Genomic DNA, 288,358 nt, shown 5'->3' on the forward strand with positions numbered 1-288,358 from the left:
TGGAAAGAACAACAGTTTAAAGTGATTGAATTGATTTGTTGTTTTCCTCATCAAATCACAAACAAATATAGTAACAGTGTCAATGTCTGATATATTTAAGCTTTCACATAACAAAAAATTCTGTTGATAAGCACATTTCACTTCATGACTTGGACAGATGCAAATCACATCAAGTGTCTTTACGCAAATACATTGTGAACATGGACAGGCAGTCCTAAAACAGTAAACAAATCCAAAGGAAGAGCTGAGGTAAAGTCAACAAGGTATGACAATGATAATCCACAAAAACTGACAAGGACACTGGGAAAAAGGCTGGAACACTCATCACAGAGGAACAAGGATAAAGTAGCTCAGGTGAAGGGGAATAGACAGACTAAATCCACTTAGAGAGGGAGACAAAGAGACATTAGGACGAGGCAGGCAGTCACCATGGAAACACACAAGGACAGGAAGTGAATCTGACATGAGCGGAGGTTAGAGGAGGGTAAAACAGGGAAACAAAAGAATATGAGCACAAAAACTTAACTGAAGATCTGACACACATGTATCACTAATAATCACTTCATTTGTTCCTCTTCTCACCTTGATGCGTCTATCACTTTGTAACATGGTCAATCTGGACTCATCAGACCACATGACCTTTTACCATTGAAACACAGTCCAATCTTTGTGCTCTCTATAAACTGATGGTTATTTAAGAAATGAAAAGTTACTCTCTGCATCAGTTAAGAGGTTAAATGACTAGTTTACACTTTAATCACTGTAGTTATTAGTCAAGTGTTTAGTTAGTTAAATCCAGGTGTTGACAGCGTATAAACCAAAAATAGAATGATATTCCTTGTTTTCAGTTGTGGTTTTTGCCATTTTTCAGCTCAATTTTCCACCAATTAAACTTTTGAAAATAACTATATTTAGATATTCAGGATTTCTGTATTTATAGAACAGTATTATTCAGGATTCCCATGGGGTCTTAAAAAGTCTTAAAAGTCTTGAATGTACAAATCTGCATTTAATACCTTAAAAAGTATTAAATTTAATATGGTAGGTCTTAAGTTATGTTGCTATAAACTTGTTCGCTGTGTTGTGTTTAAATGTGTCTGGGAAATGTCCAAGCTGCAAAGAAAGTAACATTATTCTACTCAGTTCCACTCGTTCCAACCCAACAATTTATATTGAAATTAGGAACCAATTTTTGACAACTTTGCAGCCCCTGGTGAGAAATGATCAGAGAACATTCAGCCCAACACACATGCAGCCGTTAGTTAAACTCATAACGATGAGAATCAAGATGTTGGAGTAAATAAATACATTACAATACATACATTCTAGGAGTTATGAATTATGCCAGTATGGCTATGAAATAGGCATTAAATTCTGTTCTAAGTAGTCTTAAAAAGTCTTAAATTTACCTTGTAGAAACCTGTAGGAACCCTGATTATTCAAAGTAGAGCATTTAAACAAACATATCTGTAGGGGATCTTTTTATGATATGTAACAGATTTTTTTTTTTTTCCTAAGTTTACATGTTGTGGAAATCATTTCATTACTATTATGTTGATGATGGACTAAAAGATTAAACTCACAATCTGAATAAGGGTTGTTTTTTTTTTTTATTTTTTTTATCGATGCAACAGGCTGGTCTAAAGAATCCTTGGCAGACTGGGGTTCATTCATCCGCTTGGCCATTCCCAGCATGGTCATGTTGTGTGTTGAGTGGTGGACATATGAAATTGGTGGTTTTCTAGCAGGTAGAGTCGCACACTTCTTTTTGCCTTTATGCTTTTAACTTGGGTTATTTTTTTCTCATTAGATCTAATAATATTTTATAGTATTGAGTGGGGTTTTTTGTCTGTTTTTTGAACTGGCTTCTTTTTTTTTCTTCTTAACAGGTCTTATAAGTGAGGTGGAACTTGGAGCTCAGTCAGTTGTCTACCAACTGGCCAATGTGGCATATATGGTGACTTACTGAGAAAGTGAAACATGTTAAATATTGAACAAAATCAGTGTTACAGCAGGTTGATACTGTGTATTTGGTTTTAGTTCCCATTAGGTTTCAGTGTGGCGGGCAGTGTAAGGGTTGGAAATGCTTTGGGAGCTGGAGATTCACAACAAGCCAAGCTCTCTGCTCAAGCGACACTATTCTGTGCATGTAAGTAATATTTATGTGTTAATTAAATTAAATTAATTAATTCAAGACACTAAAACAGATTACTGCGTGTTTCCTCATGATTAACATCTGTGATGACCATGATAAAGTCTCGGATGTTAACTTTGTATTCAACATGATGGTTACGACCATGACCTGTTGTATTCAGTGTTAAAATAAATCAGTTTGACACATTTTCAGTCATTACTAGTGGATAATCATGTGTTCTACCCTTTACTGCAGTTTCAATCTCTTCATGCTTGGCAATTTTCTTTGAGAGCCTGAAGAACTACATCTCTTATGTTTTTACATATGATGAGTGAGTATATCTGTATAATATAGTTTCATAATCCCAACTCTGTTCACTACCGGTGTAATATTTCCAAATGAGTGATATGAGTCAGTGTTATGACTGAGAGGGACCAATAATAGGTCTCTCAAATGGCCTTTCACCATTATGTCAGTTATTACCCACAGTAAAGCAATAAACTTTCATTATATTTCTTGTAATTATTAACTTGCCATGAAAGAGCTTAGATTTACTGAATTTTATGGATTTGTCCTCAGTCCAAGATTGTAATACTGTAATATTACAGTAAAAACAATTAGTAATTCATGTAATTATTACCAATTTTACAATCTCATCTTTGCCAACAGACAAATCAAGGAAAGGGTTTCTGATGTTATGGCTTTTTATGCTCCATTCATGATCCTAGATGCATTAAATGTAAGTATCTCCACCTGTAAATCCAAACAAGATCTCATGTTATTGCAGTGAGAAAAAATAAAATATTAGACAATGTTTAACCACATCTTTGTCCTGTTTCCATGACTAGGCTGCCATTGGAGGTATTATAAGAGGAGCAGGAAAACAGAGAGTTGGGGCAATTTGCAACTTTGTGGGTTTTTATTGTATTGGTTTTCCAATTGGAATTCCTCTCATGTTTGCAGCCAAACAAGGAATAATGGGTAAGATTTACATGTGACTCGTTTTCATCCTTCAGCTGTTTTTGCCTTAGTGTGCTTTTTTTTGGTCTAAATCACCACATAGCATGCAAGCCACAGCGTACTGAGGCTTAAACAAGACTCAAAACAGTTATGAATAAACTTGTTTTCCCAGGTCTTTGGACTGGTATTTTTACCTGTGTGTCTCTGCAATGTACATTCATGATCATTTACTTAATAAGAATGAACTGGAGGGAAATTACAACTGAGGTAAGTATAAAGAGGCAAATATTCCAGTTGAAAAGAGCACTTCTTTACATAAACGGTCTTGACATTGTTTTTCTTTCAGGCTCGGATTAGAGCAGGGGTTGTAGACAACTCTACAAACACAAGTAAGAGAAACTTTACTATTACTAAGTAACTAATAATTTTATACTGATACAGAAATAAAAATCTTATTCAGGTATGCACAAGAAATAAAACATGCAAAAACTGCTAATATAAAATAAGAGGTTATTACACTAGACTGTTAAAACACCTTTTCATCTGCTACTGGAGGAAAAACATCTGATCTAGATTAAATCAGGCATTTTGGGTTCAAAACTGAAATCACAATTTCTCCAATCTTACTAATAATAAACTTTATTGCAGACACAAGTCCATAAACCACAAGCACCCAACATACAGAATAAATAGAATAAAAAGGATAAAAAAGAATAAAAAGGAAATACAAAAATTAAGCACATTACAAAATATACAAACTATTGCACCAATGCCGTCTCAGTTTAGAGGTGAAATGATCGCAGTTTTTCAGGGGGCTAACTAGAGCTTCTATAATGTGGTTCTCTGATGTATCCAGGTGACACATAAAACTAAACCTCAACTTTCTTAATAGTACCTCACAAGTTGGCACTCCTGTGGTCACAAACAGTTGACTGGCACTATGCCACCAAGGGACATGAAGCAGCAACCTCATTGCATCATTATAGGCTACCTTGAGCCTCTGCAAACTCATTTTCTTATAGTTTGACCACAATTGAGCAGTGTATAATGGTGTGATGTAGGTTCTGAATAGAGAACACTTCACTGAATCAGAGCACATAGAAAACTTCCTTATCAGCATGTTAGCTAATTAGCTAGTTAACTAATATTTTGTGTTATGTAAACATGTAAAAAAAAAAAAAAAATTTCCTATGTGCACCAATGCTTGTTATGTGTATTTGCAATCTGAAGATGATCTGTGCTAAAACTGATCCAATGTACTTAAAAACATGAACATCAAGCCCAATTAGGAGTAAACATGAGAAGAAGAACCCAGTTTGGCACTAAATTGCTCCACAACACTGTCTTTTGTTTTTGTGGGTTGAGACATTTGTTGACAACAATAACCACCACCATGTTTGGGTTGAAATGTTTTAGCACCTGGTTTACATTTTGGAAATATCTTGATGAAATCATTCACCATGATTATCACTTCCATCACCCAAAAATCAAGATGCAAGCGGAGGAAACGAATTCTGAGTGCCATTCTGTATCTTGCATGTTCATATGCTTTTACCATATCCTCAAATAATTGATCATAATTTGGGCTCTATGGTCACCCAGGAAATTTTGAACCATTTACACAAATAAAATCCAGACTAGTAATTATAAAGAGCTGAGCTTTGAGAGGAATATAGTCTATGGTCTGAGGAATATTCTTGCTTTCAGCTTCACATCACTTTGGACTGCACTAAATTTTTTGATCGCTTCGAATTTTTAGAATTACAACACTGGTTTAAGATGATGCAGACTATTATGTACAGAGTTGTGCACAACAGAATCCTGATGTATACTGGAGAAATTCAGAATTCAGTTTTGGAATTGGTAAACTTAAGTAAAATCAGGTATTTTTCTCCCATTAGCAAAGTCATTGTTGACCAATATTGTTTTGGTGTAGCGATTCATAAAAAAAACAAAAAAAAACAAACAGTCACAATGTTAGTATTAAAAGCTGAGATTTCACAGTTTAATTTCATCAAGTTTGAGATTTACATTTACATTGCATGTGTCCAGATACCCAATCAGATGATGCAGGAAAGTCAGATGGACAAACCATGGACCTGGTTGACAACGAGCAGCTCCCACCTTCAGGGATGGAGATAAAAATAACATCTCACAGGATTCTGGTTCTGCGCAGAGGCCTGATTCTGGCGCTCATGCTGTTCATTCTCGCTCTTGGAATTATTACCAATTTACTGATCACTAATTTTGTGACATGAATGTTGCAACATAGTTTTATTCAGTGGAGTAACTCTTTGTTATCAGTGCAGGATGTGATGTCGATTGTTGCGTTACAGAGCACAGAGTGAAATTGTGTTTGATCACTAAAATGATCTCACAGTGTATTCACAATACTCACTGTACTATTGCTGAATACTGAGGGATAATGATAGGGATTCAAACTGAAGAGAGTTTTAGAATGTTCGGGTAAATTATATTAAACTGAGACATTGACATGATTTATTTGTGTTCAATGTGACTATTCTTTTTAGACAATGGGAAAAGTGTGATCAGGAGCATATGTAGTGTTGATCCAGTCCATGGTAAAGTTGGCTTCTGTAGGTGGGGTCTTTGGTAAGGGGACAAGGAAGTGTACAGTAATGCCCACAACAAGAAGGGCAACAACGCCAAGCACAGTGAGGCCTCGTCTGAGGATCAGCTGAGCAGTAGAGAGATGACCAGCCTTCACCTGCTGCACATGAGCCCCCTGTGTCTCCATGTTCCCATCATGACGCACTGCAGTCCCAGATACATAGCCATCCACTGACTATCAGAGAACAACTACAATTTAGTAAAGTCATATAAAATAAGTACTGAAATTAAGTGTCTTATACAAATACAGATACAGTATTCTAGAAAAGTGTCAGTGTTACAGAAGCAATAAAAATGCACCCTTGTTAAATTTAGCAGGATACTCACACTCCCATTGCCTGCTGCCTGTCCAGAAGTGTAGTTACCCGTAGCATGCGACAGGGTAGACGCATTTAATGTCATGTGTGTCTTTTTCTGTGCTCGTTTCACAGCCTGTAAAAATCCAAGTAATATTTTCAACCTGCTCTGAAATGCAAAGTCTTGAAATTTGTCTTAATATACAGTAGGTGCTGTGCAGACAAAATAAATTCTATCAATAAACACCCTGCATGATATAAATTGTTAGATTAGCAGGCGGTTCACCTCCTCAGTCATTCTTTTCCAATTGAGCTTGAAGATGACAATGATGTAGAACGTGGACTGCAGAATGACACAAATGAGCAGTCCCAGCCAAAAACCTGTGGAGAAAAGACTGATTAGTCTGTCAAGGGCACAGGTAGAAGCACTTTGAATAACCTGCGGCTTCTATGCAGCCGCTATTCTTGAACTGAAAGTCATTTGAAACAACCAAAATGGTCGTTACCTAAAACTCTTAGTTTTGCAGCAAATGTTAAAGTGACACTTAGAGAGAGTCCTATGCCATAGTATCCAATCAGATTAGCCACAGCTGGTATCTTCTGTTTGCCTGTACCCAAGAAGATGCCTGTGCATACACACTAAGAGACAGAAAGATGATTGTTTATTGTTATGTGCTATTCCTGCACTGGGCGCCATATGGTAACCTTTGAAAAGCATAAAGCTGATGTACACAGCGGAAAAACTCTAAGACTCACCACAAGGCCATCAAAGAACTGAAGGAAACAGTAAGCATTCATCAAGTGAGACACCAGATCTACAATATTCCTGAAATCAAATATTGTATGCATGAGGCAAAATACTCCAACAGTCATAGTTTATCACAGTTATTGAAACATGTAACATGCAGCTGTAGAAACTCACTCATCAGATGTAAAAATGTAGCCAATCACTGATTTACACGAGCCGAGCACAACACCCTCAACTATGGCAAAGGTACCTGCAAGAGAGTTTTTATGAAATGTTCAGACTGTACTGGAATGGTGCAAAATGTGTTAAAAAAATTTTCATAGTTGAATGTTTTTTCAAGCTGACCTGCAAGTGTGAGGGAGACTTTGCTGCTGAAGATCGCCCTCTCAGTGTCTCCTGCACCGAGAGCGTTACCCACACGAGCACATGCTGCAGCTTGAATACCAAGAGGGAACTAGGGATTTATGGATTTATTTAAAATGTAGAATATATGACAAAAGTAAGGACTGTCTTTTATGAAACACATGTCAGAGCCAGTACCATGTAGGTTATAAATGCCACCATTATCACAGCATGTTGGGCTGCCAGCTCATCTTCACTCAGCATTCCTGAATATTAGACATATCAAAATCATAGTAATAAGTAATAGTTTATAGAACACAAAGTTACATGGCTTTGAAAACAGTAACTTAGCTATGTTTATTGCCAGATAAAGTATGCATTTTATGGATGAAATGTTCCAATTACCTGCAAAGAACCCTCCAAACTCATAAACCCACCATTCAAAACACTTCATGAAAGTACTGGGAATGGCCAGTTTCATGTATGAGCCCCACTCCTGCAGTGACTCCACAGACCAACCTACAGAGGGAGCAAGACACTTTATTTGGAAAGAAATCTCAGTGGATAAACAAATGTGGTCAGTGAGATCAGGAGCTCAGCAGAAATGTGGACTATAAATAACTGGCCTTTACCTCCCCACGTTGTTACATGGAGCTTCTTCCATCGAATGTAAGCAAACAACAGACCACAGATGTAAATCTGAGACAGGGTATTGGCAGCTGCAGATCCACTGTCGGCCAGTGCATGCAGACATGTTAATGTAATGGAGAGTCATATTTACATCCACAAAATGAATACTGATGAATAAGCATCCTTACTTAACCCCCAGATCCAACCAGTAAAGAAAGATGTAGTTCGTTATCACATTTGCAATGTTGGCCATGGCAGCGGTGTACATTTGAGGCAGTATTATACCCTAAAAAACATAAACAACAGGTAAATCCCTTTGTTAGATCCAATAAGATGTAGAAATTACACTCTGATAAATTCAGATGGGATAACTATAGAGAACTGGAGTTAGTTTCATATGGTAGCATACCTGGTTCTGCAAATAAGACACCTGAAGATGATGAAGAAACATTGCCTTAAAAACACAAAACAATAGACTGTAAAAAAATATATATATTTAAAAGGTGAGCCACAAACAAACTGTCATTAATAACAGTTGATAGTAATCATTCAGAATATGTTGAATTTACACATAAACACAGTCAGTCTTACTGGTACAGCTGGAAGGTAGGCTATTATGTAGAGTTGGGCTATTCTGCAATGAAGAAACTGCATTCAGGTCTCATCAAAATCAGGCAACTTCTGATTAGATTTATCATACCATGTTTTGCATCATTAAATACATACAGTTTCACTGCCACTGAGACAATATTAGGAAGAAATAGCTTATTTTTGCAAAATTTATGCCATTATGGCATAACCTTCCATTCATGTCTCTCCAGCCTCTTGCTTTAGAACCTCCTGAGACCCAGCAATGCATTTTTGTCCTCTCTAGGGGACAAAGGTTTGATAGTTTAACTTAAAAAAAAAATGCTGTCCATTGCAAAGGACATTCCATTAAAAAATAAATTTAAAAATAATTTTTAAAAATGTATCCAAAAAAACCCCCTGTTGCATTATATAGTTTTCAATCAGGAAAATTGTATACTGTAAAAAAGCTAAACATTTTCACATTCCTGGGTCTCAGGAGGATATTTGTATTTCTTTTTTGGATTTATTTTTTTGTGTTATATGAAAAATTCAATAAAGATATTGACCAGAAAAAAAAAAACTTACATCATTAAACCTAAACTAACTGAGTTTTTCAAACATAAAACTGTTTTTTTATGTACTAATGTAGCTCTTTTATAAACATTCTGTTTTTGTGAAGCTATGAATCTGTTATACTATACTGGTGCAGTGAAAGCAATGTAAATCTGTAATTGAGTCAGATATCGAGGTAGCTGCAGAGGTCAGCAGAGTTTGAATGCAGAGACGGCGTTCGCTGATGGAAGTTACCTGGCCACCTCAGGGTCCTGTCTCATGCATAACAGGATGGCCTCTGCATTAATGAGCAGACCCCAGCAGGGCAGACAGAACAACAGCAGGATGATGATGGCCCGTTGAAGGATCACGCCAACTCGCAGCAGGTTCTTACCACCAAATGTCTTCACAACCCCACACAGTTGATGATTATTATTTCATAAAAAATGGGCAGTGGGAAATAATTACTATGGATTATAAAAAATAAGATCGAGCTTTCCAGACCTGAGACACCAGTGTATCACATGCCAGTCCCAGACCGTATCCTGTTGCTGCAGTGGTAATATTTATAGTCTAAAAGAAACAAAATTAAGGATACTGATGAGGGGAATATTAACAAAACGATAATGATCTACACGATGTTGTCTGCGGCGCAAATGGATGTCTACTCACAGCAGAAGCTAATCCATAACCAGCCATCATTTCATTTCCCAAACGGCCACAGAACATTGTAACGACAAATGGAAGCAGACAATTGAGGATTCGAGAGAGCAGCTACAATGACAAGCAAACACAGCACTGGTCATAGAACTAATAAATAATGTGCTGAAAATAATCTCCTCACCAGATTTTAAAAACTGACAAACACTGCTTTAGGATTTCTGCCCACAAATTGAAGATGCAGCTGACATGGTAATCTTTTCTTAAGCACAGCTACACTTTAATCCTCAGTCTTCTAAATGAGCTTTTCAGCAGGAGAGCCTTAAACAGCAGGATGTAAACAGTGCCAGTCCTTACCAGAGGCCCTGTCATCCTCACGATGTGGTACAGTTCCTCTCTGAGAGCCAGAGGAACCCTGCGATGCACACACCCTTCCATGTCCACAGCACAAGATGCCAGTGTGGGTCTTTCTGTTGAGGTATGTGTCTGTTCTCCCTCACACTTGTCTAAGAAAGTTGTTAGGATGCAGGATTGGATGGAAATATCCCTGTGGTCACAGCTGCCCTGGAACTGAGCCAAGGCAGCTGAAACAACGCAGAGTGTGAGAAAAACGTGCAATCATAGCAAAGACAGAGGAAGTGATAGAGGGAAAGGCCTGATCTCAGTGGTTGAACTTAAGTAAAATACTGTGCAATAAACACATTGGTGGATTAATAGAAATGATATGAGCATTGTGGGTAACAATAAATGTAAAGAAACATTTACAAAAGAAAAGTGTATCAGACATTCACTGCAAAAATCAAAATCTTACCAAGTGTATTTTTCTCATTTCTTGTCAAAATATCTTGTCCCACTTAAAATAAGACATAATCACCCAGAGTAACTTTTCAGTGAGATATAAGAACTTATTTGGCAGATTTTTTTTTTTTTTTTTTTTTTTTTTTTTGCTTAATTCAAGATTATTTATTTATTTATTTATTTAGCTAGCCTAATTCAGGTGAAAATTATCTTGGTAAGATTTCTTGACATAGGATTTTCAAGATCTATTGCCTAAATATAAATTCTTATATCTCACAAGTTACTCTTTAGGTTATTATGTCTTATTTTAAGTGTGATGAGATATTTTGACAAGACATGAGAAAAGTACACTTGGTAAGATTTTGATTTTTGCAGTGTTGTCATGTCAGTAGTTTTAATATTGAATGTGATTTAAGTTGGATTATACCTCTTAACTTCTATGAATCTACAAAATCATAAACAGCAGCGAATCATGTAAGTTGTGCTTTTCTGTGGAGTTAAAACCACATTATTGTTATGAACACTATAAAACAGAAGGGAGGATGACCTCATTTTCTCTGTGCCTGTGTCTGGGAGGGTGTCTCAGCTAAGAGTCACAAGGTTATTGTGCAAATTGCCCAGTTGGATATGATGGCAATGGATAGCAATGTGTGCATATGATTTTAACATAATGGTTTGCAAATGTATGTAGACAGTTGTGTATCTGTATCTCAGTTTGTGTGTGTAATCAGATTTGTAAATGTGTAAAATAATCTTGATATGTGTTCTCAAGTTGGCAAATTAATTTAGATTTGTGAATATGCACATGGGTTTGTAAATGCATGCATACGCAGTCATATACTGGCTCGCTGGAGTGGGATTCTAAGGGTAACTTATATCTAATATTTCACATCTGCCAACTTCTGATTCTTTTAAGTCAGTTGAACAAATAGGCTTTAATGTCCTTCTGAAAGATTTTTTTTATAAGTATCTTCAAATTCAACATTTTGGTTTCTTGAATCCCTTCTGAAGGAGAAGAAAATTCATCTTCGTAGGATTTATTTCACACTTTTTTGGCTCCAGAAGGTGTTCCCCCCTAACTCTAATCTTTGCTATGAATTTTAGATTTATAAAACAGCAGTTGTTTTGATCATGGTATTGTATTGTATTCAAACACTTTGCAAAGAAGTCCATAGGTTGACCTGAGATCTTATCAGTACAGTTTACATCTACACCATCTTACAGACAGGACATTTCTGTTAACAGTTCTTTGATTTCTTACCAAAACTGTAATTTGTCCTGCGCCATGTTCCTATGGTTGACATGTGGGTTTCATAGATCTCAGCTCTCCTCCCTGTGGGGAAACGACAGTAACTCATGACCTTCATCATGAATCTGGTACATTTTGAAGTTTCTGGATACCTCTTCAGTGTTTTCCACAAAACAATAGCTGATAGAACTGTTTGTTTTATTATGTAATGTTCTTAGTTAGATTGTTTTCTGGTACCTGCAGTGTGACGTTTGATGTTAGTTGTTAATTTGGGACGGGTCTATGTTTGTTTGTATTGTGTGTATGATTGATAGGTTGAAAAAGGCCATTTTAAAAATGCTTCTCTGTGACAAACCCCTTTTCTTGGAGACTGCACTGATAAATGTTGGTTGGACAAAATCAAATTGCCTGAGAACGACAATGAAATAAAATGAAAACAATGAAATATTGGACTCTGTTTGCCCTACTTGCCATATTTTAAATGTTTTTGCATGTTAGGCTTGTTATTATTTTGATGATATAGCCCTCCAGAAACTAAAACTGAATGTAATGTATTATGTTAACCCCACCTTATGTTAAGGTGCTACTGCAGGTGAGGGAGAGGGAGTGGAAGTAGTCTGTGGTAGGATTATCCTGTTAGTCTATCAGTTCCTGTACACATATCTAATTCTGTGTGAAACACTGTTTCATACATAAAAGTGGACCAGTCAGACACTTTACATACTATACAGAGTGGACACAATAATATCTAAGTCAATGTGAATCGCTGTGATCACTAAGGGGGTGGGGCCACAGGCTCCAACTGTCAGCTGACTGATGGTGTTGGACAACCTCACACTGTTCTGATCTCTATCAAGTGACGTTAAAAGATTAACAATTCAAAAGCAAACCTGAAACAAGTGGTGCCAGAAACAACAAACCCTGCCCCTTGCACATATTTCGCTCATTATAAGTAAATGGGAAGATTTTTAAAATGTATACAAAATTTGAACTTTGACCTACTGTTCCCAAAATGTAATGAGTTCTACTCTGGGTCATTGGCAATCTATAAAGTCAGTTTGGTATGAATTCAACCAATAGTTTTGCTGCTACAGACATTTGAAATTTTGCCCATTATAAGTGAAAGGGGGAAAAAAAAAAGATTTTAAAAATTCATAAGAATTTGTAACTTTGACCTACTTTTCCCAAAATACAATGAGGTCTGTTCTGGGTGACTGGCAATCTATAAACCCAATTTGGTATGAATTCAACCAATAGTTTTGCTGCTAGAGTGTTGACAAACAAACAAACAAACAAACAAACAAACAAACAAAACAAAACTCCATGCCTCCCCTTTTGGGGGTGGGGTAATTACCACTTATCACCAGTAGGGGCCATCAAGGAGTACAAAACAAAAGCCTTAGAGATTGCTGCGTTAATTGCTTTATTTTAACTGTGCAAAGAAAATGTTACAAGGAAAAATTAACAAAATTCATGCTTTAATGACAATGAGCACAAACAATCATGACAACAACATTCATGAGCAAATCACTTAAACTTATTTTTGTATTAGAATCGGCACAGTTGTAAGATTAGGGGAATATGTAGTATGGATTGAGTCTAAAGTGTCGTTGGCCTTTAAAGGAATCTCCGGTAAGGGCACGAGGAAGTGGACACCAACACCCAGAGCAAGAAGGCCGACAGCGCCAAGCACAGTGAGGCCTCGTCTCAGGATCAGCTGAGTGGCGGAGAGACGACCAGCCTTCACCTGCTGGACCACATGAGCACCCTGTGTCTCCATGTTCCCATCATGCCATGCTGTACTCACAGATACGTAGCCATCTACTGACTGTCAGAGAACAATCACAGTTAATTATTTTATACTTGTAAGTGGTTTTTGTGCAAGTCATATTCTACCTCAATCAACCAATCTCCGCACACGCATTGATGACAGTATGGCAGAATCTATGCTGTTTATGTTACTGTTGAATTTCACAGCATGCTCCCACTACTGTTACCTACTGTATGTCCAGATGTATATGACAGGGGAGATGCATTTAATAATGTCATGTGTGCCTTCTTCTGGGCTCGTCTCACAGCCTGCAGAAGCACAAATACAAAACACAGCCGTCAACTCATTATTCTTGCATGTAGCTGTTGAAATCTGCCTCATTTGTCTCATAAAAGATAAATAAAACATCAAACAAATGCTGTCAATAAACAGGTGACACCCCACTTGGTGCAGATTGTTAGATTAGCCGGTAGTTCACCTCCTCAGTCATTCTTTTCCAATTGAGCTTGAAGATGATAATGATGTAGAAGGTGGACTGCAGAATGACACAAATGAGCAGTCCCAGCCAAAAACCTGTGGAGAAAAGACTGATTAATCTGTCAAGGGCACAGCTAGAGGCACTTTGAATAACCTGCGGCTTCTATGCAGCCACTATTCTTGAACTGAAAGTCATTTAAAACAACCAAAATGGTCGTTACCTAAAACTCTTAGTTTTGCCACAAATGTTAAAGTGACACTTAGAGAGAGTCCTATGCCATAGTATCCAATCAGATTAGCCACAGCTGGTATCTTCTGTTTGCCTGTACCCAAGAAGATGCCTGTGCATACACACTAAGAGACAGAAAGATAATTGTTTATTATGTGCTACAGGGGTTGGACAAAATAATGGAAACACCTTCACCTCAAGATGATAATGCCCCAATCCATACAGCTAGAATTGTTAAAGAATGGCATGAGGAACATTCTAATGAAGTTGAGCATCTCGTATGGCCGGCACAGTCCCCAGACCTCAACATTATTGAGCATTCATGGTCAGTTTTAGAGATTCAAGTAAGACGTCGATTTCCACCGCCATCGTCTCTAAAAGAGTTGGAGGGTATTCTAACTGAAGAATGGCTTAAAATTCCTTTGGAAACAATTCACAAGTTGTATGAATCAATACCTCGGAGAATTGAGGCTGTAATTGCAGCAAAAGGTGGACCTACACCATATTAAATTATATTTTGTTGATTTTTTAAGGTGTTTCCATTATTTTGTCCAACCCCTGTATTCCTACACTGAGCGCCATATAGTAACCTTTGAAAAGCATAAAGCTGATGTACACAGAGGAAAAACTCTAAGACTCACCACAAGGCCATCAAAGAACTGAAGGAAACAGTAAGCATTCATCAAGTGAGACACCAGATCTACAATATTCCTGAAATCAAATATTGTATGCATGAGGCAAAATACTCCAACAGTCATAGTTTATCACAGTTATTGAAACATGTAACATGCAGCTGTAGAAACTCACTCATCAGATGTAAAAAGGTAGCCAATCACTGTTTTACACGAGCCGAGCACAACACCCTCAACTATGGCAAAGGTACCTGCAAGAGAGTTTTTATGAAATGTTCAGTCTTTACTGGAATAGTAACACAGTGAGCGTCTGAATGTTTAAAAGCTACAGTTGAATGTTTTTCAAGCTGACCTGCAAGTGTGAGGGAGACTTTGCTGCTGAGGATCGCCCTCTCAGTGTCTCCTGCACCGAGAGCGTTACCCACACGAGCACATGCTGCAGCTTGAATACCAAGAGGGAACTAGGGATTTATGGATTTATTTAAAATGTAGAATATATGACAAAAGTAAGGACTGTCTTTTATGAAACACATGTCAGAGCCAGTACCATGTAGGTTATAAATGCCACCATTATCACAGCATGTTGGGCTGCCAGCTCATCTTCACTCAGCATTCCTGAATATTAGAAATGAAAGCAGAAATAACATCATATTATTATTATTATTATTATTATTATTATTATTATTATTATTATTATTACTGTCACTAAGTATAGAGATACAGGTTTTAAGAGCGTGTGTATATTCTTAGTGGTCACTGTGCTTGGTATATCATTGGATTACCTGCAAAGAAACCCCCAAACTCATAAACCCACCACTCAAAACATGTCATTAAAGTACTGGGAATGGCTAGTTTCATGTAGGATCCCCACTCCTGCAGCGATTCTACAGACCAGCCTGCAGGGGGAGAGAGACACTTATTTATGTGGTCTGAAAAAAATGGAGCATGATTGTGCATAGGGTGATGTGTGCATAACAAATCCTTTACCTCCCCATGTTATGACATGGAGCTTCTTCCACCAAATATAAGCAAACAGAAAAATACAAATGTAAATTTGAGTCAGGGTGTTCGCTGCTGCAGATCCACTGTAAGTGCATTCACACAGATGCATTAAAATACATGTATTTTGTGTAAAATTATTTAATACACAAATGATCTGCTGTGTGTGGGTACACCAACCTAACCCCCATATCCAACCAGTAAAGAAAGATGTAGTTCGTCACCACATTTGCTACATTTGCCATGGCAGCAGTGTACATTTGAGGCAGTATTATATCCTACAAAAATAAAAACATAACAAAAAACTGCACTTACACTGTTCATATCTGATTGCATAATTAAACCAACACCTTCTGATCTCATAAAACAGGAAAATACATATATGTATATAGAAGGAAGGAGGGCACCTGGTTCTGCAGATATGACACCTGCAGCTGATGGAGAAACATTGCCTGAAAGACAAAAATAGATAGAAAAACCTCTTAAAATTCAGGTGTCAGAAAAAATAAGTTCTATGTATTTGCACAAAAAGGTCAGAGAAAAATCCCCACTTACTGGAACTGCAGGAAGAAAGGCTGTGATATACAACTGGGCTATTCTGAAACCAAGAGGCTGTATTCAGGTTCAAGACATATAATGAATATGACTTATACAGGCTTATCTGGGCTGTCATTCAACATTGAAAACAGTGCAAGAGTACATGTCACGTATTATATGCAGAGGTGGAGAAACCTAGCTCTGTAAAGTAAAAGTTCTGCCATGTATTTGTTCTAGCCACTCATTGAACCAGCCCGTTTTGATGATCATTCAAGTAGATGGGATAATTAATGGACTCACCTGTGTTAAGTGAACATGTAGAACCAAAACATGACAGGACTTTTACTTTATGGAGCTGGGATTACCCACCACTGATTATATGGAAAGCAATGTAATAAAGTAACTGAAGCTTTACTTTTTTAAATTTACGTTACAGTCTTAATATAAGTCATTAGGTTATTAACCCTTTCATGCATACACTACAGTGGATAACTATTCTACAGCTTTTCTCTTGTATATTCATGGGTTTTGTTGTTTTAGTTCCATATCAGACAACACAGTGGACAATTGTGCATATTCTCATACTCTGCAATTCATACAATTACTGTAACTTCGCTGTTCTTGATAAACACGATCTGTAGTAACATATTCGAGAGTAAATCAACTGCTATTTGTTATTAGACTGTAACTGACAGTTTTCTCAAACAAAAAATTTTTTTTTTTAAATATTATCTCCAATGAAGTGAGTAATAACTAATAGTAGAGTATGTTCAAATGTGAGAAAACATCAGATTAGCTGCATAAAAAAAAAAAAAAATTCATATTTTTCACACAGTATATCACTTTTTGGTATTGTGTTTTAAATACATGTTTCTTTCTTCAAAAATTAAATGCACAGCGTCCAGCTGAGTGTACTTTTTTTTTTATCTCCATAAAAAACAGGTTCATAAACAATTTTAATCACAGTGTTTTTTTCATGCCTAAAGAGGAATAAAAACACTTGACTAAGGTCCTCATAATTCATGTATCAAAGGGTTAATGCAAAAACAGATGGGATGTCTCAAGCTTTTCGTGTTAAAATGATATAAAACAAGGAGCTCTGATTATTTCATGCAGGTTTGGTCTGGTACCTGGCCACCTTAGGGTCCTGGCCCATGCATAACAGGATGGCCTCTGCATTAATGAGCAGACCCCAGCAGGGCAGACAGAACAACAGCAGGATGATGATTCCCCGCTGAAGGATCACTCCAACTCGCAGCAGGTTTCTACCTCCAAATGTCTTTACAACAGCACACAGACAAAGATTATTATTTTAGAGCGAAGCACAGTAATAAATAGTCTGGTGTCACTGGGGTCAATGTGTTGTATTATCAGACTGAGTGCTTTCCAGACCTGAGACACCAGTGTATCACATGCCAGTCCCAGACCACATCCTGTTGCTGCAGTGGTAATATTTATGGTCTGGAATAAATATGTAACAAATCAAATCAGCCTGATGTATAGTTGAGGAGTGTCATATAAATAATTCTTCAAACATTCGTAACAGTAGATGTACTACAGTATATATTGATAAAGTCAGAAGGAGCTGTCCCCAAGAGGTTGTGAGAAAATTATAAAAGCTACCAAGGGAAGGGGAATTTATTATAGTAACATTTCATTTTATTTTCCTTCCACTTGCGCCGTTTGAAATTTTGTCCACACCTGTCATTTTTTCAAGTTACCATCCACAGCTCTGTGGAGAAAACAAATGACTACTTACAGCAGAAGCTAATCCGTAACCAGCCATCACTTCATTTCCCAGACGGCCACAGAACATTGTAACGACGAATGGAAGCAGGTAATTGAGGATTCGAGAGAGCAGCTACAATGACAAACATTATCATGGGGCAGATTATATAGCAACCAACTTACACAAGCATATTGGTTTAAAAAAAAAAAAAAAGTAAGTACAGGGTTTATTGCATTAACATGGGCTTCCTTGCAAATGAAATATCATCTTCATCACCATCACTCTGGCAGATTGCAAACACTGTTCAGCTACAGTTCTAAATCTGGCAAACAGAGCTTTAGTTGGGTTGACTGATGCTTCAAAAACCCAGATTTGATAGCATTTCTAACACCCCTTGGAAGCAAACCCACAGTCCTTCATTACATGAATCAACATTAATGAAATCAATCGTGAGCATGATGTGTAAACACTTCCAGTCCTTACCAGTGGCCCTGTCATTCTCAGGATGTGGTACAGCTCGTCCCTGTGGGCCAGGGGAACCCTGTGGCGCACCCACCTGCAGCAAAACAGCCTGTCACTGGACACCTCCATGTCTGCAAGTCAAAAATGAATGCAGGTCGTACCGTTGAAGTGTCTGTCTGTTATTCAATTGTGTTTGGCACAGAATTCACCACTGTTGTGCAAGACATTTCTAAAGTAAAAAGGTAACTAATTAATTCTAGTGAGCATAGTTTTGAGGAATGTGTTTTCCAGATATGATGTCAGGCAGTTAATAAGCTTCAGATATCATTATATTTTAACTATAAAATGCCATGGTGTTCATACATGACATTCACGATTTAATTTAAAATGTAATTACGGTTGAGTTTTAATATTTCATTTCATCATATTCACTGAGTGAATGATTATAAGGCCAGTGGCTGTCACTGTAGGAAGCATACTAAGTAATCTACCTTTGTTCTTCTTCTTCTGTTGTTAGATGATGATATATGAACAGACAGTGTAAGGTCATGACTATGTATGAACTTGTTTTGTAATTAATGAATGCACAGGTTTCCTTTGAATAAGAAAAAACCCAGTGCAACCTGGATCCATCAATTCAAGGAGACATTTTCATTAAAGTATATGAGGATTTAGCAGCAGTAAAACATTAACATTTGGCTCAGTGAAGGTTAACCAGTCAGTGTTGTGGCAACATCCAGAATGATATGCACTTCTTCTGCTGTCATCCAGAGAGCCCATTCATATACCCAGCTGCACCAGAGTGATAGCAAATACTGACATAAATATGTGTCATGTTTTATATAGAAAAGACATATTCCCACATATATAACAAATGTGGGTCCTGCTGAGGCATGACTGGCCAAGTAATGAAATCACACACCTGCAGTTGGTCCATGTTGAGGTCAGTCTTTTTTAGAAAAGAGCTACTATAGAAATGATCACTATATATAATAAACCAAAGAGAATTTTAACCCATAAAGACCCAAGCAGCCACTGGTGACCATAACCATCTACTGATCTAAACTGTTTAATACCTGTCGATCCATTAATTGTATCAATTCATGTAAATAATTGGTGTAAAATGTAGTTTGTCATCTTTTCATGGTCATCAGATATGACCCATTTGGACGTTCAGAGGCTCCGTAGTGAACATGGAAACACTGTCATCTTCTATAACAATGATTCACCAGTAAAACCAATGGATTTTGATAAATGGCATTAAATGGAGGCACTTGTTTTTTGGTCGATAATTTAAACTGAGCTTTTTTGAACATCTACATGATCAGAAAATTAAATATACAAAAATACATGATTTATACTGAAATACAGATGATAATATTATAATAAATGGTATAAATCAATTAAGAGTGATTAAATAGATAGAACTGCCACAGACAAAACATTGGGTCTTTATTTGTTAATATTAACCAACATCTGAACCTGTGTTCCTCTTTACTTATCAGTATGTGTCATGGGTATTCCACTTGAAGCAGCAGGAGGGTAAATACAAAGAGATATTGTTCTTCGTGTGTTGCCTTCTGATTTTTCCATTTGAAATTTGATGAGAAGTGACAAAACACACTAGATTTTATTGGTGAAAAAAAGATAATGACCGTCATCCAGAGCAAGCTTTGAAAAAAAAAAAAAAAATAGTGCCAGCTGTATTAAATGAGAAAAATGGCATTTGTTCATCTCTAATTTACTCATCACTTCATGAACAAATGCCCTCTGATCCTATGGATTCTCTTATGGCTTTCAAATTCATTTGGAGTGTGCTGCTTCCCTTAATGTGACAACCCAGAGCCCTGTCAGCTTTATGTTAGTTAAATCAATCAGTCTACCAGAAGGAGTGCCATGCATACCATGTGACGCTGTGCCACTGATTTGTATCTGTCACTTGTTATTTTCCCAAACACTGCTCCTGCCTTTGTGTTTGCAGAGTCTATCGGATGGCACCTCATATCTCTGCCTCCCTATCTCTCGTTCTGCCCTGTTCTTCCCTCCAGTCTCTATCTTAATGGTGTCCTCTTCTTACTCTCTGTCTTTTGTCTCTGTCAGCCCAGTACTTCTTTCTGCAAGAGAGCGGTCTCTTTTAATTCTGTTGTACATTTGTATAATGACAACAAAGGCATTCTATTGTGTTGTATTCTATTCTATTCTATTCTATTCTATTCTATTCTATTATTGTCTCTTTATGGAAATAAAGTGCGACCGTTTTGTTTCAGTATGCAATTACGTTGTTCACCAATGCTCTCTGTGTTGTGCTTTTTAGAGATTAGTATCACGTAAATGTACACTGAGAAGCCTTCAAAAACTGTGGTAAATACGGCAACTATAGAGGCATTAGAGGTCATTGAAGGTGTGATTTCACCAGATTCCTGTTAGCATGATAGCACTTTCATACATAAAATGAGGTAATATTTTGTAAAAACGCTGTTCATCTCTCCGATATGGTTCCCAGACCTTTGGGACGGACAGACGGACGGATAGATAGATAGATAGATAGATAGATAGATAGATAGATAGATAGATAGATAGATAGATAGATAGATAGATAGATAGATAGATAGATAGATAGATAGATAGATAGATAGATAGATAGATAGATAGATAGATAGATAGATAGATAGATAGATGGGGGCAGCCATGGCTCAGGTGGTAGAGCGGGTTGTCCAGTAACCAAAGAGTTGGTGGTTCAAATCCCGCTCTGTCCTAGTCAGTCCGTTGTGTCCTTGGGTAAGACACTTCACCCTCCTTACCTCCAGTGCCACCCACACTGGTGTAAGAATGCAAATTGGCAGCCATGCTTCTGTCAGTCTGCCCCAGGACATATGTGGCTACATATGTAATTCACCACCAGAGGGGGAATGTGAGAGTGAATGAATAATGGGTCAATAATGTAAAGCGCTTTGGGGGTCTAGAAAAGTGCTATATAAATCCAGTCCATTATTATTATGGATGGATGGATGAAAAAAAAAACCAAAAACCTCTATACTTTCAAGAGGTAGTCATACCAGTGCTTCCAGAACATAGATGTGTAATATACAGCACTATATGCAAGATTAGTAAGAAATAAAATTACAGTATACAGTAATAGAATCTGTTAATGTGGTTCATGACTTTATGCGGTGGCTCAACACCTCATAAAATCCACTTTTTTTTTTTTTTTTTTTGCTACTTAGTCACCCCTGTGTGCTTTGAATTAGCATTCTCGAGAATTATTCCCTTAAACAAGTACATAGTTTAGCATCGGTGGGTTCAGTTTGATGATGTACCTTGATAAATCAAATCCACATAACATGCAGGTTACAGGGTTCACAGTCAGCATAAGCAGCTGGTTTCTTGGTAATTGAAAAATAATCAAAAGGTGTATTTCAGAATGAATGTCACTAGGTTATAGCTGCACAAAAGGAAGGTTTGAGGTTTCATTTATTCCCTTTCATAAGCGAACATGCCAGTCCTTTAAGTTCTCTCAGAAAATCCATATGTGGTAGTCACATAGTCACAGACCTGCCCTCTAAACTCAGCACGTTATTGCGTTGAAAATATTGAAAAATTGAGGTTACTGCAAAACAGAAAGCAACTACTTTTCTTTTCTTTTTTTTTTTTCCCCACTGTGTCCCCTCCATTCATCACAGACCAGGGGGGACTCCACCTCCTTATCACTAAGCAGTGGTGTGCAGAGACTTAAATAAACGCTTCCCAGAACTCAACCAACTCATTTCAAAGCTAGAATTTAAACTGCTGAGTTCATGCTCTTATTTTTGGCTCAACATTATTTGAGCCACAATATCTGTTTTTATCATTTTCCTTCGTCATTAGTACCAGACACAGCTTTCCAGGTAGCTTAAATAACACCAGTGCCAAGTTTGTTGTTTGCATTTGCTATTTCGATTCCTATTTCTTGATATTTCACTGATGCAAATATCATTTATTTATGTCCCTGAGGGGTTACATGTTGCTTATACATTTGCTTCCTCTTGATTTATTTACATTTGTTTCATCTTGTACTATTATGCATGACACGTCTTGTGTTAGAGTGACTAAACCTCACAACACTCTGGCTTGAAACGTTCAATTATAGATGCCTGTATTCTCCATTGTGAATTCCAGATAAACAAAACAGCAGATAAAGTGGGATGAAGTCTTAACATAGCGTCCCATGTTTCACAGCTGTACTTGTAAATGTCAAATACACAAAATGGCTGGCTCTACCTTGTTTAAGTTATACAAGTCAACTCTGTCAACCTTTGCTACTAACATTCTTTCCCAGAGCAGTCAGACCGTGAAGTTCAGTTAAATATTGACGACTTTGGTTAATGATGGCAGTGAAAGATGTGAGCACTGCTGAGGAGGGACACCGCCTGTCACATCTCCTGCCACAATGAGCAGTGATATGTGCCTCGGGCATCTGACCCTGTCTTCTGGTGAGCATTTAGATAATTGTATTTTCAAATGCAATCTGTAGAGTGTTTTGCCTTCTGAAAACATGCTGACGACGTGGGTTTAAAGTTCTTTTAACCCAGAACTACAGTCAGATGTTAGGTTACACTGGGATGCCCTGCAGCGCCTCTTTTCTACATCCCTTTGGTCTTTTCCCATATTTTTACTTGATAATATCACAATGTTTCCAGTGTCTTTCTGTTTGTGTGTGTATTATTTTCACTGTAATTGTTAAGATATTTAGTTAGTATTTCCATTTTCTTATTCTGCCAAACAAAAATAAAAACTTCTTTTTTTTTTTTTTTTTTAAATAAAACATATTCGACCAAAAAATAACTAACCTATTCATCCCATGATTTCCGGGTGGTTTTCATCAAGAGCTGAAAATTATGTATTTTTTCCTGTATTCTAGCTGCATTTATTCTGAACCAGTGCATTTAATAATGGTTCTGAAACGTCTGCATCAATCCCACATGTGTTACCTTTCTTTTGAAATGGCATTTATAGAGAAAAATGTTGTTGGTAATAAAATACTCTCCATTTATTTTAGAGATGTCATTTTTGGCTGGTAGGCTGAGAAATGGGCTTAGGGCTTAACAGATGATACAAACAAATATTGGAAAGAGAACTAGGTTCATGCACTAGAGTTAAAAAAAAAAAAAAATCACTGCAATAGTTTCAATTAAATAAGTAAAAAAAACAAAAAATATATTTGCCAAGCAAAATGAAAATGCTGGTAATTACAAATAAGTTTTAAATTAATATTTGGGTGACCACATTCTCATATAAGAAGGCCTTTATCTGCTGACATTCAGTGTAATTTAGTGTAATCAAATGTAAGTAAGTGATTAAAATCCTTACAATGCATTTTTAACAGCAATCATTAATGCATAACCTATTAGATTTCATAAGGAACATTCATGTGCAGTTTAAAAAGGTTAACTTGCTTTATTATCCCCACAGGGAAATTCAGTCTCTGTATTTTACCTATTCTAATACACACACACACACACACACACACACACACACACACACACACACACACACACACACACACACACACACACACACACACACATTACATAGCACTAATATTAGCACATAACACACATTAGGAATAGTGAGATGCCACTCCAGATTGTCATCAGTACCTTAGCAAAGGAGAATTATCCCACATGTGCCTGTTTTTAATGCAAAGTGTGCAAGGTTCAGCAGTTTTCAATGCATGTTTTTTATAAGTATTTTATTTTGAGGATTTTTGTTGATAACATAAAATAAAAGTACAGACATGACACAGTAGACATGGTCCAAATATAGACCAAAACAAGACAACAAAATGTCAAAGTTTTTCGTGTTCGGTAACTAGAAGCTCCAAAAACGAGTTCAGGATGCGTTTTGGTCTCAGTTCAAACATTTATTCAGTCACAGATAAAATATAATTATCAGTGCTGGTCTCTCTGGACAAGAGCTCACGCAGGAACTCGAGTCACAAAAAGCCCTGAATTCCGGGTGTGGTTGACAATTACTTTCTTGGGTGACTCCACTCTGAACAATGGGTTGGACTTTCGCAACGTCATCTGACTCCATCTTCTGATTGGACCTAACTTATTGATGTGACTTGCCAACTGTCAATTCACACCTTACTACTGGGATGTGCTATGCAAAGTGTCATGACTGTTGTCTTAGACGTGCAAGGTCTCAGATCCCTGTAGCCACAACATCTCCTCCTGCAAGCAGAAATGACCATGACTTTATCAGTCCATGAGTTTACTGTGAGGTGAGTTTATCAATAGAGAATTACATGAAACTACTGTGAGGTGAAAGCCAAAATACAATACTAGTAATTGATGCATGGTGTTTAACGCAACACTATAATTATTCTTCAAAAATAACCACAACGAATGCCAGTTCATAAAAGATCTCAGTTCATCAGTCCATCAGGGAGTGAAAGTGTTCATTAGGTGTCAGGAGCTGTCCATGAGGTGAAGACCACAAGTGGACAGTGAGTGTCTGAAGGAAGGTCCTAAAGTGCCATCTATATCCAGAGGACATAGTACAGTGTTTTTCAACCTTGGGGTGGGGACCCCACATAGGGTCGCCTTTAATTCAAATGCGGTCGCCTGAAATTTCTAGCAATTGATGAAAAAAAAAAAAAAAAAATAGTAAGAAAATATATGGTGAGTTGAGAGAGAGAATAAAAGACATGACAAACTGAAGCTGAAGCACAGTGGTACTGTTTATCTTTCAAATGTTCATTGTGGTCGGTTTCAGATGCTGCAGCTCTTTCATAATTCATAGTTGGAGTTATTGTTTGTTCAGTATTAATTGTCAGCCTTGTAAATCCAAGCTGGACTGACTGTACATATCCTGACCAAGGAAAATAAAATTCTCACTTTGTGCAGTAATCTACACCTGGCTTTTCTGCCTCCATCCATAATAATATACATTATATAGACTAAAAATTATCTCAAATTAATGTTTATTTGAAACACAGTTTAGCAAACTATTACATGATCAAAAAATAATTATTATTTTAGCAAAAAAAAAAAAAAAAGTCTCTGTTTTGAATGTCTGGGGTCACCAGAAATTTGCGATGTTAAAATGGGGTCACGAGCCAAAAAAAGGTTGGGAACCAGTGACATAGTAAGAAAACAAACAGCTGAGAGGTACAGTACAGAATAGTTTGATGTGCCTAGTTTGACATTATATCTTTGTCTGTGTTGATATAATCAATAAAAGGAGCCCAGATCTGACAACATCTGGTGTGGTTGTCTGACGTTGTGAATCTCAGTTCTTCAAGGTATAGACAGGACACCAAATCATTCAGCCATTTCTTAAAGCAGGGTGCAGAACTTGATTTCCATTCCCTCCAAATTACCCTTTTTGCTCTCAATACATTTGGAGGTTAACTCTAAACCATCTAACTTTTCCTTTACATCAGTATTTCTGTGCTGAACTAAGGGATGTGCTTTGGTTAAGAATATGTGCAGAGTTTTTTTGTTTTTTTTTTTAACATTGAATCAATTTCTGATGTGTTGAAATCAGCCTGTCTCTGATAACCATCTCCCTCTATACCACTTTCTCTCTGTTTCTGCCCTGTTGAATTTATTCAGAATTGAATGCATTCTTCATCACTGCTCCGGCATCTTAAAATCGCTCGCCAGATCACAGGACAAATTAAACGCCAGCCTACTGTTTTGGAATAACAATAAGGTTCATTCAGCAGAGCTAGTGTTGCACAGAGCCAGGGGTCATGGTAAGGGTTAAGTTGCTGCTAGGTAACTGACTTGTTTTGTATACCACAGTGAAAAAAAACCCAGCAACATAAGCATGACAGTTTCTTCCTTATGTAAGTGTTGCATTACGCTTCCCCAGTGTCATTTCATATTCTGGTGTGGTATGTTAAATATGCACATTACAAAGAAGGCGCTTTATCTCATGGCGTGTGTATGAACAGTTATAAACACACTCAAATAGCATCATTTACAGTACTGTAGCTTCAATGCATGGAAACATCACATTTTCTCTCTACAAAGACGTCATCAGCATCTAGTATATACAATTAAATAAAGAAGCTGAAAAATTGAAATTAATTCACAAGGTCATCAATCAGTAACAGAATTCAGGTTAAGTAATCTATGAAACAGTCTAGACCAGTGTTTTTCAACCTTGGGGTGGGGACCCCACGTGGGGTCACCTGGAATTCAAATGGGGTCACCTGAAATTTCTAGTAATTGATAAAAATTAAAAAAAAAAAAGCTTACTAATAAAAAATATATGGTGAGTTGAGAGACAATCCCAACACATAAAAGACATGACAAACTGTGAAGCTGAAACTGAAGCACTGTGGTACTGTTTATCTGTCAAATGTTTCAGATGCTGCAGCTCTTTCATAATTCATAGTTGGAGTTATTGTTTGTTCAGTATTAATTTGCAGTCTTTTAAATCCAAGCTGGACTGACTGTACATATCCTGACCAAGGAAAATCAAATTCTCACTTTGTGCAGTAATCTACACCTGGCTTTTCTGCCTCCGTCCATAATAATACACATTAAATGGACTAAATGTCATCTAAAATTAACATCTATTTGCAACATAGTATAGCAAACTATTACATGATTAAAAACACATTAATTTAGGCAAAAAAAAAAAAAATCTCTGTTTTGAATGTCTGGGGTCGCCAGAAATTTGCGATGTTAAAATGGGGTCAAGAGCCAAAAAAGTTTGGGAACCACTGGTCTAGACGATCATCAAGACAATAAGGACATTCAACCTGTATTATACAAAATCAACTATGCTTATAAAACAGACATGATTTAATTATTCTTTATACAGTCATAGTGATTAGTAAATAAATAAATCAAAAACCTCTTAGAGGCTCAGACTAAAAACCTCTTGGAGAGGGAAATTCCATGCCAAGTAAAAAAAAATCTGTTTTAACTTAAAAATGGTTAAACAGAGAAAAAAAGTCATTTGAGAACTGACACAAAATTAGCACTGGGTCTTTATGGGTTCAAGTGTAAATTTCAAGCCATCAGTTGCTGTTGTTCATTTGGTGTGGTATTCAGGGGCTCAGCTGTTCACCATCAGAAGTTTGTTGACTCATCACTTGTCTGACCTGCACAGTAACTCCAATTGTCTTGGCTTTTAGCAAAGATTGACTTGCTTCATTTTCACCACAAAACTTAGGACTTGAAGGTTCAAACTCAAGACTTGTTACTTGCGTGTGTTAGATTTACTCGGACTCTGAATACCAGACAGTAATCTCACTATTAGACCAATGGTTTGGGCAAAACTGAGGGAGCTTCAAAGCATCAAATAAAGCTTTGAACTCCTGAGTTGCCTTTGAATTTGAGTAGAGATACATTTGCATTTGCTTACATGTGACCTTTGAAAAATTGTTTAGTGAAGCATGAAATAGTATATTTTCTACTTTGTGTACCAATATATGCATAAAAAATGTAAAATCCTGATGAATGCTGTGTTGGCTGAATATATTTTCATTAAGTGGGTAAGTGATGGAGGTACAGAGGTTTCTACATTAGGTATCTAGTTTCTTTAACACCTGCTTGATTAGTGAAGCAGCCACACTACACTCTTTTTAAAAAGGCCTCTGAGGAAAATTACCTTGATTCTAGATATTGATCTGCTGTAGTACAGAGAAAACAAAGAAGAGAAAAGGGGAAAAAGCATGTTTCGTAGAAAAGATTACTCCATAACTGATAACAGAATATAAAGAGACTCAAATTAAGAGTCCTGTAAGAATCCAACAGCTGCTAAAGTTTTAATCACTAAATGCACAGCTTTCACCATCATTCATGTGAATCATGAATTTTGCTGCAAACCATCAGTGCTTTCTTCCACAGGAGAGCCATTTCTCGCCTGTTCTCCCCGACCATATGTTACTAAAGACGTGTAAATGTGGTTTGGAGAATCACAGCAGCACCTCATTATTCCAGACGCCAGAGGTAAGATAAAGAAATTCCAGTAAGAGGTCATTGTCATCGTCACCTTCAGTACGATTAAGGCTATTCATCAGTTTGATAAACTGTCTCTAATATTCAGTTCAGTGAACTGTTAGAGAGGAGTTTCAGAGGATTTAAAAAATATTTTAAAGAGGTACAATCAGCAGGTGAGTTATGCAAAGGCTAATGATGCTATGACCTACATAAACTCAGCTACTTAAAGGCTGTAATAAAACATTTAGCCACACAGGTGTGTTGTATTATACTGTAAAACATTCTATAAACACAGGGTGCTTTTAGAGCTTTTTAGGGCTACACAATATTCCAAATTAATTTGATAAATAGAGGTTCTGCTTTCTGAAAACAGTGAAAAATGCAAAAATGATTCCCTCAGAGATCTTTTTTGTTTGACAGGTAATGAAAATGCAACCTGTTCACTTCTTGTGATAAATTATGGCATGTAATGTTGGTAAAGAGAGTATTTTGTACTCCTGCTTTGTCCTCATTTCATTTAGAAATTAAAATTAGAACTGTAAATCATCCATAACATCAAAAAAATAAGATTTAATCTTGGGCTGTATTGCCCAGCTCTCTTAGCTATTCATCAAAAACCTCATAATCTTGATCATTTCACTTTTTTTGTATATTTTATGACCACACACTGAGCTAATATTCACAGCTTTGCAAATACCTGACCAAAATGATCACAATGATTAAATGGACATTGTGGGGTGATCATTTTGTAAACGTGTTTCAAGACCAGCATATGAAGCCTCAATTGGACATTTTATCAGCACTGCAGTCTGTTATATCGCTGAAAAGATTATATTCAGTTTTTCACCGTCGGCCCTGCCTCGTGGTCATTTACTGGTTAAGCAGACGTGCCACTGAGCCGGTTGATTCTATGAGGCAGAATGAAGCCAACAATGCAACAGAAACAGCGCCAGCCAGTCGCTCTGATGTTTGTAATCAGTGCAGGTAGTCAGATGGATTAGAACATTTTAAAAAATAAATAAGAACAGGTTCACAGTTTGACTTTTCAGTCCAGTAATCCTTACAAACTCTCACTTACCTGGGATGCCCCACACGCCCCCAGGTAAAAATCCTAACCGTAAAGCTTCACCTCTGGAGATAAAGAGTATGAGTAAGAAAATAAGGCGACTTAATCCTCTGACTCTGAAATATCTTTATTTTTGCAATAATGAAAGACAACCCGAGTCCAATAACACAATAACATGTTCATCATCACAGGATATCTGTACAAAACAAGCTTTGCAGCCTTGAAACAGATTCTTTTTATCCCTTTTCTCCAAAAGCCAGTGTCAAATCAGAAATATAAATAAAATCAAATACATCATCACAAAAATAAAATCACATCTAATTTAACCCAAAAAGACCCAAACCAAAGCATCTACTGATGCAAACTGTTTAACACCTGTTGATCCACTAATCCTATCAATACATGTAAATAATTGGTGTAAAATACAGTTTGTCATCTTTTCATAGTCATCAGATATGGCCCATTTGGACGTTCAGACACTCTGTAGTTGTCGTGGAAACACCGTCATCTTCTACAACATTGATTCACCAGTAAAACCCATGGAGTTGGATCAATGACAGGGGATAAACACATTTGGTTTATGTTCAAATAATGATATATTTTACTGAAAAAGTCACTTTTTTCTTACGTTTTCTCTGTTTTTGGTACAATAACCCACAAATGTAATCTTAGGATGATGATTAAAGTACAACATCAGTGAATTAAATATAGGAAAATACCTGATTTTTACTGGAAAAAATGCAAAATGCAGAGGATATTACTATGATAACTGGTGATAAATCACTTAAAATGGTTAAATAGAGGGAAAAATTTATTTGGAAACTGACATAAAAGTAGAACTGGGTCTTTATGGGTTAAAAAAAACCCCACCGTGTTAATTAAAGCATCGGGTTTAATCCCAGTAACTGTTAATAAATGGCAAATGAGCTCAATACCCAATAGTTAAGTCATGATTTGGTGAATACTAATTATTTGACAGCCCTGTGATGAACTGGCAACTTGTCCAGGGTGTACCCCGCCTTCGCCCCTATGTAGCTGGGATAGGCTCCAAGCGACCCCCGTGACCTTAGTGAGGATAAAGCGGGTTCAGAAAATGAATGAATGAATGAATGAATAATTATTTGACATTAATTGGTATTGTGGTTAGTGAGTGGTTCATTATATTCCTCTAAAAATAGTAACTGTTCATACTTGCTAACGTTTTAACGTCTTAGTACAACTAATAAACACATAACCTGGTGAAAAATATCCCCATGTGGATTTAACTAAGCAAACAGGTAAGATCCTTCCACCGGCTTTTTTCTTCAGCTGCAACTTCTTTAACCCTTTAAATGATGCAGTGAGTTTGAGTTTCCTATTTCTTAAACAACCATCAGTTTGATATAGAGCATAAAGATTGAACTGTGTTTCAATGAATAAGTCATGTGATCTTCAGACATCACTTTCACACACAGATTGTCCACCACAGAGTCCAGACCTGAACCCCCTGATCCATCGAGTTGATAAATCAGTCGTCACCTAATTGCACTTTACCCACATTGTCATCCTCAAATGCAGTGAGATAGATTTTTACCTGCTTTTGTTACTACTATTTATTACCATAATGTCATTTAACACTGTTAATAGTTTATTCATATTGTCTGCTTGTTTGTTTTCTTATTTTAGTATGCAGTTGCACTCCCTATTTCGCAGTTCTTCTACAATGACAATGAAGCCTATTGTATTGTACTGTATTGTATTGTAATGTGAATCTTTGAGTATGTTTGAACTTTACACAGTGGTCAGACTCTCTCATTATTAATACAAGGCCTTGGCCTAAAAATTAAGTCTGGAAAAAAATAAATGTGACAATGCCTAAAAATTGTGTGGCATAAACAATGTGTCCTGTAATGAAGTCTGAAGGAGGTCAACAACAATAGTATCATGTCTTGTTCTCTTGCCTCTCCTGTAACACTGAGATTATCTGACATTATACACTTTATAAATTTCAACATGTCCTGCTACATGCAGCATAATATCTGAAAATGTACATATTTCCATAAACTGTCCTCATCAATAATGCCCTGCTTCTGTTTGAATCACATTTCATCACTAACACTGAGCTAAAATCTTCTGATAATGATGAAATTTAACTGTATCTACTGTATATCCATGTATTTCCGTATCCACCTATGTACAAGTATTTTATTAGTAAAGAGTAACACAAACATTACAGTTTATAGTCACATTATTGAAGAATATGAAATAATTACCATGCACAACACAATCACCATTTAACCATTAGATCAATATTTGCCATTTAGTAACATTCTTGTCATAAAACTCGCTTGAATACTTTCCTCCTCCTTTGTATCATTAGGGCAGATTATAGTAAGTGTTATACAGACTGGTCACTTTGATGGGGATGATCATTTTGTTAATTGGATAACAATGTCTCAGTATTAACAATCTAAATGTAAAACAAAAGTTAAATATATTGTTACTACAATATTATATAATTATCAAGTAATGGTAATCTGTGCACTGCAATTACTGGGCGGCACTACAGGGATGATACATAGTTAGTAGTAATCAAATATCTAATTACTGGACCACCGAGGGTGTACAGACAAGCAATGACAGACAGTTCCCTCCTGATTCATGCCTTCCACTCCTCCATGCATGTTTCCAGTTGAATCGAGACACGCTAAGAACTCGTAAGCCCTTTTTCTTTCATCACAGGTATAAAACCTTATCTTACGGATCCTCTGACACACTTCTCAAATCCAAATCTATAAAATACATTCAGGAATGTTAACACTGGCCTTCTTACGTCCTCTGACTGCTCTGCAGAGGTCTTATTTGTCATAATATTAGCCGTCATGTCGTGTTTACAATGATAACAACTCTACAGCTACGCACTCCCTCACGTACACACACATACTATCACACACACAGTATCTAAAACACGTCAAAGCAATATCAACTAGATAAAAATGCACTTTGTCATGAAGGACCAGCAAAACTCAAAACTTTGGTCAAATGAATAAAATAATTTAGCATCTCTACACAACATCGAAAACAATGTAAGGCAAAATCTACTAAGTCAACAAGTCAAACAACGAAAAATTCCAAAACATACATTGAAAATATTTCTATTTACAATATTTCCTCATAGAAAAATATGTTTGACTTGCACAGAGTTTTAACATGGCCACAGTAAAACTTAATTCAATCTCAAAGTGCACAAGACAGTTTCAGATTTCATCACAAATCTATTGGTTCCAGTGCAGCTGTAATAAATGGACGCACGAAGGCATCTGTAGAATTTCAACTAACATTAGCTTTATTGTACAATATCCTGCAAGCTACTGCAACTACCAAGCAACTACACTAGAGTTCCCATTTACAGTAATTAAACTTTCAGTTATATAGATAGATAAGTTCTGATTACTTTATACAATGTCTATCAATCTGTAAACATTTTTTGGTCAGTCAACACTTTCCTACAAGCTTTACGTGTTTAATCATCCAGTAGTTTAGTACCTGACAAGCAGCAACAATTTGCAGGAAAGACAATATAAATACAATAAAATACACACACACAACTCTTTGCTTTTGAAGCAAGAACTGCAGCTAAATCGGGAACCACTGCGGTGTGCTTCAATAGTGCAAATGCGACCTCAGGGACTGAACCATGCACACCCCAGTGGTTCAGTGGCTGTGGACCCCGTCTGAGGTGGCTGTCGAGAGGCATGTTCTGCCTGACTGGTTACGGGGCGGGGGGTGAGGGAGGGGTGAGAGGGGGGGCAGTCACAGCAACAGGGAGACATCTACCAGTTCTAGTGAAATGGAGGCGGAGGTCAGCTAATTCTGCTCCAGATCGCGGAGCTCATGAACAGAAATGTCACAGTGTTTGTGTTTTCCAGAGGCCAATGCAGGGATGATGTTTACAGGGTATTTACATTGGGCCAGGTTTAGTCCAGGTTTAGTCAACATGACCTCCCGTTGGCGTGGCAGTCTGTCCTGGTCCAGAGTTAGGCTCAGACAGTCTCAACAGGCTTTCAGTCACCACGCTATGGACACATTATTCTTCTTATAAAGTGTGAGTGCATGAATGCATGAGTACATCTACAATCCTAAGTACATTCTCTTGATTTTACAATTTCATCAGATAGAATTTCTTGATCTGGACATTGCAAAATCATTGCCTTCCCTGGCAGCTCCTCATAATTTTAGGCACAATGACTTATCCATCAAGCAGGTCAGAGAAAAGAGATGAGCAGGAGGCAAAGCGTTGAGGGCCAAGCAGGAGGTAAAGCTGAGCTGTATCAGTGAGGATCCAATGTACATGTACCGTCTGTAGAAGTGACTCTGAAATTAGAAAGACTGATTAGCAAATTAGAGGAACAGCTAATAATTTACAATTTAAACCATATTAGTTCATACAGCCCAATTGCACAGAAAATATTTCCAAAACTAGGAATGACTGAATTTAGCAGTGAGTTGTAACTAATCCCTACTTGCATAATGATCATCATGGGCAAATTTACATCCGCTCCTTCTAGGGAGCTTTTGCTAATGATGGTATCCTAGGCTGCCACATTAATACCTACTCAGAAACATCACACACTATTGCTTTCTCCCTTGCTTTACTGCTTTCATATATTCTTGTCTCTTTTTTGTACTATTAGACTTAAAAACAAATCCCTCTGTGACTAAAATTTTAAAGTCCGTGTGTCAGGTACACATCAGAACATACATAAACTAATGAACGTGGATGGAACGCAACATCAGCAATCAATCTGTGTTTGTGTTAATGTTGTTGCAAAATGCTGAGCTCTTAAAGACTTAATGCAGTGAAGTAAAAGATGAAAGGCTGCATTACTCATCCAGGAGTTATTAACATTATGGCTCTGTTTAATGCTGTGAATGCAGCTGTAATTGTTGGTCTTATGTGAGGAACAATAAAATATTACTTCAAAGTGTCTGCAGTCTGACAACAAATTCTATCTTCAGCTCTTGAATGCTCCTTATTTACATCTCGTAAAAAGCATATTAGAGGAGAAATAGGATTGAACTAAGTCAGATGAAGGCTTCTGTTTTGACTGACAGTGGACAGATATACAATGTCATGCCATGCACAGACTTTCCACAGAAGTGAAATAGCTTATTAGATCTTATGTTTAACACTGTGCTAAATAAACTTATACACTTGAATCACTCTTACGTCCACCAAATCCCTCATTTTAAGTTCTCACCTTGGCCCTGGACTTAATACTCCTTGTTCTGCAGCATTACAATCCTCCTGCAAACCTTCCATCTCTTTTCTGACGTCAGGGGGTGGTGTCTCCACGATGCATGGAGGCCCGTCCCCATGGACCATGTCCGCTGCCACTTCCACCTCCACCGGCTCCTCCTCCTCCTCCTCCTCCTCCACCATGGTCCTTATCGGATTCTGGCTGGCTCTGGGCTCGTTCAGGTTTGGGGTTGGGAGTGCACGGCGGGTCAGGCTGTTGGACTGACATGGTCCTACGGAGGTGGGTGCGTTTACACAGAAAGTCAGGCTTTGCTGAAAGCCCAAATGACCCTTTCCTTAAGACCATACGAACTGAAGGGGACTTCTTGGGTCTCGCTCGGTGCCCAAATTGAAGGGTGGAGAGATGCGCTGCATAGCCTTCACTCAGGAACTACAAACCACACAGAGATACACAGGGAAATGACAAAACCAACAATTATACAAACTGGTATTAGTGTCTTGGGGTTGTATGCCTCTGCCAACTGAGTGCAGATGCAGCTTGGATCCATATCTGTCTGCAATCATATGCTTCATATACATAGGACTTTGAAGGATTTAATGAGAAACATGTTGTAATTAAAGATTATTTTTACAGATGGTGTTTAAAAAATGACAAAAAAAGGTTTCTTTTTTTGCAGAACATAATGGTGTTACAGTGATGTGGAATTTGACCCTTTGGATATAAAATGCTACCATGTCATCAATTTGTCCCATTAAATTTTGATATATTTACTATATGAATTCTTGAGTTATAGTCAAAAACATGGTTGGTGATGTCACAGTAACCTTGACTTCTGACCACCAAAACCTAATCAAAGTGAATGAGGGTTTGTGCCAAATTGCCCATTTCTTAACATGTGTTCATGAGAAATAAACAGACATACCGTGGAACAGACAGACAGTCTTAAAACATAATGCCTCTGACCATGGCTGTTGTTGGTGGAGAGGCATAAAAAAAGCAATACATAAATAGAGCACAAGTTTAATTTAATATAAATAAATACAGAGTTACCTGGCACTGGTTTTGATACTTCTTTGAAGGTCTGCCAACAATATAAATCTGTGAAGGGCTGAGGCCGAGCATGTTGTAAACAGAGATGTCCTTCATGGAGCCATAAGCAGAGTTGATCTTAATGTGACACTGGTGAGAGAGAAATAATCAGCTAGAGACACATGTGACGTTCCAAAGCAGCACAACCCAAGGCTACCACTCTAAGCTTACAAAACAGTGATGCAGAGGAAAGAAAGAGTCACCGCTGTTGAGTAGACAGCAAAAACCAAGTGCCCTGCTGAGGTCAAAAAGCATTATTTGTCTGGTGAGAGCTCACAGGTGTACCTCTTGAATGAGGTTCCTGAGGAAGATGGTCTTTTGGCGCAGAGGATCATGAACCAGGCCTTCGGAAAAAAAGATCATCCCATGAGGAAAATTGTGTTGAGAGAGCCAAGATACCACACGCTGTTTCTGCATATCAGGGCGCCCTGTGATGTAGATGATCAGATAGCCCAGATCCTGCCAATGCCTGCATGCAAAAAACACATCAAACACAAAATTATCCATTTTGATCTGTCCACCAGGACATGATTAAATCCATGGTATATTCAGTGCACACGTACACATTCACCTTGAAGATGCAGTACTTTTGAATCCTTTTCACTCAGTTTTTAAGAACAGGTTCAGACACATACAATACGTGCATGCACTGACACTCTGGAACCAGTTACCTGACCACATCCACAGCTCCAGGGCGGACCTTAGGGTCACTGCCCATGATTGACACACTGGCAGCAAAAGAGCCATCGATACTGAAGACCACACACTCCATGCCTCCTGGCAAGACAGTCAGGTAGGCCTCTGCACTTGTTTGATCTCCCCTAGTGATGGACAGAGAGTGAGAGATGAAGGAGGGGGAGGTAGCATGTTGTCCAGGGAGCTGCCTTTGATATGTACAGATCCAATTCATGGCCCCCCCTTTAACCTGTCATCTCTTGATAGAATCGTTTGCATCAATGCATGAGGGGCACAGGCTGTTAATACTTAATAGTTCTCTCATTCTACAACTGTATTTATTTTATTGCCGCATTACTTAATAATGCAATACTCTGGAAAGGGCATGCTGCAGAGATGCTTACTTGACCACCATTTTGATTGGATAGACTCCCAGGCCGAGCTTCTTGCTCTTGGGTATAGTATACGTGATCCTGCCACTGCTGTTGGTCACCTCTGTGTCAAAGTGGACCCAACGGCCAGACTGAGGTTGTGTCATGAGCAGAACATCCACCTGAGAGAGAGGTAGGTATTGACTAATGACTAACGGAGGCTTTTCACAACATACAGACGTCATAATTAGTAATGTTAATTAATGCTTCTCACCTTCTCCCCAGTGAGAGTAACCATGTCTAAGGGGCCGTACATGAAGCGGCCCACCAGGGTCTGGGGTCCGTCCTCTGTGGCTATTATGTCATTTACCCGGTGGTTGGCGGTAACATTCTGCATTACATGAAAGGAGTACAAAACATATTAAAGTCAAGACTGTATAGATCAAACAAATACACACTGTGCAACAAGAAACTAGTTACATCTAATGGTGTTACATACAGCAATTACAGTATCGCATGGAACATTAAACTGTTACAGGTACTGTGAAAAAAAACATGGAGTTAAACCACATATGACACCCATTCTGTTGCTATTAATCTTTTTGCAGTCTAGCAATGCCTTGTTTTGATTGGTTCTCTCATCTGCTGATCAAGTCAAGACATATACGACTTTTTTTTTAATCCTTGGCACTGAAAATTAAGGAATGTTTTTAAGGAACGGAATTACTCCCATCTTTTTAAATTAATCTGATGTATTAATTAATTGTATTTATCCTGTTTACTTTGACCTTTGAGAGGAATGTGCAATATATAGATTAGGTGTAATACATACAAAATTTACAATGAACATTTAGTTGTTTTTTCTCAGCAGGCACTACGTCAATTGTTTTGAAACCAAACATATATTGATGTCATAATCATACCTAACACTATTATCCATACCTTTTCAGAAACTTTTGCCCATATGAGCAATCAGGAAAGCAAACGTCAAAGAGTGTGTGATTTGCTGAATGCACTCGTCACACCAAAGGAGATTTCAAAAATAGTTGGAGTGTCCATAAAGACTGTTTATAATGTAAAGAAGAGAATGACTATGAGCAAAACTATTACGAGAAAGTCTGGAAGTGGAGGAAACAACAAAAAACGTACCAAAGCTTTTATTAAAGCTCTCAAATCCAAAATCCTAAAGGATCCAACCAAATCCATGAGAAAAATGGCAATTGAACTTGAGGTAGACAACAAGACCGTTAGAAATGCAGTAAAATATAATTTGAAGTTAAAATCTTACACAAGAACACCAAAACACTTGTTGACAACAGCTATGAAGGAAAAGAGATTGGAAAGGTGCAAGAAAATTATTACATGGTTCAAGAAAAAGTCCTCCATTGTAACAATCTTTTCAGATGAAAAGATCTTCACTGTTGATGCTGTTCTGAACTGCAGAAATGACAGATTTATCGCAAAATCGAAAGCTGAGGTTAAGGGGACATTCAGAACAAAACATCCTGCTCAAGTTATGGCTTTTGGTGTTGTGGCTTCCGATGGAAAGAAAATGCCTATAAAATTCTACAAAGCTGATGAAAAAATCAATGTTAATACTTACTACAAGACTCTGAGATACCAGGTATTGCCATGGCTTAAAGCAAACTACCCAGATGGAAATTATGTATGGACACAGGATGGTGCTCCAGCCCACACAGCTAGAAAAATACAAGATTTCGGCAAATCCAACTTTAGCAATTTTTGGGAATCATGTTAACGGCCACCTTCTAGCCCAGATCTAAACCCTCTGAATTATGCTATTTGGGGCGTTTTAGAACATGCTACCAATAGAACATCACACAGCGATATCGACTTTCTTAAAGATACTATTAAAGAAGAATGGGAGAAGTTGTCACCCGAATATTTGAGGAACACCTGCGCAAGTTTCAGGAAGCGTGTGAAGGCAGTTATTGAGAAAGGAGGACACATAGAATAAAAACATTTTCTATTATGTAAATTTTCTTGTGGCAAATAAATTATCATGACTTTCAATAAACTAATTGGTCATACACTGTCTTTCAATCCCTGCCTCAAAATATTGTAAATTTTGCTTCCCCACCCTGTAACTGTGATGATGCTGACTCCAAAATCTTGTGACTGAGTGTGTTATGTTACTATAAGTGTCTGAATGTGAACACAGCAATGTAGTACTGTTGTCCAAAACAAACTTCCCATACGGGACAGTAAAGTTTGTCCAGATCCTGATATAATGCCATTCGCTCATAACATTTTTCAGTTTGACACACAAAAGATGAATTTACAGATTATCCACAAACCATTCTTGTTATAACATTTATTGACCAATTTATTGACTAATCCAAATACTAAGTAGTTTAATGGTATTTTTCACTGTCTCATAAAATATCCACATAGAATTTTACATGAGCATTGCTATGTATTTCCAACTGGTCATGCAGTAAAAATGTTAATATAAATATGATATATCGTCACCATCCTAAAATAATTGTTTAAGCAATTTTTTCAGACTTTTCAGGAAATGCCAAAAAAAAAAAAAAAAAAATCAGAAATGAGTATTAGATGATTTAGACACGAAGTAATTTTTGTGCCCCCCCCCCCCAAAAAAGACGTATGCAGTTATTTTAGGAAGGTGACAGTATGTGATATGATATGCTTAATATATGCTTTGATAGAAAGAGTTAGACTGTTGCTGGATGCTGTTTATTCTTCCACATGGATGCAGCCAGGACAATATTCATGAATGTGCCACAGAATGGAGTAACTTTAAAGAGGAAGTGTCAATTAGAACAAGTGAGAGAAAAGGGGAAAAAATATCCTAATTGACTTTCCATGCTATTTTGATACAAACTGTGACATAAAATGATTCTGCCTTTATCACAACCCCTACTGGTGACACAAAATAAGCATTAATTCAACAGCAGTGCTCATATTAGAAGTAAGTTGCATGCTAACATGGCAGAAAGTTAAAATGTTGTCTTTATTTTATCCCAGAATATGGAACTCAGTGCACATTCCGACACAAGTAAAAGCCTTGTTGTTACCTTGTGGAAGATGTCTTAAAAGTAATTCTGTTTTCCTAATAGTGCAATGACAGCCTACACGGAAAAATCTGCTCATGTGAACACTCAGTGCTAATGTCCTAAACGAGGACATGCTTGTATTGCACTGCTACACAACACTGCCAGTGATAACTGATTTAAAAGATGTGACACTTAATGAAGAAGTTCAATATTTCCAGCTGCTCTCTTCAAAATTAATTGGTGCCAGCACGAGGTCTCACTGATCCAGTGATGGCGACCATGCAGAGGTGGTAAACATGGGCTGTATGTGCTGATGCGATACACCCACACAGTTCATAAATCATCACGGTGGGCTCCAGTGTGACTTAAGGAGACCTGACAGTGTTCAATATCTAGTTAGAAAATCCTGGCTCAGCTCCCTTTGAACACTTTGTGCAGTCATATGTGGGAGAAAAAAAACAAAAAACAAAAACATGTACCAGTTTTGCAGTCATTCACGGACAAGGAGATGAAGAGTCAGACCCCTGCCTGTGAAAGAGCATCACACACTAAGAACAACAACAGCCACAGCCCCAGCAGTGGTCGCTCTCCAGCTGTGATGAAGACCTCTTACAAAGCAGTTGAAGATCACACGTGGATGCCAAGCCTCTTTGAGTAGTTTCTCTCTGCAGCTGATAAATTACCTGAGCCCAGATTGAACCACCGCTGAGGAGCTCCAAAAGTCCAAATACTAACTCATACTCATGACAAGGACAGCATCATTTTTTTTTCAAGCACTTGCATCCAGAGAACATCACCTGGCTGAATATAAGGAAAGATGTCACGATTCCATGGTACGCCACTAACACAGTTCTATTTTTATCTTTATGAAAAGCCGCCAGTCAATAAAATCTTCTCTTTTAAAATGGAAGATGAAAGAGTGTTTCAATATGTGACCTTGATTGTTCTGCTGTGCACTGCTCAGCATCAAATGTATCTGTTTAATGCTTCCATTCAAAGTGTGGGAGTATTCAAAAAGAAATCTGGCTATAGTTCATTTCACAGCAATATAACACAAGCTGTATTTTTAGATTAGAGGTCTTAACAGCAGAAGCAGCCAGTGTTTGAGGTATTATTGTGTATCTGTAAATGTGTCAGTGAATGAATGGACACCACAGAGATATCATTCCTGTATGTGTAATTTCCTCTATCCAAACAAAAGTAGTCTACTGAAGTAGTTGTTGAATTTGTCCACATAAGTATGTATAAGGATTTGTGAGACAGCAGTGGGTGACTCATATCTACAGGTTAAAGAAAAATAGAAGGCAACAAACAAGCATCATGTTGGGTCTGAAAGGAATAAAATGACCTGCCTTGAAAAATCAATATGAGTTTAAGCCCCTGACCATGTTAACAGCAATAATTTTTAAACAGATATTTGTTCACATGACCTTAGTTTTGCTACTTTGGTGGCAGTTCCTAAATTAATATTTCTAAAGTGATTCATTACCATTGATTATAATATCATCTTCTTTATTTTGCATTTTCAGTGAAAATCAGGTATTTTCTTGCATTTAATTTATCAATCATATAGATGTTCATAAAAGCTCGGATTAAAGTTGATGGCTATTATATAAAAACAGAGAAGAATTAAGAAAAGTGACTTTCTTCAGCAAAGATATCAATAACTGAATGTAAAACCAAGCATGTCCAACTGTCATTGATCAAACTCCATTAAAATTTATTGTAATATTATCATCGTCTTTATTTTGCATTTTCAGAGAAAATCAGCTATTTTCTTGCATTTAATTTACTGATCATATATATGTTCATAAAAGATCAGATTAAAGTTGATGGTTATTATATCAAAAACAGAAAATTTTAGAAAAAGTGACTTTTTTCAGCAAAGATATCAATAACTGAATGTAAAACCAAGTGTGTCCTTCCACTGTTATTTACCAAACTCCATGGATTTTACTGGTGAATCAATATTGTAGAAGATGATGGTGTTTCCACGTTCACTACAGAGCCTCTGAACGTCCAAATGGGTCATATCTGATGACCATGAAAAGATGACAAACTGCATTTTACACCAATTATTTACATGTATTGATAGGATTTGTGGATCAACAAGTACTAAACAATTTAAATCAGTAGATGGTTTTGGTGAACGGTGAATGTTTCTGTCTTTATGGGTTAAATTATAAAGTTAGCTTACATGTTGGTTCAAATTGTTGAAGTGTATTCATTGCATGAATGAATGTGGATTTGGCCATGACCCCAATCTAGTCCCAAAGGTATCTGTGCTGACCTTGATCTACTTCACGTCAAACACTGATTTAAACACCTGGATTTGATGTTTCAGGTGTAGATTCATTACATATAGCAATAGTAGATATGTGCATAGTGGGGTAAGACACCATCATTATCCAATCTCTCAGTTCTCCCTGTCAACACTGATACTAACAAACTGGATTTTTGAAAAGTCCTCACTGCTCCTTTTGCGACCTAAGATTGTTGACGCATGGACAAGGGCCCCAAACTGAGGGAAAATGATCTGTTTTGAAAAATCTGCATTAATATGGCTGAGGCCAAAGTGTACGCTATACCTAAAATATTTTCACAGCTTTACTTTGCCATTAGACATCCTTTACATGAAATCCCAAAAACACTACTTTGAATGGTTGGTTTGTATGATATTTTTTAAAACATTAGTTCAGATCACATTGGCAGCTGCAGTTCTATGTAGTAAAATGACTATTTTTGTCAAGTCTGTTAACCTTGAAGTGAATAATATCCCATTTTTAGTTTCACATCATTGCAAACTTGAAAATTCCTGTTCTTAATACAACTATTCATGGTGTAGAAAAGACATCAACTGTTACTCTATGTCAAAATCAGTCAGGGTTCAAGGTAATTTTGAAGCAGGATGTGGCGTGTTAACCAGTGAGTTTACAGTTCAAAAATATATTGTAGTGCCTAGTGCGTCTTTAATTCACATTTACTCTTGGTGAACAAACTATTAAGTGTATAACTGCATACCACAAGCATAGATACACATTATAAACACAAGATAATCACCCTTAGTTTGACATGTGTCCTCCTTCTGAGCCATTTTTCCCGTGGGCTGGAAGGCGAGAACGGAGCCGAGTCCAAATTGTCAGCTTCTTGGGTCTTCACACAGTCACACCGCATGAGCTGTCAATAAATATATATATGTAGTGTGAAACAGGGCATATTCACACAAATACCCAGTCAAATTCAGTTAAACAAACTGAACAGGTTCATTTTTTAGTGACCACTCAAGCAAAGACTAGACAATAATGAAAATCTGCAGATGTGTTTAGAGTTCATAAAGCACATTTCTGATTGAACGTTTTTGTGCAGTGAATAGCAGTGAAACAGATTAAGGACTGAAAGGTAATTTAAATACTCAAAGAAAATCACATCTCGCTATTTAACCGTTTATAGGGCACTCATAGACATACTCTGAAATTCAACATTTCAACCTTAGTGTGTTATTGGAGGACATAACAAGACTTTATGACTTTTGTGAAATTTTTCAAAATTTTTATTGTTATATAGAAAATCAAAGTCAATGAAGTTACCATATTTGGTTCCTTGCCCATTAGAGGCAAAATATATATACAGTTACGGACAAAATTATTAGACCATCCTTGTTTTCTTTAATTTCTTCTTCATTTTAATGCTTGATTCAACTAAAGGTACATTTGTTTGGACAAATATAATGGTAACAACAAAAATAGCTCATAAGAGTTTAATTTCAGAGCTGATATCTAGCCATTTTCCATGTTTTCTTGATAATAACCAAAATCCCTTAAGTTCTTACATCAATAGCTATGGCATTGTACTGCCAAAAACAGTGCTTTTAGACATTCCATGCTTTCTTTTCTGTCTGCTTTAGTCACATGATACACACAGGAGTTAGTACTTAATTGCATAGCCATTGTTTTTAATGACTTTTGATGGTCTAATAATTTTTTCCGCGACTGTATATCTAGACTTATATATAAAAAAATACAAGAAAAACACATGTAAGGTTAAAGGAACATGTATTTTAGAACATTAGACCAACATAAGTGCTGATCCAGACACCTGTCAACATCCACATTATCCCTTTGAGCATCCTTCCTTACATTAGTACCATGACTTCATGGTACTTCACAAAGCAGGTACACTCACTGTTCATGCAGAGGTGGACCTTACAGACCCTGGAGACCACATTGGACCTGAGATTGTTACCTTACTGTAACTGCTGCTGTCACCGTCTTGTAACGTATGTGAAAATTACCAAAAATAGTCACTTGCCCAATAAAGGGTTAAAGAATCATTCTTGAGTCAATCACTTGTTTCAAAACAACAGAGACTGACGGAACTACACTCAGTTTCATTTTGATCAACGACATTTTACCTGAAACCTGTATCACACTGAGCTTCCCTGTGATGCCCTCGAATTCCATCATAATCCTTTAATATAACGTGGCACTGAGTGAAGCTGGAAACTGCTGAAGCAAAATAATGATCTTCAGCTTTATTAACTTCCTGATGGTGTCGATAGCGCTTCTTATTTTCTCTGCACTTTCTTTATTCACCTCACGTTTACTGGCAAAGATGACATGCTGCTGCAGACAGTGACTGTGAAAGTTTTTTTTTTTTTTTCTGCACTCTGGAAGCTCTGCTTTCTAATGATCGAGTTCAAAGACTGCTGGCGTTTCCAGCGGCTTCTAATAGGACATGATGTAACCCATTTTTGATGGTGTCTAAGGAGGGCAACTCAGACAACAACACTGATCCACCCAGCATCATCATTACAGACTACCAAATACACACTATGCAGGGCTGGGATGCAGGATATTCATGGATAGCTCAGACAGTACATGGTGGTAATATATCACCACGGCTAAATGTTTAAACCCAGCTTAGTGTAAAAAAAGTATGTGCGTCTGGCAACATAAGCCCTCATGACAGAGAGTTTTTAACAGGCTGGTTTCTTTAGTCAAGGACATACAAAATCCCACATAACTGCAAAAAAACAACAAAAAAAACCTGGACCTTTGTAGATTATAGACTCGGCCTTTTCTAGTCCAGACAAAGCAGCCAAGAATACTAAACCCTAGTCATGATTTGTCTAGACAGCAGTCATAAAATCAAACATTTCTGACACTATTCCGATGGATCCCGATGGTCTGAGGCAGTGGGGTGTGAGACGAATCCTGAAACCCCTGCAAACAAATTAAAATGTGCCCACTGTCTGTGCTGACCTTCACATTGTTTCACAGACAGCAGCACATCCTCATTAAGAAATAATCAAGGTAAAAAAACTCCATTTTTACCATGCAGCACATAATACTATGTGCTGTGACTCAGCTCAGAATAGTTACGGCTAATCACTCTTAATTTCTTTTTTTATGTAATTCACAGTAGCTGGCTCACACAGTTAAAAGACATGGATGTGGGTGGATGATATTAATGGATCCCTGCCAAACTTGTGGTTATTATATATTCAGCGTTTTCATATGTGCAGACGGAGAAAGGGACTGCTGAGCACCATTTTTGCACTTTATGGTCTTGTTTGTGAGATAAGAAGGCATCATTAAATAAAAACAGATAGTCTGCAAGTAAAGAAATGTGGTTTTCAGCAGTGGACGACCCAGTACAAGCTAGCTGATGAATATTAAAAATCTTGCATGGCAACAACAAAAAGTGGTTTGCAGCTTTTCTCTGTTTACATCCATCCATATCAAAGATGAAAATAAACCTAGAGACTATGAATATTGGTTTGACCACCACTGTTTTAAGTCAGGGTGTGTGTGCAAACTTATGCGAAGAAAAAAAGACCAAGCAAGTACCATCTTTTGTCGCTTTGTTTAATCTGCAATATTTCCTAAGGAGTATGTTTAAAGACCCCACTCAGTGTTTGCTCTCTGAGAGGTTGAGTACTCTGGGATACCAGACAGCATTTTTAATTTAAGGTCAATTCATCAGCACCAGCGGGAGGTTTTACAAACAGTGTTGGCAGAACCCAGCATAGCCAGCAGCTGACAGCGAATATCAGCCTTCACAAGTGGAAATGTAATCTTTGGGGGAAAATTACAGCCCCAAGAGTAAGACTCACTCACACCTAGATATTTTTTACAGCTAGTTTGAAAGTCTACATTTATTGATTCATTATTTTGAATTTGTTTTTCACCATCATTGCCATTTACTTATCAATTTGTCTTTATTTGATCAGCAGTTTCATGATGAGTCAAAGACTAATCAACCATCTTATCGTTATTATATTAGTTTAGATTATCTACATGTTACATATATTTGCAAATATAATTAACAAAAAAACCACATTTTTCAAGAGAGCTTATGCAAATGCCCCCCTTTAAAAGAACTTAATCGGTCATAAAAATCAATAAAACAGGAGAAAAAGAAGAAGTAATGCATCAAATATCATCTTATACTTAAGTTGAGATGCCAAACAAGTAAAATACAGTATCAGACACTATCAGTTTTCTTCGTTTTCAGATTTTTTAAAATAAGGATAATGTAGATGTTGATTGAATCAGCCTTCAAAAGTCTACAAACCTCTACTTGCACCAGTTTTGTTCTAAAATGTGTTTTATATGATCCTACTTGCCTGTAGTTACTACTGTAAGTGTTAAACCACTCTAGGTTGCTATATTCCTAAAATGGTCAACAGGTCAAATTTACCCATACAACTTTTCCAGTCCACACGCATGTCCTCTATTATTGTATGAAGTCATTTTCATCACTTAGAAACTTCTCAAGTCAAAACATGAGTTTGTTTGATCATCACCTGTGTTTGGATTTTATAAGTAAGTTATCTTTAAGAACACTTGGAACTTGAATTAGTACAAATGAGTCTAAAATAACACTGAAATGGGTGTTTGAAAAAAACATGCCATATTTGTTTAGTTCATATAAATGTCATGAATGGTTTGACATATCTTCCAGATCAAACACACACAAACAAACACAGCTGTCTAGAATGTGTAACCTTAAATGTGTGAAAATCAATGTATGTCTAAGTTTTATGGGTATTAATGGCAATAAATTTAAACTGGATTTATACTGACTATATTTGACAAAAGAGAATGCAACACAACGTCATGTTAGGAAAAGTTACAGTCAAGAATTTACAGAATTCTTACCAAAAGCCAAATTATCTGATATTATACTACAGTGGTGGAAAAACATTTCTGGACCACATACTCTTTTCTCTTCATGCTCTGTTCCATCGAAGTCAAAACTGGATGTTTCAGCAAGATAAGGAACATTATGTTAAGTTATTTGACGATGAGAATGGGGGTGGCATTAAATACATTTTTCTTCTTCCCACTCCTATTCGTGTGTAAATAAATAATTTTGGAATTTTTAAACTTGCATGTATTCCGTAAATGCTTGAAATAAACAAATAAATGAAATGAATGAATGGAGGAAACACAGCCAAGGCATAACATGTTGAGACAGTCCAGATTTTTGTTATTTTTTCTTTTTAATAGTGTTTATTATGTGTAGGTGAGCGAGTGAATGAATGTTTTATACTATGTGAATGCACTGCAGTAATTATGGACATTAATTAATTGTGTTTTTATACAGAACAGTGTTTTTTTTGTTTTGTTTTGTTTTTTTCTATATATTGCAATGTACTGCAGTGCTGCAGAAAAGCCCAACCAGAGACAGGAGTTGAAAATTAGCACTAGCTATAAACTCTATATGCATCACATCAGCTGCAAGCCTGTAACTATGTTTGACTGCATTGTCCTTGTCAAATAAATAAATAAATAAATCGAAAAATCATTTGCATTTGTTTGTGTCGTCTGATGCAGCCACCCTGTTTCAAACACAAAAAAGATTTTTATGCTAATATTTCATGTTGTTATTTGAGATTGAGTCCAAATACCTTTTCCCACTACAGTATATTGTTGAAAGCAATAAAAGGGTAAAGTTCTAAATGGTTAATACATTTCATATGCACTGCATATGACAACAAAAACTGAACTGAGGATTTCATGATCATTAGATATAACTTCCCAACTGTGATAATTTGCACATTTGCCACTTGCTTCGGGGAAGTAAGTGGCAAGTAAGTAAGTAAGAAAGGCTACCTGTTAATATGAGTTGCCTACCTGTCTGAGCACAAAAGCTGCTACATCTGTGGACTCCCAGTAGGAGGCGTGAAAAAGGTGAGGCAGAGCTACTGTTGGAAAGGCCGTCAGCACATCAGGGCAGTACAGCGCATAGTCCAGTCGTTTGGAGCCCCACCAGCTACTGGAAACTGAATCACACACACATATACAGATACATCACATGGGCAAATTGGAGGTCAATATAAGCCCAGTGAAACCTCATGATCCTCAGGTTATCTGCTGTAGATAATAATCCTGTGCTTTCCTCTCACTCACTGTTAGCGATGGTGTTGCCCAGCTGGCCCATAGAGCAAATCGACGTTTCACTTTCCACACTGGTCACACTGGCTCTGCGTCCTCCCTGCTCTTCTCCTTCAGTCTTTGTCTCAGAGGACGGATGGAGAGACGAACCTTGCTCACCTTCCAAAAACACATTTGAGTGACCTTGGATACTTTCCGCTAAATGAAGGCAAAGAGACAAGGATGTGCAGAGGAGGAAAGCAGCACAGAGATGCTTTGATCAGAAAAGAATTGACACACCATAGCCTTTAAATCAATACTGTTATTTTGCCTAATGACACTGCTTCTCACTGTGTTATCGACTTGCTTTGTGTTTTATCAAGGAATAACAAAGACAATCACTCAGGAGCTGTCCAATGGTACAGGCTATTTCTTCTTCACATAGGGTTGAATCCAATTTTATTGGCTTCAGAAGTCAGAAAAAAACACATCTTGGTCTTGGTTCATGCTGACAAGTAGAATAATTTATTACTATGGGGGTCTTATCTCACACCAGCATGTCTCTTCACTACACTGTAGGCTGTAATAATGTATAACAAGAAAATGAGAAATATTCCCAAGGGATGACGTTTATCAGATATCATGGATCTGCCTCTTATTTCTTAAGACTCAGGGGACTGGAAAAAATAATAATAAAAATAATGTAATTATTGAATGACAAATGTCTGTCAGCTCAGTTATGGCAGATTTATTGTAAAGACAGTACATCCAGATCTATGTATGTGTATATGTACATGTATGTATGTATGTGCATGTATGTATGTATGTATGTATATGTATATGTATGTGCGTGTGTGTGTATGTATCTATCTGTCTGTCTGTCTATCTATCTAATTGCACTAAATACAACTTGATTCATACTCCACTGTTGTACTACACAGCAAGCAACAGTTGAAATATTGAGTATTGACCTGTACACCAAATAGTCCCTGCATCACTAGAAAAACATGGTTACATGACATGTAATTTATTTACCATATGTCTATGTAGGCCATAAAACAAGATCAATGCAGGTACGACCTCACTTTTATATCAATTACTTTATCCCATTTACTGTAATATGTATCAATCCAGAGGGATGCATTTTGATGTGATGGGGTGGTTTTTTCAGACATGATGAAACTGGGAACTGGAGCAGCATGGCTGAGGAGAGACAGATATGAGAAGCAAGAAAGACTGTTTGTCTGCAGATGTTTAGCAACACACCTCATGTCTAGATCGGCTATTTGTTGTTGATGAATCAGCCTTACATGGTTAAATATTTTTCTGTGACACAATTTTCTGTGTTTACATGACCTCACGGCAAAATTAAATGTCAACATTAGTTTTGCAGATATTATTTCTACTTATGGAAGGTTATGCACGCCCTCTGCATTCAATATATATGTAACTGGGGACCAGTTTGTATGTGCATGTGCTGCTTTAAAGCAATCTATATTGACAGATTAACCCATTGAGGGATGTGAGATGAGGGGATGGTTATAAATAAACTTTTAGATGCAGCAACATGTTGTGAATTTGCACTACAGTAGAATAAAGATTAAGAGCTGTGCTCTCCTTGATGTGAAGAATAAACTGTCGGTTTTAAATCCCCACAGCCCAAGCTGAGAATGCTTATTTACTGTTTCAACTGTTATATTAAGGATAATGATTCAATATGGCATATACTGCTTTTCCTCTGATGCAGGATTATTCGAAACTAATGAATTTGTTTATGATCCTCTGAGGTAAGTTTTCCAAAGTTAGAATACAATAAAGCTAAACTAAAACAGGATTCATATTTGATGTTACATGAATAAACTGTGGGGAATAAAAGCACGCAAATTTTGTACAAGATTCACATGAATGAGGTTAAATCCTACTGATGAAAAGAAAATATGGGCTCTAACAGATAAAAAAAGCAGTCCCCTGAGTCTGTTATAAAAATGGCAAACATAATTTAGCTCATCCCAAATGTCAGGATTTACATTTACTTTATCTGGGTTATAGTAGAATAAATATAGGGGGAAAAAACAGGAAAATGCAGATTTGGATTCATGAGGTGAGAACTAAGATGTAGAATTGCTTTTATGAACACCTGACATGCTATGGCTGGATGGTCCTACTGGAGAGCAATGAAGTGCAAATATTTGATTTTTACAGTTTTTTTTTTTTTTTTTTCACTCAGATATTCATGTCGATTCCTGCCCGTGCCAGTATTTTTTCTTTTTTTTTTTTTTTTTTTTTTAGCAATTACTGGGTTAGAAGCTGTCAGTGAAAGATCTGCAGCATCCACAGCAGAATACAGATGAGAAGACACTGGAATATAAGGCATGGTAGATAAAATCCATGCAATAGCCTAATTCACTGTTTTCCATTATGGTGACAAAAACAGCATAGCGATAATGGAAGTCATGACCATTACATTCCATGTTGGTGATTTTCTTGCAATTATACTTATTTCATAGAGAAGTTGAGGAACACGTATGATCACAGTGCATGTGTCTGCACATGGATGCACACAACAATCTGTTATCATTAATGAGCCCTGGCCCAGACCACTAGAGGAGCTTTATACTTCTTCAGTCTCTGGAACATTACCGCGTCTCTGTCTTCCTTTCACAGCACAATGAGCAAAGGGTGGCAGAGAGAGAGAGATGTTATTCTGAGAAAGAAAAAAGACAGAAGGGGCCACGATTCAAGAAGAAAAGACTAAGAGGAACACTGAAAACCCATGAGGGCTTGCAGGAAAAGGAGGCTATGTGGAGAGAACAGAAAAACAAAATGGGAGAGTAATTGGATTGTTTTTATGAATGACAGGGTTAAGAAGCACTGAAAAGCACTAAAGACAAAACAAATGGTTATAAACACAAAAATTCTATTACGTCATCGCAATTTAAGCAGGAGGAGAGAGAAACCACTCATCCCAATGTGACACCGTTGCTTTAGAAGGTCTTCATAATAAAGACCGACACAAAAAATACTTAACACTCAACACTATACTCCCCAGTCCCTTGTCAGCCTCCACAGTGGAATCCTATTAGAAAACAATTTCACGGTGAGAAAGAAATACCACCATCTTTACATCGAAGCACTATAAACTATGTGATCAATACCGATGAAAATTACTGTAGTTACTTGTGCATTTGCTGCCCTTGCATCATCATATTTCCCATCGGACCATAGCTGGAAATCAATAGGAAGAGGGCTCATTCTCTCTATATTAGCAACATTCATTATAATAAAAGCTCCACTGTTGATGGGTGTTGATGTCAAAGTCATACCCACTGGAGCCAGATTTCATTGGTTCTCCAAGCCTTCATAACAACTCATTACCATAATACAGAGCAGGAAATGGGCAACCTGCTCCTGTTTCTCCTATGTGTATGTGTATCTGTGTGTGTGCTTGTATGACTATCTGTGCTCTTCTGCACCTGTCTATGGTTTTAATTTAACACATAATTTCACAGCATCCAAGCCTGATCAGTGAAGCATGGATGCAAACCTATAATTAAAATCCAGTTTAGTTGCAAGCCTTCGCTGTGTGTCTGCATTTACACTTCATCACGTTGATCAGTGCAGTTGGTTCTTATCGATGTCAAGTATCCCTGTTTTTTGTGACTGGGTGCCTGGCATGATTAAATTAATAAATCACAGCACGGGCCTCCAGTTTACACGGGTAAAAACACAGTGTTATTTACTATCATGCCTCAGATGTCTTAAATAAACAGGGCTCATAGGAGCAAACATATAAAATTAACCCATCCATCTCTGATTAAGCAGCACACAAGCAAATAAAAAGACTGAAGAATTTAATCTGACATGGAGGTAAACATGTAAATATATTACAATTACACAGAATTACACCGTTGCCTTCTGGATTATGTAAAAATAGTGCCTCTTTTGCAGATAAAAAGACATACATGTTTATAAGAGCGTCATTCACAGTACTAATACTTGTAGAATACAAACCAGGTGGGCGAGAAGAAGTAGTTTGTATTAGACAAAACAGGTGAATTACAGGGCTGAACCATGTCCAAAAAGTCCTATTGCCATCATTATGACTGCTGGAATATGAGCCACAATTTTAATGGGACTGGTAATTACTTCATTCCATTTTCACTGGAAAACATGAAAAAATTTGATAAAAAGGATGGTCTGTACCAAACAAACATGTTCCAGTACTTTTGAAAAATGCCATTTGTGGGCACCATAATACTTAGTTTCTACTGTGACATGATATTGAGACATGTTTTCACTTCATTAAAAAATCGCAGTCCGTGCAATTTGCACAGTTTCAATTGTATCTGAATGAATCATCCAGCCCTGGTGAATATTTCTCTTCTGATGAAGGCTGCATCCCTAGAGCAATCTTTTCATAGAACCTTTCAATATATAATTAATTGCTTCATCTGGTTGCCTTCTACAAATAAAATACAATAAACCAGACTGATCAAATCAATAAGCAGGCCTTGGTTATTATTTATATATTTTTACATATTTATAAACAGCTTCAGTGAGTACGTCAATGACATGTTTCTCTGTACATCCCCATAGTGGCTCTAAATGTACAGATAACTGCCACAGTATGTTCACTTTTATTGTATTGTTAAAACATTTGGCCCAGTCAACATGGGAGTTCTAAAAGGTAAAAGAGCAAGACATATTCCATTAACACTACATGATCAAAAGAGATCATCACTGTATATAGTCTTAATTCCAGGCTTTCATCCAGTATCTGGACAAAAAAAGAATTTTGTATAGTTTAAAGTAACAAGCTGGAAGATTTCAGTTTTGTTTCTTGTTCTGGGTTTGATTTTCAGCCACAGAAGAGTCTATTCAAACCCCCCACCCCCCACCACCAGGGCCCCCGATTATGATGCTGATGAAGACCTAGAGTTGGTCCCCAAGTGCCTCCAGTGGCAGCTCAGCACTTCTGTCATGTGTGTGCTAATGCTAATGCTATCTACTGTGTGTATTGGGATGGTAAAATGCAGAGAGTGAATTTCCCTCCAACCACACTAACCATAACCTAACCTTTAACCTTTGGCAGCGCCTATTAATGGGACGATGTAATTGTGGATTCATCCTTATTCCTGTTTCAAGAAACCCTGATACTCCAGCGGGAGAACTGTTATAGTATTAGGATACTGTTACATGAATCTCAGTTAGTGAAAGTTACAAAATACAGCACTGGTGCAAAATCAAGTAAAAGAAATACAAACATAGTGGCAGCAAATACAGCTTCAGAGACAGAAATTAAGTAGGCTATAAGTAGGCTATATTTAGCATCGGAAAGCCGACTGTTTCAAGTCTGCACAAAAACAACCAACAGTTTGTTCACTTCCCCCACACTAACAGAGCATCAAGTCACAAACAGCCACTAAATTCACTCATGATGACCATCTACCATCAGTCACAGCTATGGATTTTCATCCTCCTCTTCATCCTATGTTGTGACAGTGACAGATTAAAACCTGGAGGACATGTTTACCTGTTGATCTGGTCTCCCACTGCTGGCAGTAGATGAATACAAGTAAGACAAACCCACAACACGAAGCTGTCTTTTAACGGAGGTAAGATTGCTGTAAACCAAAGTGGGTTCATTTTCTACAGCCACAGTAACATTAAGGTTTGGTAGGAGCTACTGAAATGTCAGATTAGACTTAAACTTAGACTTTATTTGTCCTTCCAGATTTTACATCAAACATGAAATTTCGATGCAGTTGGCTCAGCATGCAGCAGCAATAAATAGATCAAATGACCATGTTATGTTGTAAATATCACATGCACAAAAATCAGCAGTACTGACTAACCAGGATAGTAATATGTATCATATAAACAGGGATGTGAGTTTCCTGATTCCTCTGCAAACCATATCTGATCAAAACTGGAATCCTAGTGTGCATGTAAATACACAAGTCAGTGTCTCCCATAGAGTTAGGTTTTATATGTGGACATGTGTCCCCTCTGAAGCACTAAAAGAGTTTTCGTAGTCCACTTCTGTGTATCTAATAATAGTAGAAGCATTTCCCACAGGGTTAGACATTACACAAGGGAGGTGGTTGGTATTACTCTGTCATAGTCCTACCATAGACTGCTGTTTGGAGCTTCTGTAGGGCTAGGCCTCTATCCTTCAACTGCAGTAGCACCTTAATGTAGGGCAGCATTAGTCTTTGTTTGCGTAAGTAGGTTACATTTGGCCTGAAAAGAATAACGCATTCTCCTGCTGGTAAAGTTTGATATAGACTCATAATATGAATTCAGTGAACGCAGTAGTAAAAGCTTGATAGGGTCAGGATCCTAGTGTTTTTTCTTGTGTTCCCACTTCCTTTTGTGGGTGTGTGTCTTGTTTGTTCTTTCCCTGTCTTGTTTGTGTGTGTGTTGTCTAGAGCTGGATGGACCTGGAGTTCACTGTTACCTTTCACCTACATACCTGCACACCATCTTCAATCAAGCCGCCTGCCTCCAATCAGCCACTTCCACTCCTCTGTATTTAAGCCCGGTTTACTGCACGACTCATCGCCAGATTGTCAGCTCACCTCAGTGGTAGTACATGAACTTTGGCTCTGTAGTTGTGCCTTGTTACTTTTCTGTTTTTTTTTTTGTTGATCCTGATTGCACTCTTTTCTCTCAGTTCCTACCTTTGCCTGCTTCCTCCCCAGACTCAACGGCCACCTTCATCCTGCTCCTGCTCAAGCCCATATTTTGGAACAATCATGAAAGATTTCTATCATTTTACAAGTTCTTCTATTGTCCGTCTGTCTTCATCGTGGGTCCGTCTCTCACCTAACCCTTGACACATAGGTGTTTTTCCTCAATTTGTTTATTATATTTAATCTACAGTTATGCCAGTACTTTAATTCAAATGTGCAATAACTTGTTTTTGCCTTCCAGTACTTTTATTATTGTACATTTTTCTGATCAGTACTCCATTTTACAAGTGTGTGTTTGTCTGTGCAATAACTGTTTTTATGTTTTAGCTGTGTTTGTTTTGTTTCTGTTTTTGTCCATGTCTTTTTTTTTTTTCTTCGGATTCCATGACTCAGGGAAACGCACAAGAATTCCAATGTACCTATACTGCGATGTTTCTGTGCAAATGGCAAATAGTCTATTCTACACTCATAGTTTTGGTTTTGACTCCTAACTTTGCTAGTTGAAAATGGGGCAGAGTTTCAGGAAAAACTCTTTCCAAAATGAGTACAGCTGCGCATAATGCACACTCTACTCTCTGACTCAATGAGCAATGGATCCAGTCAGTTACCAACAAGTCAGTTATTTAAAATTCACACACCTGCTAACACACAAGTCTGACAGGTATCCTCAAATCACCTCATTCAAACTCCTCACCTGTCCTGAAGTCAGGCTGAAGCAGGTCTTCACGGCAAATGAGAATTAACGGGGGCCTGTTTCCATAGTTTCAGCTCATTATCTGTCTGTGACTTAAATTGGTCAACAGAGGTATGTCTTGTGCAACCGTCTTGGAGGTAAACATGTTATAACTACACACCCATTTAGGACTTGCATGGATCTAAATCTATAACCAGCAATTTAACATATGGGTGCTTCTATGAAACTGGTACCTAAAAACAGGACATGGGGGGGCTAAAAATTCAAACCAGATGTAGACTGTTATGAAGCAAGTTTAGAAGCACTTTGGGTCTGTTTTAAGAATAAATATTTACTGAGATAAAAGAGAAAATATTTGTTAGATAAAAGACTTTTATATTTTTTATACAAAATCTGCATGTAACATGGTGAAAAGGGCATGAAAATCACACCCCACTACTTTTTTTGAATATCTCTATTCTCTCACAGGTACATTTTGGGAATCGAATATGCAAGGCAGAGTGTTTCACAAAAATGACCACTGTTGCAAAATCACTCATGATTTGTGTTAAAATGGGCAGGTTGCGCATGTAACGCCAGTAGACACGATGGGTTACACTTGAAACCTGGAATGAGACTGAGGATTCATGAAAAACCTACATGTCTGGATTAGAAAAACCACTAGGATCGTCAAATTTAATACAGTGCCTATTTATAGCGGTATATAAAACCATTTACAGCCATGTGTTCCAGCTAAAATGCACTGACACCTAGGTAGCTTTTCATGTCCCAATTTGGTCCTATTTTTGGCCCCAATATTTTATTAAGAATTAATTCATTTTGGGATGGCTCAGAGCAAGAGTATGTTTTATTTAATTTTTTTGCATTTATCTGAGGTCATTAGGTACATCCTGGGGGGAAATATGTCCAAACTTCTCTTTTATTATTGGGTCTAAAAAAGGTGGCAAAATGCCAGATACCAAAATAAACCCAGTTTCATAGAAGCACCCATATTCCGTGCAGTCATAAAATAACCTTTGCACATATTAGAAGAGCATCGTCTTACCACTACTAAGAGACAGTTTGTTGGTTTAAAGAAATAATACTCTGGACTAAATGTAACCATGGCCTTGTTCAAACCAGACACTGACATTCCTTCTGACAAAGTCAATCATATGAAGACAGTTGTAACGCAAGATCTGAACACACTGAGCATTCATTTCAGGACACCGACCTACTCCCATGAATTCACAACATCACCTCATGTAGTGTGTAACAGGCAGAGAACATTCCAGTCTTAAATAGTGGGTACACTGAAATACATTTGAAAACTAGAAGCACTCGGAGAGCGCAGACCTCCACCAAGGCTGATCAGTGGCCCCCCCCGCCGTGGGCCCCCCCACACCAAGAAGGTTATGTTTTTGCCAGGGTTTGTTTGTTTGTCTGTCTGTCTGTCTGTCCGTTAGTGTGCAACATAACTCAGAAAGTTATGGACAGATTTTGATGAAATTTTCAGGGTTTGTTGGAAATGGGCCCCCCCGTGGGCCCCCCCACCCCCGATCACCACCAAAATTTAATCATTTCTTCCTTATCCCATTTCCAACAAACCCTGAAAATTTCATCAAAATCTGTCCGTAACTTTTTGAGTTATGTTGCACACTAACGGACAGACAAACAGACAAACAAACAAACCCTGGCAAAAACATAACCTCCTTGGCGGAGGTAATCACATCATAAAGCCAGCCTCCTCATCTTGAAATTAACAACTGCACTATGTTTTAGGCTATGAGCTTGTTTATCCACATATAGGCCAGGGAAGGCAGATCTGATCAGAAGTGATCATTCAAAACACATCTGGGCAAGTATTCTGATGCCAGATGTGAACAGATGCACCTACAGCTGGACACTTGAGTTCAGATATCTCAGGATGAATGTTAATGAAAAGTCTGACCAGAAGTGCATGATACACTAGATATGCTGTGCCTGTTTTCTATGTTCTTTAATCCATAAAGACCCCAACATCCATTACTGACCAAAAGCATCTACTGAACTAAACTGTAAAACACCTGTTGATCCACTAATCCTATCAAAACATGTAAATAATTGGTGTAAATTGCAGTTTGTCATCTTTTCATGGTCATCAGATATGACCCATTTGGATGTTCAGAGGCTCTGTAGTGAAAGTGGAAACACCGTCATCTTCTACAACATTGATTCACCAGTAAAACCCATGGAGTTGGATCAATGACAGTGGATGGAGACACTTGCTTTATGTTCAGTTAATGATATATTTTACTGGAAAAAGTCACATTTTCTTCAGTTTTCTGTTTTTGATAAAATAACCATCAACTTTAATCAGAGCTCTTATGAACATCTGAAAGATCAGCAAAATCAATAAGAAAAATACCTGATTTATACTGATAAAATGCAAAATACAGAGGATAACACTAGAATAAATGGTAATTCTTCACTTGGAAAGGTTAGATGTAGAGAAAATGTCATTCGGGAACTGACACAAAAGTAGGGTCTTTATTCGTGAAATATGAAAAATCAATAATACTTAGAGTGTCTGTCTTTCTATGTATTTTAATGTTTGCATATTCAGTATTCCTAAAGGAGTATTCACTTTGTAATCCTTGCACTAAATGACAGTCTTATCTCTGTCTCTGCTCACGGTTGAAGATCAGTCCTTGTCCTACTTTCTCACTGTGAGGTAGGTGGAGAGAGAGAAGCACAGGAACCAGGCGATGCGTCATGACTGCTGTTTAGACAGACTCTCTACGTCCCAAAAGTGAGCTAAAACATGCTTCAAATAAATCAGTGGCTCATTAAAGACTCAGTCTCTACAACCAGCCCTCCAGGGGGATTACAGAAGTACTGTGCAGTATAATATCGTACATACTGTCCCTGATCCACAGAGAGCAGCGTCAGGCTAAAGGTGGTGCACCTAAAGAAGATGGAGTATAATTACTTCAAACTTCAGGCTTTGGGGACAGGATTTAGTTCTCCCTCAGCAAGGTAAGCTCAAACAAATGGTACTAGGCTCTGTGTGTATCAACTAACATGTGTGCCTGTGAAAATTCACATTACTAAGTCATCAAATCTCATTCAGTTGTAATCTTGTCCCATGAACACAATTCCTCATAGGCTTCACACCAGCTTGGAGATGCAAAATCCAAAAAGTTATTAATATGGCAATACAATTATACTAGAAAATAGATGAACAGATGAAATATTTAACAGCAGCTGCTCTCACATCTCCCTGTGCTGGCAAATTGATTTCCACAGCTAAAGTGGTTCTCTTACCTATGAGCATTGAGCGTCCATCTCCTAGAGGATAGCGCTGATAGCGGGGCACAGCAAATGGTGGCAACTTGTGAAAAAGAGGCTGAAGCAGGGGTTCTAGTCTGGAGGCCGAAGGATCCGAAGGGTAAAACAGGTTGAAAATCTGAGAGCAGGCTGGATGAAGCTGGCTCACTGACAGAAAAAGATAATAATGAACAGGCCATTAAAAAACACAGCAGGGGTTCAATATAACCAAGTCAATCTATACTTTGGTTTTTTAAAACTTTCCCAGAAAAAAGGTTTCTAATTTGAATAAAACACAGTTCAGCCTTTAGCTTTACAGGCATTACACCAGTGGTGAAAATAGTCAGATGATGTGCTGCTTAACAATAATACCACACTGTGGAAATATTACACTACAAGTAAAAGATCTGTGTTAAAAAACATGCTGAAGTAAAAGCATGCAAGTATTATCTGCAAAATGTATATGAACTAAAAGTGTTTTACAATTATTGAATGATTAATTTTACTGGAACATACTGTTGGTAATTTAATCTATAGAACACGTTCTACAAAATCATCATGTGTTTTGTGGTTTTGCTGTCCTATGAGAGCCCCATACCGTATCTCTAAAAAGCAGAGTTTTCATGAAGTCAGAAAAAAAAGCTGCTTTTGCTTTATGATGCATTTTCTCGTTAAACCAAGATGGTTTTCAAATAGGAGATGTGGCTTAAGAAGAAGAAAAATTTTCACAGCACATGTATTTAATCCATCTTATCATGAAAATGCAAAATGAGCACATTGGGAGATATGTGGTTTTCTATAAGTGTTATCTGAAAAGCTGCCACACAGAAGAGTAAGAAGTCCAACATATCCCTCTAGTAGTGGAGTATAAGAACATTTAAATATTAAGTGCAAGTACTGCAGGTTTATGCTTATTTACAGATACATTCCAACCACACAAATCTTACAATAATTATAGCAAAAATCAATATTCTGCAAAAATCTAGGGACTTGAGTTGACACAGACAAACTGATCTGAGAGTGAAGAAACATGTTCCACACTCACCTTTACAAACAATTACAATTACAGTTTAATAACTTTAACCAAGTTTTTAAAATACATAAAACCATAATGAATGACTAAGTATTGAATTTTCTACCATTTGATGGAAGAATTTCCTTTGGATTATGTTAAACACAACAAGTAGTGTTTTCTCCTCTGAGCAGAAAAAATCAGATTAAACAGATCTTAAAACTTTAGAAAATATATTTCAGTCAGAAAAGAGTAAAGAAACTCTAGACTCAAGTTGTTGTCTTGGTATTTTTCTTGGTTTGGAGGAACCAAGAATAAAGGAAGTGTATCTGTTGAATGTTTCATATAAATTATGTAGATGTGTATATGTGAGGAATTGCTTTTTCTCCTTCATGTGTCTGAGTCTCACCCTGCACAGCAGGCAGCACAGTCCGCCTCATAGCCAGCACCAGGCCCAGCGGGCAGCCCAGCAGGAAGCAGTCTGACACCTCAAAGTCAAACCGGCCTGGGTTCAACACCAGACTGGTGCTACTGCCACCACGCACCTCGACACCCTCTTTCATCAAACTGTAGAAAAGGATACCAAAACATGAAAACACACACAAAAAAGTGAATAGCATTCACATTCCTGTCAAGTCAGACATGTGAGGGTTTTGTGAAATAACAATATTGAACCTTTTGATCATTATGTTCAGGGTCTGAAATGGGATGCAGAAATGTCATATTGAGTAGCCAGCAGAGAAAGTACATTATAAAACGGCAATATGATTTGTGAATTCACTGTCTGAATGACAACAGAGGAGCAGGCATATGCACAGGTAGACCCATAGTGGTACTCAAGCACCTGTCCTTTAGCCCTGGATGAGAAAAGTGCCATTTCTGTTCGAGCCCAAGTGTTTCTCCACTCATCAGTATTTAAGAATAAAATATACTCTCTCTGTCATCAATTCCCCCCAAATGTGTTTTGAAATCTGATGGGGCTGGCATTTACTTGAGTTCTTGTTAGAATTCTACCTGCTCCGCCGCAAACCCCTCCCTCTTCCTCCTCCACTTAGTGCTCATGTAGTGCTGAACGCCAGTCCAACCGCTGTAGTCTACTTCTCCTCTGACTCGCAACATCAGACAGACAGGTAATGACAGTGTTTGTGCAATCCCCTGATGTTGTTTGGTGCTAAATTAACCATAACATTAGCACCGCTGAAAACATTACGTTGCTACTGGCCCTACGTTTCCTAAAAAACAAACAAACCTCATGAAATCTGTGATTTCAAAGTCTTGTTCAGCTGTTTACTGGTGTTTGTCATGTTTAATGAAGAGAGGGAGGGAAAGAGATACAGGCAAGCAGGCAGGCAGATAATTTAAAGACAGTTTTAATGTTCTACAAATTAGACAAGGTCACTAGTTTTGTTCCATTTAAAGTCGTAATTATTGAAATTAAGGTAGGTCTTAAGTTGAGTTACATGACAGTCTGGTGAAGTATATTGTGGTATATTACTGATGTAATGTATATGCTTCAACTCAAAACAGTAAAAAAAAAAAATTGTGTACTGTGTTGTCAGCTTTATAGAGATTCTGTTAGTCCTTCTTGATTATTATGCCCTTTTTTGGCTTGAGTACCTGCCCCCCAAAATGTCTGTGCACATGCCTGTAGAGGAGCATATAGAGGAGATGTCTGACAAAAACTATGTGAAAGATGCAAGATGGATGAAAATGGTGTAAAAAGAGGCTTTCAGTCACACTGTTTTGACCGTGGGAGAGTCAGTAAAAGTTTATAAACCTTTGCAATTAATATTTCTGTAAATTTGAGCCCCTATGATACATACAATAGTTGAAAAAGTGTGTTGCTCTTGAAACAAAAACTATTTTCTAAATGGTTCTGAGTTACTGTTCACTGTGTTTTGAAAAGCCGGGCTAATTTCATCTTTTAAATGTCAGCGAAGTGTTCATATGACTCTGAGAAGGTCCTCACTCATCCTTCATAAAACACATTGAGCTCTTGCTGCTGTTTGAACAGGCAGGTCCGTCTAAGCCATGACCCTCTGGTGACTGACACGATCACTATTCACTCTAGCAAACCAACATTTCCCCATTAAGTCCTGCATGAAGAAGGGGATTAGTCAACAGTCTCCAGCATATCTTTAAAAGCCAAATCAATAGTGCTTTGATTTCCTTCTGGTTCCCTTTTGGTGTTTTTCTTCTCTTGTAATGTGCTCACTCTTTCTAGATCTGTGTCTGAGAACTCATGGGCTTGTTTGTTTATCTGTTTGTCAGCCACTGAAAATGTTTAACAGTTGGATGTCCTCCAAATATAGTACACACATCACTGAAAATGGTAATAGGTTCTGAAGAGCTGAGAATTCTGAGTATAGTAAACACAATGCATGAAGAGTAAGAACTAGAAGGGCAGGTAGAGGGCACATAACTTCACCAAGGCCCCACATGAACACAGAGTGTGAATGTGAGAGCGAATGAATAATGGGTCAATAATGTAAAGTGCTTTGAGTGTCTAAAAAAACGCTATATAAATCCAATCCATCATTATTATTATTATTATTATTATTATTATTATTATTATTATTATTATTATTATTATTATTATTATTATTATTAACACAAAAACATCCTATTTTACAATCTTACAAAAAAATTTGGATCCCCTCCATAATTTCATGGGTTCATCACTGGGCCATGCTGTACCTTTACACTAAATTTCATAAAAATAATTTAAGTAGTTCTGTATTCCTGCAACAGAGACCCATCAAAACAAATGAGGATGATTAAATGACCGGCTGACATAGACTGATTTAATAAAAGAGTGGAACAATACAGTATGTTCCATAAAATGCATTGCTGGAGTACATAGAACATATTTTGCCTATACTGTACAAGTATTATTTTTGCTGTTTAGATGAGCTATTGTGTATTTTTTCTGAAGAACTCATCATTTAACTGTTGCTAATGCAAGATGTTTTATTTTGTGCATCCATGACAGTGCTAAACAGGCTTAGCCTTTCAGGAGCAGCAACTAAATTTAATGCTTACACTTTCCAAATAAGCACACCAAATATAAATATACGGTTTTTAAAGGGGTTATATGTAGTATTGATATTCCGAACTCTTAACAGCAGGAAGAAATCACAAATCAGAACACACTTATGGGTTCCAAAACCACCAATGAATATGTATCCACAGACTGTCTCCCAGTCCTATGATCTTCATGCATTAGGGGATAGTTTACATTATAGCTCTGTTAGTACTTTTAGCCCTTTTAGCACTCTTAGCACTATTTTAGACAGAAAACAGTCACAGTAAAATCACAAATCACCTGTTTTCTGTAGGATTTGTGTTGTTAATAGCTGTACTAAAGATCTGTTTGGAATCCAACAAACAAGATCAGAACTGTCACAGTTTAATCTGAACAAACAATGAGCTTAGCAAAGATAACAACATCAAATAATAGTTTTATACCTTCATAAGCTTCATAATCAACCTCACCCATGTAGAAGAAACTATGCAGTTTCAACAACAAACTCTATTCTTTTCATTTAGAGCTGTGTCCAGTGGTGAAAACAACAGTGCCGCTATAGAAAGACATTTGTTTCTTTATTCATCAATCAAAAAGAACGGATTTGCAATTAAAAAGAACAGATTTGCAACCAAAAAAAGAGATTTGAGAGCAAAAGACAGTGAGTGGCAATAAAAAAAAAAGATAATTTTGCATATAAATCCATGACAGTGCTAAACAGGCTTAGCCTTTCAGGAGCAGTTAAAAGCTTGTGAGTTAAAAGCTTTTGCTTGAGACTTCAAAAGTTTTGCTTGAAAACCACTCCTCTTTGCTTGCAACTTCAAAAGTTTTGCTTGCAAATTAAACTGCACTTAATGGGCGGGGCCTGATCTGAAACAAATTTATCTCCATGTGCCTGTAGCTTTTATCACTTTGTCACTTTCTTTGACTCTAAAAATTGTTTCTTAGTAGTTCTCATCCCATTTCGTCACTTTACAACACTTCAAAAGTCAAAGGCCTATATATGGTGTTAGTTTTCCTCACCATAAGAGACTGGCAGAATAACTCACTACTCCCTCTAGTGGTCACATAAATCCATCGGACCATCAGTATAAATAAATTCAGTTCATATCTTTACAATGTAATACATTGGTATTTTTGGCATAACTTCATAACTACATTCTAAACATGCTAATGATAATTTTACGTAATTTTTCATGTAGAAATCCTTTGTACATATAGATGAATAGCAGAGAAGCTTCACAACTCTTATTACTGTACTCATATTATTCAATTAGACGTTATAATACATCACTGAAGTAGATAGTGGATAATACAGAAAAAAAGTTTTAAGAGCAGGGTTTTGAGAATTTCCACATGATCAAACAGAGAATTAATTTAAAACAAAAAAAAAAGAGAAATGGACTGAATTAGGGGTAGACTGTCATTCAAGACACCATTCTGAAACAAGGGGTAATCTGTGAGAAAAGGAGACTTAATGAGGCTTCCTGGTGACTGGTAATATCCAGTGGGAGCTAAAGGTGTAAAGAGCACATCCAGGAGCAGAGGTTGGCCTCCACAGAGCTGCACTTTGCTTTAATCAGAGAGTAGCGAGATGTGAAAGGTGAGAGGTGCATCACCAGAAAGACAAAATGGCATAACAGCGAACTGATGAGATCCCATCTACTCATGTGTACGGCAGTGATGGTGTAAGCCTAGTGGAGCGTGTGAATTGAAATGGGAACACTGGTTGCTTGAATAGAGTCGACATGGCAGCCGTACCCCTTGGAGCTAACCTAACCCAGCTAATTCACCTGCAGTGCTCTGTCTCCCTCACAAACAGGATGGCACTGGCACAAACAGGCTATTTATAGTCCGGCAGAGGCAGGTAGGGCAGGCAGGGCAGTCAGCCTTCAAATATTGATAAAGAATGGGGCGGAACTAGAGTGACACTTTGCAAAATGAGGGCTGGTGTGCAACATCTGGATTCCAATGAACCTTTCAGACACTCATCACTGACTGTCAGTGCTGTATGACGGAAATAGATGTCGAATTTATAGCCACTTTTACACAGAGATCCGAGAAAAAAGCTGAGAATGTGATCCCAACTTTTTGCCACAACTGACCGGATTCCAAAGCCAAGCCAAAGGAATAACAGAGGTGAGACAGGCTGGACTTTTATACAGTGGACCTGTGTTATGATACAGAAGGGGCGGTGACGCAGTGCAGCGTATAGTGTGATGTATAACTTGCGTATCGAAAATACCCAGCCCATAGTGGTGTTGCTAATGACTCCTTTTACCGTTCCACAAATGTTAACATGGATAGAGTCCTCCGCCTGAAGTGACACCAGCTTGCGGATCTCGGCGTCTACCCAGTTCGACATCTTTCTGGTCGTGTTGATATGTTGTTTACTGTACATGGCCTGCGCTCATTTTTAAATGGGGTCACACACACAATACACTATCAAAACGGGGGGTAAACATGACAAATTCATGGGGCCAAGCACATGTAAGATCCGCTGTATAAGAGAGGCATAGAAGTCCGGAATCGAAAGAATGTTAAGATTCAGTTTCGTTTTCACACTAGCATAAGTGACGTTATGTATGGACACCACCCCCCCCCCACCTCCGACAGATTGACAAGATACTAAATTTTATGAAAGGCCCCACAACATTTAGCTTTCATGGGGTCCACAATTGGTAGAGGCGCCCCTGTCAAAATGTCACACCTTGGTTGCGGAATGAGAGGTGTTCCTTTTACAAAGGATTCCAGAATCATGCTTCCACCTTTATCACGAGGCGTTACAGAGCCATGACAGAGGTGGGACCAAATGATTCCACCGTTTTTTTTTTACACAGACGTCGTTCTAGAATAAAGGTGAAATATTCCTGTAACAGAAGTGCTATGTAAAAGGCACTTATAATTCCTCTGTACAATGATGTGCTTGTTTTAGCCACTATTTTTATGTGAGTGAAATTGGCTATACAAGAAATCAACACTACTATTGAATGGATATTTTCATACATTTACAGATTTTAATTAAATTAGCTTTTTTTGTGCATTCTCTCCTATTTGCACCCCAGAACCAAAAGTAGAAAATAACTGGCTGCCCCTCCCCCTCCCTGGAAGACCTCTACTGTTCCCACTCCCTCAAAAAAGCCTGCTTCAGCGCAATAAAAACTAGGATAAAGAGACATAAAAACAGCTGTAACGCAAAACACACACGGTCCTGAATGCTGCTAAAATATGACTTCACACAAATACCACTATTTCATGCAGTGCAATATTTAGAATCATACGATCACATATTTTTGATGTTTTTACTGTCAGAATGTGATTTGTTGTTGTTAATTAGTCTCTAGTTTTTAGAATTTTAGCACTTTTACTTGATATATATGTACACTATAGCTTTATATTTATATTTTACAATTGTCATATGTTTATATTTATGATCTGGCTTTACCAGATCACTACCTTCTATTTATTTTATTGTTTGTCTTAACAGGTTTTATGTGTGTAATATTCAGGGTGTGAATGCTAGTAAATGTGTAGATAAATACCTGGAATACATGCATGTGTTTTGTTGCATCACCTTTCTGAAGACTGCATTGAATCTTTTATCGTTGGAATACAATACACAACAATAAAGTCTTTCTCCCTTCTCTCTTATAGGCATTAAGCAACGTAGGCTAAAGAGACTGTAATTTAAATGTTTTTGTACAACATACAATGACAACAAAAATTCTTTCATAGCGGTCTGTTGCTTACATGGCTATAAAGCACTGCCACTTGTTCTGCTGCTGCTATCCACTATGTTTGTATCTGTTTTGTGCTACTACAGGCATGTGAAATAATTGTTCTTGCACCTATTTCACATACTGTGTTTTTGTATTGTGTTTCTACTGCAACTTTCTTCCTTTCATGTACCACCAACTTGTACAGAATAACAATAAAGTCTCCTTGAATCCTACTTCTTTAACAGAGATTTTGTGTTTTGAAGAAGTAGTTTCAGATTAGAATCATGTGTTAATGAATTTTTATGTTTGTCAATGATTGTGCGTAACCTTGAAGCCCAAGACCTCTAGTGTAACTATTTGGCATTTCTAGAATAATGCATATTTGTATGTATGTAATTTAAATGAAGATTTAAAGAATAAATAAAGATTTAAAGAATGCATGTTTCTCCGCTTCTTTTTCTATTGTGACAGGAACCCTAACCTCTCAGAAAGCAAGAGGAGAACTTTTCCTAGTTTGCACAATATGTGACAGATTAAGGACTTTACGAGGTGTAGAATTTGAAGGTCAGCAACTGAATGAGATTTAGGATGTAAGGGCTGCACGCAGGAAAGTAGGGGTGTGGAGTGAATACAGGATGGTAATAGAGGCTCAGGAAGGCATGTGTCCATCTTAGTTTGGTTTTAATATCCAAAGTAGTTCAGAATGAGCAACGAGAACAACAAATCCTCTTTGTTATTTAATATGGTTATTACGCTGCCACCTAGTTTTATCTAAACAAACAGGTAAGATCCTTCCATTGAATAATTACTATAGTCATTAATATACCAGTATTTCAGGTCCAACAAGTTCTTTAAACCTAACAGATACAGTGAGTAGCTTCTCACTACTCAAACTACCATCAGTTCGCTAGAGCCAGTTTTTAAAGGTTTTTTAAGATCTAGAGTTGCTCCAGTGGGCCACGTCTAGGTTCAGCAACACTGTGTCATTGTGGATGTTTCAAGATGACAATGCCAGGATTCATCAGGCTCAAACTGACAAAGAGTGGTTCAGGGAGCATGAGGCTTCGTTTCTACACATGGATTGACCAAAACAAAAACAGAGCCCAGACCTGAACCCCACTGAGAATCTTTGGGATATAACGGAGAAGACTTTATACAGAAATCTGACATTGACTCATCATTAATGCGAGATCTTCACCAAAAATTGCAGCTCTGGATAGAAATAAATGTGAGGTTTATTGTGATATTGCTTGACCTTTATTTGCATCCTATAAACAAAGCTCAAGATAATCCAACAAATTTTCCTTTATGTATGTGTGTGTGTGTGTGTGTGTATATATATATATATATGTATAGATAGATAGATACATATATACATATATAGATAGATAGATTGATAGATAGATACACACACACATATATATTCATATTATATATATATATATATATATATATATATATATATATATATATATATATATATATATACTGAAAAAATGTAAATGGGCAAAAATTGCCTGTTTTTGGCGATAACACTTAAAATCTCAATTCAGAAAACTTGTTTCACTACATAAGCATAATATGTACAGAAATATATAATAGCAACATTTTTTATGGCACTTCGTAGTAATTTATAGTATATGTATGGAAATTACGACAGTAATACGAACGTGTATATCCTCTATTGAACCAGCAATGCATTTTTGTCCTCTCTAGGGGACAAGAGTTTCACAGCTTTATTTCCCAAAAAAAAAAAAAAAAATGCTGTCCACTGTAAAGGACATTCCATAAAAAAAAATCTATCTAAAAAACTGTTGCATCATGCTGTTTCCAATCAAGACAATTATTTAATGCAAAAAAAGCCAAAACTATTCCTTTCCTGGGTCTCGGGAGGATAATATTCAATCAATCAATTACAATAATAGTAAGAGAAATAAAGCCTGATGATAGACAGATTTACAGTTTAAAGCAAATTTATCCTGCTCATTTGTGTAGAAATGGTGATATGTGTTTATCCACCTGGAAAAAAAGCTGTGCTGGCCCGTGGATGAGGTGTCTCCGTCATATGAGTCACTTTGCTTGCGGCTGAGCGGCGGCCCACTCTGTCCATGGCCATCATTCGGAGCAGAAATATCGATGTTGCTCTTGCTCAGCCTCTTGCTAGAACTCAGACCTGGACTGCACTCCCCAAGCAGGCCTGAATTATCCTGTTTGGGAAGAGGAGGAAGTTCAGTGTAAATCCACAGATGAGAGATGGCCTATTGTCAACCATCAACAGTTACTGAGCAGGAGTGAATATATTCAGTATGAGTGGATTTGAATGTCAAAGGGTAAGGAAGAGGGACTAAAAAAACACCAAGGGGGAATACTCCAATGCTGACTGAGGCTGAATGGACATGAAACGGCGGCCACTTATGGAGGGACAGTTCAAATCAAAACTAATGCATGTTACAGATCTGGACCATATCATTTGATGAAAAAAACTTTGAAATATTTTCAAGATTGAATGTGCCTTTAAGGGGGCTACATGTAGAATTTGTACTTTTGAATACAAAAAAAATGACCTATAATTATCATTAGACTGTCCAAAATAAAGATTATAGAATATGAAGAGTTATGATTACAGAGATAAGGACTCAATATACTCATATCAATATTTTCATAATTTATGTGACCACTAGAGGGAGTAATGAGTCACTCCCCCAGTCACCAAAGGTGAGAAAAACTATCACCACGGGGCATTTCAACAAAGTGAGAGAAAGTGATGGGATGAGAACGGCTTAAAAGTAACTTTTAGAGTTAAAGAATGTGGCAAAGTAATAATAATAATAAATAAATAGATAGAAGCGCTGTTGTTTTCACCACTGGACACAGCTCGAAATGAAAAGAATGGAGTTTGATGCTGAAACTACAGTGTTTCTTCTACTTGGGTACGTTTGATTATGAGGCTTATGAAAGTATAAAATTATTGGGTCGACCTCTACTATTTTAGAACAAAAACAGTCAGAGTAAAATCACAAACCACATCTGTTTTCTGTCAGGTTTGCCTTGTCAATAGCTGCAGTAAAGACCTGTTAGGCGAACCAGGTCAGAATGGTCACTGTTGAGTCTGAATTGTGGATCAACAAATGATCAACTTAGCAAAGATAATGTGGCCCAAGAGTTTACAAGAGTCTCCCTGTATTTTTGTTGTGTTTGAACTTACAACAAAGATAAGTCATTATAGTTATATTAAAATTTTACTTTATTTACTGTGGAAAAATTTAAGGGAGCTATTTATTTAAGCTTTAATTCAACTTTATAAGAGATGCTTCTGACTCTAGGAAATCCATGTACTTCTGGAGCTATTATTTTCTATTTGTGTAACATCTCTATCTATCTGTTCTGCTGTTTCTCTTTCTTTCTCTTTCTCTCTCTCTTTCCCTCTGTCTCACTCTCAGCCACACCTCCCCATTACTCTGCCTGCCACACCTCCTCATCTGCTGATCACCCTCACCTGTGAGCACAGCTGGGCTCATCAGGTTGAGGGTATATATTCACCTCTCTCTCCTCTGTTCTCTGCCAGATTGTTTCAACCACCGTGTGATACTTTCCAGCGGTTTCCCCTGTCTGTGTTTTGGATCCTAACCCTGTTTGTTCCTGGCCTGCCGCCTGGATTATCACCCATCTGCCTGTCTGAGCCCCTGGTACCGACCTGCCTTCGTTTGACCACGTCTTTCTGCCTGTACCCCAGATTACTGACCTGTCTTCTGTCCCCCGACCTCGTCTCCTGTCTGCTCCCCTCTGGTCTAGTTTGGATGTCTTGGTTTCTGACACATCACCTGTCCCTGGTTCACCTGTTGCCTATCCCTTGTCTGTATCGTCTGCTTGAGAATAATGCTCTGTTGTACTTGTGTCAATTTGTGTGATTAAATAAACATGCTTTAGGCATTTAAACAAAGTTCAGTGTTTGCATTATTCAAAAATTTTCACGCCAATTTTTACACTTTTACCGCAAATGAATATCGGCCTCCTCTAACTACTAATAATCGGTATCGGTATCGGCCCTGAAAAACCCATATCGGTCGATGTCTATAAAATAGTGCTAACAGAGCTATTATGTAAACCAGTGGTTCTCAAATCCAGCCCTCAAGGACCCCTATCCTGCATGTTAGATATTTCCCTCTTCCATCACACCTGGAAGCCATTACATCGTTATCAGGCTTCTGCAGAGCTTGGTGATGAGCTGATCATTAATTAAACCAGGTGTACTGGAAAAGGGAAATATCTAAGATGTGCAGGATAGGGGTCCTCGAGGACCAGATCTGAGAACCACTGATGTAAACTATCAGCTGATGCATGAAGATCATAAGACCCTGTTATTTTGACCGACTATTAGTTTTAGTGTGAAGAAGAAAACTTGATCATTCCATCGTACAGATGTGTGTAAACAATAAGCTTTATATTTGATCGAGTTAGTGATACATACTCATTGGTGGTTTTGTGGGCTTTGATACGCGATTTCTCCCCTGCTGTTAAGAGTTCAGACTAAACTGTGACAGTTTGAACCTTGTTTGGACATTCCAAACACATTTTTAGTGCAGCTATTGACAGCACAAACCACACAGAAAACTGAGGTGATTTGTGGTTTTACTGTGGCTGTTTTCAGTCTAAAAGCAGAGCTAAACTAACAGAGCTATAATGTAAACTATCAGCTGATGCAGCACATGAAGATTATAAGACACAGTGTTGTTTGGAGCGACAGTGAAAATAATTGACTATAAGATTTTGTTTAAAAAAGAAAATTTGATGTCATAATACAGATGTGTGTAAACCAGTGAGCTTTCTACTTAATTCACTGAGTGATACAGTCTGTGGATACATAACATTGAATCATTGGTGGTTTTAGTAGTCCTAAGTGTGTTCTGTTACGAGACTTCCCCATGATGATAAGAGGAAAATCAATACTACATATAACCTATATGAGAACATAACATGCTGCACATTTTTAATACCCCTTGGCCAAATATAGTGTAAAATTCTGTTGAAAGTTAATGCCCTGTAATTTAGATTAGATTGTCTTTGTGTAAAACTTATTACATACATATTTATATTTGAAAGTACTCAGATATTATAATTGCAGACAGATGGACAGACCGACAGATGGACGACAAAGTGATTAGAATTTCTTCTTCTGGCCGAAGGGGTAAAAACCAAATACCTTGGAGTCATATTTAATGATTAGTGGTGTTTTTTAAAACAACGGACAGGAAAAATACACAGCAAAAACACAGATTTTTTGTGCCATGAACTCAGCCACTGATATACATATCCTTGTACTAATTAACTCTGCTAGTGAGACAAGGTATAACACAAGCATGTAATCCAAATCATTAACACTGATGTTTTAACAGTGTCTTTGGTAAAAAATGTGTCTTTCAGTATCCACACATCCTTCATACATCTCATCACATTATCGCTGTAACGTTGAACTCATACCCTCAGGCTCTCAGTGCTGTTGTTCCTGCTGCTGTTGTTGGGGCTGCCAGGCCTCTGGTGGTTACTGAAGCACAAAGCGTCAAAACAGAGCACCCCTCCCACGCAGTCGCCCATCAGGCATACCTGCTCAGACAATGTACACAAATGGTGCTTCAATCAGTAAAACCCTCAATCTGACCAGAGAGGTGTGTGAATGTGATTACAAAAGGAGAAAACAATGCATTTTATTAGTCATGGCGCTAAACTGTTCTGGAGTGAATCAAGAGTAATAAACATAAAATAACAGCAAGGTAAATATTGAGTTGCATGAGACAGTTTAATCACATTCACAATTAATTTGATTGTTTTGTAGCTGTGAGCAACTCCTGAATTGTGCTTCATGTTGGTTAAAGTATCACACATCAACTTTATCGAATCAAATCATTCATAGAGCTGTAGTCATAACTGTGAGCAGCTGACACTGGTCTCTGAATGAGAGCACTTTCAGACATCAAAATTAATTTCTGAATTAAAAATTCAATAGATTCAGCCCTTCTAAAAAGAGTTAAGTGAGCTATTTGTGCCTGGTTTCATTTTGACCTATCTCATTCATTATGATTATCTGGTGCTCCTGGCAGGGACATCATGAAAGTGACAAAAACTGGGATAAAGGACAGTCAGTTAAAACCCACTTAGAAGCATGTGTAGCATTTCATTTGGATACAGCTCATGTTTTTTCTGTTAAGTGATGTGTTTGAATTCACCCGATGAAAAAATGCTGAAGTCAAAAGTGCTGATATGTAATTTTAATAAGCATAAGTGTTTATTTAATGCATGCATTTATCAAAATAACTGGTAGTTCAAATGCATAAACTTAACATCATCAAAGTATAAATGGGAGCGCTAGGTGCATTTCCATCTAAATATCATGAAAGGTTTTTAGTAAATTAGTGCAATGGACACATTAGTGAATCCTACATTATAAAAAGGAGGTGGACTCTGTGTCTGGGGCATCACATAAAATCTGGAAAGAGCTAACTGCTGCAGTTTGGCGTACTTATGTCTTTTTGGCCAAGGAAGAGACTAGCAAAAACAGCAAGTTGATAGGACCAATATATTGGGAGATATTAGTAATTTTGGAATACAACAGCCTTACAACAGTCTTGCCCAGAATCATAGAATTTGGTGCAGCGGCTGCAGTGATGCGGTCATTGCGTTGGTTTGTCATGGTAAAGAAGGAGCTGAGCTGAAAGGCGAAGCTCTTGATTTGTTTGATCTATGTTCCTTCTCTCACCTATGGTCATGAGCTTTGGGTCATGACCGAAAGGACAAGATCCCAGATACAAGCGGTCGAAATGAGTTTCCTCCGTAGGGTGGCTGGGTGCACCCTGAAGGATAGGGTGAGGAGCTCAGTCACCAGGGAGGAGCTCAGAGTAGAGCCAGCTTTTATGTCTGTGTATGCATGGACCAATAAAAAGACAGCAATAAAATGCTATAAAGAGCTGCATAATGCTAGACAAAGGCCTTGACAAACCATGAAAATGTTCAAAATCTGTCAATTGAAGACCTACTTATAACAAAGAAAATAACGTGGAGTAATTACCTGTAGCCTACTGTAATCTTGTGTGATGTTGTTAACCCTTAAAAATGTAGACTTATTTTTGCTGCGAATTCCAAAATACAGTTTCTCTACGTTTAATCTTTCCTGACTGATTCATGACCATTTATAATATATCCTCTGCATTAAGTATTTTTCAGCAAAAATCAGTTATTTTCCTGGATTTAATTTATTGACCATGTAGATCAGGGGTGTCAAACTCAGATCCTCGAGGGCCGGTATCCTGCATGTTTTAGATGTGTCCCTCTTCCAGCACACCTGACGGTCGTTATCAGACTTCTGCAGAGCTGGAGGATAGGCTGATCATTTGAATCAGGTGTGTTGGAAGAGGGAAACATCTAAAACATGCAGGATACCGGCCCTCGAGGATCTGAGTTTGACACCCCTGATGTAGATCTTTATTAAAGCTTAGTGTAAATTCAAATGTTATGAATTCACAACTGGAAAAACTGAAGAAAAAGTGACTTTTTCAGCAAAATATATCATTAACTGAACATAAAAATAAACATCTACAACTACTGCCAATTGCCAGACTGCACAGGTTTTATTGATGAATCAATGCAAAAGAAAATAGTGTTTTTGTTCACTACGGAACCTCTGAAGGTCCAGAAAAGACAAGCATGATGCCAAAAGTTGAGAAACTTCATTTTACCTGAATAATTTAAATGTATTGATTGAATTATTGCTTCAAAACTTCTTAAACATTTTAGGTCAGTAGATGGTTTGGGTTTGCTGAAGGCTGTTAAGTCCTTTTGAGGGTTAACCCCCTGATTCACTGCTACATCTGTTACTCCTGCTGCTTGAAAATACAGCAGTTTTCAACAGCTGAAAGTAACTGCGGTTTCTTTCTCCATTGTTGTTCTGTTGTTACACTTATTGACCAGCTTTAAATGCAGTTTCTCAGTTTTTCAGCAGCATGAGATATGACCAATTTGGATGTTCAGAGCCTCTGTAGTGAATATGGAAACACCGTCATTTTCTGTAATACTGATTCAATAACAGAACGTAATGTAATTGGCTGTAATGGTTGTTTTCATGTTCAGTTTAATGATCATTTTACAATGAAAGCTGATAATGTGATAGTTTAATCTGTTTGACTTTACTCTGAGCTTTTGTTTTTGTTTACAGGATTAGAAAATTGTATTTAAATTCACTATAAATTGCACAATGTAGGATATTATTCAGTTCAGTTTATTTGAATATGCAACAAAACAATTCCATTTTAAAGTTTAAATTCCATTAAAAAAAAAAACAAAATATCACTCCTTTTAAACATTAGAATGCTAGAGCTCTCTGAGAGCCAATCCGTTAACAATCAGTGACTTTTTTTTTGAAGATGAGACACACCTGACCCGAGAACCCCTGACCGTCCTCTGACTGCAGGAAGCTGTGGTAGACCTGGTTGGCCCTGGCGATCACGGTCGCCACAGCATCCTGGTAACGTGGTGACACAATGGCGAGGAGGGGGAGGGCTGCCAGGGGAAGGTGGTCGACGCTACTGGACACACAGCTCTCATCATAGCTGTACGGATTGAGGCTGGAAGAGAGTGAAGCAGGGAAGGAAGGAAAAAAGAAAAAAGCAGAGGAGGGATGATTGGGATGAAGAGATACAACAGATTATGTCAAGGCTTCTTAATCTTTTGATGTGTGCCCCCCCCAGCCTCGACAAAATTGCAACAATTGCTCAAGTATAAATTTTAATGATAGAATCATCAGTCTTATCACCATTCTTTTTGCTATTTTTCCAAATAAAAATATGAAATGTGCAATTATCTTATTATAACTACACAAAAAAAAATTACTTTTTTTTTTAAGAACTGCATTTTTGGTAACAAAGATGAATATTTTGCAATGAGTCTGTTTTACATTGCACATATTCTCAGAACAATTATGTGCAAACTGTGCAAAAACAGAAATGTCACACATCTTTCTTTTTTCCTCAGTAACATACTGCTTCATTCTCCAAACCTACACTCTTTGTCTAGTCAAATGAGAGATCACCATGGCAGGGGAAATACTGGATTATGCTATCATTCCTTCAGTAGAATACAATGCAGTTCAATCAAACATGCTAAATTACAACATTAGAAAATGGTCTTTATCTTGTTTTTGCTCCATAATTTAATAAGCTGACATCTCTTTCCATCATTTTCTAAAATGGTTAAAAAAAGGTGGTCACCACAAACAAAAAGCACACTGCTTTTCTTATTATCATATATGTATTAATGCCTCATACAATCTTTCCTCCCTCGGTTTAGGCTATATTTTTATTACCACTGTAATCCTTGGGTCAAAGGAAAAAAAAAAGAAAAAAAAAAAGGGGGGGGGGGGGTCTTCTACTCTCTTCTCTTCTATACATTATGACTTTTCTCACTCATATAACTAAGTGTGAACATCACACATCTTTTCATTTCTGAGTGGGGACATGTCCATATGTGGTCCAAAATCAGATATAGCAATGTGACCTCAGTCTGAACAGACATATAGGAAATAATGTGACTTTTATGTCACTGTGCATTGACATTTGTCATAATTCTGTGCTGGCTGGTGTTAAAAAATGTCTCTCTGTCTCTCTGTGTAAAAGTGTAAATGCTGACATCAGTGTTCTTGATGTTTACACAGTACGACACTGCTTCATGCAACGTCATTGGTTGTTATCTTTATATTTTAAATGTAGCTATTATCAGACTCCAGTAGCAAACAAAAACACAGATATGAAAAATAAATCTGAATAGAGCACTGAAGTTGGCAGTGTGAATGTAGCCGATGTGGGTCTGCAGCTAAAGAGGGAGGATGATATCTGCAAAAATAAAACACACACAAGGTTATACCAATAATAGCAAAGATGGCTTTGTGTCAGAGCTGTTGTGTGGATCTTACTGGATGTGCTTGTGTTTGCTTGTCAAAATGTCCAAGAAAAACACACTTCATGTGACAGCGTAAGGAAACAGTGACGATTAGCATTGCCCTGCACTCTCTCCTTGAGCAGCAGTGGCAACCCTGTCACCATCCATCAGGTGCTCTGATTACAAAAAACGGCAGCAAAGCCAACCCAAGGTTGAAACATGTCGGTAACCATGGACACCTAATGACACAGAGGGATGACCTTAACAGCCCTGAGCCTCCCAGCTTTTTGGGAGCAGCACATTTATCGATTTTGATACTACTTGGATTAAAATAACAGTGATAATTGAATCTCTTTTTAATCCATTCAATTCCAATGTACCTTTGCATAATAATTCAACACAAAACAGGAAATATTAAACATCTATTGTTACTCTCCATTACAGTAACTTCAAACTTTGTGAAAAAATAATTCTCACTATATCATTAAAATTTTTCTTGCATCTTGCATGGAAAAACTACATTCAAGTCTTGCTTCCGGTAATGGTAACAACTCTGACTCTGCAAAGCCACATTTTTTTTTAGAAGCCAGCTTTTTTTTGCAATCACAAAGCACAAAGCTGCAGGCTTTGTCAAATCCATTTAAAAGGGACTAGAAAGATTCCATATATACCATTACTGTGCTCCAAGCAACACAGTATTCACAAGTGGACATGCCTTTGACATCTAAAGCAGATAAAACCACCTCCAGTCCCCGCTGTAAAGATCATAATGCAAAGCGACAGATCTGTGTTGGAGGGCATTTACTTACTTCACCGTCACTTGTGTAAATGGACTTGTGTAAATGTTTTATTTAATATCTGCTAAATATAAAATACAAAACTGGAAAATTAAGACATTTACAAAATCTATATAAAAGATCCAAGAACACAACTGTTAATTTCTCGATCTGGCAAATAAAAACACCTCATGACACCAAAGTTGCACTTGGGCTTCTTCTAGCCCCAAATGGATACAGGTGAGTCCCCCCCCCCCAAAAAAAAAAAAACACCAACAGTGTCAACTGAGAATAGCGGGTGCAAAAGAAGCAATAACAACAAAACCTGCCATGTGTCACGGGGTGTCACAAAACAAAGTCTGCAGATTCACCTCTCAGAGACGTGAGCAGAAAATAAATAACATTTAACCTCAGGTAGAAAAATCCCTGCATTTCTTTTGTACATAGTATGAAGAAATGTTCATCAGTACAATTCTCTAAAGTCAGTATTTGAGAAATAGAAATTGCAGGTCAGATTTACCAGTATTAGTAAAATTAAGAAATAAGCTTAAATTTTTCAGTTACACATCAATAAAATGTGTGGATACGTATTTGAGTAAACAAGTTCCCTCTTTGAGTGTTTGTCTTCAGTAGGAAACAGTGATTAAATGAGAACCACACCAACCAACATCAAACTCTGCATGCAATCTCCCTGCATCTGAGATTAACTTCACTAGTTCAGAAGTAAAAAGAGAATCTCAAAGGCTTTAGAAACGAACATTCAAAGCACACAAGTTATCATCAAAATGCTGTATATGTTTGTAATTATGCGTATTTCAGTTAAGAATAATCTCTCTTATAAATTGCATTACAGTAGTACTGTTTAAATGATTCCTCTTTTTATTATATTGCCATAATCTCATTATAAATCATTACTAAGATGTGTCACTTCATGAGGGAAGAGCAAAATCCAAATGACCGCAGGATTTTACCAACAAAACAACAGCAAGGCAAATGCAGTATGATATGTTTTAGTATGATTATAATGTTTTTACAGTAAGAATTCTACTGTAAAGTGTGTTAGCTTTGTTAAAGTGCTACCATTATCCTCCACAACACCCTTATGCCTGTCTAGTTGTGATCATCGAGCAGGAACAGTGTCAGACACCCGCAGGATGTGGCTCTGATGTGTTGCTGTCAGTCGAGGAGTGTAGGCAGAGCCTCTTGAGACATAGTTTGCTGAGTGCTCCGTTGTATTGCTCTCAGGGGTAGCTTCCTGAGATCGGTTTTTGTCTTTGAGCTTCCTCTGTGCATATTTGTAAAGAAAAGAAAGGAAAAGTAGGAACTCGTGCGGTATTTTCTTTGTCACTGAAATGACACAGCACAAAGTTATTTGCATTCCCAGCTTCTATAGACGCTTCAGCCTCAATTATTCGGTTCAAGAAAAATCCTGTATAGCATGATGTGTTTGAAACTAAACATGCAACTAAGCATTAACTTGCCTTGTACTCTAAAAGACAATGATTTATTTATCAGATTGTTCTTTATCATGTTTTGCAGCTGAAATCCATGCATCCCTGCTAGGTACCACTGAGTATTTGGTGTGACACTTGGAGTCACCTGGTTGTAATTGTGTTAAGAGTCTTGCTAACAACTGCTGCACATACTCACCAAAACACACTTACTCACTCAGAATGCAAATGAAAAAGAAACACTTCATATTCCAGACACATACCTCTGCCTCTGAGAAAGGTTCACAAGTCACAGGACAAGAACAGAAGTTCAACACCTGCTGCTCTGCTTGACAAATGCCAGGTGAGACACTCATTACTGCATTGCATAATTACTTGATTATGCAAACACTTGTTGCTGTTAATAACAAAGAGGAGCTTCTGTTTTACATTCAAAAGAGGGCAGTTAAATGACTTGTTTGTTTGTGTGCAGGCACTGTACTAAACAGCTCTGGCTTATTTGCTGAGAGTGTGAAAATGTCCTGGAGGGATGCAGTTTTTTTTCTCTGTTTAGAATCAATGGACCTAATTAATGGGACGTAATGATAAACATCTTTGTCTGTTCAAACATGTGTTTTGGAGATGCTTCTCCACAAAACCATCCAAATCCAATCTGCATTTAATGGCTATAATTAATCTTAATAATTTCTTGTAAAATGTTGCTGATCAATAAAGTTTGGCGTGCTGTCAGTCATATAGTTTTGAGAGTATGACACCATGTGTATTTGTACTTTTCTTTTTTCTTTTGACAAGGTATAGTTGTAGATGTTACCTGCTTGACAGTTTGGATTGTGACTCCACTTAACAGAGGACAAAATGAACATCATTAGCCTTACCATATGTATTTGTTTTTGAGGATAGTTTCTACAGCAGATTCTTAGGGACATGTTCTCCGTAACATTATATAACAGGCTACAGCAGAAACAGACTTGACATAATGTCTGTCAGCACAGAGATAGCACTTAATTCAAATGGTTTACTGGGGAGGCGTGATACTTCTGGTCTTCAAAAAAAGCACATCCGCAGAGCCCTGAATTGCAGAGCGTGCTTCGCATCACTATGATGAGTCTACCCGTTATTTCAAAATATGAGTCATTTGCTCACAACCAGGCACATTTGCCCAGTTCACATCTCGATTCTCTCATTAATTTAATGCAAGATAGATTAACTGAGACTTCGCTATGATCACACTGAGGTGCCATTAAAGCTTTAAAACTCACACAAGTGAAAGAGCCTCATTTACTCCTTTGTGTGTATTTGACTTCAGAGCCACTATATCGTGCATTCCTCCATCATGTCATTACCATGTTAATTCTTCAAGAAACACAGTCAATGAATTCAGCAACACCTATTAGCATTTTACTATACCATCACATGCTATAGAGAGAGTAAGTAAAGAAATTTCCTAAAGGCTTCATGGTAATGTGGTAATGAAAAGATCCATTAAAAGTAGAAAGGAGAAGATAAGGAAGAGTGAGCTGATTAAACCTGAAATCAGCCTCATCTCACGCTGCATAACCTAGAGATTGACTCCATTATGCTGCTCTACCACCCTCTTGCCAATTTCCATACGATGTCAAAAGGAAAAATCTAAAGTCTGTCAGATTCCTGCTTAATTGCAACCCCCCACTACCTCCACCCCCATCCCCAATAGATGGCTTAGCTCTGCACAGCGTTTGGACAATTACCATGAACAAAATGGGCCTCTGTAGACCCTTGTTAATTAGAGAGAGAACCCAAAAATAGGAATGGCCTGTCGATGGCCAAAATAATGAGACCATCTCTCTTAACTGAGGTCACTTAGTGTGCAGACTCAAAACTGAACTTCCTTCTGCTCATCATCCTTTTTTACATTGTGAAATATTGACGCTTTTACTTTATTTTATTGTTTATTTTATTTTATTAATTTATTTTTTTTCTCTCCCTTCCTTCTTATGGCTGTTACTGTTATTATTAGTACTGTTGATGGCGGTTTTGATCATAGTAATAATAATGTTCACAATACTGTGCACATTTGACTAAGTATGAATGTGTGTGTGTGTATAGGGGGGGTATTTGTTTTGTTTTGTTTTCACTGGACTTGTAACACATTTTAAGTTGCAATAAAAAGAAAGGGAGAAAAATAAAATACCAACACTTCACAATAATGTTAACATCTATCAACACAGAAATTTATTTGCACCTGTCCTGCTGCTCAGAAAAAAAGTGCAACTTTTCTTGATAATGTTGCATGTTCCACCGTGTGTGTATTGGCTGTGAAAGGAAATCAGTTTGGAAGCCTTTTCATTGTTAATTGGTCATGCTACAGCACATATTCAGATTGTGCTATAATACACATTGAGGGTGATATATTATATTGCTTATGCTTGTTGTCTTGACGCCAAGCTCCTAGCCAGCATCACCTATTAACAGGCAGTGACATTAATGAGCACTCAGAGCCCCTCAGAGTTTAACAGGCTTTAACACACATGGCAACGAAGACAACACAAGCTGAAAAACATGCAAATTCCCTATGGGGACATATTACAGCACGCAAGGAATTATCAAGCGCTGATTCCAAAGTGGTTTGTTTATGTGAAAGTTTTTCTTTAAGGCGCTAAGAAGCTTTGGCACCTCCAATCCATGGTGCAATCTTCAGCCAAGCTGTTACCCAGAATGGGAGTAAATTACCCACATAGCAGTGATTCCTTCCCACATGGCTGCCTAGTCCTCTGGTGTTTATGTTGGCATACAAATAAACGAGACTTCACACACCCACAAGTCCAACACTGTCATTAGCACAAACACTGTTAACTGGCAAAAGTGTGGTTGAATAAGTGCTACTGTGTGTTGCTGTGTGGGCACGCAGAAATGCCTACTGACTGTACATATTGTGAGAGTATGTTAAAGACCTTAAGCTATCTGGGTCTAAGCAGGCTCCGTCTAATCTCACTTCAGAGTTAAAACACATATTCACTTCTTGCTGCCATCAGGAATTTACACCAGGTTGTCCACGGGCTCAATAACTTTCTAAATTTAAATCAAATAATTGGCAATAGAGCATCTACAAAGTCTTCTATAGTGTAAAAATATTACCTCATGATGGATACAAAACGTGTGCAGACCAAAAATCCACCTGTTATAGGGGCAAAATGGGTTTTTATGCAAATTTTGCTCATTCTAAATTTGTTAAATGCACCAAAATGTACAGTTCTGTGCAAAAGTCTTAGGTCAACATTAGGTTTGTTGGGTTTGTAATGTTTTAATGAGTCCAATCATGCATTTCTCAGTCTCTGCATTAAGGTCTAATCTGGATAAATGTGAAGCAAATGTTTCAAGGAAAAACAGCTTCTATACTTAACGCCATTAAAAACACAGTCCAAACATGTGGTATAATTTCCAGAAAATGATTTGCTCAGGTGCCTATTTTGTATATGTTGCTCACGAGATGAATAACACAGTTAACAGCTGTATTTTTTTCATTCCCAATGTGCACAAGTCACACTTGACTGGTAACTTTAGGTGTGGTCAATAGCCGATATAAAGGGAGCAAAGAAAACGTTAAAATGCTTTTGCCAGCTCAAAATACCACGACTTAAGATACAAAGACTTACTAAAAAATGTGCCATTGGCACGTTACGAGTAGGTCTGAGCTGTGGTGAGGTCGCTTGCTGTCTGCGCTGTCATCGCAGTACAATCAGTCGTCTGAATACCAGAACATGAGACAGGCTCGGATCCTTCAGAACAGGATCATGAGACTTAGTTCCATGCGTTGTTACTGCACTGCTTGTTTGGAAGCCAGAGGTGGACACACCCAATATTTAATGATGACACTTGCAATTTCTGAGTACCTGTATTCAGTGACTGAATAAACGTGTTGAGCTGATCACAATTTGTCCACAATTCATTCTCTAATGACCAATGCTTCCCTCTTTAAAATGAAGGTAACTCCAAACCAATTAATTTAATACATCTCCAAATATACATATTATTCTGACATTATATCCGGACAGGACTGAACCCCCCCCCACCATCCAATCATTTTAATTGGCCCACTGAAATGACTGAATGGTGATATGTCTATCAAATTCCACTGCCATTTATCCCTCCCCCCTCTGCGAGTACAATCAATACAATGGAGGTGTGGCTTCAGGGGGAAGTCTGAAGAAAGGGGTTTGGACTTTTGAATTGTGTATTTTAAAAATGTAGCTTGCTCAAACCATTTTTCCAGGACCCTACCTTTAACTCATCTATCCATATAGTTGGTGGAATTAGATCAATGTTAGCATATACAAGGAAAACAAATACAACAGATACGGGGAAAAGTTTCAAAGTTTTAGATGTTTACTCAGTCTCTGTACGTGTCAAGGTTCACTAACTGATGTATCTGTTTGTGTTACACTTCAGCACACAGGATAGTAAATGAAAAAGTGAAAAGAAAAATGAAAGATCAAAATGTGTGAATGACAGGGACAAACAATCTGGGCAGTGATGTAGAAAAAAAAAGCAAAGTATAGTTTAAGAATTTGGTTGTTCTTTGGAGACACAGTGATGGTTACATTTTTTTTTTTCTTACCAAAGTCAAATCTTATGTTGAAAGCTGCACTAAAAAACTTAAATAGACTGTGTTGTATTTTGAATAGAAGCTAGGACAATTACAATTAATTATGTTATGACAACAGTGAATCATGGGATTCTACCATGACCATGAAAGATTAAATATTTAAAATAATACAGAATAAATTCAATTTTATTTTTATAATGTCTATAAGTTATTAAATACAACACAGGGTTACTTCAGGGTCAAATTTCATGCACGCCTGACTTAAAACAGTTTTTTCATGTGTGTATGTGCATAGACATCCACTTATGCAGACTGTACTGTGTTAATAACTCAGCACTGCTTCAATCCCATGGGATATTATTGTGTTTAATATTTTATCCCTGGAAGTGGGGAAAGCTAAGCAGACGTCAAGCTGCTGAGAAGCTACAGCACTCAAATGTCTTTACACTCATCACGCTTTTAGTCAGTACCTCTCTCCCTCCAACATCAATCACGAACACAGACAGAGGCATCGACGTGACTGCCAAACACATTTTCTCAGTCATGGTTATTAGTGACATCCTCAACAAATAATTAAAGATCAGGGAGAACTAAGTGATGCTGTCAAAGATCAAACTGGTGACCAGTGGGACGTGTGACATTAAATGTGCAATGAAATCATTAGTTACGCTTAAACAGCTCTCTGCACAGACGGCACTTGAGACCAAAAAAACACCGCACACGAGAACATACATATGTTCCACCTCCTCTTTCTCAAAAGCATCATTCAGGCAGCGCTTTATTACTTTACAAAAATGTTTGCAAGGAATAGGTCTTAAGAATTTTAATGATTATAAAACTGTATAATTTATCATAAGAGAAGACTCACCCACTGAGTGCAGTTCAGAAATAATTAGCTCCCACCTAGACCTGAATTCAAAGTGATATTAGATGATTACTGAAAGCCATATAATATAATTTAAGCATTGTTTTGATCCCCTGTCCGCTAAGGAGCAAGCTGTCTGACTTAAGGGTAGAAATAATATTTAAAAACAACAGCTATTAGGAAGGTCACGTATTAAATATTTCATGCAATTAAGTACATGCAGGGAATGAACAATGTCATAAGCATACTAATTAACAATGAATTGCCTGTTCGGGGGTCTTTGGTCAGTATATTTTTGCAATTAACCTTCAGCACCTTTGCCAATCACACATTTTTGCTTTTATGATAATACCTGCAGGAATGCATTAAAAAATGACCAGGTCCTTCAGATGACAAGACAATCAACTTGTCGCTTTATAGTAATTAGAACTGTCCATAGAGTGTTGAATAAAATATAGCAATAGGACAGATACTGGGAATGGTTATTAACAGTAACAAACAGGTTCAGTATTGGTGTATGTAAATACCAGGTCTAGTGAAACTTATAACTACATTGGAACATGTTGTGAAATCTGCAAATAGGAAGCCTTACAAAGTGTTATCCAATCAGACAAACCATTAGCAAATAATTAAATACTTAATGGACCATTGTGTTAGCTCAGGTGGAACACTGAAGGTATGCCTGCGATAGCCGATGGGCATAAGGTGTTTAATAATGAAATCGCTGGCTCATTTATCAGTTCACTAATGGGAAAATGTAAAGTTCAGTTATCCTAACCTGACACTTTTTACTATTCCTCTGTTGTTGCACAGTGAGTTACACCACCATCCTTTATGCAGCATCCTTTTTCTGTGCTATAATTTCGTTGTAATTGAAATAACTAATGACCGTATTTGTGCATATTACAAAAACAAGTTGTTCTAAAAGTATCATCATTTCTATTCAGATTATATAAGAGCTTTGCTAACACACAGCTGATGTGTCCATAACTGAACTGGGCAGGTAAAGAAAAAGTCTTTTCTCTAAGCCATACACAAAGTTTTACTCCACTGAAGTGTAACTACGATACTAAGCAGTGTGTAGTGTGTAGCCAGCTGAAAATGTTGGTTGACAGGGCACAGAATTCTTTTTTCGTGCCACATTAAAGCGACAGAGAAGCAGCAACAGAGATTTCTTTTCATACAGAGGGCAAACCCTGACTATTGACTGGAACAGGTCTACCAACTTGTGCGTGTAGCTCTGGGTTCCTGCACATTTTTCATCTCAAAATTCTACACTTTCAGATTCGTATTTCCACACTTTTATGTAGATTTTTCATATTAGCATACCACCCCCTTTGACACCTGAGCACCTATTGATGCATTATGTAAATACATAATTTTAGAATGCAGGTGTTAACATAGACTGGATGTAAAACTGTAGTGAGCATTAGACGCATTAGATGATATTCCACATATACTTAGTGAAAGGACAAAGCATATGTCACCCGTTTCTGGCCTGCTGTTTTGAAGCCAGAAGCCTGCAATTTGGATGTCACCATATTGGCTTTTTGGGGCCACAAAGTGACCATATTTGGACAGAAGGCTGGTGAAACTGTCTTGTTAGCGTAACCTATTAACCACAACTACAGTGAAGCTGTCTGTTAGGAAAAAACTGACTTGGCAGGCAAGCAAGCTGTCATACAGACAACAAATCTAATTTACAAACTTGGACCAGATTACTTATAAGAGTCCAAATGAAATAGATGAGACTGGAAAATAACTATTTTTGATGGATTTTTACGAGAAAAGTTCAATGTAAGTCTATAAGAGCCAGTTTTTGTTTGTTTTTTTGTTTTTTTTTATGGAAGCAAACTCCAGAGGTCATCGTATTACACTTTAAGATACTGCAGCAGGAGTTTCCTTTTGGAGCCTAGGTCTTTTTCCTTGCTGTATACACATGGTAGCCATTTTCCTCTGTTTTTAAACTAAGAGTAGCTAGGGTTTAATTTAAATAAATGTAGGGATTTTAAGAATTTAAGACATAAGTAAACCACTATAAACAATGGAGAGTGGCTCAGGTGGTAGAGCGGGTCGTCCAGTAACCGAAGGGTTGGCGGTTTGAATCCCGCTCTATCCTAGTCAGTCCATTGTGTCCTTGGGCAAGGCACTTCACCCTCCTTTGCCTCCAGTGCCACTCACACTGGTATATGAATGCGTATGAATGTTTGGTGGTGGTCGGAGGGGCTGTAGGCGCGAATTGGCAGCCACGCTTCTGTCAGTCTGCCCCAGGGCAACTGTGATTACATATGTAGTTTACCACCACCAGAGGGAGAATGTGAGAGCGAATGAATAATGGATCAATAATGTAAAGCGCTCTGGGTGTCTAGAAAGCGCTATATAAAATCTAATCCATTATTACCTCCGCCAAGGAGGTTATGTTTTTTCCAGGGTTTGTTTGTTTGTCTGTCTGTCTGTGTTTGTCTGTCCGTTAGTGTGCAACATAACTCAAAAAGTTATGGACAGATTTTGATGAAATTTTCAGGGTTTGTTGGAAATGGGATAAGGAAGAAATGATTAAATTTTGGTGGTGATCGGGGGTGGGGGGGCCCACGGGGGGGCCCATTTCCAACAAACCCTGAAAATTTCATCAAAATCTATCCATAACTTTTTGAGTTATGTTGCACACTAATGGACAGACAGACAAACAGACAGACAGACAGACAAACAAACCCTGGCAAAAACATAACCTCCTTGGCGTGGGGGGGCCCACGGGGGGGGCCACTGATCAGCCTTGGCGGAGGTCTGCGCTCTCCGAGTGCTTCTAGTTATTATTATTAAAATAATGATCAAAATGAAGTGCTTGAAATGGTTGAACAGAAGCTAATGTTAGCATTCAATGACTTCCCAGCTAACCATTGCTATCTATTTGTGTTACATGACAGGAAGGGCTTAAAATCATTCAAGCACTTGGTCAGATGAAAAGATATCAGAAGAAATATAGTATAGACATAGTTTTCGATATTACATAATAAATGTACACCTTTTCTACTCTATCACAACAGTAATGCTAGCTAAGAAGTTGCACGCTAATGTGAGCTAATGTCTAATGTACGTAATGGCCTACAAATGTTGTTTCAATTTAAGCTGATTTAATTTATCGCCCAGAACTTTTAATACTGCCCAGATTTTTAATATCCATGTGATATATTCAAGTGATGATAACTCAGATTTTCAGACAGGTCCAATAATCAATTTAACAACCAACATATTGACTTCCTGTTTTTTTTTTTTTTTTTAAATTCCATATTTCTTTTTTTTTCCATTTTGCAGAAACACTGGGTTTGGCTCTGTCTGCCTGGTCTGTCCCTAACACGGTGACCTGTCTACATGTATCTCAGTATAAAAAAGTGGATTAAATCATATTTGGCGTGTATGAGACACTTTAAGTGTCTGCCAAAATGAAGTCAACAAGACTTCCATGTTTGGCAGAGATACTCACTTTGACACCAGAGAGAAGGCTTCCGCACACACAGCTGGACATGGCACAAGTTTGATCATGACATGTTCAGCTGCAGCCTGGAAGTGCACCCTGGTCACCTTCTCCAGCACTGACGCCAGGGTGTCCACATCACCGGCCTTTGTGCTCGGGTCTCCGCCTGCTGTGTCTAAGATGTTTCCGCCATGCACGACAAGCAGCAGCACATGGGTCTTGCATTTATTCTGCAAAAGAGTTCAGGTAGGGTCGGAAAGGAGACACTTAAAAGGAGAGACTTAAAAGGCAGCGGGGAAAAAACAGAAGCAGCAGTTTGTGAAAGCGGTGGGGCTGCACAGCAAACTAAACAAGTGGTGTCAGCCACAACATACCCCGCCCCTCGCACGTATTGTAGCTTATTTTGGCATTGATCCAGCTGATGTCATCGTGTCTATGCGTGTGCAGAGGTCAGCATATCAATTGCCTCTATATATGTGCCAAGTTTGAAGTAAATTGAAACAAAATTGATGTTTTTATAGACATGTGAAATTTCACCCGTTGTAAGAAAATGGGAGAATTTATTTTTTTTTAATTCTTAAAAAAAATTGAACTTTGACATACTTTTCCCAAAATGTAACCACATCTATTCTGGGTCACTGGAAATCTATAAACCCAGTTTGGTATTGTTATGGAAATGTTCAACTGATAACCCACACGCACAAAGAGGAGGAGAGAAAGTTAGAGTTAAAATAAATAAATGCATTTATTGAGAAGTCAATCACAGAGAAACTCTGTAAGTGAAGTCTGATTAAACAAGAGAAAACTAAAGATTATATAGAACCAAATCCAACCCCCTCAAACTATGATGTCATTCCTTACGTACATCGTACCACCCCATACTACTCCTTCTCTGCTCCGTGAAGAGGTCATGATGACCTCTCCACTCTAACCTTGCTTGGATCCAATCTGGAGTGCAGGCGCCATCCTCTATCTACACATTCAGACATTTAGGTGTTTGGGTTTTAACTCAAGGCAAGAACTCCGTTCCTGGGTTGGGGGTGTTACAGAGTGGTAAACATCACACATAATGAATAATGACTCAGCATTAAAAGAAGATGTACTAACAGTATAAAATATAAAGAGTATAAAACATAAAAAGTAAATTTTTCCACCACAGTATGAATTGAACAGACAGTTTTGCTGCTACAGACATTTGAAATTTTGCCCATTATATGTAAACGAGGGAAAAAAATATTTGAAAAATTAATTTTAAAAATTTAACTTTGACCTCCTTTTCCCAACATGGAATCAGATCTATTCTGGGTCACTGACAATCTATAAACCAATTTGGTATAAATTCAACCAATAGTTTTGCTGCTAGAGTGTTAACAAACAAACAAACTGAACCAAAAACAACACTCCCTTGCCTCCCCCGTCCCTCAGGGGGTGGGGTAATAACCATGTCGTTCCTAATATAGTTCCTACCTCTATGTCCTCCAGTCCTTCAATGCTGCTCTGAGGGGCACAGCGTGGACCACCAAGCTGGTACAGGCCTTCTGAAGAGGAACAGCGAAGAATAAAGACAGAAAAAATAGGGAAAGAAAGGGTCACTGCAAGAGACACTTCACCCTATTGGACAAAAAACATAAATGGGTATTGATCTGTGAATATGGTCAATATTCCTAATGCCTCTTCATCTCTCTTCATTCCTACTCCAAACTGAATGATGGATCTATGGACCCTTAGGCCAAAATGGCATCACCATAAGATTCAGATGTCAATACTGGCAGTAAACACTAGGAGTGTGGCTGTATCTCTGCTGCAGCATGTTCGTCCACTCATGTTAATGCATTTTAGTCTCTCTCATGCAGAAAAAAACAGTATACATCTTTGTAGGGGCAGAGGAGGTAGTGATGGGACTACTTTTTTTCTTATTTCTGCAGTCACAGGAAGCATCTCTCCTTTCTCAGTGTTGTTCATATCATGGGAACCCGGCCAAATTCATTAGCCCCCTCCAGAAGCCTCTGGACGCTGTGTCATCTTATTCCTGAGCTCATCTTCTCTCTCCTGTCCCTCTTTCTATTTTCTCCCTCTAGGCTAAAGACGTAGTTCTGTGCTTTGCTGGCATGTTGTTTATTTGGCCTCCTCGTCTGGGACTGACTGTCATGGAAGGCTCTCACAGACTCACGCACTGTCAGTTCCATCCCCGGCCCACTGCCTGCCCGCCTGCTTGTCTCAAACAGTGCAGTACACACAAGGGACTCTGCACATTGCACTATTTTGGTCACAAAAGTAACAAGAAATCAATGGAGGGAGGTTTTCTTATTTATGAAGGACGGTAAGGCTGAAAGTTCCTGCAGAAACCTTGGAAAGTATAGTTGTGAACAAACAGTGCTGAAGTCATTGCTGGGTTTGACAGAGAGCAGAAAAACTATCTCTAGTTTGATGAGACAGCTTTATTTAGGGAGCTGGAACACTGTCAAGTCTTGGCTATGAAGTCCACAATCAACTTTCAAGTCACGACGAGGGCTGATTTCACAATGTTAGACCTTGGCTGCAACTTAGATGCAACTGACAGTCAGACTTTTAGGTGTCTTAATGTGTCTTTAGAATTACTTTTGCTTTGAATTGTGGGAAAATAAAATAATTTTTCAAGCTAAAAAAAAAAGGTTTATCAGGCTATCAGTCCATAACACTAAGGTCATTTCAGAAAACTTTTACGCTGTGGAAGAATTTTATCATTAACACACGATTTCATTGCCAAGATTAGGAATAAATTGTGCCACTCAATCTTTAAAGGAAACTACTAGTAATTTACTGTACAGAAAAAAGTCCAGAAACAGTGGGTATTACATGGAAATCTGGACTGAATTCCAGACAAATAAACACATTCTAACAGAACAAGTTAAAAGAGAACTTAAAGAGGCTGTAGTAAAGTTGCAATAAGTTCCAATAAAACATTATTTTATTACAAAGGTCTGTTTGAAGAGGGCCAGGGGGCAGAGTGGCAAATCCTTAGGCTTAAAATAAACAAGTCTTTATTTATCGAAACTGTCTCATATGGGCTAATTTATGCAAGAACAAAAAGTAAGAATGGTCTAACACTGTAAATCCGTCTAACTTATGAATCCAGCTACAAATCTTTAACACTGTGTTTCCTATACTTAAAAATAACCACTATTTCATTTCCTTTCCTTTCCTTTCCTTGTCGTGTGATGTGACTGAATGCTGACAGTATATCCATCTTCACTAGAACAGATGAATAAATACATTTGCATCTGATCAATATTACATCACCATATTGTATCAAAACCAACACCATATTTGGACGAAAGGGGCAGAGCTGCAGGACCTCAAGGGGTCAGCTTACTGGCTCAGCAAGACAGTAAATTTCATCAAGTATTAAGTAACAATTTCATTTTATTGTGCTGTTAGTGGAAGCTATTAACTATTAACTACAGTCAAGCTGTCTGTCAGGAAAAAAAGAAGGAAAAAAAAAAAAGCTCCAAAAGCAAGTTGTCTTATAAACCTGTCAATCAAACTCCAAACCACAGACATCGAAGCTTCTACTTAACCTGAGATATTAGTAATGGAACTATAATTTACAGCTGGACCACCAGATCACTTACTAAATGGTCTGAGTAAAAATGAGACCTGAATGACTCGTGAAAAAAAAAAAAAAAAAAAAAAATTGACTTTGAGACGACCAGGATTTTTTGGGGATGTAGCACCCAGCTACCATTAGCGACCACTGCCCCTTGGTTTTATATGTATGTATATATATATATATATATATATATACACTCACACACACACACACACACACACACACACACACACACACACACACACACACACATATATATATATATATATATATATATATATATATATATATATGTATACGAGGGCTGTTCAATAAGTTCATGGCCTCACCCAGAAATACTGGTTGTTATAATATAGGATGTTACATTCTTTCGTGATGGGATAGTGATGCTTGAACATCGATGGACCAAGTGCATTGCTGTAAATGGAGATTATGTTGAAAAATAAAATATAAATTATCAGTCTGTGTTGTTCTGTTCTGGGTGAGGCCATGAACTTATTGAACAGCCCTCGTATACATATATATATATATATATATATATATATATATATATATATATATATATATATATATATATATATATAAAGATATGTCTTTCAATCAAAGACAGTCACACCTCGGGGCAACTACTGTTACTGCTGTTCAATCTGACACACGTGTATCTGATTTCCATCTGTCTCAAATGTACAAGTAACAGTGAATTCTCCAGGCTTTAAGAAATTCCTGGTAATGTTTACATTGAAAAGCCTCAGAACACTGCATGGCATGAAAATCTGGACTGAGTCCCAGACAACCAAGGTTATTTTAAGAAGGTGAGCACTTTAAGCGGAAACGTGGAAATGGATTTTATTACAGGTGTTACACACTTCAATTCTGGAGTCTGACTGAGTTAAATATGAGTTCTCTGGTTTGGTGGAGCCAAGTGTTGTGGCTGAATTGGGTACTCTACTGGGGCGTCTGTGATGAATCAGTGCTGTTGGAAAAACATAATTCTTGTGAGATTAAAAAAAAAAAAGGTATATATTTGTTACTAAATGCTTTAGTTTACCCCTGTTCTGAATCTAATTCCACCAACTGCATGATTCTAAAAACTGCTGTAAAGTCTGAAATAAGCTGAGATGAAGGTGATACATTTATGATTGTCCAGATGCGGATGCCAGACATGACTACCTCAGGGACATCTGTATAACAGACATTCACAAGACACTTACGTGAAGCCATGAGGCTGTGAAAGAGTTAGTTTGAGTTTTTGTACTGGTTTTACTACCCAGTAGAAGCCTGTCTAAAAAAGAACGTCCTTTTACTTTTATGCTTTTTCCTTCCCTGAGGAGGCCCTGAAGCTTTAAACCTACTGATGTTCTTTGACAAATGGTGTCACTTCTAGAGCCTGTGTTGTAGTGTCACTGTAGTTTTTTAATGCATCATTTTGGATTACATTAACTGAACAAGACAGCAGTTATACGAGGCACAACCACTGTGCATGTGTGAGTAGTGGTTGTGAATGGGGCAAAAAAACAGCAATGGATCAACTCATCTGAAGATTTGGCAGAAGCTGATACAGTTTCATTTTATTGTACAAATTTTATGACGTAGAGTCATACTAAAACAATACTGAAAGTACATCTACGGGGTTGGAGAAGTGACTTGTGATCAAAGGGTTGCTGGTTTGATTCCCCTGGACTAGCATCGAGAAATTGTTGGCTGATGTTCCCTTGAGCAATGCACTTAAACCCCTATTTTCCATTTTGCACAGGTGGAGTGATCGGCTCTTTATTCTTCTTCTTTGAGGATTAATTTGACGGCCAGGTGTTTTTCATTTAACAGCATTTTAAAAGATTTGCTGCAGAGAACTGAGGGTAGTAGTGCTCCACAGATGCATCCTTGAAATTTCTTCAAAGGAAGGACTCACTCCTTGGAAGGATCCTGGACATTGGAACTGTCCTCCAGTGAAATCTGATGACAGCTTTATGTAAATGTTGCCTGAGATTGAGAAATAGCCCTTATGAAATCTCCATTGTTCCATGATCTCATGACATTTTACACCAAGGTCAAGGAAAAGTGATTGGGAAAAGTAGATAGGAGGCATTTTTTCAGACACATACAAAAGAGAACAAGGTCAAAGAAAGATGACAGGGCGAACTGTACATGTGAAAGAGATGACACAAATGGGTGGAGGGAAAAGACACTGATGCAGGAAGCAAAAACAAAGAAAGACACACAAGGAGACTGAAAAATCACTCACTCATTCACCCACTCAATCATAAGCAATCTGTACAAATATCCCTTTCCACAATCTGCAGCAAACAGCTGCCTTCAGCAGGTTGTCGAACAGTCAGTCAGAGAAAATAGCAGAGCTTTGTTCACCTCATCATTGGTGAGATCGGTACACATGCTGAGCTGCTTCTGATTCAACACTAAGAAAGACATTTGTCTGATATGAGGGTAAACTGACAAAATCATCTTCCTGCTTGGTGGTATAAACTGGCTTCCTACAGTTAAGAGCTCCTTTTTTTCCAGATTTCTGCTGCTGAGGGGGGAGTCTAAAAATCCCCCTGCTTTTCTGTTTTCATTTCTGGTGCTTTCTCACAGTGAACTCTGCCAGTCAATATCAAGTAATGGTATTTAGCAGCTCTCTCACTGTTCCCACTTTCTTTTAACAAATGACCTCACCTACAAAGTGCCCTTAGTGACAGCGCCATATATCAGCTCCACTATAGCCATTTCCTGTGGCTTAAAGCCCAGGAAGATACACTTAGTGCATCGGTGCATCTCTTACTATACTCATTGGTGTTTCTTACCTCATCTAAAAAAAAGAAGAAATGAAACTTGACCTTTAAAGCAGGGTTGTGAAGATGAAGGGCTCTACAAAGAAGTAAATGCAAAAGAATGAAATATTGATCCTGGTTCGCATTGCTCTTGTGTGCTGTTGTGTCTGTTTAACTATGATGTAAATTGCAATTTTCCCATGAAGCACAAAACTAGTAGCCTGTTTATAGCATGTGTACTTTTGGTTCTTTGTTTATCTGCCCAAGTCTCTTTTTTCGCCCCCTCTGGAGATCTTGGCCATTTCTATTACCATCAATCATCTGTGAGCAGATGGGCGAAAGAAAAAAGCCGGAGGATAGAAATGAGAAGCACAAGACTTACATTCTTCATCTGGAAGATTACAAGTAGAGCATCTTTCCATCAAAGAGTATGAAAATGGCAAAGTGCCCTGGAAGTTTGCTGCTTGCTGAAGTGCGTACCAACTCCTTACAACAACAGTAAAGGTGATTTGTGTCCTTGCATAGATATAAACAGAAGGCAGCAGCACTGGAAATGTTCCACGTATAAAGCTATGGATACTTCTTAAAAATCTATAAAAGCCTGTATTTGTTCATGATTCTTCACTGTCATTTTTTTTACCTTCATTAATATGTCCTCATATCTCTTTGAGTTGAGGGTTTTTATTTTTTGAGAGGGATTTGTGCCAGCTGTGATCTAAAATGGAGGTTTTGCAAATGTATTGAAACTGTCACTACACAAACATTGAAGAGAACAGAAAGCCCAAGAGTTCAGCCAAAGATACTAAGGACTATAGATCAACGGTTCTTATCAGGTCCGTTTAACTGTTAATCATGTTTAACCACCATCTAATTAGCTTATGCTTCAATCACATGTATCACTGTGAGCCAAGTATTTTACTTCCCTGACATTACTGAATGTTCTCCTAATATTTACAACATTGATGACAGTGATTTTTTACCTTTGGTTTTGTAATATAAAAAAAAGAGATGAAATAAAATGCAAAGGTCCATGGTTCATGACAGACTGTAGATCTGCTGAAAATGGGTTTCATTTGTAGCAATATCTCAAATTGTCACTTCTCTCACAAACTGATCCTGGTATCCTAATTTGCTAGTGAAACTAAATAAGATGTATTTACTTACGATGTACTTAAGATGTACTTACAATGTAAATAAGATGTTAAAGACCATCACGGATATCGTCTGATTGTTATACAACCAACTGTTTTCACAAAGTACTTGTTTATTCAGTAGCGAAGTGAAAATTCTTCAATTCTAAGATGCATCATGATGTGGATATCTGCATTGATGCAGTAAATGTAGTGTGTTTTGTGACTGTCTTTGACCTGCCACAGGAATGAAGATATAAATTAGCCTTGGTTATAATCTTGTGTATTCACATATGTATATTCATTAATATGCATAGTCCCTTTAAAAATAAATACATACAAATCAACAACTGTGAGTCTGCTATATGCTTAAAAATTACAATAAATGCTCTTTATTGTTTTTTCAACCTCAGACCAGACGATAATGTTAAATTATGTTGCTATGTTGCCCTCTTGCATTGAATTGTGGGTTAACTTGTGATTGTATATTACTAAAGTTCACTATTGAGGTATTTAGATTTTGTCCTTTACCAAGGTAATTAAGTTTTATTTCTGCCTGCAGCACTGTTTAGAAGCTCTACTTTACCTCATGGATATATCATGTTTTGTCACTGTTGTTTTTTTGCTCTGCAGGATCTGGGTTTGGTTTGGTTGTGCATTTTGCACACAAACATGCAAGCACACATATTAGATGTGTGAGTTTGTGCAATTAGTTTCATTTTCCGCACTGTGTAACAATAACTGTGTGCTCCAAATTCATCCCAAAATTAATTTACATCACTAACAACATGGTTATAAGTGAAATTCATCACAATATTTTTGGTTCCTTGTAAGACCAGCTTCGGAGCAATGCAGACTACAGCAGTGCACCACAGAGTGTGTCATTAACTGAGTAAGAGTTTATAATGTTTATTTCAGGAGGTGACATGACCTTTCTGTATTTTTATCAATCCCCGCTCTACTTATCATGCACCACCTGCAGATGAATTTCATTTTTTGTTTTGTCATAGATACAGACTGAAGCAGCTCACATAGACACTATGCCATTCTCCATAAGAGGGAGATGAGATTTAACTGCTGGAAGACTGTTCACATTAACTGATGGAAAAGTAAACATGCTGAATTGTACAAAATTGAGAATGCAACCAATGAGATACATCATGATTGAATAGAATCATGAAGATTGTGAGAATTTCACACTCCTATTAACCAGCGGAATGAACCACTTATTCCATATGACTCGACTCAAACAGATTAGCCTCAGGTCTCCCTCTATAGACCCCAAGACCATGACGTGGTTGCAGCAGGAGATTGGAATCTTGCGTGTTTAGTTAAAAAATCATTGGAGAAGGAAATGTCCTTTAACAATTCATATCTTTTTACCCTCTTGGGCCTGTACTGTACATCATGTAGAGAGCTTGGCCAATTTCTGAAATGGGTGATCTTGACCTATTTTGTGACCTACTTTTCCACGGTCAAATTTCTGAAAATGCCATAACTCCCGCACAAAGGAAAGAACAGCTGCAGTAAAGGAGGGATGCCAAATAACTTTTTAATCACAGAACTGATGACGAGTACCATTGAAATTGCTCACATGGAATACATCTGGGACTGAGCTTTATACTTCATTTTAGTGTGCAAAATACATAGATTAATATAATGAACAGGTAGAGCTATAAATGGGAGGAAAGGTTGGCTGTAGGGGAGGTTGGAGGCTGGAAAATATTCTGTTACAGAACCATATGATTCTTATACATATCTGATAAGATTGGAAATGGGTGATCTTTACCTATTTCCTAACTCATATTCAGGTATACTACTACTACTAGGGCTCCTACGATGGGGCAGGTGTCCCGTCCCAGTGCGTTGAGCTGACCAGGTGAACCAGTGTTTTCCATTGCTGGCGGTCTTGTGCCAGCTGCTCTGTGTCCTCCATGGTAACTCCATGTTGTTGGAGGTCGCCCGCAATGACGTCGAGCCATCGGGTGCGCGGCTTGCCTCGTGGTTGTTTCCAGTCTGCGGCCTTTGGGTCAAACTGAAGGATGGCTCTTGTTGGATGGTCAGGAGGGAGGCGGAGGACATGACCGAACCAGCGGGTGCGACGTTGCGTGGCTAGGCTGGATGCTTTGGGCTGGCATGTGCGGGCTCGAAGCACCTCATTGGAAACCCGCTGGGGCCACCTTATGTTTTCGATGGTTCTGAGAGCCCTGCTATCAAAGCCATCTATTCTGGCAGCCAGAGTCTTGTTTAAGGGCCATGTTTCTGAGCCATAGAGCATGATGGAGAGGATGACAGAGTTGTAGATCCGGAGCTTTGTCCTACGTGAGATGGTCTGGTGCCGCCAGAGTGGTTTCCAGAGAGACTGCAGAGCTGATGTTGCCAGGGCTCTTCTGCAGATAATCTCTGGTTTTAGGTCCCCGTTGTCATGGACCCCAGATACACAAAACTCTTGACAGGCTCTACAATGTCATTACCAAGCTGCAAAGGAGGTGGATCCGGCACATCACCGACATGCATGAACTTGGTTTTTGTCCAGTTCACTTGGAGGCCAAGCTTCTCTGCCTCTTCACTGTATCTGCCCAGAGCATCTCTCAGCTGACTGTAGGATGTGCTGAGCATATTCAGGTATAATTCATGAAAATCAACTCTTCACTTCATTCCAAGTTCAAGCCATATCTTTGCCTGATTTTCAGACCAAGGGGGTCTTACTATGCTATGGTTTTGTATAAGGATTATAACAGACACAGGTTCCATCTGAAATCCCATTCTATGCACTACAAACACAATATCTCTTCTAATATTCAGTATGTTTTTAAGTAAATAAACAGTAGAATGTATCTCTTAAGCATCAATACATGCCACTTCCTGAAAGCCTTCTTGCAATTTGTCACATGTAACCTTGGAAACCAATGTTTCTCTACCAACATGTGTGATACTACAGACACAATAACATCTATAATAGTATTCATTTTACTGTCAACTTTGTAAGACCACAGACTATGCCAGTGTGGTACTGGCCACCCGCTACTGGGCTTTGTTCGCTTTTCGTCTTGCCTGTCATTGTCATTGTTGTATTGGCACTAAGTATCCGGAGCTTTGATAATGTAAAATTTACCTTGGAATAGTATGCAATTCACATATAACTGGTTATACAATATATGGTTTCAGGCAAACTAAAACGCCTTACTTGCTGAACATGTTAAATGTGCAGACAGCTCATGTAGTGGATGTGAGGCTGGATGCATTTTGTTACTAACTACCGCTGCATTAGACTAGGCTGGGTTCTAACAGATCATTCTGGCACTGCTCGTCTTCAAACTGATTTCCACTGAACTCAAATTGATATGATGAAATCCTAATCATTTGCCTAATATGGAAAATTTCCACACCTTCTGCTGCATGCCATGGGAACTTCTACTGGAAAACATATGGAATGCTGGTCAATGGTGAGCAATGGTCAGCATATTTCACCTCAACCTTCAAAAGGGAGGGGAAAAAGTGTTAAAAGTGGTGTAAATGAATGTAGTTCTGGTTATGCTGAAGGTGTGGAGAAATCTTTAGCAGCTCTGTTGAGATAGAGAGTTATGATTGTTTCAGTTGTGTGACTTTCTGGTATCCTTATATTTATGTATTTTCACAGTCTGACTGACTACCTTTGAGTTTGATATTTTTTTATTTGTTTTTTTGAAATAGTCCCATGGGGTACAACCAGAAGGGGTGGGTCTTCACCCCTCCATGAAAGGTGAACTGTCAAACACTGACCTTTATCCGTGACCATTGGTTTGATGTGCTCTATAGGTTTACTCAGTTGCATCCAGACACATTTTGGTCTGACACTGTAGATAACGTCCCTTCAAAATCAAAGATGACCTGAGGGGCATTGCCAGACTAGCAGCTTTCACAGTGTTACCAAGCAAATCTGGTATTGGTACTATTACAGAAATTCTAAATTAACTTGTGGTTTTAGCCATCTTTTACTTCTGAGGCCAGACTGCATGTCATGATGTGCTGATGTCTGTTCATTCTGCTTTGTTCATCTGGATCTGAAGACAAGATGTCTTCTACCCAAGGTTCACAGATATATTTTGATGAAACTATCTGCTTCTGAAGGTGCATATGTGTCAGTTGCTATGTGGTCCTTAAGGTTCAGCACACAGCTTGGTTATAGGTGTATTCACATCATACGAACAATAACAGAGTGCATACTCTCTCCATATGTTACTTTGTTCAATGGGAAATGCATCAGAACTAGACTCTTCTGTCTCCTGTAATGAGTATTATGTTGTATTGTGCTTCTTCTACAACTGCTCACAGAAAATCCTCTATCAATGCTAGTGTTGACAGTGAATAAATGCAGACAGATGGATCAAGAGTGAGAGAGATGGAGTTCAAGTAAGGTGTGACTGCTCATCTTTTCCTTTTTTTAATTTACATTTCCCTTCATTAAGTCTGCTCTTTCCATCTTTCATTATTTTGCCAGGACCCAGATAACAGAGAACAGTAACTAAACTCTCAAAACCACAATGCCGATAGGCTCTTTATTGCTTGTATTTTGACAAAATAAAGACACTTTAAAGAAAAAATATGAATAGAAGACTGGTCTATTTTTTGATTTGCATGTGCATCACTTCTGCTTCTCGGATTAACTACTGTCATTGACTATAATGGAAGTGTAATGTAGGTGTCTAAGTTCCACTTCCATTACCTATTCTTTGTAACCTGGGGGTTGGAGCCTCAAAATAAGTCTTCAATGGTTTATACAACAAAAATATGGGCATATTCTCACAGCTGGAATCTGAAAATCACATTGAAGAGTGAAGACATATTGTATGTCTTCATTGAAAATCCAAAGTGTGTGCATTGTGTATAAAGTAGCAACAGGTGCTCATTGGAAGCCATGTTTACTAACTGTGTGAACAGGCCCCTCTGACCCCTGACACACAGCAGTTATAGAAACATGTTCCGCCATCTGTTCACAACATTAATTTGTCCTGATACACTACTGTGTGAAGACCCCAGGAGCTGCCTCCAGCTCCACAGCATGACAAACCTGCTGACTGCTTTCATACATACACATGCATATAAGCACACACCATAACATGATGCAGTTTGTTACATATACACACCTTATAAAAATTTTATGACCAGTTGAAAAACTGCATGAATTTACATTTTGCACTGTTGGATCTTAAGAGGGTTTTAAGTAGAGTTTCAAAAACGCAAAAAGAAGAAATGGGGGTGAGACAAAAAAAACAATTTAAGTAATTTATTGAAAACAACAATTAAACTGAAATAGGCTGTTCATCGGCCGATCAAAAGTTTAAGACCACAGCCTTTAAAAGCCAAAATCTGCATAAAAATGTGGATTCAATGTCATTTTGTGTCAGGTATTCACACTGTCACGACCTCCTGATGGAAAAGGGGAAAAAAGCTTTCTCTCTTTGAACGTGGTCGGATTGTTGAGCTGCATAAGCAAGGCCTCTTGCAACGCACTATCGCTGCTGAGGTTGGACGCAGTAAGACAGTCATTTTGAAGTCCTTAAAAGATCCTGAGGGTTATGGAACAAAAAAGTCAAGTGGTAGACCCAAAAAAATTTGACCAGCACTGAGACGGAGGATCCAATTGGCTGTCCGTCAAGACACGGGACAATCTTCGACTCAAATTAAGACTGTTACTGGTGCCGACTGCAGCCCAATAACCATCGGATGGCATCTAAATCCAATTGAGAAGATTTGGGTATGGATGACAAGGCAAGTTCACAAAAATGGACATCAGTTCCAGACACCAGTTCCATCTTCACTACTTGGAGCAATGTTCCCACTACACTCCTGGAAACACGTGAATAATAATAATAATAATAATAATAATAATAATAATAATAATAATAATAATCACCATCATCATCATCAAGCAAGCTGAATTTTTGAAGTGATCAACAAGAATGGCAGAGCTACTCATTACTGAGTCCTGTTTTGAAACTTTTATTTCTATTTGGGGGGGGGGGGGGGGGGTTCAGGTTTTTTTGAGCTGTGGTCTTAAACTTTTGATCAGCTGATGAGCAGCCTATTTCAGTTTAATGGTTGTTTTCAATAAATTGCTTAGTCTAATTTTTCTTGTCTCACTCCCATTTTTTCTTTTTGCATTTTCAAACTTTACTTGGAACCTTTTTAAGATCTAACAGTGCAAAATGGGAATTTTTGCAATTTTTCATCTGGTCTTAAAATTTTGATCAGGACTGTATGTGCACAAGCTCATGCAGTCAGTCACTAACAGCGCTTGCTTCTTCCTATCTATATGCTGCAAACAAACAAACATACACGTACAACACACATAAACCAAAGAATCAATGAGACTCTAGAGGCTCATCAGGACCTAGAACCAGACCTGAATTTGTCGACACTTTCAGTACTAGCCTCGGGGCTACAAGATCAGGTTAAACTATATGGTCCCATTTGAAATAAATATTTGAATAAAGTGTTAGCAAACATAATTCACATTTAAAAGAATAAAACAACATCAGTATTCAAAGAAGCAAAAGCTGTGCGAGGGGATTAAGCATTAAAAATTCACTTGCAAAGCAATGTGGTAAAAGCAAGTGTCTTCAAGAAGGTGAAGATGATGTGCCATAATGAATATTGTTGGAGGCAATTACAGAGCATCATCAAATGGAAACTCTCAAGGGTAAAACTGAGAACTGAACATATTGAGTTTCACTGCATCTCAAGGACTCATTACAAAGCACCAAAACACTCTAATGTTTGATAATGGATGTCCCACTTGTATACACCTGTGTTCTTGCAGAGGCAAGTTTTACAAATACAATAATGAGTCGATGTCCTATAAATAAGCTTGCAGAAAGTGCGGAGTAAAAATGTACTGAATATTGGATTGGTTCCTCATTATTTTAGCTGCTTTTATTTGAATGTTTGTAGTAGATTTTATATATGATGTACAGATTGGATGGCACTTTTAAATTTCGCTGTAATTGTTACAATGACAGATATTCTATTGCATTCTATATGATTTGATATTGTATTCGAAGTTAATTTCTCTGATATTAAACCATTTTAGTCACAATATCATGCTCATTCTGGCACCATGATAGCTTTGAGCCATTCGTGCATTTTCACATAAACAACAATCAACATTTCTCTTGGGTCAAATACAACGTTAACAATCAACAGGAGAAATCTATGAGGAGCTGAGAGGTGTAGCATGATGCACGGTTTGTTCCGTTTCATTTCATGCTGTTGTTTCTTTTCTCCTCCCCCATCCTCGCCTCCCTTCTCCCCCCTTGGAGCACCAGGCAGCGGCAGCAGCGTTGTTTGGGTGTGATTATCTGTCAGTGTGCAATCGCACTGCATTTCTTACTTAATATCCTGTCACACGTACATGCACATGTGCGCACAAATACAAACATATAGAGACACACCTAGAGATGCATAATACGTCCACAAGATACAATAATACACAGAAAGACAAACATAGAGATACCACCAAAGGGGAAATATATAGTATTAAAAATAGAAGACCAGGGAGGATGATACACCTGACAGAGAGATGAGTGTCTAAGGTCAGACACTTGTCATTACCTCACTCCTCCCCCTGCTTTAATTTGAAAATTTTTATTTTCATTCTGCAGAGAAATTGGTTTTGTCTTTCAAGCTTTTAAGCTCTAAGTCATTTTGTTTTCAACACAGACATAGTCACAGAAACAAAAGCAGGAGAGAAAACATTAATTTAATGTGAATTAAAGTGAGACGAAGATTGTGCCTATGCAAGCATTGTGTGTTCAAAATGACTTGACCGAGGGGAGGCGGAGAGTAGAATACAGATGAGTCGTAGACCTTAAATTTATGTTTTCTGTCTCTTTCTCTGCATGTGTTTCTGAAAAGAGCTACAGGGCGTTGGGAGAAAAAATGGGCTATGGTGCTCCACAGAAAATGGAAAATCATTCTGCCATTCAGTATATTTCTCACTGGGTCACTTTGTGCGGTATTATATTCTCATCATATATTATGTTGTTGGAAAATGCTCCATGTTGGGTTGTCTGCCGGGTTTATCACTTAGTCATCTCCACCAAACTACTTCCACTGACGTAGCTGTTTCAGCTCATGTTATGCCAGCTTGGCAGCTCATGCCAAGAAAGCAGCCAAGGCAGAGTCAGTAGTTCTTATTTATCATACTTTTCCAAAAGATCAGTTATATAACGCAGTTATTTCAGGCTGACTATACAGCATTATGCTGAGCTGAATGAAGTGGAAAAAACATGATGATGAAAAGAGGACAACGTAACTGTTTGCATGGTGAGCAGATGCAAATCCTGAAAGACGGTGGAGATGTTAGATTACACAAGGTCACTGAGATGAATGTGGAAGATGAAAGAACAGAGAACAACAGACAAAAAAGGATCAATTGTGCACCAGGTGCTTTTCTCTGTCTCTGCTAAGTTTTCCATCACAGTAAACCTCTTGTGTTGGAAAGATGTTTATAGTCATCAGTCAACATGTAGTGTAATGGATGTTGGACGAAAGAGAGGAAATATAGAAACATTAGCTGATGCAGTAGACAGAAGGTAAAGGATCAGAGGGACAAGAGGAAAACAGACAGTGAAAAAGCCTGAGGAGAACCGAAGAGGGGATGAAGAAATAATGAAGAGCTGATGGAGAGAGCTTTTGAGGAACCGACAAATGGAGATCAAAGGCTAGAAGATGGAAATGTTCAACTGTTGCACCTGATAAAACTAAACAGGCTGAGTGAGAGTCGTCCATCTGCACCATTAAGGTTTCCTGCTGGTCACTGATTTTAATTGCAGATAACTTTCCCTGGAAAATTGCTGCTGTAACCTATAGAACTCAACAATTCAACCCGCTCTTCCTTCTCCTTTTAATATAAACCACTGACGATACATCAGGAGCAATGAGGCAATTAAATGAGGAGTAATCGCAGCTATTATTTTTAGTGACTTTTTTAACTGTTTCTGCAGATCACATTCAAGTATGACAATGGACCGACTAAGAAAACTGGGGAAAAAAAGTCTTTTTATGAGACACATTTATGAAAATGAAATAAAAGGCTCAGACTCCATAGTCTCTGCTTAAACCCAGCCAGTACTGAATAGATGAGAAAGATAAGAACATATGGAGGATTAAATATTGCTTTGATTGAGGCCTCTGTGGAGAAGCACTTTTCAGATCTGGAAAATAAACAAATAAAAACTTACCCAACTAAATTATGCAAAATCTTTTGACTTATCAGATAGCATGCAACCAATAAAGAATAAAATCATTCCACTTTAATTAAATTGATCAAAAACTTGGTACAAAAGTTTGATCTGGGTGAGAAGGAGAGTTTTTTTTGTCTTATCACTGGATGTAGTGTTTGTAGAGCTACACAATATATCGTTTGAGCACCAACATCGTGATGTACATGTGCGCAATAGTCACATTGTAGGTCCTGCAATGTAGGAGGCAAATGAACTCAGTGTGTTCTCATCTAATTTCAAGGGCACCTGACACACACTGCACGCAGCGATCCACCAATCACAATCATTCTTAATCAGTTTGGAGTGAGTTGCTGGTAACAATATTGGAAAAATAAGCAACGACCAAGAGAAAATCACCGTAAATGAAGACTTGGTGCCAAATTGAAAAGCAACATCAGTCATCTGGAATTATTTTGGCTACAAGAAGGATGACATTGAAATACGTGTTCTGTGTTGATAGTGCCTTGCACCTGCTGCCACAACAAGAGGAAACACAACTAATTAGTTTGACCATTTACGTCAGCACCACACAGCTATTATATTCACCTGAGTATTTTTTCATATCGCAATATATATTGTAGGGTTAAAAAAAATTGCAATGTCAGTTTTTTCTCCTATCATGCAGCCCTAAGTGTGTGTACTTTGTATTCATCCACATGTCTTCAGTTGTTTTTTGCAGAAGCCATTTAATAGTCCTGTCTCCCCACTATGGAATTTAACTAGACAAATAAACAAAGAGAACATCAGGTGGCCAAGACAAATGTCTATGCAGCACCACGTTGGCTGGAGATTAGAAAAAGAAATGCAACAATGACCTCAGACTATCGAATATCTGTTAGAATATTATCCATCCATAATATTTTCCATCTCATAAGACCATGAGCAGACTGATGATAGGTCTGTGCAACGATAATTTATAACATGTTACTTGTATTTGCACACACACTTTTCAGGTGTGAAGTGTGATAGAGAAGGAAAACACCTGCTATATAAGCAACAGCTTCACACTGATTACATTACAGAAGGAACATCTAATTGGTACCAAGAGACTGGTTACAAGTACACGGTGCTTTATCACATTATTAAACATAACACTTGTTGGTATTGTTGGTTTTTAATACTCCAGTATCAGGAGCCTAATATACAGTTTTGCACTACAGACACTACGATTACGCTGTAAAGTTCTGGTTCAAATTCTCCTCTTATGGACAGATGCTGTCATCGTTCGTTCACAGAAACAGCACGAGACATTGGGTCGTCTCAAAGAGGGAGGATTTATTTGGCATACACGGTAAACAGAGTGTCAGCATCTGTTTTTATGGTTTCTTCAGAGTTGTTACATGTATGTGTTTACGTAAATTGCAGATAAGTCCAAAGCTCAGTTGGCGTCACTGTATTCTAGAAGGCCTTGATACACTAAGATTATTTCTCACAGCTTGTATGAACTTTATACAGAGTATGTGTGTCCAAAGTTCACATGTAGTATAATATGGCTAAATAACGACATAATAAAAATTCAAGTAAAAGTAAATAAAAGTATAGATCTACAATGCCAGTTTGAAAGTACAAAGACCCCATGTACTCACATACTCCATTTATCTCAACATACCCACAGTCGTCTATTACTGGACTCAGTATACTTAATTCCTCAAGCACCACTGATGTACATATGAGCTCAAACACCAGACAGCCTGTTATTAATGGAGGAATGGAACAAAGAATAGCCCCATTTTTGTGATCTGTGTCAAGAGCTCACAGATTTGCAGTGACAACAGAGACAGCGGGACCCGATTTACCATACATCTTTCCTGGCCTGACCCCATTTAGCCACTTGTCTGTGTGCTTCATAATTTATTTATTTAATGTTTATTTGTGTAGGGCTGCATACATTGATGGTGCGCATCAGTTACAGTTTAAGGAATGCTCATCCTTAGATAACATAACTGCCTTCGTGTAGAATTTTACATTAGTATTCACTGAAAAAGCTGTATTTGACAAAAAAAACCATTTGCATCAAAAAGTAAAAAGTCCTTCACTTAAAAATAAAGCTTTTATTAACTACAGAATAGTTATCCTCAAGTGATGGAAATTAAACGAATGATAATGCAGCCAATTAAATCTGCCTGAAAGAAAAAAAAAGTAACTTTTTGCGGTCAAAGGCTGTGAAATGAAAGATCTGAAAACTCATCCATCGACAAAGAAGCGGCGCAAGGTCTGCATTAAACTAACAGCTAAAGAAGAATGAGACAAAACTAGTTGATGTCATCAAGCCTTATGAACTATTTCAATAGCAACTTCCAAAATAATTTTTGCCTACATTTAACTTTCCTCAATGATCTATCACAATTTATTATAAAGTTACCCACTGGATTTTGCATGTTTCTGTGAAAAGCCAATATTTTCTTATATTTAAATTACAGACATAGATGTAGAAGCTCAGAGTAAATTCAACAGTGATTCTATCAAAACAGAGAAAACTGAAGAAAAAGACACTATCGCAGCAAAATATATCATTAATGGAATATAAAAACAAGTGTCTACAACCACTGTAACATGTCAAATTACATTGGGTCTACAACTGAGCCAGTGCTGCAGAAGATGTTGCGCAAAATATAACTTGCACATAAAAATTCCCCTAATGGAAAAATGACAATTTAGCCAAAACTTATTTTACGATTAAAAGTTTTTGTGCTGGCAAGAGGTGGTTTTTCAAGCCAAATGGTATATCACACAAAACTGCAATGGAAAGACCTTTTTCCACAACTAGAATCACGTGAATAAAAAAGACTGGATGTTGACGGATGTTGCAATAAGCGAAGAAGAAGAGTTTTAAAAGAAACATGGCGCAGTATGTGTGGACACATAAGGAAACTGAATCATTTCTTAATTTAGTATGGGAAAATATATAATAATGATGAATATATCTGTAAATCAACACAATATTTACATTTTTCGCCATGTTTATGGAATGTCGTCTCGTGGAAAACTCGTGGAGCCTCTGAACATCCAAATGTGTCGTATCTGATGTCACTGAAAAACTGAGAAACTGCATTTTGACTGAATCATTTACATTTATTGATAGGATCAGTGGTTCAAATGTTACTAAATATAATAGATCAACAGATGCTTTGTAGCTAGTGGCACTTTAGGTCTTTGAGGGTTAATAGTACCAAACAGTGGGATCTGATAATGGAAATAATGATAAAAATTTAGCAATAATGATCAAACATGTTCATGGTTTTATCCTGATGTGTCTTTTATTATTCTATTTATATCAAAATTACTGTGGAATGAGCTAAACAAGGCTTTGATTAATTGCTATATTTATTATCAATTCCTCATTGGTTTTTCAATGTTAAACAGACGTGTACAAAAGGAAAATAAATGAAATCATCCAGCTCTCCAGTGATCTGATACAGAATTTAAAAAAAAAAACCAAACATCAAAGCTGCCCTCTATACGTTTTGCTAATAAAAACTGGTAGACACTGGTACTTCTAGCATTATTTACAAGCCCAACAATAACTAAGCCTTGTGTATCCACTGTAGTGGAGCACTCCACACGTTATTACTGCTTTAGTGAGTGGTCTCTTTATGGGGTCTAAAATATTCACGTTGTTCCCACTTTTCTGGTACCACAGCATGACCTAGTACAGCATCCCTGCAGATAGAGCTCCTTTCATCTCTGCAGGTAAAGGCTTCGCTTCCACTGAACTGTAGTGATTAAAAGCATCCACTCCAGTTTGTCAAACCTCAGAGATGACCTTTCCAAGAAGAGCTGGCCCATTTATCAGTAAACAAAAACAAGTGCCATGCTATCAGCAAAAGACTAACAAAGGAGCCACACAGCACTGTTGCTATTAAAACCATATGCATATCTATTATTTTTATTCAAAATTGATAAAATTGACTATGATTGCTTCTTTGTTGTTGTCCATTTTAAAGCCGCACTGTTTTAGTACTCAGTTGTCTATGACGGAACAAGTAAGATGAAAATAAAGGCTGCTTGGCCAAAAAAGAAAAGAAAAATCTCACAAAATGTAGTTGGAACATATTTGCTGTGTTGTTTATGCTCTGATGATGATAGGAGATTTGGATTATGGGGTAAAGTCCTGTCCAGCCCAACCTGAGAATTCTCAATGCAGCTCAGATCTGGACTGTTGAAGCCAGTTGTGTGAAAATTATGTCTCATGTTTCCTGAATCACCCTTTAACAATTTGAGCAAATTGAATCCTGTCATTGTTATGTTGTAATATGTCTGTGCCATCAGGGAAATAAAAATCCACTGATGTTAAAACCTGGTCATTCAGTATTTTAAAGTAGTCAGATGGCCGCACCTTTTGGACACATAGTGTTGTTGAACCTAGACCTGACCAACTGAATCAACCCCAGATCATAACACTGCTCCCACAGGCTTATACTGTAGGCACCAGGCATGATGGGTAATTACTTCATCCACCTCTGTTCTCAGTCTCATGTACCCGTCACTCTGGAATAGGGTCAATCTGGACTCATCAGACCACATGACCTTTTTACATTGAAACACAGTCCGATTTTTACCTCGGCCAAGGAGGTTATGTTTTTGTCGGCGTTGGTTTGTCTGTCAGTCTGTCAGTCTGTCTGTCTGTCTGTGTGGAAGATACCTCAAAAAGTTATGGATGGATTTGGATGAAAATTTCAGGAAATGTTGATACTGGCACAAGAAACAAATGATTAAATTTTAGTGGTGATCGGGGGTGGGGTGGGGGGGGGCACGGGGGCCACAGGGGCCCACTGATCTGCCTTGATGGAGGTCTGCGCTCTATGAGTGCTTTTCTAGAAGAGACAGCGCACACCTCTGCCAAGGCAGATCAGTGGGCCCCCGTGCCCCACCCCCCACCCCCAATCACCACCAAAATTTAATCATTTGTTCCTTGTTCCAGTATCAACATTTCCTGAAATTTTCATTCAAATCCGGGGCACTGATCTGCCTTGGCGGAGGTCTGCGCTTTCCAAGTGCTTCTAGTTATTATAGAACTTGTTGCAACTTAAACATATTAACCACTGTAATAATTATTCAGGCTCTTACCTATTAGGTAAATCCAGGGGACTTATACCAGACAGAGTATATTTCTCAATTTTTTGTCAATATGAAGACATAAGAAAGACAATATTATTATATTCCATTAATTTGTATGTATGTACTTGTGCTGCACTATTACTATGCACTATAGGTAAATCCCTCTGTTTTATGTATAAAGAGCTGCTGGAATTCCTTGTATGTGTTTATGTACACTTTGAGTGCCCAGAAAAGAGCTATATAAATCCAATCCATTATTATTATTTTTTATTACGTACTTGGTGAATAAAGCTGATTCTGATTTGCCTATTTTTTTAACGTCTTCCATCTTCTGTTAACTTTTGCACACCTGAAAATTTGCTGCGGATCAGACTGAAAAGACCAAAATTCTGGTCCAAATGAGGTAAATGTATGTTGGAAGTGTTGGAAAATTACAAAAATGCAGTTTTAATGATGACTCACTAACTGAACTTTGATCAAACATCCTCTGACACGAAACCTCCCTCTGTGGGAGTTTGACTATTCTATTAAAACCACTGATCTGTATAAATCCCAGCACTGATTCATAATCTCTGTGGGCACAAACTGAACTTCGTTATTGTGCTGAAAAAGTACTGTGGTGTGGAAATCTCTGGGCAATATGTAATTCAGTTACTGTGGCAAGATAATCACTGCTGACACCTGGAAGAATCAATGTAATTAAATGTCTTTCTCACAGGAAAATTAATTTACAAAATCATTTAAATTAAAACCTGTGTTAAGAGCCAACAACATTAAATGACTTAATCACTGTTTTTTTCCATAAGCATCTATATCATCATTTAATCATAACTGTATAGATAACACATCGTGTTTTTTTCTTTTTTTTTTTTTACTGGGTTATATGATACACCTCGCATCAGGAATCTTTCAATATCAACATATTCATTTTAGAAGAGAGGAAAAACTCTATTTTTGGAACATAAACACATTGTCTGTGCTTCTTCTGTGGCTTCTGAACTTATTTCCATTTGAATGAGCTGCAGAAGAATACACACAGCATAGGAAGCCCGGTCCACCCTTGACGAATTTGTGCTCAGGTTGAATATGACACTTCACTGCAGCCTTTATTAAAAGTTTAAGCCTGGAATCATTCTCCACAGTGAAATTTATCTTAATGGATGCTTTCTGTGTGCATAAATAAAGTGACGGGCAGAAAGATGAACACAGATATGCTTTTCCTGAGGCATTACTGAGCACTGAGAAAAACCACTGAGCTCAAAATGCATCTCACACTGGGATGTTAGATGACACAAATGTCTCTTTTATAGCCACTGTTCGTCTTCTGCTCACTGCATACATAACCACATGATCATCCAAATAACAAAATGTTCTCTCCTTCATATTTTTTTTGATGTGGGAGCTGCAGACCTATGTTAGGGCTGGATTTTTATATTCACACTGATTTGTAAAAAGAAAAACATCATCCAACAACACAGTTCAGTCAAGAAGTCAAACAAGCGTGTCAGCATGAGGTAGAATTAATTGTGGCTTTTCATATCACTTTGAAAGAACCAAAGAAGTGCTGTTTTTTTTTTTTTTTTCTTAAAGGTTTTATAAATAGGGGAGTCTTACAGCTGAATAAACATCTTTGTGTTTGTGCCTTCAACCTGGACTTGACTGTACAATTTCATTACTCCATAGCAAGAAAAAAAAAATACAATCACAAACCCTGGTGGTGTCTTATAATGATGTGAATACAGTCTAAAGGAGCAGTCTGAAGATACAATGTCAGCCCCATCCAGTTGATGTGAATCAATGGTTTGAGTCCACATTGACAAAGCAGCATTTGGTGTAACAATCGATAATTTTATCTTTTATAGTGTGGTATAGTGAATGACAGCTGACTGATGCACCTCACAACATCATGACAAAGTCTAGCATGTTTGACTTCTTCCGACAGCTTCAGATACTGCAGTAGTAGCCCACAAAACCCAATACTGCTCTGAATATTTACACATGCTAGTGGTTAATTTGCACTCATTCTGATCATTCTCTGTATTTGTCTTAACCTAATCAGGAAATTAAAATACATGAATGACTGCGCTTGATATCTGCAATCCACAGAACAGTCAGTATATGCGCAAGTGAGTGAAAAATAATAAAATTCACAATATGAATTAATTAGCAGAACTACAATTACAAGATCATTTGTGCATTCTAACGTATAATAATGTGGTTGGATAAGCTTATGAAGTTTCACAACAAAGATTTCCCTCATTTTTGGGCACATAGTGTTGCTGAAACTAAACAAGACCGACTGAATTAACAGATCATAATACTGTTGTTGTAAATTACTTTGATTATTATGTTTCAAGTTATTTATCCCTAGCTGATGCCGTGAGTAACTTGTCATTTCTTAAACAATCATCAGTTTCCTAGAGAGCAAAAAGATTGGACTGTGTTTCCATGAAAAAAGGTCATAGTGGTCTGATGAGGCCAGATTGATCCTGTTCCAGAGTGATGGATGCATCATCACGATGACAAGAGAGGCAGCTGAAGTGATTACCCATCATGCCTAGTGCCTGCAGTACCAGCCTATGGGGGCAGTGTTATGATCTGGGGTTGATTCAGTTGGTCAGATCTAGGTTCAGCAATGTTAAGTGTCCAAAACATGACAGAAATAAATGTTATGGCACTGCATAAGCTTAATGAAATGATGGTGAATCCATGCTATAATAGAAGCTACAGGTTAAATAAGACTAATGCTAAATATTAGGTATTACTACTTTCTGACTGTCCTGCTCAGTTAATGACCAATTAATATTTTTTCATGAGAATGTTGCCACAGAAACTCAGATCATCCAATTATAAACACATAAACCTTGATATAATATTGTCAGTGGGTTATGAGCTATTAACTCATCAGACCATAGAGAATGACTTAACAAACATCTATTTAAATGAAAAGTGAGAGTGTAACTTCAAGTAATTTAAATCTGAAATCTACTACTTCAGTCGTTCTCAAACTTTTTACAGTGGAGTACATCCTGAAATATTTTAGCCAAGTACCCCCAACTCTAGCTTCAGCATTTTTGATTGAAAAAATGGGGCAAAATTAATTCCCATACCAAAGGTGTCTTTGTACACAAACAACAAAGTGTACAAGTGTAATATATTAAGAATAACAAGTAAATTTTGCGTGCAAAATATAAACTGAAACATGTTCTTTTTCATTGATAAGAAAAATAAATGAATTGGTCATTAATGAATAAATGAACTTTTCATCAACAAAAAATAATTACTGAATTACGCAAATAAACTGATCTGAAATAATATAAAATAGAAATGTTCTTAAAATGTTACTAAAGCTTAGGAGGGGGGCCTCCAAGTTTTTAAAAATATTGAAATGAAATAAGGTCAGAGGTGTTGTATTATGTTTTATATTTCAGTGTTAATTCTCATTCTTTATTCAGTAAAAATAGTAAATGGACTGCACTTATACAGCGCTTTTCCACACCTTCATGCCCCCCCCTTTACAAAGCCTCACATTCACCCATTTAAGCACACACTCATACACCATGCCCTGCTGGGAGCAATTTAGGGTTCAGTGTCTTGCCCAAGGACGCTTTGACATGTGGACAGTCAGAGCCAGGATTTGAACTGCCAACCCTTTGGTCATTGGATGACCTGCTCTACCAACTGAGCCACCTGTATATGATGACTTATTCAATGTATTTTTCCCCAAAAATTTCAAGTACCCCCTGGGCCCCTTCCACCTACCCCTGGGGGTACGCATACCCCACTTTGGGAACCCCTGTACTACTTCCATTTTTACCTTTCATAATAAAACTGTACACATTTAAATCACGTGGCCAAACTTGATTTCATTCAGAGGAATTACATTATATGCATTTACATCTTTTTCTACATTTGGCAGGAGATGTTGAACAAAGAATGCAAATTCTGTCATGTACTAAGCTACAGCACAACACATCTATCTACCATTTTTCTGTGACAGACTCCTGTCATAATTGTCCCTTGGGATGTATGTGTCTTTGTGTGGGCACATGAATGTTACGTGTGGTGCATGTAGAATGTACCATGTGACTGGTCCTCCATGTGTCCCAGAGTTTCAATCTGCTCCACTAGGTCATTTGAGTTCCACTGACTCATGCCCAGCAGGATGGCACTCTTCCCCTCCATAACATCTGCTGGGACACAAATACACACAGGAACAAACGCAAAGATGAGTAAGACAGTGTAGAAAAAAAAATTCCATCTACAGTATTTTGATCCAAAAATTATGACATGGTGCAAGAAACAGCCAATGCCTATCAGGTGTTTTAACTAAACTTGCCATATTAAGTTATTTGAGGTTTTTTCTAACAGTTTTTTTTACATGCAGTATAAGGCTGAGATAACTTACACCTACACTGCTGCTAAAATCAAGGTCTGTGCAGGTTAAATGTAAGCATCAATAAAGAGCATGCTGCTCAGTGTACAAAATGAATGAATACAGTGTAAAAAAAGAAGAAGCCACTCCACTAACTAGGGTGTTTGTTGGCTGATAATCATTTGCTTTCATACATGCTGTGTCATGCACTGTCTGCACTTCATTTCAAGAAACCCTATGGAGTTTTCTTGTAAATAAACACTTATGCTCAGATCTTGTGCTCTCATCAACATGATTTGCATCTTAGCAGCCCACACACTCTAGTAAGTATTCTCTTTCCATTCTTATGATACAACATGACGGCATGAAATAGTATGAAACACTGTCTGCCGGTCAATATTTAGGCTGCTGCTTTCCCTTGCTGTCAGACAGACCTTTCTGACAGGAAGCTGAAGTGCTGAAGCTCTATTCCAGGGGTGCCCAACCCTGGTCCTCGAGAGCTACTATCCTGCATGTTTTAGATGTATCCCTCTTCCAACATGCCTGATTCAAATGATAAGCTCTGCAGAAGCCTGATAACAACCGTCAGGTGTGTTGGAAGAGGGCTACATCTAGAACATGCAGGATAGTAGCTCTGGAGGACCAGGGTTGGGTACCCCTGCTCTATTCAAAGCTACCAAACAGAACTTTACCTAAGGTTATAACAGTTTGGGATTTTTTATTATAGTTTAGTTTTATTTAGTTTTAACTTTAATTCAGTTAGTTTTAATTAGTTTTTAGAGCAGGTTTGCTAGTTTTTATTAGTTTTCTTTTTTTTTTCTAAATGCTTAGTTTTAGTTTAGTTTTTTCATATCTTTTATCTTCCTCATTGTCACGTTCAAATGAATCCCATACAGGACTCTGCTGCTTTCTCCCAAATTTAGTCTCCGACTCTAAACGACAAGTGACGAGAAGTGACAGACCATGAAGTGCAGTATGCTGCCATCAGTTAAAATTGCTTGACTGAAATAAATCGATTTCATATCAATCCGACACTGACAAAGACAAAAATGAAGGGAATTTTATCCATAATTTTTATACATTTTAGTTAGTTTTGTAAGCACACAATACAGTTTTTTTTCTTTTAATTATAGTTTTTATTTATTTCAGTTAACGAAAATGTTTTTTTTTTTTTTTTCAATCCTAATTTTCGTCATTTCGTTAGTTTTCGTTAACGATAACCTTGATTTTACCTTGCATAAGGTGTGAGCTGCTGGTCTCAATCTGTTAGCTTCTTTGTTGTTGTTTGTCAACATATTGCTTCAAATCAAATAAACAAACTGACAGATGGGACCAGGAGTAAACCGGTGATTTGCATGATTAAATTACTTTTTTTTTTTTTGCCAAGGCAGGGCAATACAGATTTCTTAGTACAACTTTTAGCAATATATCAGTGCTCAGTCCTGATGAAAGTCAATGCTGTGTGCATTTGTACCTACAGTTTCACCAATGTGTAGTGTAAGAATAAGATGATATGCTGGCCATTGACTGCAGCTACCATTATGTCACCAACTGGTTTTAAGTCGCTGTTTAGGAGACAGGAGTTTGTGTTTTGACTATTATAATGTTGAAATGACCATATTTGGACAGATAGGTAGAGCTGGAGGAGCAAAGGCAGTGATGGGTGAGTTAATGCCAAATACTAGTTTACTGTCACTTCCATAATGGAAAATTTTATCAGTTATTTGTGTACAATGTAATATGATACTCTTCTTGGTGTAAGTAAGTGTAAGTGAAGCTCCTGAAGCCCCAAAAAGCAAGTGAATGAGTGATAATTTAAGCCCAACACAACAGATGGCAAAGCCTTCTATTAGTCCTAAAATCTTATTAATGGGGCAATAATTTCAAGATGTACCACCAGAGCACTTATTAGAGCACACAAATGAGACTAGAATGACTCCTGGAACAATTTACTGACTTAGTATATCAGTGTAATTTTAGTGTAGGTCTCTAGGAGTCAGACCTCTCGTAGTTGCTTACAATTCCAGGTCGTAACAGCCACATAGTGAATCACCTGATCATAGATAAATACAGTTCAAGTAAGTAAGACAGATCACCGAAGAGTCATTTCCTGTATCAGTGTCACATGCATTTCTTCAATGCCATTCATTGAAAGAAGTGATTGTGATTAACAAACCGGACCCATATTCCATAAGCCACATATGTTCTGGACATTTTGAACATAAAAAGACATTCTTCGGGTCGGAAAAATCTGCTTTTTTAGAGACCTGTCTTTGTCTAACAATGAACTCTTCCGAGATCTTGCAACACAGATGTTGGTGAAAATGAGCAAGAAAATAAAACAAGTGCTAATTATCATAAAATAATGCTAATCCTCTCCCATGGTGAGAAAAATCTTTTTTTCCCCATTTACTTATAATGGGTGAAATTTCAAATGTCTGTAGCAGCAAAACTATTAGTTGAACTCCTACCAAATTTGGTTTATAGTTTGCCAGTGATGCAGAATAGATGCCATTACATTTTGGGAAAAGTAGGTCAAAGTTTCTATTTTTTTTTTTTTTACTTTTTTCCCCACTTATTTATAATGAGCGAAATTTCACATGTCTGTAGCAGCAAAACTATTGGTTGAATTCATACCAAATTGGGTTTATAGATTGCCAGTGACCCAGAAAGATGTGATTACATTTTGGGAAAAGTAGGTGAAAGTTCAAATTTGTTATGAATTTTAAATTTTTTTTCTTCCCATTTACTTATAATAGCTGGAATTTGTCGATGCTGTCTATATCTATACTGATATCAGCACACACATAGACATGATGACATCAGCTGGATCAATGCAAAAATAAGCTGCAATACATGGGAGGAGCGGGGTTTGTTGTGCCTGGCACCACTTGTTTCTGTCTAAAAACAGCATGAACAGCGCTATAATGTAAACTATCAGTTGATGTAGCACATAATGATTATGACAGTGTTATTTTGGCCGACTGTCAAAAGAAGAGTTTTAGTTTGAAGAAGAAAAACTGATGCTACCATAATACAGATGTGTGCAAAAAATGGACTGAATACTTTATTTGGTGAGTGATACAGTCTGTGGATACATAGCATTGAAACATTGGTGTTCTGGTACATGCTGAGAGTTTGGAATATCAATACTACATATAAACCTGTTAAATACAGTCATGTGACTTAGCCCCCCACTGCTGTGTAATATAGTCACTTGTTGCAGTAGGGCCAGCTAGTTAGCATCCCAACTGCTTTAATTAATAATAATCTCTGGCATAATGTGAAGACTGTAACAACTGAAGACACCTGTGTTGTCATTCCGGGCTTTTAAACAGAAGCTGTCCAGACAAATGACCGTCTTTGATTTCCTCAGTATTTTCTGGTGTCAACAAATAGACAAGCCAGGTGCACAGTGGTTTGGCCACCATTTGGTTGTCTTTGAGTCACAGACCGTTATCCAAGATACTCTGACAGGATGAGTCATACAGGAAGAATCCCTTTACCTGACACACTTCCCTCTCCAATCTGACAGGCTCTGCACACTCTGCCCATTCTGATCACACAGTGACCCGTCCGCTGGTCACAGTTTGTCTTTTGCTATTTTTTCTAAGTGCTTCACCCCTTTGCAGCCCTCTCTTTTCTCCCACCAGACAGGACTAAGCTGTGTAAAATATTACAAGCACAAAGTGCACTGACTTTTGCAGATTTAAGCAGACACCCACAAAGAGAATGGAAAGGAGAGAGGAACACAGGCACACACAAAGAGATGCATATTGGATCTGAACAAAGCATTGCAGGATGTAAGAAAGCCTGTGTTTAGACAGGAGGAGAATGCAAAGCAGGCTTTACAGCAAACCCTGAATATGCAGATTACCAAATCATCTCCTGGAGGTAAGGCTGAGCTCGCAGCCACAACAGAAGCTCCTCTGAGAAGTGAAATATGCTTGAGCGGAATGAGGAAAACAACTTGTACTAAATATTGGCAATCCATGGAATTGAGGTGCAGCATATTTAAATGAAATACAGAAATAATTAAAAGACTAAAGCACCACACCTCCCTCTTTTGGGATATAGGAAAGAACAGCAAAATCCGATTTGAACAAGAGAAAAGGGAGAAACAGAAGTGTGAGATTTGCCTGCAGCACACATCCCCAAGGGAGAGAAAAGGGATTTAGAAACATCCTTCAACCTGTCAGCTCAGAGTGAGTAAGTGTCGAAGTGGAAGAGAGAGGAAGAAATGCTGTGATTGTTAAACGACGAGGAAGCAGCCTCGGATGACCCCTATAGTCCAATTTTTACCAATCCTCCATTCCTTCATTTCATCATCATGCATTAGGTGCAGCAGTGGAATTACTAAAACTCTTCTTTTTAAAGCCCTTTCAACTATCACGCAGTATGAAAATGAGATTTCTTTGGGGATTATCCTGTAAAATGGCATTAACATAATAAGACTGTCAGGTAAGTGGGCTGCCAGAGATGGATGGCATTGAAACACCATGAATGTGCCCCACAAGCGTACAATAAAAAATGTAATCGGATCTATAAAAGTGAACATGGAAAATGCATCAGGGTTTAATGATCTCACATTAAAGAGATATTTTTAGAAAAAGTTCAATTATTCAGGTACTACAACATAATGAAAAACATATGTATGCAGCAATATACCATAGAAATGACCTTATGTTACCTTATTAGTTTGGAATGTTGATGTGTATTCTCTATATTTAAAAAATCGCCACAAGACCAGTATATGTTGGTCTCCCAAATGCATCCATATTGACTAAGTCCGCTGCAGAAAAGAACTGACTTGAGGAGTTGTATGATTATATTTGATATTGCAGATGCATGTCAGAACACAAAGAAACAATGTACATGCACAACTTGTGACACCATCATTTTCTACTTTCTCCAGTTTCCCATAAAGAAGTGTTTTCAAATATCTGTTTTTGTGACCTAAAATGCCATTTTCATATGGGTGCAGAGCATTTGTATTGGTGTGCATGGAGCAATTTAGAGGGTTCCTACAGGTTTCTACAAGTTAAATTTAAGAGTTTTTAAGATCTTTTAAAGACGACATAGTATTGCATTGCATCTGCAACTGCATCTGTAAATATGCCAGATTGTAGCAACAGTCTTAATTTCTATCTGTGACAGAAAGCGTAGTCTGTCCAAAAGTAGTGCGTCTGCGTGGCACCTCACACACCTCAGAGCTATGGCCCTGGTGGCCCCTCCCACTGACTGACAGGGATTAGATCAAATCTGTCAAGGGGCAAGTCCATGCCCTTTGAATATTAGAAATATTTTTGAATTTCTCAAAATTATTAAAATTTTGAGAAATTCATTATCTGAACCTGGGCGAAGGCGGGGTACACCCTGGACATGTCGCCAGTTCATCGCAAAGGTGACATATAGAGAGAGACAAACAATCACTCTCACACCTATGGGCAATTTAGATTAACCTGTCACAACCTATAACCCACACATGGGCAGAACACGCAAACTGCACACAGAAAGGTCCCACCCCCAGCGACTAGTGGTGGAATCAAACCCAGGACCTTCTTGCTGTGAGGCATGAGTGCTATCCACTGCACCACCGTGTGGCAGTAGTGGAAACTAAATGTTTTTTTGTCAAAGATTTTTATGGCTATATTTAAAAAGTGATACTATGGGTTTGAGAGTTGTGCTGCGAGAGTCGAGCTGCAGCAAGTGATCTGGAAATTATACAGTATTCCATGTGAGAGAAAATCATAGAGTGTAAAACCATTTTCGCAGCATATAGGGTCAAAAAGGTCTGACTTGTTTAAAATTTTGCAGATTAAAATTTACTGTCTTTTTTTTTTTTTTTGGTTTGTTTTGAGACCCCGCGGGAACCCTGAATAAAGGAGTGTGCATTTTTAACTTATGCAGATATTTATAGTGGAGTGGGAGGATGCCCACCAATGTTATTATAAAAAGAAGTAACAAGATGAATGTGGTTAGTTTTAGAACTGTCTGTGACAAGTGGCCTCTGGAGAGTCACCAGTCAACATGCTCAACTCCAGCTCCAGCCTCACTATATGCAGAGCCTAAACTGAACATACTGGACAAAAACCAAGAGCAAATAGATTCCTAGGGGTAGTAGAATAGGCCATTATCATAAGCTTGTTTGCCTATATCACTGTTTCTCAACCTTATTTGAACAAAGGCCCACTAGCAGCATCATGAGCCTCCTGCCGACCCCCCTATAATTTTAATTTATAATTTGTGATCAGGGAGGGGGGGTCGACAAATCTGTATGTGACGGATGCGGTGGGTTCTATAGCTCTGTAGATAAAGCCCCCCTCATCTCATCATTTCCCACCTGCCACCCCCGTTGAGAAACACTGTAATAGTTCAACCACTTGCATTTTAATTTTTCATGATTCCCCCCCTGTCCTGTGTTAAGCCCCCCCACCCCACCCCCCTGGTTGAGAACCACTGGCCGACATGAAACTTGTGTTAAAATCTGTGTTTTACTGGGAGCAGATTTGTCTTTGCCATTAACTGACTGCAATTCTAAACTGACAGTAGCTGTTGCATCTGTAGAGACGAGTAGGAGGGAGTCACTGAAAACTGTCACCAAGTATAAAGATTTTTGTTGAAAGAGGCTTCTCTAATACAAATCACTTTTTCTTGTTACTTCTCAAGGCTGTAGGCAACATCAGCTTACAAATGGAGTTAGGCACTAAAAAACACCAACATAAACTTTACATAAGTAACTCACATGAATCTTCCATATTGAAGCATTAATGTATAATGAGATGTTTATCTGAAATCCTGATATGTTCTGCAGCACTGATGATGACAAGATGAAATGGTTGTTTAGTTCAAATGTATATAAATTAGCATTATTTGTTTGTAAAGCCTGGAAAAAGCGGCAGATGTGTTTGTTTAAATAGGTCATACATTGTCTTTTTTATGTCTTTGGTTTATATTTTTGATGTCTTATAAGCACATGTAAGGGCTGGGCATATTCTTCTGCAGGACACAATAATAAAAATTCATTCATTTATTCATTCATTCATTTAAGTATACCAGCAACTCTAAAAAAAAAAGAAAGACTTTATACAGAATTGCAACGAAGCTCATCATATAAGTGTTCATGTGGCAATTGAGGTATGTGCATTTATACACTTTACAGATATTTCTGGTGGAGTTGGAGGATGTTATTATAAAAAGAGGTGTCAAGACAAATGTGATTACAGTTTCAGAGCTGTCTGTGACGAGTGATCTCTGGAGAGTTACTTAACACATGAATCTTCCATATTGACTGTTTTATATTCACTGCTTTCATAAAGTTGGAATCTAATATCTTTACCTCTTCTCATGAAATGATTGTGACAATGTGATTTATTCTTGATAGATAAAGTGTAAAACTAGTCAGTATGTAATCATTGTACCTGGTCAAAAATGATTACTGATGTGGATAAATAAGAATAAAAAGAGGAATGTGTTATAATTCCAACTTTATGGGCAACCGTGCATAATTACACCAGCACATTTAATAAAAAAAAAAAAAAAGATCAGGTTTATATTACAGAATTGCAAACAGGCTCATCACAAGCTTCACCTGATTCATTACACGCTAAGGCAACATAATGAAGTAGAAGCCCTTTAATAAATAGATGTCCAATGTGCATACAAACATTTACCTGTAGAAGCCATTTATTATGGCATTAAACTGCAGAACAGCCAGCACCATGAATGTCCTCTCAGGCTAAAGCTGCCAATTCCATTCATTGTTTAAATTCATGTCAACAAATAACAAATCTGGATCAACACACACAGTAAATTTGTCAGCAGCTCACATCAATAAACAATGTGACAATTGAGTTGGCATTCGCTTAAGCAGCCGAGGGCCACATAAACTCAGAATAAAAAATTACACTTTTTCCCCCTTGTGCACAATTTCCTGTTTTGAATGTGTAATTGATAGACCGTATCGAATCGTCCTGGGGGGCTGTACGGGGGTGTGGGGGTGGTGGTGGTGGGGTTCCTGTAGGAAGCTGGGTTGAGGAGAACTATGATTTCTGAACAAGCAGGAAAAACACTTCAACTGATCTAAACCTTTAAAAGGAGCAGGAAGAGAAGGGAAGGCAGTTGCACTTCAGTACCCCATGCTGTCGTGACAGTAATAGAACATAAAGAAAATGTAACACGTATACACACCTATATGTACATTCATGTGCTCTCTTTCATGAAGGTTTGTAAGACTAAAACAGAATAGACATGATTAAAAATAATATACCACTACCCTTATCCCAAAACAAAGACAAATATCTAAGACTCATTTTTCAGTCACACAGAACTTTAACCAAGATGTTTTAATTTATCTAATGAAATCATGAGTAAGAAGATTCTCATTCAGGCTAAAATCATTAGTAAAATCTCTGTTTTGGAGCCACTGCAGCAAAAATAAATAAACAAGTGGTGCCAGGCACAACAAACCCCGCCCCTCGCATGTATTGTGGCTTATTTTGGCATCGATCCAGCTGATGTCATCATGTCTATGCGTGTGCTGATGACAGCCTATCAGTTGCCTCTATATATGTGGCAAGTTTGAAGTAAATTGAAACAAAATTGATGTTTTTTATAGACATTTGAAATTTTGTCCATTTTAAGTAAATGGGAAAAAAAATGTAATTAATAAAAGATGTGAACTTTGACCTACTTTTCCCAAAATGTAACCACATCTATTCTGGGTCACTGGTAATCTATAAACTCAAGTTGGTATGAATTCAACCTATAGTTTTGCTGCTACAGATATTTGAAATTTCGCCCATTATAACTAAATGGGGAAAAAAAAAAATTAACAATTAAAAATTGGAACTTTGACCTATATTTCCCAAAGTGTAATGACATCTATTCTGGGTCACTGGCAATTTATAAACCCAATTTGGTATGAATTCAACCAATAGTTTTGCTGCTAGAGTGCTATAAACAAACAAACAAACTGAACCAATAACAATACCCCTTGCCTCCCCTTCGGGGGGCAGGGTGATAAATAAAATACATACCACTCTTCACAGTAAGTAATGAAATAGCCTCTGTTGATGTTGCCTTGTTAAAATGTATGGTGCTGCTCTGTGTTTCTGGATTCTTCAGAGAGAACAATGCTTCAAACAATTCAAGAGTTCAAATGTTCAGTCTCTGAATAAACCACTCAAACACATTTCCTCATCGGGTGCTTTGGATTCCGGTTTGCTTCTTCTAATGTGAGCATCAACAGTTTTCTTATATCATTTCTTGTCATTTGTCTCATACTGCCACAGGATGTTTTTTTTTTTTTTTTTTTTTTTTTTTGGCGGGGGGGGGGGGGGGGGTCATATTGAAGATAAAAAAAATAGATTACTTGTGGAAAAATAATGGACTGATAGTAGACCATGAGGACGTCTCTGGAGGTGGATGGGTCACATAACTTGCAATATCTTCACTTACATCAGAGTGTGTCTGTAAATGGGTCTGAGACTCGCTCAGTCACTCAGCTCTGTCAGTGTTACGCCTCTGTTTTCATCCACGCAGCAGGGCAGCTCTAGGGGGCTGTGACCATCTGACAAACTGATTCTGAGTGTTTTCGTGTGCGCACATAAGCACACATAAGGCTTTTGCTGTGGGCAGCTGTGCGGCTGTTGGAGGAGCTAATCAACAAAGGCAACAACATCAAACCATCGAGTCAACAACTGTGATACCTCCACACCATGTTACACAAACACATACCTGACACCCAACAGCTTCATCTGATGGAGACTGAACGTGTCTCAGCTCACAACAAAACATAAATATTGATGGGTGTATTATCTGTATCTCATTTTACAGTGTAATCATATGAACTGATGAATGTATGATGTCTACAGTCCATTAGAAAGTCTGATGAAAACACCAAAAAGAAATAGGAAAGTGCAAAACATTTCAGATTATATATAGACAATTATCAGTCATACAAAGTAATACTATACTTTTCCACTTGATGCTACTTATACTGTACTACATCTCAAAGGGAGGGGGAGGCAAGGGGTATTGTTTTTGGTTTGGTTTGTTTGTTTGTTTGTTTGTTTGTTTGTTAACACTCTAGCAGCAAAACTGTTGTTTGAATTCATACCAAATTGGGCTTATAGATTGCCAGTGACCCAGAATAGATCTGATTACATTTTGGGAAAAGTAGGTCACGGTTCCAATTTTTTTATGAATTTTTAAAATCTATTGTTTCTCCCATTTACTTACAATGGGAGAAATTTCAACATCAATTTTATGTCAATTTACTTCACACTTGGCACATATATAGAGGCAATTGATATGCTGACATCAGCACATGCATAGACATGATGACATCAGCTGGATCGATGCCAAAATAAGCTACAATACATGTGAGGGGCGGGGTTTGTTGTGCCTGGCACCACTTGTTCTTATTCCACTGATTTTTCTAACAGCTTTTCTGACACTAGAGTTAATATAACAATCTTTAAGAAATACAACATTTTGTAAAAGATTAAACCACTGTTTTTGTTTATCTTTTTGGCCTCAGACATCTTACAAAAAGCAGTGTTTGTACTCAGCTCACATTTCAGATGTCTGTGTTAACAGCTCCTCTGATTAGTGATTTTTCTCCCTCTAAATTTCTCAAATTGCTTCATCTCACTAAATGTTTAAATCTAATATCTCACCAAAAATCATAGAGTAGATTAACAGTCCTGAAGCTAAAACTGATTTCTGTTACAGAACCTTGTTTTCTTTTAATAATGTGATGAATTCTCAGATTTACCGTTTGTCCTTGTATATAAAATTGGATATAAAGTATATGAAACTAGCTCCGCCTCCAACAGCTTCAACAGTAGTAGCTGCTGCAGCAAAAACACTAATGCTACACTATTATTATATATAATCTAATGATTCCATGTGTAATAATTAAATGTCAGCAACCAAACCAGTACTTAATTTATATTTTACTACTGATACTGAGGAAGACTTTTCATGCATGACTTTTAATTGTAAAGAAGTTTTTTTTCTGCAATGGTGCTTTTATTCAATGAAATGATCTGAAAACACCTTCCACCACTGATTCTAGTTTTTAATCAGGGAGTTTTTTATGTAATTAAACTTCTTATGTAATAAAACCTTCTGTAATTCATGCAATTAAACTTGATTCCCAAGCTTTTTTCTGGAAACCCAGTTTTTAAGAATGACTAGCTATTATAATAATTCATCTGTAATTAATAAGAGGAGCAAATTTGTACATAACTGCCCTTTTTTAAGTGAAATTTCCACATCACCTTTTAATTTTGATCATATTTTACTGAAAACACACATATACATACATATTTTGTCAGTAGGGCAGTCCACATTAACAAAACTCATTATGTCAGGAACAGTTTGACAGAATGCCTTGAAATCTGACACAAATGTTCTAATGGGTGGTGTGGTGGTTAACGCTGTCGACTCACAGTATGGTTCAATTCCAGCAACAGAATCAATCAACTGGTCAATGTCCAGCAAAGAACAGGGAGTACCATAAAACTGGGTATAAAGTAGATGCTTTGGTTCCTCTTGAGGATTATGTGGTTCCTGAAATGATTGAATGTTCTCTTGGGTGTAAGGATGAACTGGACTTTGATGACTAAAGGTCAAGGTCACTCTGTCCTTGCATAAGTGCATTATTACAACCTCAATATTTCAGGGGCATCTTCAAGAAATTTCTTTAGGACTGGTACAAACATTCACTTGGGGGCATATATCAAAATTTAAGGCTGCTGTGATATCAGGAACACCTTAAGTGGTTTTATCTTAATTTGGCACAAATGTTCACTTGAAGATGAGGATGAGTTAGACCAATATTTGTGACCAAATGCTAGTGGTCATTATCAGCTCAGAGAACACATTTTTGACAAATCCTTATGACTTTCTCCTTGTAGTCTGTATAAGATGTCACCTGAACTGGCTGCATATGAGGACTGCATTGTGGAGTTCATCCTGCGAGTACAGGGCTTTGTTCTTCAGTAGATTATGTTTAGATCACTTATGACTGCCTTTCCCCTCCAGCTTGGAGCAGCTGGGTGCTACTACTGGTCAAGTACACTCAAGTGACATAAGAAATTACAGAAAAAGCTTCAGAGCACAGAACTTCTAGTCTCTGTCTCTTTTCCTTTGATAAGTATTGTCTCCTTTTCAAGGATGTTAAGGCACTTTTGAAAAATACTATATACAAGGGCATTGTCAAGCATAGAACTGCCACACACTCGTACACTAAAAGATAACAGATCCCATATCTTTAGCAGAAAATACATACAATTCCTGACAGAGTTCATATGTTTTCCTTTTTCCAGGGTCCACAGAGTTACACAAGGCTTATGAAAGCATTCATCATGGTCACATAAATAAAACTCCCCCAAGCTTATTGTGATGGTTTGAGTGGAAGGCCCATAATATAACAAACTCCCCCTCAATCATCTTCTTAGTCCGAGTCTTTCTCTCTGCTTTTCTGTAAAACACTGAATAGTCTCTGGCTAAAGGAAACAGCAGAGGGGTATTATAAGCCTAGTAGCCTTGTGGTTTGAAACTTTTTCATGACCCTACTCTGGTTTCCTTTTAAGGACATACTTAATACTGAGCATGTGTTTATGTTTGGAATACCTCTTGCTGGTTGCCTTTTCTTTTTTTCTCCTACACTCACAGACACTGAAGTCACGTTGCACCAACAAAGAATTTACACCATTGAAACATCTCCTCCTCTCTTCTCCTTGAGTTTTTTTTTTTTTTTTGTAGCTGCTATTTTGGACATTCAAACAGCTATGCTTTTGTGCTACTTGTAAAGCTAATCAAGGTATTGCACAACCTCAAAAGCACCGGCCTGCCACAAAGCTGTTACTGCACTGCAATCATCAGAGAAAACATAACATTATGACGTGATATGTTTGATCTCCAAAGAACATGTCAGGAAAAAAATAAAAAAAGATGAAATTGGATGAGGGAAAAAACAGCCTATGATGAAAGATGGGAGCAGAAAAAGCATAACAACAAGCATCTGGACTAAAATTTGTGTCCCCTGTTGTGTAGAGGGTCAGTACAATGCATGCATTATCTCAAATGGATGCAGAAACTTGACCATTACTGAAACTGTTGAGAACGCTTCACACCTGAAGTACAATGACTACTTTCTGTTTGTGGCTGCAACACATACAAATTATAATTGCCTCATTCAAAGCTCTATTGCCAACCTATAACACAGTTTGTCTGAAGATGGCAATAATACTATAATGTAAACACAAAACATGGCCTATAACAAATAACAAACACAACCACAAATATAAAATAAGGTTAAGGTTAAGGTTAAATCACACCATCATTCATCTATAGTTGATTGAATCGCACAAGCTCAGGGTTAGTGTAGCAAACCTTTGTCAAGCTCCATAGTATGGTGTTAAAACCACAAATGCTACTTCAGTTTTTTTCATAAGGGAGCTTTATGTTAGGGATGATAAGGACAAATATGTTATCCTCACAATTCACGTTATTTTCATGATCGGCTTAGACAGACCTTGCGATGCATGTGTTGAGGTTATAGAAATTACATGGTATCTTTATGAATTCAGTTAACCAGAATGTGTTAATTTCTTGTCATTTAGACAAAATAACCATTTGTCATATCAGTCCCTGGACTTTTGCTTGTTTTGTCTGTCTTGTGTGTCGTTTCCTGTTTTATTTTGTTAAGTTTCCTTCATGTGTCATGTCTGGTGTCTTTACTTCCCTTCCCTGATTGTTTCCACCTGCTCTGATTACCTGACTCCTCCCTGATTGTTTCCACCTGTGTCTCATTGTCTTCCCTCCCTTCTGTGTATATAAGCCCTGTGTTTTCCCCTGTTCTGTGCCAGTGAGTTTCCCTCCTTTTTGGTGTGATTACTTACCAGCGTTTTTGGATCCTGTCTGTCTGCCTGTTGTGACCTGTTTTGCCCACTGACTCTGCCTGTCCCTCATCTGCCTGCTCGTCTGTCTTCGACTTGGTTTGTTCTTCGACACCAGAGTATTCGCCTGTCCCCTGTCTGTGCTTCCGCCTCAGTGACCGAGCCTGTTTTCGACCTTCAGCCTGGACTTTCGGTACGTGAGCCTGCCTTACCCCAATGTACGTTTGCCTGTCTGCTTGTCCTCCCGTGTATGACCTGGTCTGTCCCCTGACTCTCGTTTGCTTCCTCCTAGTCGGGTTCCCCTCGTGTGCTCCCGACCCGGGCTGTGAAGTGTATCACTTGGATTCAGAATCTGTGACGAGTCCCCAGAGCAGTTCCACTGAAGATTCATCCATTACCATCCTGTGTGAACTGTTCTTACTGATTGTGTTTAATAAACACCCTTTCATTGTATTCCTGTCTGAGGGTCTTGCATTTGGGTTCGGTCCACGTACTACCAGCTTTAACACCATTGCGCTCTTCTTGCTAGAGATATATCACAAGCCAAGGTAACATTGTTCCCAGGATGGAAGACATAGTTATCTCCCAGACTATAAGAGGGAGTCCCAAAAAGGTAGTTTGGAGTTTGGTTTTATTGATCTGATCATTGCTGTTAGGTTCACAACTCTTATTCTTCTTGCAAGAATCAATCACCTCATGTAATTCACAACCTGTTTTTGAATGATATTTCTCGAATAGTGGATTCCGGCCAAACCATTCAGTATTTTGGATATTTTGGGGACGATATGGACACCATGTATGCCAGACCAAAGATGAAAATGCTGTTGGAGTTGGGGATGAAACTATGCATTGTAAAGTTTGGAATCATGATGGTGGTTCAACACTGGTGATGGATGAGACCTGAACATGTATTCACCAATGAAAAGAAATCGACCAAACAGAACAAAGAATACTTGCTCATAAACAAATAACGCCAAGGCACTCGCTTTTAAAACAACTAAAATACCTTTATTTTAATGGCATGGTCATGTTAGACCAAAAATATTTAGACCCATTATAGGAAAGTAAATTGGATCACTGACAAGAGTTTGCTATTGAAGTGCATCAAAATATTCTTTTAAACATCTGACATAACATGCCATAATGATGAAGGTTTTAAATAGTTTTATAGATAGTGCCTTAGAGATATTCATTGTTTTTTAAGCACTTATATGTCATGGACCAAAAAGCCTCTTAAACCAATTTTTTGAGTCTAATTAGCACTTCTTTTTAAAACATGAAATATGTTTTGTTCATTCTGTATACAATAAAACACAGTAAATAGTGTCTGATCATTTCTTTCATTTGACACGTTCTCCCAGTGCTGTTTAATTGAAAGAGCTCCATCCTTTCACACTGACTGAGGATATTTCACAGCTGAATGTTGAAATGTGTTCTGTAGACACTGTGAGAGTGATAAGCTACACCACTTCACATACAGCACATGCACATGTTATCGTATTCCCCAGTGGGTCCTTGTCACTGATAGGTGACACCGGTTTTGCTGAATGTATTTCAAGCAATACATGACTGCTTTGTGACAACAGCGATAAGAATAAATATTTCATATTTTCTACTGTGAAGTGAACATGGCTTTTCTAACAGAATGCAAAAGGGAGGTGAGTTAGGTCAAAATCAAAATGAAGAACTAAATCACTAAGTATTAAATATGCAGATTCGGTGTTCAAAAATGTGCTACTTATTTCATGGTGTTAATTTTCTTTTCCAAAGATGGAAGTGGAAATGTTCCAGACAGATTTTATTCACCCATAAAGACTAAAATGTCACTTTCAGTGTCACACCAGCTCCCAGATATTAGTTTGGTTTTGTCTGTCTTGTCTGTCATTTCCTGTTTTATTTTGTTAAGTCCTCCTCGTGTGTCATGTCTGGTGTCTTTGCTTCCTGTTCCTAATTTTCCCCACCTGTGTGATTACCTTTCCCCACCTTGATTTGCTACACCTGTGTCTCGTTTTCTCCCCTCCCTCTTGTGTATTTAAGCCCTGTGTTTCCCTTTGTCCTGTGCCAGTTTATATTCTCCTCTGTGTGATACTTACCAGCGTTTTTTGGATCCTGTCTGTCTGTTTTTGACCCGGATTGCCTTTTCTGACTCCTGCTTTTTGCCCAACCCTTGTCTGTGCATCTGCCTCCAACTGAATCCACATGTGTTCGACTTTTCGCCTGATTTACTGGTACTAGAGCCTGCCTGTTCCTTATGTCCTGTTGCCTTTCCATCTGCCTCTCCGTGTATGACCTGGCCTGGATACTGACTTCTCTCTGCTTTTCCCTAGTCGGGTTACCGACGTGTTACTGGCCCGGGCTGTGAAGTCCAATCTCCGGTCCTGTCTCCGGATCCTGTGAAGAGTCCGGGACTTGGTGTCTTCAAGGATCTGCTTACTTCTATTATCAGTGATTTGTCAGTTGTCATTATGTTTAATTAACACTGTGAACTTTTACGTCTGTCTCCGGGTCTTGCAATTGGGTTCAGGTTCCATACTCAGTCCGTTACATTCAGCCTATTTTCAAATTATAATTACCTCTGCCAAGGAGGTTATGTTTTTGCCAGGGTTTGTTTGTTTGTCCGTTAGTGTGCAACATAACTCAAAAAGTTATGGACAGATTTTGATGAAATTTTCAGGGTTTGTTGGAAATGGGATAAGGAAGAAATGATTAAATTTTGGTGGTGATTGGGGGTGGGGGGGCCCACGGGGGGGCCCATTTCCAACAAACCCTGAAAATTTCATCAAAATCTGTCCATAACTTTTTGAGTTATGTTGCACACTGACAGACAGACAGACAGACAGACCCTGGCAAAAACATAACCTCCTTGGCGTGGGGGGGGCCACTGATCAGCCTTGGCGGAGGTCTGCGCTCTCCGAGTGCTTCTAGTTTCTTAAGGAATATTAGCCACCAAGCAACATTCAACCCCCACTTGGCTATTGACTGTCTTAATGTGAACATGTTATATAGTAGCTCATAATTGATTAGTACCTCTACATGTGCATCAGTCTCTCAGGGGATAAGCACTTGTAATGGATAATTGGTGCCATAAGTATTCCACTTATTCTCTGGTGAACTCCCTCTGGGACTGTGATAAGGCTGGTAGTGCAACATTTTCTCAAGTCTGTCTATTTCTGGTCCGTCTGACAACTTAATAAAATGACATGAGAATCTTCAGCTGTAAAGTGGACAGTGAAATTGGTTAAAAATGTTTTATAGTGAGGGAAGTTGATAAATGATCTATTGGGTGCCTTTCTCCTTGGTTGGTTCTGCAATCACAGTCTTTCTGAAGTCCAATTTAGTCATAACAACCATCAGTACAACCACACTACACATTGAGTAATATCCCCAAGTGCAAAATGCAGAGTAATTGCCAGAAAATGCCTTTGGATATTGCAATTTGTTCATTACAATTGTTCTATACCAGTTTTAATAAACAGGAGACTAATGACTGGATCTAAGCCATCCATAAATAACCTGGGGATTGTTACAACTCGGATTTTGGATTTCTGAATTTTTGCTGGTTGTCCTACACATCATTAATCTGCTTGTGATGAGGGCAGCTGATGGAAAACAAAAAATTGAGCATTAACTGTTGCTTTCTTTGACATTAATGAGTGTAAAGTTTATATCCCCCAGGAGAACCAATAACAGCATTGGGTGTAGTCCAAACTGGATGGTGGCCCAAAATTATTTAGTGGCTGTCAAATGATGTAACTATGCAAACACTTCTTTATGGTATTAATTCTTCTCATTTACTATTTTCCCAGCATTGTTTGCATTTCCACAAGCTATAAAATATGTTAGTGGTAATTTCACTTCCAAACACCTGCTCCATCTTATTCTATATGGCCCAACATCCAAGTTACAAATGATTCATTTTTCTAAGAACAGTGTTAAAATGTTGATGTATCAGCAGTACCGTCAGAAAAAGGACTTGGAAGTCACTGGAAGTCTTTAATATGTCCACAAACCAAGCAAGTTCTTGCACAGGCAAAGGGCTACATGTTTTCGGACACACCATGCATTTGTGATATATTATAGTAAGAATCACTCAAGTCATTGAACTCTGCCAAGTATCAGATCGATCTCATGAAATTGTGTTGTATATGATGCCAGTTTATTGAATTTGGCGTGCTATGCGTACGCATTTTCATCCTGTTGCGTGTTATTTAATGCCATTTGACGGCATGACAATGGGCTAACTGCTAATCGCACAAGCCGCTAATCACGCTAATCACGCTAATCGCTAACCCTAAACCTAACCCTAACAGTAAACCTAACCCTAAACCTAATCCTAACTCTAAACCTAACCCTAAACCTAATCCTAACCCTAACCCTCCACCTAACCCTAACCGCTAATTGCACTAGCTGCTAATCGCGCTAATGGCGTGCTACAATCCCGCTAGTTGCTAATCGAGTTAATGGCATGCTATTTTACGTAAATATACACGTTGAAAGATTATAATTGTGTACGGATAACACACCAATTAAAAGTGCCATATTATCTGTACACAATTCATGATACCACAGTGCAGTCATTGTGCCATTCTCCAAACCCACGTTCCCTTCTAAACATCATGATCAATACCAGATGTTTCAGAAAGATAATACCCTTGAAACACATCCAGGACATGACATGTTGAAACTGTCAAGAATTTAGTTTAGTTATTTTTCCTTGTTAACAACAAACAAAAAAGTCATTGGCATTTATATCTGTCTGATGCAGCCACACCTTTTGAAACATAAAAAAGATTTTTATGCAAATATTTCATGATAATTTTTGAGATAGAGTAAAATTTTCAGGGTGTCCGATAACTTTTTTCCATTACTGTACATATGTACTGGATATGAAGTTCAACTACTAACCTCTGGCGTCAAAAAACTCCTCATCAGAGCTGTCGACTGACTCTTGTGCGATATTCTGCAGACACCAATGAGTGGCGCTGTGCTTTCGTGATCCTGTAAGAGACAAAATGAGAGACAGTTCATTTTTGGGTTTGAAGAGTAACAGTCAGATGTGCACCATTAATTACACAGTCCTGAGATAGACTTTTCATGAGGATATAGATTTTTTTGTCTTTTCCAGTGGATAAACTCAGAGTGAAAAGCAATGAATGAAAGCCCCAGGTAGAAATGGATGGCCTTAGAGTATCACAGCAGGTGAAAAGACCCAAATGGACTTTATGTTGAGGAGTGTCAAAGCACAGAAGTGGCTCAGCAAGAAAGCAAGAGGGTGTTTTCTATGACCTTTTGATACAAGACCAGGGATGAAAAGGGATTTAGAGCACTTTTCATTGTTGACAATATTCCCTCTCGGGTACCAAGATACAAATCCACCGTGAATATCGCAAATCATCAAAGAAAAAAGCGGCAGTAACAGTCATGTAAAAACAAGGAAACATCAAGTGTGCTCTGCTAAATCTTCCATTCAGTCAACACAACTGTACGTGATTCCTCTTAAGTTAAGCAGAAATATTTCAACATTTTAATTAAATCCAATATGATTATTTTATGGTGTTTTTCATTTACAACAGTGACTTGGGTGGCTTAAAGTAACTCTTCTAAGGAGAAATTTGTCAGTCTGGTTGAGCAAACATCCTATTGGTGCTGAGTAATTGTTTCAAAGTGATTAATCACCACTGAACAGACCTTTTTTCATACCGTCAGTTATCGATTTCAGTTCGAAGCTGGCATTATTGACCTTTAAAAACCCACTATCAGTTGACCTCTACCTCTCAGCATCAGTGCTGCTAGTTTTTGGGGTCCACAGAAACAACATTCAAGCATCGTTTTACACTAATCTGGCTCTTTCACGCAAAAGCTGCTTCTGTCTGATAATGTACAAAAAATGTGAGAAAAGCTATCTCTAAAAAGTGAATTATACATATTCCTATTCATACTGGGAACCAAAACTGCTGGACAGCCTCCAAAGAGGAGAAATTTGGCAGACTAGTGGATGGATTTTACTGTTTGAAACTTATTTCACCTTATCTCCTGCTTTTTTTTTATGTGCACAGCACATTAATAACCAGCTTCATAATTTTGCAGTCACTAATGGGTAGTTGGCTCTGTGTAAAGTGTGTAGACAACATGTTCTATTAGCTTCGTGCAAGCTATTACATAAGGACATCTTTGTTAGCAACTGCTTAGAGAGAAAAACAGTAGTCCTTTGGCCAGTGTAAGTGTTTTATTTACCACAATTCAGCTGCAGTGTGCAGGCTGGATTAAACTATAAAGTCTGAATGTACCTGTGCATATATGTTACTGTATGAATTCATTATGTCTGTATAGTGGGTTTATAATAAGTACCAGGTACTTCCTCCCACTGGCCAAAGGCAAGCATCTTAATTGTTTAATTTGGAAATCTGAATCACTCATAGATGTGAATGTGAGAGTTAATGGTAGTATGTCTTTATATGTCATGTACAGTATATGATATATACATACAGTATATCAGTCTGGATATGATGTATGTATGTATGTATGTATGTATGGATGGATGGATGGATGGATGGATGGACAGGACCTTTGACACTATATGTCTGACACTGTCTTATGAAAATATGTTATAGAAAAGTTAATTCACAGCGACGTACCTAAAGAAAAGAATCAGTGGAGTTTGCAGCTATAAATTAATTTTATATTGACATTTTGGTTTGTCTTTTTTTTAATTGATTTAACCTATCTTCATTCAGTCTTTTTGCTTTGAGGAAAGGCTGTCTAAGTTACCCTCCCAGCATTAAACACCAGATGGAGAAAGACAGTAACAAACTGGTGAGCATATATTTTACCAGAGGGTCAGGTTTATTCTTTCAAATATGGAAGAAAATAGATCAATATGTCCACTACAGCCTGTGGACCTTGGCTCATGTCTTGTGCTTGCTGATGTAAAGTTTGTGTTGGAGTCTGTGTTGTGCTGAGAGCTGCTAATTTTTTGACGTTACCAAAGTCTTAACAGTTGCTGGTGTTGTACACTGCTGCCAATGTAGAGGAAAATAAAAGCGTCAAGGCTCTTGGGAGCAAACACAAGGACTTTTGTAACACAGCAAATCCAACCCGAGACCTCTACATATAAATAAAGTGAACAGGCTGTTGTTATGGATGTAGCCTGAGTCAGCTTAGGAGGGTTTTTTTTATGATACATTTACACAATATGAATGTGGCTGGCTGTACTCAGAAAGTAAAGAGGGTCATCCATAAACCAGGACACTGGACCTGAAGTTGCTCTCAGTGTCTGTTCCACAAGTGTGTGAATATGTGCACATGTGTGTGAATGGTAAAGCACTTTGAGTACCATCAAAGTAGAAAGGCACTACGTAAAGCCAAGTCCATTTAGTTGTTTGTCATTTAAATACATAAATAAATGCAAGTTAATGTTTGTTTGGAACCCAGGAGCCTTGGGGGTAATAATGATGTCTTGAACATAAATACTCATAACATAACAACACAAGTCATGACAGACTGCAGCTTCCTCTTAACCTTTTAAATTCACAGCAGTTCTGCCCATCAGCAAATCTTTTCTCCAGCGGCTTCGGGCTCCTTCAACCACTACAGAAGTTATAAACCCTGTCATCTTGGCCTGAACTGGAGGATGAGTGAGGAGGCTCAGGCATGGATTAGTTCAGCTTTTTTGTGAGTCATTTATCGTGCATCCATTGATGCCTCCCAGCCATGCAGCATCTTTTCCTGCAACCCAGGAGGTTGCAGCTATCCCTTACCCCCTTACCCTCCTTCACAAATATACCCCCCCATACACACGCACTTTGAGAAAATACATCCTGGCGCTATAAATCCCCAGCGATAAGTCCTCGGTAGAATCTTAAGTCGTTGGCTAAGGATGAGGATAGTGACAGACAAAAACAAACTCACAGCTTTTGTTATTCTGAAGTTGTTTTAAAAGTGTTGAGGAAACAGTCCCACAAACGCAAAGGTGCAGACTGTGTGTGGTGCCAAATATATTCACCAGTTACTTTATGCTTTAATATTTGACGGCCTAAGGGTTTGAAAGAGCCATGAGCCTGAGGAGGCATATGTCGAAGCAGTGTGACGAGTCCCTGTGGGTTATAGAAAGCACAAGCCAGGCAAACACAGAAAATAAAAAGTCCCAATCAAGGCATCCTGGGGTTATGTCTAAAACAACTGTCAAACAGCTCTCTCCATCAGTGGATTTTGTGGAGTTCATTGGGTGCACTGCCACTGTCACCTTACAAGGCCTTCAGCTGATTCTCCACTCACTTGAGCTGTACAAACCAAATAACAGTGCAGCTTTAGCACAACACCGGTGTACAATCACCAAGTAATGCATTCCCACTGGGTAATGGAAGTCAATGCTACAGCTCTGCAGGGAATCTTTAGCTTGCTGTTTCCCCAAAGATACAATGAAAGCTGAAAGAACTACAGATTACAGCCCCATACCAAGCAGAAGTACAGTCTGTTCAAGGAGCAATAATACTACTTCAGCAGATTGTTATTTTTTAATTAAGAAAAGCCTGTTATGTAGTAATGGCAAATCCATACAAGTTAGCTAGAAAGTTTCTGCCAAACTTTCGAGCTAACTCTGCCAAATCTGGTTTGGCAGATGTAGTGGCATCTGCCAAACCAGATCTTTCCCCTAATATCTCAAACCTGATATATATCAGGTTTCCCTTTATATACAGTGGGAATTAACAGTTTGTGTGCTAACATTCTTTGAGCTAATGTGCTAATTTCGTTCACTTCCTCCACTCTTTACTATAATATCAAAAGTGAATGAGAACTGGGTGTGTTCAAGGATACAGGGACACATCCTGCAGGATACTGAATACAGAGGAATGAAGATAAGTGGACCTTGAAACAGTGAATGACATCATGACTTAAAGGGCAGGTTTTTAGCTACAAACTAGCTAGCTAACACATATGGATTGGCCATTGCGACATAAAAGGTTTTTCTTAATTAAAAAATTATGATCTGCTGACATAGTATCACTGGTTTCCACTTGTTGTGCAACAACAATCTGCAGTTCTTAAAGCTTTATTGTGATGATAAAGAGCAGAGGAAGTGAATAAATTTAGCATGCAAGCTAGAAAAAAAACGTTAGCACTCTTGCTAGCTAATGTTAGTTCCCACTGCATCTGCAAAACCAGATCTTGATGGTTTCTCCTGACATAGAGTGTAGCGTTTATGGGATGTTTCACATCCTCACACATTGCATTTCATTTGTCAGCCCTTTATTTTAAACCATTTAAAAAAAGGTCTATAATATGAGGTGGTGCAGTGGATAGCACTGTTGTCTCATAGCATGAAGATCCTGAGTTCACGAACGTAGCAACGCAGGACTGACCTTTCTGTGTGGAGTTTGCATGTTCTTCCCTGTGTTTGTATGGGTTCTCTCCAGGTACTCCAGCTGCCTCCCACCATCTAAACACATGCACTAGTAGGTTAACTGGTTCATCTAAATTGCCCGTAGAAATGAATGTGAAAGTGATTGGCTGTTCGTCTCCATATGGCCAGGTTATTATTGACAATGAGAATCAGTTCTCAACTAATTTACGTGGTTAAACAAAGGTTGAATAAAAAAAATATGGTACAGAGCAAGATATATAATAAAGCAAAGAATGTATATAACCTAACCCCATTTAGGGATCAAACACAGCTGAGCAGGAAGTGAAGCAAAGCATTGCTCTAAATCAGGGGTGTCAAACTCATTTTAGTTCAGGGGCCACATTCAACCCAATTTGAGCTCAAGTGGGCCAAACCAGTAAAATAGTAACAGTGAAAAAAGAAAAATTATATTATGATCAAGTTTACATCTACAAAGTTTCCTTAAAAATCTGAAAAACATGAACAATTTGAATTGTCTTAAGAAAAACAAGTGCAATTTTAACAATATTATGCCTTGGTTTATCAGTTCATCATTTACACATGTGCATTACAATTGCACAAAACATTTAGTAACAGGCAGAATATTGATAAAATTGTATTTACTTTTCTTAAGACATTTCCGTTTGTTCATTTTTGTTCAGGTTTTTCATGTTTTTTGTAAAAGTATAGTTTGGCAATGTAAACATTTTCATGTAATTTTACTTTTTTACACCTAAAAAAAGAAAGAGAGAGGATTTGGGGTTGTCATAATTTTTAGGTTATAATGATTATATTTTACTGGTTCTGACTCACTTGAAATCTAATTAGACTGTTTATGGAACCTGAATTAAAATGGTTTTGACACCACCGATTGTTAATATCTTCAGTGTAATTTTTTCATTTCACAAATTCATCCCACTGGCCGGATTGGACCCTTTGGCGGGCCAGTTTTAGCCCCCGGGTCACACGTTTGACACCTGTGCTCTAAATGGACCAGGAGATTAAATAATACTTAAGACATGCTAAAAGTACAATGTCAAATAATGTCAGTTTAATTGTACGCAACACTCAGGTTATTTGCTTTTTTTATTCACTAATTCTAATTCTGTTGTCCATCTCCTAAATGTGTCAATGCAGACAACAATCTACTGCAGGTAAAACAATGACAATAGAAAATTGCACAACTCACTATATTTGGGTTAATACAATGAATTTATCTGTATTTGAACTCGAACTGGTGCCTCACTCAAGAAAGAATTACAAGCATGCAGGGTCTCCCCTTGTAGACTGGTCATACCCAGAAATGAATGCGCCATGATATCAAAATAACAAATGAAGTACCAAAAACACATTGATAGCTATTAAAAGAAGTGGTATTTGTAGCGATCACACTTTCATTACAAGAACAATAGGTATAGTTTCTTATATGCACCAACAAATTAGCAATGAGAATTTGTTTGATTGGATTGGAAGGTGTTAGGTGTGATTAGCTTGCAACTGTGGTGTTTAATAATTCACAATATCAATTCCAAAGTTAAATTGGATTTGGTCTGAGTAAGTGAGTGAGCATATGGTGAAGCAAAAAGTGTGCAACAAGACCATGAGCAGTTGAAGATGTACTGGTTTTGACTACCAGAAACTGAATAACTGTTGAGATAAACACCTAAGGCGAAGAAATGAATTGATAAATCTGGAACTGAACATCAAACTGTCAAAAATCTGTTCCATTCTAGGTGTAATTTAAAATATTTTCAGCAATTATTACCCATTAAAGTCAGTAATTGCAGTGGGGAAATTGATGTTAGCCATTGGTCAATACCAACAAAACATTCTGCCGATACTGTCACCCTAATTAATCTATCTATCTGTATTGTTTGTTATTGTTATTGTTCTTTGGGGAGGACATTTTAGATCATCTTGATTCTATAAAAGTTTTGGGAAGTGGAATATAATATTTATAATTATGTTTTCATTAGTGTGTAATTTTCTGAAAATAAAGAGTCACTGTCTTTTCCTGAGGGAGTAGATCCCTTTCACTGTCTGACATATCACAGTGCCATGTTAACTACCTTTAGCTCAAGCTTTAGCTTGTTTTTTCCATTTTATAGCAGGTGGCATCCAGCATTAAGATGCATTACTGTCCAATACATGAACTAGAATTGATATTCCCTTAACTAAAACAGTTTAACCAAACACAGGATCTTACAAAGATATACTGAACCTTTAAGAAGTGGTTTTAGGGTTAAGGTTATAATTAGGTGTGGGTTACAATGAGTCATTCACTTGTGATAGTTGAGTTTATGATAAGGGTTTATGACTGCATTATGTTAATAAGATGTTTGTGTTTGTGCACTAGATATCAGTATGCTGCACCTTCTGTAACATAATAGTGTTCAAACACTGTCACCTGGTACTAAACCAATTACTCAGATCACATTGCTATGGTCTGAAAAATTAAAGTGGCACAAAATGGCTTTTGAGAGTGAGTGTGCAACTTATGAGAAAAACTATCAAACAGAGACGCACAGATGGGTCTGTTCAGAGAAAAGCTATTTGTGTTTAAAAAGCAACACAAGGTTGCTTGTGATTCATGTCATCCTTCTTTCATCTCTTTCTTTCCATTATCCACTTCCAGCAGCATTTACACAGAGGCCTGAAGCCAGTTGAAACGCTGGGCTGACAGTATTCATTACTGGAGCATCTCCAATGCAATCACAGGTTACACCCCCACTATTTGTCACTCATACAGGTATGTATCTCTACATGTGTGTCAGGGTCATACTGAGATGTGTCACCCAGGAATATCAGGTCACATCAGTTTGTTTATTTATATATTTACTTATTTATTATACAATTTTTGTATGATCTAGTGATGGGCTAAAGGCAGAAGACAAATTTCGGTGTGTAGTGCATGTTTATGTGTGTGAACCACAGCTGACAAAATAAAGATTCTATTCTATTCTATTCTATTCTATTTATTTTACTGTTAGAAAAGAAACGCTAGTTTAGTGTATGACTTTTCTTTGGCTATATTTGCTGCATTGGTATATAGAATAGATCCAGAGGTTTTGAATTATATTGCAGCACCTCAATGCAGCATTTTAATGGTGTTTTCTTGTTTTTTTCAGTTGAATATTTTAAATTTTTTCGATCATAGTTCACTTTCAACAGATGATCCAAAACACAGTTAAAATGCTGATGCTCTTTGTTTTTACTTCACCCTCCAACTTCACAAGGTCACATCACTGTTGTCATCACAGCTGTATTTACAGAATGCCATGAGCTTAAATCAGTTAATATGGTTTTATCAAATAATACAACCAACCAGCTTGTAAAACAGATGCATCAGTTTAAGAGCTAATGTTTCAATTTGCCGTGGTTAAAAAAAACAAAACAAAACAAAAAAAAAACATATGCTGCATATTTGAAACCTGAACCTTTCATATTTGAAATTTGATAGATTTAAAGACTTTCCATATGCAGAGAAAGTTCACCAGTAGTTCACCCATGTCTCTGCCCAGGAACAGAAACACCAGAGCCTGGTGGAAAACCATTTTTCCTTTTCAGTTGACTCTCAGCCAATAGACACCACCTGGTTTGTTTTCTGTTTAGAAACAGAAGGATTCTGTCACAGGTGGAAATTTAGTTAGGTAAACAAAAGGTGGAAGGATGAGGCTGCATATTTGTTTGGAAACCTTATGAGGAGAGTAAATCCAGAACTGATATGATCAACAGAGATCTGTTTAATATATAAAAAAAATATAATACCAAATTATTATTATCATTATTATTATTATTATTATTATTATTATTATTATTATTATTATTATTATTAATAATAATAATAATAATAATAATAATAATAATAATAATATCCAACTGCTATGTTTAAACCAGCATCTGTTTGTGCTGAATCTGTGTTCATAAATTTTAAAAAAGTAAGATTAAATAATAATTTTGTTTCTTATGAATGAAAGTGTGAATCTTCTCCTCTGACTGACTCATACGCGATGATGATGTAAGGAGAGTCTCCTGCTCTGACTCAGCTTGAAGCAAACCTTATCATTTATTAATCTGCATGGTGCATGGCAATTTGCCCACTAGATATATACAATTTAAGTAAAAGTCTATAGAAACGTGTTAGTTTATGAAGGTGAAATACAAAGGCAACGTTTTCTATTGAAAAGCAGCTGTTGAGGATGCTTCAAATTACAGATTCAGGGCGGTAACTCTGAGACAGAAATAAGAAATTGCTTGAGGGCAGCTCCTGAAAGATTTATAATTGAACTCATTCATCTTTCTATCTTCCCTATCACATATATACTGTATTCCAAGACTACTCTTCTAAAAATCATACTTTTAAGATAACATCTAACCTTGGATTGCACAGCTGCCTCCAGCTGTGTGTAAAATCACATGAAAACTCTAGCTCCACCTAGGGTTGTAACGATGTCATGGTGTTACGATTAATCACAATTTTAAACATCACAGTTAATTAATTGTCATGGCTGCCAAAAACCGCCTCATAATGTACAGTAGATTAAGCGCGGAACCAAAGACACGCCAATATGTGCTTCTCACACAGAATGAAAGCAACATTACACAAGCACTGCATTCAACATTCCATGAGTGAAAATGACAGAGAAAGAACAAGCCGACCGTCTGTCTCGGGGCGGACATATTTCTGAATTGTCTGGACTGTAAATATATTTTCAATGCGGGCTCACTTTCATTTCCATAGAGTTTGCATTTGCTACTGTCATCTATGCAGCTTCAGGCTACCATTGCGCAACCCATTCACAACAATCTGTCTGCATAGCTTTGGTACAGTAAGGCCTTTCTTCTCTAGTTCAGACTGTCATACAAGCTTTGGGAGGGTGAAGTTGTGAACTGATGCAGTAAACATGCTCTGTTTGATCCCAAGGCAAACTGCATTGGTTCTGGGGAAGGCAAGACAGGGCAATACCCCCTTAAACAAATATCCTGCCCCCTCAAATGAAAGATAGTGAAGTTTCAGCAGATAGGCAAAAGGTAAAGGAGCTTCACAACAGTGAGAGATGTAGAGGAATCAGTAACGCGTGTTAAGTTTCACTTTCACTTTGCCAAGGTCATACAGTTGTATGGTCTACCCATTGTGAGGTATGCGCGGCACGGACCACATCCCCACGTATAAACCCCCACGAAATAATCATAGTAATCATGAAACAGCGATTATTTCTCTGACGATAATCGCAGCACCAAAATCTCTAATCGTTACATCCCTATCTCCACCACACATTCTAACAGAGTTACAATGTAGTATTTGCAAAATTGTTCAGTGTTATATAAAATCAATTATAAAACAAAAAACTGTACAACTGGAAATCTCAAAATTTCTGAAATTCAGCTCCTCTCACCTCCAACTGGATTGTGCAAGAACCACAATCTGTATTTCATGTCTCATGTTTGTAGTGGGGCTGCTGCTTCACTTTTATTCGATGTGAAGTCATAATATAACTGGTTTTAATTCAAGTTGAATTAATTGTATGAGGGGTTTTCATAGAAGAGTATCTAACAACTGACATGCAGAAGGATTTACACCACAATTGGTGTTTATACCAAGTCGTATAAATTGAGCAAACAGTGCAGCCAATTCTTAAAAAGAAAAAACAAGAAAAGCACTATAAATCCTCCAGATGGAAAATATCCAGCACTACTGCCTCAAACAGCAATATGACAAAGCGGCACATCACTCCAGACAAATAACAAATGCATCTATTTTCTATCATGCACTACTTGTCCTGAATTGCTATATTTTGTACTTTTTCAAATTTCCATCAAGCAGAAATGAGATCACCAACCTACAGTAAATGAGGTGTTTCATATAACCTTACTACAAATCAACCAAAGACAGAGTAACTGAATACACATACAGAGATATGAGACAAGTGACAAGTTACGCTTAAGGCTTTTCATGCTGCATTTAAGTTACATTTACCACACAATTTGTATAATTCATCTCCTTTGATGGTAATGAAGAGCTTAAACAAACAGCTAATCAATATATGTGGACTGTCATTAGCAAAGCAAACTAGAAACATAAAGAAAACAATGCCTCATTGGGAATAGTCGACTATAAGTCTACATAGATAAACCAGTTTAGTGTAGGTTTTTCATACAACTGTTGGACATGCGTTATAATAGAGTCTGGTGGCAATTAGTCAGCACCATTGATTTTATACTGTCCTCATCAGAGGCATGAGACAGCATTGATTGTTTATTTCAATACCTGAAATGACCAGTGTCATCCCACAGACTTCCACTGATCTACAGTGTTTTTGAGTTTTTTTATGTGTAAATATTAGAGGACACCGATATGTGTTGGAAACCTGGACTGAAAACTGAATAATGGATGTAGTATAAGGGTAAGTCATATTATTTTTGGATTAATGAAAAATGAGAACTCATTATTTGAGGAAGGGCTTGGCATTATATCAAATTAATTCAATTAATCAAGTATTTGCTTCTTGACAACTGTGAAAAATGCCTAAAGTCCAAAATTGAGATTCAAACTACAGACCTTTCTTGCTCAATAAAAGCCAACAGGTTACAATCTGTTAGGTTGTTGTAGCATTAATTGTGAATATGTTTCGCTAGTTATTGCTTGGTACTTTTTTACATTTATTATACGTGTATTATTTTTTATGTATATTACTTTTGTTTTTCACAAATGACAGCATGTAGTTTTAGTAAAGAGAATAGTTTTTCAATTATGTTTTTTTTTCTTTACCTGACATAGATTAATTATCCATGACACTGAAAAATACAAAATCTGAGATTCACCGTTTTAACCAGATCATCCTACTTTCGCTCTCTGTAAATTTGGTGAACATGTACATTTTGTTATTCAGTTTGATTAAAATGAAACTATTGCAACATGTTATTATGTGACCCAAAATAAACTGAATGTTGACAGGGGTTATATGTTGTGTTGATATTCCAAACTCTCAACAGCAGGGGTAGTCACGTACCAGAACACACTTAGGACTACCAAAACCACCAACAAATCAACGCTATGTATCCACAGACTGTATCACTCACTCAATAAAGTATAAAGCTCAGTGCTTACACACATCTGTACTATAGAATCATCAGGTTTGATCATTCAAACTAAAACTCAGTTAGTCAAACTAACACTGTGTCTTATAATCATGCATACATTCATGCTTCAGCTGATAGTTTACGTTATAGCTCTGTTAGTTTAGCTCTGTTTTAAGACAGAAAACAGCCACAGTAAACAGCCTCCATTTTCTGTATGGCTTGTGTTGTCAATAGTTGCACTAAAGATCTGTTTGGATTCAACCAAACAAAGTTAAAACAGTCAGAGTTTAGACTGAACTGTGGATCAACTAACATAATACTCAACAATAATAACTTACACTTTCAAGTGTCATAATCAAACTCACCCATGTAGAAGAAACACTGTGATTTCAGCAACAAACTCCATTTGTTATTTGTTATTACCCCAAAGGGGAGGCAAGGGGTATTGTTTTGTTGTTGGTTTTTTTTTTGGTTCAGTTTGTTTCTTTGTTTGTTTGATAACACTCTAGCAGCATAACTATTGGTTGAATTCATACCAAATTTGGTTATGGATTGACAGTGACCAAGAATAGATCTCATTACATTTTAGGAAAAGCTGGTTGAAGCTTCCATTTTTTATGATTTTTTTTTTTTTCATCTTTTTTTTCCCCCATTTACTTATAATGGGCTAACTTTCACATGTCTGTAGCAGCAAAACTATTGGTTGAATTCATACCAAATTGGGTTTATAGATTACCAGTGACCCAGAAAAGATCTCATTACATTTTGGGAACAGTAGGTCAAAGTTCAAATTTTTTATGAATTTTTAAAATCTTCCCATTTACTTATCATGGGCAAAATATGAAATAGGGGCGGGGTTTGTTGTGCCTGGCACCACTTGTTTAGAGCTGTGTTTTACAGTGGCGAAAAATACAACCATACTTCTTGAGAGACAGACAGAGTGACTCAATACTCCCTCTAGTGGTCACATAAATCCTTCTCCATTTATATCTCTATAATCAAGGCCTAACTTCAGTTCTCATTAGGTCGTTTATTAACACGACAAAGTAGCAATACTACATACAACCCATTTAAATACAGCCATTATTATAAACTAGTTCAGTTTTAATGTGTACAGAATGATACGAAAAAACTCCACATAATGCATAGTATGGATGTTTACATATACAGCCTTTTTCTGTATAACTCATTCTGATCAACATTAGATGAACATGCATGGAATCTGATTGTTTTCCAGATGAATGTGAATATGCAACAACATAAATTCAAAGGAGATACTCATAATACTCTGGGTTTTGACAGTAATGAGTGGGCCTACAGTTTGAAGGGAGAGCAGAAGAAGACTCTCTCTTTATCAGGAACATAATCTACTTTTGATCAGTTGAAACCATCCTAAAGGAATTCATTCAAACTGGTGCTTTATCTCTGATTGCCCTCACTCCTCTCCAACGCAGATGGCCAGTTACTCTAGTGCCAGCTCCAATTTCCCTATTTTTGTCATTAGCAGTATTTAATATCCAATAAACGCTGAGCAACTAGCAGTACCCAAAAGAGCCAAATCATATGTGATAGCAACTGCTGCCGTCACACATTGAGGATGAGCAGGAAGGCCAAATGATGATGTAAGCCACTTACAACAGAGAATTGGACAAGATGAAAAAGAGTGTGATATACTGTGAAACATTTCTCAAAAAGAAATCCAATAACATTTTCCTTAGCTGCATGAAGAAAGAGAGGGAAATGAAAACTGGCTCTAGACCTCATTTCAACATGCAACATGCTGTGGTAAAGATGGAAACCACACTCAAGTGGAATCTACACAGGGAGAAGGAAAACGGCTGCGATTCCCTGTGTTTCTGTGCTAAACGTTCACCCAGACTGCACATCTTATCATCAACTAAAAGGTAAACAATAAGAAAAGTCAGCTTCATCTGCTGTGAGCTGGAGGTAGCTATTAATAGCCCGTCCTCTAATTTAATTAAACCTCATTTCAGTGCACAGTTAAAAATCAATTGTAATAGCCAATGAGAGAATTGGAGGAGACTAATTTCTCCTCAGAAATGTTAAATCGGTCACCTTCGAGATATTTCCCCTCTGGATGCTATCTATCTGCACTGCAGCTACTGTAAACGCAGTCTGTATTGACTATTAATGGACTGCTATGCAACAGCTACCTGATAATCATCATTAGTGAGTGTTGTCATCCCCCCCCCCCCCCCCCCCTTTCTGTCTGTGCTGTGGTCACTTACAGCACATTCAGCCTGAAGACGTCCGTGTATGCAGGCATTACATCATTATGACCACACTTAATGGTCTTGTGATTTTATATTGGATATGTACTGAGCGAGGAGGTAATCGGATGACTGCAACTTCCTTCTGAAAGTGACAAAAGGACTCACATTCACCCTCTTCTTACTCATAAACATCTTAACCCATAATGCTACAAACATACACCAGCAGCCAAAATCATCTACTGATCTAAAATGTTTAATACCTGTTGATCTGTTGATCCACTAATCCTATCAAAACATGTAAATAATCGGTGTAAAATGCAGTTTGTCATCTTTCATGGTCATCATATATGACCTATTTGGACATTCAGAGGCTCCATAGGGAACATGGAAAACACAGTCATCTTCTACAACATTGATTCACCAGTAAAACCCATGGAGTTGGATCAATGACAGTGGATGCTCAATTAATGATATATTTTGATGAAAATATCAGTTTTTATTCTGTTTTCTCCGTTTTTGATATACTAACCCTTAACTTTAATCTGAGGTTTTATGAACATCTACATAATTAGTACATTAAATACTGGAAAATACCAGATTTTTACTGGAAAAATGCAAAATACAAAGGATTATTTTATGATAAATGTTGACAAATCACTTAAAGGAGTGATATTTTCCTTTTTTAAATGGAATTATGCATTTTAAAATATTTCCCTGTAGTCTACATAAACTGTAAATGCTATACTTGGGTCTGAATTCTTCATTAATTCAACTCCACAGGCCCATCGTCAACAATATTTTTGAGTAATGACACCAGAAAGGTCGTTTTGAGCGCTGGCCCTTTAAATTTAAATAAGCCACTTCACACCCCACCCCCTCCAGGTTGTTGACCGTGCTTTCTGTCGCGTTCAGCCACTTGTGTTCGTTAATACAACAACTGAACATTTTAGGTAATCGGCAAAATGAATATAAAGATAGCTTTGGAGCACCTGGAGGGTTTAAATTCAAACTTTTTAACTATTAGGGTCCCCAAATACACAAACAAATGTCCCAAAGACTAATAAAAGTGGCTTTGGCAAAATATGACCCCCTTAAGGAATGTTAAATATAGAGAAAAAAAAAAAAATCAGAGAACTACCACAAAAGTAGCACTGGGTCTTTATGGGTTAAAGCAAGAAGAATGCAGCTGTAGCACCAACCAATGACACAACACCATAGTATGAGTAAGATACAATGTTCCCTTCAGTACATTATTGATATGACTGTATATTAGTAATTGCCTGAAGAGAATAGGCACCAAAGGTTGACTTTACAATCTACTATAACTCAGGACTCTTGGCATCTGTATCCTTATCTATAAAGTTAATTACAGTCAGAAGATATAACAGGTTCAATAACATTTGCTTGTGCTCATGTCAAAGTTGTGTTGGAGTCTTTTGTTAATGTCAGCTCACTTCATTTCTGAGAATTTATCTAATGTTGCAGAAGAAAGGGACTGAAGAACATAAGGAATTTTGCAAATAAAAACAAAAGAACCTCTTCACCAGCTGTTATCACGGACGTAGACAAATGAGAAAATTGTTACTTAGAAACTGAGTCAACAAACAACTGCCTACACACACTCGAAAATCTTACACATTGAACCTTTAACCTGAATTGATATCTTTATGCTTCTGGTTTCACAAGCTGTGGTTTTGATCATCAACACGTGTAACACACCATCACTATTAATAATGTTTCATTTATTTTCCAGGTTAATGGAAGCTTAATGAGACGTCAAAAAACAGAGTAAAATATTAATTAATGCTGAGTCACTGTTGAAGGAGCTCATCAGTTCTCACCTGCAAGAATGTTTTGGTAAAAAAAAAAAAAAAGTGTTAAAATGTTCATGTATTCAAAATGTCTGAGCTTATGCAACAAATTAGGTGGTTTAAATGAGGATAATCAGAGCAGACTGAAGGCTCCCTGTGGCTTTCTGGTTATTAACATGAACACAGCATTACATGCCAATACAACTGTTGCAGATTGATTTCTTCTATTGAGGTCCATTACTTTGCTATAGACCAGAATGGTGTACTTAGTAAATAAAACATCTCTTTGCTCCTTAGTGGCAGGAGAGCGTAGAATATTTAAAATTTAACACTTGCTAAATGCTTCTTCACATAGTTTAAAATTCGAGAGCTAAGTAATTGTGCTTTCAAAAAGCCTATTTCAAGAGACTGAGAGCTTTTTCATAGCCACAGATGCAAAGTGATTCACCAAAGGCAAAGCAGAAAATGCTGTTTCAGTCCTCCATTTACTATTCCGACACCAGCATGACGTCAAGACTCTTAACAATGACAAACAACATGCCGGCCAGTGCCCAGCTCCAGGTGAGCCGGTCCCCTGCCACCGTCTTGTCTCTGACCTCAAACAGTGGCGGGCCAGCTGCTGTGTGCCTTGTTAAGAGCTGCTCCTCGACACAGGCCCAGTGTGCATCCCCATGACAAACACCTATTAAATTTAAATTAACACTGGTTTGTATGAACAAATAAAATAACAGAGGTCACAGGCTGAATGCATTAGCATACACCTCTGTAGCATTCAGAGAACATCATGGTGCTACTGTTGCGAGGCTGTCGGGGGACCATTTGCCAGTACAGCAACACAGCAGTCTATAGCAAGAGAATAACACAGCATATGAAGTATTTATCCGCCTTAAAATGACTGCCTTAGGAGAATCGCTGGCAACAACAAAAGGTGGCCGTAATCTGTTCCGGATCAGCACTGAACATCACACAAAACTGTATTTAACACAAACACATAGGTGCTCAGGGATAATGGATAGCATTCAGTATATTCACCTTCAGAGAGGCACTGAGGGGAGAGAAGGGAGACTTTTCATCAGCATCCTTCTGCTCTATTTTTAGCCTGACGTTGAATTTCAGCAACACAGCAGGTAGCCCCGTTTATTTTATTTGGACAGCAAATGAAAAATATCCTTCAGACGTGATTCAATTTCGTCAAAATATGAAGAGTATGTAAGGCTCTGCACTGAGTCACGTTATGGTTATTGAACAGCTACTGGACGGTGACGACTGAGGGTGATTAGAGAAGCAAAAGTTCTTTAAGAGGCTTGGCAGCACCGTGCATTTCCAGCATCGGGCCAGATCTATGCAGATCCAGTTGTTTCCTCAAGGATTAAGTTGACGCTGCGAATTCCCGTATCAGCAGGTTTAGTGCAGCTCTCATTAAAAAGCCATTAATCCTTATGGTCGTCTGTGCCTTGTGTTTTGTAAGGGAGCACTCTCAGGTGTGAATTCAAACTGCCCACATGAACAGACAAACCACAGCTGGTGTGTTATCCAAAAATATATGACTCTTAAACAAGATTCTTATAAAATTACTGGATTAATAGCCAATTGGATGTGCTCAGTACTTAAAAATAAAACCGACAGATCTATTAATATTCTCTAAAATGTCTCACCTGCTTAATTTTATATTTTTCTCAGCACCGGCCTTATAATTTCTAAATCCCTCTTACTCCACTCATATTATCTTTCAATATGTGGATGATTAAAACTAGAGCTCTGTTTTGATAGACAGTAAATCTGGGCAGACTGCCATGTTTCCACAGTAGCTGGGAAAACGCAATGAGAACTGTAAAGCTTAGATATCATCCATAAATAGTGATGGTTACACTTTAATGTGAAAATAAACAGCGTGACTGCCTATTTGGTTTTTAATTCACAGCTCCTGGAAAATAAGGCACATATTTGTACACTCAAGTTAGAGACGAAGATATTTTAAATTAGATTTTAACTCTTTAAAACCTGACGTGTCATCGCTGACACACCTATGCAGTTTGGATGGCTGTAACTCTTTCACTGTTTGTGCAATTGGAAAAATTTCAACGGTTTCTTAAACCTCAGATGCTGTGCTTTATAAGGTTTATTGGGTCATTCTGGTAATTTCACCCATGCCTGTACTAGAAGCTGGAGAAGAAGCCATTTTAGCAGTATAAACTGGCAGTAAATTATAAATGACTGGTAGATTTTGAAAGTTCTAGGCTAAGTGCTTGGGAAAAATGGGCAAAATGACTCACTCACAGCGTATTTTCGAACCTTTTTATAGTGATATTAAGAAAAAATAGTTCAGATGGACCGTTTTAGGCTAGGATTTAAAGGGTTAAAGTGGAATCCTCATCACTTGTATCACAGCTGTTGGAGATAATGTCTGTGTTTATATAGTAAATTGGTGGGATGTTGAAAAACTGCTTCTGCTTCACGAGTTAAACTGAAAAGTGAGGTCAAACTGTATTTAATGGAAATAGACAGAGTGTATGCCCGAGCTATGAATGTACTAACAGTGACCTCACATACAGCATTCCACATGGCCATCAATCTGCCACCAGCACATTGGAGCATCATAGGGTTCACACCATTTTACAGAGCACGAGCGAAACAATTTAAAGCCTCGCACTGTAATTTCTGTGTGAATTTTACGATGCATCTCACTGCAATATAATCAAGATTAACTGGAGAAGAACTACCATTCAATGAGACAAATAAAATGATTTCCATGCATTCAGGGAAACTCATTTGTCTTGTGAGATTGCTAAAAACAGAGGGACGTGCTTGATTTGTAGAATAGAGCAAACTATTGGTAAACATATAAGACGCATGAGATGAATTTTTGGTTCATACTGATAATCTGCAATACGCTTTTCCAAATCCAAAGAAAAGCTATTTAAATGCAAAGACAAACTCAAAATTTTGCATAATAAAAGACAGATTCTTGAACTTTCCTATATTTATTCATTCCTTTTTTATCACAGATGGGATTTTTTATTAAATGCTTCATTGACTCACATCTCATGGTGAATCTAACTCTTCATTATTTGAATCTGCAGAACTTTGCTGAAATTGAGCGGGAAATATTTTCCATTCACATCATTTTATATATTTTTTAAGTTGCTGCACCTTCATATTTGCAAGACTTTTCAAAGCATAAAATGGAGATGGGAACTCAAGTGGGACTAAGTTGGTCTATAGTATTGCATTTCTATGCCTATGTTAGAAGACAAAATACACTGACTTTAAGGAATGCTTCTTTGTGTTTTCTTCATTTCTTTGTAATAACCTGTAAATCACTGTCAAATCACAGACTTCAGACTTGACTTGGACGATAAAATTAAATACATGTCATGATAAAAATGTTCACATCAGTCAAACCACTATTTCTCTCCAGTTAAAAGGCTGATTATTTGTTCCTGACTAAAACCTGAAGAAACAACATGGTTATTTGTAGTTTTATAGTATTCGTCACTAAGAACAAAGATACAAAACAAGATGAAAACACATCTTTAATCTCCAAATTGGTGTTTAGAGCTCATTTTGCAGATTTTTTTTTTCATCATCAAGAAAATTGCTGCAATCTGAGTCCTCATTCAACAAGATGAAAATTGCTTCAAGGACAGTTATTTGTGGTTTTAAACCTTATAGTTAGAACATGACAAACTTAACAGCATAACATAGCAGAAGTTGGACGTTCGGAACCATCATAATGATAAAACCCCTGTTCAGCAATAAATTAAACATCTAAACATCATAATATGAAATTATAGCATGATAATCACAGCCACTGACCTCCAAAGACAAGCATGGCCATGATATGAACTAAGATAAGACTTTATTGATCCCATATTGCCATATTGCAATATGATATAAAATGATGTTATGATAATGATCACCACTGTTTTATTGTCCAGTCCTACTCATTTAGCATCTCTAGCCCAAATTATCCAAAATAAAAGCCCTTTCCTATGTTGACACTTTCAGCCACAACACAGAGTAACAGTGATCTGATATTTTATTGATCCCTGCAGGCAAATTCTCTCTCCACTCTCGCCTCGCCGAAAAGGTCACAACACAAAGGCCACTCAGAGAACAACCCTGAAGCTGGTGGATATTGCTCATGGACACTTCATCAGACCCCACATTTTCACAACACCCAAACCCTGAAGCTGACACTAAAAAAAGAAAATCTCACTATAACAATGTTGTTGCCTTCAGCATTTTCATTAGGTTTTTAAGACTCAAACAGTTTCCATTGGAAACCTCAGATATGTCATGTTTTCCCAGTTATTAAAAGCCACATAAACAAAAGACTTGAGATCTAAGATTTCCCTACTGCTCAACAGAAAAATGAAGCCTATTGGCTGGTAATAAGCTTTTTGGAAGTGAGTCACCTGTTATATGGTGAAAGAAGATTTGTTTTGTCTTTCTTTGAGATATTTTATAAATCTTTTAATAATATAGATGTAAAATGAGCATTATTTTAACAATAAAAACAACATGAACCAAAGGAAAACCCTGTTAGTGCACAAACAAATACACTAAAGACAGTCTGGAAATTAACAAGCAAATCCTATGGAAACATAACTGCATTACTCAAATACTAATAAAAAAAATGAAGCACTCAGATGTCACTGAAGCCATGATGCACGTAGGTGGAATAGATCAGCCTATAAAAAACATATAAATGACCAATAAACCTTCTCATTCTGCAGAAATATCTGTGTCAACACACTTTAACAGCCTAGAAAGGCTATAGCAGATTATTTTCACAATCAGATGAGCTGCATGAAATAGTGGGCGCTATTATTGTCAATGCACTGAACTCTCCAGTGGTGTTTTCCACTTTTCCTAGATGAATCCGTCCCTGGATGACCGTTTTCAATGGTGACATGTTATGAACAGATAATAGTGTTTTGTCCCATGTCTTGCAGATTCAGTGACCTGGTTCTGAATTCTCACCAGTGCAAAAGTTTACTGTGGTCAAATCTAGAAACCTATTTAATAGCTGTTACTAAAAATAGTGACACAGCATCTCATCGCCAGGCTATGGTGAGAGACAGTCATATTTGATGGCACAGATCTGTGACAGCAGATTTAAGTCCATCATCGGTACCAAAGATATGGATCATGAGTGGGTTATCCACGCAGCGTCACGGAATTTGACACATTTCGTTGCAACAGTCAGGACAGAGGGCTGAGTGGATGACAGACACATTTAGGGACAGATCCTTGCTGGATAGTCCTGGATGGCATGTGCACAGATCGTCGCACATTCCTACAGATTAACACCATTCATGCAGGACGCGACAGTGCGCGCCAACGTCCAGCACGAGACGCAGGTTTCCATCTACCTGTTTGCACGAGATCACGCATTCAGTATCCCCCCTTACCTTTTCCTCTGGTCTCCTTTGACATAGTGTCTGTGTCTCCCCTGTGGGTCTGTGCGTGTTGTGAGAGTGTCTGCGGTCACTGGACGAAGCCGTCACGTTTTCCAGCGCGCCACTGTTTGGTCCGTTAGTTAATGGAAACAGCGACGCTTCATCCGTCCCTGCACCTTGACGCCTGCCAGACCCGAAGCAGGCTGACAACGGGCACAAGGAAGCTACAGCAGCCGCCTGTGTGTCCTCTCACCGTGGGGAGATGCCAAAGAGGGGGGTGGAAGGAAGCCAAAAATCTGCAGATGCGCCCTCATTCACCTGTGCCAGGTTCCTCTGAGCATTGACCCGCCCCTGCCGCATGCTCCACACTTTGGGCATTTGTTGTATCTGTGCAGACTTGGCTCACATGTCATGCCCGCCCAGCTCCTTGCTTCTCTCTTCCCTCTCCGTCGCGTAACATCAGCCAGAGTTTCTCCAAACAAGCCCCGGCTCTGCAGCGCGACTGCCTCCAGTGGTGCTCACGTCTGCGGCTGCGGCTGTGGATGTGGATGCTGAAGGGCGTCCGTTACAGTCCTCTGCTGGTCTCACTGTTTTTCTGACTTGGCATAAAAATACCAAAGAAGTGTCTCAGATAAGGGTGGGGGGTGGGGGGAACTGGCTCTGAGAAGATTGCATCAGTTTAAGTCACATTGAGAGGATGCTTGAGGGCAATTCATCAGAAATCTCCCTCAAGGGAATGAGGAATAATAGACTCCTTATGGGATAATATAAAATCTAAAGTAGGGAGAAGTCACTATTTGGTATTATGTTGTATTGTAGTCTCTGTGGCTGCTGCAAGCCTGGACATCATGCATTTACTCATTACATATTTACTTTAAAGGTAGCCTTCATTGTATTTTCTTCATATTTTTTTGTAATAACCGGTGAATCAGAGAAATCAGACTTGACTTGGACAATACGACTAAAAACACTGCCATAGTATCAGTCAAACTATAATTTCTTTCCAGTTAATAGACTGAATTTTTGCTCTTGACTAAAACCTGGAGAAACAACATTGTTATTTGTACAAACAACAAAAATGAAACCACACAAAAGAAGACAAAAACACATCTGTAATCTCAGAGTTAGTGATTAAGAACTGATTTTTTAAAACTGATTAAAAGACAGTTTTGTTGAAGAAGACTACAGAAACACTACTCGGTATTATTTTCTATTTTCTTGTGGTCTATGTGGTTGTGGTAATCCTAGGTGAAAGAGAATGTAACCTATAGGACATCATACAGTTACTGTAAAGGAAGCCTTCATTGTGCTTTCTTCATATTTTTTTGTAATAACCAGTGAATCAAAGAAATCAGACTTGACTTGGATGATACGACTGAAAACACTGTCACAATATCAGTCAAACCATAATTTCTTTCCAGGTGTTAGACTGAATTTTTGTTCTTGACTAAAACCTGAAGAAACAACATGGTTATTTGTACAAACAACAAAAATGAAACCACACAAGAGAAGACAAAAACACATCTGTAATCTCAGAGTTAGTGATTAAGAACTGATTTTGTAGAAAGAAGACGACTACAGAAAGACTTGGTATTATATTTTATTTTCTTGTGGTCTATGTGGTTGTGGTAACCCTAGGTAAAAGAGGATGTAACTTATAGGACATCATACATTTACTTTAAAGGAGCATTGTGTTTTCTTCATATTTCTTTGGAATAACCTGTGAATCAAAGAAATCAGACTTGACTTGGACGATACAACTAAAAACACTGTCACAATATCAGTCAAACCATAATTTCTTTCCAGTTAATGAATTTTTGTTCTTGACTAAAACCTGAAGAAACAATATTATTATTTGTACAGACAACAAAAATGAAACCGTGCAAAACACATCTGTAATCTCAGAGTTAGTGATTAAGAACTGATTTTGTAGAAAGAAGAAGACTACAGGGAGACTACTTGGTATTATATTTTATTTTCTTGTGGTCTATGTGGTTGCAGTAACCCTAGGTAAAAGAGGATGTAACCTACAGGACATCAAACAATTACTTTAAAGGAGCATTGTGTTTTCTTCATATTTCTTTGTAATAACCTGTGAATCACAGAAATCAGACTTGACTTGGACAATACAACTAAAAACACTGCCACAATATCAGTCAAACCATCATTTCTTTCCAGTTAATAGACTGAATTTTTGTTCTTGACTAAAACCTGAAGAAACAACATGGTTATTTGTGGTTTTACATTATTTGTCACTAACAACAAAAATGAAACCATACATAATAAGACAAAAACACATATGTAATCTCAGAGTTAGTGACCAAGAACTAATTTTGCCGAGTTTTTAAAACTGCTTAGAGGTCTGCTTGAGGTCTATGTGGTTGCGGTAATCCTAGGTAAAAGATGACGTAACTTCGGTCCTCGAGGGCTGGTATCCTGCATGTTTTAGATATTCCCCTCTTCCAGCACATCTAGAAGCCCTTACATCGTTATCAGGCCTCTGCAGAGTTTGATGATGAGTTGATCATTAATTGAACCAGGTGTGTTGGAAGAGCGAAATGTCTAAAACATGCAGGATACTGGCCCTCAAGGACCAGAGTTGTGCACCCCTTCTATAGAATACCATACAATTACTTTTTTTTTCTTTTTCTTTTTTTAACTTGTCTTGTCTAGCATCATAACAGCAGAATGGTAGTCTGGCTGCCTTTTGGAGCTGAACAAATTCGTTTTGCCAAGGGAAACTTCATAAAATATATGAGGCTGCCCTTGATATTCTACTGTCTTTATTATGAGTTTTGTTGAACCACATTTCGATGCTGGACCTGGGCGGGGGGCGGGGGGGGGGGGGGGGGGGGGGGGGATAAGAAAGAAGAAGGTGGCGAGGACCCTCACAACAAATAAGAAAATATCAACAATATGAACAGTAATAACCATGGTGATAATTATAATGGTAACAATAACTAGAACCAGAACTGAGTAAACTGGGCAGAAGAGAAAGAAAAAACAAACAAACAAACAAACAAGTAAACAAAATTAAAATAAAATAAATAAGACCTATTAAATGTGGAATATAAAAAAAGAAAGCATGAACAGAACATCATAAACTGCCCAAATAATACCAGCAACAAATCCACGCATCAGTTGTTCACATTAATCTCCTGTGACAGAGTGATCATATAATTACTTTAAAGGAAGCCTTCATTGTGTTTTCTTTCTGTTTCTTTGTAATAATCTGTAAATCACTGCCAAATCAAAGATGTCAGACTTGACATTCTCATGACAAAAATTTTAATATAGACAACATCAGTCAAATCACGATGAAACCATATGAAACAAGATGAAAACATATTGGTAGATCCTGTGAAGGTCAGAGCTCATTGTGCAGATCTTTCTTCACTATAAAGAAGAGCAGTGCAATCAGAGTCCTTATTCAAGAAGATGAAAACTGCTGAAAGGACAGTTATTGGTAGAAGACGACGACAGAAACACTACTTGGCACTAAATTTTGTTTTCTTGTGGTGTACGTAGTTGCAGTAAGCCTAGGTAAAAGAGGGAAACCTAAAGGACATCAGGTGGAAGGGGAACAGAAATTAAGAATACTAAATCACTGACACCTGTGCAGGGGTGACATCCAAGAGCCTTGTCAACTATCCATCAACAAAGCAGCAGATGTCACCTTATTCACCCAGGGGAAGGCATCCAGGCAGAAGCGGAAACATTTTGGGCTTTGCCATTAAACTGCCTTCAAAATAATTTCCCTTTTTTTGCATTCTGGTGATTAAAACAAAGCAATCTAGTCTGACAGATGTTTTATGAAATTGATGTCCCTCTAATTTATTCTTGTGAGCTCTTCTTGGTCAACACTGCAGCCATATTTGCTTTAAAATAGATTTTCTCCCTGGAATTGCAAATAGTGGTCATATCAAACTCTATCACTTGCCTTTTTTTTTGTTACCTCGTGATCAAACATGAGGCTTTGTATTCCCATAAGGATGGAGTGGTCACAGCATCATCTGGCAGCTACGTCCAAACAACCAATGAATATTGATGGAGGTAAAATGCCTGTGGCTGGACACTCATCCTGGACTCAACACTGAAGGCCACACTGCATTACCAAAACACTAGTGGGAATATGTCCAGTTTGTATTTATCATGAAATCCAGTGATAACACCCTGCACACTGAGTTGAGATCCCACTGAGGAAAACTAAAAGAAAAAGAGCCTCAAGGACAGGAAGTCAGTAAGACAGATAGCACTGATTAACACAAGTTGCTTCACTGGATCAAACTAGAAAAAGGCTAATTGAATCAAGGGAATTTCTTAAGAAGCAATGAGGGTATAAGTCTACACTCTGCGTCACTGTGAGAATATGTATTGAAGTGAAAGCACATCAACGTCTAATATAAAAACAAAATGTCATCGAAGAATAAATCCAAGGAAGACCAAATTCTTGTGATGCTGTGGTGACTTACCAGTATTCAAAATCCAGGCAGCTGTAATTATTTCACCTTTTGACAAAACTAACTGAGCAGAGCACATAAAAACTCAGTCTTGAGGAAGGATGTTTATGATGGTAGATTACCACAAAGGAGCCTTTTGTAAAAAGAAGGCGAGCCTTGTTTCAGCAGTGCAAGGCTTTCTGAGAGTCATTAAACACTCACATAATGCAATACTTGGCAGTCAGCAGTCTGAATTTAGCACCTAAGGTGCCGGTTTGTTGTTGTTTCCTGTCTGAGAAAACAATTCAGCAATCTTGTGGGTGGTAAAAGTGCAAGAATCAAGCTTGATAACAAACAAAACACTCTATAAATTCCGCACATTTTCAGTTGTGATGATTTAATTCTATTCTTTATCTTTTACCCTACAAGTCGCAGTTTACATTAGGTAGATTGTAGATTAATACTTCTTTAAATTGAGGTATGAGAGAGTCAAGTCTATTGAACTGTGTCACGCATCTGTTTCTGAGTCTTTTAGACTGTGCTATTTTAGACTGATGTGAATGACGAGTCATTATGGCACAGTAAAGCATAGTAATGATATGAGGGAAAATGAACAATGACATAAAATTGACATTATAATTACATTTTAAATTATGAGTGAAGAACAATTTACTGAAGTGCCATGCTCAAGCATTTCCATGTACTTTTAGTTGCCGCCTTGAGATCCTTGATGGCTTTTCATAGAACGCAGTGGTTTCTACTCAATGGCTATCTTATAAATCTAGTGCCCTTCTGCACTGCTTGCCCATATGTAAGTATAGTACAGATTCAACATGCTATCAGACACTTGGCCCCTATTCATTTTCCGTTGAGTGTGGTGGTCATGAAACACTCTTTGCTAAAGAAGTGCTGCATGGTGAAATAGACAGTAGTTAACTACTTTCTTTAAACCCACAATTTCTGCAATGATTGTACAAATGCAACACTGACTGAGTTGATGAGTGACAGCAGTGACAAATGGCACAGTCTCTCTTGGACTCTAACACTGACCAACACTTCTTTGTGCATCATCAACAGAATAGGCTGATTTCCACTCATGCCTAAAATGTCTTATATGTTCAAAATATTTGGATAATATAATAATAACTTTATATACCCAGTCTACATCAGACACACATCTCTTTATCATCCTGCTTTCCCCCTTGTTTAACACAAAGCAAAGTAAAACTCTAATTAAAACATGTCTGTATTGGAAAGACAGCTCAGTAGTTGAACAGAAAGAAGACGCTTGAATCGTGTCACTGAAATCTAACTCACAGTGTTTCATGCATATCATTTGCAATGTGTTTCAGCAGAAATCATCCCCGGAGAGCCGCAAGTATCAGGAATAACCTTCAACTGTAAGCACCCAGCTTCATCTAAAAAAGCAATTCGGTGCTCAAAAACCTTGATTTATCTCGAGGAATCATTCATACATTACTGTCATGTCTGTCAATTGCAAAATTGGCCCTGATCATGAGGGAGTGTTAGCTGGTGGCAAGGTCTGCGCTCTCAGCCCATTAGGACTCATAACAATGTGCAAAATGGCGCTAATTTTAGTCTGACATTTGTTTCAGTATTTCTATTATGCACACTGAAAATCAATACAAGCATAAGTGCTTAAAACTCCTTTTAGCTTCACTAATATGCTTACTGTTGACAAGGACACGCGTTAAAAAGTAAAGAAAAGCAGAGGACTGATTACATTTTCCTTTGGTTTGCTGACAGAACAGTCTCAGTTGAATAGTAAGTGGGACCGGCTGAGGTTGCACACATGTAAATACTGTACGCCTCATCTTTTAAGTAAGTCACATTTGAAACAGCTGAACCATAAAAGTAAGAAATAATTAGAAATCTGCACCTCAAAATTTACAAAATTGTTCAATATGCTTCACGGCTCCCACTCCCTGATGCAGGAACAACCTCAGTTCTGGTGCATCACACTACACCCAGCAGCAGCACTCCCTTTTGCTTCAAGACAACCAATTTTTATTTGTCCTAGATGGAAAGAAGATATCTGCACTGTGTGGAGCCTGTGAAAGTCTGCACGTATTCAGACGCCCACGCAAGATCCAGCCTGAGAGAAAATAGGGGCAGCTAATTCAAAGTGAGCTAATTCTTGCAGCTAGTGTATGTCCCCTGTCAGAATCTGGTCCCCACAGACCAGCACGACATCTGGACGTGTCCCCTCTGCTCTGTCTGTACAGCTTTCATGTTTCCCTCAAGGGACTCAGACAGCTTCCTGGCCTCCCAAGTCCACCTAGTTTATTTAACATACAGAACAGGCACAGTTCACCACAACACATGAAACAGCACTCTTTTGGTCAGGACCAGTGATGCTAGTCTATATACAGAGATAAATGAAAACAGAAAAAAGAGGAGCTTTAAGGCAGCGCAAAAAAAAAAAAAAAAAATCACAAAGTGCTTGTCAACCAGTCAAACATTTGTACTTTCTTGTTCAGTTTTCTATCTTAATGGTAAAGTGTAAAACCAACGAGTGGGGAAATAATGCCTTTTGTTGCCTTTAAATGCTTTGTTTACACATTAAACCAATAGGAAATTCAATTACAATAGATTAAACACATGATGTCTTCAGTGCCCTACATCTTCTTTGTATGTAGGACCATATGCAATTAATTTATTTCTATGTTCCAACCTGAAAATAGAAAGTGTGAGTAATCCTCAGGGAGATTTAAAGCAAGTATGAAGAGAGAGCAGTAATCTTATAATCCTCTGTAATGTTGTAATGGTCTCTCAAAGCTTATCCAAACTAACTTTCCCAGAGGAATTCAATCACAGATACAGGTGGACAATAAAGAATGATGTGACTAATGCTCCTTGCGTAATTCAGTGATCCCGTCTCTGGCTGCTTCATTAAAAAAAAATCTATATATACACGGTCCCATGAAAATAAAATCACACGTTTACATTTATGTGTAGCCTGAAAGCCTTGTCAGATGTTTGTACATTAACTAATTACACACATGAAAGCAAATATCTACTTTCGAGGCTCACGCAACTTAGAAAAATAGAAAATTATTGTAGTCCCCAGTCAACACAGTGGTAATGCTTTAAAGTCCTATCGGCTGGGTAGAGCCTGCGCTGAAGGCGGGGGTGACTGGACAGGCTGCAGGAACTCTGAGGTGAAGACAGCCTCGGCGTATTCCTCCACAACGTCCTGAAACTCAGCAGCCACGTCTGCCAGAGCTTCTGACAACAACTCCTCTGCCAGACTGTGAGAGTAAAAGGAGCACAGAGATTAGAAAGTGACTGTTTAGACCACAGGTGTCAAACATCCGGCCCGGGGGCCAAAACCGGCCCGCCAAAGGTTCCTATCCGGCCCGCGGGATGAATTTGCATAATAACCTATAAATAATGACAACAACAATTTTTTTTCTCTTTGATTTAGTGCAAAAAACTTTAAATTATGAAAATGTTTACATTAACAAACTATCCTTTAACAATAAAATGTGAATAACCTGAACAAATATGAACAACCTGAAATGTCTGAAGAAAATTAAGTACAGTTTTAACAATATTCTGCCCGTTACTAAATGTTTTGTGCCTTTGTAGATCTGATCTGTAATGCATATGTATGAATGATAAGTCGAGGCAGAATATTGATAAAATTGTACTTATATTTCTTAATAAATGTAATTTTTTTCAGGTTATTCACATCCTCTTTGTTTGGATAGTTTGTAAATGTAAATATTGGCATAATCGGATGTAACTTTTACACTAAAACAATTTGGAGTTGTCATTATTTATTGGCTATCACGCTATTATTTTACTGGTCCGGCCCACTTCAGAATAAATTGGGCTGAATGTGGCCCCCGGAAGAAAAAGATTTTGACGCCCCTGGTTTAGACGTTTCAAAACCAGGCTCTACTTCCAAAAAATATGATGGAAATAGTTAAATTCTGGCAAAAAACAATAATTGTAAAGCAATTAATTTATCTGATTAATGTTTCATAGAAGAATAATGATGATACTCATCTGTCTGACCAGCTGCTAATGTAAAAACTCAATTCTACAGCCATGATGTAGCTCTATGAGGAAACTGAGCTGAATACTGATCAGCCACATAGTTCAGCATTTTAGCTTGATAACATTTGTAAATTAACACCAAACACAAAATACATCTCAACTTCTAGCTACAAAAAATAAATGACAGGTGGCAGAGATTGACAAGTCAGGTCTAGATATAAAAAATGTGTCCTGTCTGTTCCAATTATTTAGCCAATCCGTTGAGTAGAACAGAGATTTTTCACAAGAAATATGAAGCAAATGGTGCTTAAGGGAATGTGCAGGATTAACAAACTCAGGGATTTATCCTTTTGGGACTAAAAAAATACATCACTGCAATCGTTCTGAAAGGCATGTAAGTCGAGATCAAAGCAGTGGATTGACAGTAACAGAATAAGTAGCTATGTTGCTTTCATAGAAAATACAAAAGAATAAAAACTACATTTAATATAGCCTTAGGTGGGTATATTTTATTATTTTGGTTAAACAGTAGTTATACAATTTTCCAATCAATCTGTTTCCAGTCAAAATGAATAAGATTCTGCAGATGGTGCGGCATCACAGCAGCAGTAGTCTGCTCATTACCATCTCATCACTCAGACAGGTTTCTGCACTGTGCCAGAACAACAGTCAGGTGCACATGCCTATATGCTGAAATAATTGGGAACTTTCTCTTCCTACAATATTTCTTTTCCACCAAACTTAAAAAAAGAACACATTCATCTTTTGTAAATGTCTGTTCCTTCGTGTCTAACTGATAATGAGTGAGTGACTCGAGCAGTCAGATACCATGGATTGGACTAGGCAACCGTTTTCAGCTTTAATGTATGTAAAACAGTGTATTGATGTGTTCACTCACCCACACAAATCTGTGACAGAGGGAAAGAAAAACACTGAGTTGAAAATCTATGTTTTCAGCGCTACTCTATCGGATAAATGGATGCAGTATGCTCATACAGATGAAGGGTTCTCTTCTGAGTTCTGCACTGCAGCGACTTAAGGATTCTGTTAAGCATGCAAATGTGTGAGTGGGAGAGGACAGTGAGCACCAGGGACAGTGCAAACCATAAACTCTGCGTGACCCTCTCAGAGCAAGCAGGTCACATCACTTAGTTGTGACTTTCAGCCTATAGGAACATTTAATGTACAACCTGAAACACACAAACAAAAGATTTACTAACCCTGGAAATGTGCAATGTATTTCCATTGAGAATTCCACTGAGAGCAACAGTCCACACTTCTCATCTCATTCAATCACAAATTAGGACCTTTGATTTCATCTTTTTCATCTCCTTGGTGCATGTGATTGACTATTAATTTGGTTAAAAAAAAAAAAAAAAAAGGTATTCAGAACGGCTACATCTACACTGCTACATATTTTATTTTTAAGTAACATTCAATATGAAAATAATATTTATACAAATTGTATCCAAGTGTTTCCAGAATAACCTCTGTCCATTCTAACATGAGAGAACATATGACTAGACAAGAAAAGCACTCAGAGAGCACAGACCTCAGCCAAAACAGATCTGCCCCCCCCCCCCCCCCCCCCCCCCCCCCCCCCCCCCCGATCACCACCAAAATTTAATCATTTCTTCCTTGCGCCAGTATCAACATTTCCTGAAAATTTCATGAAAATCCATCCATAACTTTTTGAGTTATCTTGCTAACAAACAAACACGCACGCACGCACACAAAGCAAAGCGATCACAATACCTCCTGGCAGAGGTAATAATGCCACTGAACATGGGAATTACCGCAAATCGACTCAAACCCAACTCACCTCCTGTGAATGTGGTAGAAGTAGTAAAGGTATTAACAGTATTGGGAGTACTCATAGTTGTGCTGGTAGTAGTAGTAGTAGTGGTAGTGGTAGTAGTAGTACTAGTCGCAGTAGTAGCAGCAGCATGAAAAAAAGCATTTAACTGCATAAAAGTTGTGGAGTCAGAAATACCTGTAACTTTGTATCCATGTTGAAATAACAGCTCATAGTCAAGGCTGATGTCTAGGTTTTTACTAGGTGTCACATGACCAGGGAAGAACATCAGACCCAATCAGACAGCTAACTCAAATATTGCAGAAATCTCTATTTCCGTCTGTCCACAGAGCACAACCATGGGGCTTCACACTGAAAAAATTTCAAAATGCCAACACTGTTTCCAAAAAATTGTAGTGTATTTGTGTTAAATTTGTCATTTATTGCCACTGGTTAGTTGTTTTTTTAAAATTGTTATCTGTTGCAATTCTACATGCAACCCCTTTTAATGAATCCGCTCTAAAATTTCATAACTTCATCCTTGGCCCATTTCATTTCCTCTCTCGAAATTTCATGAAAATCCATGGTAGTGTAGTGGAGCTTGCATAATCCTGCAGACAAACGGACCTCTGTGGCAGTGTTAATAATCATGCGGGTGTCTCTATTCTTTACCTGTCCACAATGAACCAAGGGTTGAGGCCACCGACGGCATTGTGATCCACTGCATGCAGGAATGCCTCATAGTCCTGTCTGTTCCGCCTGATGCTGCTCAGCATGTGGCTTGGTACAGAGATAATAGCACCTCCACTTCTCTCTGCTGGGACTGGGAACACGGTGCTGCTTCTGAACTGCTGGTCCTCCAGAGACCCCTCCTCTGTCAGGCTGTTCTCAGAGAGGACACTGAAAAACAAGATGATGTAAGGAGGTAAACAGGTGATACCATTTTATTACCCTGATCCCCTCCATTCTCACTATGTAGTGTTCTTCTGAGGACTGTGGATGTGGAGAGAAGACAAACCCATTTATTGGGGAAACAACCTGAATGAAGTGCATCACTGTGAATGACCACCTTTCTGTGGCCAGCATAAAGCTCTGGATGATGAATTTAGGAGAGGTGTCAGAGTGCAGGCCGGCTCTCTGACAGAGTGAGTGGGGGCTCAGCTGGACATTGCCTTGGTCTGGTTTTATAATCCTCTGTGTTTGGACAAATCAGCCCAGCTCTTGCGACACCACTGTTGATGCTATATTTAGTGTTGCAGCAGTTCCCAAAGCAAAGTGCGGCCTTATTGTTCTCCCCAACCAGAGCTGAACTTGTTTCTGTTTTGACTGTGAGGGCTGCAAAACCATGGGGCAGCTATAAATATGAAAGTGCCAGCAGAGTCAACTCTGCTTCTCGTCCAAAACAGGTCGATTTAGTGTCTAATGGACATCACAGGCTCGATGTGGTCTAAAGCACAATACATCACTCTACAAATCCAATTCCCATTTGTTAAGACAGAACAGCACCTACACTGCACACAAAAATAGACAAATCAACTTCATGTTTGTCAGTGGAGAACATCACATCCCAATCACGTCCACCCATGTACAATTTAGCCTGGTAAAATGTCCCAAAAAATGATGAGCAGAATGACTCTTGGATTAAGAGTTCCAAAAGGCCCCAAACAAAGAAAAGGGAAGCGGTGGAAAAAGTCTAGATGGTGTTAAGTCACAAATATATGAGGTTTGAAGCTGTTTTTTAACAAAGGATTTGGCTTGTTTGAAATACTTGGCCTCAAAGGACAAGTGTAGGCGCAAAACCAAATAGGCAGGGGAGTAGGGGGGTGAGGGAGTAGGAAAAAAACACATGAAAGGTTCAGAATATTGCTGAGTGGAGCTTTCATCTTTTCATTGATTTGTTTGACCTGCTGATGGAGCTGCAGTGGGTCGGTCAGCATTAGCCCAGAGAGGAACAATCAGTGTGTGTGTCTGGGCTCCTCACCATGGATACATAAGTCTTATCTACTGCTCTGCCGATGTTTTCAAAGATAAAATCTCTCACTCCATTGTCTAAGAGCTCTTTCATTAGCACTCACACTCACACGAAAACAGCAATTGGTGAAGTATAATAGCCTCTACGTGTCAAATATGAGAGCTATTGGGAAATTACACTCAGCAGGCCCTCCATAAACAAAAAAAAAAAAAACCAAAAAAAAAAAAAGGAAAATCATGAAAAAAGTCTTCCAATGCCACTCTTACTCATCAAATACTGTAATCAAAACTCCAAAAGTTGACGGGCAGAATGTCTTCACAAGAATGTCTTTTCAATTATGTGACTGTCGCAATGTTTTCTGCACTTTCCTCAAATATGAGTACATGTGTGGCAAAACACTGCATGCACCACTTTGTGTTCCTGCTGACAGTAACACCTGATCTGTCTCTATGTGATGCAAAATGTGGATTACAAACAACTGATCAACATGCGCGATGAGCTGCTCACACTCACCAGCTGCGGAAATTACGTTCTTTCATTCCAAACACCCCGAAAATAAAACTCTAAAATTTTCTACACTGAATATAAAGAGCGCTGATGTGGATTAACACAATTGCACACCAACATAAAAAAAAGGTTATATTCTTTTAAATTCGCTGAGACAAGAGCTCTTCAGTCAGACACTGTTCATGCAATTTGACAGCAGAATTTTATCCATATCGTTCATTCTCACAGACAGGACTTTCTGTCTTTGTGATAAGTGAAGCAAATAGATCATATGGTGTCTACTTTGTGTGTGTCTGTGGCTAGTTCTGCATATTTAGTGCCTGAAACTGAACAACATAATGCAGGTGTGAATACCTGCTGAGATGAAAGTATTCACAGTATCTTCTCTGGAAAATTACATTCCTTAATGAGGTCAGTGGTCACTCTTTTTCATCCGAGTGCTTTGATAAATAGACCATAGAAGTAAAAGGAGCTGAACAGTCAACTCAATGTGATGCTGCAGATGAAAAACCACACCAGGGGTCTTGACACGACATAAAGGATTGCCTACTGTCTTTTTTAGGGATGGGATACACCTGACAAATAAATCAACAAGAGCTATTATCAGCAAACATGCTCCAGTGGGTTTTTGTTTTGGTGCCATGAATGCGATAAAGTGCGAGGTTACGCATTCAAAATTGATCTAACTTCATCTCAAAGTGTCGTGGAGAATGAGTCACCAAGGTTATTTTTACTTGCAAAATCACAACAACAGAGGAACTCCTCTACAAAGCTACGTGTTAAATAAATCCATTTGTTTTTCTGTCTCACACTTAATGACTCACAGCGTCTAAGTGTCTTACTTTCCCTGTGGAAAAGGGACAGTGGTCCGTCTGTTACGGCGAGGCTTCCAGTTGGACCACTGAAGGGCACATTACAGAGTGTCGATGGGAAAATAAAAATCTGCTCAGCATTCTGTCAAGAGATTTTCTGCATGTATTCACAGACCACAGCGAGAGTAATCGTTTATGACATTCTCTAAGCCAAGCCTTTTTTTGGGGCGGGTAATTTAGTATTTTACAGAACTGTTATGTTTGTATGTAACAGTAATTTCTGTAGTTTCGTTTTAAATGTGGTAAATCATCACTTTTATGCTCAATTATTCATACAATTTCAATTCATTTTTCAAACTGATTCTGTTTCTCACATACACACACAAACGCACATACACACAGTAGGGTTTTCAAAATAAAAGTCTCATTTAAAGGTGATGGTGGTTTTAGCAAAGGGTCACTTATGGGGCCATTATTGTAGCAATATTATTTGCAAATGCGTGTGGAGAGTTGAATGTCCGTATTTCAATCTGTCTGTGCGCAGTCGGATTTACAAATGTGTAAATGACGTTTGGGGCTACAAATAATCCATGGGGCCATTATTTGTAGCCCCAAACGTCTGACCCGTCTCGTTGTTTGCAGCCATCTTTCCTTGCCAAGGTGAATCATCTTCTTCTTCGATTTTTAGTGGCAGTTGGTGAACCTTGCAAGCACAACTCACGTAAACTCACGTCAGGTACAAGAACGAGCAAAGCCGAACGCAGCCGGAATGAGGGAGCCTGTGAGCCTGAGCCCAGGGCAGCTTGAGCCCAGGCACGCAAACCCTGGTTTTACAGACAAATCCCGCTGCGCATTTGTGGATCTGTCACGGCAGAAGTATAGCAAAATTAACGTGTGTAAAGAGAGCCAATCGAGAAGCCGCTTGACTTGTAACCAATGATTTGTCTGTATTTCTGGGTCTTGTAGTGAAAATACTTTGACTTTTCAAATCTGATTACACACACACACAAGTTGTTTTACACATTTGCAGATTGTTGTACAGACACACAAATCTCATCACGCATTTACAGATTCATTTACACATTTGCAAATCCGACTGCGCACAGACAGATTGAAATACGGACACTCAACTCTCCACACGCATTTGCAAATAATATTGCTACAATAATGGCCCCATAGTCGCTGGTGTTCCGTAGGGATGTAAGGAGGACAGACACAACAGGGTGGGAGCTGGTATCGGGACGGAGAGGTGTGAGTGGAGCTGAGGTGTTGACAGTCACGGGAGGCGGAACGCCCGGTGCGAGGTCCCGCCCAATGCTGCTTGCAGCTTTAATTTCGTTTTGCATTTGTGTTGTATTTTTAATCTTTTGTCCCTTACAGCAAGTCAACTTTCCAGTTGAGAAAATACAACGAATGAATGAATGAATTAAAGTGAACTGAACTTTGATGTGTGTTTGACCTTGTGCCAAATACAAAAATCCTCCCTGTTTAAATTAATTTTCAACTGAGCATCAGGCAAGTGATGAGCAGGCAAGTTGAATCTCCATTCAGAGCAGGAATAATGTGCCCAATATTTAATTACACTCAATGATGGTAATTCTTCATGTGAGAAGAATATTTACCAAATGGAAAGCAATCTATAAGACACAAATTATTATCAAGGTGCTTTTTAAATGTGCCATCATTTAAATCTAACTGCCATGTAATTGCACTACAAGTGCTGAGAAGCATCAAATGAAAAGAAAATTCTATGATGGACTCATAATGAGAGTCTCAGACAACAGACTAAGACTACATAATAACCACAAACCAACAGTTGTTGCTTGGACCAAGCCAAAAACAAGTAAGGCCATTAAAATCAGCAGCCTGGATAGCCAGCCAAAATAATTGCAATTAATCTCGGTCATCACAAAAAGATTAGTTTTCACTTTGATATTTGTTTTTCTAACACTATTTCAAAAATCCAATTATATTCACTGTGATTCTGTGGTAAAATGAAAATGACAAAAGCAATGGTATATAGTTTATAAAGCTGCTGCAATTTGAACTTAACAGAGAAAGGGATGCAGGCACGATTGTATGTTATTTATCCCAAATGAGTTGGCAGTTCTCAACTGAGTTTGTCACCATTAAGAAGACGCAATATTGTATACCTCAGTGAAAAACAGTTGTCATGAAAATATTCATAATACACTCTAAATGCCTGTACTGTGTTGGCTAAAAATGAATGCTTTTCCTTTATGGATGTTGGATAAAACAGAGTTGATGATGAGCCACAGAGACAGTGGCTCTCAGGGCAAAGTCTCTATTGTAGGAACAGAACCTGAGGCATCCAAAGACTGACTGACTTTAATTTGCTAATGGTGTTACTTGAATTTGTTAGAAACAAAATCACAATAGTTTGCCTGTGTCAACAACCTGCAGTCCTTTCACTCTTTAGTTTCTTCTTTCTAAGTTCTCATTAATTTAATCAGTGGAGCAGCTGTAGCCAAAGCCTTAAAGCAGTAGTTGGCTTTCCATGGAGTGTGATGCCAGAGTCAGGAATAGACTTTGCCCTGGGTAGGGTAACCACCAAGTGAGTTTTATGATGAGTAAGGCCTCCCGATGTGAGAGCAGGACAACAGCACATCATGTGGAGAAACCCCCCCCCCACTGTGCATCACTGGAAAAATATGAACCACTTTACTTTTCACAGAGTCCAGAGGGTTAAATTAAGCCCATAGTAAATTACCTCTTGAAGATAATGATGATGATGCTGTTGTTGGTATGGGAGCACAGGAAGTCTTTACATGTAATTTGCTATTTTTTCCCCATTTTGCACTAAGTTATCAGAACTGCAATTTTCACATATATTTTAAAAGTTTATATAACTATTAACTATTTAATAGAATCATGAGAACTGCACTGGAGTCACAATGAATGATGATAGATTAAACCCACAGTTTCAGTTCAAAAGACTGGAACGTAACGTAATTGGGTCAAAATCTGATACTGCCCTCCAGCTAATATCCTAGGTGTCCCTGACAACTATCTCTTTCTGCTGAATAAAACGGTTAGTAAAAGAAGCCATTAGCAAAAGATGAGAAATAAAAATTAATCGAGTGTTGAAAAGGGTAAAGGATATTGTAACCCACCCAATCTCCACAGGTTTCTCCAGGACAATATCAGCAGCAGGATCTGGCCTCAGGACTGGCCTTGTGAGTCTAATTGGCTGAGGAGAGGTTGGCCTTGAGCCTGGAGTACAGCGCTGAGGTCCTGGGAAGAACAAAGAGGAAGATAGATAGGGGGTGAGGGATTAGTGTATGGGTGTAGGAGCTGAGGTGGAAATGGAGAGCAGATATTCAGACCGACAAGTATCAGTTGGAGAGTTAGAGAGTGTGTGGGACACTTGAAGCACTGTCTCCACCTACAGGAGGCATCACAAACAATATTTAGAACAAAGTCACATTCTAAACAGATAGACGTTTTGAATTACATCATTATGTGTGTTCACCTGTCGTTCCTGGTTGATGCCAGTAAAGAGGGTCTGAATATGAAATAGAAGCAAATCGCCTCCTCACTTCCTCCTGATCCCTCTGCTCAGACACACAGGAAGAAATAGGAAAGGAAAAAAAAATCAGCATTGGCTTCAACTTTTCTCTTCTTCTGATGGAAAAATGTATTTGGGACACACTACTACAAACAGACACAGCCAAAAAAACACTGATTATTCCTTTGCAGAAAATGTGCTGCATATTCTCATTTTTTCCTCAATACTTTTACTGCTGTGGTATGTATTTAAAAAGTGACAATATGCAGCACTAGGAATGTTTGCTACGCTTTACTTTTGAGAAATGGTGGAAAACCCAAAAGCAGAAAAAAACAAAAACAGTCACTCTCTGAATCAATTAGGATCAAAGCACTTTCTGCTGAGATTGCAGATGGCAGTCGTTTTATTTCTAATTTGGCGTTCTGTTGCATTGACATGATTCCTTATGATCATTATGGTGGTAACATGGATCAATCAATCATTATATCAGTGAGAACACAGACATGTTCTCCTCTTCAAAACACTAAACTGGGTTAAATGAAAAATTTGAATTAGAGCCGTTTCCTGTGATTCTATTCTACTGCGTTACAATCTAACAGAAGCAGGGGATGTCTGTATGTGCATACATTACACTGTCAGTATGTTTGTGAATCATATGGAACTGTACGACTCATATATTTGTTATGTGTGTCAGTCAGTCAAACCATAAATCCCATAAATCACCTGGAGGAAAGACATTCAACAGGCAGCATTAAGAGGGTTTCCTTTAAAAAGCATCTCACTACTGAGAACATGCTTGTAAATGTACTGTACTTTGTGACATATTCTGTCAAAGAGGTGTGTAATGCATTTAAATATGTGGTATACTTCAACATCATCTCATTTACATTATTACAGGATGCCACAGATATCTGCATGTGGCATTCACACTCAATCTTCCAGACCCAGGAGTCAATGAATGTGTCATAACCCTTGCTCTAGATATGAAAGCCTTAAGTATATGGAAATAAAAACAGTGTAATGTTATGTCGGGTAAAAGAGAGGAAGATGTTACTTTTTGTTGGCCCTTTTTTTATTAACATTCAGTATCAGACATTTGCATTCGGTACATCATATGTGTATATCATACATCTGTTGTCTGCTCTAAATGCCAGAATAATATTTTTGTTTTATGTCAGATAACCAATTAAAAGAGGAAAAACTATGTACAAGTAAGAAGTGAGCTTTTCCATACAACACAATCACTGATTTGTGAAAACAAAATCAGGCCTATAGGGTGTGACACAGTTGACCTAGTTTTCCCAGTATGAAGCAAATTTGTCCAATTTATGATTAACAAATGCTGTTATCTTTTCCATTTCATAAATGTCCATTGTGATTTCCATCCATCCATTTAAAGTTGGGCTCTCCTCTAACAGCCATTTCCTGGTAATAGTCTTTTTACAGGCCACCAGAAAAATGTTCATTAAATGTTTATCTCTTTTTGGCCATTCCTGAGGTAGGCCCTTTATTTTCTGCAGCATCGAGTTAGACTGAAAACTAATAAGCAAAAATAAATTAAAATGTTAATTTTCATTTCCATCATAGGAGATGCTGTGTTCACTTCACTTTCACATCTCTGAAGTGCATTTTGTTGCCTTTAAAGTCAGTGGTTTAATGGAAACCTGTTTTGAGTTTCAGCGTGAATAATACACACTTAAGTAAGGCCTTTAAGTGATCTATTGATTTCTGAGTGCAGTATTAGCCCTTATTCATTCATTAATCTTCTGAACCTGCTTTATCCTCACTATGGTCGTGGGGGGTGCTGGAGCATATTTCAGGCGAAGGCGGGGTACACTCTGGACATGTCGCCAGTTCATCGCAGGGCTGACATATAGAGACAAACAACCAATCACTCTCACTTTCACACCTATGGGCAATTTTTTTAGGTTGACCAATTAACCTATTTTTGGATGGTGGGAGGACACTGGAGTACCTGGAGAGAACCCACGCAAACACAGGGAGAACATGCAAACTCCACACAGAAAGGTCCCTGGTTGGAATCAAACCCAGGACCTTCTTGCTGTGAGGTGACAGTGCTATCCACTGCACCACCGTGTTGCCCGTATTAGCCTTAATTAAAACTGTAAATAAACACTCTTACTGTTCTGCGTATAGCGACTCTTTACTGTGCAATCTTCACTCTGGTACTGAAGGATGTCGAGCACACACTGAAATGCTTGCATTTTATTCACTGTGTCACATTTGTCACTGTCTGTACAACCTGACAATGTATTAAATAGAAATGTTTAAAATCTGCTCTTCCCTTTCTGTACTTAACACATTAATCACCTGTTTCTAGAAGACAAACAGAATGTGCTTGATAAGACAGGCCAGTAAGTAACACTAAAATGAAGCTGTCACAACAGAGACTATAAATAAAAAACGACCACCAGGTCCACAGTGACCTTTTACTAGTGGGTGTTTTGGGGGGAGCTCTCACCTGTATTTCCTCCATGCGAAGGAGCATACTTTCCAGGGTGGGCGCTTGAAGCCGACACTGGGCCGCGTCCTCCAACTGTCTGTCCGTCTCAGCTGCCCACGCTACCCGTACACTGTCCTCCAACAGATCCTCCAGGAGGGCTTCACTCAGCTGCTCAGCACTCTCTGCAGCCTGTGGAAAACAGCATTCACTATATAACTAATGCCTATTTACAAGCTTAGATGATACTTAATTAAACAATTGGTACGTTCTTGTTCTGTCATTACAGCCAGGTTACCAAAATTAGTATTTATTAATTTTTTCTGTGAATTATTGGCAGCATTATCATCACTCACCCTCTGCGCAGCCTGCTCAGACAGCCTATTCTTTAGTGAGGGGATAATCCTGTTTCTGGATTCACCAATCTGCTGTAGGAAATAGACAAAAACATGTTCCTTTCCATCAATCAGAGGCAAACATTGCTTACTTTTACTGTAGGAATTCAGAAAATAAGATCAGGTGTTTAATATGAAAATTGATAATATATTTTAAGTTCCATTTCCTCTTTTCCCAATGCTACAAAATAGGAAAGAAAAGAAGATACAAAACTGGCATTATCCCTACCTGTGCTTCATCCAGAAGGGGCTGTATTCTCTCCATAGCCTTCTGTTCAGCTCTCTCAGCCCACTGAGTTGGCGAGAGCACTTCAGTCCTTTAACCCAAAACACACCCACAATGCAAGCTGTCACAAGAAAAGTTCTGTGGCTGAGAGCTTAAACTTTACGACACCTGGGAGGGATTTTATTTTCCTATACAATACTATTGCTACCCCTGACATTATGTCAATTTGTTGTCCGGGCCAAACTTTCATCCTGTACATGGTGAATTAAGAAAACACACAGATTTTCATTCTGTATAAAACACTAAATCACTTGATAGACCTACTACATCCTGCAGTATTTACTGCTCATTATGTGCCTCATTTCTGACCTTACATGGTTAAATGACACATTGTTTCATATAAAAACATACAATATACATTTTCTGTTCAATTATTTGCTGGATATTGTGTCCCTGTTTTAATCTCCATTTTAAGTGGTATTTTATTTGTAAGGCTGAGTGCAATGAGGTGTATGGCAGATTACTGTGGATGAGTGCTTTGGGTTGGCAGTGAGATTTATTTGTTTAGATATTTATGTTTCCTGCCTGATGGAAATGTGTTCCTCTTTTATGGAGCCTAAACGGTCAGATAATGTTTCTGCAAGTATATGCTAGACTGTAAACACTGTACTATATAGCACTTGATCAAGAGCTGCCCAGGAAGAGGTTTCTTGTTGTCATTTGTTTAATTAGTCCCATTCACTGGGGAAATTTGTGGGTAATAAGTCGTTATTGTTTCTGGGACCATTTTGTAGCTTGTTTTTTCTTGTCATGATGACTACAGTGGTTACAATTACGATTCCAGTGGGGACAATTAAATGAGCAATTTTTTGGATAAAACATATTTCTAACAGATGAGTCTATGTGCTCATCTTCAGCTTCATCCATACCTCAATCTCTGAATGCGTTCGGCCTCTTCTTTACTCAGTTGATTGAGCTGTTTCAGTCTCTGCATAGTCATCTTTTCCAACCAGGCTTCTCTGCAGCAAACAAGTAATCACAGAATTATGCAAAAATACTCAATTAGCATTTCACATCAATAACTGATGATCCGTCTCTCAAAAATTAGGCCCCCCATCACCCGATTAACTGGACAGCACAATTGCTGTAATTAAAATTTGATTAAAATAGAAACATATGTGGGACACTCAATCACTGAGGTACTTGTGAGCACTAATGCGGGCCAACTATTAATCAGCCACAAAGAGAAATGGCCTTAATCCAGCATGCACCTCAATTCATTTATTGGAAAGATTTAACTTTGAATTAGAATCAGAGTATTGCCTGTGGGTTTCTGCAAGTGGGGTCTGACAAAGAGGTTAGAAATAACTCATCGATTGCACAGACTCATTAACGTTCATTTTGCCTGGATTCGCTACATTCATTTCCTATTGCAAGGATAGATAATCTCACATAGGGGTAAAAATAACAATTTAGCACCACTAAGTCATCTCATGAAAACATTATATTATAAAATATGAAATTGTGTATGAAATTATGCATGGAGGGGGTTCACCTTAATGCCTCATCCTGTGCTTGTTTCTTCTTTTGTGAGATTAACACAGGCTCTGCTCTCAACTCATCATTAACCTTGTGTTTTTGAGGACTCTGCGGGGTCTTCACAGGGGAAAAAAGACAACGAGGCTCTGGTCTTGTCCTCTGGTGAGGGGATCTGTTAAGATTCACACCAAAAAACAAAAACACACAGTAAAAAGAAAACCATAAAAATACCATAATATCTTATGTTTATGAATAAATATTACTATTTTGACAAAGTCTACTACCCTGACCTGAAAGACTGTTACTCACACAGTTCTAGTGCACTGCCTTACAACAGCTGTCCTTATTTCTATTTTTAATTTCACATATTGATTCACAATGTTTTCATGTGCAAATTAATCCTCCCTGATTCCAAATGGTTCATAGAGTAACCTTGAGATTCATGTTTTAAACATTATTAACAGACAGTAGAGCATAACATTAGTTATACAACAAGAGTGAATTATTTAGAGCAAGCCGAGTGAGCACTAATAGGCTAGAGTTTTTAAAAATCTAATCATAACTGAGACAGATAAGAGGCTCACCGCTGTGGAGGAGGAGAGTGAGGGGATGTAGGTATCCAGGGCACAGAGTGCTCTTTTTGAGGGAGCTGGTTCACTCTGAGCTGAGATGAAACTGTAGGCTGATGGAACCTAGCATTTTGTATCTGATTGCGCTATTAAAAAAAACCCAAAGATATCAATTTAACATGATTAAAAGGTTGGTGATGACCCTTGGTACAGCTGACTTAAAAAAGTGGTCAACATTTGAACTCAGTATTTAACTCTGTACAAGTCATGTACATACCCTCATTAAAATGCCAGCCTTGTTTTTCTCAGTGTGTAAGACTCCTCCTTTTTTGCTGGTGTCATTTGTGTGAAATCCATCATGTTTCTCTCTTAGCTCCCTCTGCTGGGCGAGCCTCTCAATGCCAGCCCTCAGCACCTCCCTTCTATTCATGCGTTGGTAAGAAGGAACTCTGGGCTTCTGTGAGGACATTTTCTTTCCTGCAAGCCAAAATGTGTTATGACACCATTTAATTTTTCATTCACCCACTACATAAATAGAAACGTTTCAATAACTATCCAGTGCTTACTAAAAACTGTACTGTACAGAACCTTGTTAAACACATAATCAAGAAGTTGAAAACTGAGGAGCAGTTAGCAAATTAGTTTCCACTCTTCCTCACCAAGTGGATCCCAAGTGACAGCTTGATAAGTGGAACAGGGACTTAAGTAATGCCACAAGGACATTTGTTTCCAGGGAAACCTGGTCTGCAGCTAAAGCTAAATGTAGATATTTATGTCATCTCTTCCACAGGATGCCTCGTTGCCCAATTGAAAACTGCAGGAGTTATTTGCTCACAAGGGGAAGCAGCGGGGGAGGCCAGACCTCTACACTTTTGTCCCTGTTTTTCCATCACTTCCTCATGACTCCTTATCAATTTTCAGCTTGGATACAGCTATTTAAGCACAGTGGGAGGTCCAAACACAACTGCTCAAAAGCCCTTAGGTAACTTCCAGATACACTGGAGACCAAGTGAATTTTATCAACAGGCAAATATACTATTCATTATATGTGAAGTTTTTGGAGACATCAGCATCAAACATGCTGCATGTAAGGATGTAACAATTACTGGTATAACAATAAACCAGGGTAAAATTCCTGACGGTTAGTATTACCGTTTAAATTCTAATTATCACTAAAACAGTGTTTGATTACCGCACTTTCAAAACTCACATTGATACTGCTCATTTCCTGGAGAAGCAGCGGCACTCCAGGCACACATGCCCAGTTTGCAATGTTGGGCCTGTGAAAACATGGCTGAGGCAGCCATACGGATAGGCTTCTGAGATCTGGGGATAGCGGGTTCCCACACCGGGTACAAGTGCCCAGACCTGGTCCAGGCTCCAGGACCCGTCCCATACATCTCTCTCTCTCTCTCTGTCACTGTGACATTCAGAATGATTTGATATGGGAAATGGTCAAACAAGCTCCACTATGACCTGTCCAGCTACTTTTTTCCCCACTCAAAAAAAAAAAAAAAAAACCACTCAGGAATCAATAGGATAATTGATAAGGAATTGGATTGGTAAACAGAATTGACAATGGCATTGATAGTGATAAAATCCTACTAATTCCCACGCTTAGTGCAGATATCTCTTATGGCCATAACGTGGCCATAAGAGATATCTTTAATGCACATTTGTACACACACACACACACACACACATATATATATATATATATATATATATATATATATTTTTTTTTATGTTTCTGCCAACGGAAAGTACATTGTGTGCTATTTTATTTGTTTTTTTCTAAATACAACTTGGTTAAATTATTTCAGTGTGTGTATAAGTACTTTTTGAATATTTTGAGCACATTTCAACAATACCGCAATTATAATGATAAACGTGATAATTTTGGTCACAATAACTGTGATATGAAATTTTCACACCATTACATCTGTAGCTGCACATAACTTTTCAAGGACAATTCAGCATTTCTATTAGGTTATTAAAGTGTGAAATTACATTAAGAATTTTTGCTCCTGAGGTCCTGGAATTACTAATCACATGCTAACTTATCAAGAAAAGAGTGCTCACCACGGATGCCTCTTTTGGGATTTGCAGGTTTCCGAGCATTTTGAATAGTTGCAGTGGTGGGACCCCTGGGTGCCGTAGTGGGTGATCTGCCACTGTGAGGAGCCCTCCTGTGTGGAGGACATGCTTGGACTTGCACCTTTCGAAGCATCTCTTGTTTACTAAGGGCAGAATCTAAAGCCTGAAAGAACAAGAGCAATAACTGAATACACTACACATAAAAATTAAAAACATAAACTAAGCTTAAATATACTAAACTTAACTGCACTTTTGTCACTGTAGCATCAAAATCCTACAGTATAAACTAATGACAGTGTATCAGAATGCAGTACTCAAAAAATTTGGAAATAATGAAAGAAAAAAAAACAAAACAAAAAAAAAAACACAACTTCAAATCATAACCATAAATGTAGAGCCAAAACAGAAGAACAAGATATATTCAAAATTATACCCATTCTGAAGGCTCCTCACCTCTAGCTTCTGTAGAATGTCAAGGGCAGATTCAGGTATATGAGAACCTTGGTCCACCTCAACTTTGGCTGAACATAAAGATAGCTGGCGAATCAACTGTCCAAGTTCTTTAAGATGAGGTGGCGAGTTACAATAAGATAGATCTGAAAGCTGCTGGGAAACAACTTGCAGGGCCCTAAGTGCACCCCGATAGGCAGCTGCAAGTCTGCTGATTGCTGTGGACTGAGAGGGAAAAAAATGACCCAATATTTACTTCAATATTTTATCACCTATTACTAGCAAATCAATAAATGGCTCTTTCATTATATATAAATAAAAGTGTGATGACACTGAAAAACACACCTTTTTAGTGTTCCACATTTTCTGCCCACGTAGCTTCTCTATATCTTCCTGTATCTCTTTTACCTAATGAATTTCAATTTATACATCAGTGCTTATAGGTGCAATTTAATTCATATCAACTGTCAAGGTTTATTTTTACATCGGTAGAATAGAATCGAATACAATAATTTATTGTTATTGCATTATACAATACAACGAAATTTAAAAGCTCTTCACTGGTCATTCACTCCCACACATGCATGCATACACACAATCACTTACACACCCACACAAGCAGATATCAAATGTTCATAACATTTGAGTACCTGTTGTTGGAGTACATAAATGTTACGCGCCGAGCGGGCTGCCTGCTTCTGTCTACGCATTTCCAACTTGCTTTGCTCTTCTGGCTCCAGGACCTCTTCTGTTTTCTCCCCTGTTTATGTAATATAAAACCAAATTAAATGGGTACAGACAGTGAGTAAAAGCTACCATTAAATGTATTAGCCTATATAGTGAATTTTATGACAGAGGATTATTGTAACATAATGGTTTTCAGGGTTACCTATGTTTGCCAGCTCCTCTACTTTCTGGATGTAGACCTCCAGCTCATTTTGGAGCTTGCGTATCTCCTGGCTTAGAGGAGCCTGCTGGCCTTCAGGCTGCCTGGGGCCAGGGTCTCTGGTTGGTGGAGACAGGTAAACTCGGGGCCTGAGAGAAAAGTGATGTTTCTGTGATCTATGCTGTAATGATTTGGCTCTAGGTTGTGCCACTTTCTCTTTAGGACTGGAGACCTGTTCCTTGGATTTATTGGGAGTGGCTGCTAGCTCCTGTTGAAAATGGAAAAGACTTCACTAATTAACTAAACAAAACACCAATAAAGATTTAGGTAGAACATGAACTGGCACACTACACAAAGTAAAATACATACTATTCATAATATCAAATACCTGCAGGAGTTCCACATCACTTGTTTCAAGGAGAGAGGCTTGGGAAGGTTTTGGGGGGGATTTGCTCAGAAATTCAAGGTGCTTTCGTCTCACATCTCGTTTGGCCAGTTTAACTGCAGCCTGCAGCCTCTCCTCAGACAGAGTGGTGAAGTTTATGGAGCTCCTGGTACTGCCAGCTATGTCCTGTTCTTCTGAAAGTGGTAAAAGCTTCTCAATCACAATGGCGCCTGGTGTGTGGACAAAGGTGGCTCGGTTCTTAGCACTTGCAGGGACGCCATCATTGAACAATAGCTGTGATTTCCAAGATAAAAAATATTACAAGGTTGACATGAAAAATAATTGTGTATTTTGAAGCTAAAAAATTAATATATTGGATGAGAAGATTTACAATTAATGTTAATGAAAGTTTGTTTCAGACAGTTGATTTATGTTATTCTGGCCACTGTTTGAATAAAAACAGAAGTAATATGTTCTTGAAGCTGTGATAAATACAAATGGTTACAGTTGGATTTTGGTATAGACTTATATCTAAGTCTACAAGACTTCAATTGCTGCTGCTGCTGTGAATGGGTAGCTACTTGTTAATGTTTAAGTCTTTATATGAATAACTTGCATCAAGTAAGGTGAGTCAAATAAAAATTGCTTACATTGAGTAAATTCTCTCTTCATATTAAATAACTCAATATAACTTACTGGTAAATTTTCATATGATAAGCTTTTGAATATATTTGCCTGGCATTGTCAGATACACTCTGTAATGAGAATTCATCTTCCCCCGCAGTTCATTTTGGTCATCACCTGCAGGCTCAGACCAAAATGTCTTTGGATGCAATTGGATAGATCTACAGACCATCAGAGCAGCAGTCACAACAGCCAAAGTCAACAGACAAAAGCTAAATCTAGACAGGGAGTAGTCACAGCTGTAAGAAGTTAGTAAATAATCCTGCTTTTCCTGCTGAACGTGGTGCTTCAAGATCTTGTGGAGATTATGTGTATGCTTTTGTTTTCAGGCCTTATTTTATTTACATTATCAAATATGAAACACAATGTTTTAACTGTTTTGTTGTTTTAATTCTGATTTTCTAAAACTAGGCTTGAAGCCTTCACTTCAAGCTCCTCGACTGGAGCCACTGTTCCCTGTTCAGATGCTGGTTTGCTGGGTGTCTTCTATGTACTGTATATATAAGGTCCTCATTTGTGAAGTAGCATATATGAACTATGATTTTTTAACTTTTTGCCTCTTAGTTACTTAAATGATCTGAACTGTTCTAACCATAAATAAGTTGTTAAAACCACAAACAAGGGTCTGGTTACTTCAACTTTCACTCGGAATCAAAAATGAGAAAATAAACTAAAAAATAAAGTTATGATTTGACTATTATCTCGGTGAGTACCAATACTGGCTAATAAGTTTTTTTTTTTTTTTAATCAGGGTAACTTTTTTCATACTGGTTTATTTGTAGGTTTGAGTAGAGCAAAAATACACATTTCAGACTGCTCTCTAACATCCTCCTGGAAAACGAAACACATTTAACTTGCAATATGGCATTTCCTCCAAATGTTGCAGCTCTGACTAGACTGAATATAATTTAGTAGTTGTGAGAAATGAACGAGCAGCTAGTGGCCATGTGTGATAATTTAACAACCAGGAAGAATACTTGCCCATAATGAAGATACAGCTTATTGCAATGATTAGCTAAACTCTTCTTTCATTGTTGTTTACCTTGGTTTGTGATGTCCCTGTGGACATCTCTCGCCGGTTTGAGCTTACAATAACCCAGTTCTTCTCCTGATTCGTCGTAGGGCCACTCTGTAAATACTGCGCTGTCATTGTTGCAAAAATAACCTTGACTTCTCAAATGTATTACGCTGTTTATTGCTAAGAAGAATTAGCGTTAGCTCGTAATGCTAGTTTGCTGAGGTTCAATTTATCTTTAAATGAACGCTATCCATTTACGCATTTATACTATGTCTAAGATAAGTTTTAACATTTACACTTCTATCAATACCCATTATATAACCGGAAAATACAAGGCAAGCGACTAGAATTAAATTAAAATGTACCACATGATTAACTTTCAACATTCCTAAGACTGTCAATAGTTTGAAACGCCGCCATGACAACAACAGAACGCCAGTAGGAGGAAGTAGAGCCTCAAAGTACGGGACGCCAAAGAGGTCATACATTACACAACCGCTTTTTTTTAAACACTACAATTTATGCCCAATTACAAACGGTTAGCTCTTAAAATTTTTTAGTGCTACAACAGGAAAATGACGTTTTATTGTTGAGCTTGTCGTTCATGAACATTCAAAAAGCTAAAAAATTAATTCAGAAACACTGTCACTTTAAGAACCTTTGTACGGACCGGAAGTCGTATGATCAAGTTCTGCTCCAGAGTATTTTAACTAGAGTCAGTGTGCTAAAGAGCAGTGTTCCTCCTTAAACTTCTTGGTTCCTGACAGCTGGCAAGTTTAAGATTGTGTAGATCTGCAGTCAGTCTAAATTATGTCTCAGTACGAAGAGGTAAATGTGCGCGGCTATGATGAATTCTGTTCGGCTGTGGCTGAAAGGAAAGGGAAGGATATTTTTGCTTATTTCTCCGGAGATAAAGACGAACATGGGAAGAGCTGGTGTCCAGATTGTGTAAAAGGTAACTTCAGATATTTAATGACTGCATATGTTAGATGTACAAAAGGTTATGACTATAATCACCTTTATTTTAGCACATGATGAAGCTATTGGTACATGCACTATAATCTGTCAGTTTTTTCTCATTGTGAGTATGGATATAGTTTGAATGATGTTAACTATAAACATTTATTGCAGTTGTTAAAATACTTTTGTTTAACTTCTTGTCTACTTCTTTTGTTTTAGCTGAGCCAGTTGTAAGAGGAGAAATGAGTCACCTTCCTGAGGGATCTGTCTTCATCTACTGTCAAGTTGGAGAAAGGGCTTAGTCAGTAATTTTTTCACACCACACTTTATGTCAAATTGTTGCGTAGAATTGTTTCCTTTCCTCTTTTGTTTTGAAGTTATTCCAGTCGCACATAATCAGGACTTCAGGTGATGTCTAAATATTATAATTATTAGATGAAAACTGAAAAATGTTCTTTTTCTCCCCTGAAAGAGAAATTAACAAATAGTCTGGCATTACATGACGAAGATTGTAATAATTACACATTTACCTTTAGGAGATAAGATGACAAACAGCAAGAATAGGAAACTCATGTATATAATTTACATGTATCCATAAATGGTTGATATAAAGATTTAATTTTATACAGAAAAGATGACAGAAGAGAAGAAAAACAAACTAGTATTAGTGTACCAACATAGTACAGAACAAATATTTGTTTTGGGAAGAGAGGGGAAAAAAGGTGTTCCAAACTCAATATACACGTTCAAAATAGCCTTCAGCAAATGATTTAGAGCCAAATAAAAATACTTTAATAATATTTTGAAAAAATAAAAGAAAGTGAGACCAACTAAATTATAGGGTTGAATATTTGTTCTGGACTGTCTTCATCTGCTATATCTCTAATTAAATTAACCCTTAAAGACATAGATATATATTTGTGGTGACTTCCAGATACATTTTTCTCTCCATTTAACCTTTCTGCTTATTGTAATATCCTTTACATTTTGCATTTTTCAGTAAAAATCAAGTATTTTCTCATATTTACTGATCATGTTCATAAAAGAGTAAATTCAAAGCTCATCAAAGCAGAGAAAATTGACAAAAAAGAGTCTAGGTCTTTGAAGGTTAAAGGTCTTGATGGTGTAAATATAATGTTAGGAAGCTGTACTTCTCTCCAGCCATGTTAATGTGTATCAACCTAATCACCTAATAATCCTTTTTCTTGTTTCAGTTGGAAGAATCCAAATAATGACTTCAAGAAGACACTAAAGTTGAGTGGAGTTCCTACTCTTCTGAGATATGGCACGGTAGGTATAACTTGTACTTATTTTATTAATATTGACCAACATAAGGGCAGTTTTAAAAAGTCTAACATAGTACAGTCTTTAAATATCCAAACCAAATTAACAGGCATTTAGACAAAACAGAAAACGTGTCATCTCTCACTTCTTAGAAAATGTTGCATATGAGACCATTTATCCATGAATTCATATAATCTTTGTTTCAGCCTCAGAAGTTGGTGGAGGAGGAATGCTTCAAAGCAGAGCTGGTCAGGATGATGTTCACTGAGGACTGAGGGATCGTGCACTCGACAACTCACTAAACCTGCAAGATTTCACTGTGACACAGCAAGTGTAATTTTCAACAATTCAAATGAAGCATTCTTGATTATTGTTTACAATACACAAACTACACTAACACTAACACTATCATTTGATGTCCATAAGTAACTGTGTACATTCGCAACCCAAATCATGAATATCTGCATACATATTTGTCTTTACAAAGTTATCTGCTTGAGGAACAGTAAATAAGACGTTTTTATGTTGTATTTTAATGTGCAAAACCCAAGTGTAAGTGTAATTCAACTTTGAGTCATGTGTGGAAATGTAACGCCAGTGTAACACGTCAGAAAATTGTAAGAATTTCTGTGTGATTTCTGTTTTGCCTTACTGTAGGAGTCAAATAAATTATTTGCAGCAGCTGAAGTATTTCTCATTTTTGAACGCTAGGTGTCAGCCTTTCCATTAGAATAGAGTGGTCTCTTTAAGATTATTTTTCTACAAATTTGCTGATATTTTTTTTTAAATTTACAGTTGTCAAATAAAGTCATAGAAGAGAAAGAGTTAAATTTTTAGCAAAGTTATCTGAGGCTATGTCTGAAATGAATCAGAAAAATAGCACAGTTTATAGAGATTTGTAACCCATAAACTCAAACATCTAAAGAATTAAGCTCATTTTGCAGTGTGCAGTGTATTAAAAACACATTGCAGGGTGCTGGGGTATTCTCTTTAAACTAAAACCACCAGATGTCATGATTAAAGTGTGAGGGCTGGACGCGCAACCGCTGTTGCAGTCAGGGTGATTTAAGCGGAGCGCATTCCTGCACAGCGCTCACACCGGAGGACGAGCAGCGGAGAAACGCACACCGCAACGCCTCACAGGGGCTGGAGCTCACCTACAAGCCCAAACCGGAGGAGGAGGAAGGACCGGCCACCGCACAACGTAGCGGTTATATGCGTGAGAGCCTTGGCTGAGGGTACCGTTGTGTGTTCGTGGACTGTGGCTGCGATGTCGGAGTTTCTGGTGAGTCTACTCGGGGAGCGGCTCGTCAACAGCGAGAAAGCCGAGGTGGACGTGCAGTCACTGGGCGCCAAGCTGTCCCTGGTCGGGCTCTTCTTCGGATGCAGCCTGAACGCACCGTGCAAGCAATTCAACGCCAGCCTGTGCGAGTTTTACAGCAGGTTTAAAAAGACGTCTGAACATAAAGACAAATTGGAAATCGTCTTCATCTCGTCTGATCAGGACCAGAAACACTGGCAAGACTTTTTACAGGAGATGCTATGGCCTGCGTTACCTTTCAAAGACAGACACAAAAAGGTAAGATGGGCTGGTGGGATGAGAAGAGGAACACTGGGAACTATCCTCTGAGGAGGTTTTTCAGTGTTCATCAGTCTGAAAACCTCTGGAAAAAAAAAAAAACAAAGCAAAACAAAAAACCAAAACATCTCCAGGTCATGTGTAGCTTTTCCCCAGTGCACAGGTGTATAGTTAATGTGGGTCATGAAGGTGTTTCTCGAATCTTCCTTGAATCTGAACTTTTGACTTCTTAAAATGGTCTTTTATAAATTAAGACAAACTACTCTTTTTCTCAGTCATAGCCTAAAACTGAATGCAGCATGCAAAAATTAAAAATAAGTTCCTCATAACTATAAAATAAATAAATAAAAAATACTATGTGCTTACAAAGAAAAAGCTGCAGAAGAAGGGATTTTTTTTTCATGTTATGTTGAATTTTTTCTTTGTTTTTTTTCATGCAATCATAAAAGTAAACAACTGTGATTTTATTAAGATGATCTGAATGTAGAAGGGCCACACAGAGAGGTGTTAAAAGAACAGAAAACAGAGCAGAAGACATTCCCTTTTGTCTTCCCCATCCCACAATTTTATCCAGGGAATAACAGTATATATTATATTTTAGCTAAACACATCACAGTGCAGTGTTCTCGAATGTCTCCAGTATTGGCAGCATATTGTTCTGGTTGCTGCAGCCACAACTTTGTCAGTGAAGGCCTGTTATTTTGCCATCATCTCATCTGTTGCCTTAGTATCAACATTACTGTGCAGACATTATATTTGTCTGCTATTTGTAAAATATCATGGAGGTTAAATTTATTTTTCTGATATTTCACAGAGGTAGTGTAACATTTCTTTCATAGTTCAACTCAGAGTAAAAATATATACATGTAATTTTTATTTTAAAATGGAAAAAAAAATTCTATTGGAAACTGCAAGTCTTATTTTGTGGAACTGGGTTTAGAAGGTTTAATGTTTAAACACAGTCAGCTTCTTTTGTCTAACACTGTCCAACAAAATATCAGTTATTATTATTTGTCAAATCAGTAATGCATCATATGAAGACTTATTTCTCTGTTTACTTGAAATATCTTTTATGACAGGAAGGACTGTGTTCTATGCACCTCAGGTCAGTGAGTCATCCCTCAGTCATTTCCTAAATGTAAATTTGCTTGCAGCAGTGAACAAATCTGTGCTCAGGTTTGCATGGAATATATTTATTTACACTATTGTATTTACATTAGTTGTGCAAGTGAATATTGCCAAAATAATAATAAAGAACATCCTCACTCATGTATTTTGGAAAAAGGTAGAAGCTTAAATGATTTTTAATATTTTTTTCAGAAGCATATGATTGAACAAGGAAAAGAAAATATATTATAACCTTTGTCATATCGTAGAATTATACTGATCTAACACATCTCACAGCTGCATCTGGTTTGTAACTGATTTAGCCTGTGTGTGTGTGTGTGTGTGTGTGTGTAAGACATCGCTTCGTGGTTTAGACCAAATCATTGTCTTGTAAATTGTTTCAGATAGCCAATGATGATTTCCGTTCTACTTGATAATGAAGTCCAGGCGTGAATAAGGCACGACTGTGAAATGACAGGGGGAGTGGGGGTTGTCTTGTTGTTGTCTGGGGCGGAGCAGATCACATCCACCGCCACAGTGCAGCGTTATTGTGTTCTAACTGCTTGTGGAAAATATCTGTGGCATCAACATGAGCATTGTTCGTGCTCCTGTCGGTGGTCTGTTGCCTGTCCAGGCCTTGTGAGAATAAGATGCAGATCTGTGTCGTCGCAGAGGCCTGCAATTTTGGTTCAGTTTGAGCTTCATCCAACCTGCGGCCTTTTCTGCAGGGAGGATTTCAGTCAGCAGCTGCAATCCACTAATGTCGTTTCATAAATGTAATGCATCCGTGCACATACATTGTCATCATTATAGCTGCTATTGGGTTAATCTGTGATTTATGTTAGCTGGTATTTAGATTTTATACAAGCATTACTGGAGGCGGATATTTTGAGTTAAACTGCATGTGTGGATATATGCATTTTAGTGACACAAAAGGTCACCACTATAGAAAAATACATTTGATTCGATCAACACGAAAGAGTTAAAGCTCTGTCAGGAAGTATAAAGTTAGCTGGTGATTAAATTCAATGTGCATGTAAGTGATGCAGTAACTGTAGAGGATCTGCTGTGTTGCACTACAGACAGACTTAACTGGTGAGTGATGTTGACCCAGTGGAGAACTGTGTTGATGTTGTGGGTCTGTGGAGACTTAAGTGGCCCACTCACCCCTCCTCTCCACCCTGACTGACAGGGCTCTTATGACTTAGCACAAGCTGAGCTCATCTCCTGGCGAAGGATGCAATTTTTCTTAAATCATGTCTTTCAGAGCTTCGCCACCTACCTCAGAATGCCGGACTGTAGCTCCCCCCCACCCTTCGCTTCCCTCCTCCTCTTCCTTGTACAGTACTAACTTGGCTATCTCTCACTGGAGCCTGTCCTCCTTTCCTTTACTCAGGGGTTATCCAGCTCTTCCTGTTGCAGGAAATGTTTGTTATTCAATCAAGAAGGCATAATAGTCTTGATTAAATGCAGAGAGCAGAAAGTTTAAGGACCATAAGTGGTACAAACTGCAATTTGCCAGACATTCATGCTTACTAAAAGGTACACATTTAAGACTTTCTTAACCATTAAGCTTTTTTTTAGGGCTGATTATTAGCAATCAAGGACGTCAATATTTGGTTTGTGTTTGTAATAAAAATTTAAATCTTGGAGACAAGTTCTAAATACTCCAACACAAAATTTTGTTGAAGTGCTTTTAAACTGACTGTCAAATAACAAAAGTACAATTCAGTAGTAATTACAGTCAGTTTCCCACTGAGCCAGGGGGATTGTAATGAATGAATAAATAAAGGTCCTGTTGTCATTTCTGTGTTGATAGGCTATTACTTGTGACGTCTAACCAATCAGATAGTGCTGTGGGCGGGACATAGCAACAGAAACTAAGGAGTGGTGACTACAGACAGATGTATCAGAGCCAAAGTAGCACATTTTAAAATGTATCAGATTAGAAAAAGGTTCAGATAATCATAAAAATGTGAATGTGGAATCTAATAAATGGTCTGTTCCTATTTTCTGTTTCATTTCTGCCTATAAAGATGTCATTAGTCTCCCTTATCTGATATTTTCCATTCTGAGAGCGGTGTCATGCCTAAAGCCAGACAGGCCAAGAGTAGCAGCATTTGTTCTGAATAGCGTATAGTCTATCCTCTGGTGTTTTTCTTATGGGACCCTTGAATAGCACATTCTCAGTGGGTGGACGTCTGCTTGTTGCTCGGGGATGGCCAGCTGTCTGGGTGTCTTGGCTCGCTGGCACTGCCTTACATGGACTTGTGCAGCAGGAGTGAGAGACTTCCATGTAAATCAATTAAAGCCTTAGCCAAGTCTATGTGAAAAGTTGACCAAAAGGGGGTGGGGGTGTTTAAAGGGGGCAAAGCTGAGATGCTGCCAGAACTGTTCCAGCAGGACTCGAAGGGAGGAGGATCACATCACAGTGAGAGAAAGGCCCTTGTTCAGTCCTCGTGGTCAGCGGGTCTGCTCTGTAGCCAGCCCCCAGAGGCACAGCGCCCGTTCACTTGGCCCAAAGCCAGCAGCTATGAGGGTGCAAAGGGGGCTTCAGAGAGGGGCTAAGGACGCCTTTCATCAATATGTCACTGACCTGCTGAAATCTGCAGTGGTCTGTGCCTTGGGTCAGTAGAAGTGGCTTGGAAATTGGAAAGGCCTTGAACTGGTTTAGGGATCCATTTCTCCCCACTGCATTGGGTTCTTGTGTCTCTGTGTCATTAGATGTTGTCTGTCTTTGTTGTGTTCACTCACATAGCATGGGTTAATAACTCCAGCAGAATGTGACATTTTTGAGGCTTCTGTGATGTGGAATATCTGTAATTGAGAGCTTAGGAGTTAATTGCAGGCTTCAGAGGGGATGTATTCCTCACTAGTTTTTTGCTCAGCATGTTGGCGCTGCAGCTCATGGGAACCAGCATCGTGTGTATTGTATCAGCAGGATATTAAGACAAGTTTTTAACAACATCAAGACATTGGCAGCAAAAAAATATAAACATATCTTACTGCTTTTAAGGAGTTGGACTGAACATGAAAATATTAAAAACAATTGCAGAGCAAATCCATGTGAAGAACAGTGACCTATATGAGCTGTGGCCATTAAACGGTGACACTTCCTCCTAGAACATTTACTGTGATCAAAGCAGAAGGGTTTTAGTAAGTAGCCTAATGTGTGTTTGGCTCTGAGACTAAATAGAAATTGAGTTAATCCTCTCTTCAAGACATTTGACCCTGGCAGATTAAAATGACAAGTAAAATCCTTTTTCACATTGTTTAAATATTTTCAGAGGTGTGTTTTTAGAGTTTTAGCATGTGTCAAGAACCTAACATAGATGAGGGTTTTTTTTCTCTGGCTAAATTTAATAGTGGTGGACTTTTCACTCCCTCACTGTAGTTAATAGGGTCAAAACAAATAGACCTCTTTTAGGTTTAGATAGAGGAAACTTTTGGCAAAATATAGCAAATACTGATAAAGCTTAAATTGCTAAAACTACAGGAAGTGTTTTTTTCATTAGGAGGGTACAGAATCATTTATCTTTAATGTGCATCTTTGCAGTTTGTAAGTGCTTATTAACGCAGACCATCAACAGTATAATTTATGTGTAATTTACTAAATTACATAAAGCATCATTTAAATGCAGCTGCAGATACATCATGCTTAAATTCACTTCAGTGTTTTTGCTGCACCAGGTCTTTATCCTTATCTTACTGTTAGTCTTGTAAGTTGACCTTGCAGAAACTGCCATTGGTTTAAGAGTGTATGTGGCTGTAGTGCAGTAGTGCTGCAGTTTAATGTGACTCCATTGTCCTGCAGCTGTGAGGCCTTGTTGCTGTGCGCCATGTTTGACATGAGCTTATATAAAGAATGTGGGCAGACACCTGCTCCACTGAAGCAGTTCAAGGCCGGAGGGCATGGAAACAGTGTGTGTGTTTGTGAGTGCTTGGGATAACTTGGCAATACCAACTGTTACATCTTGCACTACTAAGCTTGTGTTACTGCCTTCTTTCACAGTCCATTGTATGTTCTTTACTGGAAGATGTGTAATATTATGAGAGGCGACAATGGAGATCTCATCAGAGGTGAGGCTTAGTAGCTTAAGTTACCCAAGTGAGAGGTGACGAACAGTCGCACTGTGTGTCTCGTAAAAGCCATTCCGTCTTGCAATTCAATCTGTTTTTACTTCCGTTATCTACCCATTAAATGACAACACACAATAGCTGTAAGGCTGTGACCTCAGCCTGTGGTCCACGGACTGCTGAAACGATACTCTGGGATTGACTTTTCCTCTTTGTCCCCATGTTCTCCAGCTGGACCGCTCCTGGACTCTGTGGTTTATATAGCAAGGACTTTCCAAAGCAGAGTGACGTTAAACATAATGGACATGGCTAATGTGTTCACCGCAGTGTCTGCAGCAGCTCTAAATGAGAACAACAGATGATTCATCTGCTTGCGTACATTATCCCAAACCAGCCTAATTGTCACATACTTACCAGTCAAATCATCCAAAACCAGTGCAGCATGAAGTTCCGCATGCAATCGCTTGATATCATTTTAAATTCTGCTGATGATGGGAAAGTAGCTTAGCTTCTTTCCATGGAAATAAGCAGATGGTTGTTATTTCAATTCATAAATCCAGTGTCATCTGTTGTGTTTTTTGTGCCATTACTGCCATATTGGGGTTAGCGTGAACGCAAGGAGGTTTTTTCTTCTTTCTCTCTGAGCTGAAAACACTTCATGGACGGCTTGTTGTGCCTGGACCCTCCCCCAGTCAATCCTCCAGTCTCTAATTGCCCCACACCGCAGCTCAGCAGCCCTTTCCAACATAATAACAGCATAGCCGCCCCAGGGGCATCCCACCATCCAGGGCTGTCTTTCGTCTTCCTTTTGTTATCTCTCCTAGATTGAATGTTGGCCCTTTGTGAAAGAACGATTTCCCCCCTCATCATCACTGCTTATCATGTTTCTAAAGCTAAATGAAAGGGACATAATGATGGATGCATGCTTGGGACTGTCTACACTCGCTGCAGATTTTAATCTTTATCACTGACACTCCTGAAAGCTCCATCAGGTTATCTGCTTGATCAGTGAGTGTTGATTTGATGTAAATTTATTCATAGTATGAAAATGTCTGGCGTGACAAGTTTCCCCTCTGACGATAACCCATTCCCTTCCGTGTGACCACCTCGCTCACCCAGATGAAGCAGTGTTGTGTATATGCAAGCTGTAAACCTCTCCCTCACTGTGGTGTTTTCATCCAAATGTAAGTGCTCCTGCAGCTACTGCTCCTGTCTGAAAAGAAGCTTGCCATACAAAGAGACCCACTGTCTCTGTGTGTAGCATGGCACACTGGCACCAGCCCCGCTGTCTTTCCTACAGTGTAGCTGTTGCACGCGGCGAAGAGATTTTTATCCTGCAACTGACAAGCATGTATGCTGGCAAGTGATGAAAAAGGAGGCTTGATTTCTCTGAATGCAAGGCGCTTTTCTGTAGCAAACAGTATTTTTGCAACAGCTCTAACCGTCTTCTATTTTTGTACTGTGCCATCCTTTATTCTTGATTACACAGTGTGAATTGTATACATTAACTGTGAGGATAGGAATGGTAGTTTTTTGTGTGTGTATAAAAGCATAGTCCCTCCCCCAGGCTAAGTGAGCATGTGGATGGAGAAAATGCTCCACTCTGTTCATCTGGGCTTTTTGGGCATCCAGTTGCTGAAGGGTAGAGGACAGAGCAGCTTTTCCTACAAATTAAAAATATGGATGTACTGTAAGACATTAAGCCTGTGCAGTTTATCTGATTTATTAGACTGTATGCCACTATGATTAAATTATGGATTTAATTTTGTGAGTTTCCTATTAGTGTCCATTAGGCCTGCACGATGGGAGGAAAAAAACTGCAATGTTCAATAATTTTTATCAGGAGAACTGTAATTATATGACTTTTAATAAATAGACCAGCTAATACTGCAGTTAAGCAAACAAACCAAATTCACCATCATCTGATTGGCTGAATGGTAAAACTACAGCTTCATCTGATTGGTCAAATGTTTGCATGCTGAGTTTTATATGCATGATTATTTATCTAAATCCCGCCTCATTTTTGTGCTTATTTTATCACGCATGTTCATATTGTCAAACTTTTTTTCCATAATTCTACAGGATGAACATGATCTGCCCCTAATCAGTTTAGTTCAGTGTGGCATAGTCCGATAAGGAGTATAGAAAATTTTCTTAATAAAATACTTTGAGGCAATACAACTGCACAATATTTTCAATATGCTGTATCTCAACGCTGACACTTCATGACAACCTGTCAGTATGTGCGCACGCTCACACACCTGCCAACCCCAATCACTCAGCAGCAGTCTTTTCCCACTCTCTTACCTGTGACACCATGAGCACCACAGGAAACTACAATCAAAAAGTCCAGAAATAGCACATTGTCACAATCTTGACACATTTTTAAGAGGCTTGCACTCTGACGCCCCAACTCTACAGGAAGATCAGGCCAAGTCACCAGTGTGCTTTTTAATTTGAACTAGCTAGTTACACAAACTGAACATGATTTTTTTTTTTTTAAGCTGTCAAAGATTTCAGGCTCTGACATTGCTGACCTAGCATAATTCAGATTAGTTGGCTCAAACTGATGGTTGATCCTTACTTTGCTCATAGACAGATGCTGCATTTACAGCGACCTGTTAATCTCCAGCAGGATAATGAGACAGCTGAGGATATATCATATGTCTAATAAGGTCAGATGGCACTGCAGACAGCTTCCCACAAGAATCGTTTCCATATTATTGAATCAGCTCTTTCAGGCAGTTTTCACAGCAAAGCATGGTACCAAGTTAAGAGTTTTAACAGTTGCAAAAAGAACGAAGAAGTAGAAGTAAGCCTCTTCAAACGTACTTTTTGTTGAAACTCAGCACCTCAACTTTACTCTAGAATTGTGTCACTAATTCATATGCTGTCTTTGCAAAGTTGTATTAAGAGAAAGCTGAGAATCACCAACAGGGTCTGACTCAGGCAGACCTCATGGCCTGTAGTTTTCTCATTATTTTTGCAATAATAACTAAAGAGTCAATTGGAATCATCTCCTCCAGCAGATTGCACATAAACATACATGCTTTATTTTGTGCTGTGTAATGTTTCTGTTTCTATTATTAATGCAAACCTTCAAGATAGTCTCCAGCCACGTTCACAGAGTTTACTGCATGTGTTCATTTGACACAATTGTACTCCCCACATAATTGCACATTATATGTATGTGGAGAATGGGATATGTTGATATCCCCAGTTGGTATCTGTCTTGGCTTGTGTGCACACGCCTGAGTCACATGATTCTTAAGAATACATTTGTGGGCTATTATTCAAGGTCACTGTTGGGCAAGCTAATCTTGAACACAAATAATGGTGCAGCAGTGGTGACCACAAATTGATTCAGAATGCTATATTGCACGCTGTTATGTTTTATTAAAAGTGAAATAGCAGTCTTCATTTTGCTTATTGTTTACTGCGGCAGGAAGACAGTTGTGGAATCAGTTTTTCCTGCTTATATTATTTAATGTAAGTTTTTCCATCTTAACACAGGTTTCAGATGAAAAATCTGCTTGTTTCATTTAAACATTAAGACGACAAAGCTGAGATTAAATAAAAACTGTTGTCGCACTGGTGATAAATTGCTTCGCAATGTTTGGTGACAATTATGCCAAATGTGGTACTGTTACTATAGAACAGCCAATTCATATAAAGTCATCCAGTATCTTGTATAGAAATATACTAAAAAAACAATGGTTTGTGGAGCTTCTAATATGTAGTAAATCAATGTTTGTATGTAGCATTGGGGATGGTGAAGTATTTGCTGTGTGTAAACACATAACTTCATCTGACCTTGATGGCGAGAAACCACATGGATTTTGTATAATGTTCAACAACAGGACAGATGATGCACTGATAGTATGCCATATGGAGGTTTTGGCAATGATACTGCCTGTAACAGGCGGAGAAATCTGAAGGAACCCTCATGCAGGCAAGAGAATGTCCATGACAGGAAGAAGAGTGACATAAGAGGTGGTGATTATCTGAGTGAGAGGGATCTGAACACCTTTCGAGAGAAGATTCAGCGCTGGCTACATTGTTTTCTGTCTTTGCTGCTTGGTTGTCATACATTTCTTCAGCTGCCATGTCCAATTTTGAATTCAACCATGCTATGTCTTTGTTCTTCAATAAAATCCTTGCTGCCTAAATTCCGGACATATTTCAGGTTGTGTAGTTGCACTACAGAATGTGCTGGAGTCAGGAAAGACGCATTTGAATGATCCAACAGTTTTCGTGGTTGTGAGTGAGGACCTCCTGCTGTGGCTTAGCTCTGCCTCTGTGTTGGGGGCTAATCACTGTTTTGATTTGTCTTCTTTTACCCAATCTGTTTGCAAGGAGCACCGATCCCATGGTCATGTTGAATGAAAGGGTTTATCAGCTTAAGCCTGTTGTAAGGAGCAACAGAGGTCTCATCTTTTCACTGAGGAAAGAGAGGAGCCCTCGGACACAAGTGTCCAGGCAATTAGAGACGCTGGGGCCTCAAAGAGAGATTACAGGCACAGTGAGTTGTGGCCGACTTCTTTATTGTTGGGCCACATGATGGCTCAACATTGAGCTAACAATGAAAAGTCGGCTCTTTGGTCCTCCAAAGGCCAGTGGAGGAGCTAAACAGACATAGTCATGGGCCTCTTATCTGAGAAAATTCATTGGAGGCAACATCAAATTATGGGCTGAACTGCTGCTCTGCAAATTGTTTTCTGATAGATTAAAGACTGCCTCCTGATGTAAAGGCAGAAGCCTCAGTTCCAGAGGTGGGAGGCTGAACATTTGCCACATTTGCAGTTTTAATACATGTTGCTGATTATTTTTAAGTTGACACCGCAACAAGTTACTTATATTTTGTCTTACAGAAATATAGAATAAAGGGAGCATTTGGAAGCAGTTTACGTGTTAGGATGCAGTCTGAAAGAGTTAAGTGGTAAAAATAAACAAATGTTTATTCAGCATGGTCAGAACACTTCTACATTGTTTAATATTCATCAAATTAGTTTTTTCAAGCATTGTCATTAAAACAAAATGGCTTTATTTTCACATTAATTTACAGGTTACATCAGGAAATTCCACTTTTATTGACCTTCTGCCCTGGAAAATAAATTGACAGCCCAATTAGTTTATTCTGGAACATGGATTCTGTCTCACCAACTTATCTCTATCCTACTGTGACCTTTTTGTAATGGCATGTCAAGAGATATTTTATTAGCACACAAGACCTTGTTAACTAATCAGTTAAATGTTAAAGGCTGGGAACCCTTCCCCTGTAGACAGCCAAATAAAAGTATAATGTTGGGTAAGCATTCTTGCAGCTGTCGCCTTAAGCAACTTTATTTTCTGCAACAAAATTATGGCTGCAGATTTTTACTCCTTTGACCTGACATCAGCTCCACATCCACGTCAACAATGTTGTAACAGGAACGCAAAGTGACTTTTATTTGTCTGTTGTTTTTATTTTTTACCAAGCACAAAATTTACAGGGAACATGTAATCGCGCTGCTCTGTGAGGTGTTAAATTGAGTCAGGAGGCCGTGGATAAACACAGACTAAATACTTAACCATCTACGCCGCTCACCAGTCTGTCACTCGCCACCTGTTCATTTGACAACGCTGCTGGGTTTGGAAGCAGCAGGTGTGCACTTCAAGACCAAAGGTTGCAGTTCCGGCTCTGGCAAACCCCTGTCTGTGTTATGGTCTGTGAGCTTTTCTAAAGGAAGACTATACACTATATTAATCATCTTTTGCTCAGCCACATCAATAGTGAACTGTTACTGTGCACATAATCTGCCACAGAACCTTACAAAGCTTATGAAGTGAAGCAAGGAAAAGGCTAACTGCGGAGATGAAGGGTTCACGTCAGGAATGTAAGTGTTTCTGCCAAGTCCTGTACCTATTACCCTTCTCTTTTTTCATCTAATATATAATTATAGTGCAGAACAAGAGCCAGAGGTATGCGCTGTGTTTTTTAAACACTGAAAAGGAGACTGAGTAAAACTAAAGAGTTACTTCTGCGAATGAAAATACAGCTGTAGATTTTTTTTTTTTTCACTGTGTATGAAACCATTTTTCAGAGGGAAAGGTGAGACCACTGACCCAAACCTAAAGGCACAGTTTTGATCTGTGCTTCACACTCAGTGTATCTGGGAAAAGCTACATGTGGAATCATTTCTCTTCTGTCTGTTGAGTTCTCTGTGTGGCCAAAACCCTTGAGAAACAAAGGCATCTTCATCACTTCCCCTCGCCGCTTTGTTGCTCCAGGTGTTCACTTCTGTGAGTGCAGGCGAGATGGGCTGCAGATAGAAACCATGTCCAAAAAATGTATTTGACAGGGAAAAGGTCCACAGAAAATATTATCCAGAACTTTGAAAGCTGTCAAAATTCTCACAGGTACTTTATAAAACTCTGCATTTCCTCATGTGGATTCCTTTAGCACAGAGGCTGAAGGAGTGTTAGGAGTTGTTTAACTTTGTTGTGGTGAGGGGGGAAAATCAGGGTGGAGACTTGCCGTAACGTATACTGCAATTTCATTGTCTAATTACTGTCATCAGAGCGTAATCAGAAAATATCAAGGCAGCATTTGACATCGCTCCTGTAAAAAGCTATCATTTGTGGCCCTCCTGTTTCTTAAGGTACAGCCTTTCCCACAAGGTAGAACTGACAGTTTAGAGCATAGAACAATGTTTAATAGTTTGTGGATGGAGGCGTGGCTATGATTTAAAGAGAAATGTAACTGCCTTCCTTGTTTTTCAGGACTCCTTTACCATGTTCTTCCTTTATCCGTTCTCAAAAGCTGAAAGCAGAGCCAAGTTAAATATCTGGCGTGGCCTCAAAGCTCTAAACATTTCCGCAGAAAGCAGATCCGTTTATATAAGTTCAGGGATAGAGATAACAGATTGCATTTCTTTTGTGGCTAGTTAGTTGCCAGTTTTAAAAGAAATGGTTGTACCACACAAAAATTTGGAATATTGGATAATGATACACTCGAGGTTCTCAAGTGCGACTGTTTTTAAACTGGGTTTTCTCTTCAGAGTAAAACTGTGTGTTTGTGATGTCTTCTTGAAGAAGTTAAGCAAGAGCTAGACATTTTAAGCCCTTTATCTGAAATGGGGGGAAAAACAAAAGCGTTTTAAAGTGCACAGTGCCTGTCTAGTGCTCTGTCCACACAAACAGGTATTTTTCTAAAGAGATATTTTCTTCTTCCGTTTGTAGAAAAAAAATTCTGTCCACGACCTTTGTTTCAAAAAATATCTGACTAGAGACTGGTACACTGGGAAACACTCAGACAAAACACCCTGTTCTCTTGTTGGAGTTATAACTGTGGATAATACTGGACGTATTCGGTGCAGAGGCTGTAATCTGTCCTGAACTTCAGCAGCAATGACAAGCTATGAACTTCAGTTTCCTTAAATGTTGGTTAAGGTTGTGGAAGTGTGTTCTTTACATGATGTGGGTTTGTCCAGTACACTGGTCCAGTCCTGTCTCCCAAAAGTGTCTGTGCTGTCCTCGATTTACTGCAGGTCGTATGCTGATTTTATTCACCAGGATTTGATATTTCCTGAGCAGGTTCATTACAGAAAGCCATTATGAACATGAGCAAAATGGGATATGACATCCCTGTTAACACACAAACTGAAGATCTTCATGGAAAACATTTTTACAAATATCAATTTTTGCAACTAAAACATACAAAAATGTTTTGCAAAATATCTGCATTGTTTTGGCTGACAATTTGGTCTCATTTTGGCTCAGTTTAACTCTTTCAACTCTACTATTTCTTTTTTTTTAGGCTCTAGTTGAGGGTGGTCCTTTTCTATCTCCTATCTATTCAGCTTCCTCCCCTTTGTAGAGACCCTTGAGTTATTTTGCTTTGAAAGCCAAACGTGCGGCTGTCCTCAGATTATCTGTTAATTAGGCTGCTTCCTCCTCTGTCATGACTTCAGTTTAAGGGCGTAAGAATCAGCAGGAGTTGAAGGTGGCAACCCTGCATTCATTTAGTTCTTTTCACAGCTGAGAGATGAGCAATGAAAGGGAAGGAAATTGTGCATTTACAGTGATCTGCACCATCTTTGATCTTCAAATTGCTGCCATTATGTGTCATGATATTCCATGTAAAATTCCTCAGATTAGCATGCGTTTGATCTTCTTTCACCACCAGCTTTGATACCGTCATGCTGCGACTATCAATGTAACTTCTGATTTTGCTTAGTATTTATGCCATACAATAACACTTGCTAGCGCTTCTGCTCGGGCTCATTATGCAAACACATAGAACGCTTCTTAATCTGAATAACAAAAATCTGTTTCAGTTACTGCCTCATTATACTGATGCCAAGAGGGAAATGCTTTTTGCGGTTATAGTGGTGCAGGTGACTGTTGGTTCAGTTTGTGTACTTGGCACTAACTTAATACAGTGATTGAGAGACAAGAAACAAGAGAAAGGCTTGAACCAGTTATCCTGGGCCCAGTTTTTGTGTGTGCCAGTAGTGAAGTGTGAGCAGCTGTAGGAGGATGCCAGCACAAGGACTGAAATAATTACTGCAGTACGCAAGTTTAGTCAACAGCGTCGAACTGCAGCTGTTTCATTTGTTGTTGAAAGAATTTGAAAGGATGTAATGTAGCTCCAGGAATCTTTCTTAGCATTGAGACATAACTACCTAGTGAGGATTTGCTGCTTGACTGTGGTACCATTTTGGAAAGTAAAGTTGAATGTCAGAAGCTGTGACATGGAGTGGGAACAGACACTCAAGTGTGGACAGGAACGCTCAGGAGATTTATTATCAACCCGACGGCCTGGACGCAGACTTGTGCACTCACACCATTTTGCTATGTTGGTTTTTATAGACTCCACCCCCACAACAGTGTCCTCTTCCCACCAGCACAAAGGAGAGCAGGACAAGCAAACTGGGTCAGGTTTCCTTGTATTTATGCCGTGTTCGTCTTCTTCCCTGATGTTAATCATGGAATTTTGACGTTTCATTTTCTCAAAGGTAGATAACGCTCCCACAGCAGTATTTATTGATCTAATTTCTTTTTCCCTAAAGGTGTGTTTTTTTGGGGGGGGATTTATAGGCATCCAATTACACAAAGGATTATAGTATTTAGTTATATTTTTCATTAGTACATAATCACCTGGAAGAAAATATTTGCAATCTACAGCTTCACTGCTACATGCTGCAAGGATTGCAGTGGTATGAGATTTCAGACATGATTTTCATTTTATTACTACTACTCAATTATGATTATTGTTCATTGTAATGACTCTTACAATATAAAACAGGTTTTGAACAAACAATTGTGACTGAAACCATTTTTAAAAGGTTCAATATATAAGATTGACGTGTTTATTTGCATACATGGTGCTTGTGTTGGATGGTTTCAGCAGTGATACAGACTTTAATGTTTTCACATGATGCATGCAATATGTAATTTAGACCCTCCTCACTCTTCTTTGATTAATCATGGGGTCATATTCATCCCTGAGCCACAGAGGTACTCGCTCTGTCATGACTTTGAAAACCCATTATATAATTAAATAACACAAAACATGATAAACTGAATGGTTAAGATGATAAAATCAAATATATAGTTCAACACACTACAACATAATGTGGCAAAATGAGTAGAACAGTTCCACTAGTGTCATCTCCAACATGACCACTTGAGTGTTCTGTGTCAAACATCATTACTTTTGAGCTCACATGAAGTTCTGCAGGTGAAAGTGAATCAACCCAACACATTTAGTGCTCACAGACAGGATGTGCCACTCTTGCCTAATTTATAAAGACGCCTAACAAAGATTGTTGATTGGTGACTTCTACTGCTCTACCTTATTTTTCACCACCAAAAAGCCTGTTTGAATATTAAACTTTAATCTGGATGTTCACCCACCATATGACACCTCAAACAGCTCAACATTCAGGTCCAGCTGTAGTGTTGTAGTTTTGTGCTGAGATTTTTGTTTGGCTAAATATTGTTTCGCTTACTGGCATCCATGATAAAGGTCCATACAGTGACTTCTGCATTGTGGACTTAACATCAGCACCACGCTAGTTACAGTTATCTTAGATTTGTGGTCACCTGTCTTTTAGAACACATTAGACCCTGAAAACCATATGCTATGAAACCGTATACCATTGCAGCCATAGATGACATTAATTTATATACACTGTATTATTTAATATAGCAAAAATGGTTCCTCTTTGTCACAAATTTTCAGTGATTTAGTACCAGCACATATTCATAGCTGCAACCTAAGGTTTCTTTGATAATTGCATTTACAGACATAGTGGGTTTTGCTTCTCAACAGCATCCTCCTGCCCAGCCATTTCCCAGATGAGCAGCACTCTGTCATTTCAGCCTGCCAAATGCAGCCGTTGAAAAATGGAAACACTCCAACATGCAATTGCTTTGGTCAAAATTATGCTAAACAGGCAGTTCAGTAAAATACCACAATATTCCCATGATATGTATATGTTTTATGTTAACACATTTTGCCCGTTGCCCATCTTCGCAATTCGTTTTTGTGCAGAGAGGAAGATGAAGAAACAAAGTGATTTTGGCGTTTATGAGTGATGAGTGCGTGTTACCGTGCAGACCTGTATCTCAGAGTTTCCTGTTATTCATCAGTAAGGCCAAGCTGGGGGTTCATTTCCAGAGTGTGTGCCACTCTTCCTGCACACTTTCTCAGGCTCTAACAATAGCCCCCTCGTTGCTGGCCCCTCGTAATCCTCTTTACCTCCCCCCACCAGCCTTTCCTCCCTCCAACTTCTGTGCGGCGAGCTCTCTCTGTGGGCCGAGCACCCCACTGTGTTGTCAACATCGACCAATCAGTTCGAGAGCTGCCACAAATGTGCATGTTTGGAAATACGGCAAAGCTTCTTAAATGGAAGTTAAATGCTTTGACTTTAAATCTGTGAATTGTCGGAAGCTGAAAGTGAACAAAGGAGGCTGAATTATAGATTTGCTGCATGCACTAGTATGGATGCCATTTTTGTCCACATTATTATTTTATCAGTGCAGCTGATGGGAGCTGACTTCTGATTTTCAGCTGATCCCTGCTAGAGGTTTTGTCAACACAATCTCACTTATTCATTCTACCATGTGCAAGATTATCTCGATGCTAGGAGAACATTTTTCAATCCATGGGGTAGGCATCATTTTCCTTTTTTTGTCTAATAGACATCGAGATAATGCCATGCTTATAGTTGTTTTAGGCATTAAACCAACTTGGTTTAGTAAAACAGGTTAGAGGAAGGTCTAAAAAGAGAAAGAAAACACGAATGTATGGAAGGGGACACAAACACTCGTTTCTTGTCACCAGTTTCCAACATCCAAGGACTTAAAATGATGCTGTAAGGCGTACCCAGGGTGTTGAAGATGGGCGCCAAAGGGTTATGACCAAGCAGCAACAGGACAGGACAGGACTTGGACTCATTTTGTAGGTATTTGTTTTGTTTAATTGTTTTGGTGGTTAAAGGCAGTAGGTCGCAGCACTATAGGGTCCAATTCAGGATGCAGCACTCTTTTCATGCATTGTTAAACATCAGCTTTGATTTTTACTTTGTGTTTAAATATGGCATCTCCACAAAGACAACAAAGGAGTTGAAGGATGCTGAGAAGAAGGAAGGCGAATCCTGAAAGAGGAAACCAATAGATTATAACCCTTTATTGTTTCCCTCCTCAAGAAGTACTTGGCCACATTTCTGTTGTTCTGTAGTATCTTTCTATAGTTTCTGCAGATTTCTTTTTGTGTATTATGTATCCCATCTGCACGCACATGATCTAACAAGGATCTATCAGCATGGACGCTGACTGGCATCACTTACCCACTTCAGGTTAAACATGTCGATATGGTTGAAGCTTCTTATCACACAAGGGGTTCAGCAGATCTTTTTTTTTCCCTTCCAAACAGGCAAATATCCCTCTACAGCTGGTACTCTCCCCTGCTTTATTGTTAAAGCCATTCTTTCAGCTTGATTAAAAATGTAATTATTCACCCATTTATCCCTTTATACAGCTAACTGCCTTTTTTCTTCAATGGAATAGTAAGTGACGGGTGGTAATTGTAGATCAAGGGCGTGCACTAGGGAGTCGGATGGGGGGTGGATGGGGGGCTGGCAGTCAGTTTTAGGCTTTGGCGGCTTGCTGCCCTAGATCGCCGATGTGCAGCTCGTGGTGGGAACTAAAACGGTCCTGCTTATGAAGTCAACCCCCGCTGCCTGCAGTGGCTCTGGCGTTTTGCCCCGTGCCAACCGTACAAGGGCTGTTCTTTTCATTTCAGCCCTCACTGAGTGATTCCTGTCCTCTGCCCTGCACCGCAACAAGCATCGTTGTCACTCAAGTTGAGTGAGAGCAAGTTGTGGAGGAGGGCCTGAAAGGCAGTGACACTCCAAAAAGCCACTTCAAACAAACAATTAAAGCATGCTGATACATGGGACTAATAGGCTTTTATGTGTGTACTTAGAAACGGCTTTGCTTTTGAGACGATATTAATTATTAGGCAGGTTAGGCTCCTGTAGGAGAAGGCTTTTTAGGTTTTTCAGGTGATGTACGAGGAGGAGTTTGTGTGCGAGTGTGTGCATATGCGATTTTGTGTGTGTGTGTGTGTGTGTGTGTGTGTGTGGGTTGGAATTTAGCAGCAAACCTTGTTCTTCCTGAGTAGTGAAGCGGTGCCTCATCAGCTCTAACAATGCTGCTCAATATATGCAAAGCCGTCTCTTGACAGGGCTTGTTAAGCATCAATACTACACCCCTGCTCCAGAGATTTATTTCAATATGGGCTATTACTGCTGATAAAGTCCCAGCTCAACAGACTGCTCATTCCCTTTGTGATTGCAGTATTCTTAAAGGAGCCACATTTTCCAGCTGCAAAGGTGGATAACTTTCCCCAATTGCCACTTTAGCATGACAACTGCATAATCCAGCATTGTCACAGTTACGGCCGCTCCATAAACTGATGTTGGGATGACATGATGTCACTTCATCACTCAACAGAAGGAAACAAATTACTCCAATTTTAAAGGAGCAAAACAATAATAAAATACACATCCCTCAATGGCATCCAGGCTTATTTTAAAGACTCATTGCTATGGTATTTTAAATATGTGTTATGTGTTGTGGCTGCCTGTCTGTGTAGGCATGAGCTTTGAAGAAACTGGATCTGCAAAATAAAGATCCTTCCCAGATACAGTATGTAATGGTTTCAGGATAGATGAAAATGATTATCATTGTTATTATTTATTATTACTATTATTAGGCTTCTAAGGTCTACTAAAATGCAGCATTAAGCCAGAAATGACAAATGAAACATACTTTTATTAACTGTTGCTTAAAATAATGATGTATGCTATTTTAGATTTTAATAAAGTTTGTCTTAGTACCTAGCATTCTCATGAAATCTAATTCTTCCAGTTTTTCTTACACAGCTGTGTTCAAAGTGCTGTTTTTTTCACCAGTCAAATAAATTTAGACTCAGATATCATTAGTACAATGAAAGGCATCTTTGACCAGTAGATGTGATGTATTTTTGTCCTTTTCTGAAGTCTGGCTCTGTGCTGGTCATCACATCTTAATGAAACCCAACGCTGCAGCAATTAAGCAGCTGTTTGGAAATAATCCAATAAACCTCAATGCCTTTTCTAAACGACTTTTTCCTAGAGAAAACCGACACAGACATTCAGCCATGTACTGTAGGCAGAGGAATTTCTAATTTTACAATTAGAATGGGTAGATTGTGATTTTATATACATACTCTGTCTCATTGGGAAGTGCACTGTGTGTTTATGTATGTGTGTGTGTGTGTGTGTGGGGGGGGGGGGCACTACAGCTGCACAGGATGCATAGTCGTCTAGCAAATAAAATTCTGTGATTGCATTTTCTCTGACAAAGGAAATCCTCTTCAGGCTGCAGATTTTTGTTGCTAAGGGACCACACTGCTGAGCGTTTAATGGCGGAGCGGACCCACAGCAATCTTGGGCTATTACTTCACTTAATCATTAAGATCTAACCGAAGGAGGTTCGCTGTGCTGTGAATTAATTACAAGGTTGAAGCATGAGATATGCTGTAGTTTCACAGACATAAGAAAAGAGTGTGAAAGACATGGAATGATTACGAGCCAACTGCTTGTGTTTGGAGTAGCAATTAGCGGTTATTGGATTTCTGTAGACCATTATGGAATGGACTGTGGAAGAAAATCAATTATTAAAACAGCATTGCATCATGTCCCTTTTGTCCCCATATTCCACGGTAATTCCATGCAGGCTAGAGTTTAGTTGGTTTTTTTTTCTTATTTGTTTGTTTTTGTTGTACGATGTATGAAAACTGCTGACTGAATCTCCTTCTGGAACAGTAAGGCAATTCAGGATGTTTGTGAGCTCATTAAAAATGAAAAAAAAAAAAAAAAAATGGTGGCATTGTCAGGTCTGTCGTTTTCACTGGGGGAAAAATCCATTTGAGTTAAAAAGAAAGTATCCCCATACAAAAGTCCAGTGTGGGCTGAACCAGTCCAGGCTGGTCCATTTGCTGCTCACTTGGCTGGACCACCCAGACCGAGCTGGTGGGATACACAAGTGAACATTGTGTTCCTCTGGGAAAAAGATCATGTCGCATATCTGCTTTCCAAATTCATTTTTTTGCTGAAAACAAAAGGAGCGATGGACAAAAACCTCAGGATACTCACATGCCTCTTATGTTAAAGGATGCTGTCAGTTCTAGAGAACAGCGGGGTTGTTATCCTTGGGTTGTGGCGGGTATCTGGGAAATGAATGCGCGATACAAGACGAGCAACAGGAAGTGTTCATGGTAAGGTGTTCGGGCAAATATGAGCCACCAAAACACCTTCTGCACTCATCGACAGAAACTTCCCATATCTCTACTCTACTGGAAGTATAAAGTAGATGCCATATTAACAAAAATACTACAGCATTTTTTTATATCACATGTAGAGCATCTGATTACATCTGTTAAAACATTCAGCTTTACCTTCATTTTTCACATTGATTTTTTTTTTTATGCTTTCCTGCCCCCATCTTGCCAAACATTCATATTCTAAAGCTACAACATGTTACACTTCCACATTAAATCATCTAAAAGCATCTAGGCTGATGTTACATATATTTGTGGATTTGTAAATGTATTCCCATGTGCTTATTTCGTTTGATCACACTGACTATCTGCATTTGACACTACTTGAAGATAATTCAGTAGAAGGAAATTGTACATCTTTAAGTTTTAATACATTACCCCATTAGTAAACATGATTTCAGCCTAGATTTTATGGTTATGGTTTATGAAAACAACAGTGGCAGTGATTACTATCTGATGACAAACTACCATAAAACTTGATCCTCACATGTTGGTCCCTGTTCGCAGCAAAGTACTGGATTACAAAAGTATTTATTTTGACTTTAAATCCTACACTATTGTTCAGCCATAGTACTTGAATACAAAGTGGAGGACCTCAGTGACATGACTCATCTTAAGTCAAACAATTTTTAGGACTTGACTAATACTGAGCCCGTTTATATTTACACCAATACTCTCATCATTATCTGATTTCTGGAGTTATCAGATTATTGCAGTGATCATATAGGATAAACATGATAAACTGATAGGCTTCATCTGATAACAGCAGTTGTCTGATCATGAGAAATCGGATTAACGCACCTAGATGTTTACCCAATACTCAGATATCTTCACGCGTGTATACAGGTTAATCTGATTTTTAAAAAAAACAAACAAAAAAAACTATATAAAAGGAAATTACGCAGTGACAATGTGAGCCTAAGGAAAAAGGTAAACAAACAATGAAATGAAATGAAGGATAGCAGCAACATGTAACCTATTTTGCAGTCTTATTAGCTCTCACATTAGGACAGCTAACACTGACACTGTAGGCGTTGCCATGGTCAACAAGACAAGACCGGATGTTTTGAAAATGACAGGAAGTGTACGTCTTGCATCATAATGTATGTACATAATCTGAAAGAAATCAAATAATGGACTGAAACATGTAAACCAGGGTTTTTTGATTATCGCATTTCTGAAGTGCATGTTAATGCATCACATCTGATTACGGCAATTATCGGATTACTCCCAGTTATCGGATTTTTATGGTTATGTAAACGGGCTCATTGATAGATTCTAGTAGTGTGTCAATCATCATAACACAGTGTCCAATCAAAATGAGAATCATAGATGGAATAAAGCATACAGTAGTAGACTATTGGAGCGTCTGTCATGATTGTTGTTCATCTGGGAGACTCTATGACTCAACTTCTCATGTACATAGATCATCAGAAGTTCATACCACTTGGTTCCTCACTTGCTTGGCTTTTAGCGGGGTTTTGACTTGATTTTTATCACAGAAACTTGGGACTTTCTTGGTTGTTGCTTGCTTGACTTTCTCCAACATCTGCTTGAATCACACTGGACAATATTGAAACCTTTTTTTTTAGTAAATTTGATAATGTGGTGCATAATGCGGAGTATGTTCTGCTGCAGGCTTTAGACTTTAAGTCTCGACTACAAACTGTCTCACATAAATGTTTATTTGACACTAACTTTTATGGTTATTGATACACTTTCACATGATCTATTTGAGACGTGCCTTTAGGGTACCCATCACAGTTACAATTACTCTGTGAAAATAATGTGATGATTACTCACGTCAGGACTTGCAGTCATTTTCTTTACATATATGCAATAAGTACCTCATTCGGGACGTGCCAGGAGAGGTGCAATCATTTCAAGCTGTTTTACAGTGAGCTACTATGGTATAGTAGTAAATGAAATAGCAGGATACTTTTCGGGCCCATAAAGCTCAGGGTGAGCAGGAGTGACGTGCAGAGGCAAAGAGCAGGCTGTGCGGTCTGCTTGTGGTAGGTTATCTGTCAGAAATTATAAATATTATTTGAGTAAACTCTTTTCTACCCCGGTCATTGCAGTCAGTCATGTAGAGCAGCGACCGCCGAGATCTTGACCAGTTGTTCTGTTGTCTCAACAAATGTGAGTGAGCACATAAACAGAGAGCAAAGTGAGCTGGTTGCTCAGACTCCACATGGACTGCCTATTTACTGGCCTACTGTTTATATCTCAGAAGTCTTAAGTAAGATCTCATCATGCTTTCTGTTCCCTTTTAGACAGTTTAGTTCTCCAGCTGGGTCTGAGCTTAAGATTTCAGGAAAGGGAACTGTGTTAACTTAGACTTTATAAGAAATTATTTATGGGCAGGGAGCCTTGAATGTGTAACACTGCCTTCATTATCACTACAACATACTATGAATAAATCCATGCTCAGCTCTCGTGTTTAGCTTGTAGTTTATGTAAGGGAATGCAGTCTTTTACAAACAGTCCGCTCTCTAGGCCAGCACATATACAATGTGTTAGACAGACCACAGTTTCCTGGTTGGTATTTGGCAGTGTGCAGAGCAGAATATGAGCTACATGGTTTTTGATCCAAAGCCCTAAAGCCCAGTGACAACAAAATGACTGGAGGCGAAGATGGAATATATTAGGTTCAATCCAGATGAGTGAGGTAGAGCTAAACCTATAATTACACTGAGAGGGAGAGTGACACTGCAGGTTACACCTCTAGATATTGCCCGGGGCTACATAAAGACCCTAATCTTTTAAAAGTAGCTTCACTGTGGCAATTTCTCCACTTGCTCATTGTGCAACTGTAACACTGCTGCCATGTTTCACCACCCAGAGGCACAATGTGCACTGGTCATCTGAGTGTACGGATGTCGGTTTCGCTTGTGTCTGGGAGGATGTGAGTATATTCTAGGAAACACTTTGTCCGGTTTCTGTTCGTATGCATTACACTGAGTGCCACTCACAGGCCGGAGGGAGCAGGCAGAAATCTGTAGGTTCCCTCAATCCTGTTAATGTGGAACAGCATTTAATTAGATCCGCTCTGCATCGAGCAGCTGCATCTGTGTCTGCAAAGAAACGACACTTTACATGTCGGTAAATGCAGAGGTTAAAGAACCGACCGCTTTGAGTGAACATGTTAAAAAGTGGAGTACAATAACTGCACACATGGGGTATACAGGCTAATGGAAGGACAACTTTTTTTTTTTTTTTTTTTTTATTACGACAAAGTCTCTCTGGAGGCCTTGATGTCATCTTAATATGCGGTAAGAGATGTTATTGGATGTACAGCAAAGTTAATTATTGTGTTTTGACCATTTTTTTCAGAATTATTCCATTAATCCTACAAGTCCCAATAGAGTGAAAACTAAACATAAGTTCGTTGAGTCTTCAGTCTGTTCAACCATGGTCTAAACCCTATCAGTTTACTGTGTAATGAAATAAGTTGTATAACAGATAACAGCAGACACACATTCAAGAGGCTAAAATCTAGAAACTTCCTTCATTTTTGCACTTAAAATGCTTCAAAATGTTTCTGCAGATCAACTTATCATAAGTTTTAGCAGTACTTTATAGACCCAAACAGATGACGGCATTGATTTTTACTTTTTTTCTGCATGCAGACAGGTTTAGATGTTGATATGAGACCTAATTTTATTCCAGAAAAGACTGTAATGCTCATTCCTATTTGACACCATATGAAAAAGAACCACCACAAATCGCCAGAGGTAAATAATTCATCACATCAAACAATGAGGTTTGGCTTGGTTTAGTCATCACTCTCCCTATTGTGTTGTTGTAAACTTTGCCCAAGATGACTATTTTCACATCAGTGCCTGAAACACACTCCACTCCACTCGCTGTCAGTCACATCACACCCACAGAGAGAAACTGGAATCTCTGCCAGGAAATGTTCCTTCAAGAACATATTTCCTTACAAATATTGTCCTATACTGACAGGTTTAAGACCATTTAATTGTCAAATATTTTTTTTTGTCCCAGAATTGTCAAGAAGTGTATAAGTGATGTGTGTGGTTTTTTAAGGTGGATGCCCGGAAATGAATTTTTTTTTTTTTTTTTTTTTTTTTACAAAACACAGAATATATCTTACCACACTCTAATTGCAAATTAACATTTTGCAACTCTTGGCTGTGTAATTCATTTTCTGCCCAATATAAGGCGGGTGAAAGGAGTTCAGCGGTTAACAGATATGATGAATTTGATGCAGACACATCCATTTATAGTCTCTGTCATTTTCCTCCAGTGTTATTATTGACTCCCTGTGTGTTAAAGCCCTAAAAGGAGAGGAACCTTGCCTCCTGGCCAGGGAAAACAGTTAGTTCGACTGATATATTTTCTTTGCTGTGGTTTTTCAGAGAAAACTGTGTCACTGACAAATCACATTGGAGAGCAGGATCGGCATCACAATCCAATTTTCCGCAGCATGAAGAACAGGACATACATATATTGTCCAGCCCACCTCGCTTTCCATTTTTTTCCCCTTGTGCCAGAAAAAAACACTTTAAATGCAGCATGACTGGCTATTGTGCAGCCCTCACCTTTTCAACCCCTCCTCCCGAGCCTCCCTCTTCTCCTTCCCTGAGTCCCTCACATACTCAATGCATTACAGTCCTTGATTTAAAAAACAGGGTGGAGGAGGGAGACAAGAGAGGAATGGCAGACTGGAAAGGTGACGAGAGGGTGGAGAGATAAAAACCAGGCTGATTTCTATCTTGGTCAAGCTCCAGGCACAGGCATCAGCAGGCTCCTGCTCCCCATCAACACTAGAGAAAAGGGATAAAGGCTGTGATGTGGCAGCGCAGATTGATTCTCCTTATAATCTCTTCCTATCAGCTCTGGTCCTGTGCATAGTTTTGCACTCACGGCCTTTCATACACAGCCTGCCATTCATGCTGTTATGCCATGCAACCAAAATCCCTGCAGCCATATTGTCTCATTATTTCCTAAAATGCTGTCTTCCTGATAAGTGTTGCATTTTAGTCCCAGTTACATCAGTCATACTGTCTTCAATGTAACAGAGCTGGTAAGCACGAACAAGAAAATTACTTACCTGTTGAATTATTATTGTAATTTAATATCATTATTATTATTATTATTATTATTATTATTATTATTATTATTGTTATTATTATTGTTGTTGTTGTTGTTGTTTCATTGTTTTTTTTTAATATTTATTCATATATATATATATATATATATATATATATATATATATATATATATATATATATATATATATATATATATATATATATATATATATATATATATATATATATAGGTGTTTCTATGAAACTGGTCCCTAAAAACAGGACATGGGGCTAAAAATTCAAACCAGATGTAGACTCATGTTATGAAGCAAGATTGGAAACACTTTGAGTCTATTTGAAAAATAAATATTTACTGAGATAAAAGAAACTATTTTTCAGATAAACACATTTTTATGTGTTTTTTTGTATTTTTTTTATACAAAAATCCACATATAATATGGTAAAAAGGACACGAAAATTACGCACTACTATTTTTTCGAATGTCTTTATATTCTCTCACAGGTACATTTTGGGAATCAAACTGATTATGCAAGGCAGAGTGTTTCACAAAAATGACTGCTGTTGCAAAATCACTTGCAATTTGTATGTTTAAATGGGCAGGTTCTGCATTTCACGAGAGTGGAAGCGATGGGTTACACGCAAAACCTGGAATGAGACTGTCGATTGATGAGAAACCTGCATGTCTGGATTAGAAAACTACTAGGATCCTCAAATTTAACACAGTGTCTTTATTTATAGTGCTATAGAAGACCATTTACAGCCATGCTTTCCAGATCAAATGCACTGACACCTAGTTGGCTTTCCTGTCCCAATTTCGGTCCTATTTTTCACCCCACCATTTTATTAAAAATTCATTAATTTTGGGATGGCTCAGAGCAAGAGTACAATTTATTATTATTTTTTTTGCCATTTATCTGAGGTCATCATTCGGTGCATCCTGGGGGGCAATATGTCTAAATTTCTCTTTTATTACTGGGTCTAAAAAGCTGGCAAAATGCCAGTTACCAAAATGAACCATTTCATACAAGCAGCCATTTATGTTTGGTTACATTTGTTAAAGGTTTAGTGTGTTACATTTAGTGACATTGATGAAGTTGTAGTTTGCAACCAACCAAACACACCCTTCACTGTCCCCTGTGGTGGCCACAAAAACACACATCCATAGTTAGAGCCAGTGTTGGTTTTATCAGGTCTGGGCTTCATAGTTCAGGGGATAATAACTCTGGTCCAAACACAAACATAAGCCCTGTTTGCACAAGACTAGTATTACCTAGTAATGCAAATCAGCCATGTCTGTAATTTGTAAAGTAATAACTCCACTGCAAATTACCAAACCTATTTCAGCAAACGCTTATATCCTGTGAAAATATTACTCCTGTACAAATCAACAACTCTGTGTTTTGGTGCAATTTACAACATGTTTAGTTTCTTCCATGCATGTATTCTGATTATTTCCTGTTCAAGGACTATGGAGACTGAGATGAGACTATGGAGACTGCGTATCTTGTGATATAACATGTATATTCACTGGAAGAACAAACAAATATGATATTGCACTCCATTTCTCCAATTGGATCCTCCAAACCCCCCTATAGTGGGCCTTTTTTCTAAAGGCTAATATTGGAAATCAGAGTGGGTTTGCTGTTGAAGTGTGTCTTGTGCCTGGATTCAGTTGTTTGTTGATGTTGGCTACCTTCATTTCTAAGCTGATGACTCTCAGTTGCCGTATTTGATACAATCTGCACACTGATTTCTGTGTGGAGAACATAGGTCAGATTTTTACCCCAAATCCTAAACAGTGATTTATGCTGACTCCTGACTGCCGCAGTGCCTGTGTTCTGCTCCTTAACAACAGACGTAGTGTGAAATACCAGCTACCGCTAACTTAGAAATGGAGTCTGCTAACGTCAACAAATAATCGGCTCATATCATGTAAACACAAACTTAGCATAAGAACTAGAGCATGTGTGAGTCTAAGGTATTGAACAGAACTGCAGATGTAGAAATGGCAGCAAATCCTCACAATTAAAGGCAGGAATTCAGTCTTTTTTTGTCACTTTACTTTCTGATTATTTTTAAAAAGGAAATATTTCTTGACAGTTATAACATGTCACCTCCTCGATGCGTTTTGTTATCTTGTAGAAACATCCAGATTTGACCTCAGTGGAACAGAGCATGTGCAGTAGGGAGCATGTGGGTTTGGAGAATGGCAGAGTTTAATGGCTTAAGAGTGATTCTAATCTAGTACATCACATACGCATGGGGTGTCCAATCACTTTTTTTCCATTTCTGTATAATAATGGAATGATCTTAGCTCTGGAAGATTGAAATCAAGTTTTCTGATTCTGAGACTAAACAAATGTCTTGTTTATTGTAATGTCTAAAACTGAAATAAGTGAACGTTACAGCAGCCCCTTTCCTTTCTTAATCTACATTCCCCTCGAAACAGACTGTCACATTGTATGGATTCTACGGTTGCCTTGACTGTTCCTATCTGCAGAGTAGGGCCCATATTGATGGAGCTACATAGGTCCGCACGGGGAGGTTCAGCCACTGGTGCTAACTGCTCCGGTGAGACGCTGGTTGTAATCGACGGGCCGCAGAGGGTGCACGGTGAGAGCGGTCCGGCTTAGAACAGCAGCGCCTTTTGTGTCTGCCTGTTCCTGACGGTTATTTATAAACCTAGTAAACCCACAGCACATTCCAGGCTGCCACAGACGCACAGAGAGCTGCACCTCTCCCATGTGTGTCCTCTTTGTCTCAGGGTACAGCTCGATTCTTAGGTCAGTCAGGAGTGACGTTGCCATGTGTCGCTCACAACTCATCTAATGCATAAGGTTATGGTGGGGTGGGTGCTAATCTTTTTTCCTAATCTTGAAGTGCATGGAAAACCATTTGTCCCCTTTTACTTGTTTTGGCATTTAATTTGCTTTTGGCTGTTGCGTTTTTATGACCTCTACTTGTGGTCTTCCATGACTCATTAATGGGAGGGCCTCCTTCCTTGGCAGTGGATTCTTCAGTTTAATATTGGCCTATTACTGAACTTGACTACTTTGAAAAGTGCAACCCTCTGTCTCTTCCTCAGTCCAAATCTCCTGGGACTTCCTTTTCTGAGCTTGTGGAAAACATTAATCACATTTCCCTGAACAGCTTTCCAAAACCAGCACGGGACAATAATGCATTCAGTGTTTCCTCATTAGAAGGATGCCATAGTTTCTTTATCTTTTGACTTTGGAGCACTGCAAGGAAATAACTGTCTAAAGAGTTTGGATTTCTCTTTTTTTCTTCATGTAAGAAAGTAACACCGCTATAAACAAAGAAACTAATCACAGATTTTAATGTTGAGTATACTGTTTGCTTCATTTGTGAACTGGCAGCTTGGAAATTTGAGGTTCATCCTTGTCATGTTTTGGCCAAAGTTAGGTGCAGGTTTTCTTGTAGCTCACTACAGAAAACTGGAGGAAGTCCAGGTCCCCTTCTCCACCCTTTAAATGAGACTCGCTGGTACAGAAATATCCCTGCCAATTTGGAATTTGTTCGTTTTTTCATGTTTTGCTTCTGAAAACATTTGGTCAAATGCAAATGATAAAGTTTCTTGGATCATGGCTGCAAACGTACAGATAAAGGTATGAAAAGAATCAAGTTTTCATGTTTGTCATCTTGTTTTTCTATCAGAGCTTTGAATCACAAAGCTGCGCTATTTGCACTTTTTGCCTTTTTTATTTTCCTGATCATTGGCTGACTTTAAAAGAATTTTCCACTCCTTTTTAAACGTTTAGCCTGATTACAAATCACTGAAGAATTCTGAGACTAAGGTTTCCTCTTTGCAGCCTGAAATGTTTAAAACAGTGAAGACTGAAGAGACTCACCATCTGTCTGAAGTGTAATTCAAAAGTCTTGCCTTCATAGTTGAGGAAATCATAACAGTCCAGAGCCGCAATTATTACAAAAAATACTGTTTATAAGTGACTCAGACTCTCTCAAATACAATGAGATTAAAGCTTGATTTGTCTGAAAATAAAGCCAGGAATTCAATGTAATCAAACTCTGTTGCCAATCATTTACACTCACAAATCCAAGTAATGTTCTCCAATTGTCCTTAATTTTTCACTTCCACGATAAAGTCACCAAACATGATCATGCTCATGCAGTATTTAATTTTTCTGCGGCTCAACCTTTTGCAAACATTAAATGGTAGAAATCTCTAAGAATAATGGTGATACCTTAAACTTAGCGGAGGATTACATCATCCTGTTGAACAGCCCTTGAACTGGAGCAATAAGATATCAGAAGAGGATGTAGGAAGCCAAAGCTTAGTAAGGGCTGGTGACCTCTGTCTGCATCTGTGGGAGGCCTCAGATCTGTTCTGTCAGGATTGTGGAGCTGAATTACAAACACGCCACAGAGAGCGCACTTTCTATGATGCTTTTTTATTTGAAGCTGGACATTTTGCCTCTTTGAATTGAAAGCACATAGCAAAAAAACAGCCTTTTTTTGGTCTTACCTGTGTTTTCTATCCTGTAAGTCTTTTCAGGGGTGTTAGTGTACAAGACAAATCCCACTTGAAGAAGCCCTCAGGTCTACAAGATGGCAAAGCAGCGAGAAAAGAGATTACGAGATGTTTATTTAGATTTTTTTTTTTTCTTGTCGGGGTTTCATTTAGAGGTTTAGACGGCGGTGTCGTGGAAGTTAAGCCTGAACAGAGGACATGAAGGCTCCGCTGTTTCAGTCCAGCTATTAAAGGCTTGAACTTTGAACCTGCACTCTGCAATGTCAATCTGCCCTGTACTGGGGTGATGTGACCCTGAAAATTGACTCTCATGCCTGTTGCCCTCCTCCATCTGTCTTTCTGTTTATCTTTGTGACTTGCCTCTCTTTCATCACAGCCGTTCGCTCATCCTTGTCGTCAGATATTTGCTTTTCAGTATAAATCCCTCATGTTGACTTTCCACCTTTCAACATAACATTGCAGCATCGTGTAAGAGTGAGGAACTTGGTGATTATTCAGTGCTCTTAATAATCTTGTGTGAAAAGCAACACAAAGCGCATGTCCTAGAATAAGCCTCTCTTGAGCTGTGTTTCATCAGACCACGCCTGGTCTTACAACAAAGTGATTCAATAAATCCTGTCAACTCCATGGTGTAAAATGAGACCGATCTTTAAGTAAACATCCCAATACCTGTGGAAAGGAAATATCACTCAGGTTTTAAGCATAGACAACTCTTAATACTAGAAACCACAAAACCGGCATCATCTCCTCTGAAATCTTACCTTGTTTTCCCTCTAAACAAAGCACTACTTAAGAGTATTGTACATATTTAGCAACTGGCTATTATGAGTCCTTGATAGTGTCATTAAGCAGAGTTTGGAGAGTATTTCCAAGAAAAAGAGGGATCTAAATAAAACGCATGTGCTATGTGGACGTGAATGAAGTAAACTACAGGCAACTTGTTTTTTATGAGCCAAAGCACACAGTAGCGGGGGATTCTTCACATGGGGGTTTTTACTGATGAGGTCACTATAACCTATGGCCTTGATACATTTACTGTTTAAGTAAATGTTTTTCACAGTTATTACACACTCGCTTGATCAGAATTACTTGATTCTGGTGTAATTATTAGAATAGTCAGTCTTTATTTCACTTTACTAAAACCAGTTGGATTAAACTAATAGATGTGTTATTTCTGTTGCCATCTCCACATTGTAGTTGTTACATGGGTTGATGTTTTGTGAAGACAGACACCTGAAGCTCTCTGAGATTCTCCAAGAAAAGCTCAAGCAAGTCGAAGGAGAAAAAAAAACAGACTTTGGACTGTGGTGACAATACAGCAAAGTACCTAGAAACCTGACAGATGTTTATTTTGAGGCTCAGCAGGGGTCTGGCTCCGAGCTACATCAGACCTTTTTTTTTTTTTTTATAGCCGCATAAGAGTCGGAGCGTAGCCTCGGGTCATCTGGCAGAGCACCGTGGGTTCTAAGTGCTTGACTTGTAACAAAAGGTGACCTGATCTTTGCTGTCAAATACCTCTCAAGGTCTGCAGCTTTCTGCCACATCAGTAGCATCTTTTAAATCACTTCTCAAAGCACATTTGTACAAGGAAGCAGTTTTATGGCGTTCTTTTATGTGCCATTTCATCACTATTCCAAGCCTGTTTGTCTCCTCTCAATTAGTTTTTTCCCCATTGTCTTTGTTTCTCTTTTTTTAATCTTTTACACTGTGTTTTATGAAATTTTTAAGGCTCTCTTCACTTGATGTAAATACAGTGAAATGGTCTCCCTGATGAATTAATTAAACTGGAGTCAAGATATAATTAAATGACTCTCATACTGTCAAGTATTTTTGCATTTTCGACTTTTCACCTGCAGGGATTCTACTTAAACTGATATATTTAATTAAATTGTGTTGTGGTGAGAAGGTTTGGCTGTGTTTTGTTTTCTCATTATATACACTGAAATGTGTCAAAGCCTTTACTGTCAAAGATCTAAACAGTCACTGGTGACCAAAAGCATCTACTGAGCTAAAATGTTTCATAATTTTGAACCACTAATCCTATAAATACACTTGGATAACTCAGGTAAAATACAGCATCTCATTCAGAGGCTCTGTAGTGACTGTGCAATCACTGTCATCTTCTACATCATTGATTTACCAGTAAAACCCATGTACTTTGACACACACTTGTTCAAGTTTCTCTGTTCTGATGTAATAGCCTTTGGATTTACATTGAGCTGTTATGAACATGTACATGTTTAGTGAATAAAAAAAAACTAATTTTGACTGGAAAAAAATGAAGAGGAATTTCATGTTATGATAAATGGTAATAAAGCACTTAGATAATGTTGAATGTAGAAACAGATTCATTTAGAATAGTTCTAGGTCCAGTAGTGTTGATGAATAAACTGAAAGAAATGAAATCTATGACGATGGGATTTCAGAATGACCAACATGAGCCGTTTTGAGAGCGTGTATCACACTAAACCAGATCTGCGGGAGAGGGAGCTTACGGTGAGCCTGAATATGTTGCTGCTGCTGCTGCTGTGAAAAGCGCCAACGAGTGGGATAAGCCAAGAGTTGAGGCGTGCACAGTGTCGCGGTGGGTGTGGGGCTTGTGAGAGACACGAGAGGGGTCCAGATGTACAGCTCGGCTATACAATGCACGGGGCAGGTCTACAGCAGCAGCCAAACAGATGTGACTTTTAATGAGTGTAAGACTAGAGGAGGAAACAGGTTAATAGGTGGATATAAAGTGTCACCGTGTAACCAAATGTCTCTGCAGAGCTGAGTGTAGCTGGAGGAAGGAGTAGATAGATCATCCTTTACCTCAGGAAACATGACCCATTGTTGATGTGACAGCTTTTCATCACGCACTGTAGCCGACGGCAGTAGAAGCTTGATACTTCACTAAAAGATACTTGAATAGATGGACTCTTTCCTGGGAGTAAAGATGTCTCTCAAGTTCATATGGCTATATATAGTATGCATGTTATGTGTGTGTGTGTTTTTTGTGTATGTTCACATGCTGAGGCTTCTGTGCGCTGCCTCCGTCAGAGGTCTGTGTTGTATATGAGGCAGAGCAGACGCAGGGTGTCGTTCTGATTTATGAGGCTCCTTGTTGGCTGTGGAGGGTACAAGAGGAGCAAAAATATACCAACACCCTGCCAAGTAGACACTGTCTCAACACTATGGCACTTATTGTGTATATTATCCTTTTATTACATGTGCTGAAGAGATTATTTAAGCTCTAAATAGTCTGCGGTTTTTGAGGATGCTGGTAAAATCTTTCAGTTGTTATTTTGACATGCAGTCTACATCTTGTTTGTCATCTGTCTGGTTCTTTAGGGTCATACTAGCCAAAATTTACATGCTCATATATTTTCCACTATGATAACAATGTTGCACATTTGATGCACGTCTGAATGGTGCATTTTCCATTTCAGACATAAGGGAAATGTCACTATTATTTTCCATTTCTGATATGTTTGAACATTCATGGGCATTTGAAATATGGATCTGACAGTTTGCCTCAGGCTTGTGCATGGTCAGCTTTGTACTTTGTTCACAAACAAGCAAGTAGTTTACATGGTTGGAGTAGAGCTGTATGCTTAAAAAAGCCACATTTTATTGTAAAAGAAAAAAAAAAAGCAAAGTCACAGTTATTTTTAGATATTGACACATCGGATGCTAACCAGTTATTAGATATGTGCAAATGTTACTCTGCCAACAATTTCAATAAGGTGGCTGAAAGATGGAGGCTTGTCAAGTAAGTCATCTACCCGTGGGAAACTGGAAAAAGTCCATCTTGATGCAAAAACACAAATAACACGCGCTGATCTAGCTCCCTGCATGGTAACCGCCACATTAATCAGAGTATGTGCACATGTAAATGGTAATATTAATGGAATAGCAGTATTTTGTATTCACATTTAATTTTATTTATATATACAGTACATATTTGTATTGTATGCACATTGCACACAGTTTATTTTCTGTGTACAGATTATAGCCTGTCGCTGAAATGTAAAGATGTTCCCCAAAGATTGTAAGTCGGGGCTGCCCTGATTATGCACAAAGAGGAAAAAACACTGATAATGTGTCTGAAATGTTCCCTGCAAATTTCTATAAATATTAATGTGTTGTGATGTGATGTGATGGGACCAGGGATTGAGCTATAGCTGCAGCAGACTTCCCAGGGTCCCAGCAGGAAGGAGGAGTGGTAGTTAATGTGGGGTCAAACAGAGGTTACAACTGGGAAGCCGTCTCTAAACCCGACGCCCACCCCCCTCCTCCTCCTCCTCCTCCTCCGCTGGCACACCAGGAAGAGGCTTATGGATAGAATTTATTCACGAGTGCTGTGGGCCTGTTTGCTCTGTGAAGCTAATTGAGCAATAAGTGTAGAGACCATGTGCATAAAAATCTGATTGTGCTGAAATGCGTTTTCTAATGTGTGTTTTGTCTGTTATTAATATGTACAAGCTCGAGCACAGCAGCACTAAAGTGTCTGCAGTGGTACAATGTGACTAGACAAAGTGCTTTTCAGACTTTTCAGTCTTCGTGTTTATGCATATGCGACTGTGTGATGCCGGAGCCCATTCCATACTGTATTAGATTACATTTAATAGGGCAAGCACGTCTATGTGCGTTACCTCTGGGACACACGTACAAAAAAAAACTCAGAAAAATGCACCCGGCTTTCCAAGTCACGAATTGGCCAATCATTGTGGATTTACAATGCCCGTTTCAAAGGGGTCAGGGTAAGGTAACAGATAGACCAGGTCCAGCTGGTGCAGAGCCAGACCAGCGTCATATCATCTGCGTCTGAGACCCTGCAGGCCTCGACTTGATGATATGCAGGCTGGTGAGATGTACTAAGGTGTGAGAAATGATGACACAATGTTCACACAACAAGCTTCTGTCATCCAGTGAGCGGTGTAAATCATTACCCATTTTCTTCAGTTGTACTTTACGACAGGATTGAATGATTAACCAAGACATGTCATGACTTAAAATTACCTTGACTCGTAACTTTTCACTTAAATTTTACAGTTTGAGGCTTTGAGTTTTTCCAGTTTGTGGTAAAGACTATAATAGATGACAGCTACTTGGTATATTTTTTTCTTAATGTCACAACTGAAAGGATTTACAAGTTTTGTGAATGCCATATATTAAGATTGTTTTTTTAAGCCTCAAATCATTGTATCTTGACATTGCAAATAAGAGGGAACTGCAGAGACCAAACATCCAAAAATAAAAATCTTCAAGTCAAAATGCTCAGAGGAAACGGTTGCATGTTGAGGTGAAGTAGTTTGAAACAATTGTCTTGATATGTCCAAATGTTGTGTGTCGACCCTGAGATTTTATGGATTTTTCTGTTTGGTGCAACAAAACTAAAAGCATACTTTTCTTGGACTTAAAGCACGAGTGAGAGAGTGAGTGAGTACTGTGGTCCAGTTCACTATAGATCTTACACAGGGAATTGAAGAGATGTATAGTTAGTTGAAAAATGTTTATAAATGTCATTGTGTCGTTTTACTTCGTCCAATTACTTGTATGATTACTGTTTCTAAGATTGTTTTGTGACCATTTATGTTAACAGGACTAGTCAAGGATCTAATTTACCATGCACAAAGACAATTCTTATTAATAATAGTTGAATGATAAACAGTAGATTTTTCCTGTTTCCTGAAGTATGTGGCAGCATGGGGCATGAATGTGGTAGTGAATCTCAAAAATGCATCACATGGTCATGATCACATGAATGTCCATACCAGAGAGAGAAAAAAAGTGATGTTTTTATTTGATCCTACTGAATATGCATCCATGGAGACGCAGTTTGTTGTCGAAAATGTCATTATCGCCTGGATTTGCAGCTGAAGAAAAAGAATTTTGTCCACATTTGTGTGAACATGGCCTGTGTATGTTTGATTTACATTTTGCTCTGTTCAACATAAAGACGGACGGATGGACAGACGGAGAGGAATAAAGAACTTGAGTATACATGAGCGTGGAGGCAGGCCGGTTAGTCTAACACCGCTAGGGGTGAAGAATGCACCCCCTGCCATTCTGACCTTTGACCTTGCAGAATGTAGGCCTCAGGGGCAACCCACGCTTGTGGAGAGACAATGGTGCAGATACCTATTGAGGCCTGGCTTTTTACTCTTTTACAATCCCCCCTGCGTTTTACGCCACATTGTACACCACATAAAAACTTCTCACCAGACAGAGTCCAAGTTTGGATTTAGAGCCTGCATTCAGAAGGTGGCTTTTGTGCTGCAAGGCTGGAGGGGAAAAACACGACCCCTCCTCCCTGTCTCTCCCTCTCTCTCTCTCTCTCTGTCTTGGTCTCTTTTTCACACTCCCTCATTTTGTCTTTCTCTGCCGGGTTATTTCCCCTAAGCCCTCTGACATTCTGGCACCTGTTTTCTTCACAAAACCGTTAATTTATCACTGAATTATTAACTAAGAGCCCACAATGTGTCTGGCACTCTGTGACATGTCCTGACTTTGGGACTAGGAAGGGAGGGGGGTGGGGTTGCTATGGCAACAGGAGGCCTTCATCGAAAAAGCAATTTAGCAAGCGTCTCCTGTCTGAGTGGAGGATCCACCAGCAAAATGGCTCGGCTGGAGAATGTTACGGGATTAATAAAATACATGAGATTGCAGTAATATTCTTCATTGAGGGGCTGATGTGATGTGAGCCGATGCTGTGTGCTTTCATTGCTCCTTAATGTCAGAAGAGTGCATTTGTCCATTGCGGTGTCTGAGTAGAGCAGGATGAGCCTCGATAATGAGCAGTAGGGTGTCCTGTCCTCTTTACATTTTAGGAATATAGTTGAAACTCTGGAGGAACAAATGGAGGTTAAAGCAGCACAATGTATAATTTCAGCATCATTACTCCAATGTGCATATGTGCAGCAAGTCACATTGCAGGATATTCAATGTCAAATGAGGCAAATAAGGTCTTTTGCTGGTTGATACAAAAGGAAACGCCTGTTTAGACATAGAAAATGAGAGTCTGTCTGTGTGAGTCTAAAATTATGTGGGAGATTTTGGATGCAACAAATTTCTGAGTGAGCGTCCAAAGTAAGTCATGTTCAGGGTGTTTGGGGAAAAATAATTTAGTTTTCTATGCAGATGTACTCTTTTATAAAATGACCTCAGTCAGTAGGGAATAATTAAGTAATTCCAAATGGAGCTATTCAAGTCATCTGTGTTTTTGTTTTGTTTTTTTCATATATATACAGTATTGTGCAAAACTCTCAGAAAGTTATGACCACACAAATGCATTTCTCAGCCTCTTTATTAAGATAAAACTTGGACGTGTGGGAAGTATGTACAACAGTAAAAACAAAAGTTTCAGGGGAAAAAAACAGCTTCTATAAAACAAAGTGGTCGTATTTATTGTGAACCCTTTTGTTCAGACAATATGAGATTTATCGCATTAACTTTCTGATGCTTTATACCAAATTTCATTCAACACATGTCAAATGTTTCTAACAGTTTGTGCTGCTTCTTGTCATGGGGTCAGAGGTCACACTAAATAGTGACTTTAACCTTTACAGCCCATTTAGTTCAAATTTTTGTGTGTCTTTTAAGGCTGTGCATTTATCTCCTGTATTTTCTTGGTGTATTTGAAGAAAAGAGGATGACAAATAAATGGCCTATGTGTGCTCATTTTGATCCTCTAAAAACAACAACAATACGGTTTATATCGCAATTTGTCACCAAAAAAAAAAAAAAAAATAATGTTGCAGGTTTTTTTCCAGTGTCATGTAAGCCTAATGGAAGTGGTGAAATTACAAAACTTTAACGCTTGAGCAGAAATGATCGATCTTCAAACCCCTAAAGATGAAAACATAATTCTTCTAGTGTTTTTTTTGTAAGTCAGAATGACATGCACATGCAAAATGAGATGAGTTAAAGCAGATGAAGAGATAGGTCATAAGTCTAGCGGAGAGAAAGGCGGCTGCAGCTGTCACAGAGTTGAGATGCGTATTTCACCACCAGGGAGTCATAGCGGTGAAGACTCTTGACCGGGTAAAGCGATAGTCGGGTCAGAGCACAGATGGAAGTGCAAAGTAACACACACTAGCTGGCGTGGTGTGGGCTTGAAGTATGGCTGTAAGAGGTGGGAGGGGAGGCTTCCCTTTGTAGCCATGAAGAGCAGCAACAGGGTTTTGAAGTGGATACAGGCAGTTTCTGAGAGCCGCAGGAGCAGATTGAGCAGAGGCGGGGTCCAGCATGGAGGAATGTAAGTCAATGCTCGCTGCAGGGGCCCAGCCAAAAGGGAGTTACAGCGGTGCAGTGTGGGGATGTAACGAGCAGACAGCAGAAGTTTGCTTCTCATCTGTCTTCAAACTGAGAACCGAAAGGAAAAGGCAAACTGTTTTAGATTTTAGCCTGTCATTTTAACATGATGAATGAGCTGTTGGTTCTGTTATGCACGGCAGGCATGTTTGTCTGAATCCACTTGGAGATGAAGTTATCCATGTTATCAGAGCACACTGCACAGGTGATTGCATGACTCTTGTGAATCTTGTGTTGGTGCTCGCCAAGAGGCAAACCAACAGTCCAGCCCAGTCTGCTCCCCTTTCCCAGTCTGTGCTGCTACAGTAAATCTTTACGGTCAGAGATCATACCGCCTGCAGGCAGACTCAATAAAATAAGTCCCAGTAAAAGACAAATGCTTTTGTTGAACATGTCTTTAGGGGGCGAGTCAGTCCATCAGACAGACAACCTTGCATCAAATGACTTCACTGACTAACAACCAGCATCTATTATAAGACCCAGAACACCTCACTGTTATCTCTATAGAGGCAGGAGACCATCCAATGAATTCCAACATTTATTATTTATTATGTTAAAAAGTCCCTTTGGAGCATTCAAATCAAATCAAACGGATACATGATCCACTCTGTGTCTCCTCTCTGAATGTGGGATACACACTAGTTTTATTGCAATTTATGTGTGTCATACACACAGAAAATAATGTGCCAAAAAATTTGGTTCAACTTGAATGAAGTGACTGTAATGGGAAACATTTTTGCCTCATGATGATAATAAAAACCACTGAGAATCCCAGAGTAGGATAAATTAAATTCCACAAATCTACTTTGTACAGTGAATTGGAAACACTGTAAGTTATTTATCCAATGAAACAGAAATGAATAACATGAAACACTGACCATTTTAGTCATAATAGTGGTGTATTAATGCCTTCAAGACATCATCTGGCTTGTCGCAGCTTTCCCTATTTGTAAAAGTCTCAGAGATGAAGGGCTGTGCTGTTATCATCGTCACAACAGGGTACAGCTCATGTGTTCTGATGTAAAGAACTGACTTTCCTTTTGTAGTGACAGTGTTATAGTGAGGCAGCAAGGGGAGTGTTTGGCAGATGCCTCAGGCCTGACTGCCCTGGTGAAACAGATCTGTGAGGAGAAACTGCTCAAACAATGATAGGTGAATTGACCATGCTGAGTGAAGAAATGAATTCCACTCTAGTTCTCTCAACAAGGTGACACTCAAGCTTCTGAGCCGCTGAGGAGACCCTCCAGTTGCTGACAGAGGCTGAATTTCACTGCAGGACAGGGCTGTAGGGGTTTGAAAAAAGGACTAGGCAAAACTGAAGCAGATGTGTGTGGATTTAAAGTTTAAGACCACAGGGACTGCGGTTTCTCCACCTAAGCTAACCTCCTTTTAACTATGAAATGTTGCCATAAAGTGCAACAGTGCAAGGAAGCATGAAAGTGATCGCTACGCATGACATTTAACATGGAAATATGGATACCGTTCAAGTGGGTGTGTTTCCCTTGTTTTGCTCTGGCTCTCAAGTGGGGGACAGGTTGTACACTAATGCCTCAATGATCCCGTCGAGCAATTTATTTAAAAAAGAAATGGTATTCTCCTCCTGGCTGAACTTTGATCAGTAGGGTAATACGACTCTCAGATCCAAGGTCCTGATGTATCCATGTACACTGATTCACCGGCCCCACAGTGGGCTGATTTGCTGCTTCTCTGGATATGGATCCGCAACCATGCATGATTCAATTAGCATGATGAGCAGTGGGCCCAGTGTGTAGCTAATGCCTGCATGTTCAGGAGAGCAAATGGATTGTCAGTATGGATTTCCATCTCTCCCTTGAGTCTGAAGAGTTGAAGGACCCTCTGCCGCTTATTGGCATTGTTAAACCTATGTGTAATTATATAGCCAAGCCGCCTTCTTGGCTGTATAGTTACACACTGTTGCTATTGATAATGACTCTATTCATTATCTAGGGGAGGAAACATGCAATCATGATGCTTTGATTACAGTCTAGAAAAGCTGTAATGAAAACAAGTTACTGCTAAACTATTAAATGACAGTTTTCATGACTAACGCATAACAAAGGTTGTAATCAAATGACTCCTGTTTCAGATTAATAAAACCCGACAAGATGATCCACAAATATTCTTAACACCATTTCACAATGTTTCACAATTCATGGACTGAGGGCAGATTTGACAGCATGACTGATCGGTGTTTTTTAGAACAACATATCATGTCACATTCTGTATTTATTGTCTCAGCGATAATAGGCAGCCTGCGGCTTCTGACAATGAAACAGTGTTTTGGGGAAATGGATTGCTGTGGTATGTGATCCTCATGTTTTCTATTGGCATGAAGGACAGAAGAGAGAAGAGTAGCTGTTACTAAGAAACTAATTGTCTCTGTAATGTTTTATCAGCTTTTGGAAATGCCTCAAACATAAAAGAGGAGGTTCCCACACATCATTCTCACAGTCAAATCACTCACAGCAATAGCGATGTAACTCAACACTTTACCTGTACGAGAGACGAATGAAATCCCCTTTTTGTCACCACACACTCACGCACAATGAATTCTTGTATTTCGAGGTGATGACATGCATTTGACATTTGTTTGTGACCGACTTGAGGACATTTAGATGTTGTAGTTACAAGGCTGGTTATCCGCCCTCCAATCATAGCAGTGCTTTCATCCTTAAGGCGAAGTTAAACCCTTGAAAGATTTAATAACCAAGGCGACTCTGATCTCGCCGCCAAATCGCCAAGCAGACATGACTCAAGGATGCAGTAAATTAGTGTTGAGGCAAAGAGGAAGAATGGGTCTTTGTGAAGATGCCACACAAATCTCTCAGCTGTTTAGTTGATGCTTCAGTATGAGCACTGTAATAGAACTTAAAGCTACAATATGTAAAATCTCCACAATAGAATTTCTAGGATTTTACTCTATTTTTTGTCGACTTGTATACTTGCATCATATTATATACGTCATTGAATGTAATGTCAAGTAACCTAAACTTGTCTTTAAACATGATTTGTTGATTTTTGCTTCACCTACCTCCCAAAAAAAAAAAAAATGCAATAGCCTGTATTTTTTTGTGTGTTCTGAGCTTTTTAGTTAAGGGGATATTAACTGTAGGTGATGTTAGTGCAGATTTGTCACCTGCTGTTAGACAGTAAAAATAGAAAACAAAGTCAGTTCAGACCTTGTATAGAGAAATAGCAGTGCAACATGTGTAAGGAGACCACTCTCCCTGTAGATATAAATGGCTCTGTCTATGGTAATGAAAACACAGTTCTCATTTTCATGTGATTATCCACTAATGAAAATATAATCATGCGTATTGCATTTCATATATGTGACAGAATCCTCCAAAAATCCCCCTAAATCTTACTCTGTTGCCTTTTTAAGTGATGTTACAGCTTTAGACAGAGCGTACCTGTGCTACTACTTTAGATAAACGGTGGTATTTTGACAATAATCCAGTCATAAGCTTTTAATAACATGCACTCTGTTTTGTCATTCTGTTTTTCTAATCATATTAGGTCATTAATATGCCACTAGATACCTCAGTGTGATTACCTTTAGCCCAAAAGTCCAAAGGTAATAACACTCTCACAAGAACAGATCCAATCACCTTAACTCGCAGCATTTTTTCCTTTTCTGTCCCCTTCACTAAAGCCGGCATTCAATCTTGTATGATCAGCAGGGATGACAGCAGTCAGCCAACTTATATTGCGGCAGAGTTATACAGATACACTTCTGGCCACGTTAGCTTTTGGAGACCGTCACCGTTAATGCCACTAACCCCATCAATTTGTGAGCACAGATTGAGTTTCCAGAGCAGCACTGAGCGTGTGGTAAAACTGTTGACTGTGGCAGACACTGGAGTTTTCTCTTGAGGGACGTCCAGACCAACATCTTCAGGAGGCTCCAGGTCGTCTTGTCCACTGAACAGACTGTCTGACCTCTGCTGTCACTGAGGGCATATGGTTGACATTATCATAGGACCCACATAATACGTAAACAAATTGCGAGCACATATAGCTAGTGTGGTTCTTATTCTGTATGTCTGAGTCTTTGTGCTCAGCTCCTGCAGTGAAGTCACTTTTTCACAAAAAGAACAACAAACGGTTTTCATCAGTGTGGAGCTCATTGGTAACCAAACTCCAGGCTTACTTCGCTGAGCCCCAAGGAAAGTACTCAGCACTTCATTTGGCTTGAAATCTTTTAGAATAACTTCTGCAGCATCCAGACAGTGCAAATCACTCTATTGCACTGGGAGCGGAGTGCCTGACTTGGCAGAGCAGGTTAATAAATTTGCTGGGGTTTTTTGGCAAATAAAATCTTTGGCTATCTACACATGAAGACACTTTGTAGGAAAAAATAAAGAATAAATAATTTGGGTCAAAGTCCCACCTCTTCTGGTTGTGCCCAATGGGACCTAACTCTGGAAAAAACTGAATTACAGTCAATGGAAACAAGTGATTATTTTTTTTAACCTTTTGAATTTGAATTGGGCATCATTTTCAGTTTTGTCAATTTAAAAGATAATTTTACATGTCAACAAAGTCGTAGTTTGTGGTAAAACTGTAAGACTGTTACAATATTTAATAAATATAAGGCTTACACACCCAGATCTGACAGAAGTAATGTAATCGTAACTGTCTCTACGATCTCTTCAAATTTGCCAAAGATGTTTCTGCAGCTTCAGTATAACCAGACAGTGGTGATTTTTACCTCCTTTCATACTTTTTCACATCACTCTTGAAAATTGAGGTAAAATGTGCCAAGTCAGTGGCTGTTTTGGTATTGGTGACATGCATCACGTGTAATGGGAAATGTAGTCCTTTGAGCTGTTAAACGCAAAACAAAATATTTACTATCTTTGTTACAAATTGCAACTTTTTTTTGTATCATGAAGTTATTAATTCTCCCCACTGACTGATCTGCAGTCAATAGGGAGGTCCCATTAGGTACAACAGAAGGGGAGGGACTTTGCCTGTCTATAGAATCTTGATCTAATAATCATGTGAACCTAGAAGGTAAAACTCATGCAGACGTGACAGTTTTTCAGAGACAGTTTCTCGCTCTTCTTACTTCTGTCTTGGGATTTCATGCGAGGGATACCCGGCTTCTTTTGTAGTTGCTGAAGCAGCAACATTGAACAGTTCCAACTGCTGCTCTTTACAAGAAGATTTGGCTATTTTCTATTCACAGCATAGGGCTCTTCTCTCTGATATGGAAAGTGAGTCTCAGATATCTGAAATGCTTCATCTGCTCTTTGATGTTAAGGACTCCACTGAATGCTGGACTCTATTAATAGCTGCAGTTCATGCAGAATTCAGGTTGTAAAGTGTTTTTTTTTTTTTTTTCGCCCGACTTTATGAGACTATTCATTTCAACTAGTCGTATAAGAAAAACTACACATACATTTAAAGCCAACAGGCGCTCATATAAGCCTGCCAATGTGTGAATCACATCCAAATGGCTCCAATATTTCGTGCTGCTTAACACTTGGGAAGGGATCAAAAATTCTCTTTAACTCTACAAGGTGTTAGTTTGTTTTTCACTTCCATACCTACACTTTCTTCTTTAAAGACACAGCAGGGACAACATGTTCCAGTTCAGCCTTTTTCAGCGTGATCCTTACCATCTTATAGATTTTTTATTTTTTTTGGCAACTTTCCTGAAACAAAAAGACATTTTTATATGCCATCATGTATAAGGTGAATATACTGCTGCTGCACTTACAACATAATTAGACACACAGGTCAAAACCTGGTTAAACATTTTTTACAGCTCAGTATGAATTTTGGTCAGTCTTGCCAACATCTTTTTTTTTTTTTGTAACTTTCTTTTTATTGAACATTTTCAAAATTATAAGTCTAGCACAGTACATATACAGGTTTTATGAAATATGTAGCAAATCCAAAATATGTCCACAGCAATGATCTCAAAAGTCTTTATTAGGTCTATTTCAGGCAGTTGCAGTCTGAGTTCCCAGATACGCCAACACTTTGCCATTGCCAACATTTTTAATCTCTCCTCCCTCCGTTTTCTCTCCTCAGATGAAGCTTTGGAACAAGTACAAGGTAACCAGTATACCATCTCTGGTGTTCGTGGATGCAGCTACAGGAAAGGTGGTGTGTCGAAATGGTCTACTGGTGGTTAGAGATGACCCCAAAGGTAAGATTAGCAGTAACTACAAACCACACATGCACAAACACACTTGTGGTGTATTTCCCTCAAATATATATATATATATATATATATATATATATATATATATATATATATATATATATTTTTTTTTTTTTTTTTTTTAATCTTACTTTGAGCTCTTACCTTAATCCCTGTTAATATATGGTTAACCTTTACCCCAGGCACCAACCATTACAGCCTAAAAATATCCCTTTCAACAAGATAATGATGGGTCTTTTGTGGCTCACACACAGCCACAGAGAAAGATTGATTGTCCTCACTCTTTGTCTCTTGTACCTGTGTAGCTCCAAATGCATGGTGGGTATTTTTTCAGTTGCTCTGGGTTATGGTTAAGACTTGGGCCACAGTTCCACTTTGAATAATCTTTAATAGTCACTGATGGTTCACACTGTTAACTGTTATTCCTGTTACTGTTGCATTTAAAGCTGCAGTTCTTAATAGTTTTTGAGTGTCTTTTTCCAAAAAATTTAAGTAAAAGTTGTTCAAGTGATCTGAAAGTATGCAAAACTTCTGCACATCTACTTTGTGCTGCAGACTTTTGTCTGATCACAGCCATTTTCAGACAGAGAGGTTTAAGATGTTATTGACAGTTGTATTTACTAATCAGATTCTGTTAGAAGTAGAATCATGTCCACGTGGCATCTGTGTATCCATAAAGAACCTTGGAATGTAGCTTTGCTTTTCCATAGCAGCATGAAATGGTGCCAAGGCATCTGTATTTATATTTGGACTGAGTCGAGAGAGCTGCACATGGAAGGGGTGTATTTGCTAATTCTGGCATTTTTCCCCATGATTTTTGGCTGTTGCAGTTTTAACTGAACTAGAAGTTAAACTAAAAAGAGACATGGACTAGCATCTTTAAGATCTGACATTTTCACATTAAAATGACAAGGACTATATTATATATTTTGTTGGCATGTGCACATAGATTGTATTTTGAAATTTAGATAAATCTGTCATTTTGTTCAACATAATCCATTTTCTTTGGTTGCCTATTAGTGGCATTTTGTTGTTTCTTAAATTACTCATGGCTATTCTATCAGAATGAAATCCAGTGAGAAAATGACAAAATACCAAACTTAATAACTTTAATAATATCTGTAAAGGTTATTTCAGTCTAGATTTTCATTGGTAGAGGAAAACTTGCGTTCATGTCGTTAACCTTCTTCACATCATCAAGCTACTTATTTGCCACCATAAGTTGTTTACTGTGGATTTAAGTGTTATGCAGTAATGGTGGTTACAGTAACAGTGTTGTCAGTGATAGTACTAATAACACTTAAATGAAAATTTGTCATTTATATTATGTCTCATAACTTACCCAGGATAACATTAAAGGTTCAATATATACACATTTACTTGTGTGAAGTTTGTTTTGAAGTCCATATTGTTCTCAAAGCTTCTCATCTGTTGATCTTAGCCACCTCAGTTTGTAAGCTAACAACTTTCTCAGCAGCCTAAATCCACGATAACAACCTGAACGCTCATTTCTATGATGAGGGCCCTTGTCGCATTTTCCCGAAGAATTCCTTATGCTCCCTCCTGAGTTCTGTAAATCTCTTCTGCTCTTCCACAGCAGCAGCACTAGCTACCATTAGCTCATCTAAATTCCCCATCGTCAGTTCCATGTGGACTTTGTAATGGTTTTTCATCTTTGTTTGTGTTGATGCTGCCATAATTATGGTGCCATGTGAATATCCTAGCGTGTCCCTGTCTCAGTCTTATCTATAAACCTATAATTTCAGTACTTTGAAGTGAGACAGAGAGTTAATAGAGTGGGCTTATATTCCTCTCTGTCCTCTGTGACTAAGAAGCTCTTAACATTTAAAAATGCTGCTCCTCATTCCCTGTTTTGTCAGCATGAAAAAGTGTCATTAGTCATGTGAGAAGGGAGAATGGCAGTATTATGGCAGCACAGCAGTGAAAGGGAATGGGTTTTTCATGAGCGCTGCGATAGAATTCAATGTCTGGTGGACAAAAGTAGGTCCAGGCCTTAAGTATTATTTCCATGAACTATTAACTGGATTTGCAAAGTGTGCGGGTAGAAAAGTGAATAAATATGGGGACAGGCATTGATTAATTTTGCATTATCTATAAACGGTGCAAAAGTTTTAAAGCAGAAATAGGTCAGTGTTATGTTTTACAGCATATCTCTCTTAGTTTTGCAGTTTTTCCATGTTATGTTTTTTATTAGAGGCAGACTGAGCAGTTTCTGACATGACAAATCAATTCAGCCACAGCAGCTATGGTAAGGAGAGGAAAAGGCTGGTTAAAGTTTGCAGTGCACTGCGATGGAGAGGGGCGGGTGAATGATTCGGGGCCCTCTGCTTTTCACTGTCAATGAAAGGCCTGTGAGTTGAGTGGCGTCAGACTAGCCTGCAGCGTAAAGATAGAGTGCATTTTTACAGTCCGAACAACAATAAAAAAAACGCAGCACCAGTGCAGTGCAGATGTGTCATTCCTGCCTAATGAAGCCCTAGACAACCAAGTTCACATAAAGAGGCCATTATGAACCAGCCTGACAAGGTTTTATTTATGATTACCCCCTTTCACTTCAGCTGCACCAAATGCATTTCTAGAACTGGACACTAACAGTGAGTATGGGCATATATGCACTAGTATTCCACCGTTATTCAGAATATAACACTACTCTGAATTTGATATGAGTTGGCAGATTCAGATTAGATAATCTAAATTAGTCAGAAAATACTTCTTTTGAAAAAGCTCTAAGACATTTCTAGTGACATGGAGAAACATGTGTACTTATACAAAAATCTTCTTTAATAATGTTTATATGTGCAAAAAGCACACCTTTGCAAGGGTGTGTTTAAAAGAATGACAGAGGGAGGCTGTGTTTACACAGTAGAAGATCTGCCAAACTGAAAAAAAAACTATATTAATTTGTTGTGTGCACAGCTGCATGTAAACAGGAGCACTAGTGGAATAGCCATTTTCAGTAGCCACAAAACAACTTAGAGGGAATTTTGGAGCAGTAGGGAAGTAATTCCAACTGATAAATCTTGAGCGACATGGCCATCAGTCTTTATTATTGTCATATTTTGCATCTGGTATGTGTTTTGACAATGGTCACAATAAAGTGCACATGACGGAAACAAGAAAAAGTTTGTCTTGAAAAACCCTGTCCCATCTTTTGCTTTCATTGTCCCTCTACTTTGTGACCCTCTCCCAGGCCTGGAGTTCCCCTGGGGACCGAAGCCATTTGCGGAGGTGGTGGCAGGCCCTCTGCTCAGGAACAACAGGCAGATAACAGACAGCAGCTCTCTGGAGGGACACTATGTGGGAGTGTACTTCTCAGCACACTGGGTGAGTGTTGAGCAGAGGAAAAGGACAAAGACTGTGCAGGGAAGGTGGCCTGAGTTTTCAGTTTTAAGTCAAAACACTGGCGCTTCAGTGACAAAAAGGGCAACGACATCACAGAGGAGCAGGAAGAAGCAGAGCAGGAGTCGAGGCAGATAAGGGGGAGGAGAGAGGAGGGTGGAGAGAAGTCCATTGTGTCTTTTGTTTACATTAAGAGTGGTCAACTGTCCCCTTCGTGCTTTCATCGCCACCTCTGAACCTTTTCAAAGTGGGCATCAGTCACCACACCCCACTGACATCAGGCTATTGTGTCTTTCTGCACTGGGCGTGCTGATAGCTAGTGAAGGTCATGACTCAGTGATGTATGAAAGGCTTTATATCATCGGTGGGCTGTTCCAGATGAGATGCAGCAGAGCTACCGAGACCAGTCAGCACAACAGCTGCCAGAGCCACAGCCTCAGAGACTGCCTTTTCAGAATGGTGACGCCTGAAGGCTGGCTCAGACCCCAGACCCATAGAAAATTGAAAAGGACAAGTCGCAAAAGCCATTACAAGATTCTGTCTGCAGTATTTTTACACCACATTCCCTTTGGTTACTGGTGTAAATCTAACTGCTATGAAACTAATCTTTACGAACATGAAATGGCAGCACTGGCACTGGCATGCAGTTATACAGAAGTGTGTGTGTTTTACTTCTTAATATTGGAGAGACCTGAAATGGCCCATGGCAAGGGAACATGACCCATATTTCAGTGTCGGTAAAAATCAGTGAAAGACATTAGTCAAGCCGCAATCATTTAGCAAATCTACATAAAACATCTGTGTATTCTTGTAGCATTAATGCTGCATTGTGTAAGATATATAGAGCATAAAGAGCCATATGTTATGTTCATCTCTATTAGAAACTTGGCAAAAAGTCAATTATCATGCTGTGAATTGATCAAGGCTTTGCAGGATGAGTATGCATGACTGAATCAATGAGAAAATGCTCAACACAGTGCATTTGCTGTAATTAAGTAGAATGGGTAAATAAACTGACTCTGCATCTCAATTAATTAGTAGAGGATATATACAGCAAAAGTTGGTATATATGAGATTGCACTGAGAATATGTAAAACTAAGTGTGCAAGTGGTTAGAAAGTACTGTTTTTTAATTATGTATAATGTGTCAATGTATTATGTACTATACAGTGTCTTATAGATGTGTACTGTGATGAGCCTAATTACCTGGCCCCCCACAGGGGAGGCAAGGGGTTTTGTTTTTGGTTTGGTTTGTTTCTTTGTTAACACTCTAGCCGCAACACTTTTGGTTGAATTCATACCAGATTTGGTTTACAGATTGCCAGTGACCCAGAATAGATGTGGTTACATTTTGGGAAAAGTAGGTCAAAGTTAAATTTTTTTTTATAAATTTCTTTTAATCCTTTTTTTCCCCACTTACTTATAATGGGCGAAATTTCAAATGTCTATAAAACCATCAATTTTGTTTCAATTTACTTCAAACTTGGCACATATATAGAAGCAATTGATATGCTGACATGACCACATGCATAGGCATCATGACATCAGCTGGATCCATCCCAAAGTAAGCTACAATATGTGTGAGGGCCAGGGTTTGTTTGTTTGTTTGTTTGTTTGTTTGTTTGTTTGTGTGTTTGTGTTTGTCAACACTTTAGCATTCATACTAAATTGGGTTTATAGATTGTCAGTGACCCAGAATAGATGTGATTACATTTTGGAAAATTTATGAATTTTTAAAATCTTTTTTTTTTTCCCCATTTACTTATAATGCCCGAAATGTGTCTGTGCTGACATCAGCACACACATGGACACGATGACATCAGCTGGAGTGATGCCAAAATGAGCAACAATATGTGCAGGGGGGTTGTTGTGCCTGGAACCACTTGTTAAAAATGTGGAAATCTTGACCAAACAGATTCTGGCATATATTACTTCTCTTTGTTTGAGCAGTCTAAGTAGAGGAAGTAGTATGACAACAGTAATAGAGCCTTCCAGACCAGGAAACTGTAACCTCACTCCTGTTAATAAAATAACAAATATTCCAGAGGAAATCAGCTTTTAGTAAGTGAGAGCTACTCAAAGCAAACTTCTACTGTGTTGATATGAAATGTTGCTCCAAAAACACAAATTGCACCTTTTCTCTCTGATGTAAATAATCATTATCTGTGTTTCTTCTATCTATGGGAAACTAAAGAAAACAATACAGTGAGCTTGAGAAAGTGTTTGGTAGTTAGACAGGTCTGTTCTCCTTCTTGCTGCCGTATCACTGTGATGTCATCTTAATGCCAGCCATACTTCCACTCCTGCTGCCAAACACACACAGAACAATAAATAGTTTCTCAGGCTGGAGCATTAGAGTTGGATTAGTGTTTCAGGAGGTGTGGGCTATGTTTCAAAAAGCCTGGATACAAAACAAGAGCATGACTAGTTTGTGGAAAGGTGTTTTAGACATAGTGACAGAGTTGGTGAACGCCCAGAACAAAGGAAGACACTCCTGAAAGTCACTATTGTTGTCACATATCTCTTATTTCTCTGTTTCTGTCTATTAGTGTCCACCGTGCCGCAGTTTGACCCGGGTCTTAGTGGAATCGTACCGAACCATCAAAGAGTCCGGTCAAAAGTTTGAGATCGTGTTTGTCAGCGCTGACAGGTGAGGTTCACTCTGCCAGAATATCAGATTTATTAACACATACATCTGTTTCTGTCTGTCATGGTAGTGGTGGAATAAAACCTCTACACTATGTATTTCAGATACTTGCACTTTACATGCAACTTCATACTTCTACTCCACCACATCTCAAAGGCAAATATTCTTTTTACTCCACTTCATTTGTCTGACAGATTTAGTCACTTTTGCAAATGTATGATTATCTTATAGAATATGATGCATTGCTATAGATTAAACTACCCAACAGTGTGAAGGAGTTAAGCTGAGTTCAGAAATGTAGAGCAGTAAAAGGCAAATACACGTAAATGCAGCAGTAATGTAAATCCAAAAAAAAAATCATGTACAGCCACCTTTAGCTCAAAATACAAGACATATGTAGACAGCCTTAAAATACACCCAAAAAACTGAACTAAATGGATCCTAAAGGTTAAAGTCACTATTTATTGTGACCCCTGACCCCATGACAAGAAGCAGCACAAACGGTTTGAAACATCTGACGTGTGTTGAGTTAAACCTGGGATAAACCATCAGAAGATTAATGCAGTAAATCTCATATTGTCTGAACAAAATGGTTAAAGACTTCAAGTGCAAATGGAGGTCACACTGAATACAAACACTTGGGTTTAAAGAAGCAGACTTTTTCACTGAAACTTTTGTTTTTCTGTTGTACATACAACCCATATACCCACATTGTATTTTAATACAGAAACTGAGAAATGCGTATGTGTGGTTATAACTTTACTAAACCACAAACCTGGCATAAGAGGTTTGCACAATATCGCATATATATATATTTAAAAAAAACAAACAAAAAAAACCAGATGACTTGAATAACTCCATTTAGAATGAGTTAATTATTCTTAATGATTCAGGTAATTCAATAAAAGACTATATCTGCATTTTTTTTTTTTCTTTACTAAACTTTACTAAATCAACAAACCTAATGTTGGCCCAGGAGTTTTGCACTGTACTGTATAATAAAAAAACAAGGACAATTTTACCACACACTGACGACTACTACTTTATGTACACAAGTAAGATTTTACCTGTATTTTAGTATTGTCAAAGTTTACTCTTAGTACTTCCACCACTGTGTTACACACAGAAATCATCATTCTTCTCTTTTTAACTGTTGACTGAGACTACAAAATCATCATCTGTTGTCATTTGCTGTTTTTGAAACCCCTCCAGGTCAGAGGAGTCCTTTAAGCAGTACTTTAGTGAGATGCCATGGCTGGCGGTGCCGTATTCAGACGAGGCTCGGCGATCACGACTCAACAGACTCTATGGAATACAAGGTATTTCACAGCTGCTTCCTCCTCATATATGGTGCCTTTTGATGTTCAAGCCCAGAGGTAGGAAGAGAATAGTTTTAAGGTGCCAGGCTTTGTTATGTCACATACTGAAAAAACTGGCACAATAGCTGACAGCTCTCTGTGCTGGGCAGAGAAACAGCAACACAGATTTGCCCTGCAGCCTGAAGAATGTGGGCCAGTTATCAAGTTTACTGTCTCGTTTGCTGCGGAAGTGGTGCGCCTCTCCCTCTGCGCCTCACTCTTTTTTCTGATTACCTTCGCTCTGTGTGTGCGCACGCAGAGGACTGTGGATGAAGTTAGCAAGAACTGGCTCTTGGCCTGTCCTGCAGAGAATGCGAGGAATGCACGGAGGACGAATCAACACTGCCTCCGCCACGCACTCGCAACCCCTGCAGTTCATGACGGCCCCCTACCTCTGATGCCTTCACGGCACATGCACAGACAGGAACTTACTGACTCACGCTCTCCGTTTGCTCCCAGATGGTGTCTGTTTCTGATAAGTCTGTTAATAAGGCAAGGAGATTGTAATCACAGCCATGGCAAGAGAGAGGGTGCGTAGTTAAAGACAAAATAGAAGGCATTGAAGAGCAAAGAGATAAAGTGAAACTGGCTAAAAGAGGTCAAAAAAGGGCCAAAAAGTCCACACAACAAAAGCTCAGTGGGGGATTGAACTGTCTGCGTCACAATGTAATAATGAAGGGAAATGACCTAAACCACCTCCCACGTGTTTGCCCATTTCCTCCCCTCCTATGTTTATCTTCTTCTCACACCATTCCCACCTCTTCTTTTTTGTCTCTCTCTCTCCTCCAGGTATTCCTACCCTGATTTTGTTGGATTCAGAAGGTCACATGATCACACGACAAGGCCGCGTGGAGGTGCTGAACGACCCCGAATGCCGGCTCTTTCCGTGGCACCCTCGACCCGTGCTGGAACTCAGTGAATCCAACGCCGTGCAGCTCCACGAGGGGCCCTGCCTTGTGCTGTTTGTGGGTGAGTAACGGGGCATTTTATGATGCCGGCTCCACATGGGGTTCTGCCTGAAGCGCCCTATGTGTCAATGAAGTGGCATTTATGTGGAGCATATTGAATGTCAGATGCGACGGAAAATTCTTTCAGTGTTGTCTTTCAGTGTAAAGGTCTGTGGGACATGATTTTACTATTTATGTGTTAATACAGAATGTGCATATCATCAATAGATGCGAAGAAAAATAAATGTAATTTGTTGAAAGCTATAAAGGTATAAGCGCATATACTGTAATGATGACCCTTAAAAGGCCACTCTGGTGTTCTTTGAGGTCAGACTGAATTCTAAAAGAAGACAGACACCATCTGTACAGCCTCTTTTGTCTCTTTCCGCATCTGTCCGCCATCCGTCTCTTTTTCCTTACTTTCCATGTCATGCATCTGTGCATCTCTCTTCTCCCAGGTGGCCTCTCTGGATGCCTTTTACTGCTCCTTTTCTTCTTCTCTTTCGCGTACTCATAACGCATTTATGTGTCTCTTTCCCGCTTTGTTCAGACGCAGAGGAGGAGGGAGAGTTGGAGCCGGCCAAGGAGCTGATTCAGCCAATAGCAGAAAAACTCATGGCCAAGTACAAAGCCAAGGAGGAGGAGATACCGCTGCTGTTCTTTGTGGCTGGAGAGGTGAGACTGGCCACTCTAGGCAGCAAAATGAGGAATCTTATCCCATTTTCTATAGTAAAACAATTGACACAATATTTGCTCAAGTTAAGGGGTATTTTTGCTTGACAGTGTTTGTTTTGGGTTTGCTGAGTGGTACTTGGAAATGCACTTTAGTTCCAAAAACCCTAAGACCAATACTATATTCATAAAACCATTATGATCAATGACACAACCTAAACCTTCAATCGGTTCTTAAACATTATGACAAAAGTAGGAAACTTTTAAAATATAAATAAAATAAATTAATGAACTCATTAGTGCTCTCTGGTGGAAAAAGTATGTATTGCAGTGCTGTATTCATATAGTTTTTAATATGACTTGAAGAGTATAATGTGATAGAGTATATAACGACATGAAAAATAGTAATATGGAGGTGACGACGGCAAAAGAAACCAAATGTGTTAAAAAAAAAAAAAAAAAACTTTCACATCTGATGATTTTTACAGCCTGTTAAGAAAGGCATAACAACATACAGTATCTATACTAAGCAAATAAATCGAAGTTTTTATGTATCTACATGGAACCTTTACAATTGTTGTAATCTTGGCCTTTGAGAAGCTGCTCTTATTGCAGCTTAAACCTGTAAATGAGACCCTCAGCCCTGTTCTTGACCCATATTTCAACTGGATGCCTGTAGGGAGATCTAGAGCGTGCAGGCAGACTTGCTGTATTCCCTTACACTACCTCCAAATCATCCCTCCATCCCCCTCCTTTATCCCCTCCCCCGTCTTCCCTGTGTGGGATAGACTGTGAGTTTTCATAACTCCTGTTATCTCATGTTGTTCTGTCTCGACCTTTCCAGAAGTGGTGGAGTTAGCAGAAGCGGCAGACATAATTACCAGATTAGCTACCTCTCCTCAGCTACCCTCCTCTCTGCCCTGCAGCTTCCCTTCCCTTCCCTTCCCTCCCCGTCTCTGCCCAGCAGTCGGGTCGCACAGCACTGGTTTCTCATGTCAAACACCGAGGGCAGGCTCAGGTTTCAGCCCTTGGGCTCACACATGTGCTGTAACTGTCTGACCCTGTGTGTAAATGTGTGTACGTCCAAGGCCACTCCACTCTGTCAGCCTTGAAGTCTGCAGGACAAGAGCAGCCTCTTTAAGTTTTCAGAAAACAAATGAGAGTTGTCATGATATGGTTTCATTCTGTTGATTGTCTGCCAATATTTACTTGACCCAGCACAAAGGGACATTGTTGCACTGGAGCTCATAGACATTCACAAGCTTCTTGTGTTTAACTGCAGTCTCAGTTTGCTTTGTTTCCCTCGTGGCACATGTGCTAAGGCAGATATTTTTACATCCATATAGTGCAGGTATAATTTCCTGGCTTTAGCTCGACGGGCTATGAAATCACCAGGTTTATTTTCCAGATTGGGTTCACGGTCAGATTTCACTTCCCGTTTCAGGTCTTTTATGCTGTCATTCACAGACTGAAGCTTCAGACCCCTGCACCTTGGCCTGGGTTGGCCCTCATAGTGGAGCGATGCCTGCCAGGCCAGCTGCTGGGTTTTCTGTGTCCATGAGACGGCAGTATGTTGGCAGTCTCTCAGGGGGAAGCCAGGCAGAGCAGAGTGACACAGGATCTTCTTATTCTAATGAAAAAAACCACAGCATAGAGTAGTGTATTGATTTATAAATGCAGAATGAATGATCCATTGTTTCTTCATTTCTGTTTGTTGTGGTTGTTGCACACAAAATGAACTCCTGTGGTATTTCTTAGTCATATAGAATTTAACAGGCAACAGCAGCTGTCAGCTGCCAAAAAACTCTATCATTGTTTTATGTGTTTATCTTTAACATAATTTTCTAATTTTATTTTGATGTCAAGTTATATTTCATGGCATATACTCTCCAGGACTTTGGAGGGATTCATTGGACTTAGTAGTGAGTTAGGATTATACTTATTGTCACCAGATTTTGTAACAAATAAACATAGACCAGGATGACCACATGCACTCAATAGGAGATCTGGCTAAAGTTCATTAACAGTTATATTTCCTCAAGACATTTCTCATGTTAAAAGTTGACATAGAATAAACAATATGTAGTTAATTGCTGTATTATGTTCAGCAGGAACTCATGAAGATATCTCTAAAGCCCTCAGGATTCAACAGTTCCCTGATTAAATTCCTTACTATGTACAAGTAAATACTAGCACCCTGATGAAGTTAAAAAATAAAACAAATAGAATGAGCACATGTCACAGAATTTTATAAATGAACAAAATGACTTAATCCTTATAGAAAAATTTTAGTTGCAACTTCCAAATGAATTTTTCCTCAACATTTATATGAAAATCAGGTATTTTCCTTTGTTTAATTTATTGATCGTGTAGATGTTCATAGAAGCTCAAATTAAATTAAGGTTATTATATCAGAACAAAGAAAACTGAAGAAAAAATTACTTTTTCTGTAAAATATATCATTAGCTGAAGATAAAAACAAGCATGTAAACCACTGTTATTTATCAAGCGACATGCTTTTTTATTGGGGAATCACTGTCGCAGAAGATGAGTATTTCCACATTCACTACAGAACTTCTGAACATCCAAATGGGTCATATCTGATGATGATGAAAAGCTGAGAAACTGCATTTTACCCAAGTTATTTATTATTACAAGATTAATGGTTCCAAAGTTATTAAACATTTTAGATCTTTAGGTTTGCTGGCAACTGTTTTGGTCTTTGAAGATTAAAAACAAAACATCAAAAAATGCAATGACATGAAGACAGACATAATAAATCTTATATCATTCCCTCTATTTTGACTAGAACAGTATTATAAATGATTGAAGCAGTTCTTTTTTATTGCAAATAACACTGATCTACGATGCTTTCAGAAGAAATGTAGTGAAACTTTGCCAAATGTGGGTCACTGGTAAAGAAAAATTAGGTCAAAAGTGCCAGTTTGTTATAGTTTAGTAGATACAACATTGGATCAAAAAGTGAAATTGTATTAATTAATAATAATAATAATTCTCTATTTCTCTTAATAAGAGAATGGGAATGACTTAATAGGAATGTTTACCACTGAGCTACACTGTCTGTACACTGCAATATATTAACTTTTCACTTTTCCTTTGGTGTAAGATTCATATATCCACAATATAAATCTACATATACACTTTTTTGTGCATTTTTATGTTTATCTTGAAAACATTAGACAACCAGTACTTTTGTTATTTGTTTTCCAATTCATCTCATCAAACTATGTCGGATGCAGCACATTTTAAACTTAAACCTCCATCACTGCTTTTATCCTCACTTATAAAATGTGTTTCTGTTTTCACCAAATCCTTTAGAGACTGATAGTTTATTGAGAATATCATAAATTTTACTGATAAGACTTCAAAGCTGCCCAGTGAGATGGATGCAGCCATGCTTCAGCGGTCAGAAGGGGAGGTTTTGTTCATCATTATCAGCTCGGGTCTTATCACACGGTCATCGTCTGTAAAATGCCACAGAGCATCAATAAGCAGAATAAACCTGACACGGCCCAGCAGGTTCCACACAGCAAACACACACCGAGCCTTATCATAGCCGTGAGCGCAGGCTACGGCGGAGAGGCCCTTTGTCTTTTTTGTTCTGAGCCGAGCCGAGGGCGGGGGCCTTTTAGAATGGCTGCACCTCATGAGAAGCAGTGTACACAAGCAGAGACGCTACACAAAAGAAGATGCATGACCTCCTACAGGGCCGAAGACTGACACAGATTACATCTTCTCATATCAGAGAGACTGAGAGGGCCACGGCGACAGAATGTAGGATTTCTTCTCTTTGCGGTTTCATTACACTGTGTGCCCACATGATCTATAATCTACGCATAGTGTGGCTGCAAGAGAGCATGACGGGGAAAAGCTTTTATTTGCAGCAGAATTAAACAGTATTTCACTCGTAACAACACTGTTTTTGGAGACATCTAACATTTGTGAGGATTAAGTGGTGAATACAGGGTGATTTGCAGTGTAATAAAATATGCTCCATTCAAAAGAAGTCAGCTCCCTACTACAAAATACCACACTGGAGTTCATCTGTTCCATCTGTTTGCAGTTTTATGACGTGGAGGTCAAAGAAATGATATTGGCATAGTTATCCTTTTTAGGTAGCAGTGCAACCAGTGAAACATCGATGAGATGATTGTTTGGTTTGATCCATTTAGTGAGTATAGCCATGGTTTCTGGATAACAGGGAAAGACATAACATGTCCTGAAGAGAATGGGTTTGAAATATATGTAAGAGGAAATCTGTGTGAAACGGCTGTATCTTAGACTTTGTTTTGACGATTTTGACACTGGTGAATAAATTGGTAACGAACAGTATCAACATCAGAGGCACTCCTCCCCTGAGAAGTCAACTCTTTGTTGCAGTGCCACCCCCTGGCCCTTTCTTGTTAGTTCTGCATTTTCAACATAATCTTTTCCATATGAAACTGATCTTTAATCTTTGTGAGTCTCCCTGTGAGCCAGCAAACATAGCTGAGGGGAAACCAGGTCATGCTGACATGAGGAAAGGAGAATGTCTTCGGTGATAGTAGTAGTGTACATTCAATAAGTGAACTGTGTGACCCTGCATAAAACATAAACTATGAAAGCTATTTGACTCAGAGATGATATGACTAGAATAATTGACCTCTGTCGAAGAGAGAGTACGAATTTCAGAGGCACTCCCAGCTGGAACGAAGCCTCAATAATTAATGGCCTTCTCAGGCTTGTTTGAAAGTTAGTGCCTGCCTGCCTGCCTTGTAGTGATTCATTCCTGTTACCTATGGTTACAGAGGTTGAAATCCTGAGTTGTTAGAGATAAGTCGTTGGTAGGTGTGAAAGGTGACATAAAGCCAGAGGCAAAACATGGGTGAAGCGCTTTGAAAACAACTACAAACGGACAAAACAGGAGTCCAAACCAAACACTGAAGTGAGATGTTTTTTACCCAATTCCTTAAGAGGTTAAACACTCTGGTTTCCTCCCCACATGAGAAGCACCTTCAGCTACATTGAAAATCCAAAGTTGAGTGAGCCTTTAAGTAGGAGAGATGTTGTCAAACCCCACCTGGTTCCTTCCTGTCTTTGCACACTGCAGGATGTGTGACTAAGCCCCAGCTCTCTGGTCTCTCCGGGCAGGAAGACGGCAGAGGGGAGAGCGTATTCAATTCTCTTTCAAGAAGCATGCATTCATAAAGACTGAGCCAGAAAGATCTACGCTATTTGGGCTAATCTTAACATGGCATAGTTCAACTAAAGGGTGGTGTCCTAGTTTTCATTTTACAACAGCAAGTCTGAACTGATTAGCTGCAGAGAGATGTGTAATGTAGTGTCTTCTCTGCTGGAATGTATCCAGCGTTTGACTTGCATGTCAAGGTACTTTTAACACCATGTAAGGAATGCACTGGGCTGTACAACAGGATGCATATCGTGTAATGATGGAAAGAACATCTGCTGTCTCATATTGTGATCTATCCTGTATTTTTTTTTTTTTAAATTACATCTTTAACAACAATATTTTTCATCATTTGAATGGCACAGATACAGGAAGCTTTTTAAGCCTTTATATGATGCTATATTTGAACTTGAAAGAGTTGCATGTACTGGACTAATTGTTGTTTCAACTTCTGCTGTTAAGTTCTACTGCATACTTTTACTTTAGTGTTGAATTTTTATTTATTTTTTACATACATTTTTCATGTTCTGGCTGTAATAATCATTTTAAGCCACAAGTGAATGTCTGTAGTCTCAAACTCTCACTCAGAATGAATAATCAGCCTTTGAAAAATATTAATTTAACATTTACCATTTTAATTATGAACAAATGACATGATTATATTTCAACAGGGATGGAAATGTACAAACTGTAGATGTGTGCCATAGTCATATTTGGCATAATTTTATTTTGGCACTATAGATGAAGTGTTTCCCATTTACATTTTTTATATTTCGCACTTTAATGTTTGATATTTTGTTACACAATTCATTAAAAATTTATGCAAAACATAAAAGGGAACATAATCCATTTTAAGTACATTTGTCATATATAATTCAAACTGTAATAAGAAATAACCATGAAAATTAGAGTAGCTTATCTGGAATTGAAGTAACTTATATCAGGATATGAGATTTTGATCGTAGTGCAAATCCTCCGACGTTGATGTAAATCACACTTATCGCTGTGTAATTGTCCATTTCACCTCAGGATGACATGAGTGACTCCCTGCGAGACTACACTAACCTCCCAGAGGCAGCACCTCTGCTGACAATCCTGGACATGTCGGCCCGTGCCAAGTATGTTCGCGACGTAGAGGAGATCACGCCAGCCATCGTGGAGCAGTTTGTCAACGACTTCCTGGCTGAAAAGCTCAAACCGGAGCCCATCTAAAGAGGAAGTCCAAATCCAAATTGGACATCTATGGGACTCTCACCATCATCAAACCCTCACACTCCCTAGCCTTCTTTCTCTGCCACTCCCCCTGACTTTGTCAGACTGTTAGACAGATGTCTCACTTTTTACTGACATTTTAACATTTTTTAGACATGTTCCTCTTTCATGGAGTCCTCTTTCTCCTGTGGTGCCTTGCATTGACTATAGTCCTTACAGTAATATATATGGAGATTGTTTTTTTTTTTTTTTGCCTCAAGAAAAGTATTTGTATTTTTTTTCCACTTGATAGCTGACTTCTAGAGAAACCCAGAGAATTACCCAATGGACCTACGTATTCAGCCAATTCTTTGCTTTCTATTTGTCTGCAACATCCTTGTTACCTTGGTTACTGAACATGTTGAGCAAGAATAATGTGACTGATTACAGATGTATGTCACATGTACACATAGTGCAAATGTGCTAAACCTCAGCTGTATGTAGCTGTAAGCCTTTATGACCCTATTTAAAAATAAAAAAAACACTAAAGAAAAAACACTAAAGGTGCACATATGGTAAAGAACACGGTATGCTTGATTGTAACAGACCAATGACTGATGTTTTAGGACCCTGTGTACATGTTGTGTGTTATGATGCGAGTGAAAGTCATCTCTAGCCAATTGTTAATGGTGGATCTCATCTCAAGTCATTATGAGGACTTTCTGTGAATGTCCCTTAATGAGTGGGCCAGGTTATCTCTGAAGGCACAAAAACGGCATTTGAAAAGTGTTGAATGTATAAATCCCTATATTCTGTTACTCCCAGTATGTATCTTCAGTCATGACTTCTCACACCCATTAAAAATCCACTGGCAAGCACAAAGTCCTGTTCCTTATATGTACTATAAATAAAGTTAGACTTGGAAATGTTAAATACATGATGAAATGACTCACCAGTTCCTTGAAGTATTTAAGTGAAGTGTAAAAGTGGAAGACTGAAAGCAAATGTTGAATTTATTATAGAAACTGTGCACAGACCTCCTTTTTTTGTGCTCCAGCTGCAGCTCAAAATGGCATCTTCTCTATTTATACTTGAATTGAAAATGTGGCAGTAAATGGAAAAACTGGACCTAAGACTTTCATGGTAAGTGTTGACTTCCTACACTTAATTATGACTCAAATGCATCTATTAACAAGATTTGATAGTTCCAAGAACAGATTCAGTGGTTCGGTGTGCCTCAAACTTGTACAAGAAAAGCAAAAACTATAAACCATTTGGCCAGCTGGACAATGGCCAGAAAAACGATTGGCAACTATTGTACAAACCAAAGCTGTGTTTTTGTCATTTCTCATGCAAAAACATTCTTTGGTCTATCTTCTAACAATGTGATGATTTTTCTTTTCTTTGGTAAAATGGAAATCTGAGTTTTTTTGCTCTTTAAAAAGAACTAGAAAAGTTTGTCTAAAATTTGTGAAATGGTCCCTAGGATTTCATTTAACCTAAGGAAATATGCCTAACAGTGGAAATATAGGAATTAAATGAAAAGTCATTATGTACAGCCACAAATTAAAATTCACTACTAATTCTACATATACATACTATTTAGAAAATTATTGCAAAAATCCCAGATCCATCTTCTGTGGTTTAATTTAATACAGTTGAAATTGTGTTATTTTGTCAGGTCAACAGCAATAGTGATATTTACAGAGACATTTAAAGGGAGCATCATGAAAACTGTCCACTAGCTTTAGATTTTAGGTTTTTCATAGACTGCATTACTTTCAACAGTTGTTTTCTGCCCTCAAATAGAAGAATACTTGCTGCCATGGCTGAATTCAAACTGTCCACATCAGGAACCACAGGAATAAAGAGTCTCTGGCCATCAGTTTTCTCTGCCAGCTCAACTGCTTCTAGACTCAGACCATGTGTTTCCCCACCAACCACGAGGGCAGTTGGACTTTGAGCCCAGCTCTCATAGTACAGCTTGGTGTCGACTCTGGGAAGAGAAACCCCCTCATCTTCACAGTCTGAATCCGAGTCATAGTCCTCATACTGTTTGTTCTTCTTACTTGCGCTGACCCAGCCATAGTCTCCTGCTTTGGAAGGTTTATCTGAAATATTTATATGTGAATCTGTGGTTTCCTCCCTTCTACTAGTGCCACAGCTGCTGTCAGCCACATGGACAGTCACAGATTTCGGGAGGTGATGTTCAATATCTGACCAATCCAGGCTAGGATAGATGGGAAGATGGAAATGAGCGCCCATTGCAGCACGCAGTACCTTGGGCTCCCAGACATCAACACAACCTGTTGGTGGAGAAAAGAGCACATCTGATAACTAGGAAACGGGTGGAATTCATATGTTTCTAATTTGATCATAGCTGAGGATGCACAATTTGGTGAACAGATTGTTTCAATTTTTTTGAAAGAATTTTGGAGGACATTGTTTCTCTTCTCAATTCTGCTAAATCAATGGTATTTTCAGTCTACTTGCTTTGTTGACAAAGTCAGTATCACTGATTCCAAAACATCATCTTACAATAGAGGGTTTTTCTGGCCTGCTCACTGGATCTGTCACCTGTTCTACATACCAGACAGACATGTAACCAGACACTGCACAAGTTATGCTGCACAGGTTTCACTGCCTAAACAGAAAGTGACTGGTCATTCCTTGATTATAGGTGTAGATAAAATGCAGACTCCACACAAACATAGAATGCAATGTCTAATTAATAAGCCTAATTGCACAAGCTGGCACCGATTTGATAAATTGTGCAGCTTTAATCATAGCTTACCTTTTGTGAGAAGGACATTATGGCACCCAGCTGCGGCAGCACATCGCAGTATCGTCCCAAGGTTACCAGGATCACGAATGTTGTCACATATCAGGGACAAAGGCACTGAATGACCTCGATTTGTGAAATTTAACCGTGATGGGTCCGGCCGGGAAAATATAGCTACACAATAATAACAAATTAAAATCAACAACAAAGTTTACTGTCAGCACTTCATAATAATTCACAACAAGAAATGAGTTACCCATACCAATTACTCCTTGAGGAGTCACGAGATCAGACCAAATCTTAATGTCCTCAAACTTGACTTTAACTAGAGTGGCCCGTTTCAGCTTGGCCACAGGGAGCTCTCTGAGCCGTTCCACGGTACTGAAGAACACCATCTGTGGGTTGGCACCAGCATCGAGGGCATCACAGATCAAACGTCTGCCCTCCAAGAGGATTTTACCCTGGTGCTCCCTAAACGTCCTGGAACGAGCGACACTCGCTAACCTCCTGAAGGACAAACAAGAGGAGAATACAAATGGATTTCACAACAGAAATGATAATCTTTTTTAATCAAGAAAACATCAGCTCAGTGTCCTTCATCAATCTGCCGATAATTTGGTTTTTAAATGTATGAATTTACTGACTTAATGAATATATCTTCTGAAGGAATGTACTACTATGGTACAATACTGTACTCAAGAAAATGTTTGAGATAACTGTACTTTGTGCATTTCCATTTTGTGCAGCTTTATGCTTCTCCACTACATCAGTCTCGACTTTACTATTCAGAGTACAGTTTTTCATCCCTTTCCTGTGTAGTGAATCCTACATATCACATGTTATGTTGCCATAGCCATGATGGATAACTATAGATTCAGATAGGTAGTCATACAAAAATAGTTATATTTTTTACACATATACACATTTACACATATACAGCAGCAAAATATAGCAAACAGTCCAATTTTAATATTTACCCAACAGCATCATACATATAATAGGGATCGATGACAAGGACCATTTTACTGCATAGGGACTACTTTGATTTCCTTTACGTGCATAATATACATAATATTTCCATTCTTTGACTTAAAGGTTTTGAATACACATTTACTTGAAGAGACAAATTTTCAGTGTGTTACTAGTGCGTGCAATCTTCTTCTGGAGAACTTCTTCAACCACTGCTGCACTATAATTTGTGACAATTACAGGAACAATCATCTTCTCTTTTCTTGATACTTACGCCAGTCTCTTGTCTCCAGGATAAGCCCTCTCGAAACGGATTCCATCAATTTCATCTTTGGTAAACGTCAGGTGAACAGGCTTTGTAGCTTCCTGCGCACTGCTCCTCGCCTTAAAAACAACACTTTCTTCAGGATGCTTTGCTGCAGATGTAACTATGGCCTTCTTCTCCCTTTTGACATTCGGCTTTACGGGCTCAGGCATTGGCTGCTTTGGGATTTTAGACGCCTCATCTTCTGGAAACAAGACTTTCACAGGTTTCCTTCTCAGACCGCGTACATACCTTTTTGGTTCCAGCATGAAACTTCCTCTCCTTGACAATAAAGAGTTTCTTTCTAAGGAAAGAAGGTAAATCACGCCTCTCATGTACGCAGCCATGTTTGTGTGTCTTCTTCTTCTGTTGTTCCTTAGACCGATGTGTAATACTTAGCCGTAATACACACTGCCACCAGCTGTAGAAACGCAAACATTACATTTAAAAAATTAAATATAGTTTTAAAACTCATAGTTTCTTGAGTAATGCTAACAAAGTGCACACGACACCGACGTTTTGTCCTCTATATTATCTCAGACAACTATTTCTAATTTTTACATTTTATTGAGACGTTATCAACACTGTGTTCTCGCGACATTACGCGATACAGTGGATGATACCATTAAATTGTATAGCTAGGGGTGGTTGTAAAAATAAATCAGAAAATGAAATAGAAAAAGTAGTAGTAATCTATTTTATTGTGGTATAAAATTATTGCTCCAGCACACAAAAATATAGTAAAGTTGAAACGGACTGAAACAAAAATTAAATTTAGCAATGCATTATATCTTTTTGTGTTCGCTTATCTAGTTTTTCCCAGTTGATGGCCGAGTAATCGATCGTCCAGGAAGTTCAATCGAGCTTTGCATAAGCATCTACAGAACTAACAATCTATAATAATATCCGTGAAGAAATATGGCTTTGAGACGTGCGTTGCATTTTGTTTTCAAAGTTGGCGACAGGACCAAAACAGCTACATTTTACCGAGATGTGCTGGGCATGAAGGTACGTTTCTAGGGTTTTATTTAAGAGACAGATGTGACTGCAATCTTTTATAAAGTTTAATGTTTCGGCTAATGTTATCCAGTGTTGCACAACCTGAGTGTACTTACCTTTCTGCAAGTATTTGTCATATTTGGACGGTATAATCTAACCATTTATGAACTATTTCAGATTTTACGCCATGAAGAATTTGAGGAAGGTTGCAAAGCTACTTGTAATGGGTAGGTATGAAACACCTCAAAGTAACTGAACTTTGAACTCTGATAACAATGCTGCAAATATCTTAATGCTTCTTCTGCCATCATCCTGTTGCCATGCAGTCCCTATGATGGGAAATGGAGCAAGACAATGGTAGGTTTTGGACCAGAGGATAACCATTTTGTTGCAGAACTGACATACAACTATGGGGTGGGAGAGTATCAGCTTGGTAATGATTTCTTGGTAAGTGAGAAAGCACACTGACACTACACAAGGGCTCACAGTAAATACATGTTATGCTTCATTGTTCAGCAGCTTTCAAAACGGTTTTTGTCATTCTTGTGTTGACTTTAGGGGCTGACTCTGCAGTCGAGTAAAGCTGTCAGCAATGCTAAGCGTCTGGGGTGGCCTCTCACAGAGGTGGGAGAGGCTCTTTATCTGACCCATGCTCCAGGAGGATACCCTTTCTACCTGGTTGACAAAGAACAGCCTCCTAGTGGTGAGTGGCACAGTTTCAGATATCACTCCAGGCTCCCAGGACTTGTGATAAGTATTTGGAATGTCACATGTTATCAGTTCTTGTGTTTTCTAAATACCTCATTTAGGTTACTCCATGTGGAGAAGGGGACATTGTCATTATCAAGAGCCATATACATAATGCATACAGTATTGTGGACTCAAAAAGAGAGACAACTGATTTATTACAGTTTCTATCACTTGTTGAAAATAATGTGAATTCCATAGATCCTGTACAGAAGGTTTGTCTGGCAGTATCAGACCTCCAGAAATCAACACACTATTGGACTACACTCTTGGGAATGAAGGTTATGGAAAAAAATGAGGAAAAGAAAACAGTGCTGATGGGATTCACAGACACTCAAGTGAGTCATCTGTATCTGAAATATGTTATGTAAATAAATGCAACTTTTCCATGCATACTTTAATTATACCATATTATCTATTTTTATGCAGTGTAAACTGGAGCTTCATGATATTTGTGGGGCAGTAGATCACAGAACAGCATTTGGGAGAATAGCATTTTCATGCCCAAGGGAGCAGGTAAAATACTATTCACATACTTCATGGCTGACAGTAGGGAAATCTCAACGTATTTCATTTCTTATCATGATAATTTATGCTTTGTTATATTTCTCAGCTGCCAGACCTGGAGGCTTTGATGAAAAAAGAAAATCAGAAAATTCTTACACCATTAGTCAGCCTGGACACTCCTGGAAAAGCCACAGTGGAAGTAGTTATTTTGGCTGACCCAGTAAGTTCATCTTCATATCATTGTGCAGTTATGTGGCATTAGTGGTGGCATACAGTAATTGTTTACTGTTTGTTTGTTTGTTTTAGGATGGCCATGAAATTTGCTTTGTGGGAGATGAGGCTTTTAGGCAACTGTCCATGGTGGACCCCAAAGGAAATGAACTGCTTGATAAGGTTTGTGTATCTAACAGCTCCCACTGACAGTACATAAAACTTTAAGTATGTTAGATATTCACTGTGCTCAAATTCTTGTTTTCATACTTCCTTTTTCAGGCTATGGCTGAAGATAAAAGTGACGAGTGGTTTGCCAAACACAACAGACAGAAAGCTGCAGCATGAGATGGAGTCCACCTGAAAACTGTCCGCCATCATTTTATGACATTTATAGGAGATGCCTTATAAGACATCCATGATGTAAATCTTGCTGTAGTGTTAGCTCCATTATGTTTTACCTGAACATTTTTTGAAGCCCTACCTGTTATCATGCACAGCTGCTCTAAAAGCACTTAAAGGACCACTTCAGAGAGTTTTACTTTTTTTTAATGGATTAAGGTGTCAAATAGTTTATATTATGGTTAGCAAAAAGAAAAAGATGTGGAAAAATATTAAAGTTAACACTGTTGTATGAACTTGAATCTTATCTCTTGAAAAATGACATTAGTCAATTATTTGGTTTAAATGAACTTTCTCAATAAAGTTTTGCCTTTGGAAAATAAAATGTGGTTAATTATGATTCTGTCCAGTGTGGTGAATGCTGATAACCCTTTATGTTTGAATGGGTGGTTAAAAATTTATATGTGCTTGGGAAAGCTGGCAGTTCTCCAGTTCTTCTACTTTTCACTGCTGAACTTGTTGGATGTGAGTCTAATGAGCTGCCAGCTGAGCAGGGCGGAGAACAGAGCCGGAGTGTTTACTCACTGAACAAACTGTCAGATGAACCCTGTATTTGCTGAAATATGTCGCACAACAGAAGACCAGCGCTTTGAATGCGACAGGGTGAGTTTCATGATTCCCTGGAGCTGAAATCGATTAGATTTCTTAAGGAGTTGGCTAATCAAGAAGAAGTTACTTCAACTATGCTAGCACAGTTAGCTGTTAGCATTAGCATGTTTGTATGCTAGCACAGATTTGCTACTGATTTTTTTTGGTGACGCGGCGGGACATATTTTAACTATTTAATGTGCGGGTCGCTGGGATTATAGTTGGTGCACCTGAGTAAGTAGTACTTGTTTTGCCAATGATGACTGGCTTTACGGGGGGATTTTGCTTGGGGAATACGCTCCTCCGTGATGCTAAGTGTTAAAGTTTTGCTAAGCTAAATGTTTTTTTCATGTTCTTTAACTACATTGCAGCTAATTAGCAATGTTAGCAGTGATAGGCTAGCTGTCACCTTTGGTTGAAAAGCATTACTAACATCTATGATTATATGTTCCTTACGTTGCCTCAGCAAGTAACGCCAACGGCGAAAGTTGACTTATTGGTTTTTGTAGCAACCAGTCAGGCTTATCTGGAAACACCTGAAGTTGAGGTGGGTTCATTCTCAGCAGTGCATCTCTTCCTCTTTTAACAGCAGTTGGTAGCAGATAGAGGAGCAGCCAGCCCCATGTCCACGATTTGGGTGTGAACAACTTGGGACACAATGTCTCTCTTGCTGATAACTTGTCTTCTGCTTCTTCTGCTTGGGATTTTGCTATGTGTCATATTCAGGTATGAACTGAATGAGTTATCTACACCCCACTAAAAGCTAAATTATTCTTAGTGGTACTATGTGTTGAGAAGACAAACCAGCAGGACTTAATATTGCTTTTTGTGTTTTTTGGTTCCAGGTGGCTCATATGCACCCTGGCTGTGCGATTCTTCCAAAATGCATTCAATGCAGATTTGAAGATTAGATCTGTAGGGCTGTTTTCTGTCCATGGAGTCAGCATTCAGTTTCACCCCCAGCACACGTTGGTAAGACACAGTATTTACTTGACATTTATGTAGTGAACTTGCAAGGCAGTCACACCCAAGTGAAGAGTACATGTTCGGCACAGTAATGACAAGGACAAACAGCATACTATGTTTGTCAACTGTCTCATATATCAAGGGTATTTTTTGAGTTCTCCCACTGTCTTTATTTCAGGAAATTGACAGAATATGGATTTCAAGTAAACTCCTCAACCAGGATTTACCGTAAGTTATGTTTGAGGAATCTGTTTAGTCTTGTAGGTTTCTTCTTTATCTCTAAAGTAATCAGTTTTGCTAAAACTAATCTGTTTTATTGCAGGAGATATTTGGCATTATGTGTAGGAGAAACCCGAGTTAGATTTGACTTGCAAGCACCACTCAGTCCTTTGCTGAGGAAGAGCCATGGGAAAAAGTCAGGAAAAACTACAATCAGCCCCGCAATGTTACGCTTTCTGTCACAAGTATGAAAGCTTTTGGTAGATCAGTATGTCTTACTAAACTGATTTGTAGTCAGTGGCTCACCCGTTATCTTGTTTTCTCAGCTGCTGTCATTCCACATCACCTCAGTCAATGTAATGGTACTGAACTTAGCTCTGACAGAGTCCCTTTGGCACATGACTGTCACAGGCATCACCTTGTTACTTGACCATCAAAGTAAAAGGTACGTACAGTGGTTGTACTTTGATTTTTATTCTTTTTCTAACTAAATTATTTAAACCACAATTGATATGTCAGAGAACAGAGCATGCCACAAAGTTAATATTTTTTAAACGTCTATTGCAGGTTGGCCTGGGATTTCTCAGTTGGGCAGCTAAGCAGTAAAGTGCTTAAAAGTAGTCAGTTGGTGAGTTCAGTTTCAGCTTCAATGGATATCTTGCCCTAAAATTTAAAATCTGATTTAATGTGTTTCCTCTCCAATGTAGGATATATGTTTGGCTGAAGTAGCCCTGAGCCTTTTGTTGTCAGGAGATGTGAGTTTACCAGAGCTGAAGCCAGGTTGTTTGTCTCTGTGTGTGAGGACACTTATAGCAGAGCTTCACGAAGGCCTGTTCCTCAGTCAACTCCTCCTGCCCCCATCTCCCACAAAAACCATCACTGATACACCTGGTGAGTGAACACAAGATATAGGCTCAGAGATTAAATATAATCCTAACAAAATCTAAATGTGGGTGCTTCGCAAGTAATTTAAAGAAGATTAAGCATCAATTTTTCAATACTCAATTTATGAGCTGGCTTAATTGCGAATCTGCATCCCACTTTTTGCTTTAGGTTTTGCAGGATGGGTATTTTTTTTTTGTTTTATCCATTAATTAAAACGTTGTATTTAAAAGTAAAACCCCAGTAACATAAGTGTGGCTATAAGTGTGGATATTTTACATTAAGCATAAGCGCTACAGAAATCCAATCCATTACTGTTGTTGTTGTTGTTGTTATCATTATTATTATTATTATTATTATTATTATTATTATTATTATCATTATAAAAGGAAATGACTCAATCAGCTCATGTAGGTATTTCTGTTGAAACAGATTTTTACTTCTTCACATCTTAAAGCATCATCACTATAGATTTAACCATTCCATTAGCACCTTTTATGTCAGCCAACATTTTCTGAAATGATATGGATGGTTAATCTCCATGCGTTCATTATCGACTTTTGCTTAGTTAAATGCTCAACAGATTTGCTGTGAGAAGATTTTCAAATAAATATGAAATAATGGGACATTTTTGTAGCTTAGTTTTACTGTCTTTTTTTTTTTTTAGTTTGTGAGGACAGTGAGTTCATCCAAACTGAGGCTGTGGAACAGTTTCATCAGCTCATTCCTCAGAAGGTCAATGTGGAATTTGATAATACAAATGTAACCCTGTCCATGCACAGCCAGAAAAGGTGAGTCAATGTTTTTACCCTTAGCTGCATGCATTCAGTTTTTATTTTTTGTGCAATCTGATTCTGTAATGAATGACATTGATTCAGATATTTTATATTTGTTTTTTCCATTTGCACAGGCACCTGAACTGGACTCTAAAGTCTTTAAAGGTCTGCTATGGACGTGACAAAGACCAGCTTCCCCTTAAAAGCTTTACTCCTGAGCTGAGCTTTCCCCAGAGCAACCTGGAGCTCCTGCTTGAAGGTTAGTGCACAGCTGGACTCCAGACACAATGCAGAGAGATTTGGATAAAGGAAGTTGGCTATGAATAACATGTTCCTGTTTTTTTTCTTATTTTGGCAGATGGACTTCTCCTCTCCCAAAGTAGGCAAAGAATCCTTTGTGTGAACACCCTGAAGACTGCTCTACAGGTGAGGAAATCATTTGATGGTCACGTAACGTCAGGAAAGTTTCTTAACTAAAGAAGTTATATTTTGAAATCATTTTGACTTCTTTGTATGTTTTCTCTGTGGTTAGGTTACATCAGTTGACATCTCAGGGTCATTTACAGTCAACACTTGCATCATTCACTACCGTCACCAGGAGTTCTCCCATTGGTTAAATCTATTTCCATGGGAACAGCTAAGCCACAGGAAAATGGCACATAGAAAAAGGCAAGTTGCAAAAGGAAAAGTCAGAGGTTCAACTTGCTCTTTGATTTTGAATAAATATTTCCTGTAATGACCAGATAATTGAGATATTTGATATCATAAAGGATTTAATGTTCTTTTTTAAAAAAAACTGTTTTTCCTTTTTTATCCATGTGTCTATGTTTGTGCACCGCTCATTTTTGTGTTTTTCCATGACATTGTTGTGTTGTGTAGTCCATTAGATTATTTGCCCAACCTCCTTTTCCTTAGGCGCCTCCCTCACCTCGATGCCCCTGTGATGATCACCTCGTGTGTGTCCAATGTCAATGTCTCAGTTCAGCTGGGAGACACTACACCTTTTGCTCTTGGCTTCCTCTCAGCAAATGCTGGTACTTAAAGTTTATCACTTGCAACACACATGCACAAACACTCTAAAAGAAAGGCACGTGAATGTCATATGATTCTGTTGTGTTGAGGAAGACATTGCTGTTTCTCAAGCCATCTTGGATAAATAAGTGCACTTAACTCTATTAGTTTGCTTCGTATTTAATATTTACCATCAATCAGATTTTCCATCCATCAATCATGAGAGTTTTATTCTAAAAGTGGACTTTGGGTCACCCATTTACGAACATGTCAAGCTAGGTTAGATAAGGTCTTTCCTTAGAGTGCCCTTTAAATGTTACTTATTAACTAAAACTGTGTTTGCTGCTGTTGGCTTTTCACAGCTTTTTATGCAGCCATTTTAAGTGCATTTTCTCAAAATGATACTTTGTGATGACTGAACCCTCTGCATTTTTAGAACTGCAGCATCTGCTTGACATTAAAGTTGACAAAGAGTCCCAGAATGTGAACCAACGGGCTTCACTGTCCCTTGACAACTTTTGGTGGAGAGTGGGTCAGGGTTCCCATATCCAGCAAGCACCCCACCCACCTGGTAAACATGTGTGGGGAGAAGCCCTAATTCTAGACTCTCTCAATCTTCAGGTAGGTTTGATCAGTTTCTAAAATATATTATGTTTGTATGTTAATTCTTTAGCTTCATTTTAAGACAATATTAATCAGAGCTCTAACCTTGTATCTACTTCAAACAGTATAAGTTGAAAGGTGTATTTGCAAAAAGTCAGTTGAGAAGCATTAAGCACTGATAATGCAGATGTTATCTTGATCTTATTCCTCCAGGGGAGTTTCACCCGACCTCACATGGAGGGTAATTGTCAGCCTCCAAGTTTGAGTGTGGAGTCCAATCTGAAAGGGTTTCAAGTGGAGCTTTCAGAGACTTGTGCACTGTGTCTGTCTCGCCTGCTGTCCCTGATCTGTGTTCCTCATGACAAGGAGCAACAGCTGTCAGATGTGGCCACTGTGTCTCCCCCTAGTGACGACACGACTGAACTCATTCCTTCCTCACAACTACAACTGCTTTTTAAACTGGACTGTCATCTGGAGGATGTCAATATGTTCACGCTCTCCAATGTGGCGGGTCAGTTTATATGGAAAACATAGTAGAATCGACAACAGAAATAGACAATACTTTTGAGATTCTAATTATGTTTGTTAGTCTGTACACACTTGTACTTGATGGAAAACTACATGGCTCAATATTAAAATGCAATTTTTCATTTTTGTTGCATTTTTTTTGTTCTCCATAGGGGCTGTCTCAATGCGGATGGATACTGTTGGTGTCACAAGCTCTGCAGAGAGCTCCAGGGTGACTCTGCAGGGTGTTAGCCTGTCTGTGGTCAAGACAGTTGCAGAGAACATGGAAGTGTGTTGTCCTGCCTCACAGACCCCCAACCCTGTGCTAAAACTCACCACAATTGCCTTCTCTTATCACATCACCACCTACACCTTACAGGTAATCTGATTTCCATTTATCTATCTTTAGCTGCAACAATGTATATCAAGTGTTTGACCTTTTTCTGCCATGACTTTTATCAGGTTCAGTGTGAAGAGGAGCTTGCTGTCGATTGGACACCTTCAGATCACATGGTCATGTATCAACACATGACTGAGGCTCAGGCTTGTTGGCGTATGCTTAGTGGAGAGCAGGGAGGTGACACTCCAGTCAAACCTATTGACAAAGGAACAGTTTCAGCCCAGACTAGGGGCCTTTTTGTGCATGTAGACCTGCGATCCACTCGTTTAACAGCACATGTGAGTGAGCAGAACTACATTCGGCTGTACACAGAAGCTCTCTCAGTCTCCAAGAATGCTGGTTCCATGCAGATACGCTCACCTTCTCTGATCTTTAACTTTGATGGCAACAATATTGTATCTTTCAAAAACCTGGATGTCCAGACATATGCGGAACTGACAGAAATGCAGCTGCATAGAGACACCTTCTCCTTCCTCACCACTCCTCACAATCGTGTCTGGGTCCTCACCTGCCCTTCCATGGCTGTTGAATTCCCTTACCAGTACAACTTCTCAAACACCTTTGACATGGCCATTAGCGTGCAGAAATGGTTAAAGACTCTGCATCGATCACAAAACCAGACCACAAGTATCCAATGTCTGCCTCCTGACCTTGTGTTTAAAATCAGCCAGTTTTCCTTCGTCTTCCTGGATGATGTCTTTGAAATCAAGCTGAGGGATAACTATGAGTTGATGAAGGATGAGAGCAAGGAAAGTGCCAAGCGTCTACAGCTCCTAGATAAGAAAGTTGCAGATCTGCGCAAACAGCATGGGGAGCTTCTGCCTGCCAGGAAAATAGAGGAGCTGTATAGTTCTCTGGAGAAAAAGCACATTGAGATTTACATCCAGCGGTCACGCCGTCTCTACGCCAACACACCCATGAGGAAGTCATTGCTGACCTGGACTGTGTCAGACTTGGAGCTTGTAATTTTGGCTGACCAATCTCTTCATGGGCCTGAGAGAGTCAGAGAGCAGCTGAGGGACATTGACTGGATTAGTCCTTTTCCAAGAGATGGACTCCCTCTGGTGGTGCAGTGGTGTCGAGCAGTAAAATTTAAGCTTGCTGCCTTTTTGGGTAAGTATAACTTTTTTATGATACACGTGAAAGAAAGTTTAGTTAGGAGCTCCACAGTAAAGTTTGTTTTTGGTTTCTCTGTCTCTGTTCCAGTGAGAATCCGGGACTACCCTCGCTACCTGTTTGAGATCCGGGACTGGGAACTTTCAGGTCGTCTGATTGGAACAGAGCAGGATGGACAGGCACGAGCCCATCGCAGAGAGATTGTCCCACTTGGCCTGCCCTTTGGAGACGTGACGGTCCCCAGGAATATGCCACCACTTAAATTCTACTATGACTTTAAATGTAAGTCTGAGAAATATTATTAGTCTAACTCCACTTCCCAGTGCAATCTTTGATCAGTTTTGTAGCTGGATTTGAAGAAGCTAGTTATTAAATATTTATCTAAAACTCACATGGGTTATTCCCAGGTCTTTACTCAGACCCAATATTGGAGAGGAAATTTTGAGACTTTGTAGTAGTTATAACCTTGACAAAGAGTAAACTGGTTAGAGAAATAATATTTGTACAAAAGCAAAATAAATATATTTGGTTTTATAAAATGAATCCTACAAATAATAAAAAATAATGCTTATGCATCTGAATAATAATTGTTTTATGATATTGATTAACTTTTTCTAATTTTTTCACCTCTACGCAGCCAACATCTCTCTGTACACAATTGTATGGGGGCCGTGTTGGGACCCTGCCTGGACGTTGATTGGCCAGTCAGTCGACTTGTTGACCAAACCCACAGTAGATCCCTCTCCTCTCTTGGCCTGGTGGGACAAAAGTCGTCTCCTTCTTCACGGGCACTGGGTAATGGACATTGACCAAGCAAATCTTCATCAGCTGGCTACAGAGGTAAACCACTATCTAGCTAACAATTCTAACAGTTGTGTATCTTTCAGGAAGACATTTTGCATAATTGTCTGACAGTACTTAAAACTATTAATTTTGACCTCTTACAGGACCCTTACAACACCACAGAAAACCTCCACTGGGAATGGAATAAGCTCAACTTTGACTGGAACCCTGGGCAGTTTGTTTTTAAAGGGGACTTAGATGTAAATGTCAGGACAGCATCAAAGTAAGTGGAGGCAAAGGGACTCAACTTAGACTAGAAATTATCTGTATATTTTCAGATTTATTAATTGCCTTCTTTTCCTCAATAGGTATGATGATATCTGTTTTCTGCACTTGCCCAACCTGTGTATGACACTTGACCTCCAGTGGCTTTGCCATGGTAACCCTCATGACCACCATGCTGTAATGCTCTGCAGCGCCGAGAATGTTGCAGAAGTGACCTCAGGACAACCTCATGACTCCTATAGAGCTTTTCGCTCTGAAAATCTCAACCTCTCCATTACTATGGACCTTAACCAGAACTGTGGCTCTGGTATGTGCTCATCTCTTAAATATTTTTCCTGAATTAATATATTTTTTAAAAACTATTGCATTGAAAATTTTACATGGATATCAGTTTTTTTGATAGATGAGTTGTTTTGTTTTGGTTTTTTTTCTCAGAACCTTCCCAGCCCAGAATCTTGTTGTACAGCAGCACTTTGCGGTGGATGCAGAACTTTTGGGCCACCTGGACTAGTGTATCCCGACCAATCTGCAGAGGCAAGCTCTTCCACAGCCTCAGGCCAGTCCGCAAGAAGCTGGGTCAGCACTACAAACAGATGTCCTACACAGCTGCCTTCCCACAACTACAAGTAAGTGTTTTTTTTTTTAGGATGCCCTCCAGAGAGACATGATTGCAAATCTGTTTCATGTTTTTACCAAGAAATCTGCATTTGCAGTCACTTAAATCATGCCATATGTGGCTTGATATCTCACATTTAATTGAATGTTTCATCTTTTTTTTTTTTTACAATGTTAGTACCATTAGACTGTGTCTTATTATTTGTGTGCCCTTCAGGTGCATTACTGGGCCTCCTTTGCTCAGCAGAGAGGGATCCAAGTTGAGTGCAACAAAGGCCATGTCTTCACTCGAGGGGCACAGAGACTTATTCCACAAGGTACAGGCCTGGGCTCAAATCTGTACAGGAAATGCAAATGAAATTTTACATACACATGTCTTAAATTAGTCTCCCACACTAGGGAGTTTGAATATTTTTTATGTAGATGTGCTTGTGTGTTTCTTTGGTCTCTCAGCTGGCACTGTGATGAGGAGGCTGATATCTGAATGGAATGTAACTCAGATGGTTAGTGAGTTATCTCAGGTGACCGTTCACCTGATGGCCTCCACCTGGGATGAGACCGCTGACCACCAAATCAACACTCAGGTGAAGAAGACCCACCTGCTCAGTCTCTCCTCTCTCAGCTACCAGCGACAGAGCAACCGCATGGAAGAGGTAAAAGCACATAGTGGGAATACAGACCTGGTTACGCAGAGGTTACCTTTAACTAAAACATTTGTTTGATTGCTTTTGGACAGGAGGTAAACCCAAAGGAAGAGAATGCCTCTTACACTCACAAACTGCGCCTAGTGGACCTGCGAGCCTCTTGGACCACCACCAACAGGAACATCGCCTTTGGGCTGTATGATGGTTATAAAAAGGCATCAGTATTGAAGAGGAACCTCTCTACTGAAGCTTTAAAGGGTCTGAGGATTGACACACAACTGCAGACAAAAAAGCTCAAACGCTCTCCTTCCAACTATTCTCCTACTACAGCTCCAACCACACCTGTTACCAGCTATACCCTCAGTCGAACAGAGAAAGCTCAAAATGAAGGTGAGGTGATTTGTTTATTAAGCGACCCCATCAAAAAAGTAGTAGTCATTGCCTCTCTCTTATTCTCCAATGTCCTCCTTTGTGCAGGAACATCAATGCTTCAGAAACTGATTGAAGAAACTGATAAGTTTGTGGTATTCTCAGAAGAGGACTCTGGAGTAAGCGACCAGCTGTGTGGTATTGCAGCTTGTCAGACTGATGATGTCTATAACCGCAACTGGTTTATTGAGTTAGTTAACTGTCAGGTAACTGCCCTCATAAGTTATTAATACTAAGTTGATTTACTCAAGCTTTGTTGCTTTTTTCCAACAATTCAGGTATTGTTTCCTCCTTAGTACTATTTGGACAAACACAAGTGCATTTTAGATAAAGGTGCTTTTTTCCAGGTTTAGGTTTTCCATTCAGCTATTGTGCTATGTGTGTTCATTATCATGATGGCCCAGTTTTTAAATTCCTCTTCTTTCTTTCTTTACCCAGATGATGTTGCGTGGGACAGAGACAGCAGGCTGTGTCCTTGTGTCTGCAGCCAAGGCTGAGCTGCTCCAATGTGAGCACCACCCGTCCTGGTACAATGACACCCTGAAGCAGAAGACAACCTGGACGTGTCTGCTGGATGGCATGCAGTACTTTGCCACTATGGAGCCCAATCCATCTGAAGATGAGGACAGGCAGTTGTGGCTGGAGGTCCACATTACTCTTGAATAGTCTTTATATCACAGTGTCATAGGCCCTGACAAGTGTAACATGTCTTTGAACAGTCAGAGTTTATTTGTTTGCAGTATGTCATCAAAGAATGAAAAGTAGTTTTATTATCATGCCAAGTACAGAAAATAAATGATTTCTTTTGAGATTAAGAAAACCATTGAACTATTGCCAAACAGCCAATGCTTTAGAGTAATTTCCCTCTTGTGTGCAGTACTGTGCGTGTTCTGATTTGTTCTTTATTCTGTGTTGTGCTCAGGTGAAAAACATAGAAGAGCACAGGCAGAGGAACCTAGACTCAGTGCTGGAGCTGATGGAGAGTGGTCAGGCAGTGGGTGGAATGGTTAGCACCACTACAGGTAACCTGTCACATGCACATAGATTGTTCATTATTAATTCTGCTGACTGACTTGTACAATTTTATAAAGTGCTGCATTTGATTAGACCTTACATTGTAAAGAAATAATACATTGTGCAGTTCTCAGTTATTTTTTCAATAGCAAAATGTGGTATTTTCTTTTCTGTGCCTCTGCAGACTGGAACCAACCAGCACAGGTGAACGAGACACAGCAGGTCCAGCGAATCATCTCACGCTGTAGCTGTCGGATGCACTACATCAGTTACAGTCATGACATAAACCCGGAGCTGGCTACACAGATTAAACCACCAGAGCTGAGGAATACCCATGAGAAAGAAGACCTGTTGAAAAAACAGGCTGGTATGCCCGAGCACTTGAGTACATATTGATTGTATATGTTCAGATAGTCTTTATGACAAAGAAAAAGCAGGTAGGTTCCACTAAAAGCAGAAGTTACCATTTTCTCACTGAAAAACTGAGAAAACTTCTTGATGTAAATAGGTGTTTGTTAATGGCATTATTATTCAGACATTCTGTGTGTGGATGTTTGATATCTAGGGGCTGTGGACACCTTTACCCTGATTCATCATGACCTGGAGATATCCACTAACCCTGTTCAGTACGCTATGATCCTGGATATCGTCAACAACCTGTTGCTACACGTGGAGCCCAGACGCAAGGTGGGATGGACTGTTTTGTGTCTACTGGTCCAATCATTTAGAGACCCAGACTAACATTTTAAATGACTTTTGTCATTATCAATTATTTTACCCATATGTATAACTGGTTCTGTGGTCTTTTTCAGGAGCACAGTGAGAAAAAGCAGCGTGTGCGTTTCCAGCTGGAAATTTCCAGTAATCCTGAGGAGCAGCGTAGTAGCATCTTGCATCTCCAGGAGGCTGTCAGACAGCACCTCAACCAGATTAGACGCCTTGAGAAGCAGATTTATTCCAATATCAGAGTGAGGAACACAGCAAATTACTACTGTTATTTAAAATATAATTATACCTTAGTTAAAAATGATCATTTCTGTTATTACTGTGGAACAAAGCTTGAACAAATATGCCAAAAATTTAAGAAAATCAGCCTTTTATCATTATCATTTCAGTCTTTTATACACTGCTAAAATCCACAATCATTCCATGACCTTCTAAATGGGTTTCTCTTTCTTAATCATACAGGCACAACCAGAAGAACTCAGCTGCGATGACCTGATAGAGATAAACACAAGACTGCAGAACCAGCTGAACCAGGAGAAAAATGACATGCAGATGAAGAGTGAAGAGCTCAATATTCTCATCAGGTCTCACATCAGTATGCATTCACACAACTTCAAGAAGGGTACAACATCCAGGTTACAACACTTATATTCTTTTTATTCCAGGTGTTTTAAGGACTTCCAACTGCAACGGGCAAACAAGCTGGAGCTGCGGAAGCCTCCAGAAGATGTGAGTGTGGTTAGACGAACAGAGATCTACTTTGCTCAGGCTCGCTGGTGTCTGACTGAAGAGGACGGTCAGCTTGGCATCGCTGAACTGGAGCTGCAAAGATTTATGTACAGCAAGGTGAGCACAGCAGACAACGCTAAGGTTTAGAGGGAACTGATTAACTCTTTCAGTGCCATGGGCCGATTAAATCGGCTTTACGAATACAACCTGTAAAGTGCCACGGGCCGATCAGATCGGCTATGGAGAACACGCCATATTTGTGTACAAACAAACCATCCACCCCCATTTCTTTCTCACATTTCGATGACGTTCTTTCTGTGTCCCCCTTTTGAGACCAATCAGACGGGAATTTTAGGTCACGCGACCGAATAATATTTTTATATCTTTTTAATGTTTCTTATTCTCCGGTGTTTCATCAGAGGGAGCCCTCCATGCTGGGGGGCGGCTGTGGACTCCGGGGGCTGTGGCGCCTTCTCTCACTGGGGTCCGCTCCTTTCTGGTGGGTGGGGGTCCCAGTTGGCCCTCTCCCACTAGTTGGGATGCGGGGCTGTGTTGCTGGTGCCTGGTCGCCGGGGTCGGCGGCTGCCTCCTGGTGCGGATGGCTCTTTGAGACAGCGCCTCCTAAATTGATGTTTTACTTTTACTTGTACATTTTTGTTCTGGTCTACCCGTGCTCAGTCAGTCTTCTTAAGTATGTGTGAGCTTGTGGGTTTGCATGTATATATGTGTGTGTGTGTGTGTGCGGGTGAGTGGGTGGGTGTGGGTGGGGGGCGGTACTGATTTTTAAACTGATATGTAAAGCACTTTGTGCTACAGTTTTTAATGTATGAAAAGTGCTATATAAATAAAGATTATTATTATTATTATTATTATTATAAATTATGCAAATTACGATCAATAATGAATCAGCTGCATCCGGTGCGTTTTGAATCTAATCAGCAATCGGTCGGATGTTACAGAGCGGTTTCCTGCAGGATTCTTCAAATATTATAAAAACGACGCGAAATACTGAAAAACGGCCAAATTCTGTGGCACTTTTAAGGCTTATTAGCCCCTTAACTGTCTGGCACCAAAAGAGTTAAAGATCATACAGGCAGCAGAGTGACAGTCCTCTTTTTTCACTTATTTTCTTGTCATTGATCATTATTTCACACACATTCCCTGTGGGTCATTTTGTGGTTCTCTTTATACTTGGTTCCTTGCTCTTTCTCTGGCACTCTCTGAAAGTCTAAATGTCCTTGAATAGCTGAAATTACAAACAAAATGTACCATATTTACCATTTTTCTTTGAAGTAGCATTATGGAAATGTAATCCCAAGTAGTTTGAACAGCAGTCTTTATCATTACTCCTGATACATCTAATCGTGTACTTGAACTTGTACTCCATTTGTCACTGCTTAATGGTAAATATTGACCATGATTTGACTTTTCTCTTTATAGTTGAACAAGTCTGATGACACAGCAGAGCATCTGTTAGAGTTGGGCTGGTTCACAATGAACAACCTGCTGCCCAATGCTGCATACAAGGTACGTACAGTAGATCTACTGGTAATTCCAATATTTTTGGCTTTTTGCTTTGTTTTTGATTGCTGAAATGAACACATTTATTCATGAATAGTTTCAAATATTGTGTATATCAGTTTGTAGTTTTTAACTCTTTTCGTGGTTTCCTCTGTGCAGCGAGTGAGGGTATGTACACTGTTGGTGCAGCCATGAGACTTGTCTGTCTTGACTCACTTTGTTTGTCCAAATGGATCAGTCTGTGGCTTTAAAGACAATTTTATGTAGTGTTGCATGCTCAAAACCATGCATCCAAAATAAGGGACATGGGTATTAAGAACCATACAGTTTTTGTGATCATAATGTCCCTGTGTGTCCTGTTGAATCCCATTTCACCATTTCCACACAATGTGATAATAGAAGTATATTTTCTGACGCAGCTGAAGACTAAATGAATTCTCTCCTTTTTAACAGGTCGTACTCCGTCCTCAAAGTAACTGCCAGTCAGGACGACAGTTTGCCTTGCGCATCTTTAGTAAAGTGCGCCCCCCTGTGGGAGGAATCTCTGTGAAAGAACACTTTGAGGTAAGGATTATTACATGTTGCCACATACCCTGAAACATTTAAATGCGTGTTGTGCAAAATGTGTATAATAAGTTCTTCCCTCATTAGGTGAATGTGGTGCCGCTCACCATCCAGCTCATGTATCAGTTCTTCAAAAGGATGATGGGATTTTTCTTCCCAGGAAGAAATGTTGAGGAGGAGGAGGTTACTGATGAGGAAGACAAGTTCAGATTGGTTACTACTGGTATGTTTTTTTTTGTCAGCTCTATCGAAATAGCAGGACTGAGCTGAATAGCACTCAAAATATGTTTACCATCCTGCAATCTATACTGTTCAACTAACCAATCAATAGTTGTTTTTGGTTTCTCTGTCAAATATGTATGGTATCAAATAGCCCATTTGTGTCATCCCTCTGAGCTATGAAAAGAATCCATTACTCTGGATATGACCTTCAGATGTGAGTGAGGGTGTGCATGGTTCTGTGAAGTACTCGGTGGGAGTATAAGGTTTAGGGTGCAGAGTCATCCGGAGGCCACCGTGCTGCCGCTGCTGCTGATGTGATCTGTGTTACAGGTATCCCTGTCAAGCCTCGGCAGTCATCAGAGGACACCATGGGTGCAATGGGCCCCAGCAAAGGTGTTGCCCAGGGCCTGAACCGTACTTCAGGGGTTAGACGGTCATTCAGAAAACCACCAGAGGTATGGATGCTTTTGGATGGTGTGTGCTGAAATTTCACAATAAGGGATTTTAATATTCTCTTGTAATCCTCCCACTAGCATCCGGTTGATGACATTGATAAAATGAAGGAAAGAGCTGCAATGAACAACTCTTTCATCTACATCAAGATTCCCCAAGTGCCCCTCTGTGTCAGCTATAAGGTGGGCTCCTGCATATTATCCGTTCCTGAATTCCTTGAATTTTAGACTATATGATATGTTTAGTCAAATTTTAGCAGCTCTTAAAAATTAATTGGATTTTTTTAAGTTAGTGTTTTTAACTTCAGTTGTAATAAATGTACTGTATATTGAGGAAAAATTTGTACTGATCACTCTGCAACAAAACTACAAAATGAAACACTACTGACCAACCACCAACTATTAATATAAACTATTAAAATAGTTTTAGTTGACACTATCTTCATCTCCAATGGGTAAGCACAATTCAACACCATCTTGCTTGAGTCAGGACAGAAATAGGCCATAGTGGTCTTTAAAAAGTCTTCAGTGAAGTCTTAGAATCTATATTTAACTTTTTTTCCCAGATGAGTTTTATCTGTGTTAATCCAATGTCACTACTCAGGGAGAAAAGAGCAGCGTGGACTGGAAAGACCTAAACCTGGTGCTGCCATGTTTGGAGTATCACAACAATACTTGGACATGGCTCGACTTCGCCATGGCGGTGAAAAGAGACAGTCGGAAAGCGCTGGTCGCACAGGTACAGAATGACGTCTGCTCCTGTTGTGTGTACAGCGTGGCGGCAGAATTCCAATATAATCTAAACCATAAACCAAGGGAAGAACGCTTTAAAACATATTCCAAAATCACATCCGAAGGAAAGTGGAGATCCAGTATTTCTTTGACAGTTTCTTAAAGTTGAATTCCAATCATACAAGGGTCACATTTCCATTAAAATATGCCCCTTCCTTCCATAAATAGGCAAGTTCTGTTTTGTCTTTTTTAGTAATCATGATTCCACTTACAGACTGTACACACACCTGTATTATTTCCCATAGAAGTGCATATAAAAAAATTAAGTTCTATTAATGATTTACACTTATTTTTATCTTTATGCTTTACATCAGTTATTCACTACATTAATTAGGTTTTCCCACAAGCTATAAACCACTGTGCATACAAAGGTGCTATGAATAGTTATTCATTGTTATCTATTTTGATGTGATAGATAGAAGATGAAGGAATTATATTTGGTTAAGGAAGGGGCAGGACTAAATAAGCCATTGCTTCTTTCTGTCCCTTCTCAAACTGTGTTTGAGTTGATTCATATGTACATTTATGTTAAATGTATTGTATTTCATTCCTTTTTCTGTGATTAATGACCACTGATGGGTGCATATGTAATTGACTTCTTGCTTTTATTGTTTTTTTTTTATTGTTTTTTTTTTTTTTTTCTTCAAAGTTTGAGACAAACTAAAGAAAGAAAAGATACATAATGAAATTTCAGTTGGTGACTTCAGCTTTAACAAAAAGGTGTAGTGGAACAAACAATCAAACAAAACACAGTATTTTAAAAATAATCTAAAATCCACAAACAAAGCAACTGGAAACATAAGATAAGACTTTATTGATCCCACCATGGGGAAATTTAACAGTTTACAGCAGCAATATCCAACACACCAGTGCAAAAGACAAGGCAGTAGAAATAAAGGTTCTTAAAAGTTAAAAAAATTTAAGCATGAAGTTTAAATTATCCCAAAAAATATGTGCAATTTAAAAGTGTTGATAGCATATAGCGTTTGTGATGAAACTGTAAATTCACACATAACCTGGTCTTTTCTGCTCAGATGATAAAGGAGAAGCTGCGTCTGAAACCTGCCTCGGGCTCAGACCTGCGGGGGAAAGTGTCTGAATCGAAGTCAGACAACAACCTCCAGCAGCAGGAGGAAGACGAGAAGGCGCGGCTTCTCATCGGCCTGAGCACCGCGGACAAAAGCTCCAGCAAAAAGAGCATCTTCAGTCGACGCAAGTGAACTCACCGACACCAAGGCAGAGTGTGAGTGGATGATCTACAGCGGCAGCTGCCACACTCCATCAGACTGTTAGGAGTCAGTCTGGACCGAATCAGAACAAAAAAGGGAGGAACGTTTGAGCATTTCAGATAATTTCAGTGGTGACTTGAATATAGACCACAGTATGATCCTGCTGAACAAAAGGTATTCTGGACTTTTTGCCTTTTTAGAAGTTACTTGACTGAAATATGCCCTAAAAACCAGTTATTGCACCAAACTTCATTTATGCCAGAATATTCAGGGTGCCATTTTGACCAAACATATATTACCGTGTTAATTTGTGTGCCATTCAATTTTCACTTTGCGTATCATACACAAAATAAAGACCACTTTTGTTGCATTGAATGTAGCGAGGAAGATTTATGTAGCTAGCAGTTCACTGTTACGATTTCCTCTGCTTCTGTAAATGCAAGATGGAGCACCTTTTCCTGCTGGATCAGGAACAGTTTGTTGAACATTGAAATCACTAGAATAAATATTACTCAAATGAAAGCTCCTTCAACACTGTCAGCTGTACAAAAATAGACTTTAAATGCCATAATTATATCACATTGTTTATCACTTAAAACACAAGAGAGTACATATGGCTGAATGATTGTTGGTTTGACAGGAAGGCCAAAAAGTCCCACAAATGACCACAAATGATGCTATTTTTAATATTTTACTTGTCAGCATATTGACTGTCTGCTTCCCTCGGCTAACTGTTTTATTGTACCTCACCCCAGTGCAATATATCAAGAACAGTGTATTGTATAACGTGGCACTTGGTTGACGGTATTGTGGCAAAAAAAATATGTTGCAGCTTACTGCTGAGTGTATGTTTTGTAATTTTAACACTGAAGCACTTTTTATGCAAAGTATTTTGATATTTTTGTAACCACGGTTGTTTCTGTTTGATTACTTTTCTAACTGTGCTGCTAAGCCTGTTATTTCCCTCACATTTCCTTAAAAAGAGGAAGAACAAATGCCTGGTGTTTCAATAATGATCCCTGATTTCACTGTTTTTGACAAAGCAGGTTAATTGTCACCTCTGTCATCTCTGTGGCTTATTGTTTATCTGTTAATAAAAGATTTATCTCGGACTGAATTTGGATTGGTTTGGTTTTGGTTTTGTCACTGAGTTGCACTGACTTGGGGGTTCCGAGGGATGATTGATCCTTAATCTGACAGGCTCAACTGGAGCGGAATCGAGCCCTTTCCGCTCTGGGTGACTTTTGTGCAAACAGGGAGCAAACATTTCTCAGTAGAAGACACACTGACGCATGGATCCAAACGCGCAGCTGGACAGACTACCGCGCGTTTTAGAGAGCAAAAGCGCACAAGGAGGACTGTAATCGCTGTGTTTTTTTTTCTGATATTGACGTGAGAGAATTTGGGTTATTTTTCTCTGAGGATGTGATGGGCAGCGACATCAGTAAAAGCGGAAAGGTGAGTGAGATCCTTTTAAGAACAGCCGCACTTTGGGGCTGTTTACATGATAACACGCAGTGAGATGAGGGGAAATGCTGGCGGACTTCTGACTGCGTTCTGCGTAAGAAGGGTTTCCTCGGGACCCAAATACGTAATGTGCAAATGCGGTCGCTACAGAAATCTGAAATAAACGCAGTAAAAGTTAATGTTGCGGTGACTTATTTCTATTTAAACCCAGTTTAATTAAATGGTGCAACATTTATTGCGCATGTACAACATCCTCTGCGCTGAAAGAGACGCGTCTGCTCTGAAATCAAAGTAAAAAATAGAATATTGATCAGTGATTGTTTTGTGGGCTATGACCTTTCTGAATGGCAACGAGAGTGAAATCGATTTTGTATCGCAGTCGCAGGTTCAGTCCCTTATATGACCTTATTAAGTAAAAAAAAAATGTGAATGCATTTATTTAAATAAACCCAGCAAAAAGGAAAGTTTAGTTGTATACCACATTTCAACAAGGCAGTCCAAAGTGGTTTAGACAAAATAGAAGCATTTAAAATAACCAAAAAATATTAATTAATAATGTTAAAAAAAGGATAAAATAATAAACCTCTCCAGATGTTGACTCAGAAACTGAGATTCAGTTATGAAAAGCTGCATTAAGAATGGTTAGATATTTGTACTTTTTTGTCACAAAAAAATTACAGATGAGTAATATGTATTGTATTTATTCAATCATATAAAGAGTCAATTTATAGTTGTGAAATTCACATTTGTTAATTCAATTAAGTAACTGAAGTACTCTAAATTCACTAAATAACACAATGTAAATACTCAGATGAATTATGTTTAAAAAAAAAAGAGAAAAATTATGTATCTGGACAAGTTCATGTTATATTAAAGTGTTTGGTTTTTTTTACAGAAAAAATAATGTAAGTGGTGAAAAAAATCTGTTCAATATTTTCTATTCACAGTTTTAACATGACATCCCACTTATAAATCCCACTTTCTCTAACAATTTCTGTTCAGCACACCTACACACATACATAAGAACTCTCTCAATATGCACACAGACACACACAGAGACACACAACCTTAAATTACAGCAATTATAAGCTGTTAAAAGGAGCATAAAGTACTATAAAACATACAGCACTTTGTAAATGCACTTTTTTTCCCTTCATCTACTAAGGTAGTAGTAGTAGTAGCAGTACTACTACTACTACTACTACTACTACTACTACAAATAATAATAATAACTATGCTAATAATAATAAATCATTGTTTTTTTTCTGTCTCCCTAAATACAGAGGGAAGGAGCAGCTCATCACCGTCGGTTCAGTCATGGCCTTCTGTCTGTTGCTCACAGACTCGGACAGCTCGGACCCTCAGGTGTTTTTTCACGGACTCCGCACCTGGACACCAGCCTGTCCATCCCTAACATGTCCATGTCCCCAGAGGACACAGCTGAGACGTCAAACACAGAGAAGACTCCTTCAGATTCAACCTCCCTCTTTCTGCCTGAGTTCCCACTCCGTACATTTCCTGGACAAGGCCGATTCCAGGTGCTCTGAACCACAAAGTAAAACTGGTCAATAGAATTGATCGGTCTACCAGATGTTGCAGCTCAATAGTAGAAAAAAGAAAAAGAGAGTGAAAGTTGTGGAAATATTGAATTTTTTTTCCACCTGTTCTTTCATGTCTGTAGATCCTGGGTTTTATAGCTAAAGGATCTTTTGGACCCATCTTGAAAGTGAAGGGCATTTCTGAGGAGAAGACTTATGCTGTTAAGGTTGGTTTAGTGTTCATTTTAAAAACACTACATTTAGATGACAAATTAAAGGAAAAACATGATGGAAGTGATCTCTTCTTTCGTGAGGCTTCATTTAATGATTTCAAGAATAAAAAAGATGACAATAAGCCTTTAGATCTCATCCTATGTAAACCCCTTTGGAAATTTTAGACCATGTGTTAGACAGTGCTGTCCACCTCCATCATCAAAATCAGTATTTTGGTTGGATGGTGTTCATCCCTTGAGTTCACAGATTCGGTGTTGGCAAAACACTTTACTAAGACACTTTAAGTCGGCCTATCCTGTAATTTATCACCTGTCTGTGTGTTCATTTTGTGAATAATAACCTTTATTGTTGCATACTGTAGGTCCTGCCAAAGTCAGAGATCTTAAAGTATGGAGTGTTGGACCAGTCCAAAGAGGAAGTCATCATCCAGGTACTAGCACTCCAATGTTTTTATACCCAGTAGAAAATACTCTACAAATGTCTGATAGTTATGATAAAATCAATGTAGCTTATAGTCAAAACTCATACTGTCAACTGTGATATTTTTCTAGTGGTTACCTCATTGAGCATTCTATGGTTATGTAGCACTTACAGTAGCTATTCACTGATCATGTACTGAATCTGTAGTACTTTTATCTGAACAGTTTGAGACTTTTAGAGGCTTTAATTGCCTCTACAACCATCAGTGCACTGAGGTTTACATTTAAGATTTATTTCTGTTTGACACCAGGTCTTGTCTGTGAATAAATCTTCTCTTTTGCAGTACATGGGATACGTTTGGCTGTTATACACTCCCTGTCCATCTCTCACTGTTATATTCACTGTGTGTCGACTGTTCCATTGCAGCGGCAGCTCAAACACCCTTTTATCCACAATCTGCAGGACTGCTGGCAGACACAGCACCATCTCTTCATTAGTGAGTTCATAAATATGAACAATGACACAGTTAAACTCCTCTCTCCTCCCACTTATACTCTCCTGCTTGTTATGTTTCTGAGAAGCTTTGTCCCTTCTGGTCACACAGTCACATTAATTCAACTCTGGGTAATAGAGTATTCTGTATGATTGTGTATGTGATCTTACGGCTGTGTCGCTGAGTCTGGTTTTAAATCTCTGTTGTGGATAGCGAAGACACACACTGCCATCTAATGAGAATACTGGGTAAAGCTCACATCAGTCTAGTCTGGCTGCAGCCGTTCTACTGCCTGCATGACTTTAACCCTTTCATGCATACTGGTCACTCCAGTGGACAGCCATTCTACAGCTGTTCTCTTGTACACTCATGGATTTTGTTGTTGTAGTTGCACACACAGTGGATGCTTATGGACCATCCCACACACTGCAATTCATACCATTACTCTAACTTTGCAGTTCTTGATAAACCTGATTTGCAGTAATATGTTTTAGTGTAAATCAGTTGCTAATTTTGACTGATTGATTGATTGATTGATTGATTGATTGATTGAAATCTTTATTTCGAAAATGTAGACAGTGAAATCAAAACAAAAATCAACCAACAAAATGTAAGTACTGGTACATAAAAGGTTGATAAGTAAACAAAAGTAGAAAATAATAATGATAATAATAATAATAATAATAATAATAATAATAATAATAATAATAATAATAAAATAAATGAAATTATACATGCTCGAAAAGGACTAGGAAGAAGTAAAAACTTATATACTCCTTCCCCCAATCTCTCTCTAATTGTTATTAGACTGTAATTTAAAAGTTTTCTTAATCAAAAAGGATGTTTTTTATATCATATTATCTCCATGAAGTGAGTAATAATTCATATTAGAGTATGTTAAAATGTTAGAAAATATCAGATCAGAAGCATGAAAAATGTTTTTATTTCACAGTTTTCAAACAGTATATCACTTTCTGATGATGGGTTTTAAATACGTGTTGCTTTGCTTCAAAAATTAAACGCATTGTGTATAACTGAGTGGACATTTTTGTAACTCCATGTAAAATAGGTTCATAAAAAAATTTCAATTGCATTGTTTTTTTCATGCCTAAAGAGGAATAAAAACACTCAGGATAAAAAATCTCGACTGAAGTTCTCATGATTCATGCATGAAAGCGTTAATTTACTATGTGTATCCACCTGAAGAGTTTTTTTCAGGTATCACCAAATTAAATCGAACCACCAAACAGGACAATAACATTTTTGCTTTTACGTGACTCAAACATATTTCCTCCCTTTCCCATTAAGCGACAGTGTGATGAACTTTTCCCTCCTTTCTCCTCTGTCTTGTTTTGATGTTTTATTTCAGACCATGCTGGCCTTCAGTAACTGCTGTGTGCTGCTATCTCAAAAATATGAAACATCTCAGTGTGTTTTCCTCTGCAGTGTGTGACTACTGCGGCGTTGGTGATTTGTATACCTGCTGGTTACTGAAGAGCCAGTTTAGGGAGGAGGAGATCCGGCTCTTTGCTGCAGAGATGGGAAGTGCACTGGGTAGGTGGTCCTCACATTCACCTTAAACACCTGCCATTGATTTGGATGCAGAAGTACTGCTTTAGCTGCAGAAAATGGTCCACCTTCTCCTCTTCGTCTTGCATCGATCTAATGTGCATTATTTTTAGGGTTTCTTCATGACTTGGGGATTATGCACAGAGATGTAAAGGTACAACTTTTTTATTTTTATTTATTATTTATGCTTTGGCTTATCTAATTCATCCCATAAATACCCAAACAACCACAGGTGACCAGAATCATCTACCAATATAAAATCTTTAATAACTTCTGATCCATTAATCCTATCAATACATGTAAATATTTGGTGTAAACTACAGTTTTTCATCTTTTCATGGTCATCAGATATGACCCATTTGGATGTTCAGAGACTCTGTAGTGAACATGGAAACACTGTCATCTTCTACAGCACTGATTCACCAGTGAAACCCATTGAGTTGGATCAATAACAGTGGATGGACAAACTAGGTTTATGTTCAGTTAATGTTGAATTTTGTTGAAAAAGTCACATTTTCTTAATTTTTCTCTGTTTCTGATATTATGACTATTAACTTTAATCTAAGTTTTTATGAACATCTACAGGATCAGTGAATTAAATATGGGAAAATACTAGATTTTTATTGAAGAAATGCAAAATGCAGAGGATAATATTATAATCAGTGGTGTTAAATTGCTCAAAGAAAGTTAAAAAGAGAGAAAAATTCATTTGGGAACAGCCAGAAAAGTAACGCTTGGTCTTTATGGGTTATACATGCATATTTCTGACATTTTACAATATTCATTTTACTGCTTTTCCAGATGGAGAACATCCTTTTGAGTGACCAGGGTAATACTTTTCATTAAAAAAAAACATCTATATTTTAGTGGCACAGTAACTAAATTCCCAATCATATTGGAAGCATATTAATTGAATTGTGTCATTATTCAGGTCATCTTCGCCTGTCTGACTTTGGACTCTCACGCCGCCTGAAACGAGGAGGGAAAGCATTTACAATATGTGGGACAATCCAGTACATGGGTGAGAATTTAGTTTCATATTCTCGGGAATAAAATGTCCCCCACTACATTAGACCACTCTAAATGTTCAAACTGAAAACCTCTGGAATATGATCAAGAGGAAGATGACAGCGCACAAGAAGGGGTGCACACTTTAGGAAAAAAAAAATTAAAAATAAAGCAGTGATTGAGAACAGTATTGTAACTTACAATATCAATTTGAATCTAGTTGCTTGCTGTCAGAGAAAATACACAGATGATCATTAGAAGTGTTTGGGTTTTTTTTTTCTTATTAAAAACCCACTGAATCAATGTCACTGAATCTAAAATACCATTATAAACACACTGGACCTTTATACTTCAGCTTTTTGCAGGCTGACGTTATGGTTCAATTAATCGTGTTGTTCTTTTCACAAACCATCAAGCAAAGCTGAGTTGCTACTTTTCTGCTTGAGAAGCCATAAAGCACCAGCAGCATGAAACCTTTGACTGGAAATCATGTGTTTGCACCAAATAGTGATTTTATTTATTTTCTTATTAAGTGATACAGTACATAACAAAACATGTGAAAGACGTGACAACAAATAAGACAAAACAAAAACAGATACTAACTGCATATTCATCATTATACATTGTTGTGTGTGTGTGTGTGTGTGTGTGTGCGCGCGCGCACACGTGCGAGTGTGCAAGAGAGAGAAAAATGAAAGAGAAGACAAAGGAATTAATAACAAGAAATGATAATTCACAAACAATCAATAAAGAAATTAATGAATGAATCCAAATACTGAAATTTAATCTCTTCCTACTTGAAAACAATGGTGCAGAGTTGTTTAAAATAAATATGAACTCATTTTATTTACATATTTTGACTAATTGTGAGTTTCTACATATAAATTTGACTAATGTTGTTATTAGTGTCCATAATTAACAATAATGTTCACTTCACACAGACCTATACCTATGACTTCTTAATTTGCTTCCAGTTGTGTGTTGTACATCAGAGAAACATTTGACCTGAATGGCTGCCTGAGCTACTTTATATTTTCTTTTTGTGGCAGTGATTGCACAAAAGTAAAGTCTGTTTGCAGCAGCATCACACTGGGGCCACACCTGTGGTTTGTTCCCACTGGAATGAGCTGACCCAGTTCTGAATGTGCTGCACCTGTGATGTACTTATGATTATTATATAAGTGTATTTTACTGCTTTGTGTTCTCTCTGCCTGTTTCTATATTAAACAGGCTTTTTGTGGTATTTCTACTTTAAAATGTTCAAATATGACCTAAAATTATTGTTAGTTTTAGAATAAAGAGCTCTGAAGATATAGCAAAGATACCAATGTGTTGGACTGTATAGATATGTATTGAATATATACACAGGCAGGGGGATTTATGTGACCACTAGAGGGTGTAGTAAGTCACTCTGCTGGGGTCTCCCATGGTGAGGAAAACTAACGCTATAGCCCTTTTGACCAAAGCATCTGAAAGTGATGAGAACAGCAAAGAAACAACTTTTAGAGTCAAAGAAAGTAACAAACTGATAAAAGCAAGAAGAAGAGTTTGATGCTAAGATGGCAGCGTTTGTTCCAGGTGAGGTATAGAATTATTTTGGTAAGCTGCCATTTGTTGATCCACAGTTCAGACTAAACTGTGACAGTTTTGGCCCTGTTTAGACGATTCCAAACAGATCGTTAGTGCGGCTATTGTCAAAACAAACACAAACAGAGGTGATTTGTGGTTTTACTGTGGCTGTTTTCAATCTAAAAGCAGAGCTAAGCTAACAGAGCTATAATGTAAACTATCAGATGACGCAGCACATGAAGACTATGGGACACAGTTTTTGTTTGACCAACTGTTAGAATGACTGGCAATGAGTTTTGTTTGAAGGAGGAAACTTGTTTTTTGTCATTTAAGTTTTTATATTTTCAGACATTTACAAAAAGGCAAAAAAAAAAAAAAACAAAGAGGAAAAAAAACAACAACAAAAAAGGAAAGACAAAAAGAAAAACAAAAAAACCCCCAAACAACTTATAACTGAAAACGGCAGCCACAAAAGGAAGAAGAAAGAAGGAGAAAACTTGATGATACCATAGTGTAGATGTGTCTAAACAATGAGCCTTGTACTTTACAGTCTGTGGATTATACATGGCACTGATTCTTTGGTGGTTGTGGTAATTCTAAGTGTGTTTTGAAACAAGATTCCCTCTTGCCTTTGAGAATTTGGAAAGTCAACACTACATATAACCCCTCTCTGTGTTGTTTTGCTCAGCTTTTTGTTTTGTCTTTGTGATTCTTGTCCTGGTTTGTCTGGACAGCGCCTGAAGTTTTAAGCGGGGGTCCATACAACCATGCTGCTGACTGGTGGTCCCTTGGCATTATGTTGTTTTCTCTGGTGACCGGAAAGGTGAGAGTACCTCAACATTAATCTACTTTGTTTAGTTTGTATACGTTCATGGCTTTGGTAAAAGTCTGTTTTTGTGCTTAGTTTCCAGTGCCTGCAGAGTCCAACCACAACACCATGTTTAACAAGGTCAGACAATTTTCGTATGTCCCACCCCAGACCTGCAGCACCGCGCTGACCTTACTGCTCACCGAGGTCTGTAAAGTCATTTTCTTGCTAATTCTGTCTATCAGTTTAATTATATCACTGTGATCTTTCTTAATTAAACTACTTATTAATTAAAATACTAATTACAAATCACTATTCTTGTCTGTTTCTTTATTGATGCAGCTTTTGTGCAAGAACCCGGTGAACCGCCTTCGTAACCTGGAGTGTTTCAAAATGCAGGCCTTCTTCCGTGGTACTTTATTTGACCCTCAGATCCTCCAGAAGGCACCTGTTCAAGTCATCCTCGAGCTCAGGACCCATCCCGATTGGCCGACCAAAGCCAGGCGAGGCCTTTCAGTGGACCAGTTTGATAACTTTGACTGTGAGAGAATCCTTCAGCCTCCGACAGCCTCTTCTGAATTATCTCCCTCTCTGGCCAATGTGGATCTGAGCCAAGCTGCAGAACAGACTTGTGAAGCATAAGAAAAGACCCGACTAGAAATGAGTAAAACTGCCAAAAAGTAGTATTTTTCCTATTACATGATACCTCTTGTGTGAGAAAGTTGCATGGACAGTTTTTTATACACTATGGTTCTTCCACCAGCTGTTATTATTTTTACAATTTTCTATTAAATGTTTGTTATTATATGTAGAATTTAACGTAGATATAATTACATTAAAATGAAAATACCGCATGAGAATGTTTAGCCTTAAATTTTGAAATGAATCTGACTTGATAAATGAAACATTTTCCACTGTTTTGTGTTTAATCTGTTTTATGTTTTTTCTTTAACTATTTGAGTAACACTTGGATATATACAGCTCAGTCAAAACAAACCACAGTAGTATTTTGCTGGACCTCTGTCAGCTTTGATTACAGGACAAATTCGCTGTGGTATTGTTTATGCTACTCAATGCTTATACAATGTCATAACAAATGGCAAAACATTTATCACTGTTCAATGTTGCATTCATTTTTTGTCAAGATCTTGTATTGATGTTGAGACAGTTGGATAGATGTGTAAAATCTTCTCCGTCACATCCCAAATATTCAGAATGGGGTTCAAGTCTGGACTCTGGAGTGTCCAATTCATATCTTATACAAGGTGATCCTGAATCCTGGTACTGTCATATTGGAATATGGAGAAAAAATCCACTGATGTTCAGACCTGGTCATTCAGTATATTCAACTGACCCCATTTCACAGACACTTAACATTGCTGAACCTAGACCTGACCAACTGAAGCAGCCCCAGGTCATAACCCTGCCCCCATGGGCTTGTACTGTAGACACTAGGCATGATGGGTAATCACTTCATATGCCTCTCTTCTCACCCTAATGTGCCCATTGCTCTGGAACAGGGTCAATTTGGACTCATCAAACCACATGATCTTCTTCCATTGAAACAGTCTAGTCTTTATGTTCTCTACAAACTGATGATTGATTCAGAAATGAAAAACTACTCATTACATTAGTTAAATGATTAAAGAACTTACTGCAGCTGAAAGATAAATCGCAGCAGAAATCATCCAACTGATGAATCTTTCCAGTTAAATCCAGGTGGCAACTTTTTTTTGGCGGTGTATTGATGTATATCCAGCAGTGAAACTGTTCTTTTATGTTGGACTGTCAAAACATTGAATAATAAATCAGTAATAATCACTATGCCCACTAATTTTCACTTTCAAGACTCTACACATGATCATGAAAACCTCCACCTTAATTATCTAAGTGTAAATAGATTCAAGGATTCCAGGATTTGTAATGTCATTTTCACTATGCACTTACACAAGAGAATGAGATTAGATATATAAGATGAATTGCTTTAAACTGGATGCCAACTGAAATATGAACAAACATTTGTACATTTTCAAGTGTTTTTGTAAAAGTAACTCTTCACACATTGCAGTTAAACAAGGAAAGAGCAAGAAGAATCATCATCCTGTTGAAACATCATAACAACATCAACTGAATTTACGTGAACTTCTAAAACACCAACTAGAATCAAATGTGAAATACTTCAGCAGTCTATTTCAGTGATGCCACATTTTTTAGGATAAAGTTTAGAAATCTCTCTTGTTGTATGTAATTACTGGTACATGGTGAAACACCTACTGAGGAGCTTATTTTAAATCTGTTAGCTTATAAATGTGGTACCAGACTACGCTTTGTCCAACTTTCAGCCTTGGGTTGACCTATTTAAAGAATCACTCGCAAGCCTATTGAGGACAACTTTAATAGGACAGAAAATTGAGGACCAGATAAAGTATCATTATTAAATGTTTTTAATTAGGTAACAGAGAAAAAAACGCAGGCCCCAGCGGAGGCAGCCATGTATAATTGCTGCACTTATTGAAGTCATCTATCTATTTAAAACTGTATCTCCTGAATGGGAGTGCACCGGCTCCTCCTCCTCTTCCTCTTTCTCCTCCTCCTGCTGCCTCCTGACATTGAATTCCCTCTCAGGCCCTTGTCTTAGACAGGTCCACCATGTCTGTGTTGTGGCTGTATAGTGGCAGGCAGTCCAGTGACCCATATCTAGTTTCAGAGACACACTGACCCACAATGGAGAAGAGAGGAGTCCCTTGAAATGCCAGAGAGCTCTCCTGCTGAGTCTAACCAAACAGGAACATTACGTAAGAGAACACACAACAGAAACATGCAGTTTCTACTACAAAACCATGTGATACAATATACTTTATAGTCCCATTAGAAAAATTTGTCTTCAACTCAAGTGCTGAACTCCACAGTTAATTAAAATGGACAGAAAATGGACCAACTAAGCCAATCATATCACAGATATTGCACACTGTCATGGAAGAATGAAAAAAATACATATGCCACACATCTCATAATAGAAACACATAACAAATATTACACACCTCATATAATAAGAACACAGTACATATTGCATACCCAATGCAGTAAAAACACCATAAAAGGTTATTGCAGAGACCTGATCACCTTAACCAATACAACTTAAAAGTTTAATAGAGGTAGGCACAAATAAATTTTTTTAGTTTACAGTAGGAGACTCTTCTGTATCTTCTGTCAGAAGGTGACAGTGCATATTCTCTGTGATGGATCTGTAAATATCCTCTGAAGCTGCCTCTGAAGAGGCTGCTCATACATCGACTGTAGGGACTGGTCTTCATTCCTCTCCATCACCTTCATAGCAGTGTATAGCAGGTGAGAAAGCTTGATTTTTAATTGTACCATACCATCAGATTTCCAACCCATGCACATTTCATATCTGATTAAGCTCTCTAGAACAGCCTGGTAAAATAAACCATAATCTGTTGGACCATACCTCTGTAAAAAATACAGCCTATGATGTAGGTGTGGAAATTGACATTCAAGATGAGTCATCCAGCTGAAGGTGTTGTCTAAATGTACACCAAGATATGTGCAATGACAGGATATTTGCATATGTGTAAATCTGATTGATTAGTGTATCATGTATGACAACAAGATTGTGATCCCCCACTGATCTGAGATCCAGAACCATCTTCTTAGTTTAGTCCTAACCATAAATAAATCAGATCAGAAGTGTTCATATCCAGGACCACAGGAGTCACCCTATTGCATGTAATTATATTATAGTACCTTTAACCAGAAGCAGTATATAATTACAAACAAGTCTATATGTGACATGATTCACAAAAGGAGGAAAAAAACTTTTCCCGTTCAAAATAATTGATGTATCTGACCCCATTCAGCTCTAATTTGGGACATATTGCCATATTAATTTACATTGACTGGAACCTGGAAATGATTTCTATTTCTAGGATGTTCCCTTATAATCTTTACAGATTAAAGCTCACCACAGAAGACGTGGAATGCATGAATTGCTCTGAGACTAAAACACCCTTGTGAATTCAAGGGTGAAGACCAAATTACCAGGAGAGTAAAAAGTTTCCTCAAGGCACATTTTACTAATTGAATTAAAAATAGCATGCCATGGGTTATGGTTCAATGCTTAAATTAGGTTGCTGTGGAGGTATAGATGTTATGACAGAATGCATAATTTAGTGTTTAAAAATAAGTAGGAATATAGAGTTTTTTTGGTCTGAGTCATAAAATTAAAACAAAAATTAAAAGTGAAGTGAGCATAATATGTAAAAGTGAGATAATGGCTTAAGACATAACCCTCCAGTCATTTCCAAATGCATGAAGTTGCAAGTTAAAAGCCTGTTTATGATGTATTTCTCTGCAACTAATTTAAAAAACTTATTTGGTCAGTTCAGAACAAAAACAAGTAGCTGCACATCAACAAATATTTCTATATTTAAATAGAAAAATGATTCATCAAAAAATATTTAGGTAAATATATATGGGGCAAAAGTGGGCGTTCAAGTCCCGCCTAGAGGTGTGGGCTTATGAGGAGTGACATACTTGAGCTCAATAGAAACTAGAGCTGACGGAGAGCTTCTGTCAGTGCTCATCACATTATTGGACAAGACACCTTTGATTTCCTTTTCTGTTAGGTAAGAACTTTAATGCTTTTCTCTGTTTGTGGGCTTCAACTCTCAATAATGCATGGGAACATCAGCGATTTAAGTGTTCGATCATTGCTAAAAGTGTCTCCGCTCAATCATACTATGATCTGTGATGTAATGTAACATCTGTAGAATGTGATTAGTTAGTGTAGAGAACTAATGCAAATGAAACAAGGAGCAAAATGTTTCTGTGCATTTTAAGAAGAAAAAGGTAAAGAACTTTAAATGTTGAAAATACTAGTAATATTTTCTTAATTTCTGTGTTTTGAGTTGTAAGTGAGAAAACAATGCAGTTATAAAGTTGGATCTTCTACCAAAGGCTCCAGACGGTCTCAGGATGACGCACCAGTTCCCTACCCTCTCCGAGGCACAGAAGAGGGAGCTGCATGAGACTGCCTTACGCATAGTTTCTCCAGGGAAAGGCATTCTGGCTGCAGATGAGTCTGTGGGTCCGTAAAAAATGTTCTTTCTGCTATCATTTTCAATTAAATAATAGAGTCTGGAGTTCACTGCGTGGACAGTAACTACATGTATGAACATCATATGTTAATTGCAGGCAGTATGGCCAAGCGGCTGGCCCAGGTGGGTGTGGAGAACACTGAAGAGAACCGCAGACAGTTCAGGCAGATTCTCTTCAGTGCAGATGATCGCATCAACAGCTGCATTGGAGGAGTCATCTTTTTTCATGAGACACTGTATCAGCACTCTGATAATGGTGTATCATTTGTCAAAATGATCAAAGACAGAGGCATCATGATTGGTGTCAAGGTGGGGCAGTGTTGTTAGCTTTAAATTTCTTGCATGTCTTGCAATGGATTTCTTTATTTGACAAACTTACAAACTTCTCTACTTAGGTTGACAAGGGTGTTGTCCCTCTGGCAGGAACCAGTGGAGAAACCACTACACAAGGTGGGACTAATTTAATTAAAATAACTGCTCCTATCCCTATCAGCACATATCACTAAATCACAAGATCACTTATTCATCTTCTCTAAATGTCATTCATAGGTCTGGATGGTTTGTCAGAGCGTTGTGCGCAGTATAAAAAGGATGGAGCCATCTTTGCAAAGTGGCGCTGTGTGCTCAAGATCAGTGACGTCAATCCATCTAAACTGGCTATCACAGAAAACGCAAATGTCCTTGCACGTTACTCCAGTATCTGTCAGCAGGTCAGCCCAAAACAAAAGACAAGATAAGATAAGATAAGATAAGATAAGATAAGATAAGATAAGATAAGATAAGATAAGATAAGATAAGATGTTTATAAATCCCATGAAAGCAAATTTTGACAACATAATGGAAAGTTATAAATAATCAGAATCTGACAATACAGAGCAGGTGTTATAGCAGGCTGCCGTGTGCGCAGCACCACCTCGCATCTAATATAATCTAATAACCTGCCTACATGTCTACTCAGTGTGATAGATCAGTTGATTTTTTTCTCGTCCCTGTGCAGCATGGCATTGTGCCTGTCATAGAGCCAGAGATTTTGCCTGATGGTGATCATGATCTGAAACGCTGCCAATATGTCACTGAGAAGGTGGGTTTATCTCAATGCATGCGTGGTCCAACTTGTTGTATTTATGCTGCACAAATAATAATAAAAGTATTTTGAAGTAACACATTGTTGTCTTTTTGTGGATGGCAGGTTCTGGCTGCAGTGTACAAAGCCATGTCTGACCACCATGTGTACCTGGAAGGCACTCTGCTTAAACCCAACATGGTCACCCCTGGACACAGCTGTCCCACTAAGTACAGCCCAGAAGAGGTTTCTATGGCAACTATAACCGCCTTACGCCGCACTGTTCCTCCTGCAGTCACGGGTGAGCCATAGAGCTGTCTGAGACTTTTACAGAAAAATATATGAAATGCAAATAAAGACGTGATGGTGAAGTTGTATTTTCTGTTCCCGACAGGAGTGGCTTTTCTCTCAGGCGGTCAGAGTGAAGAGGAGGCTTCTGTCCACCTTAATGCCATCAACAACTGCCCTCTGGCTAAACCTTGGATCCTAACCTTCTCCTTTGGTCGAGCCCTGCAGGCCTCAGCACTGAGGGCCTGGCGAGGACATAAAGAGAATGAGAAAGCTGCCACTGAGCAGTTCATTAAGCGAGCAGAGGCATGTCCGACTCATTTTCTGGATGATTCATAATATGTTTTACATAAACAAGCACTGGTTGTGTTTTATGTGTTTTCTTGCTTGTTTACTCTCTTCTCTGTCTACAGGTGAACAGTCTGGCATGTCAGGGGAAGTACACTAGTGGTGATAACTATGCTGAGCCTGGACAGCGCATCTATGGTTCCTACCATGCATATTGAATCTATGAAAAGTCATGTTTCTCTGAGCTTTGTTTTTCCACTTCCATAAAATTACAGAAGACCTATAAGTTAACTTATGATATTTGAGGTTTTCACAATCATTGTGACATGAAAACAACTAACAGTTTGTTTATCTTGCCTTGACAAATGGACAATCAGAACATGGCCTTGGGTATTTCTAAATATGCATGTAGACGACTGAATGAAAGTTATTGCTTCACTTTTGTTATGAATGTATTCTCTTGACTCTGACAAGTAAGCTTTCAAATATTGCATATAAAATACTGCTTTATAAAATAAACTTGATTGCAGATTAAAATATGTTTCTTTTACAGCAGAGTTAAGTGTAATGTACTGATAATATAAGTGACACATTTCCCAGCTATTATACTGAAGTGTCTTCTGGTTGTGTGAAACTTCTCTATATGTATAAGCTTGTGGATAATTTGCGTTTAGTTTATTCAATTATCAGTGAAATGCACCATTTAAAATATTGCACCAGTTTTAGCTTTAAGCTAGGTTGCATCTGGATCCTTGATGTGACGGTGATGTGTGTTATAACTCTGAATAGTAATATCTGTGGAATAGTCTAATACTGACAGTTGATGTGTAAACATGCAGATAATAAAAATGTATCTTCAGATGAAGTCATGTCGAGTGAATGTCTTTCTGCTCGGTTCATAGACAACCTGCAGTATTATGTACTACATATTATTATATATATTATATACCAAAGTAGCCTAGTCCGCTACTTGAAAGTATTACGGTTCAAGATTCTAGGTTTTTATTCTCCATTTGTGGACAAACAAACAGTCCAGGCACATAGGAATTCTAATGTAGGGCTCTCTTGGAATAAGTAAAAAAGTTAAAAGCCAAAAAAAGCAACACCTAGTCTTAAATAGAAAGTACTTACAATGTTGTGCAAGAATAATAAAAAAATAAAAAATAAATACATAGAAAAATTTCATAAATAAATTATGAATGCTACAATTAAGGTGTAAAAACTATAAACAAGGAATTATTAGCATACAACTACTTAGAAACACAGCTGTTTCATTGATGGAAATATACACATTGTAAATATGTTAAGAAGTAACAAAAATGATGTGGGTATATTGCACTTGTCAAATATAAAATGAATATTGCACATATTATTGCAAGAGCTATGGAGTACTTGAGAAGTTATTGCACATAGTGTTAACATTTTTTTTGCCATCAGTGTTATGAGATAGGGTCAGGGCTGAAGTTAAAAAATTTAATTTAGCCTAATAATAATTGTACTAATGTTTAGAATAACAACATCTATTTCCATCTTTATGTGTGCCAAAGGAAACGGATGTGTTATATACACTTCAGAGCTGTTGTAAATAATTTACTAACAAATGTAGGAGGAAATATCTCTACAAATGTGGCTTATACAACATTTATAGTTCGTTAAAAAGAAATTGCTAAATAAAAATAATCCATTTCTGCTTACTTCAGTTGACGTGCCGAGCGACTATTATTATCAGAGCGCCTGTTATCACTACACCTGGTGAAAGGGCGGACTATTTCGTTCGGCGGATGCGTCACTTCTGGCTCCAGTGTTTCCGGTGTGCTGGATGTCTGGTAAAGAAGCGCGGTTACTGAAGAAAACACGGGTAGTGAACGACGCGACGGGACTATTGTGTCCAAATTAAGTATCCCGCGTATATATCATACAACGGCGCATACTTGGTTGTTTATCCTCTCCAACCTACGACTTGCAGCCCTGTCGAGTCCGCCATCCGTTTAGGGTTTCGCAAACAGATCGTTAGCTTTAGCAGCGAGCTAGCTAAACGTTAGCTACGATGTCGGGTGTAGTGCGAGGCCCTGCTGGGAACAACGACTGCCGAATTTATGTGGGAAATCTCCCTCCTGATATTCGCACTAAAGATGTGGAAGATGTGTTTTACAAGTATGGAACAATTAGGGACATCGACTTGAAAAACCGCAGAGGAGGACCGCCGTTCGCTTTCATTGAATTTGAGGATCCCAGGTGAGGGGCTGTGTGTAGTTAACGGTTAGCACGTTGGGCCAGTGCAGCCCCATTGTGTTGCTAACAAACACATGCACTAACGTATCACTCAACTGGACATTTTTAACTGCGTTTCCTTAATGACACCTACGTTGTTTCGTTTTCGAATGTGCACTTGAACGTTAATGATTCACAGCCGGAAATTCAAGTTTAGCTTCGTTCATGGGCGCATTGTTTGCACGCTGTGCACTTGCCGTTCTGTGGAATATGTATCCAGTCCAGAATTTCACTGGCTTGGAGACAAGTAGGCGCGCCCTTTCACTTGACTGTGTCCTGAAACACTTGCCCTAAAGCTAAGCTTTATCTTACAGTTATAACAGATACAAACTCTACTGCTCCAGTTGAGTGTGTGTAATTTAGGCCGATTAGCAAACCTAAATCAGATAAGGCTAATAAGTGACCAACATGGCTGCCATAACCGTGTGTATCTGTGCATGTTTGGGACCGCTCGCAGATCACTATCTGTTAATGTTAAGCAATAATATATCTCTGCAGGGACGCAGATGATGCAGTCTATGGACGCGATGGCTACGACTACGACGGCTACAGACTGCGTGTGGAGTTTCCACGGAGCGGCAGAGGCTCCAGAGGCGGGTTTGGAGGGATGAGTGGAGCTATCAGAGGCAGATATGGACCACCATCCAGGCGCTCCGAGTACAGAGTCGTTGTGTCAGGTAAACAAGCTTTATTAGGCCATCATTTAGTTATCATGCCATAAAGTTATTATCATAGACCATACTTTTGCAAGTGCAATCGATGGACATGCTATCCATTAACCAGTGCTAATAATACACAGGACAGAGAGATAGAGATAGATACTTTAATAATCCCGAGGGAAATTCAAGTATTCAGCGGCTTTGTATACAGCACAAGAAGACAAAACAAAACAGGCAGGTTAGTAACTCGATTAACATTAAGGTTAATATATGCCCTAAAAAAACTTGGTAGAAAACTTACTCTAAAAGTATTGGAAAAAAACTTCCTGTACAATACTGTAAACTTTTGCAGAGTAAGAGAATATGCATGGTTGACTTTTGTCAGTCATTACATTCATGTGGATAAAATATAACCACAATCACCACAGTCATTGTCTGTAATTTCACTGGCCGGAAAACTATCCATGCAATACATTTTACAACTACAGGGATGCATGATAAAGGGTTGCATGAAGAAACAGAAAAATATTTATCTGATTAAAAAGTTATTACTGACAAACATCAAAATCTTTAAGCCTCTTCTATTGATGGTTCTAAAACTGGTGTATTAACTTTGTAAAACTGCAAGGAGAAAGAACTGCAAGTTAGTACACTGGTTGAAATGGAAAACTAAAAAAAAAAAACTACTGTAAAAGTTATTCTCAACATAATAACCACAAACCAGAACAGTGTGCT

General features: G+C 38.4%; 13 protein-coding genes and 1 long non-coding RNA gene across 22 annotated transcripts in view; 9 read left to right on the top strand and 5 right to left on the bottom strand.

Annotated features, from left to right (window-relative positions):
* The window catches only part of slc47a3 (solute carrier family 47 member 3), a 17,718-nt gene extending 12,128 nt beyond the window's left edge, over nucleotides 1-5,590 (top strand). The window contains exons 9-17 of the mRNA XM_030151182.1: nucleotides 1,635-1,748; nucleotides 1,890-1,957; nucleotides 2,041-2,149; nucleotides 2,390-2,465; nucleotides 2,804-2,873; nucleotides 2,983-3,115; nucleotides 3,267-3,361; nucleotides 3,441-3,483; nucleotides 5,147-5,590. Coding sequence (XP_030007042.1) covers nucleotides 1,635-1,748; nucleotides 1,890-1,957; nucleotides 2,041-2,149; nucleotides 2,390-2,465; nucleotides 2,804-2,873; nucleotides 2,983-3,115; nucleotides 3,267-3,361; nucleotides 3,441-3,483; nucleotides 5,147-5,352 — 914 coding nt within the window. The 3' untranslated portion in view covers nucleotides 5,353-5,590. The remainder of the gene's footprint in view (nucleotides 1-1,634; nucleotides 1,749-1,889; nucleotides 1,958-2,040; nucleotides 2,150-2,389; nucleotides 2,466-2,803; nucleotides 2,874-2,982; nucleotides 3,116-3,266; nucleotides 3,362-3,440; nucleotides 3,484-5,146) is intronic.
* LOC115431131 (multidrug and toxin extrusion protein 1-like) lies at nucleotides 5,516-11,688 on the bottom strand. Its single transcript, XM_030151371.1, has 18 exons — nucleotides 11,583-11,688; nucleotides 9,881-10,107; nucleotides 9,536-9,637; nucleotides 9,368-9,436; nucleotides 9,119-9,267; nucleotides 8,333-8,375; nucleotides 8,151-8,195; nucleotides 7,930-8,027; nucleotides 7,744-7,841; nucleotides 7,517-7,630; nucleotides 7,310-7,377; nucleotides 7,115-7,223; nucleotides 6,944-7,019; nucleotides 6,778-6,847; nucleotides 6,528-6,660; nucleotides 6,308-6,402; nucleotides 6,053-6,157; nucleotides 5,516-5,900 (listed from the first exon to the last, which is right to left on the bottom strand). Exons 1-18 carry the CDS (start codon nucleotides 11,686-11,688, stop codon nucleotides 5,622-5,624), a joined length of 1,986 nt encoding a protein of 661 aa, XP_030007231.1. The 3' UTR covers nucleotides 5,516-5,621.
* A 1,353-nt stretch (nucleotides 11,689-13,041) lies between these two features.
* LOC115430968 (multidrug and toxin extrusion protein 1-like) lies at nucleotides 13,042-18,535 on the bottom strand. The gene is made up of 17 exons (XM_030151183.1): nucleotides 18,428-18,535; nucleotides 17,975-18,076; nucleotides 17,608-17,676; nucleotides 17,346-17,494; nucleotides 16,234-16,276; nucleotides 16,086-16,130; nucleotides 15,859-15,956; nucleotides 15,667-15,764; nucleotides 15,462-15,575; nucleotides 15,227-15,294; nucleotides 15,032-15,140; nucleotides 14,855-14,930; nucleotides 14,689-14,758; nucleotides 14,040-14,172; nucleotides 13,820-13,914; nucleotides 13,572-13,649; nucleotides 13,042-13,398 (listed from the first exon to the last, which is right to left on the bottom strand). Exons 1-17 carry the CDS (start codon nucleotides 18,533-18,535, stop codon nucleotides 13,108-13,110), a joined length of 1,746 nt encoding a protein of 581 aa, XP_030007043.1. The 3' UTR covers nucleotides 13,042-13,107.
* A 12,199-nt stretch (nucleotides 18,536-30,734) lies between these two features.
* Nucleotides 30,735-154,269, bottom strand: pitpnm3 (PITPNM family member 3). Of its 2 annotated transcripts, none has more exons than XM_030152203.1 (20): nucleotides 153,731-154,269; nucleotides 132,715-132,807; nucleotides 113,604-113,714; nucleotides 89,181-89,251; nucleotides 87,723-87,943; nucleotides 75,069-75,258; nucleotides 72,125-72,247; nucleotides 68,666-68,853; nucleotides 60,312-60,469; nucleotides 58,888-59,058; nucleotides 48,250-48,432; nucleotides 47,974-48,122; nucleotides 42,893-43,009; nucleotides 37,066-37,182; nucleotides 36,825-36,973; nucleotides 36,417-36,566; nucleotides 36,031-36,214; nucleotides 35,707-35,835; nucleotides 34,657-35,085; nucleotides 30,735-33,769 (listed from the first exon to the last, which is right to left on the bottom strand). In XM_030152203.1, exons 1-19 carry the CDS (start codon nucleotides 153,753-153,755, stop codon nucleotides 34,732-34,734), a joined length of 2,883 nt encoding a protein of 960 aa, XP_030008063.1. In that variant the 5' UTR covers nucleotides 153,756-154,269; the 3' UTR covers nucleotides 30,735-33,769; nucleotides 34,657-34,731. The 2 variants fall into 2 exon arrangements, with proteins under 2 accessions (XP_030008063.1, XP_030008064.1); XM_030152204.1 differs by having other exon boundaries at nucleotides 113,604-113,711; nucleotides 153,731-154,267.
* Nucleotides 154,270-160,439: 6,170 nt separating this feature from the next.
* Nucleotides 160,440-181,947, bottom strand: kiaa0753 (KIAA0753 ortholog). The gene is made up of 18 exons (XM_030152782.1): nucleotides 181,533-181,947; nucleotides 179,810-180,100; nucleotides 179,425-179,689; nucleotides 179,186-179,295; nucleotides 178,881-178,943; nucleotides 178,539-178,760; nucleotides 178,071-178,248; nucleotides 176,266-176,465; nucleotides 176,004-176,134; nucleotides 175,436-175,591; nucleotides 174,810-174,899; nucleotides 173,884-173,971; nucleotides 173,616-173,687; nucleotides 173,281-173,451; nucleotides 170,763-170,844; nucleotides 170,404-170,524; nucleotides 164,651-164,878; nucleotides 160,440-161,429 (listed from the first exon to the last, which is right to left on the bottom strand). Exons 1-18 carry the CDS (start codon nucleotides 181,638-181,640, stop codon nucleotides 161,276-161,278), a joined length of 2,730 nt encoding a protein of 909 aa, XP_030008642.1. The 5' UTR covers nucleotides 181,641-181,947; the 3' UTR covers nucleotides 160,440-161,275.
* Nucleotides 181,948-182,178: 231 nt separating this feature from the next.
* On the top strand, nucleotides 182,179-184,439 carry txndc17 (thioredoxin domain containing 17). Its single transcript, XM_030153112.1, has 4 exons — nucleotides 182,179-182,463; nucleotides 182,688-182,769; nucleotides 183,683-183,758; nucleotides 183,959-184,439. Exons 1-4 carry the CDS (start codon nucleotides 182,319-182,321, stop codon nucleotides 184,025-184,027), a joined length of 372 nt encoding a protein of 123 aa, XP_030008972.1. The 5' UTR covers nucleotides 182,179-182,318; the 3' UTR covers nucleotides 184,028-184,439.
* A 395-nt stretch (nucleotides 184,440-184,834) lies between these two features.
* On the top strand, nucleotides 184,835-245,771 carry nxn (nucleoredoxin). Its single transcript, XM_030152899.1, has 8 exons — nucleotides 184,835-185,331; nucleotides 229,343-229,460; nucleotides 232,687-232,820; nucleotides 235,385-235,485; nucleotides 236,695-236,801; nucleotides 237,630-237,809; nucleotides 238,338-238,462; nucleotides 244,677-245,771. The coding sequence occupies exons 1-8, from the start codon at nucleotides 185,023-185,025 to the stop codon at nucleotides 244,857-244,859; spliced, it is 1,257 nt and encodes a 418-aa protein (XP_030008759.1). The 5' UTR covers nucleotides 184,835-185,022; the 3' UTR covers nucleotides 244,860-245,771.
* On the top strand, nucleotides 198,904-210,807 carry LOC115432092 (uncharacterized). The gene is made up of 4 exons (XR_003937164.1): nucleotides 198,904-198,914; nucleotides 200,711-200,718; nucleotides 204,248-204,252; nucleotides 210,702-210,807. It is a non-coding gene; the product is annotated as an uncharacterized LOC115432092 (long non-coding RNA).
* A 689-nt stretch (nucleotides 245,772-246,460) lies between the features above and the next one.
* Nucleotides 246,461-249,406, bottom strand: mrm3a (mitochondrial rRNA methyltransferase 3a). The gene is made up of 4 exons (XM_030152897.1): nucleotides 248,864-249,406; nucleotides 247,883-248,127; nucleotides 247,633-247,794; nucleotides 246,461-247,144 (listed from the first exon to the last, which is right to left on the bottom strand). The coding sequence occupies exons 1-4, from the start codon at nucleotides 249,238-249,240 to the stop codon at nucleotides 246,564-246,566; spliced, it is 1,365 nt and encodes a 454-aa protein (XP_030008757.1). The 5' UTR covers nucleotides 249,241-249,406; the 3' UTR covers nucleotides 246,461-246,563.
* Nucleotides 249,407-249,732: 326 nt separating this feature from the next.
* On the top strand, nucleotides 249,733-252,061 carry glod4 (glyoxalase domain containing 4). The gene is made up of 9 exons (XM_030152901.1): nucleotides 249,733-249,901; nucleotides 250,070-250,119; nucleotides 250,219-250,339; nucleotides 250,451-250,595; nucleotides 250,841-250,977; nucleotides 251,069-251,155; nucleotides 251,253-251,366; nucleotides 251,453-251,539; nucleotides 251,639-252,061. The coding sequence occupies exons 1-9, from the start codon at nucleotides 249,812-249,814 to the stop codon at nucleotides 251,702-251,704; spliced, it is 897 nt and encodes a 298-aa protein (XP_030008761.1). The 5' UTR covers nucleotides 249,733-249,811; the 3' UTR covers nucleotides 251,705-252,061.
* Nucleotides 252,062-252,220: 159 nt separating this feature from the next.
* Nucleotides 252,221-269,946, top strand: LOC115432085 (protein KIAA0100-like). 7 transcript variants are annotated; one of them, XM_030152891.1, is made up of 41 exons: nucleotides 252,221-252,361; nucleotides 252,936-253,072; nucleotides 253,192-253,318; nucleotides 253,491-253,540; nucleotides 253,635-253,776; nucleotides 253,858-253,976; nucleotides 254,099-254,159; nucleotides 254,239-254,422; nucleotides 255,081-255,204; nucleotides 255,324-255,448; nucleotides 255,548-255,615; nucleotides 255,722-255,858; nucleotides 256,069-256,223; nucleotides 256,637-256,821; nucleotides 257,017-257,314; nucleotides 257,484-257,689; nucleotides 257,773-258,823; nucleotides 258,917-259,108; nucleotides 259,464-259,666; nucleotides 259,774-259,892; nucleotides 259,978-260,201; nucleotides 260,330-260,520; nucleotides 260,727-260,826; nucleotides 260,963-261,162; nucleotides 261,246-261,543; nucleotides 261,631-261,788; nucleotides 262,021-262,227; nucleotides 262,505-262,604; nucleotides 262,781-262,963; nucleotides 263,162-263,283; nucleotides 263,409-263,564; nucleotides 263,785-263,906; nucleotides 263,988-264,168; nucleotides 265,492-265,578; nucleotides 265,732-265,740; nucleotides 266,026-266,136; nucleotides 266,224-266,359; nucleotides 266,689-266,813; nucleotides 266,892-266,993; nucleotides 267,415-267,549; nucleotides 268,637-269,946. In XM_030152891.1, exons 2-41 carry the CDS (start codon nucleotides 253,005-253,007, stop codon nucleotides 268,820-268,822), a joined length of 6,747 nt encoding a protein of 2,248 aa, XP_030008751.1. In that variant the 5' UTR covers nucleotides 252,221-252,361; nucleotides 252,936-253,004; the 3' UTR covers nucleotides 268,823-269,946. The 7 variants fall into 7 exon arrangements, with proteins under 7 accessions (XP_030008751.1, XP_030008750.1, XP_030008755.1 ...); XM_030152890.1 differs by having other exon boundaries at nucleotides 252,939-253,072; XM_030152895.1 differs by having other exon boundaries at nucleotides 252,939-253,072; nucleotides 256,105-256,223.
* Nucleotides 269,947-270,081: 135 nt separating this feature from the next.
* Nucleotides 270,082-279,771, top strand: rskra (ribosomal protein S6 kinase related a). Its single transcript, XM_030152898.1, has 12 exons — nucleotides 270,082-270,289; nucleotides 271,582-271,836; nucleotides 271,980-272,063; nucleotides 272,432-272,500; nucleotides 272,917-272,986; nucleotides 274,430-274,537; nucleotides 274,666-274,706; nucleotides 275,354-275,381; nucleotides 275,484-275,573; nucleotides 277,864-277,952; nucleotides 278,034-278,144; nucleotides 278,280-279,771. The coding sequence occupies exons 1-12, from the start codon at nucleotides 270,260-270,262 to the stop codon at nucleotides 278,577-278,579; spliced, it is 1,275 nt and encodes a 424-aa protein (XP_030008758.1). The 5' UTR covers nucleotides 270,082-270,259; the 3' UTR covers nucleotides 278,580-279,771.
* A 2,757-nt stretch (nucleotides 279,772-282,528) lies between these two features.
* aldoca (aldolase C, fructose-bisphosphate, a) lies at nucleotides 282,529-285,558 on the top strand. The gene is made up of 9 exons (XM_030152900.1): nucleotides 282,529-282,583; nucleotides 282,915-283,044; nucleotides 283,152-283,363; nucleotides 283,450-283,504; nucleotides 283,604-283,764; nucleotides 284,052-284,135; nucleotides 284,244-284,418; nucleotides 284,512-284,711; nucleotides 284,819-285,558. The coding sequence occupies exons 2-9, from the start codon at nucleotides 282,933-282,935 to the stop codon at nucleotides 284,909-284,911; spliced, it is 1,092 nt and encodes a 363-aa protein (XP_030008760.1). The 5' UTR covers nucleotides 282,529-282,583; nucleotides 282,915-282,932; the 3' UTR covers nucleotides 284,912-285,558.
* A 926-nt stretch (nucleotides 285,559-286,484) lies between these two features.
* The window catches only part of srsf1a (serine and arginine rich splicing factor 1a), a 4,099-nt gene continuing 2,225 nt past the window's right edge, over nucleotides 286,485-288,358 (top strand). For both annotated transcript variants that reach the window (XR_003937080.1, XM_030151590.1), the window contains exons 1-2: nucleotides 286,485-286,928; nucleotides 287,463-287,641. Coding sequence is in view for 1 of the 2 variants with exons in the window: in XM_030151590.1 (XP_030007450.1) it covers nucleotides 286,741-286,928; nucleotides 287,463-287,641 (367 nt within the window). In the remaining variant the exon portion in view is untranslated. The remainder of the gene's footprint in view (nucleotides 286,929-287,462; nucleotides 287,642-288,358) is intronic.

The sequence above is a fragment of the Sphaeramia orbicularis genome, chromosome 13 (genome assembly GCF_902148855.1).
Source record: "Sphaeramia orbicularis chromosome 13, fSphaOr1.1, whole genome shotgun sequence".
NCBI lineage: Eukaryota > Metazoa > Chordata > Actinopteri > Kurtiformes > Apogonidae > Sphaeramia > Sphaeramia orbicularis.

Bases quoted from the DNA above. Each gene is read 5' to 3' on its own strand.
- LOC115431131 (XM_030151371.1), bottom strand. From the start codon at position 11,688: ATGAAGGTCATGAGTTACTGTCGTTTCCCCACAGGGAGGAGAGCTGAG. The intron at 8,196-8,332 runs GTAAGACTGACT...TGTGTTTTTAAG, and splicing joins CCTACCTTCCAGCTGTACCA to GCAATGTTTCTTCATCATCT. The intron at 8,028-8,150 runs GTATGCTACCAT...TATGTTTTTTAG, and splicing joins TGTCTTATTTGCAGAACCAG to GGTATAATACTGCCTCAAAT.
- LOC115430968 (XM_030151183.1), bottom strand. From the start codon at position 18,535: ATGGAGGTGTCCAGTGACAGGCTGTTTTGCTGCAGGTGGGTGCGCCAC. The intron at 15,957-16,085 runs GTGCCCTCCTTC...TTATTTTTGTAG, and splicing joins TGTCATATCTGCAGAACCAG to GATATAATACTGCCTCAAAT. The intron at 15,765-15,858 runs GTTGGTGTACCC...ATGCACTTACAG, and splicing joins TGGTTGGATATGGGGGTTAG to TGGATCTGCAGCAGCGAACA.
- pitpnm3 (XM_030152203.1), bottom strand. From the start codon at position 153,755: ATGTCAAAGGAGACCAGAGGAAAAG. The intron at 132,808-153,730 runs GTAAGGGGGGAT...TGTCTCTTACAG, and splicing joins AAAGGAGACCAGAGGAAAAG to GATCACGAAAGCACAGCGCC. The intron at 60,470-68,665 runs GTGGATAAACAC...CCTTTTCTACAG, and splicing joins CAGCACAGCTTTTTTTCCAG to TTTGATGAAAGAGGGTGTCG.
- kiaa0753 (XM_030152782.1), bottom strand. From the start codon at position 181,640: ATGACAGCGCAGTATTTACAGAGTGGCCCTACGACGAATCAGGAGAAG. The intron at 178,249-178,538 runs GTGAGGAGCCTT...TTGTTCTTTCAG, and splicing joins ACATTCTACAGAAGCTAGAG to GCTTTAGATTCTGCCCTTAG. The intron at 175,592-176,003 runs GTGAGCCTCTTA...GAATCTTAACAG, and splicing joins CACTCTCCTCCTCCACAGCG to ATCCCCTCACCAGAGGACAA.
- txndc17 (XM_030153112.1), top strand. From the start codon at position 182,319: ATGTCTCAGTACGAAGAGGTAAATGTGCGCGGCTATGATGAATTCTGT. The intron at 182,464-182,687 runs GTAACTTCAGAT...CTTTTGTTTTAG, and splicing joins GTGTCCAGATTGTGTAAAAG to CTGAGCCAGTTGTAAGAGGA. The intron at 183,759-183,958 runs GTAGGTATAACT...TCTTTGTTTCAG, and splicing joins CTCTTCTGAGATATGGCACG to CCTCAGAAGTTGGTGGAGGA.
- nxn (XM_030152899.1), top strand. From the start codon at position 185,023: ATGTCGGAGTTTCTGGTGAGTCTACTCGGGGAGCGGCTCGTCAACAGC. The intron at 185,332-229,342 runs GTAAGATGGGCT...TTCTCTCCTCAG, and splicing joins TCAAAGACAGACACAAAAAG to ATGAAGCTTTGGAACAAGTA. The intron at 236,802-237,629 runs GTATTTCACAGC...TCTCTCCTCCAG, and splicing joins CAGACTCTATGGAATACAAG to GTATTCCTACCCTGATTTTG.
- mrm3a (XM_030152897.1), bottom strand. From the start codon at position 249,240: ATGGCTGCGTACATGAGAGGCGTGATTTACCTTCTTTCCTTAGAAAGA. The intron at 247,795-247,882 runs GTATGGGTAACT...ATTATTGTGTAG, and splicing joins GACTCCTCAAGGAGTAATTG to CTATATTTTCCCGGCCGGAC. The intron at 247,145-247,632 runs GTAAGCTATGAT...CTCCACCAACAG, and splicing joins TAATGTCCTTCTCACAAAAG to GTTGTGTTGATGTCTGGGAG.
- glod4 (XM_030152901.1), top strand. From the start codon at position 249,812: ATGGCTTTGAGACGTGCGTTGCATTTTGTTTTCAAAGTTGGCGACAGG. The intron at 250,978-251,068 runs GTGAGTCATCTG...ATTTTTATGCAG, and splicing joins TGGGATTCACAGACACTCAA to TGTAAACTGGAGCTTCATGA. The intron at 251,540-251,638 runs GTTTGTGTATCT...TTCCTTTTTCAG, and splicing joins GAAATGAACTGCTTGATAAG to GCTATGGCTGAAGATAAAAG.
- LOC115432085 (XM_030152891.1), top strand. From the start codon at position 253,005: ATGTCTCTCTTGCTGATAACTTGTCTTCTGCTTCTTCTGCTTGGGATT. The intron at 253,319-253,490 runs GTAAGACACAGT...TCTTTATTTCAG, and splicing joins TTCACCCCCAGCACACGTTG to GAAATTGACAGAATATGGAT. The intron at 253,777-253,857 runs GTATGAAAGCTT...TTGTTTTCTCAG, and splicing joins TGTTACGCTTTCTGTCACAA to CTGCTGTCATTCCACATCAC.
- rskra (XM_030152898.1), top strand. From the start codon at position 270,260: ATGGGCAGCGACATCAGTAAAAGCGGAAAG. The intron at 270,290-271,581 runs GTGAGTGAGATC...CCCTAAATACAG, and splicing joins ACATCAGTAAAAGCGGAAAG to AGGGAAGGAGCAGCTCATCA. The intron at 271,837-271,979 runs GTGCTCTGAACC...TCATGTCTGTAG, and splicing joins CTGGACAAGGCCGATTCCAG to ATCCTGGGTTTTATAGCTAA.
- aldoca (XM_030152900.1), top strand. From the start codon at position 282,933: ATGACGCACCAGTTCCCTACCCTCTCCGAGGCACAGAAGAGGGAGCTG. The intron at 284,136-284,243 runs GTGGGTTTATCT...TGTGGATGGCAG, and splicing joins GCCAATATGTCACTGAGAAG to GTTCTGGCTGCAGTGTACAA. The intron at 284,419-284,511 runs GTGAGCCATAGA...TGTTCCCGACAG, and splicing joins TGTTCCTCCTGCAGTCACGG to GAGTGGCTTTTCTCTCAGGC.